At 42.6% G+C, this 243,793-nt stretch overlaps 3 protein-coding genes and 1 long non-coding RNA gene across 13 annotated transcripts; 1 reads left to right on the top strand and 3 right to left on the bottom strand.

The window, feature by feature from the left end:
• Positions 1 to 1,153: 1,153 nt before the first annotated feature.
• On the bottom strand, positions 1,154 to 5,530 carry MLNR (motilin receptor). The gene is given in 5 exon segments (XM_049815683.1): positions 1,154 to 1,473; positions 3,295 to 3,458; positions 3,460 to 3,521; positions 3,523 to 3,791; positions 5,485 to 5,530. Coding segments are annotated over 5 exon segments (861 nt in total).
• FNDC3A (fibronectin type III domain containing 3A) lies at positions 3,901 to 127,340 on the bottom strand. Of its 9 annotated transcripts, XM_049815940.1 has the most exons (27): positions 118,508 to 122,741; positions 117,398 to 117,600; positions 109,165 to 109,293; positions 85,480 to 85,555; positions 59,273 to 59,349; positions 54,214 to 54,451; positions 51,395 to 51,667; positions 49,244 to 49,302; positions 39,853 to 40,010; positions 38,593 to 38,652; positions 35,485 to 35,623; positions 34,818 to 34,871; positions 34,066 to 34,190; positions 29,705 to 29,879; positions 28,978 to 29,064; positions 23,751 to 23,889; positions 21,999 to 22,067; positions 20,561 to 20,679; positions 18,467 to 18,572; positions 18,200 to 18,375; positions 16,993 to 17,106; positions 14,066 to 14,215; positions 13,698 to 13,981; positions 11,510 to 11,719; positions 9,933 to 10,099; positions 9,215 to 9,342; positions 3,901 to 6,385 (listed from the first exon to the last, which is right to left on the bottom strand). In XM_049815940.1, exons 3-27 carry the CDS (start codon positions 109,264 to 109,266, stop codon positions 6,071 to 6,073), a joined length of 3,600 nt encoding a protein of 1,199 aa, XP_049671897.1. In that variant the 5' UTR covers positions 109,267 to 109,293; positions 117,398 to 117,600; positions 118,508 to 122,741; the 3' UTR covers positions 3,901 to 6,070. The 9 variants fall into 9 exon arrangements, with proteins under 9 accessions (XP_049671897.1, XP_049671895.1, XP_049671899.1 ...); XM_049815938.1 differs by lacking the exons at positions 117,398 to 117,600; positions 118,508 to 122,741 and adding an exon at positions 127,204 to 127,340; XM_049815942.1 differs by lacking the exons at positions 109,165 to 109,293; positions 117,398 to 117,600; positions 118,508 to 122,741 and adding exons at positions 65,234 to 65,279; positions 127,204 to 127,340.
• A 200-nt stretch (positions 127,341 to 127,540) lies between these two features.
• LOC126045198 (uncharacterized) lies at positions 127,541 to 173,572 on the top strand. 2 transcript variants are annotated; one of them, XR_007507956.1, is made up of 5 exons: positions 127,541 to 128,235; positions 129,228 to 129,444; positions 133,988 to 134,061; positions 134,596 to 134,753; positions 173,489 to 173,572. It is a non-coding gene; the product is annotated as an uncharacterized LOC126045198 (long non-coding RNA). The 2 variants fall into 2 exon arrangements; XR_007507955.1 differs by lacking the exon at positions 173,489 to 173,572 and adding an exon at positions 152,164 to 153,594.
• A 43,230-nt stretch (positions 173,573 to 216,802) lies between these two features.
• On the bottom strand, positions 216,803 to 226,040 carry CYSLTR2 (cysteinyl leukotriene receptor 2). The gene is made up of 2 exons (XM_049815959.1): positions 225,916 to 226,040; positions 216,803 to 217,975 (listed from the first exon to the last, which is right to left on the bottom strand). Exon 2 carries the CDS (start codon positions 217,947 to 217,949, stop codon positions 217,017 to 217,019), a length of 933 nt encoding a protein of 310 aa, XP_049671916.1. The 5' UTR covers positions 217,950 to 217,975; positions 225,916 to 226,040; the 3' UTR covers positions 216,803 to 217,016.
• Positions 226,041 to 243,793: the final 17,753 nt, after the last annotated feature.

Below are 243,793 nucleotides of genomic sequence, written 5' to 3'. Positions count from 1 at the left end.
TAGTTGAGACAACTTTCCCTGTGAGGCCAGACAGACCCTCTCTGAGGCAGTGAGGGAAGCCATGAGCCCCTCGCCTGCCACTGGGGCTGGTGAGCTCTGCTGTGCCGGCTGGGAAGGAGAGCAAGGGCCTCTGAGTGAGCCTTGGGCACCTTGGGAGGCTCCAGCTGGTCCATCACAGCATGAGAGCACGAGGCGAGACCTCCCCACGTAGCAGCCGGCGGCTGGGATGCAAAGATGCAGCCTGTGCTGAACACGGACCGTGTGTGTATGTCCCTGGGTGCACCTGGGGGACGTGCTAGGGCTCAAGGGTGGCTGTGGGGTGGGATGAGGAGACCCGCTGCTGGTTGTCCACTGGGGAGCTCCTAGAGTGATAGCTGTTTATTTACTGTCATCTCTTCAGAAAGAAAAATGGGTCCAGTGAGTCAAAATGTGTGACACTGAGAATTAAACCCAACAGGCTAGATGGAGGGAGGCAAAGCTGCTCCCAGCAGGAGTCCTGAGTCATTCTATGCCCTTTAGTGCTCTGTGCTGAGACCTTCTGGTGGCAGTAGAAGTGGAAACCCTGGTCTGAGACCAAGTGAGTAGAAGAGACTTAGCATGCTGGCTCAGAGTTTGCCTTGGAGTGTCATGGGAAAAGGGAAGACACTGAATTTAATCTCCTGACCCATCTTTTTGCCTGAGCTGTGCTCTGATCTGTGGGCTGTGGGACAACGCCCAGGAGGGGCTGTGGGGAAGGATGGGACCTGTGCTAGTGCAACGGCTGCTCTTCCAGGGTGTGTTTTGCCACCTTTACTGCTAATCCAGACTGAACTGAGATTTATTGCAGCTGCTGGGAGTTTGAGGTTAGGTTTAGTGCCCCAAACCTGAAGGCACGTAAAGCAAGGGCTTCCTCCCCCTATATCTTGGGGGGAAAAAAATAATCGAGCCAGCTCACATGGGGTTTACGTTTTCCTGTTGAGTTATCTTTCACGAGCTGCACATCGTTCTCACTACTTTATGGTTGCTGCTTGCTCTGTTAACAAAAATACAAGTATTTCAAAATACAAACAGTTACAAAATACCACACGCTCTGACAAATGTCCACCTTTTTGCAACTCTCCTGTGACAAGGAAGTTTCCCTTCTTTGCAGACAATGCCTGGAGAAGCGCGGGGCTCAGTCTCGGAAGCTGGTGGCAAACTCGTTTCTTGTGCTAGCACTGGTCTCCCTGTAGCCACCAGCATCTCTTGTTACGGTGAAAGCCCTTTCTGCAGCTCGGTGTGGCAACAGCAGCTTGTAGCCTGCTGCCCTGTACTTCTTTGAAATGAGGTTGTAGAGGATAGGGTTGATGGATGCACTTAGGTAGAAAAGCTGCAGAGTGAATATATTAAACTACTGGGAGAACAGCATGATCCTGGTGTTCTGGGTGTTTGTAAATACGATCCTGCCAGTGGGGAAAACCAATGAGCAAATTACAAAGGCCAGAACCACCACAGCTGTAAGACAAAATAACATGTGATTGATAGTTAAAAAGCAAGTTAACTTTTCAAGCATCAATTAAACTAAATTTTATATGGCTGATTTTGCAAGTTCTTCTAACCGATACAAATGATATATAGAAATAATGGCACTAAATTGTTGAAAAACCAGGAAAACAGGAATAGCATCAAGTCTGAGTTTTAGCCTTGGATTAAAAGGTAACCAGTAAAATCTTCAGCTAAACCATGAGATGAGTTTGCTGAGAAAAATGTAGCAACTAACAGTGGTGTAACATCCATATAATGACATCAGGCACAACAACGATTCCCCTTGGCAATGTTTGTAATGTCATGTATGTGATATGAAATCAAAAGTCAGAACAAGGTGGTTTTTGTGGAAACACACAGCAGCTCCCTGTGGTACAGAGCTGTTCTTTAACATGCCTATGTTACTAAAAAAGACCCTAGTGTAAGGGCTGCACCTCGGTCACCCAGGCTCCCACTGAATTTGCACTGTTGTAACAGGATGGTTGCCAACTTAAAGACTTCCAGTGTAGTTGGTCTTAGATTCAGTGGACTTTTTTTCCACTGAGGCTCTTACACATATCCCCAGACAATTACTGCTGGAGGCAGATATTTGACTAGATGGATCTCTAGCCTGAGTCACTCCAGCTGTTCTTGTGGTTTTGTGTTGTGTTTTAGCACAATACAGATGCTCTTATAATGGCAACATAGCAGGAGCAGATGAGGAACAATTAAATAAGCATATTACTGTATCCATATTTTTAATTATTTTTGTTTATAAATGCACCTGAGTGAAACAAGTAATCATTTATAGAACATCCTTTGTGTTTCTCAGAACTTAAAAAAAAAAAAGGGGGATATAGCCAAAGCAAGTTCATGCCTGCAATACATCACGTGTAGTGCTGCTGGCTCTTTGAGGTAAGGGGGAATTGGTCTGGTTCAGTGGGTCCCAAGGAGATTGTTCTGTTGCAAAACCTTGTGCCTACTCAGGTAAGTTAGCAAGATGTACTCTCAGGCTTATTAGTTTCTTTTCTTTGTGCTATGCTGCTTCCATCCAGCTGATTACATCCTTGGTAAAAGAAGTCTCCCATGTAGCATGTAAAACCTTCATTAAAGGTAGGAAAAAAAAAAATAACCAGGACATTTTGTTTTATGCTCATTAATCAATAGTTGGATTTCTTTTTTTCTTTCCTTTTTTTTTTTTTTTTTTTCCCTTCAGATCAGTTACTATTTACAAACTTTAAAGCCCCAGGTGAGACCGCGATCTCTAACTTTTCAGAGCCTGATGTTGGGGTAATGAATGTGTAACTAAGAAAATGAACTAAAAATTAACAGCATCCTACATCAGCAGGAAGCACGTTGGTATTTATACAATTTGTCTGCAAATGGCTCATAAGGGTTAAGTTGCTGTTTTTCAGCCTGCTTGGGCAATCAGTGAATTTACTCCTAGGAGAGCTACAAAAGACTGCTAAGAAAAATCAAACTTATTTTTCAGAAGCAGAAATTTACTACCCAGAGGTGTTGCTGCCCACTGGGAGAGACGACTGATGTTACCACAGTTTTTCTGAAGTTGCAGACTCCCTTGTACTTGGTTATGCCTGGTAAGATTCAGAAAAAGGTAATTTCTACAGAAGGCAGTCACGCTGCTGGATGTGCAGTGCTACACCAGGTGCAACCTCAGCCCTGCCGTGGCAGTCTCCGAGAGCACCGGAGGGTTCGCCAGCATGGCTGGGATGTTCCCTCTGCGCTATCGCTACCCTGCGTGGGAGCTTCAGCCCCAGTCCTAGCCCAAGTGGGGATGGAGGAGGGACTCACCCAAGATCTTGAAGGTCCGGCAGTGCCCCTTCTCCTGGAGGACTGCTTTGGGGCCCCGCAGGCAGGCGTTGCTCCGCCACAGCTCCTCTCTGCCGAAGCCATAGAGGATGTTGAGGCAGATGATGAGCAGGATGAAGTAGGCGGTGGTGACCCAGAACATCGTGGCCGGAGTCCAGGGTGAGGGTGGTGCAATAGGTGCAGCCCTCACTGAGGTAGCATGGGGGGAAGAAGGCAGCACAGCAGCTGCCCAAAAATCCAGGGCTGGGAGCACCAGAGGTCGAAGGGCAGCCCCAGGAGGATGAGCAGGTCGGAGACGGTGGCCGTCTTCATGTCACCAGGGATGACCAGCACCATCAGGATGCTGCCCACCACGCTGACCATGCAGAGCCCCAGGCAGACGGCCTTGACAGGGATGAACGCCTGCACCGGCAGCGCTGAGCACCGCTGCTCATCGTGGGACGTCCACGGCCACAGCTCGCCCTTGCTGCTGTTCCTGCCTCAGCCCTGCCATTCCCCACCCGCCTGACAGCAAGAGGGAAAAATTGGGAAAGGAAAAAGCACTTCAGCAGCGGCCTTACGTGCAAACAGGAGTGACCGACAACAACAAAAAAGAATGATACTTTTATTTTCCACAGATTTTGAAAGATACTTTGCTACATAGTTTATGTATTTTCTATCAGACTATACAGGTTCATCTTCATGGAGTCCAACGTTGTACAATTGTAAAGTGATATGTTTGGTAGTGTATCTATAACGTTTTAAAAAGTTTAGAGTTTTTCTTATTTATTTTTGGAATGTACAGTATATGAGGTAAAATTAAGATTACATTAAAAACTGTCTTCAATGCAGTAATACGCACTGAGGCTCAAATGGCAAATACACTATTAAATGACTATCAAAAATAGGAGCTCATTTGAATTTTACTATGAAAAACATTAAGTCACTGCAGATTAACTGTAGTAACAAATCTTACCGTTTTAGACATTCAACCGTAAGAAATCTCTGGGCTGTTACACGCAACCTCATTTGCACTGCCAAACATGGCACTTTTAAGAAGGTTCTAGAAAACATCAGTTATCACAATATCCTGCGGGAAGGTATCAGCCTATACGTACAAACGACAAATTTGAAATAAAATGTAAACATACAGTACATTTTAAAGACAGATCGTTCTCGCCACATGGAGGCCAAGTTCTTCACCATTTCTTTTTTTTTTTTTTAAATGAAATTCAGCAACATTATTCTACAGCACAGATCATTGGACGTATAAACAATTACAATACATGCCCGTTCTAATATAAGAGAAATTCTTCAGAGATCTTCAAAGCACAAGACAGAGGTTCCTTTTTTTTTTATTATTATTAAGACTGACAGAAGTGTTTAATACCATTAAAAATGCTAAACTGAACACAACTAGAAGTCATTAATGATCCACTATCTTGTAACTCAAATAAATTAAAAATAGCTAATTACAAAGTGTATAACAAATAAGATAAGTGTGATGAGACAAGGATTATTTTTTTGTTTTGTTTTTTAAAAATAGTTTCACTACAAGCTTTGTGTCACTGGCAATCATTGACATCTAGCAAGATGTTCAATGGGATACTCGATAAAATTCAGTCTGGTCATCCAAGAACTCACAAATGCAAGCTCACAAAACATTGATGAGTTATGCAATTGCAAAGTGCTCTAATGCAACATTAACTACATGCAATCAACAATTTGGTACAGTATCCAAAGAGACATTACATTAAACATTAGGATCTCAAGAAAAAAGCAGCTTTAAGTTTTCTGGTGCAAATTACTACACTTCGTCTTCTGATTTGGTGCCCCAAAGGAAGAAAGAAAGACAGAAAGAAAATGAAAAAAAAGGCAGTGCTTGATGCTGGTGGATATGGCAAGTGAATGTTGGGGAAACAGCAAAAATTCAATACTGAATTTTATCTCAAAAATCTATTAACTAGCCAAGATCAGAGGGCACAGACATCTGTATAAACTGCATCCAATCAAAGGTCAACTTCAGAAATGTGTATTTCAATTTAAACAATAAGTAAGTCTAAGAAGTTCTCTCACGCTCTCCCTTCTCTATTCCTAAGAAGTAAAAGAGGCATTTTTGTAAGTAAACATCAAATCCTGGGGGTAAGATAAACCACTTGTGCCATCCCCTTGTAGTCTTTCAAAAACATCTACTTGCAGTGAAGAACTCCACATTTATCAGGTAAGAAGCTTCCTTCATGCATACTCTTCCGTCCAGTTTATTATTTGCTGCCTGAGAAAAGCCCCATCTGTTTTTCAGCATAAATCCTGCTTCCCAAATAATTAAGACAAATGAGGAGGTAGAAATACAGCGCTAAATTGCTTTCACAGCATCAGATTAATATTGTATACAGCACAAGTTTGTTAGTGTTTTAAATGCAATCTACACATTCTTCCCGGTTACGGTAGCAACCCTTACAAGTGTGGGCCAGGAAACCATTTTTACGGTCGTGTTTACTGGTCAAACCCTTTCCATTACACTCCGCTTGCCTGCCCCATATAGAGTTTGTACTGCAAGAAGGCATATTAAAGAAAAGATTGTATTTCTGTGGCTTGCGTTCTAATAACATGTGTCAGCCTATACCTACCAGTAAGCATTTTGAAGTGGCTGAAAAGGTTTGCATCAGTCCCAATGCCGGTGCTAAATGCCTGTTTTTGTAAAAGCAAGAGGATAGAATTACTTTTAGATTATGAGAAAGTAAAATGTAATGGGCAGCATTCTAAAATAAATCTCTTTTCTTCACTTTATTACAAAGTACTGAATGATAACAGCAATCAGAATGGAAAAGATAGCAAAAAGTGCGAGGATGACAGCAGCACACACTTGGTCGCTCTGTGACCATTGTGTCCTTGTGGTTTGCACAGTGTCCTTGTTGGTGCTCGCCGGTGGTTCAGTCCGCTGGGAGACGAATAGCACCGGTGCGCTGTAGGGGCCTATCAGGTCCTGATGACCCGCCGATTCTTGGCACTGTCGGATGGCACACGCGCGGAAACGGTATTCACAGTTCAGCTGCAGGCCCGTGTATCGGAATGACCAGTCTGGACCCTTATAAATCTGGCGAGGGAGAAAAAAAACACCCGGTACGTCAAGTGAAAACGTCCTGCGTACACATATACCTCTCGGTGTGGTTTGGTTTGTGGTGAAGGTAACTGTGAAAAGGATGCGACTCCTTATCAGTGTTTTCACCCACCCAAAGAAAAACGGACAAAAAGCTCACAAACGCCATTTAAATGCCAGATAAAGGACCGGAGACTTTTGGTGAAACACAGGAAGAGAACCACACGTGCTTTTATGGCATGATGAGCACACGCCAATTAAACTCCATCAGAAGCCCCAGTGTTAAAGCGTTTTACTGACCACTGACCATGTAAGTACTACACCATGGGATGCAATACACAATATCGTAGCACAGGATTTTAGGTAATTAACTCTGTAGCAAGCTACTTCATTAAGTCTAATCCAATCCAACATCCTTTGTTGTAGCTAAGATACCGTGTGTTTAAAATATTATAATTTATCCCACTAAACACTGTATCAGGGAGGCCGTGAGGCGTACTCTTGGGGTTCTTAATCTCGTCAGATCCCAAAACACAGGTCACTTATCAGGGTGTTCTCCAAGAGTCTCTCAGTTGGCTGATTATCGTGAGTTCACAACTCTTCAGCACAGAGTGCTCAATTCAGTGAAATCTAAATGCTGGTTTCCCAAATTGATTAATTTGTAGCTACGTAAAGGTCCTGTAACAGCCAGTGAAGTCCCATGTGGGTGCAATTTTCTGTTTATAGGTATATCAATAGGTACTGAGCTATTAGGTGGGTAGCACAGTACAATTCGACTTCTCTCTTTAAACCCCTTCACCTCCCCCATTATCTGGATTTGTTTCATTTAATGGGTAGCAGGACACAGAAACATCACATCATGCAGAGGTTTTCCCTACAGTTATCATACTGGTAGACAGTATTTCACAAATGCAAACTACCAAGCATTCAATGAACGAAGCAGGAAATCTCCAATTTTGTCATCTGAAGAGCTCTTGGTGTGCCAGTGGCTACTCACAGACTTAGAAAGTCCTCTGACAGCCAGGCAGCTGAGCTTTACTACAATCTACAACCTGCAGACTTTTCTTTCTCTCAAGAAATTGCTCCCACACGGAGAGAAGGCAGGTCATCGGACGTGCAGCGTCCTCCAAATTTTGCGACTTTGTACCAATGCGTTTGGTAGGGAGCAGAGAGGCCACAGACACACATCCTACTCCAGCCACAGCTACGCCAGCTGGCATGGCTTACTGTCCTCAGCTGCTTGTCCCCTGTCCCTTGCCAGAAGTTGCCTTCCCCTCAAATACGTTCGCCGGGGTGTTTATGTGGTTGCTTCCTAACCCCTTTAAAGAGCCTGACTGACGTATATAGCTCAAACGGCAGATTACTAACTTATTTTGTCTGAAGAATGTAGGGAACAACAATGTGAGCAACTTGGCTGACGGATCAGGGAGGAGGAGGACAGGAGAGTGAAGTTTTGGCAGGGAAATGGTAGTAAACAGCTTGGAGTGGACTTCCAGGCGGTTTATTTTTTGTCCGCGTCAAAGGAAACTGTCACCATCATGTCCAAGTATCTTAAAGGCTGTCTAGACGGTGCTTACTTCTTGACTGTTCCAATTTTCCTTTTTGCAAACTAGTCTTCTCATTTTATTTTTATTTATTGTGCTAAACTGTTCTGGAGAGGCAAAAGGAATCATACACCTCAGTCTACTTTGTTATTTCCAGGCTTAAAGCATAACCTTTATTTTCCTGTCCAGCTCATTTGTAAAAGCACATTGCTCATCAAAGTGTGATTTGACTCTGTGTCTAGAAGCAACACTGACCACACCTTACTTACATACTTAATGTTGCATTTGCAATTTAGAAGTTACAATAAAGAATATTCACATGGCAAGATAACAAGCTCCTTGGGTTATGGTTCACCTTTTACTGAAAAATTTAACAAATGGACACAACAAACATAGCACTACACTAAAAGTTGTAAATTATGAAAATATGAAGGCCTAAAATCTAGCAAAGCACAGGCAAAACTTATTTAATATTGACTTATAATAAAATTATAATATACCAGAATTAATCGTTTCCTTTCTGGAAGGAAACCCACTTGCTTAATAGTGTGAAACAGAATTTCCAAGCCTAATTTCATGTCAATTATCAGGCAGTTTATAAGGAAGCAAAATTAGCACTGCACATCCTCTTTTAAATGCAGACTAATTTGTAGCTTGGCATTTCAAACTGCATCTTTGGATAATCAAACCTGAAATTAACATACACTCTCACCTGCTCGATCCTTGTACTTACAGCACACCCTACTACTGAAATGGTCCTATAGTAAAAAACTAATCACTGACTGACGTTAAAAAAGTTTCCCTACACCTGAATGCCTACCCTGCGTAAGGGGGTCTCTCCTGTCTGTGGGTCTCTGTACAGAAGTACGACTTTGACAACATCAGCTTTTATAATACTGTTCACTGCCTTCAAACAGCTCTTAGTGCAAAGAGAACCCTTTGTTCTTTTTCTCGTAAGCCTCAATTCTGTACCAGGGGGTGGTGGTTTTCTTTTTGTCAGTTCTTCCCATTAGTGGACAATCTCCTCACCAGTTGAGGTGTCAAGTTGTATTTAGTAAACATCAGTGTAACCCAGAGAGGCTGCGACTTACTGCAGTATTTGTATTACTGAAATCTCTTCTCTCGGTGGCAATGGTTTTAGGAGATACTACCTTATATTATTTACTAACAAAATGTTAGCATGGTGACTAAAACCATACTGGAACACAAGAATCTTTAATCTAAACTAGTTACCACAAATACTAATTGAAGAAAAAATACAATAGCTTAAACCACATCATACCTGTTTGAATTCCGAGTCTTTTCCCACCATGACCTGAAGACAGTAGATAACTGGATCACCCTTCATAGGCTGCAGAACCTCCCAAGTGATTTCACAAGTGTGATCGTTTATTCTCTCTATCCTTGGTGCTGGCAGGAAGAAAACACAAGTGTGACAGCGATCTCTGCTTTCCCCATCACTTAATGTTATATTCTAATGACTTGTAAAACACTGTATTCTTTCTGCTGTTTTGTCTCAGAGAAACAAGAGATTCAGATTCAAATGTATTCTTCCTACAATGTTTTCTGGAACAACAACTAATGATTCACATACGTTTCCATTGCTAGTTTAGGTATCATCCAAGAGAAAGCAAATAAAATTTGGTGACTGCAAGTGTGTATCATATGCAAAAAAAAAGAAAAAAAAAGCTGCTATTCTTAAAATTATTCTGACCATACTAGGAAGAATTCTCACCTCAAACTACTGTAACAGCCTGGTCACTCTCTCCTGGTAAGTATGGATTCCAAGTACAAACGTTCTTATGTCGAAGAACGCATAAACTCCAAGTGTCTCATTTTTGGAGCGAATATTTTAGGCAATTACATGAAAAGAGCATTCCCTTACTATGCCTACCTGCACTTGGAAAAGGGCTTAGCATTTTAAATACCCCAAATACAACACAATACCAAAGCCAACTTGCTATCCCCCCACCCCCCAAATGAAAAAAGAACACCTTTACCTTTCAAGGCAGCTGGAACAGATTTGGGAGTAGTGAAAACGTATTCTTGAGAAAGGGGACCTTCACCAGCTTCATTACATGCCTGGATACAAAACTTGTATGATGTTGACTCACTGAGTCTTTGTACTTTGTATGTATGACACGGTCCCCTGTATAAGGATACAAACCTGAAAATCGAAAGAGCAGCTTATTTTAAACACAGAAGAAGATCTGTGAAGTAGCTACAGTATTGTCTTGAAATCTATTCCCTTAATTTCCCAGAATCTAATGAGAAGCCCGGAAGTATTTATTTCAGAGTTAAACAGTGTTCTGGCATTACTGTAAAACAATAAGCTCTTTTTTTCAGGGCCAAGTTTTTATTTCTCATGTCTTTGAAATAAAAGTCTCCTTTAAACAAAGAGTACTACAGATTGTCTCTTGGCAAAAATGACCCTAAGCATTTTCAGAAACCCTTCTGTGCTTGAAACAATGGGAAAGGATAACAGTCCTCTCTCCCAATGAGATGCATACACTGCTTTTTTTTTGGCCATCTACCCTCCCAGCAACTTCAGCTTTTCAAAATTAGGTAACTAGACTTTAGCTTTTTGCTCCTTAGCAACTCTCCCTCACTACACCTAAGAAAGGGTCATGGATCCAGCTGCTCTTGTCCATCGTTGTCAGAGACGGGCGACTGATAAAACTCGCTCAGATCCGCACGGGAGGCCAGAGTCACACTTGTAGTGCGCACCAAGTCCCATTCTGAGAGCTTTGTAGACTGGCCGCTCTCCTTGATGTCGTAATTCTCACATAGACTGATCCTGGCAGTCCTCATTTGATTTTCAATTTTGGTATCCCCAGGACACAGCACTAGCTTCTCTCTTTCTGCAGGGGTTATCGTCTATTTTGACTTTTTCTTTTCTTTTAAATTTAAAACAGATGGCACCTGCACATGACCTAGTCTTTGGTAATGGCAATGAATTTCTTTCAAGTTAAGAGCCTTAATTTCTTTTCCTCTTACAGCAGAGCAATTTCACCTAGCAGATCTATTTTGTCTCACTGTCAAGCTAAAGCTACTCAAGAGATTCAGACACAGTACACAGCGCAGCAGTACTGTTCATTTTACCATTTAGGCAAGGCTACTTGCTGTACCATCTCAGCTTACATTCCAATTTAACGTGAGAGAAGGGATCCCTTAAAATAATCATTTGTACTATATGAGTTTATTTGCCACTAAAAGTAATTGCATATGAAGACAACAGAGAGTAAAGAATTCACCCCTTCCAATATATAAAATCCACAAGACTCATTACACTTGATACTTTGACAAAGTATTTAACCAAACATGAGAGAGAAAAGTGTGCTGGTACAAAACATTTCATTAAACTCTTCATATTGAACTGTAAATCAAAAATTATGAAGTTTTTCATCTTGTACTTTCCAGCACAGAACACTAGAGCCCTTCTTGCCTTGCCAGACGAGACGACCTCCTACGTCTGTTGTAAATTCAGCAAAGCATACGGAATTTTGCCCTTTGCTGCCATCTCCCAAGCATCGGACAACAGAGATACAGGGCAAATTAAAGCGATGCCAAAACCAACCTTCCGTTCTTATCTTCCATTTGAAGGTGGTACTGAATGGAGTCAGTTAATGCTTTTGCAGTGCCCTCTCCCCACTTCAGCTTGAGGGTCTGAGAACTGTATGCAGCACATTCCAGGCGAGGTGGGTCCGGGGGGAGAGGCTTTGTTTTCAGTTTTATGGTGTGGCTGAAAGGACCTGCTCCGAGACTGTTTAGGGCTTGAATTCGTACTCTAGTATTTGAAAAAAGAGAGAACAAATTAACTTGGAATTAGATTCTAAAAAATAACTGGTCATTTCCACCATTCACATTCAAGAGACAATAACGGGACCAAATAGATGGTATTTTCTACAGTGAAGACTTGTATCAATATTATGCTTTGATAGACTGTCATGAATATTTAACATGCAGGAGTGTCATTTTCCTTGCCACATTTTAAGGAGCTGGACTGATTAAAAATAAAAATATGTTAGCATATTTGCATCATTCACTTTAGTGACAAGATGCAAAAGCTCTATCAGCTACTTCAAGAGTGGTCCATCTTCCTGAACCACAGGCCTTGTACCAAAATTTCTGATAACCACACTGGAGACATGAGAAAAGGTAAAACCACCCTAACCCCAAAAGAGGTAAATCCGTATCTTTGCCTATTATATCAGGAAAAGTTTTACAGCCTTTTTGGAACTGATCTGATTCATGTGAAAATAAAGTGATGGTGCCCAGCCACCTCTCTTGCTGTTTTCACTGGTAACACATCTCTGCGTGCCTGGAAACAAAAGCCATCCCGGGTCTGCTTGGAAGGGAGAGGGGGAAACCAGAAGAAGTCAAAGGACACATGGCTGAGGGGTTTGTAGAACTCGAAATTCACGGATATTTTTTTTTTATGGATACTCCATGAAAAACAATGCTGGCATTAATTTTACAAGTAAGAATTAAAATAAGTAGCCAAGAAATTTATTTCTAAACAGGAAAAAGCAGAGAACAGGAGAAATCTGAGGCTCTTTGCATATCTCACAGGTAGCCATAGACAGCAAAGTGTGTCTAATCTCATTTTGCAGACCAACATTTGCTTGTCTAAAATAGTGTCTAGGTAACGGGAAAAAAGTAATCACAATAATTCAATTCTGAAACAATCAACCACACAATTTCAAAATATCGAAGCACAAATGTGTGTGCAGGCTTATAAATAAATATTTCTCCTTCACTGTAGTAGTATTTAACATTATGCTAATTTATTACAGCACAGCACTAAGGTTAATATATGCCATTTTTTATTTGCACAAAGAATTGACAGTGCATTCTATAAAAGCACTTTTGCTGGTAGAAGTACAGAAGTATCTCTGCAATAGAAGCTTCTCTTCTTCAGTCTGTTGACACAGAGAGCAATGGCTCTTCAAACTGCCAGCATTATTGTTAAATACTGATAAGGCACACAGAAACACAGTAGTCTCACATAGAGCATTAAAAAAGTAAAACCAAATCTAGATGATATCCTAACTATACTGAAACCAGTGTGGGTTTAAATTCTGACTTCAGTGGGACTGACATTCTCCTTTAACACTGAGGACATGTTTTTGTAACGGGAATGCAGAGTGCCTTCAGGCAGAATCATTGATTATTACATTTATATTCTTCAGTAACTCTTAGGCAAAACATAAGGGATGATTTTAGCAACTAAAATTCTTCAAAAGAGGTTTAAAATTGATTGATAGATTTTCAAACTGATATTCTTCATGTTGCCACCCAAATACTTGCTGTTTCTGCAGAAAAGGCATTGCAAGTTGTGATGAGCTGTCATTAGATCAGACAGTCCAGTCAATAAAGACTGGACGTGGTCCTTCCTTGGATGGATTTTATATTGTCAAACAGATTAGAGGCCATCTATCTATGAAGCAACCAGTCCAAAAACCAGTTATGAATCTGAATCTGTAATCTGAATTCGGTTAAACTGACACATTAACCAGACAGATACAACAATACCACAATAAACAAACTAAGATAAATTGTTCTTGAAAGAAAATATGAACAGCACAGCTCATCTATTTGTGATGATCATCACTACAAAGCTTCCTTTTGCTCCATGGCTATGTACTAATGCTTCTCTGAAAGTAATGCAGAGAATAAAAAACATACAAGGAAACAAACAAATAAAAAATCTGCTCTTGTGGAAGAAACAGTAGGCTGTAGTCAAATAGCTGTGCACGGCATACCTGTAGGTAGTATCTGGCTGTAAGCCATCTATAAAATAGGTCAGAACCTTCCCAACAGTTATTGGTTGCTTTTCTCCAAAGTCTATGCTGTAGCCAAGGATTTCAGATCCATGGTCACAAGGCTTTTCCCAGCTTATAGCAAGGCATGTGGAAGGAGAATAGTGTGGACTTTCGACTTCATCTTCACTTAGTCCCCGAAGACAAGTCACGACTGCAGGTACAGAGGCTGGAGTCATACATGCCACTACGTCACTGAAAGGGCCCGCGCCTGCGACATTCACTGCCTGCAAATGCAAAGCAGACCACGTTTTTATGGCAGGGTCAATTCCCGTTTGCAGATTTCCCTAACGAGAGTTTTACGTCTTTACCTGAACCCTGCAGTAGTATATAGTGGCAGGCAAAAGCCCTTTCATTTCACAGTTGAGCCCAGGCCCGCAATAGGAGATCTGCATGCATCCTTCCACACCGCCCCACTCCAGTCGATACTCCGTGACATCAGCTCCGTTACTCACTGGAACCTTTAAAATGGATATAGATAGAAGTTAAACCAAGCAAACTCATCACATCTATACTGGGTTTTTTTTCACAGGAATGCTACCCTCCCATTTCTTTGCTGATTTTTAATTTAGCACAACATAAAAATCAGAATGCATTACTGGCCTTGAGTCACCTATACTTTAAAACCAGTATTTACTCTTGCAGAGACTACTCTATACAAAGGAATTGTGATTTCAGTTGCTTAAATACAGAGACCATTCAGCATACGGCATTTGGCTTAGGAGTCTGAACAGTCAATGGCAAGAGATGGTCTTCCCGAGAGGGGGATTTAGGGTACCAGAGTTTTCCCTGGCTGGGTCTATAGTGCAGGGATGACATTATGCAAAAGCACACTGGTGCCTAGTGTCTTAATCTTACAGATTAAAGGACTCCTCCTTTGGAGCACATCGTGGCTCTTGTGCGTGGAAACTAGGCTGCAAGCATAGTGGGAAGCAGAAAATTGTGCGCTCTGCCTTTTCCCAAAGTAAGAGCTGTGAAGCAACTGGGAGAGACAGCTAAGCAACACCACAGACCTGGACTGAAATGCCTGCCCGAGTAGCCTGTTTTTCTTCACTACCTGCTCTAGGAATCCAAACTTAGCCTCCCAGTTTTGGGAGTCGAATGGTTTAATACTCCTTAGAAATAATAATTTGAAGTACAGTTAAAATCGTATGTACCAGTGCCAGACTAAAATACGAGACCATGGAAAGATATCAGAAATGAAGTAATAAAAGAAAAAAACAACCAAAAAGCCACCCCTCTTCCTCCCCCCCATCAAAAAATTTCTTAGATCATGAAGAAAACAGAAGAAAAATGCTGCTGCTCTTTTGAATTAAATCTTCCAAGACAGCAATCACACCAAGGTGCAGACAATAATTGCTCCAAAGCATGTTTTTTTCTTTACCCTTCTCTTGAGAGAAAAGTATTTGCTACTTTCAGCATTAGGCTATGTGAAGACAAACGACTGAATACAAAGAGCATTTCAAAGGATAACATTTGATGCTCCTGAGCTGTGACTGACAAGGACTCCCCTTCCCTTCTCTCATTTACAATGAGATGTGTTTGGGGAGAGAACTAACGCAGCTGTGGATGCCTGTGCAACTGTCAGCGAAGACAGAGTCATTTCTCAATGTTACCGCTGTTGCTGCTGTAGATCTAATGCAGTTCACCTTAACAGAAGTAGGGGAGTCCAAGCCAAGGATGACAACAGGGATGACAACAAACTGGGGGGAAGCATCTGATATGCTGAAGGGTATGGCTACCAGAGGAATTTCAACAAGCAGGATCTGATACAAACTTCAAGACGTTCAACTGAGACAAAGGCAAAACCACAAAGTCCTGGACCTGGGATAGAAGAGTACAGGCTGAGGAGCAACTTTATCAAAAAAGAACCTGTGTGTCCTGGTGAGAAAGTTGAACGTGAGTCAGCAATGCGTGTCTGATGAAGGCGAACTACAGATGGGCTGTACTAGCAAAAGAGCAGCAAGAAGGCTAAAAGGAGTAATAATTCCCCCCTACTCAGCACTTGTGAGGTGTCATCTTCAGTACCATGTCCTGTCTCGGGCTCCCCGATTCAAGATAGACATTGACATAATGGAGTAAGCCCAGGGAAGGGCTGTGAAGCGGGAGTGCAACACACAATAAAAAGGTAAGGCTTATTTGATATTAAGATGATAAGGTGCAGGGGAGATCTTACAGCTGCCTTAAATTACTTACTGGGAGGATACAAAGAAGATGATGTAAAATTCTTCTTGGAGGTGGCACAGTGGCAAGACAAGAGAAAATAGTCACGACTTGGACTAAAGGTTGTTTTGACTAGACATAAAGGAAAAAAAATTCTACAGTGTGAGAGAGTTTGCTCAGAGACAGCTTTACCAGGCTGCAGAATCTTCATGCTTGGAGAGAAGTAAAATTTGACTGGACAAGGCTCTGAGAAACCTGACCTAAAGTTGAACTTAGCTCTGCTTTGAACGGAAGGCTGACCTAAATGACATTTAGAGGTCCACTTGTACCTTAATTACTCTGCGATTCTATAAAGCGGACATATAACATTAGTCAAATTAATCCTACCTGAACACTGTAAGAGATCTCTTCAAAAAGCCTTGCCTTGTAGACATTTAAAGAGAGCTCCTCTGACATACCCAGTAGGAAGCATGAACTCTACCTTCCAGTAAATAAACAGTTTAATCTTGTTTTCTGTACAGTTCTGTAGCTCAGATACTTCACTCCATCTCAAGTCACTGAAAAGCTGTGTTTATACAGTATTCCCAGATAGAATCTTCCTTTTTACAAGCTTAATTTTTACCTATTGCATTTTTTTTTAATCGGATATCTAAACACTACATGTTTATAGGAAGTCTGTGAGGCTTTTGCTACATTATTACTGATCCAATTATATAAATTAAATCAGCTTGTAAAACCAGCAAATGCACACTAATCTATTGCGTTATGTGAATATAATCGCTCTGAGGAAAGATAAGTACATTAAAGAAGAATTTTAAGAAGAGCCTGCATCACTCAGAAATGCAGGGCAGCAGTTGTGGCAAAACTCTTAACAGAGCAAAGTAAGATCTCAAGTACCTGCAGGCTGCCAACTTACAGCTGTGACGTGATGTTATGATGAATGACTTGAAGATTTTACCTACCAAGTATTGGAAGTTTAAAAACGTGATTAAAATAGAGTCTTAAGCTTTTAAAGTTTAACTTAAAAATGTAGAGGAAAATCCATGTTAAGACAGGCGTAACATGGCGTTCTTACCTCCCATGACACCTGAGCACACGCAGCAGATCTGCATGTCACTTGAGGGGGCCTGCACTGATCTGGTGGTCCAGGTGCTGTAGTTATTTCACATTTTTCCGAGTAAGGTCCAAACTATTAAAAAGGGAGTTGATACAACTGAATTGTAGAAATAAAATGACTACTTTTTAAATAACAGTTTACCATATTAGGGACACATAATAGGAGCCTGAAACTTTGTATTACTTGCTTATAAAATAAAACCTTGTGGACTGTGGATTCAGGGTTTAGTTCAGTAACTAACTGTTCTCCAGAACAGCTGCAAGACTACTCTACAGCAAATGCAATCAGAATAAATTTGACACTTCAAACTCTCAGGCAAAACATGCGAGTGCTATCCAAATCCTTATTTTGAAGTTACGTGATGGCCGCACTGTAACATAACACAATTTGTAACTGCCTATTTACACCTATCCAAAAGAAATAAAGGATTCAAAAAATGCTTGAGTTATAAACACCTCTTTGTGGGTGGGGTGGGATAAAAAGTTAGGTCAGTGCTTTAAAGCCTTAAGCTGCAGACCTCTCCACAAAGAGTGTCAACTGATCCTGATAGTTTTTATGAAGAGAACGTTATTGAACAAATGCAAGCAGCCCTGACTCTCTGTCTTTAAATCAGGACTTTGAATACATAATTAAATAAAGCTTGTTCTACAGCAACAATTGATTTAAACACATTTAATATCCAAATAGAGAAAAACATTCTTGTATCTGATAGAACATGTACTCAGAAGTTAAACTAAACATATTAAAAAAAGAGAGTCAGGAAATTGTTATGTTCTAAAACACCAACAGCTGTAAAAATAAAGGTTAATCAATTTACAAAGCTGTATATAGAAAATAATTTACTAGCTTACTTCACATGAGAATATTAAAGTTGCAACAATGCTTAGACAAGGTACTTAGCATTTCCTAACCCTTTCCCAATACTATTATTCAGATATATAAGACATAATTAGCTATTTTCTCCTCCCTTCATCTAAAATCCCCTTTATTACAAACTGATGCTTAACTGTCTGTTCCCACACAACAATAAGCTATGTGAATCAAGTGACCCTAAATTAGGAAATACTAATTTTAAAATTACTGTGAAAAGCTTCTTTTAAAAGAGAAGATTCTTAATAGTGATTGCAGTCTCTGGAACTAATTTCATTTCAGACCGGCTCCTTACCCCAGCCTTGTTAGCTGCTCGCAGTCTGAAGTTGTACATCCTCCCTGGAAGAAGGCTGCCTACTGTGCATTCAACGTCAGAGCCTTGGTAAACATCTCTGTGTTCATCGGTCTCTGTCTGAAACATTTCCAGACCGTAACAGGTAATGGGTGAACCACCATCTACCTGAGGTGGCCCTAAAAATAAGAAAGAAAGAAAAGCTTATTTAATTTTAACGCATAAGACATTTGGATCTCTTATGCTTACTAATAGCTGTAATTGAATTACCCCAGCGCAGCTGAATTTCTCTTGCTCTTGGTCTACCCTGTAGCCTGGGAGGCTGGCACGGACCAGGAACCACTGCCGGAGTCTGCACCAGTAAAGAGTCCGATGCCTACAAAGGAAAGATAGATTAATGAAGTCGTCTAGGCCAACACAAGCACTATCAATTATGCTGCAAGTAAAGGCAAATACTTGAGTCAGAAACAGGATCTTCCATTTTTTGAACTACATCTTCAAATATATGAAAACACTTAAGTGATCTGGTACGCATTTCTCATAGTACCTACATAAAACGTGCTACAGCAATCACGCAATATGCAAAATTAACTTTTGCGTTTTGATACACATGCAAGGGGTAGAATTAAAAACAGTGGTTAATTATCGGTACAAACCTAGTATAGATGCTTGAAATACAACCTGTTCAATGTAAATTCATTGTCTTTTCCATCAAACTGCAATTTAATGATTTCTAAAACCTTACTCTAAGGGTTGTATACTTTCTGTGCAAGAACCTTTGAGAAAGCAAAAGTGGGCAGAAATGTCAATCAGAAGAGATTTTTAAAAAGTTGAGATTTCAACTTTTTCATTGCTTAGTAACATTTAATGTGCAACAAACTTCCACCTCTGATTTGAAGTGCGTGCAAAAATGCATAGCCTAACACGCAGCAGATGGCATTCTGGATGCAGACAGAAATGAGTCAGAGACAACGCGGGGTTATTAGCTTCAGTGTGACACAGAACAAATGCAAAGTTGGTAAGCTTTTTAGTTTACAAAAGAGATGCATCTTAGACTCTCATTTCACAACTGCTTTCTACATATATTCCAGAAAGAGTGCATTGGAAGCTCTGCTGCTTTTCAGTTCCTTTGAAATGTACGTTGTGCTGAACAACTGATGCTACTTAAAAAGCAGCATGTTTCTCAGGAGGCATATGTCCATGACAAGCCACAGAAAAGTTTAATTACGTCTCTCTTTACTATTCTTCTGTTGATTTCTGACACCTTCAGAAAGTATCAGAACTTTCTGAAAGTTATTTTCTCTTTGGTACTCAAATGACGTTTCTCCTGAACTAATGGGGTTGGGCTGTGGGGAAGGAGGTTGGCAGAGCGAAAGAATTCAGACATGGATGCACTCGTGGTTAGGTGACTGGGAAGGATACTGCCTTCCCCCTTCCCCGGTACAGCAGCAAGCTGAGCTGTGGCGAGAGGGAAAGCACGGTGGCTGAGCCAGCGCTGCAGGAGACCAGGTTTATTCTGGTGAGAAGGTGGCTGTGGGCAAGGCTGTCATTGCAGGAGGCTTCTACGTGGAGGAAGAACACGTGCATTTCATGTAGTAAAGGGAGGCTGGGGAAGAAACGGCTAACACCGGGAATGCAAGGCTTTAAGATTTTTCAGGAGATCAGCTTGCCACTGAAGCCCTGCTGGAAGTCTGTAGAGAGCCAGGGCTGGCTTTGATGGACTCGCTGCTAGGAAGAAGGGAGAAGAATACAGCATGATGTTTTGGCACTGGAGGCTGAACTACACCACAGGTGGGACAGCACAAGCGTGTGCGTATGTAACGTGTATAGATGAGGGAGCATAGTATGGCACACCAAATTGTGTGGGAATACTGAAAAACAGGGCAATGTAAACATTTTGATTGTGGCTGAGGCAGCATAGGACGATACCAGGGAGCACAACCCTGTAAAGCCCGAGGAAATCCTCTGTCCTCCCCTGCCTACTGGGCTGACTTGGCTGCTCACAGACAGGGTACTCCACTGACCACGCGGAAAACATTAAATTTACACTGCTGTCTTGGGTTAGGCCTTAAGAAATGAGATTATAGCAACGTTTCACACAGGAAAAGACATAGTATCTGTTTCTGTAAATAAGAAAAATCCCTTTAAACAAAATATAGTATCAGAAAAGAATATTCACATTTTTTTCTTTAAGAAACGGGCAGAGACTTGAAACACTGTGCATCAATACTGGAACCTTTTTGAGGTACTAATTGTGGGTATTTTGTGAGGCACTTCTGTACAGTATTTACTTATTAACTACTAGACCAGATTTTTCTTAAAGACAGAGAAATTTTGTTTAATAAAAATATTAGCTCATATTACCATGCTTTGTCCTCCTTCCCCAACGCAATATACACGTAAGCGATAGGAACAGCCAGGATTTAGTCGGTCACACACATGTTCCCTAGCAGCTCCGCTGTATATTGTGTCCCATTTGTTTCCTGAAAGGTTAGGAATAAGTGTGCAATGAACCAAGGTGTAATTTGCCACACTTCAGTACCAGTCACAGCAGGTATCCTAGCTTCACTAAGTGTGTGCCTGATGTTTATCAAAAAAATTTAAGGCTTGCTTTGAGTTTCCTGGACAAAGATCCAGTCATTTCATAAAGATAGTTTCCTAGGTACATTTGTGTACATCTGCTGAAGTGAAATATTTTCCTTATTTGGTATTCACGTTAACTAGGAGAGAATCTACTTTTAATGAAGTAGTTACTACTGGGCCAGCAAGTACATTCAAACATCATAACCAAATAAATAGAAAGATATTCAAAAGCAAAATTTTCCATGGAAAAGAAACTTTTAATTACCACATTCATTTTGCAGACTGTAACTACAGTTTACAATTGATAAAGCTTGTTCCTGTATTCCTGAATGGCCCAGCACCATCTGAAATACTGATTTCATTCTTCGCTATTCAGCCAGATTCTTATGTCAGAAACGCTTTAGCATTCTCTCTCTCTTTTTAAGAGATTAAGCAGGAAACCTGGGGACTTTTAATTAAATCTCCAACAACTCAATACATCACAGAATTTAGAGGACTGGGAAATGTAATGCACAGCTCACTAAATCTGCATGAAAGGTTCAGGTAAATCATTCCAAAAGCGACTTCATGTGGACACGTGATGCAGTAAGGAAAGCGAGAGACGAAGTGTCAAAAGAACCACAGCTGAGACCCCTGACAGTGCGTGCTCTTAATCTGACACAGCACTGGGGAAGTATCAACCTTCACTCTCAATGTGACTGTGTTTCTCAATTTAATAAAGTTATTTAAGAGGTCTAGATTTGTAAGTAATTTAGCTGGATAGCTTTATGAGCAGTTTAGAAATATTGTTAATTTCCCTTCTGTATGAAATGACAGAAAAGCAAATAGCAGGAACAGCTATCCCAACGGCACCACTGTTCTCCTTTAGTAGTAATAAATGGGGCGCTAGTTTTTCCTTCATTTGTCAGACACCCAGCAAAGCTACATGACCCTGTCTTCTTGCCCTAAAATATATGCAACGTGTCGTTTCATTTCCAAAACAGAGTACACCTAATTAGTAAGTTAAACATGGAGCATCTCTTCCAACAGTTTTGCAGTATCTTCCTTCCAAGCCAGAGAAAAAGAACCTCTTGTATACAAGCATCAATATTCCTATTTTTTAAATGGCAGTCCCTTGCAATAACTTTCCCTATCATAATACACATTTTACTCTTCCCACAGGTGCACACGAGCAGAAAAAGAACACAGCTGAATGCCAACATACGCTCCCGATACTTACCATTTACGCCTTCAGACATTTCCACAACATATGTATTTATTGCTGCTCCTCCATTGTCTTTTGGCAGATCTATAAAAAACAGCAATATTCCAACTAAGTGAGGTAAATTAAATGGTTTTGTAGCATTTGAGGAGAATTTACAAAAGGTGAAATCAACAGCCGACTGGAGATGGGTGCTTATTTAGACCAATAGCATCCTAGCTAGCCTAAGCATCCTAGTTCAGGACAGCCGCAAATCACTCAAATTCTCTACTACGTGAAGCTGCCAGCTCACAACCCTACTGTACAGTCTGCCGAAGAAGAGTGACAAGTGAATCAGGTGCCTGGGAGCTGCCACAGCAAATGTATCAGTCTGAAGTGCCACGGAAGGCTGCCTGATTACAGTTTCAGGGACATAGAGCCTAATGGTCCTGTAATATGGACTGCAGACAGGAAAAGATTATCATACTGATTTGCAAATAAGAATATTTCAAAATTATTTAAGGACAGCATTTCAAAAGCCTAAATATTTTGGGAGAGAATAGAAGTCTGGAGTTCTGTGCTGAAAACTTGATCTTTTACATTTTTAATACATCACTAGAAATTGAGTCCTCCCTGGTACAACACTCAGGTAAAAGGTAGGAACCTACAGACCTATCTTTGACATACAATCCTACTACTCTCTCAGAACTGACAGAGAACGGCACAATTAAAATAATGTGGAAACCCAACATTTTGGAGAAATATAAAGACAGCATGATATTTCAATACAGAAAGGTACTGCTGCCATAACATTACATTATGTATGCGCTGGATGAAATGGTGTTGGCTCTTAGACAAGGGTTACATATCGTGTCACACCTGCTAAGTAAACTAAAACTTCTTACATGGCACATGGCACTTTTTTGGTTGGAAGGTAACAAATTACTCCAAATGAAAAATAAAATTATCACATTAGTTATCACTCTTTTTTTTTTTTTTTTTCAAAAAGAGCATTATTGTTCAAAATAATGACTATTAAAAGTTTTATATATAAATATTTTAGATAGGTTTTGATTTACAAAATAGGTATTTCTAATAACTTCATACATTAGAAATCATCCATACAAGATCAAGCATCAGGCCCAGATATAGCAAAGCACTGTGGAGAGATGCAAGACTGGACTTGCTGAGTACTACTTATACCCTACAAGTAGTTTTCTTATTATTAATGCAGAAGAATTAAACACACTATTAAACAGAAATCAGTAAGAAGTTTAGTTATCTGTGACAATAAATTAAACCTTTAACTGTTTTGTCTTCTGCTAAAGTACTGCATCACACAGTACTGTTGCACCTTCTATTTCACAGCATAAGGGTAAAAAACATCTAAGCCTAAGGAAAAGTTTCTCAAGATCCTTAGCAAATAAAAACATTTATCTATCAAAACCAAACACTTCGAAGAGATAAGTTGTTCTTCTCTTTTGATAAAAAAACCCCAGAATTTTACTACTTTTTGTGCCAGAGAAACAGAACTTTTAGTACACAAATTAACACTACTGTTTTTTAAATTATTCTTCCCACATAATTACACTATTATACTGCCATCCGAAATATCTTGAATCAGTATTTTTCTCTGAGTTCCATGAAAATGGATCACAATGGCTCAGTTGACTGAAGTGTTACTGAAGTAAAAACTGGTCTTCCATATGAAAAAATTTATATATAAAATACATTTATATATATGTAAAATACTGAGGACATACTCTAAACAGAGCTGGGCAACAATCTTACCCCAGGTTATTTTAAAACTCTGTGCATGAATTTTTCCTTTCACTGTGGGTTTTGAAGGTGCTCCAGGCTTGTCTGGACAAGTAATGTATTCTACTGTCTCACTTGGACTGCTTTTCCCTTCTGAGTTATAGGCAATGACCTGTAAATATATATAAAAAAAATTATAAACAGAACAAATGCACTGGCTAGTGGTATGCTATACACTGTTAATAGTAATGTCAAATTAATTAATATGTATGCTTAGATACATAATAAATTATCACAAGAACTAAACTTTTATATACTTTCATTTTACATTTTCATTAGCCCCATAGCTAGACAATCACCATACTGAAATTAAAAATCCCTGCAAATTGCCAGGAAAAAAAAACCCTGCTAAAAAACCCTGAATAACTGGGATTAAGTAGCTCTCTCGTGTTACTACAGTACCTTCTTTTAGGGAAATACATTCAGAGATAAAAAAAGTATTAACAACAGTAAAGGTCATATAAACTCTTCAGTCCCAAGGGAAATTACGGCAAAGGTTGTCATGAAGTTATTTACAGGCATGTGAAGGACAAGAAGGTGATTAGATTTATCAAGAGTAAATTGTGTTTGACCAACCTGAGTTCCTTCTATGATGAAACAACTTGCTCAATAGATGAGGGGAGAGCCGTGGACATCATCTACCCTGATTTTACTTTGACATGGTCTCCCACAACATCCATGTGGACAAGCTGGTAAGATACAGACAGAACAGATGGACCACAAGATGGGTATGGAAAACCTGAGAGAATGCCAGGCTCAAAGGGTGGTGCTTAATGGTTCAAAGGAAAATTAGCAGCTGCTCATGAGTGGATTTCCTCAGCAGTCAACACAATGTCAGAGACTATTCAATATCTTTTGAAGTGATCTCGATGACAGGAGTGAATGCATTCTCCCTAGGTTTGCATATGACACCAAACTAGGAGCAGGGAGAGATATGCTAGAAGGAAGAACCGCCATACAGACTGACAGGCTGGAAGATGGCATCAACGAGAACTGTACGAGCTTTGACAAAGACAAAGTCTTGCACCTGGGACGGAATAATCCCAGCAGTTGTACAGTCTAGGGTCTGACTGACTAGTCAGCTTTTCTTTTTTCAGCTCCTTGGGATTCTGGTGGAGAGTGAGCCAAACGAATCAGCAAAGCATCCTGGCAATAGCAAAGGCAAATCATTTCATGGGCTGCATCAGCAATTTAGCCAGCAGAACAAGGGATGTGATTACGCCACTTCACTCAGCACTTTTTAAGCCACGCCTGGAATACTGTGTCCAGTTTTGGCCCTCCCAGTTCAAGAGAGACACTGGGAAACTGAGAGAGTCCAGAAGAGGGCCAGCACGATGATTAGAGGGTTGGAGAACCTGACACAGGAAGAAAGGCTGAGGAACTTGGGTTTATTCTGCTTAAGAAAAGTAAGTTTCACTGGAGGGGGGGGATCTAATCACAGCCTTACAACACCGAAAAGGTAGTTACAGAAGCGATGAAGATACTGTCTTCACAAGGATCTGTGATGACAGGACAAGAAAGGGTAGGCACAAAGTCTGTTAGGGAAAATTCTAGCTTAAGAACAAGCTGCCCAGAGAAGTGGTCAAATGTGCCTTGCTGGAAATACCAAAGTGTCAGCTCAACAGGGCTAGGACAGGGTTGAATTGCCTAACCTAATGCCCTGCTTTCTACACAAGTTTGACCCAGATGATCCCCAAAAGTCCCTTCCAACCTAGACTTTCTTGTGATTCCAGGAAAAGAACTTGCTGCTGTTCTTTACTTTCTAGTTGTGCCAGCAGTTAGTTCACTACGTATTCCCATCTGCTCCTAGCAAAAAGCTAAACAATCTAACAAAAAGGCGTTTTGGCTTTTATATTTCTTTTAAAAATAAGCAGAATCGAAATGACAGCAGTAATGTTAGTACTGATTGAGAAAAGGAAATGTGAGCTAACGTCTCTCAGACTTTAAGTCTCCCAATACAGTTTACAAGATTAACAATCATCTGGTTGCCTTTGTGCCCTTACAAATGAAGTTAAACAGGCACACTTAGCATTCACGTATTATAATAACGTTTCCAATGGTTATAAAGCTTCTTTCAAAAGCTTTAAGGAATATTACTACTAATTAAGTCTTTCTCCTGTATAATAAAAATTAAAGACCTGATTAACACAACATTTGTTTCTCCTTTATGCCCTGTGAATGAGTGAACAGCGACTCCTGTTTACTGTTTTGTTAAGAAAAATAGTGTATAAACATTGATTTATTTTAATGAGAAACTTAGGATGTTTAAGTTAACTATATATTCACTAGTAATGTGTATGATTAACATGCAGGATTACTTTCAAAGGAAGACAATGATCAAGTCCTGCAAAAGCTAGTTTCAAGGTAATTAGCTGTTCTTTAGTTTAAGTTCATGTGTGGCCATAACAGTCCCAGCTTGGTACAGTTCTTGGAATACAGTGTGTATTTTGAATTATTTTAATATTTAAGTAATGTAAAAAACCCCAAGTACCGTAAGATTAATCCCCATCATAACCTTTTCTGCTTAAGAAAGTATCTGCTATCGTTGGAAAAGGAGTACTTATATGTTTTAGTGTTAACTCAAAACAAACCAACCAACCCTTAAACTGCTACCTTTCGTATGGCAAAGAGATGCTGTTCTTCAGCAGCTCCCAATTCTTCCTTATGAATTAGTATTTTAGGTGTATGCAAGACAACAGCTATCGACGTTTTTTCTCTTGTAGACAGAGATGAGATTATTCTGACTCTGCTTCATACTGCGGGGCACGCCTTTAGCTTTGCTCCAAAAACCAAGCAACTGTTCAAGAGTGACTTGGAACACAGAACAGCCTAGGTTGGAAGGGACCTGAAAGACCACCTGGTCCAACCTTTCAGGGAAAAGTGAGCCCAGATGAGATTATCTAGCACCCTGTCCAGTCGTGTCTTGAAAGCATGCAATGATGGGGACTCCACCACGTCCCTGGGGAGGTTGTCCCAGTGATTGAGTTCTCGGTGTGAAAAATTTCTTTCTTACACCAAGATGAAACCTCTCCCAGTACAACTTGCACCTATTGCCCCTTGTCCTCTCCATGCAGCTCCTGTGAAGAGAGCCTCTCTCCTGTTTGTAGCTGTCCTTTAAGTACTAGAAAACTGTGGTGAGGTCCCCTGAGCCTTCTCTTCTCCAGGGAGAAAAGTCCTACTTCCTTTAGTCTTTCCTACAGGACATGTGCTCCAGCCATTTGATCCTCTTCACGGCCCTCCTTTGGACCCTCTGCAGTCTGTCTGTCTTTCTTTGAATTGTGGGGATCAGAACTGGACATAGTACTCCAGGTGCGGCCTGGCAAGAGCTGAATGCAGTGGGATGATCGCATCTCTTATCTCTGCTAGCAATGCCCCTGTGGATGCAGCCCAGCATGCAGTTCGCCTTTGCTGCTGCAGTGTTGCACTGCTCACAGTCAGTTTGTCCACCAGGACCCCCAGGTCCCTTTCAGGAAGGCTGTTCCTAGCCTATACTGGGCTCCTTGGTCATCCTGACCCAGAGGCAGGACTTTGCACTTGTCTTCGTTAAACTTGACTGTTCTTGCTAGCTCATTCTTCTAGCCTGTCCAGGTCTCTCTGTAAGATGGCTCTCCCTTCCTGATGCATTCATCTCACCACTCAGTTTGGTAACACCAGCAAACTTGGTGAGGGTGCTTTCAATCCCATCATCCGGATCATTTGTGAAGATAAACAGTGTGGGGCCCCGTATCGATCCCTAGAGGATCCTACTATCCGACAGGCTGCCGCCTGAGTAAAAACCATTGATCACCACCCTCTGAGTGTGGCCTGTTGGCCAGTTTTCTACTCATCTTGCAGACCACCCGTCCAGTCTGTATCTTGCCAGTTTGTTCAGGAGAAGGCTGTGGGAAACAGTGCTGAATGCTTTGCTGAAGTCCAGGTAAATAACATCCACTGCTCTCCCCGGGCCAACTGAAAGTGTTACTTTGATATACAAGGTGATCAGGCTAGTCAGGCACGATCTGCCTTTGGTGTAGGCTTTTCCCAACCATCTGCTTCATTTGGCTTATAATAGTTTCAGTGAGGACTCTTCCATTACTTTCCCAGGGACTGAAGTAAAACTAATAGGCCTGGAGTTCCCTGGGTCCTCTTTTGGGCCCTTCTTGTAGACAGGTATGACATTTGCCCTCTTCCAGTTGTCAGAGATATCCCCTGATCTCCATTACTTTTCAAGTATTACAGATAGCAGCCTTGCAACAACATCAGCCACTTCTCTTAACATCATGGAGTGGATTTTGTCCTGGCCCACAGACTGAGCTGGGTTGAGCCCTTGCAAGAGGCCACAGCCCAGCCCTTCCTCCACCACTGGTGGGTCAACATGTGCCTTGCCATAGCTACTTGATCCTGTGATCTGGGGTCCAGCTGTGCCAGCAGACAGAGGCAAAGAAGGTACCGAGAATCTCTGCCTTATTGGCATTATTAGTAACTTGCTTCTCTGCCTTGTTTGGCAACTGGCTTATGTACGTCTTCCCTGTGCTTCTGCTTACTGCTCACGTATCTGAGGAACCCTTTCTTGTTGTTCTTGACATCTTTGGCCAATTTCAGTTCTAGCTGATCCTCAGCCTTCCTCACTGCATCTCTGCATGTCCCACCAAGGTTCCTGTAGTCCTCGATGGCTATTTGGCTGCCCTTCTACAGCTGGTATGCTTCTTTTTGCTTTTAACCATGCCCAAAAGCTCATTGTTAAGCCAGACTTCATCCTGAGCTAACAAGTTCAGCCCTCAGGACTTATTAGAATGGGCTCAGCACCATGGTAATATTTGGGCTCAGTCCTATGCTAGCACTGAGAAATGTTTTTGATCACAGTTGCTCCTTACCCCAACACTTTCAGATGTGTTTAGAGTCTATCACAGAACCCCATAGCTACACTGAGTAATATTACCCGTGTATATGCAACACAGAATAAAAGAACCCAACTGTTAAGAACATTGACTCATGAAATGGAATTTCAAGATACCTGCAACTGTGTTATGCCCTTGCAGAGGTTCTTATTCCTTCTGCAGAGACTATTAATGAAGGAGGTGTTCAGCTGATAGTTTTAAGGAAATTTTAAGAAACTGGCATCAAATTTGGTTTTCCTTAAAAAAGGCCCTCTCCACTTCTGAGTCAATCTCAAGCTACTCTGGTGCAAAAATAACCCCAAATACATGAAAAAAAATCTTACCCTAAATTTATATTTTGTACTACGCCTCAAATTCTTCACTGTGTAGGTAAGATCGTCACCATCATATTTTGGCTTGAAACCATATCCCTGCAGAATTAAACAGGATTACTTGAAACATTGTATTTGCAGACCAGACCATGTAGCATACTTCATACAAATAAATCACTTTTTCAGACTGTAATTATTATGCTCCTCTGACAAAGTAGTAAGTGCACCTTCATTGTGTAAACACAAGAGGGTTTTTTGGAGAGGAGGGAAATTAATTTACCATTCTCCAATCAGAAGAGAAAAGAAAAGTAAAGAAAAACATATACAGCGTCAACAGAAACTATAGTTAACAAACTCAAAGGGTAGAACAGGACTCATTTTAAAACAAAGGTGGTGCGGCTGAAATGACATCTAGAGGGACCACACTTCATGATGCAATTACTTTGATCCAGCTCTTATAAGACTTAACTTTCACACACAAATTCACAAAGTTAAAAGTAATTTAAAAGTCTCTGCAGGATTGGGGCTTAATAACATTAATAACAATTACTGTCACAATGAAAAGGAGAAAGCTATGTGGCTTAGTCACAGCAATGACAAGACATTAGCTTCATTTCAGAAAATAGAGTTCCTTGTAGAATATTCTAGCAAAAGTAATCGTTGTTACACTTAATACAATAATGTATCAAACACATATTACAGTCTCTTTTCTTATTGAGAATAAGTATTCTAAACTTACTGAGTTCTCATCCTCCATCTCTAATATATACGAGATTCCTTCATCTGATGGTGTTCCTGAGGGTTTTGTCCACTGTAGGGATAACCAAGTAACTCCAGCATTAATCAGCAAAGGACTTGCTGGTGTGGTTGGGGCAGTGCCTGAGGTATGATACAGGACTTCTTCACTAAAACCACTGTTTAAAACAGACAGTATGTAAACTAACTAGACACAATAATTAATATCTCGTAAAACATAATTCTTACTAAACACAGCTATGACAGTTTCTTGGACACGTGCACAGCTGGAAATTGCAAGCTGGTACATGCAAACAACTTAACTTGCCCATAAGTCTGTCAGTAACAAAACATCTGAACAACGTTAACATGTTCATAATTGAAAGAATTCTTTGTATGCTGTAATTAGAATGTTTTGCTAACCAAAATATTTTGCTTTTTCATATTAAGTCATTATTCTAAAACAGTAGAGCTCTATATGCAATAATGTACTAATACCACAGCGTCCTTCCTATTCTAAGTGAAAACATGAAGACATAAAATTATATATGGGAAGACTTCAAAAAAACTTTTGCTTCCCAGGCAGCAATTACTTGCTTCAGGTATACTGTGAAGTACTAGTTTCTCTAGTGATTCAGAAAGTAACAGAGTAATAGCCTCATTCAATGCTAAGTTACTTTAAGAGCTGACAATATGAAAGTCTTATTGCGGAACAAATGAAGTAGAGTTTGCACCTCTGAATCTCCTAACACAACTGTTAACCTTATCTGATAACGTTTAGATATGCCTTGAAGTGAAAATACAAATAAGTTACATAAAAAAGACCTACTGTGAAACAGAGGGATGCAAAAGTCAGTAACTATGCTTGCACAGATGGTCTGACATGTATCCAGCTAGACTCTAAAAAACACCCACCTGTTCTCAGCTGGCATTTATTTAGAGATTTGCTGCTTCTACATCAGATCTGAAGAAACACTTACAGGACTTACAGGTTTAAGAGCTTAGTCTAGTTTTTTTAACTGTATGAAACTAACATCAAAGATGTAATTTTAAACTAAAAGCTAGGCATTTCCTAAACAAGCATCAGGAAGCCCTGAAAACAAAATTCTCTGTATGGCTTAAACAACAATACCAGTTAAATATCTCCTGTGTCGGGACTTGACTTTCCTGAAAAATCTCAATATAAAGATACCTCAAACTTCACTTTCTCTCTTACCCAACTTATATTATAACAACACACATGTTGTAAATTTTGGTCTGCTCTAAAGTCTTTTTGGCCTTAAAAAAAAAAAAAAAAAAGAATTGAAAGAATCTTACAGACCACACCTTATCAACTATGTCAATAACACCCAACACAGACACACAGACTGTGTGGACATGCAGCCTGTGAAAAAGATTGTGAAGCAGGAAGTGAAAAAGTGCAACACAAGAGAAAACTTCTTCAATTTGAGGGGAATAGTAATTTTTGTCTTGTAAAAAGTCACAAGCAAGAAAATCTCTGAAATGAAGATGATGTGATACCTACAATATATCTACTAAAAAAATATTTCAGTATTATTTAAGTAGGCTAGAGAAAGCATGAAGAGAGGCTAGACAAAAACTAAGCCTATCTCTATTCACAGCAAAATATTGAAGGAGTCACCTCACAAGCAAATACAAGGTAAAAAAAACCTCGGCCCTTAAAAAGATTCAATCTCTTTACTTGATTGAACCACTCCAAAACACACCGAAACCAACTAAAAGAGTTCCAGTGATACCCACATTTGAAAGACTCTTAAACAATTCACTTAGGAGTACAATAATGATGTATATTTTTTCAACAGATTTTATTTTTCCGGTTTCCTTTAGCCACTCTTACATGTGTGGTTTGAATTAAATTTAAAAATGAGTAACTCACAGATAAAATACCTGTAAAATCATTTAGACAAAATTCTGTCTCCAGATGCCCAAGGTTCTCAACATTCTTCATAAGGAGTAATTAGGCTCTCTACCCTAATAAATATTATTTCAAGAGACTTCTTAATTAAATAATACCATAAAGACAATAAAGTACATCTTTACAAGGCTATGAAATATTGATTTAAAAAAATCTATTCAGCGTGATTAGTTTAAGAAGGGTACTTAACTGATCAGTGTCTTCTACCAGCTTGCACTGCAGGAATCTGTAATATCTGCAGGTATTCCTAGAGGGTGCATTTACACTCATAAAAGGGGAACGGGAAGGGAGCCCAGGCACTGAACTCTGCTTAACTTCCAGCTCACTCCCCGCCTTTAGTTTTTTCAACAGTTCCAACTAAGTCTCATCAAGACAAAGTCCAGGAGCAACTCAGAGAATAATTCATTCCAGAAACATCATCCAGAAGGCAGTAACATAATAAAGACTGTGTCGGAGCACACCAAAAGTCGTTCTAGCCCACTATAGTGTCCTCCGACAGTGGCCCAAAGCAGGTGCCTAAGGAAAGACACAGAAACAGGCACTACACGCAACGCGCTCCCTGAGTACTCTCCAAAGCCTCCCAACACACGCCTCATCTCCTGAGCCAGCTGTAGTTTTCGCATACTTAATAGTCTGCAGAAGATTTTTTCTGCCCAGTATGAACTACAAGCCCAGGTCTAGCTCCCTATTCTTTACGCCATCCTTCAACACCGTCCAAGCAGGCGCTGTTCTCTCAAGCAACTCCTTGTGCCAGCTGAAGGACACACAACACATATCCTCTATTTTATGCTATAAAAACACCGCTCTGGTGACCTGCAGCAAAATGCTCATCATAGTTCAAACACTGAATGAAAAGAACAAATGCAAAACAGCAATTTTAGGTTTGCGGCTAGAGAAGCTTGTTTTTATGCCACATAGGACCTCAAGGTCCAAGTGCTACTAGGTAGTGTGGACACTGGCAGTCTGCTCTAGAGATGATGAGCCTTGGTAGTCTCACTATTAGCCAGGTTTATCACTTTGCCTGAATGAAGACCAAGAAGCATTCCCAAGAACTAACGCACCCAGTAGTGCGAGCATAACTTGAGAAACCATTAATTTGTTCCCCCCACCCACCCCCACGTTGTCACTTATATCCTCTACTGAAGTCAGATGTCTTTAATTCAAAAATTCAAAACAAAGTCTGGTGCTCTAACTTCGGAAAAGTAGCAATTAAAAGTAAGAGCCACATATCCTAAGGATTCATAATAAGCTCTAGAACTTCCAACGAATTCAGTGATATGGTCATGTCATATTCTGTCCATTTCCCAGGGTAACAGGAGACTAAGAGACACCCTAGATAAAAGGACATATCCAAATAATGGGACATGGCAAAGAGCACAATGCAGATACACCTACAGGTGGCAGTGGGGTTCTGCCAGACTTAACTTCCTGCTCCAGCAGTTACTGATACCTCTTTACACTGTCATCATTACAACTCTAAATTTAAGAAGGGCTGATAAGCCCTGGAAAACTGCTACACCAGCTTCGGAAACTAACCTTAGGTCTAGCACCCTGTCAAACCTCCCTGGAACCAAGAGCAGCAGAGAGCATGGTACGAGGTACCCTCTGGTCAGCACTGTAGCATTTAAACTATTCAATTCTGGCCCTTTGGCCAAGTTGCTTGTCTTTTAGCATGATACCCAGAATTTTAGAAGTGCTTATTACATCAGACACAAAAGCCACAATTGCACTGAATGTGTGAGTCTCTACAGCGTAGTGCTTAGCCAAAAATTCTATCACAAGTACAAGCGGTAGGAAAGACGTCCAAGGTAGCAACTTCAGCGGTCAACGTAAGTCTACAAAGGCTGAAGCTAAAAACCAGCACAGCCTGAGCTGATTTCACGTGAGAGCAGCCGGGTGGTCTGTGCCGCGCTTGTGCTCCCTGTTCGAGGGGCATCGTGTACACATGTCTGAGCAAGCTGTGCAGGAAATGAGGCTAAGTCTGGCAGAAGTAGCTGTATTATCTGCTTCTAAGAGGGGCTGAGATTTGTAGCATTTATATGGTTAAGTATGCACATACGTAGCGCTTGCAGTACGTAGCCATAGCATGCCTGGACAAAACACGTTATGCTGGGAATCGCGGAATAGCTGAGGTTGGAAGGGATCTCTGGAGGTCATCTTGTCCAACCTCCCCTGCTCAAGCAGGGTCAAGTGATTCATAGTACACGGGTAATCTGCAAATCGAATAATCCAATCACATACTGTGAAATAACTGTGCAGTTGGACTAGATGATCATTGTAGGTCTCTTCCAGCTGAATTATTCTATATTTCATTTTATTCCAGTTGGATAAAAGACTTTATTCTTTAAATGCCATTATGTTTTTCTTAAATAAGCACAGACATACATGCATATGCATTCCGTATTTATGTATATAATAGCAGTATTTACCTCATTCCCATGTCATTTTTGGCTGCTAGCCTAAAGGTGTATCCCATTGCTGGTGATAGTTTAGTAATCCTGTACTGCTTCTGTTGGCCATAATAACACTGGCAAAACTCTCCATTTCCTTTTCCCTAAAAAGGAATAAGTTAATCACATTATTCACCCTATTATATATGCATCCACCAATTAAAGTAACACACAAACATGAAGTAAACTCATTTTTTGAAATGAAACCTAACTCAAGAATCTTCCATGCAGTGAGGAAGTAGAATATGGAACTTATATTGTACATATATTGAATTAGAGGCTTTTTTCCTTCCTTTCCATTTCCCAGTTCTACAGGGTTGGAATAAAAAAGCCATGAAGCTTCTGCAGCTCTACCATCTCAGGATAGCTGTCCAGGTAGGGACTGGAAAATGCTTGTGGGGGTACTGTAGATCCACCCCCTTTGTACAAAAGAAAGGCTGTTACAGGAAAATGATCCTTCAGTGTCAGCTCTTGAAAGAAGTATTGGACTACAAGTGAAAAAGCCACTATTAAGAGTGGCAGAATCATGTAATTAAGAACCTATTATTTTATATTCCCCAAGAAAAAAATTGGGCAATAATCGTATTTTCGTAATTGCTTCAGAATTATGTACTTGTCACATGCCTTTAGACAGAAGTCATAATATTCACACAACTTGATGTGCAGAGTCACATATAACTGCTTTTTTTAAACCCGACAAAATTAAAAATAAAATAGAATAACTTGCTTACTTCATCCCATTCTAAAAGGTAACTGTGGATTTTAGAACCATTATCGCAAGATGCCTGCAACAGGAAAAGAAGAAAATTAGAGCTCTAACTGGATACAAGACCACTTAAGGAAAAAATGCATGTATGGGTCAAATCCCGACAAGATCAGTGGAGGGCAAATGATGCTCCCCTTATATGATCATTTCACCTGCCAAGACAGTCCTAGTTCAGTCTGCATCCAATGAATGCTTGTATCATACTTATGGTTTTGGTTTTTAATTTAAACCTTGAAAAAGTATTCTGGCAGCAGTATAAAATGCTACAGTATTTTTCTGAGCAGCTAGATTGCAGTTCTGTCAAATCTCAGTCTTTCCAGACCACTTCATTTGCTTTGCACAAACAAGCCTATGTTCAATGACAGAGAAGGGAATCGGTTCCACAGTACGGTAGGGGACTGGAACTCAGTAACTTTATCTACAAAGGCTCCTTCCTTTTCTGAGAATCCTTCTCTTTTTACTGAAGTCCACATTTAACCCAGTATATCTATTTCCAGTCATGGAACTGCGACTGAAATTAGTATGTTTGACAAAAATTTTCCATTTTAATGAAGTGGCATTTTATTGTTAAATCCAAAACAATTCTGAAGAGTTTAAAATATTTATCTTCATGGCTGTTAAGCAATTCTTACCTTCCACTGCAGAGTAAGAGAATTTTTGGTCCGATTAGTTATCCTGGGCAGATTTGGAGTATCAGGTTCACAACTTGTTGTGGTAAAACTCTCTGCTTCTGAAGGGCTCCCCTTTACACAGTTGCATTCTACTTGGACTCTGAAGTGGAAAAGGGCCAATAACATTTTGCTTCAAATTCTGTATGTACAGTTTCCAAAGAAAACTAAGTATTCAGAATTAAGTTACTGCCTTGCTACCTCATTATTAAAATATCACTGTTATAAGTAAATAACTGCTGGAAGCATCTTGGTCAACAGAAGTAATGCGAAAGAAAAGAGTCCTTTACTTTGGATGTACATCATTACCATCAGTCAGCTTTAGTCTCACAATTACATTTGAAATATGTCTGTTACTTGCTGTGCTTTGGTTGGGGAATAATGGTAACATCTTGCAGGCTCATTATCTGTTGCAGACCTAATTGATATTATGAATAACTCTTCTCCTGCAAGAGCTGTCGTCAGATAAGCACAATGAAGCTGTTGATGTATTTTCAGAGTATCCTCTGCACTCCTTCAAGGCCTTGCTGAGTCTGGTCACCCTGTCCTTTCCTTTAGGAAGGCTATGAATTAACCCCCCATGTACTTCAGAAGAGTCAATTCTTGCTTCTGTCTCACAGAAAAATGGTTTGTTTTTCTAACAGCTTGTCTCCAAAAGGAAATACAGGATTATCTTCTGGCCTCCCCCTGCCCCCCAAGCTGCGTAACTATGCCTTGTCTCTTCCTTGGGTGAACAGGCACATTACTTTCTTCTGATTCATCTGTTCCTTTGAAGGAAAAAAACCAAAAACCAAACCCACCTTTCCTCTTATCACTGGTGTAAGACCTGGGTTGCCTGCTTATGAAGATGCAAAAGTCTTTATATGCTCCTGTTGCACGAACAGCGATTAACAGGAAATTTGGCTTTGTAGATTTTGTGAACAGGGAGAGGGAGACATTTGAACAGCGACTGATATTGCACACAAAGTTGTCTGTACTTGCATACAGCTACAAATATGTAATTTGTCAGTTACCTTCACAGTTTAGTATTTCTGGTCTTCACTGATTTTGGGCAGTGTTTGCACTGGCAGAATTCTGTTTAGGAAGAGCTTAGATGGCTAAGCCACCTATTCCCAGGTATTGTCTACAATGACCAGAATTAAGCAAGAAAGAATCTGGATGCAGCCTGATAAAAAAGGACTTACATAGGGAAAAAACCAGTCCTAGGCTCTGACCCTTATGCTTCATGCGTTTTCAACCTAAACATCGTTGGGTAAAGTGCATAAACACTACTAAAAATAGGAACAAAATCACAGAGGAACACCCGCATATGTAAGAGCTTTGAGTGAATTTACCATTCATCCTTCTGAACCTGTGCTGCAGGCCATGTGGGGGCCCAAATTAAATGAGGGCTGTGATAAGAACAGACACTTTAAAGGAAGGGAGTGGAAGGGACCTTTAAAGGTCATCTAGTGCAACCCCCCCCTGCAGTGAGCAGGGACATCTTCCACTGGATCAGCTTGCTCAAACCTGGCCCTGAACACTGCCAGGGATGGGGCATCCGCGGCTTCCCTGGGCAACCTGTTCCAGTGCCTCAGCACCCTCACAGTGAAGAACTTCTTCCTTACATCTAATCTAAACCTACCCTCTTTCAGTTTAAAGCCATTACCCCATGTCCTATCACTACATGCCCTTGTAAAAAGTCCCTCTCTGGCTTTCCTGTAGTCCCCCTTTAGGTACTGGGGGGCTGCTGTAAGGTCTCCCTGGAGCCTTCTCTTCTCCAGGCTGGACAACCCCAACTCTCTCAGCCTTTCTCCACAGCAGAGTTGCTCCAGCCCTCTGATGGTTTTTGTGTCCCCCTCCGGACCCGCTCCAACAGGTCCACGTCTGTCCCGTGCTGAGGACCCCAGAGCTGGACGCAGGACCGCAGGTGGGCTCTCAGCCGATGGGAGCAGAGGGGCAGAATCCCCTCCCTCGACCTGCTGCCCACACCGCTTGGGATGCAGCCCAGGACATGGTCAGCTAACTGTCTTCCTAGTAGCTGGTACAGTGCTATGTTTTGAGTTCAGCATGCGAAGAATGTTGATAACACTGATGTTTTCAGTTGTTGCTCAGTATTGTTGCTTCACCTGACTGCCATGACTTTTCAAATATCATGGAGAGTGGCTTGGCAGCTACATCAGCCAATTCCCGCAGGACTCTGGGATGGATCTCGTCAGGTCCCACAGACTTATATATGTTCAGGTTCCTCAGGTGGTCACAAACCTGGTCTTGTCTTACAGTGGGAGGGACTTTGCTCTCCCAGTCCCCATCTTGAGGTCCATCCACTTGAGAGGTGTGGGAAGAGAAGTTACCAGTGAAGACTGAGGCAAAAAAGTTGTTGAGTACCTCAGCCTTCCCCTCATCCAGTTTGCCAGTCTTGCTCATCAGGGGCAGTACGCTTTCTTTGACCTTCCCTTTCTGGCTGACATACCCATGGAAGCCCTTCTCATTATTCTTTGTATCCCTTGCCAAGTTCAGCTCCAGATGACTCTCTAGTATTTAAAAAAGGAGGCAAGAACGCCAACTACCTACATCTTTCCAATCCTATGCTGTTTCTTCAATATGACATAGCAAAGCAGCAGATTCTGCTGGAAGGGTAGAATTACATTGAGCTACAAGCATATTTAGTAACGCTTATAGGGTCAGATTCACTGATCTGCTGGAGCATAAGTCACCTTATGCAAAAGCAGCATAAGGTGACTTTCAGGTGGCCAGCAGCAAGCACCTTCCTGTGTAAGGTACCTTCCTCTGCTGCTTGTGGAAAATTTGAGAGAAAGCAAGCAGCGCCTGAACCTGGCTAAAAGGACAGAAATAGGTCACCGTGCTGGTATGAATGAAAGAGCATGGATGTTGGATGGGGGCACGGCAATCTTCCCTTATGTTTTCCAAAATGGACTGAGTGGTCAGCTAAGCCAAAAATGTTGATTTGTGACTCAAAGGAGGGTGAGAAGTGGTAGAGACAATCTCTGAAGACTTATGCAAATACACAGATACAATGTAACTTTTAAAACATTTCCACTGAATTTAACAATTATAAAAGGAGATACTCACTTTGCATGGTAATCAGTTGCTGGCCTGAGATCATTTACAGTAACTTTATTTTCTTCTCCACTGGAAAGAGACACGATTTGGTTTAAGAGACTGTTTCAGAATCCCATACATTTATAAAAAGACACATATCACCTAACCCTTTCATCTAACGCTCATTCTAAGAAATGTATACGCTAACAGTTTGTCTCTGTTGCTAAATACAGTAAAATGTAAATGCATTTATCTTCGAATTTTAGGGGCTTCTTGTGTTTGATTCCTGTTCTTTTGCCTGGTTGTTTTGGTTTTTTTTGTTGTTGTTGTTCTGTTTATTTGTTTCTTAAAGAATAATTATTTTCCTCTTAGTAAGACCAGCTGCACGTGTACACATATATGTTATTACACAAAAAACATCAAAGTACTGGGGCCTACAGAAGCTCAGTTCAGCCTTGGCCTTGCAAAAACAATTATCTAAAACTGTACATGACTGCATATACCTACTTGTTAGAGCCTAGTAAACAGAAAAGACACCTAAGTAACATCTATTAGTCTTCTTTTGCTGACATCAGTTTATGTTAGCAAAGCTCCTTTCTTTTCCTCTAGTTTCTAGGACAGGGAGATCCAACTCATGATTCATGTACTGCTCCTAAGAAATCAATGGAAGATGACTAAGATAAAATAGCTAGATACAAAGATTTATAATTATTAGAGAGCTCTACACCCTTAATGGCAAATTTTACTGTTCTATTTCTCCAAGTTGCAAAAAACTGCTTGGAAACTGTTGTTAGGAATGAAATGATTGAAGAGTTTTGTTCGTTTTGCTGCTGTTAGAGTTCTGTTCTGTGTGAATCTACTTACTTTTTTTCATATCCTAAGACTGTCTCTTACCAAGAGCACTTTCAGGGAAGGGAGGGATAACTTTACTGGGAGCAGAAGCATGAGCTGAAATAAATAACTACAAATACAATTTGTATTTCTTGCTACTTGTGTATATATCACTACTTGAGAACCTATAGTTTCTAGTGCAGCTGGTTGAAATACAGCTAAGCGATATTAAAACATGCCTCCAACATCTAAGAACAAGGTCTTTACATTCTAATTGATGGCAGAGACTTCAGTAATAAAACAGAACCAATTCTACTGAAAAAAGTAGTTCAATGTAAATTAGAAGTTGCAAAAACCTGCTAATTATTTAACTCTCCGGACAACAGGCAGATTTTTAATGAGGTTTTAAGCCACAAAATTCAATGCAACATCAATTAAATAAAAATAATGAACACCTACACGTATACAGTTTTGTACTTTCCATCTTTTCCGGTACTTGAAATCATCACTTCATAAGTATAAACCTCTGGTACATCATTCTTGTCAGTGTCTTCTCTGGTATCACTTGATGGAGGGGACCACATAAGCAGGGCTGTTCTTGCCTGAATGTCCGATACCTGTAGAAATACAAGTTTTGAGACCTCTGCCATTTAAACACTATCGTATATAAACACTGCTTTGCCACAAAGGACCAAATAAGAGAGAAGAAAATCGTATACCGTTAGCATATCAGAGTATTTATACCGATATAATAGCTACTTGCTAGTTTTTACAGATGAAATCAAGCTAAAAATACAAGAAATGTCATGAGAAAACTGCAATCCTAGGGCACAGGGCTGAGACCAAAGAAACTTGTAACTAACGAATGCCACCTAGTGGGCTACCTAAAAATGAACCGTATCTGTTGCGAAGCAGACGAGATGGCAAGCATATATATTGTGAAATCAATCATTTCATTAAATGACAACGTTTCAGGCATTTTTTCTTTGCTGTCACTGGCACTATGATTTATTTTTTTTTTTAATACCATCCTGTCGACTCGGTTTTCTTATGAAATGTATAGAAGCTCAGGAATTTCTCCAGAATGGCTGGCATTACTGTAACAGGTACATAAATTTTGCTTTGGGCATTTAATTATGATTGCAACAAGTAGACTCTCCCATTAGATTAGAACCTATTTGGTTAACCACCCCAGCATGTTTTGCTTTTTTATCAGAATATTAATAGGAATACAACTACCTGAGGCTCTAATCTAGTACTCTTAGGGAACAGACTATTAGAACATATAACATACTTTGAGCCCAGGCACTTGCGATGAAGGCATGCTCACAAGGTCCGTGTACATATACATACATACATATGGGCAACATCCTAAAGAATTCCTGGGGTGGTGCTTGCCTGGACAACCCACCCTTTGCAGAAAGGCCTGGATAACAGCAGTTGGTATGAGAGAAATACGAGAATGAACAGTGTGTGTGAACGCAACGCCTCCAGCTGTCTGAGAAGCGTTTGCCCCAGCAGATTCCTCGTGCTAGCGGCAGCAACCCTCAGGTGGTTAAGTGGTAACCGGGAGACCACAAAGAGACTTCTGAAAGGAAGAAGTGATCAGCTTCAGAAGCATAAAAGCAGCATGAAAATTCGTAACAGGGATAGAAGATGCTGGAGTGCAACACGGCAATGATCAAAACCCGGCCTGACTGCAAGAAATGGCCCTGCCACCACTGCCGCCTCCATCCAGGCTGGATGGATGCCCTGAGCAGGCGCAGCCCAGCTGGTATGACAGCAATTCGGGGTGCAGCAGGGATCCACAGCGCGGGTGGGTGCATGGGACCTGGCGGAGAGCTTTCTCGATGGCCTGTGGATTAGCAGACTAGGGAACAGTAGATTTTAGGGAATAACAGTTACATGCAAAGCTAAAGCACCCACATCTCTGAAAGGAGACATGCAGTTAGGGGCACCCACGCTCCCAGAAGAGTGGGTGCTGCTTGAAACCCGCAGGTGCTGCAAGGGGCTGGGGATGCTCATATTTCTGCAGTTGAGTCCACAGGTGCGTGCATGCGATTACAAATTTTTAGGATCCATTATAGAAGGAAGTCTAGAAATTTGTGGGTGTTTATTAATATTGCACGCCTGCTATTCTGATTTGTATGTTGCACCTGCCTACTATTTCCAATTGTTTCATAAGAGAACTGAAAACACATTTCATTATACAAAATGACTAGTTTTACAATATGACTGTAATGTATATCTATTTTGGGAACAATTGCCTTTGAAAATCTATTACCAGAGTATCAGAACCAAAATGCCATCTTCACAATTGGTGCTCTTAAATTGCTATAATCTACTGAACTAAAAACCTGAATGGGTCAACTTCAAGAATAAAGCAGAGGAGGTGACTTACTGATAACAGACAAACAGAAAGGAGGAAAAAGTCAAACAAGATGAGACTCAATGTCTTAGAAATAATGTTACTAAGCCCTTATATGCTAACAAGACTCTGTATCACATCCTGAAAGGGATCAAACGCTACTAAGATTACCCACTGAAGTTCTCGGAAACACAATTCAAAGTTCGGTAAGAGAAATTCCACTGTAAACTTGATGCGGTCACAAACTACACTAACACTAACTACAATCACCTCAAGGACAATTCTAGCATTTCTGGAAGTCTTTGGAGTTGTGGGAAGCATCTGGGGTGGTAGAAGCTCCCTCTCGGACAACCTTTATCCCTCCCTCCTGGGTTGCAGAAGGCAGCAGGGGATACTGAAAGAAAGAAGAGTAGGTTCCTGGAGGACCTACTATGTTCCAGGACTAGTAGGTCCACTGTAAAATGATCTATTCCTATGTTTAGCTACCTGAACAGTTGAAATTTTTTTCCTAATATCCAGGCAGGATCTCTCTTACTACCAGCTAATTCTCCTAGTCCTAGTCACCACGGAGTTGAACATGAGATCCTCCCTTCCTTTCTACAGTTGTTTCTGATGTACTTAAAGACTGTTAAGCATTTGTGTCTCCCCTCTCTTATCTAAATCCCTGATTGTTCTCACTGTTCTCTTTATCTCCTACTGCTTCATTATCTTTAGCGCTCTGCCCAGAACAGTGCGTAACACCCTATCTAACCCTCGGCTAATGCCAAACTGCCTTATACCCTTGACAGATTACATTTCTCCTCATACATTTTTAGTCTTTCTATCTTCTTTTACACCAGAGAAGTAATGCAGTTGGTACGAGTGAAAGGTGGCATTACATCTTCCATTGGGTCTGTGTGGCAAGGTTTTGGTAGCAGGGGAGCTACAGGGGCGGCTTCTGTGAGAAGCTGCTGGAAGCTTCCCCCAAGTCCAACAGAGCCAATGCCAGCTGGCTCCGAGACAGACCCACTGCTGGCCAAGGCTGAGCCCGTCAGCAATAGTGGTAGTGCCTCTGGGATAAGGTATTTAAGAAGGAAAAAAAAGTTGCAGGGCACAGAACCTGCAGCTAGAGGGAGGGGTGAGAACATGTAAGAGAAACAACCCCACAGACCCCCAGGTTGGTGAAGAAGGAGGGGAGGAGATGCTCCAGGCGCTGGAGCAGAGATTCCCCTGCAGCCCGTGGGGAAGACCCTGGTGAGGCAGGCTGTCCCCCTGCAGCCCAGGGAGGTCCACAGCGGAGCACATCTCCACCTGCAGCCCGCGGAGAACCCCATGCCAGAGCAGGGGGACGCCCGAAGGAGGCTGTGACCCCGTGGGAAGCCTGGGCTGGAGCAGGCTCCTGGCAGGATCTGTGGATCCATGGAGAGAGGGGCCCACGCTGGAGCAGGTTTTCTGGCAGGACTTGTGACCCCGTGGGGGTCCCACGCTGGAGCAGCATGCTTCTGAAGGACTGCAGCCTGTGGGAGGGACCCACGCTGGAGCAGTTCATGAAGAACTGTAGCCTGTGGGGAGGACTCACATTGGAGAGGTTTGTGGAGGACTGTCTCCAGTGGGAGGGACCCCACAGTGGAGCAGGGGACGAGTGAGGAGTTCTCCCCCTGAGGAGGAAGGAGCGGCAGAGACGTGTGATGAACTGACCCCAACCCCCATTCCCCGTCCCCCTGTGCCACTGGGGGGGAAGGAGGTGGAGAATTTGGGAGTGGAGTTGAGCCCAGGAAGAAGGGAGGGTTGGGGGGAAGGTGTTTTAAGACTTGGTTTTATTTCTCATTATCCTACTCTGATTTGATTAGTAATAAAATAAACTAATCTCCCCAAGTCAAGTCTGTTTTGCCCGTGACAGTAATTGCCGAGTGATCTCTCCCTGTCCTTACCTCGACCCACGAGCCTTTCGTCCTATTTTCTCTCCCCTGTCCAGCTGAGGAGGGGAGGGACAGAGCGGCTTTAGTGGGCACCTGGCATCCAGCCAGGGTCAGCCCACCACAGATCTTACTGGAACATTAAAAGATTAGAGGTTTCACCTGTTCCGTACAGACAGAGCAGGAAGAGTGGGAGGGAGATCAAAGACAACATTACAGACTACAGAGTAACAGACAACTCACGGGACTTTGACTACTAACATTGAACCCAGAGTATTAGTGGAAATCATTATGTATCAACAAGCGTCAACAGAGAACAGGGCAAAATGTTCTTTAAATCTCTGACTGGAATAAAAATTGTCATCCCGAGTTACTCCCTCAGGGCAACGTTTGTTGGTCAACTCACATAAACCTTCCATAAGACTTCTAAAATAATAGATGACAACTGTTAACACAGTAACTATAACACAATGAAGCAGTATTATGTACCAAGCTAAAAATCAGTGACTATGTAGGTTGTTCCGGTTGTTTTACTTTGTGTAAACAGAGTATGTGACTAAAGAATATTATGAAAAGCTGAAGCTTTGCTGTGGCCAATTTGCCAAAACTTAAAAGCAACAGTTAGTGGAATTGAACATGATCAGAAATGCAAAGTGAAAAGTATTCACAGAAGCTGGGAATTAAGGACATCCTAATGGCGCATAAAAAGCTGCAATGTATAAAAACTATATAAATTCTCTACACATCCACATGCACACATATGGGGAAAAGGGAGAAATACGTAGCCAATAAGCTACGAGTTAGCAGAACTTACAAGAGAATTTAAAAGATTCAATGAAACAAAAACAGCTAACAGAATTAAAGACAAAAAATTAAAAAAAATAATAATAGAAAACCTATCAGGAAAGCTCCAAGTCAGGCACTGCTCTGTTACTGGTGGATGTCAAGTTAAAACTGTAAAATGTCATTTTCATCCTGCACTTGCAATGAGACAGAAATCCATATCCATCTTGTGTAAGCCTGTTGCTGGGCTAGAAAATTTACAACCCACACCAAAGTCACTGGGCCCAGTAGATGGTGCCCAGATGAAACTGAGAGCTCTGCAATAAACCAGGTAGTCAGGTTAAACCGCTGGTTCCCTGTCAGTGATGTACACTCACATTAAACCAAGGAGTTGCAGTAAGCTAAGCCGAAACTAATAAGCCCTGCTGAGGAGCACTGGGGAGCGAACTATTTATGGAAGGAGTGTAAGAGGCAGATACCTGAGGGCCTAGGAGAACGGGCTCAGGGGCAGAAGAACAGAACAAGAGGTACAACACTTAACTCTTTGGCAGTGTTAAATATTGGAAATAATTTCCAACCCTGTACCTCATACACCTGAAACCCACTGAAGTTGGTACCACCTTCTTTTCCGCAACCCGAGAATGGCAGTGGGGGAGTGTGGGGTCCCCAGAAATACAGCTCATTCGTGAGGGGTCAGTAATCAGACAAAAAGAAGAGAGGCAGTAAGAGTGGGACTGAATAACATCAAGGTTTTTCTTCTTCTGGACCCACACTCTCTATGATGTCACATATTTCATAAGTTCTGGAGCTTTCCAGTAAATTCACATACAGGTGTATGAGTATTTTCAACCACTCAGTTGCTAAAAGAAAGAAAAAGATCACAGCTGCAAGCACTGACAATAGAGAATCAGAGAACGTAATTTAAGTCCTTTTGAACTCGTTTATAAAACATTTTGTACTGCTTTTCAGATTCAACTTCCAGTTAAGAGAATGATTCTTAAACACAAGTCTAGGTGCAGCTCTATTCTTCCTCACAAGACTATTAATAAGGGACAAACCCGAAGTATTAAAAGATCAAGAATTGCTAAAATGAAGATTTCCAGTAAAAAACTTTTCTCTATTGTGTATATACACTATGGCAGTCTTAGATTACATCAGCATATACTATTTTAACACAAAACTCCAGCTTCACACGATGCAAGCATATGACAGTAATTACTGATTTCTTCACTAAGAAGCAATTAATCAATATTGTCCTCAAATTCAGAGTTCCTATTGCCTCTCCTTATTAAATACTCAGCCCTCTGCTCCATTCTTCATTTTGCTTTTGCCTTTTCAGGTCCCCTTGTCTTCTCTCCTGCTTGCTTTGTTGTTTGGTTAATGGACACGACAGCTGTTGAAGACTCTGCTCAAACACTGAGGGCTCAGCCTGGTGCAATCTGCAAAACCACTCCAACTTACATCTCGGTATAAAAAGTTCAAGACCTCCCTAATTAGAAAGGTTACGTGGTGCCAGGACCACTTTACCAACTTGACTTAATACTGTCACGTATAAAAGGATGGGGAATCCATACAGGGAAAAGTTCAAGAAAATGAGAACGTGTTCATAAAAACACCTAATGGGAATTTGGAGGCAGCAAAGCTGATGTGCCCGTACGCCATACTGCACAGACCCGACAGAGATGTGTGAAAGCACGCCACAGAGCCCACCGCCTGATGTAAATGTGCATGCCCTGGACCTGGGCAGTAAGACATGGGACAGCCCAGGAGAGGTCACAGCCTTCGGCACTACTCTGGGCTTTCTGGAGCAGGATATGGTGCCATGGACACTGTACTGGAGAGCCCTTGTATGATCATCTGGTGACCACCACCACAGCCAGTATCCGGTATTGCCTGTGCCAGCACTGAAGTTCAACCACAGAACAGGGTGTTGATAATCCATCAAGAAGAGCATCATGGCACAATCCCCACAGTGCTTCAAGCAAAACATTAATCAAAAACTTACAGGAATATTTCTGATGAGAGCTACAAATGGAAGGTGTGAAAAACCACAATCTTCTGGTTCACTGGTGGGAGGGTGAGAAAAATGTTTCCTTGGAGAAACTGTGGGAGTGTTGCTTCTGATTGTGCAAGGCCTAAGTAGGTAACACAGACTCCCTTTCTCTTACCACGTCACGCCTCCCCAAGCTGCAAAATCAGCTAGTCTTCCACCCACCCACAGCCCTGACAGTCCCTTGCCTTCGCAAAGCATAAGCCTCTTCAAGTACTGAGATTTTGGCTTTTTGCCTTGTGTACACTGTCTAGTCTGTAGCAGACTACTAATGCCTAAGCCTGTGATGTCTTCTGAGGTCTGCGAAGAGATCGCTTGTAGGCACACAGCTACATGCAATGATGCTCAAGTAAGGACATGGTAGGGAAGGGAAATAGCATGCTTGCCTAAAGGGCATGGACGATTGAGCGTTGAGTGTGGAAGGAAGTGAAAGAAAAGACAGTACTGGCACTCCATTGCTTTTTCATATGTCATTAGCAACACAGCAGAAGACACCTCCTCTTGATCCTACTTCTCACAGTTTCGCTCTAACCACCCCAGAAAGCTCAGAGTTGTCATGCCCCTTGGCAATGCAGCCACCGATGGCACCCCGACTCGGATGGCATCCTGTATGCCCTGACCACTGGCAAAGGACTGTGCGTACTTCTTCTGAAGAGCTGGTCCCCGTACTGTTAGTCAGGATAGAAAGGATCATTCACATTCTTGTCAGAGCTGTCTCTTCTCCACTCCCCTTCTCCCCCACACCTTTATCTTCCTAAGTTTTCTTTTCAGTCCCAGTTTCTTCTCCAAAAATTCTTTTTTACTGCCCCTCCACTAGCTCCAATCATCAAGGTCATCCTGTTAAGTGCTCCTGAACCTGACTGTCCCAGCTACTACCTACACCACAGCGACAGCTAGGAGCAACTAACTCCTCTCCATCTCCTCATCTCAGCTCTCTCAACCCCTTCTTAATAGCAGTTGAGTGAGACAGCTTCCAGCGAAGACACAGGGGCACTGTAGACATGTTAACCCATTCTGACGCTTGGACAGAGCAGGATATCAAGCATTCGGGACTTCCTCTCTAATTACAATCCCTGCTCAGCCCTTGCAGCACCGCAGAATCACAGAATGGTTGAGGCTGGAAGGGAATGCTGGAGGTCAACCGGTCCAGCCCCCTTGCTCAAGCAGGGTCACCTAAAGCCAGCTGCCCAGACCCACGTCCAGACAGATTTTCAGTATCTCCGAAGAGGGAGTCTCCACAAACTCTTTGAGCAACCAGTGCCAGTGCTCAGTCATCCTCATGGTAAAAAAACAGTGTTTCCTGATGTTCAGAGGGGACCTCCCGTGTTTCAGTTTGTGCCCATTGCCTCTGGGGCTGACGCTGAGCCCACTGAAAAGAGCCTGGCTCCATCCTCTTTGCACTCACCCTGCAGATACCGATATACTTTACTAAGATCCCCCCTGAGCCTTCTCTTCTCCAGGCTAAATTGCTCCAGCTCTCTCAGCCTCTCGTCACCAGGCTGTATGTAAAGCAACAACATACGAAAGAAGAATCAAGACTGGGGCACTAAAACCAGGGCCAGGTTGTCCGGGAGGTGAAGGAGAGAAGGTACGTAGCTGAAGGAATAGCTGTCTTGGAAGTCCAAGGATCATTCCATCTGACCCTTTCTCCTTCTTCACCTTCTCTTCTCTGTATGTCCCTCCTTCCATAAAAGTTTTCTCTTCTTTATTAGTTATGTGAAGTGTGTGTGTGTGAGTGTGTGCACTTGTGTGGTGTGGTAAGCTAAGGACTGACAAAGGATGAAAAGCAAGGTGCGTGATTATGGAGGTAGTAGCTGGCTGACTGGACAAACCCATGGCAAGCTCCTCCTGGAGTTTCAGTTACATGGACTTTTTGTAGTTTACAATAGGTAACACAAATTGTTTTTACTCAGGCAAGCTGGTGGACTGAGGATTGAGGTGCAGATTTTTGGAAAAGCTGTGTATATCCTCACAGAAAGATTAGGACCAGGGAAGGTCCAGATGATGAAAGAAAAGAACACAGGTCTGCTCTACAATGCAAGAAACTACTGAATTGGGCAACAGTCCTTTAAAAAGTATCTATGCAGAATTATGAATTACAGTTTTAAAAACTGAAAAGAAATTGGTAGATTCTCAAGCAGGTAAGCCAGAAGCCCACTGCTGACAGTCACCTTCCTTGGCAAATTTTATGTCTCTTCCCTGGAGGTGCCAGAGACTCTTAAAGAGAAATCTGTCATCATTTTTCTTTACTTTTCAAATAAGGTTTTCCAAACCCTCATTTTTGGTGAGGTTTCCAAAACCTCGCCAGATATCTCTCATGCCTAGAGATATCTGGTGTGTAAAACTGTTTCCTGAACAGTTGTAACTAAACAATGTTACAGGAATTTGAAAACAGATTTTTACATTAAGAGAAGATTTTAAGCATCATCTTATGTTAAACATCATCATTATGTTACTGACAACGTTACAAGCTCTTTCTATATATATTTTTTGTAATTCTGTTAATACTGAGATTTCACAGAGTTGCCAAGAAGAATTCCATATAGTAAGTATCAAGACAGTTTTAGCTTCATAAATGTTAATATACTAAAAATTACTTTGGTCATTTACATTTCAGTGGCTGGAAGTTAAGTGAGTTATCTTTAGTGCAGGAAGTTAAAGATCCTTTAAAGTTGGGAGAGAGAAAAGGAGGTGTATCTGTGTAAAAATAGCAACAGATACATTCTGATTTTATGGAAAGGTTTATTTACTTACCACTGGCTTGGCTATATTAGAAAGAAGTGCTTCAAGTGCTTTTGTTTCTTCATCCTTTTCTTAAAAAACAAAATCAAAGCAAACAAAAAGTACCCATGAGTATTGTTCAGTGACTTTACAGTGAAATAGCTCTTCAAATTCAACAACTGCACATAGACTAAGGTATTTATAAAATAGAACACCTCGCCAACTTGCATTCATCTAGGGCAACATAAAACCAAAAAAGCTCACTAAAAAGTTGTTAATACAAAACTATTTCTAAATCTGTTCTATGATTTATGGAACACAGAAAGCCTGGTTATCTTTTATTAATGTATAACTTTAAACAAACTACTGCTCTGGAGAACTTAGGCTCTTGGCTGAGATATTTCCTACAGATTTCTCTTTGGATGTAGACACAGTCAAGTTACAGTGGTTTAAATATGTTACTGCACAACAGCTGTAAGACTACTGGTAACGCTGTTGGCCTCCCTCAATTGCAAGGGTAAACCTTAGCTTAGCCTTCAGTTACATTCCGGGGAAAGAATCCAAGGTGTTTTGTTTCAGCTGAAGGTATAGCTGGGCTTTATAAGGGACTCAAAGTTTACAGAAAGTGTTTTATGTGCTTTCTCCCAGACAATACTAAAATTTTATTATCTCAATAGTGTAAGTGAACAGGCTACTTGGTTTTGAAGGTGTGGCCAGGCATTTTTTGTTCACTTAACCTGCCTTAAACTAAAAAGAAAAATAAAAGAAAAACAAAGCCTGATGAAATTCTTTAAAAACACAGGTCAAATCTACTTACAACTTTCTATTTCTAAAGTGGTTTATGCTATTGAAACTAATTAAATGCATTTCTGACTTCTGTTTGTTATTACAAGTCTAAGTCACAGTACATAATTTTCCCAAATGTCTCCTGAATTAAGTAATTCTGAAAAGCGTACTTTTCCATTTATTATATAAAATACTTCTAAGGAACTGTTAATGTAATTTTCATTACGTATGTAAGCAACAGTACATTTTATCACCTGTACCTTGGTGAAGTTAGCTTACAGATAAATACCAACTAACAGAAAATAAACTAAACAGAAAGCCAAGTCAAATGCCACCATGGAACCACAGTGACAAGTATTCATTCAGGTTTGGAGCAACAGTTCCCAACAGCTGAATTCAGGTTGTATCTCAAAGGTGTCCCTTGGTACTAAGCTTTCACAGGCTATCATCTACACATGTTTTTAAACAGCTCTTGTAGGCTGAGATTTCCTGGTCTTGGTTAGACATACTTTCTTCACGTTCCTTGTGGTTTACAGCAATCTAATATACATTAGCACAAAATCACCGTCTCAAAGCAAACTTCCGTGAGTTGAGAAAACCACGGTTTGTTTCCCTCAGCATCACTAGTTACAGCTCCCTGTTCTGAGGAAATTGTACTTGGCTGATGACAAGTCTTTAACGTTGTGTTCTGAATCTGAAGTGCTATGCCAGTGACCTGAAAGTTGCATAGTGACACATCATCAGATATGGACTGTATAACCAAGACTGAGCGAATTCAGTCCATTTATGAGATCACAAACTTTCAAGTGAAATGAAGGTATTAATAATAAACACACTCCCCATGGTAGTGTCGCAGAAAACATGAACTCACACAGACTAGTGTGAGGACCAGTCTTTTTCTACAAAGGCCTTTCAGTAATAAGTTGGTGGGGACAGACATTATGTGAATTTTATATAACAACATTATCTCTTTTACGAAGTACTCCTCTTTAACAAGTTGAATGCAGGTTTCCTGTATCAGACATCTCGTTCTTTCCATGTTTTCTGCAATATCAAGTGGGCCACCAATATTCAGTGATTCCTTAAAATGTAAGCACCAATGACCCTGGACAAAACACAGATTTTTCTTTAAACCGTATTATGAAGTATGACTAATAAGATTTGCTCAAATCTACATGGAGACTTGCATGTCAGCAGTTTTGTTCTCTTAGGCCCATCATTCCAATGCGACAAGCAGGCTGATTGCACTTAAGCCCATTCTGTGTAAGTCAGGGCAGTTGCGGGCTACCACTCAACTTCGAGATTGTCAAAGTGGTGTTCTATCTAAAAATGCTATATTCAGACAGACACTGGACTTGAATTATATTTAAATATATATATATTTTTTTTAACACTTACCTTCTACTTCTGTGTCTGTCTGAGAATTGCTTTTTCCTTTGCCCAAAGACTTGCTTTTGGTAGAACCTGTGCTTATACCAGCTGCATCCTGTCCTTTTGTAAGTCCATTATGTTCACTTGTAGGAGAAGGACATTTCTGAGGAGATGACGGAGGACTGTTTAACTTATCCTTCTGAGTTCCATGTCGATCTTTTAATTTTTTTTGTAACCTTTCATATGTTTTACTAGACCTTTCGTCCCTAAAGTTGGATCTTCCATGACCAGGCAGAGTATCTAAATTGAAGTAAAGAAGAAAAAAATTAAAAATAATCAACTAAGAATGGAATGTAATTAAAAATCTATTTAAAAATGCTATGTGCATTAAGTGTGCACTTGTGTATAAAATTACTTCTCTATTCCTGTTGGAAAACTGAAGCGTCCAGCAGGTAAACTGATACACGCTAATTGGACATTAACAACATGTTAGAGGAGAAAGTGTAATCTTTCCTTCCCACATCTTTTCTCTACTTAAAAATTATTCTTAAAACATTTCTATAATCTTCCTTGAGCTGTAAGGTACAGGCTGAAGTCAACAGAGAAAAAACACGCGACTTTATTACATGGGAGGACATTTGCTCTAATGCGAAGTTTTAAGTTTCAGAATGCAACTAGAGCTCTGTTACTTTAATGGTGCTTCAGCAGAAAACACAGAAAAACCCCACAAAAGCACAGGGTAACTGAAAGACACTAAAAGACTGAAGACGGTATGGCTAGGTCTTGTAACTACGCTACACCTGTACACAGCAACCCGAGGCATTGCTGCAGTATTAGCGAAGTCCCTAAGTCAGAAAGTGGCTTTGGAAAAGAGTCAGCAGCAGACTAATGAAAAAAATTAAACTGTAGGTTGGTGAACTTTTCTGTTCAATTCTAACATTTTTATCCATTTCACCTTTTTGCTTAGAAACAGCTTATTGACTCAAGACTTTAAAACAGCGTACCACATGGCACCAACTCCTTCTTCAGTGTAACCCTATCTATAACAAATAATGAAAGCTTTCAGAAAAATCCGTCCTTCAAAACCAGCATAGAATTTGTCCATTTTCAGGTAAGCTGGATCACTCAGTCTGAAGAATGAAGTTCATTATCTGTTATTCCCCGAGTGCTAGGAAGTATAGAAAACAGGAGCAAATAAAAACTTCCTTGCAAGAAGGATAAAAATCACAAAGCTAGAGAACTTTTCAGTTTCTGGGTTTTTTTAGGTGAGCTTAATTCCCAGAAAATTTGACAGAGGACTACTAGATAAGCTGTGACTACTTAGAAATTTATTTTTCACTCCCATTAGAGATTTAGGTGCTCTTGTTAGAGAACTACCATGGTCTAAGCACTTCCAGGTTTTTTTCCCCACCTTAAATTCAGATTCCTCATATAGAAGCCTAACTGTGGGCTTTGACTTCCGAAAGCCAGAGCCAAAGACAGTGGTCCAGCATTAAATATGAAATTTGTAGTAAATATGTAGCAAATTAAAGCATCCCCAGTCCTCTAATTCCCCAAATCCAAGGGCATACTACATATATATTTAAAACAAAGCAAAGAATCCCACTTTATCAATTTTTTTTTACATTAGCAGTTTAGCAAATTATCACTGAATTCATTTAAAGGGATGTAACCTACAGCATAAATCTAAAAAACATTATTCCATTAACAAGTATCCTTTATCTTTTGTGCATTTAATTATCACACTCCAATCTCTTAATTTAGCAAACTAAAAGCAAATAACTGCTATCTACAGGAAACCAAGAAATTAATAAAGCTATAAATAAGCACCCAAAGAGCATCTAAGAATGTACTGTTACCAAAGTAGTGCAAGGAAGAAATAAAGTACAACTTAAGAATACAGAAACACTAAGAATTCCAGGAAGATCAAGGCATCGGTGTATTCTCATCTGATGGCTTTGTACATCATGACTATTTAAGCACAGTGACTATATGGAGGACATTTTTAAATGAGTTTAGTAGTATCGCAGAACACTGAGAATCTATGCATCTACAGCAACATGACAAAGTTGTGTTTGGTCTCCTCCTCCATAGCTTCTACCTTCTTTCTCTAAAAACAGTAACCCGGCATCGCTCTCTGAAACTCTCTCAAGGTCAGCACCTGCCTTATAGCAGAAGTTTATCTAAAGAAAAGCAAGTCTACCAGAAATGTAAATATTAATCTAACAACCCAACCCCTGAGTTAGTACACACATACACTTTGCCACCAAACCATATTAAAGGCAGATGTCAATAGAACTACCAAAGACAGCTTCAACTACAGTATTAAGTTTAGGCTGGTGTCACCTGATTATTCAAGTTGGACTTCAATATGGACACTGGACTAAATGCATACATTTTTTTATGGAAAAATAGCAAGCTTTTTTCAAAATCAATACTAAGGACTCCTGTTTCATGCATCAAACAGGATACTTGCAAGACATAAGATCTCAGAACAGTGCTCAGGTATGGATTTAAATGCTGAATCTCGGAAGAAGGCATCACCCGAATCACTACAAACACTTCCTGCATTGCTTTGGTGGGCAAATCTATAACTGATACACATAAGAAATAATCTGTATGTTTAAGGGATCACTGAATAGACAAGTCTAATTAAAAGAAATTCTTCTGGAATAGTAAGCTTCAGTAAAAAACAAGACTGGTATCCTCATAAAAAACTTGTGCGTATAGCTCCCATTTAAGCTCTAAGTCTTGCCGACAAAGCCCGTACATCAGTGTAACATGCTGGAAACGAGTACAGCGTTATTTGCTTTGATAGAACTTGCAATATTTGATAAGCTACTTACCCAGATCTCCATATACTTGCGAGGTGTGATACTGTGGAATGTACTGCGTTGCCATGTCACCGGCTCCGGTCACGGGTGAGTATATATGACGTGGTGGAGGGGGTATCATGGCTGGGAGAGGCAGGAAGCCAGGCAGCGGGGGATGCGGAGGCCTGTGTATCACTGCGTGACCACCAGGATGAAATTCCGGAGGCTGGGGAACCACCACAACCCTTCGAACACCGTTATCCTCAATAACCTGTACAGCGAGAGACACCACGCACCAAAAGAGAAATGACTGTCTGAAAGGTATGTTTCTATAGATACTTAAACATAACTAGGAATAGTAAAACCCTTAATTCGAGAAAAGGAACACAGGAGAGCATAAGAAAAAAAAAGATAGGGCACTTAAAGGACTATCTACATTAAGTATATTAACTGCAAAAATGCCATTAATTTCTCAATGTGATGGGGAAAAATACTGTTAAAAAAAAATCTGACCATAACAGCATCTTATAAACAACCAGATTTATTTATGGCATGAGCCTAGCTTTTCCCCACGGACCTGTTTCCACCCTCATTCACATCGCTTGTATGCTACACTGCTCCTAGGATTTGTTCTACAGTATAACAACTAGATTGCTCCCTAGAAGTGATCTGGTGGGCGGACAGACCTCACTCCGCATAAACGGTGAGGGAAAAGGCACAACAGTGTCTGGTCTTTGCTTTGTGCCCAACTCGGTCCACCAACGCTAACCCAGGAGGCGTTTGCCATACAGCACCCGTTAGCGGGCAGCAGCCTTCATCTGCATCAAGCTGTTAGAGAAAAAAACCCTAGCAGGATGGTAGTCAGCCCTCTCAAGACTCCTCCGCAACTCGAGGTAGTTTTGAAAAAAGAGAAGGTGTTTTTCTTTTCTCCCTGCCCCACCTGTTAAAATGTCTCACACCCTGAAGGAAACCACATACTACTCAGGAACAGGGGCCGTTGTGGCAGCGGCTGCCAGACTCTGGTGCGCAAAGACTCGTTGCGCAAAAACGGCAAATGGAAGATGTGACACGACAGCCTTCGGCCGAGGGACCTACGCGCAGCCCTTAGCAACGTTGCTGGAAGTTCGAAGAAGCAAAAGCAGCATACGCGATCCCATGATGAGAGTAAGTGTGGTCATGCGAGATGCACGGAGCTGAGGTGTGCTGGGTACACAGTACATGCAGCGCGCAGGGGTCTGGCGGAGAGCAGGGCACAAAGGCACATCCTCTATAAAGTACTGAAGCAGAAAATGCTTCTCGCTAAACGAGGGTCGGTCATCAGCCGGACCAGAAACAGGGGTCCGGTCCTGTAGCACATCGCAGACAGGGAAGAACACCATCATTATCCTCTCTAGATGTCCGTGTCGCTACTGGTAAATTCACAAAAGTACATGACTGTTGGCAATATCTAGAGATTATCTTGGCATAATTTGACTTGTGTGTATTGCGGTGTCAATAACTTTAGTGTCTGGGATGCCACTGAATAAATTGTTCTCCAGCTCCTAGTAAAATGCTTGTAAAATAATGCCACAGCAGGGACTGCAATGTAAGTTTTTGGATTAAACTTTTATCCAGAAAAGGGGGAGAAGAACAGAAGAACAGAATCTGGAATATCATGACTACATTCAAAAGCAGGGGACAAGGCAACCCTATGATGCAAGTGTACACTGACATTTGAAATGAGGTGGGGACGTGTATGTGTACACCAATGTACACCTGGTGCAACAGAAGCAAATCAACAGATCAAAGCACTTAGTGCTAAGCTGCTTTCAACTCCACTGTTTAAGCTTAAGGGTATTATGCTTGGCTAGATTTAGTCCCATGCCCTGGTGTGAACACCTCCGCCAAGCCCATGACAGCAAGCGGCTTGGAGGATCAATCATTGGTTTCACCATGTCTCCATAAGGGGTTGGTGTGCATCTGGTACATCTGGAACGGAGCTTCTGCTTTTGTTTTCTCTGACAGAAATCTAATCTGTGCACCCTAAAATTATCCTGGTAGCTGAACCAACGCAAGGTAAGTGAGGTTGGTGTAGGAAATTGTTTCAAAACTTCACTACTGTACTACGAAAGACAGTTACGTAGACACAGCTGTATGCTTCTGGTGTAATGGCAGAATGAAGATCTCTGTGCATGTGCAATAACATTCAAAAGACATAAAAGTATGTACACAACGGAGCTGATCCCACCTTACTTACATAAACAGAGTGCTGGAAATTAATATAAATGAACGAAGTGAACACAGCTTTAAAATATATACATTCCACGTGACTTTAAAAGATGGGCTGACTATTTTGAGTATACAGAAATTGTCCCTTATTGGGAAAGAGTAATTTCACTAAAGACAACACTCTTCTTATCGGTGCAACCGTAGCTATGTGGTATCCTAAAGGCAGGATGTATTAATAGCAGTAAATACAACTAGGACTTCTGCTGTCCAATGAAATTCTCTAAACACTGCAATGTAGTTTTAATTATTTAAGTCCTTTTTGCTTACCAAAAAAAATTACGCAATTTATCATTATTTTATGAGGAGATTCAGATTATATAGGAAGCAGATTCCATTAAAAACCAGGTTACTTAGTTTATAATTTATTTGTTTTCTTGGGTCTGCTAATAGCCTAAGTAACTCAGAAATAGATACCAAATTCATAGCAGCAGAGACCTTAAGTTTGACAGTTTAAAATGAAGAGTCTGACAAGTCTCTAACTGTACCTCTAAATCAAACATCAACTCAATGGTAGGCCTCTACCAGGCAACTACACAGATAAAAACCCTCCAAAAAGCAATAAGGGCATCATGTCAAGTATGTAATTTTAAGTTAAAAAAACCCAAAACAAACCAGCCACAAGCTATCTATTATCCTAATTGTGCTAGCAAAACATGTAGGTCTGGCATAGGCCTGTTTGGTTGAGTGAGCCAACCAAACTTCACTGGAAAACTCACTACAGACGGTGAATATAGACGTCTTAGAGAGGATGAATAAAGATGTGCTTTCTTGCAGAGTTTTAAAACTACAGTTCCAAACCAAGAGGAAGGCAAAAAGTAAATCAACTTATGAATTGCTTTTTATTTATGTGATATAAGAAAAATAAATATCCTTTATTCTGTAGTCATCCCCAACTTCTAACAGAGGACAGTGCGCTGTATCACTGCCAAACAGGAACTGAAGCAAGCGGAGGCACAGTACAACTAAATGAAAATGGATAGACAAAAGATGGTTGCGCTAAGTTGTTCTTCCAGCCTGATGGCTTTAGACATTTAGCTGGTTTCCAATTTCTCTCAAAATATATCTCCAGTTGCTGACATTTAAAAATATACTATGCCTGAAGAAGCCATGTAAGTTACTTTGCTGAGACTGCATTAAGCCTGGGATAACTCTTCGCTCAATAGTGTCAGACCTTCCTGTTTGCAAGACTCCTCTATCAAATCTTCTGGCTTCTAACAGGAACTTCCAACATAAACCACAACAGCTGGTATGTTTTGCCAGCAGTAAATACTTCAGAAGCCTTATAAACTACAGGTTTTCCTGGACTATGATACTTCTACTCAGACGAAAACAGCAGATGTGAGCTCGTTCCACCTGTACCGTCAGCTGCATAGATGTGAGGCACCTTCCGTTCAAAAGTCAGAGCTCTGTGTTAGCACAACACCTGCTCGCACTAACAAGCTCCAACAAAAGGCTAACGAGCATGCCTCAGCAAGGCCCAGTCCTTCAGCCTGTCTGCTGCAAGCTGTCCTCAAAGGAAGGATAAATTCATTTTATAAATATTATTCAGATTGGCACAGGTTACACAACTTTTTAAGCATTAAGTACTTCATCAACTGAAATTAAGTACTCAAGAAATATGGTGGAATTCAGAATTTCACTTATCTCAAAAATTCTTCCAGTTCTTTAAAAATGAATTCTAATAGGAATCAAGACTTTTTACTACGCTCTTAAGATAAATGAACTTTCATGATTATTTTCAATTCATTTTTCTTCTGCCTGTTTGGGAATTCAACTCCTAACTATTCAAGGATACATGAATCAACTTATCAGCCAGCTTTCACCAGATGAAAGGTAAAGCCACAGAATATTAGTCTGCCTAACCTAACAGCCTTTTCTTTTGCTAGAGGACAATTTTTTATGCCATTCAGTTAATTAGTCCAACGTCTGCTAGACGCTGTGGGTTTTTTGGTTGCATTTTACATGTTGCAGTCTCTTCTCAGTGTACACCGTGGGATGCACGTCAGAGGTAGACTGTTCAAACAACAGAACATCGTGAGAAAGGCTGACATTATGGAGAGTGGTATTCATCTGCTCTAACTTCAGGTCTGACCTACTAACCCCTAGACTTGTTCTATAGTTGAGGTGAGAAAGAGACACCATCTAGAAGGCCACCCAACTCATTATTATCCAGGTGTCACAAATTGCCAAGAGGAATCATCCCTTTAATCTACTTTAAAGGATGTCCAGGTTATCTAGCTCTCATTTAATTTTCAGGCATCTAAATTAGGAATCACACCACAGTGAGAAAATGAGAGCCCCAGTTTAAGACAAGCTGTGGAAACACGTATTGTATGATAATTTATCTCCAATGGACAGCTGACATTTTTTCAGTGTTGTTTGCTACTTTTTCTAACTGATCTGTTTTACTCCTTACCTGCAGGAAACCTCCCAGACATGAACTATGTACGCACATAAAATTATAATGGTGCCAAGAGACAACATCCACTAACACAGAAATCAGTACAGGTCCTGCACAATGAGCTATTTGGGTCATGATTGCATTTTATATTCAGAGGGCATCTAGTACATTAGGATCCCAAACCCAACAAGGACCTGTGCTTATTATTGTCATGTAAGAAGTTAATATATCACTAAACAGGTACACATACAGTGTGATAAGTCTCCCATCACAGAGATGCTATGTAACATCTCCCCTTACTTACTTGCTTGACCACAGTGACTCTGAAACTTGACACATTGATTCACTGAATTAGCTATTATGGTTCTACCCTCCTAGTTTGCATTAAAGGAAATAAAATAAGAATCAAATGAAGAGACATACCTGTGGAGCATATCCAGGAGGCACATAAATAGTAGGCACTGAACCATTTGGGGACATCATTGGAACCTGAGCAGGACCTAAATGGGTTACAGAAACATTCAGTACAGCACCATTTAATAATTCGAGAAAGTTTAAAGAACATACTGAACTGCAAAGTCTTTGTGAAAACTATACAAGATAACATGGATAAACAAAGGCAATGAACTGTACAGATAAAATTATAGCAAAGGGCACTCTTAGAAACCTCAGAGACCGTTAGGAACACCTGCCCCGCCCCTGAAACAAACCTAAAAAAATTCACCAGCACATATTTCTCCCTTCTCTGTCAGTAAGCTCACAGAAGACCTTATGTCAAAACTTCTTAACAGGTGACAAGTCAAAGAAGTGTCCCACGATGAAAAGACAATAGAAGAGACTTTAAAGCAGAAACAAAACAAAACAAACCATTTGAAACAAACTGCTGAAACCAGACAGTATTCAGTTAAGAGTTGTCAAGAAAATTACTTACAAAATTGCTGCTCTGTTACTATGGTCTTATCACCTAAAGTGGGCTCAGTACCACAGGAGTGGGAGGCGGCAAATAGGACACTAACTTAAGGTCCCAAGCGAAAGCCAGTGTATTACAAACCGGTAAGTCTACTGCTACTAACGGGATAGTTGTGATACCACGATGATCCTTGTACCATGCAAAACAGAAAGAACAGAGTTCACAGACACTTAGATAAATATGACAATGGGAATGTGTTAAGGTGGCATTTGTAGATGAAAGTACTGCCTGGAAAATCTGATACCTTCAAAGAGCACAGGGACACTGTCACAAACTTGAATTTTCAAAAAGCTTTTGGCAACCTCTCTCAAAAACTCTTGAAGTAGTAATGCTGCCTTTGATTAAAAATGGAAAAAGTCTTTTCATGAATAACTAACTGTCTTGAACACAGGAAACAACAAGAAGTAAATGATCAGCTTTCGAAGTGCCTAGAGTGACCAGAGGACTCCCAAAGGCATGCAAAGAAGAATCTGTTCAACGTATTAACAAAACTTCTGGAAAAGGACATGAACAGCGAGGTGACAAATTTTTGGTATGCTCTCAGAGAGCTGCAAAGGGTCTCACAGTACTCAGTGACGGGATGATAAAAAAGCAGAAGAAATAGTGTTGGTAAGTGCAAATTAGCACACCTGGACAAAACCAGAAGTATTTATTTACAGTGATGAGCCATAAATTAGCTGTAAATAAACAGACTATGGAGTTACTACATATATTTCTAAGGAAATACCAGCCGAGCATTGTTCAGTGGCATTTGCAGGAAGAAAGAGAACATTAAAAATCATTACTAACAGAACAGAGAACAAGCAGAAAACATTATTACACTGTGGTATAAATCCACGCTGTACCTCAATACTTTGAGCACTGTTTGTCTCCACCTTTCAAAAAGAACACACAGAACAAGAAAAGGACAAAAAAAAAAAGTTTACAGTGGCTTTCCACCTGTTTATCAGGACAGATTAAAGAGACCAGGATTCTTCCACCTGAAGATGGTTAAAAAGTAAAAGTACTGGCAGCAGAGGAATACTAAGAGACCTATACCCCCCCCCCCTGCACCCAAACTGCCTAAAAAAAGGGGAAGATAGATAATTTACAGTTTCTCACGTGCAAGAAGCAGAGATATTAAATTAAAACACCAGGTAAAAGGTTTAAAGCAGACAAAGAAATTTCTCATGAAATGCACAGCTAGATTGTCTAACTCCTTGCTGTAATAACATTATGGAAACTAAAGGTTAGGTTCAGGAGAAATTAAATGAATTGAGAGGGGTAATCCATTAAGAGCTGTAAAATATACAAGTATAACTTTTGGTTCAGGAGGCCAGAAACAAGAAAGTTATTTTTGTGTGCCTGCCCCATCCTTATGCTCTCCCCTTTAGTATTTGATACTGGCCTCTGTCAGAGCAAGCACACTGACACAGACTTCAAGAGGGACTGCCTGCAGATGTCTTTACATTCTTGTCTTTAAAATACACAAGGCAACAATCGCTGAAGTTTAATTATTAAAGAAAAACTGAAACGCAATACAATCTGATCAGGTTTTGTGGCAAGCACATAAGGTTGGGATTCAGACACTCCAGGCTGCATTCTCCAAATGTCCAATTCGGTGTAGTGAAGCTACCCAAAGCACCAAATCCAAGTCTTAGTGAAGTTCACTAATACTTCTGAAATGGCATTCAGAGTTCCACATTAATGTTTTATAAACTCAGTTAAGATCTGCAAATGGAAAGTACTAAGTAAATGCAAAGTACGGTATATAAGATTAGCGTACCTCATTCTGATAAGTATGAGCTTGGCAGAAAAATAAAGATAACTGTGCCAGAATGCCAAGAGCGGGGGAAAAGGAACAAAAAGCATTCTTGAAAAAAGTAGCATGTAATCCAACTTGATTACACATACTATAGGGACTTCTTTAGAATGAGATATAGAAGTTTTGAAATGTATTGCCTAAAAAGAATCACAGCTTTATTATCGACAAAGTGTTAACCCACAACTGGGGGGAAGGGGTGAAAAGATTTTTTAAGAATAAGGTCTTAATTGAAAGATTAACTGAACCGTTTAACAGCGAAGAATATAGGAACTACAGTAAGCTACAAATTGAGAACTGAACCGTCTTTGGGTCTTCTTGCCCAGGTGAACCCCAAAAATGTTTCAGTGAAAGTCTCTCTGGAGTACCAAGTGCTAAAAAGAAACGAAAGTGAAGTGCAAAGCAGTGAAAGAGAAGCTGAAAAAAGTGCTTTAGAGCATCAGCTTACAATAAATTCAAAATGGTCAACAGTAATGGAAGCATACTTATTGTAAGTTGCCATTCAACTAAATAATGGTTTAAATTCTTACATAAGTAAGTGGATTTTACACAGCTTGTATCTTGCATTGCTTATTTGTAGTTTTTCCGTAATGAATACAAAACACTGACACTTTTATTAGACTCACAATTTTAAACTATGTAAGTTTCAGGTAAATTGAGATTTAAGACCACAGTTACTTGAACTTCCCACAGCAAACTCAACGTCCTTGAAGAAACTAACATGAACAGACTGTTTCTTTGTGAACTGCTGGGTATCTCTGTGTTTGGGGCTTTTGTTTTGTTTTGCTTTAAACGTCTGAAGAGTTTTGTTTAACAATCTTTTCAAAGCTTACTTTAACCTCTCTAACAAACAAAAAGCTGTTATCTCCAATCCAGTACAAAGGTTGATCCACAAAGCCATTTTCAGTATACCTACAATCTAGCAGTAACGAAAATAAAGACATAAAGGCAATGTATGAACCTCAAAAATTATTCAGTGTTAGAATAGAGTCAAACTAGTAGTTTGAAAACCTGCATCCCATCTTTAGCACTTTAAAGTTCCAGAATTAATGAAAATGTATTTTTAATGTTCAAGAGGTAAGGGTGAACTCTAATTTACTTCTGGTTAGATTTCTAAGCAGCTGTGGAATGAAGTTAGACTGCAGAGGAACATTCAAGAATATGGAAAGCATGGAAAAAAAGTTGGCAGACTTTATATATTTTAATGAGCACATGGTCTTTACACTGAGATTGCTGATTTCTTGACAGAAAGCATATTACTACCTGCAAAATAAGCTTTCCTGTATCTAAAGATAAAATCCTAATACACTCTAAAAACAGGTATTTTTTTTCTTCCTTTTAACAACTAATGTGAAGATCTTGGCTCTCCTCAGTAGAATCCACTGCAAGAAGAATCGTCATGCTTTGGCTAGAGTGGTGCGTGACAAAGCCAGCGTGTTTTACCGTGAGACCGATTATAAAGTACCAGCAAACAAGAGCATCATGAATTTGTATTAAGCAAACATCTGATTTTCTATATTGCCCATAAATGGAACTGGCTTCATCCAAATCACTGTATTATGAATGTTGGTAAATTAACTGTTTCAAGAGGACGTCTCGAATCTTCTCTATACTTTCAAGTATTTGAGTTCTCTTATATAAGGAGCGGAGAAGAAGCGTTGTGGGAGAGAAAACAAACACAAAGCTGTGTTCTGTACTTCATTCTTGAAAAATGACTCATCAAACACAGCAAAGGTTTATTTAACTCGACTGGACCGAAGAAACAGCTGCTCCGCCACACTTCGTTATTGTCCTGAGATTTGCTATTTCGCTACTATGAAAGGGAAAACTTGTAAAGTCTCTGTGTAAGCGTTCTGTCCCAAGTTTAAAAACCCCAACCAAACAAAAAACGCAACAAAAGCCCCACGGTGCTTATCAAAGATCACCTAAATCGTGGCATACGCGTCCCGAAAACGGACACGCATAAGAAGAACGGCAACAAGGGGCGGAACCCTCCCCCCCCCCCCCCAGCAGCAGGTGAAGCTCCCCAGCAGCTCCGAACCTCGTTAGGGCCACCACGACCGACCAGCGCTGCGTAAGGGCGAGGACGGCGACAAACCCACCGACCGCCCCGACACCGGAGGACGCCGCCTGCCCAACCTCTACGCGACGCCTTTTCTTTTCTTTGAAAGCGGAGCGATGCCGGGCTGGCCGCCCCCCCCCCCCCCACCGCCACGGCAGTACCGGCGGAGCGCCGCCGGGGGAGCGGAGCCTCTTCCGGGGCACCGGCCGCCCAGCGCCCCGCTCTTACACAACCCGGCCTCGGCCGCCCGCCGGCTCCCTTCCCGGCCGTCCCGGAGCCCCCCGCAGCGCCGAGCAGCGCTCCGTGCCCCCCCGTTTCTTCTTTAGTCGCCCGCCCCACCGCCACCACAGCCTCCCCCCCCCCCCCCGCTCCCCCTCCCCGCTCCGGCCGCCGCTGCCTGCTTTTGGGTTTCAACCGCGGCGGCCCAGCCGGGAGAGACCTTACCGCTCATTTCGGGTTAGGCGGCGGGGCCGGGCCCGGAGCCGGGCCACCAGGGCTCGGCTCTCGGCTCGCTCAGGTGCTGCGGCTGCCCGGCTGGGCTCGGCTCCGCTCCGCCCCGCGGCCCGCTCCGCGCCGCGCCGCTCCGCCCTGCACCGGCGGCCGGGGCCGGGAGCCGGGGACGGCATCGTCCCCGTCCGTCCCCCCTGGCCTTCCCCCGAGGAAGGCTTCCCTAACTCGGCGTCCCGCAGGACTCCTGCCTCTGGTGTGTACTGGAGTCTCCCGGCCGTCATCGGCTGGTGCCCTCCGAGCCCTCTGGCTGAAAGCTCGTGCTAACGTTAATTAGCATCCTTAAGTTACGAAGGATTACTCCAGCCCCGTCCTTCCACGGGGTTTACCTTCGGCTGAACCGCTAATCGGTTTACACCCCAAGAAAGGAGGCGCGCAAACAGAGCTGGTTGCAAACCAACACTTTCTGGCCTCGCGTTTGGAAAGCCGCGGTGACCGTGATGCTCATCTGGGTGGATGCTGCGGCTCAGGAACGCCGCTATACTTAGCGTTAGTCTCATGTGAACGGCGGTGAATCACTGCCGTCCCCAGGAGAAAACAGCGTTCAGGATTTACTGCAGCACATTAGGTTAACTATGGCTCTATAGCCGAACACCCACACTTTGACATCACGCGGGCGATGATATGCATCACTGACGCAAGCGGTGGCAGGATCAAACACAAAGGCCACGGCAGTCGAAACAATAGAGCGCGCAGCTGACGTAGCAGCACACCCCTCCAACGCTGACGGGCTGCAGTAAATCAATAGTCCCAGAAGCCGCGAATAGTTGCACCGCTCTGTCTTTTACATGATGGCTAAGACTTCAAAGTTTTATTTTGGGCTCCCAGCAGCTACAATTAATTACAAAACCCAGTAACAACAACCACCACCCATTGGCCTGCGTTTGTCTTCTAAGCTGTGCCGGGAAAATACTTCCAGATTAGTACCTTAGGTTTAACAGGCACTAAAAAACTGTCTCAAAGCATCAGCAGCTTTACATTTACTAGGGTGCAACGTAACCAAAGCGAGCAATAACAAAAAAGAAAAGCAAACACAGAACTTACTGTTAGGCCTGAGCCGGGGAAGAGGCGCAAGAAGGAACTGTGAACGCTGCAAGGACACAGGCGATCAGAAGACTTCAGTTTGCAATGCTGTCAGTTTAACGTGTTCCTTATGCTCTAAATTCATCCTGACAAAACAATCCCTTCCCCCGTCCATCTGTCTGCTTTTGCCATCAAGGCTGGGGAACGACAGCTGACAAAGCAGCCACATCAATTTAAATGTATTAATTGGCTACAAAAAAAAAAATAAAATCTATCGGTAGACTGCAGGCCAGCAAGTGCGAGGAAAAACTGAAGGTAAAACGTTCACATAGTTCCTTTCAAGAGCAGGGGAAAAAAGCATCAGTTTCATCCACAGAGACTTTGGAATAATCGATAAAAGATCAGAAAGCTATGAAGCCTAACCGCAGTATTTCTAAAGATTACATCCTAATGAGATCCTGATCTTTCCCATGAAACCATACATACATATTCAGGAAAAAAAAAAAAGAAAAAAAAAAGACATGAAATCCCTTTTCATAGGCAAAGTGCAGAGATGACAGGTTCCTATAGCACTTTATCATAAATACAGCTATCAATTTTCTTTTATAATGGCCTCACGTACTTTCAAAGGAATCAGGTGACAATGGTTTCTGTGTTCAAATGTTAAACGTACTTTCATTTCACCTGTTTCTAAACAATGGCCATGGTGCAATTTTGTGATTAAAAAAGGCTGTGAGCCCATGCCTTTGAACCGTGCAAACTTCACAACACGAAGTTACACTTCAGAGCTTGCAGAAGGATGATTTTAGTCTTTTCAGATACTCCAACAATAAAACTTTTTTATATGTTCTTTCTGGAGCAATTGTGTGGCACAGCGATCAACTCTATCCTACTTCGTTAAAAAAAAGTACCAAGGAATCAAAGATGTGAATGTGGAAATACAACACAGACTCTGTACTGTGAAGCCTGGATTGTTAAATTGCTCCGTTTCGTTTGCTGTTTTAGGTTTAGACTTAGGGTAAATATTTAGTAACTATGTGGAAGAGTTAGGTCAAAAAATTGTTCTCTCTCCCGTGTAGTCTTCCCATTTAAATATCAAGTGAACCATAAATCATTGTATTTCAAAGGGAGTCAAATGTGACACACCATTCTTAACACAGAGAAGCTCAGATGAAAATGTTTTTATTCTCAGCAGGAAAAAATAACCTGCACTCATTCCAATCTAACCGCATTGCATATTTGCTTAGCTTTTTCCTCAAGGAGAGCCTAATTTCCTAGCACTTATGCTAAGCAGAACTGATGCCCAACTTTTTCAGACTAATATTTAATATTTGTGCATACCGCTTAATCATGTTGCATTTGATTCATAACATTCAGGACAAACTACAACTTAATCATCTAACAGTTTTTACCACTAGAATTTGTGTTTTTCTAATCAAAATTTTTTTGGGGGGCCATATAGCACTGCAGACCAGAAAGTTAAAAAGTTAAGCGCTACTACTAATAGCTACTTGTGGTTAAGAGGTGAACAGCACAAGTGGATCTCAACAGGTGGCAGTTCTTGGCATGTAGACAGCGGCTTCTACAAAAGAGCATTTTCATTCAGAGAAAAGAGATCTTGGAAGGAACAAGCATTAACTTCAACTCCACACCGCCTGCCCCCCCCCGCCTGGTTGTGCTAAAAATGAAGTTATGTAGTATAATTACTTGTAAAGGCCTTTCTGGCATCATTATATTCAACTTCTTACACTAATGAGTTATTTTTTCTGTGCATACTTACCTGGCTACATTGACTTGAAACCAGAGCGCAAAATTATCTGGCATGTTCTGCTGTCTCAGAGTTGGAATTCAGAGAAGCCCACCCTCCTTTGTGCAAATTTCTTAATATTCCCCCCCAAATTATTTAACACACGTGTGTGTATATGTATCTACATACAGATTAATGTCTTTAGTATGACTTATTTAATATTAATTATACAAATACAATGTATTGATTAAGAAAATCAATAGCATACACATAAATGCTGAAACAATTTTACCAAATTCTAGGGCAAGGTATTTTAAAACTACGGATGAAAATACACAGAAGACTCTGTGGGTATAATAAAATTCTGTTTGTGCAAACTGTGACTGAGTATTATAACACATACAGTGTCAGAAACTCAAGCAAGAAATTAATGCCAGAAAAGGCCGCCAAGAAAAAATTCAGTGCCCAACTCAAATTTTTATTTGTATCCAAGGCAGACACCTCTAAAGATATACTACTTTGAGTCCCTGCAATCTACTAATAAGTACTTTCATTTGAAAACCTCTGAGTTCTTTAGGCTTCAAGCTAATTATATAAACGAATATGATGCAGATTCAGACAGTCCATTTAAAATAAAAACAAAGCAGAACAAAGATTATTGTAAGCAGCTGAAGTCCTTCTAATCTCTAAAATAAATACCACGTGCATCTTTCTTTACAGGGACCGATTTGGGAGTGGTCATTCCAAACTGGAAGATATAAAACTAAGTTAGCAGCATGTGAGGTGTCTCAGCTTTCCGGGAATCCCACAATCCAAGGTTCTATATGATTTAGCAGAAAGAGACAAAACTAGGTAAATCTAGAATGGCATTGGCTCCACAACTAGGGTGCAAAACCAGGCCTAAATCTTGTTCTTAGTAAAGGTAAAAAGTTATCATTAACTGCCAATTTAACACCCCACCCCCCCCAACCCCCCCACCCCCCCAGACCCAACACTGAAATTTTACTCTCTTAGATTTAATCTTGCATTAGGTAACTGAGTTTGCTGTTCTGGTCAGATGAAAAGGTCTTCTGTAACCATAAAAAGAAATGGAAAGAGAGAGGAGGTCCTGTAGGACTGAACTCTTCACACTCACTGCATACAATTATTTTTACACCTACATTAGAGGCATTCACTTGAGTCCAAGATTCTACCAACACTGCAGTTTCACAAACAGATGTTCACACGTAGGTTTCTAAACTATGAAATACATTTTCAAGTAACACTTTATGACACAGTTTTGTTTCAAATCATGAGTGATGAAAACAGTGCCTGAAGCTGCCTATTCAAAAGGTGACATTTGGCAATGCAAAATCCTTCTGCCGTGACACAAACTGCAGGGAACAAGTCCCAGGCAAATTACACAATCATCACACAACAAAAATGAGACATAAGACCAAACTGAAAACATCTGATGTTACACACCTTACACTTTGCAGCATCTAAAGCAAACTTCAGCAGTGATTCACTGGCTGCCTCCAGAGGACAACTCTGTGCTTCTGCATATTGATCAGGGAGCCACCTCATACCAAATGACACCAATCATTAAGCACAGTGTGTCCTCGAGTAGATATCTGGTTCAGGTCTGCTCTACTCGCTCTTCTGTCCAATTTCAGTAGAGTATATCAAGTTTTCTGAGAGTAGGTTCCTACTGTCAGGAAAAGAAGGTCTTCCTGTTCAGTTAGGAGGTAGGCTGAATTCTGTGCTATGCTCAAGCGGATTAACCCCACAGCTTGCTCCTGTCCAGGAGAATGCTATCAACACCAGACTATGGAATTAACCTGTGTCACCTCTGCCAAAGATGGGCCACTAGAAACCGGAATGCAACACAGGAAGCTCCTGTCCGTGCTAGAGATGCTTAACTCCTTTAATCCAAGAGCTTCTAAATGGAAAGTACAGAGCCAGCCTTTAAAATGGGAACCAGAACCTAGCACTTCACCTAAATCTTAGAGGAATCCCCATTACATCAATACAAAAAGGCAGATTGCCTTCCTGTGTAGTTTCCCTCTAGAATCTTATCTTTTTTTGAGGTGAAGGTGCCCATCTCCAAAAGATGACATGGAGAAAAGCCTTAACTCAGAATACCCTGGAGCCTCTCGGCTAGGGGACTCTGCCGGCATCAGCGAGCTACAGGTTCAGATCCTGTGGTACTTTGTAGAGCTAAAAACCTCGGATCTGATCTCCTCAATTCAGGGCAAGTGCTTTAACCAATTCCCTGCTGCTGATACTGTTTGCATTTGGGAAAAACTTAATATAGTTCAAGTAAACAAATAGCCTTTCTTTTTGGAGAGAGAGAGAAAGGCAACATTTATGTACTGTCTCGATATTGTCTCTGCTCTGGCATGTCTTTGATGTCTATCCCCCTGCAGCCTCTTTTGTTCAATTACAGGCACGTAGGGAATTCCATGGTCAAAACAGGAGAAGCAATGGATTCAATGTGCTTGCTAGGATTAGGTCATGATTCAGTGGGTGACCTGGTCTGCGTCTGAGACTTTTGCAGCTAAAAGCTTCTTAAGTTAGAACGAAGGTGGAATCCAAACACCCTGAACATGACCCCTTGCGATTAGTTCATTGCACACACATACTTCTCTGTGCCTTTTCAGCAATAACAAGACAAGCCTATAAATGCAGCTACATTGGGGATACTCTGAAGACAGTGGAAATAAAAGTTTGACTGAAAAACTACTGATCTTGAAAATTCTTAATAGCATTGCAGCTGACATGATAAATACTTAAACATTTAGATTAAGACTTCCGATTCTGCTAATGACTTAAGGTCAACACAGAAGAATTTTCATGTTCAAAAAGCTTTGCAGAAATTTGGTCCCAAATTAATTAACCTGAAATCAGGGTACACATAAAAAACCTGATCATCTCAGTCAGACTTCACAACGCAGAAAGGCACCATGCTTACTACCAATACACGCAGCCTCTTCTGTAGTGAAATGTTTCTACTATTATACAGATCACTAAACACCTTCAACCAGCTCCCACTGCAAAACTCACATTTTACTGTTGAAAGTGATTTGAAAGTCTTTTTCAGGCTCTGCATTAGCTAAATAAACCAAAAATATCATCACAGGCTAACTAATAAAAGCTTTTAAAAAATTTATTTACATCTTTTAAACTTGTATTAACATTTGAAATTTAAAATTTGGTCTTTCTGGTGTTTTATGTGACAAAGGCTCCTTGATTCTCCGCAATGAACTCTTTACAAATCCTTTCAACAAGGAATTATTTTCTCCAAATCACAAGCAAGTTACCACACAGGTAAAGTACGTAAGCTCAAACATTAAGAGCATCTATGACAAAGGTTATTGTTGATAAAAAGCTTTCAACAATGTTAATAAATATGTATTATCAGAAAGAAGATATCTGGTAAAGCAGTAAGCAGGGACCAGACACAAAGATAAGCCTATGCTGTAGCAGTGTTCTCTTTAAATTCAATTTGCTCTGTAACCAAATATGTTTTAGAAAGTAACATACCCACTGCTTTAGCAGCCAAAATGAACTCGGAGCCAGAAAGAACTGTGTAAGGAATCTACCTACCTGTGCCAAACAAGAGGCCAGGGATGAAACAACTAACTTGGCTCAGACATATAAAGTTGTCCTTCCAAGCCAGAAGAAATCCAAGCCAGAAGAAAGGGAAAAAGACACATGCATATGGTGAGCTCCTTACCATACATTATGTATGGATCAATATAACCCTCTACTAAGGAGCTGAGACAAGAAAATTGCTTAATAGCTGGAAAGTAAATGTGTCCTTTGTGCAGAAACTTTTTTACTGCTTCGCTACTATCTGGATACAAGAGACCTAAATTTTCTGTTGCTGGACTGTCAGGCCTTAAGGACTGGAAAAGACCTCATGAATCAAGTCAATTCACCTGCAATTGCAGCTTCATTCCTCTCCACCATTATCATACATTAAGATCCATCATAAATGGATTCTATGTAAAAGCATCAAGACCAATCTTAAAACAGTCAGTTCTTTTACCCATACATCTCCCACTGGAGTGCTGTTCTAGAGCGTTAGTCTCCTATGCAGCCAGGAGGTTTCTTCTAATTACATTAAAGTTATTCATAGCCCTCTGACATCCAGCTGGGCTCTAAACCAGCTCTGGCATTAACTATTTTATTTTATTTTTTTTTTTAAATGCCTGGTGTTTACTTACCTATTCCTAACAAAACTCATTTTTAGCCAAACCAACCAAGTTCTCCTACTCTCCTTTTATAAAAGGCTCCTTATTCTCCTGAATAACCCAGTGCCTCTTTTCTACAACATCTGGAATCAGCTTCATTTCATCTTTTGTAAACATGAATCATCAAATTACAGCTGAAGTTTCAGCAGAATCCTGTAAAATGCTACTAAACATCCCAAGCTGTACTAGCAGCAACCACCCTGATGCATTTTACGATCACAGTAACCTTTACAGATACATTATACTGGAGATAAGTACTATCTTGTGAGTCAAATAGCTTGCCTGCTTCCTCCTCCTCCTCCCTATCAAGTTTCAAGTGAGGAGATCCCCATTTATAATTTATTGATCTCATGCATGACCTTCCATTGCATGTAACTGCATTTCACCCAGTTCAGGGGTACCACGCAAACAACATTCCTTCAGACAGTTAATGCATGTTGTTGTTGAGCTTCTACCACTTCTGGAATACAGATTTCCTACACCATTGGAGCTGTTTGGATGATCAGATTCACTGAAATGCCAAGTATTTCTAGAATACCTTGGTAGCTGAAAGATACTAAGTTACTAAGTGATTAAGAAGGGATATATTTACATTCTAGGCTAGTTGTGCATCATGCTTTAGCATTCAATCCTTTCCTATTTCATCCACGATTTAGAACCTTAAAATAAATAATTAGTAAGGTTATATTGACTCTGCTGAAGCTCTTTAGAGATAGAGATCAAAAAACATTCTGTACTATGCTTTGAATTTTGCAGCATGGAGACAGGCAACATGCAGGTATCTGGCCTCAAGACACCACTGCATACCTGCGATTCTTTACACCTGCATTCTCTAGTCCTATTTACACCTCACTGGCCTTTACAACCCCAAAGCTATATGCTACATAGACATAACCTTACCTGACATTCAGCCTCTTTTTCTATGTAGCATGTTCCCAGGCACTTCAGACCTCCTGTCCAGCTCTCTGAAGCTGCACAGAAATGTTTACGTGCCAATGTACTACTTGTCCAGACACAGCAGCACAACACCACCATACAACAAGATGATCCAGCAACACGTATTTACATGCTTCTGAAAAGAACCCCAAAGCCAACACCTTTCTATTTAGCTACTGTCACCAAGATGAGATGAGATTTTTCCCATCAAAAATAATGGATCTGTTTTTCAGATGAGAGGATGAGGGTGAATAACTGAAAAAAAAAATAATGACAACACACTGAAATTCTATGAACGTAATGGACAGTTGGAAAGCTATTATGAGCAAATCAGTGCTCTGGATGGTATTTTAAAGACCTGTCAGAGGATGAACTTGGGAAACAACCTACAGATAAAGCTGTGTGGGCATATGAATAAGATTCCTAGTCTAGTATGTGTCATATCTTTGCTGGAAAGGAAACTCCGGAGTGTATATAGCTGCAATTAAGAGAAAAGATAGGGTATTTCTAAGGTACACGTTCCTCCTTTTTATGCAATCTTTCTTCGTGTAAGAATTAGAAGGGAGTAAAAACACACCTTTTACAAATATTTTATTGAAAAGGCTACATACACATCATGTCAGATTTACAACCTGTGTAGAAAAGCAGTGTTCTAACACACATGGGCCAGAAGTCCACAGTAAAAAGTCATGAAACCGTCAACAATCAATCTCAAAACCTCATGCTTGCCAGTCCTCTTGTACCCGTTTGCAGGACAAGTCAGGGAAATGAGTGGAAGTTAGGCTCACGCTAGCCACTCCTCTGCATATCTGCTCAGCTTTTGTTGATATTCACTTTTATTTTTCAGATCTCTTAGCAGGTGATTTTTAAAACTCATTCATGCTGGAAGAACTTGAACTGGTTCAAAGTTGCTCAAGCTGCCCTTGTAACTTACTAAATATTTTCACTCCCTGATGCATTGCTTAAGTCACCAGCTGCTCCCCAAAATTGCGCTGACAGTAGTGTCACACTAAATCAGAGGTAGTCACTCTGCTTTTGACCCCTTACTATCCAATTCAGAAAAAAAATTCTCTTTAAGAAAAAAAATATAGTTTAACTTCTCAAATTCCCAAACTCTTCTTGGACTTTAGGCACTCCAAGGATCTGCCTGCAAGACAGCTTTATTTGTACGTACTAGCTTTTGAAAAATAAGAGTAAAAAGTCAGATTTCAGATTTAACTGAATTTAAAAGCTAGGTAAGATTAAACTTACTTTTTTTAAAAAATTGAACAAAACAACCCTGTGCCTGATCCCAAAACAAGAAACAAAATACATGGAAAGCATAACAAAAAGAAAGAACAAATGCAAATTTAAGTATGTTTCATATAATTTTCTAAATCTACCTGCTACTTAAGAGTTTTACTGCCTAAACCATAAGAGCTAACCCTGTCAATAGAGTGGTGCCTTTCAGAGCACAATCTCTTCAGGGCTAAAGCAGCTGAGGATTATAACAGTAGCACTTCACTTAAATGCTAAATTTCAAGAGGCTATCTTAAACACAACTTGTAGGAAAAACAGCCAAAAAGAGAAAGGCTGAGAACTCTCTGTGGACGCATCTTTCCCCTTCCCTCTGTAGTCTTCACCTTCCATTTTTATTCTTAGAAGAAAAGGCTACGGTATCAATAAGTCACAGCTCCTCGACCCTGCCGTCTTCCTGGGAATTTGATTGTTTTCATCTGCTTTAGTAGTTTGGTTTGGTTTTTTGGTTAGTTTTTGGAACTGGCTTGCTAAAGCTGTGTTTTACAAGTAGGGCTTTCCCTACTTTGGACTTTGCCCAGCCCACAGTCCTGTTGTGGTCTTTGTTCAGCGCAGCCCTTCTACTTTAAATGACATATCCGTATTTCATAAGATTTTTCTACGGCTGTTGCAATACTTCATTAGAAAGAGGTTATGCTGAGGAACACTCACTATCCTACTCAGAGTAACTTATTCACATCTTATTGAAACTACAATTCCATATTAATACCTTTTAAGAATTACTAATGAAGCAATTCACAGACTATCAGTTTGGCATTCATCGTTCTTATTGCAGCTCTTTCTTTGGTTGCCTTGGAAGACACATCCATTCTACCTCTGAACACAACTATCAAGATGATCCAAGGGAAACACAATATACACAGTATTTATGAAGATGGTCCATATATAGAGCACCAAAGGGACAGGATAAGTGAAAGTGCTGGAGAACAGGCTACTGGAAAAACAAACTGAGAACAGGCACAGGACATAAACCATATGCTAACAGAATAGCTGATTCATCAAAAGGGAAGGAAGGTATAGTCAGCTGCTCTAGCAGCTCTAATACCATTAACTTGAGACCCATCTATAAGTTATTGGGTGCTGTACAGTCGCTTGAAAAAATCTGAGGCTCTTTGGATGGTGTCCTATGGCACCTGCTCCAGACAGCTGCATTTTCTGGAAGGCTCTTTGCAGTGTGAGAAAGAGCTTCTCTTTGGCAAAAAGAAAACAAGAACAGCACTGTGGATAGCTGTATTTACTACTAGTGAATCTGGCCCTTCCAACTTTGTTTGAAACCCATGTAATTACACTGTTTCTTAATGGCTTTAAGTGGCTGAACTTACATGCTTGTAATTGGTCGTTAAGTCACATTACACAGTAGCTGTTTATATTTGTGCACAGCTAGGCTATATATTTGTAATGACCTTGTTATCTTTCTCCTCTTCTTCCTTTCCCTCATTTAGATAATAAACTGCTTTAGATGTAAAACAGATTGTGGCATGTCTGCAAAAGGAAGAAGGGGAAGGGAAGTTGTATTACCATGATTTTAATGAAGCTGAAGAGTGTCATGATCATGTAAGTCACGGAAGCTGACAAAACCTCGGTCATTTAACAGACAGTCAAAAAAAAGACATCTATAATCATTTACTATTAATAACACATGCACAGCCATATCTATCAAGCCATGTGATGCTGATTCATCCATTAGGAAAAAAGCAATCCTAAGAACAGGATAAAAAAATCCCTGGAATCAGGTATTACATTCTGGCAAGAAAAGTGTACCTGGACCCACGCAGACAACACGGTAGCCTCGCACAGGTGAAAATGAAGGGAGACTAGTCCCCTGGTCCCTTTCTTTTGCTATCTTGGCCCTCTGTCTACACAACTTTTACCATTGACGGAGAAAGCACGGAGGCAGAACAATGTCAGGCCCCGGAAGGTGCTGGCATGGCTGTGGCAGCCTGGGCATGTGTGTGGAGCTTGCTCTGCCTCAAAAACTCCGGAAAAATAATGGCCGGGAGAGCTGCTCCACTCCCACGAAGACCGTGGTTTCCTTCCCAGTCTGTCTGCCACCCTTCACAACTACCATGTACCTGAGAGCGGTCCACAAGATAAGGCAGCCACGACTACTTTTTAGAGTACAAATAGAACAAGAGTAAATCAAAATTGATTAAAAGCCGTTTCTTTGTTAACAGTAATTCTTTGATAGACGTCTGAATACTTCCACAGCTACAGCTATCAATCAAGGATGTAGCAATACAACTTGAATCTCGCAGCGTAGAACTATGAAGAAATTTCCTGGGGTCTCATCTGACAATCTGTAGCATTTTCCAACAGATGACACATTAGCCTGTATTCATACTGCACACGTGGTGAAAGAGGATTTAACAAAAGTCCCTGATGTGCAAAGTTCTAGCGTTTCCATTTTCATGAAACCCAGTGCAAAGTCAACTTAAAAACATTGAGTTTCTATAAAAGCACTATTTGTTTTTAAAGAATTAATCAGATAATAAAATTGAGAAACTTCTTTCTCTGTTTAATATAATAGCAATCTTCATGAAACTTTAGTATTTCAATCAACCAGATTGCATCCAATTAAGATACAGAAAATGCTATCAGCCTAAGTTATTCTAAATGTTAGGATATTAAGTGAAAATATTAGGTAAAATCTTTTTTCAGACTCCTCTGCCTGCATCTCTGATCTTTGATTTAGCTCAAACTGCTAACTACTTACATTAGACAAACTACCTGCCTACATTAGAAACCGAGAAGATAACCTACATAAATTTTTGCCTCTTTTTTCCCCCCATAAAGCAAGTAGTACAGGTCTATTTCTTTCCCATCAACAGCATAGTCGGGGAAGAAAAACAGATGAACTGACTGCAATGCCAGGGGACTATTATAACAGTGCCAGACGCAGACCTGCCAAGCTTGAAATACCTCATACAAGTCTCATCCAACTGATTCCAGACTCAGACCCCAGTAGCACCTGAATCTTGGCAGTCTGAGTTAATACTTCACAGCCTTGTGGGCTAGACATGACTGACTAGTCATGGAAAGCAATTTTTAGGGGCATTCTCTAGCTGCAACTTAGGGCTGTAACACCATTCCCAACATGCACCTCCAAGTGCTGGTACCTTCCTTGTAAAACATGAGATGTGAGGTGCTTCTGGAAATGGATGAGTTCAAAGAGTTCGAATGCTTGAGGACAAAGACGTTCGCTGTGGTTACAACTGTGAAACAACGCACTCAAATGAGATGTTTTCAGGATGTAGTCTTACTTACTTGAGCTTATAATAGCCAGGCTTTAGCTCCATTATGGAGACGTCTCATTTAGGTGTCCAAAATTATGTGTCTGCATGCAAGTTGAGACTTTAAACTCCCATTATAGCAAGTGGAGATCTAGTCAGTACAGACTGTGCCTGGAAAGCTATTCAGTGCAAACTGATGTCAGCTGAAATGCACTGACTGTACTACAGTTAGTGACTAAATCTTTACTAGTTATAATGGGAGCTTAGATCCAAGGCCACATATAGAAACACACATTTAGACACCTAAATTTAGATGTCTTCAGTATGCAGCTGAAGCACTGATATTTCAAACAAATGTCTCCAGAACCTTCCTACAGTCAGGCTGGGTTTGCAGTGTGGAGCTTGCAGTGTAGTGAAAAGAAGGAATAAAGGAAGAAATTAGAGAAGATACAAGGGAAGATTAACGGATCAGAATATACAGGAAAAGGAGAACCTGACTGAACCTTTATAATGAATATAGTAAGTTATGAACTCATTCACATCTCAAAATGTGTGAAATAAGTCAAGACAGAATAAAAGTTAGAAAAATATCTAATAGAAGAATGAGAAAATAACCAAGGCAAAAGTGTTAGTCATTTTGTCCATATAAAGATATTAGATCTATTTAACACATTTTTAACAGAAATCAATGACAGAAAAATTATTCTCCGTAAAACACGCTACAGCCAACATTGTGAAAGAGAGCTGAATTAATGCGTTTCCCTTTTAAACTGTTTGTTGGTTTTGTTGGGTTTTTTTGTTGTTTTTTTTTTTAATTTGTTGCTGCAGAAGGTGATAAAACAGGTCTAGTTTGCTTTTTTTATAAAACTTTTGCCAAGTTTAGTTTATTCTGGGAATAGCATGTTTTAGAAATCTAGTATTTATAATCCTAACAAAGTGCACACAACAGTAATGTGAGCCGCTCTGGCAGAAAAGCAGCAGGATAAAGTAAGCTTTTCCAGCAACAACTTCTTGTATCATCCCTGACTACATCTTTAAGGGCCAGAGGAGACTGGGACCACCAAGACCTGGCCAGTTATCAGACTTCGCAGAGCAGGTCAGGCAGCTCCCAGAGAAGGCTGAGGGAGCCCGTTATGAGGCTAACTCTCATGGCCACTCTCAGAGCAGAAAGAGCCAGATCTAAACAACAGACTTCTGGATTGCTGCGGTTAATTCTGGTCAGGTGAATGACCTTGTTTTGCACTACTTTTCAAGTTTTGCTGAGTTAGTAAAACAAGTTTGAGAAATGGTCCTGAAAAGAGCGAAGACTGCCTCTGCCCTATTGCAAAAAGGACTACAGAATCAAGTAGATGTACCGCAGCTAGCTTTAACTCAGCACAATACTAGCAGCAGTACTAGAAAAGCTGCAGCAACAGGGCTTACAGGCAAGTTTTACCTGCCAATAGTACCTGAATTACGGACCAGATTTCTCCCATGTGTCAAAGCCAATACATGAGCATTCTACACACGCTACAGTGAGGGCTTAAATACATCATTATTTCTTTACTGTATCAGAAGGCTATTTGCTGTATCTCCATCCAACTACTCCTGCATAGCTGATCAATACCAATGTTCTTATTATTTTTAGTTTGACTGTAGGTACTTAGAAATACAAACATCTATAAAACTATTTTAAAATGTATTTATTGAAAGTCATTTCCAAACAGAGGTGCCTTAAAGTTAAGCTACTCCTAGACTCAGCTCTGAAACTCTACATGGACATCCTCAACCAAGAGTTAAGTGGCTTCAAGTGACTGTAGCTTGCTGTGACCTCATACTTTCAGTTGACTTGTCTTAGCTTTCCTCAATGTCTTTTACAAAGGCCCTCTAAATACTTCTGACAGAGATCCTAAAATTCCTGTGTAGGTGATGTTAATCTAAGTATCCACATCCAGTTTCAGCCTTACATATCATGTTTAGTCCTCTACAGCACTCACACAGAAGGAAGGGATAAGACAACTGAAATGATTTACCATTTAGGGTGGGGTTTCAGTGGTGGTTTTTTGGTTTTTTTGTGGGTTTTTTTGTTTGTTTGTTTTTTAAATAAATTGATGTATAAAACCTTACATGTGTGCCTTCAGAAGGCTACAGTGGAGAAAAACTGTAGAGCACCTCTGAAGACAAAAAGGAAAGCAAATAAACTTACGCATGTCATCGTGTAACATTTCAGTATTTAGAAATGAGAAACAGGTAAATGGAAACAAGGATGAAGAATTATTTTCTTCTTGGGCTACAGAAAGAAACGATAACCCAGAGCAGCTTCTCTGGGTGGCTCCAGTAAGCTGTTCTTAATGGGAGCAGGAAAACTACAGCACTAAAAACTTTGTATGCACATCTGGGTTTGCTTGTAAGGGTTCATTATCCAGACTCTCAAGCTACCTAGAAAACTAGAGATGGTCAAGAAGAGAATTCTTGTTAACAGTGTTTTATTGGTTTTGCTAGTTTGTTCCATTACTATGGATCTATGTACTTAAATAATTATTCTTTCAGTCCTAAACTTTGCCCAGTGCTCCAAGATGGATACGAAGTAATTTAACAAACAAGATACGGTATTTCTAGAGGTGATGTCACCCTTAAAGCCAACATATGGGTTCACTGCTGCAGTGCCAGGTACCCTAGTACGTTCTAAAATTACCACAGAACGACAGTGCACACGTCCTCCACTTAAAACAGTGGGTTTAGGATTTGATAATAAACTGTGGTCTTCTTGAGAAAGAATCGTCTTCCAATGACCATTAAAAACTAGCCAAGTCCCTTCTGAGAGGTTTGCGGCAACTCATACAGCATTTATGACTGGTCTTTAACCACCTCCAGTATTAATAAATGAGTCTGAAATAAAACTCAACACCAAAGGACCAGATGTTACTGAGAACAAAATATATCTAGGGTTCTTTTTGGTTTAAAATGTACTTAAACAGCAGTTGCATTTGGATTTTAAAACATTCAGCTTGGTTGCTCTAACACTACCTGAAAACAACCAAACCTGCATGACAGCTGGCAGCAGATAACAGCAAGTAATAGATTGAAAGCAGTCCTGCAGAGGAGGACTTGTGGGTACTGGCGGATGAAAAACTAGACATGAGGCAGCAACGTGTGCTCGCAGCCCCGAAAGCTGACCGTGTCCTGGGCTCATCCCAAGCAGCGTGGGCAGCAGGTCAAGGGAGGGGATTCTGCCCCTCTGCTCCCATCGGGTGAGAGCCCACCTGCGGTCCTGCGTCCAGCTCTGGGGTCCTCAGCACAGGACAGACGTGGACCTGTTGGAGCGGGTCCGGAGGGGGGACACGAAAACCATCAGAGGGCTGGAGCACCTCTGCTGTGGAGAAAGGCTGAGATAGTTGGGGTTGTTCAACTTGGAAAAGAAAAGCTCCAGGGAGACCTTACAGCAGCCCCCCAGTACCTAAAGGGGGCTTATAAGAAAGACTGAGAGTTTTTACCAGGACCTGTTGTGACAGGACAAGGGGCAACAGTTTTAAGCTGAAAAAGGGTAGGTTCAGATCGGACGTAAGAAAGAAATTTGTTATGATGAGGGCGGTGAGGCACTGGCACCGGTTGCCCAGAGAAGTTGTGGATGCCCCATCCCTGGAAGTGTTCAAGGCCAGGTTGGATGGGGCAACCGGATCTAGTGAAAGATGGCCCTTGTCCATGGCAGGGGGTTGGACTAGATGGTCTTTGAAGGTCCCTTCCAACCCAAACCATGCTATGATTCCGTAACAGTTTTATTCACACAATATCCTGGGTAACGGGCAGGTTTGCTGTTGCAAAGCTGAAGTTAATCTTAGAATGAACTAAAGTTTGTGTTTCACTGCTGTAGTCTCAGAATTGATGTGATGATCTTTTCTTCCGAAAAGTGTTTTCAAGGAAGTCAAGAAGTATTTTATTCCTTATTTTAAAGAGAAAAAAACCCCAAGGTTAAGATTGCTAAACTTTTATCCCAGAGACTAACCTTAATACTGATACTTCATTTCATTTCAAAGCATGAAGTATTTATGACTCATTCTAATTTACATAGATTTTCTTGATTTATTATAAAAATGGCAATTTTCCTTTGCAGAGACATATAGAACATGGTCTCTCTTATTATGTGAAGTAACATTTAATAGCCCTTAGCTGTAACTTGGGACTGTTACAAAATGTGCTCAAGATGAGTCATCTTCATTCATTTATTCTGCAATACGAAGGATTCATGAATGAGTGATCTGCAGTAATTCACTTCTACAAAGAGAGCCCATTCATACATTTCAAACCTGGTTTTCTGAATCACTGTAATGCAGCTGATTATTTCACTAACAGAAGAAAATTTTGGCTTAAGGAAAGTTTCCACAGAAGTCTGAGTATATGTGAGAACAGTTTCATAGATTTAAAAGAGGTCTTCTGAAAATAAACATTTTGGTCTAACACATGGATACCCAGACAGATATCTTCCTATCTATCCAGCAAGAAAAACACAGTGTCTTTGGAAAGTAAGGAGACTGACAAATGGTTTAAATTGAAGTTGCTTCAAGAAGGGGCAGAAGTCATCACTATCAGACAAACCAGTAGGCAGCCAAAAAAAAAGTTTTATAAAATCAGAAAAATGGCCACTAGCACACAGAAGTACTCATTTGAAGCTGTATTTAAGTCAAAATACACATAACAGAAAAGCAACTAAGATCCAAGATTGATAAATACAGAAATATAAAGCAACCATGCTTCTTATTTTACAGAAATATAAATGTAAGACACGAAGAATAAAATACACAAATGATTTTAAGTCATCAAAACTCTGCCAAAATGAAGGAATGGGATTCACCAAGGAGGAAAGGTCCCCTAACCATCACTGCTCTTTTGCCACCCTTAAGAGGTTTCAAACCAGCAAATAATCTTAAGAGCCTTTTCACCCAATCTTAACTGCCATAGAAGCAGCCCATGTTAAGAAGCCACTTCTCACTTACCATACTTCCAAAACAGTCAGAGTTATACCAGCAAACATATGGGAAGTCGGTACAGAGACCTGGGTAAAAATGCAACATTTTCTTCAGAAGCTTAGCTCACAGAAAAAGCACAGTGTGCTTCTCCATTAATTGGTGCTTTAAATTTTCATTGCTTCATTGATTCAAGGACAGCTCTAAAATAGTCACTTCACTCACACCTCTCATTTCTCCTGTAGAGACACTGTCTCTCCTTGTTTTCAGGTTGAGAAGTTTTACCCTAGAGTAATAGAGTATCCAAAGTAAGGATAGTTCTCTTTACAAATAAAATAACTATGACAAGAGCAGTACAAAGATTGATGGAGCATCTCAATGTTTCCAACAGACAGGGATATGATGCAAGAAAATACAATTAACATTATGGTCAGATTTATAAACAATCCACATTGACTTCAGCAGACAGAGCAATCTCAAGGTGCACTGACCAGCAATAAAGCACAAGAGGCATCTAGAATTATCCAAGGAAAAGTGACTTACCAAATCACCCAACCTACTGTATCTGCACTTGTACTGGGGGTCCATCCAGAAGCAGCTCGCTACTTATCAACTTCCATTCTTTCATTTTAGTATTATACGTACGTAATTTCAACTTAAACATATGCCCGTACAAATTGCCTTGCAAGAACCTGAATTTACATTTTATCATTTTCATCTTTGGTCAATATGTAACATTCCAAATTCTTAACTTTCCTTTGTAATCCCAAATTATTTCTCTTTCTCCTTGGATAGCTTTTGGTAAGACTTTACTCCAAAGAGACAACATATTTGCTAATCACCATTTTGCTAAATATAAATTAGAATACAGGCTTAGAAAGATAGTACTTGAAAATTTTCTGTTACTTAAAAAAAAATTATACTATGGTCAACATTGAACTGAAGTCCTTGTTATTTGTAGAATATTGAACATCCCACAAAATATGAAGTAAATTAAGTTCTCAGAACCAGTTCATTTTAGAAAGCAAACATCAGAAAGGAAGAGAGATTTGTTTGGTGGTCACTTACCATTCTATCACAAATAAGTAAGTCTTGTGAATTATGCATGTAAGCTTTACAAGGCTCATTTTGAAAGGGATAAGGGAATGCCTGTAATAAAGTATTAAGTCCATTTCATGAAAAATCTTTGCTTATACTAATGCTTTGCCTCCGGGTGGATTCCAAGTGTTACATAAGACAAAAACATATTAATTGCAATATGCAATATATTTGTTTTATATAATTACAATTTTTCTGTGGGCAATACGTGCTGTGGTTTTGCAAAGTAGTATACAGATACACATTTTTAACGTATGTAATAGTACCTCTTTTTACATAGTACATCACAGAAAAAGCTGCGTATGCATTCTTTGCAGAGGCTTTTAAGTCAATACAGTCAGAAAAGAATATAAACACGGGTAAATATTTAAAGGAAAAACTGAGATTGGAAAAAAGTATTACGAAAAATTATAATGACTAAAGTAACTTCCCACTGATAGCATCTCCACTGAATTTCAGCCATCTTTGCTTTCTTCGTGCCTTTTTTTAAAATAAGCATCTCTGCACGTTTATAAGGTTTCCTTCAAACTATACTCGTTATGTATTTCCACATCTTTAACTGATTTGACCTAATAGCTGAGTGCATGCACTGAAGAATATAACAGGGAACTGATGCAAGCTTGCTTTCTTTAGAGTTAACGCAGTAGTCTCCTGTGGCTATAACCTGTTTTGCAGACTGGCCATCCATTTTGTAGCCAAGTCAAGGGCAAACTATGTTTTGAGAAGTTGTGGCAGAGCAAAAAGGACCACCAATACCAAATTACTTTCCGCAGTGTGCATCATCTGAAATGGTTCACTTCATGCAAATGTATACACAGAAAACAGGAAAGTAGACATTGCTCATTAGTTGCGATACATACAACGAAAAAGGTACAGCATCAATTACTAAGGGAATTTCTTCTTTAAGCCAGACAGACCCAACAAGCCAAAAGGCAGAAAGATCTGTTGGCATAGCTTTCATGAAACACAGAAATGTCTCAGGAGTGGCAAGAATAGATCAAAAAAGCAACATACATAAGATCATGTGCAACTCAGCTTCTGTTCTAAGATTAGTGAATGTACAGATATGAAAAACTTCTGTGCCCTCTGTTTTACTACCAACTGTAAGCCATACTTTCACGTCCTGGAAGGGGGAAGGACAAGGAGAATGTCTATATGACAGCAGGTTTGCAAAAGCTCTGGAACTGATTTGGGATGCATGTTCTGAGATGGCCAGTGCCACTTTTTAGGAAAGTTGTAAAGACCGTACCTGAGCTTAGACTTAGTGAGACCCAGCAACAATTGTCTAATAACTGCTCATGCTCACTTTCATATTTAAAGCATGAAGAAATCAGCAGCTGAATCAAATCACAATATTGAGCAGCCTACTCGGAAAGCAAGACGGACCAGGCAAGGGTAAAAGCTGTACCATGAAAGGGTAGAACCGTATCTATAAAGATATGATCTCAATATTTTTGCAGTTCATCACACGCTTCCTGCTTTCAAGATGATCATGCAAGGAAAGCGTCAATTCATTCCCCCCCTCCACTAAGCCCATCTGATAAGTCAAAATTAAAACCAAAAATGCAATGCATGCCACTCTCTTCAGTATTTTGTGCAAGAGAAGTAAAATACATTTTATCTGTTCTTTAACTTAAATTGCAAGACAAAAAAAAAAAATCACTATGTTGCCCTCAAATATTGCCAAGTAGCTATTACACAGCTGTGTTTCCAATAAGCCCTATAGAACTGTGAGCTGCAACACTGATTCATTTGTGGCTCAAAGGCAGCAACAATACTACGCAACCAGCACAAGTTTTGAAAAATGGTGCTAATGGACATGTAAACTTTAAGAATTGTCACTATAAACTTAATTACAATCCAAAGTCTCTCTTTAATCAGTTATTTTGTAGCCAAAGGATCTGCCTATGATACTGGAAACCAGACCTTTCATCTCTTCTTAGACTGGAGAAAGTGAGGAAAAGAGCTGGAAAATACTTGCTTCAACTTCCCAGAACAGTATCTGTTGAAGCTGGGCCAACATCCAAGGAAAAAAAAAAAAAAAAAAAAAAAAAAAAGTAGGATTCATCGGCCCAGAAGATAACCAGCAAAAAAGTGACCTGATAGCTGAATCTGTAGATACTCTCTTATAACACAGTAAAGTGGTATTCTAAATAGCAACAACATCTGATTGCTTGTTTCTTGCAGCTGTAGATAGGCTTAAGTGGTGGCTATTTTCATTCAGAATATAAAACAACATCCAAACTGACCACTGCATACGGGGATGCTACACTTAGACAAAGCATTTGTGTTTTGAAGCTGCACTTGCTACAACTCAGAAAGGACACAATTAGGCCCCTAGAGATAATGAAAAACTATTAGTGGGATAACAGACAGCTACTGTGGGGACAGGCAAACAATGTCCACATGACAGCAAAGAATAAAAAAATAAACTCAAACCAAATTAGCAATTGTAGCTTTTAATCTGAGGTCTATGTAATAAATGAGGTTAGTCAAAAGTTGCTACCACAGCACTTCCCTGTTTGCTTTGCAAACTGAAAATGTCCCGTCCCCCCCGTGCCCCCCCCAAGAAATTTAATTTCATCTAATATAAGAAAAAGTACTTTGTTTATGTTAGAGAAATCTAAATCAAACGATCCTTAGAACCTAATCTTTTGGGTCTTTAAATGGCTCTTGTATTTAAAATAATTTCTGTCAGTCTTTTACTTTTAACACCACAAAGTGCCTTTTATTTATCCTCATGCAGACTCAGGAAATATTAAAATGAATTTATTAGCTTTACCTGTAATGCACTGAAACTGTCCATCTTCTCTTCTTATTGTAAATGCTTCCCCTGGATTAACTTGCACAAGAATAACCTTAAAAATAAAAGAGTGTTTACAACCATTACACAGGAATATGATACAGAAGTCTGATACTTGCAAAATAAAAAAGAAAGTTTTACTGGGAAAAAACAAATTTTTTTTCTGGTTAGTAAATACATTATTTTTCACTTCACACTGCTTGCTGCCTTCATCCCACAGAGAAAGAGAGATAAAAGCAAGAACAAGTACAGATATTTTTAAACAAACATTTTTCAGAGAACCAAGGAGAGAATAACAACTGAGTAAAACAGTACCTGTACAAATTTTATTTTCTCGATGGCTTAGTATAATTAATTAAAAAGCTCTTTGTACAGCTTAAATTATTTCAACAAATTACATTAATTTCAACATTAATCAAACCATTACATAAAGTTTCAGAAGGAAGCCTAGGATTCCTAGTGTTTGAATTTTCATCATAACCACTTGGCAAACAGTTTTCAACATTAGGGAAATATTGTGTCATTTCCTTCTTTACATGATCCGAGCATGTTTGCACGTTCATTGATGATAAAACAGTATTAGAAGTCACGACAAAGTAAGTACCCCAGATACACAGCATGAAGCAGTATGCATAGTTTTATTTCTGGAAAGCTGTTTATCCTAATTTTGTAAACCCATGCAATGCAGAATTGATAGCAAAGCACATTTATCAGCCAAAATAAACAGAGGAAGCCTGACATGTACCAAAGCAGAAGCCCGTTACCATTTTAGACCTCTGTATTCTCATTTGAAACCTGCCTTTCTGTGAGCAAAAAAAAGCTTGTAACCATGAAGAACCTAGCTAAAAATTATGAACAAAGAAAAAAAAAAAAAAACAGAAGAGGAGGTGCATTTCATAATTTCCTTTCTGGACACATCTTTCTTCAGTCTCGCTTGCACGTGTCTAAATAACAGTGTATGTCCTCCTCCTGGCATGAACTGGAGAGACACAAATCTTTATATACACAACTCTTCAGTATTATGGCCAAAAGTTTACTCTGTTAAATTGCTAAAAGAAAGTAAAATTGGTCTTGTTTACAAAAAAAGGAAAACAGGAAACTTGAGTGTTACTCATTTTAGGAATGCCAGAGAGAAAGGAAAGGGTGAGGAAAAGGCAGAAATCATACAAATTCCTCCCCCGCTGGTAGAGCAACTTTACAAATTAATGAAAAGATGGCAAATTCTACCCTAACATACCTGCAACTTTGATGAGATATGACGGATACTCACATTTTCAAACTTAGGCCATGTGATTCAATACCGATTTAGCTAAGTTTTGAGCTTAAAAATACTACTTGAAGTTGTTTCACGTGGTACAGCGTTGTTACTGGAGAAAGATGTGTCCAGAAGCTTTAGGCTCTTTGACAAAAACCAATGAACTATATCACTATTTATGTTTTATCATGCTAATAAATTTTCCAGATCTTCTAAAGCGTGTCTGAATATAAAATTCAGGAAGAGTTAGCATTCATAATATAACCTAAACTTAGAAACAAGAGGATTTTAGACATGAAGTTCAAATAAGACTTACAGGTCTTCAGAAAATATCGTATTGCCAGAATTTATTGTAAAGTGTATGAAGGTAGCATTTTAACAACTGGCTATCACCTTCAGGAATGTGACAAAGGAGAGAAATATGAGTGGATGAGTTCTTAAAATTTCTTTTTCAGACTTCCCAAGCAAGCATAACTTTTTGAAGACATATTTCGTTAATTTACTTTCCCCTCCCTGCTACAATTGAAAGTTTTAGCTTGAAATTTAGACTGGAATAAAAGTACCTAAAAGCTTCGCAGGAGTACATGAGAATATCTTTCCATCTCTTATGTGTAGGTTGGATAACCACATTTGCCTAAGTCTTCTGGCTGACTTAGTACGTCCAAACTCCTGGTAGGAGCCATTCTGACTGCAGCTGACATGTCAATCTGCAATTTTCAGCTCAATATTCCTCTATGTATGAGCTACGAGAAGCAGAAAATCTGCAAAGCCCGCAAGTTTTAGGGCAACGGCTAGTATAAATCCCTTGATTCCTGTTTTTAAAGTAACAGGGAATGGGAGATGACTGGTATTCCTGCATTGTTCCCCTTTTTTGTGTGTGAGTGCCTGAGGTTGGTAACCTGGGTAATAATGTTGCCTTGGGACCCTGCTGGTTTTCTTCCTCCAGACCTCTGCTGCGGGACATCCGAACCGGAGGTTCCAGCTGGCACAGTGGATGTGAGCATGGGAATACACGTACTGGCCCAACTGCAGCAAGCGGGCCTATGCCTCCTGATCTTCTTTTATGGCGGTTTCTCCTGTGTGAGAATCTTTGTTGTTCACTTCACAACTAGCCTGAGAAGGTAAAGGCTCAAGACACCAGCCATGGCGTAACACAGTGAGAGGGGGGGACTGTTCAGCAGCGGCTGTGCCACGAGGCAACAGGTCTCCTGATGGGGTCCAGCACCACTCTGACACTTAGGATGTCATCACATTTCCACACCTCTGACTTCCACTCAAAAGGGTGGGGAGACCCGCCAACTTAACACAGCTTAATTAGGTACTCAGTTCCCAGGAGAAGGAAATAGAGCCTTTTTGTCAATGGACTGTTACTCAACTTGATGTCTCACTGTGTTACTTATGTCACTGGCTCCCACTTTCAGCCTTGCTTTTACGTTGTGCATTTGCATTTGTATTTTACGACTGTTCCAAGATAGGCTGTATTTGTTGCCAAGTGTGCCAAAACAGAGCCTGAATCGGGGCTGAAGTAATCTCACAAGTTTCAAGAACTCCTGGCTTCAAAAGTCTTTGTGTTGGGGTAACGTGTGTCAACATGACCAGCACTGGTTGCTGGACCAGCCTTATCCCTGCTGAACCCCATGGAGTAATCGCTGCTGTGAGAAGGACATTTTTGACACTTACCACCTCAGTAGATGCAATCTGAAATAAGAAAAATTAAAGCTATGCACAGAGAAAGAGAGACTGATACTTTTCTGGTCAGAAAAGATATTACCAAAGACAATCACTTACAGGGATTCCCTCTTATCTAATAAGACTCTGCGGCACATAATTAAATATGCAAGAAACCTTTTCCTTTAGAGAAATTAACACAGATCTTTCCCAGCATCATGTGTTAGGCAAACAAAATCCACAGGTTGCTTAGTATTTATAGCTCTTTCATCCCATTCTAGGTGGCTTTGTGCAGATTTGCACATCTCATTGTCCAATGTGCTGCTTCACGAACCCTAATATCAGGCCCTTGTCTTTCACACTGAATATTCTAGACCTTGATCTCCTTCCTCTTCTGGGCAAAACATTCATGTTAGCTTGAAATAAGTGAAAAGCTTTGGAAAAATCTGATGGTTTGGCATCTCTTCCCATGCCTCAATCTTTTTGTAACAAATCCTGTTGCTTTACTCAGAGCATCTAAAGCTCTGCTATCCAAAGGCTAACGTGCATTATTCTATCCAGATTTCCACTGCCTGCTCCTCTAAGGTAACTATGATAATCTGAAAAAACTCATTTGTGATGTGCCAGTCTCAGTGGGAGGCACCTTTAACACAGCCACTTTTCAAATGCCATTTCTCTTTCTAAATCATCTAAATCAACAAAACACTAATTAATGACTTCACAAGCTTAATAAAATAATGCGAACTTAAAGACACTGAGGCCTTGATACAGGCTCTAGAAGCCTATGAGCACTTCTAAAGCATAACCAACTATAAAAGAACCTAATAAAATTTAAAAGTGTAATTTCTCAATGCTAACACAACTTTGACTCAACATATTTCTGTCTCAAGTTCAAAACATGCCAAGGCATTGCTATTAAGAAATGAGAGTATTAGATCAACAACTAGTTTTGTGTCATTTCCACTGGGACTATAAATTGTTTCTTTTAAACAGTTATTTAATGATGATCCACATGACCTCAGCACAGTTCCTGATGAAAAACTGTGCAGAATATCTTTCTAGAGATTAGCATACAAGTTGACAATACAAGAGTGCAGCTACACACTTATGCTAAAAACAGTTCTTACATAAATAAAACAAAATGAACAGCCCAATGGCTAAAGTTTTAAATACCTGAAGCATCAGTTACCAAAGACTGTCAGAATTTTAACAGTTAAATTTCATACTTTTCAATGGTACTTAATTTATTCAACAAAGGAGATTTTACAAGATAAATTCAGATCAAATGAACAACATACTAAGCTTTGTAGTAGTTTAATTAAATAAATATGGGTTATAGAGGTTTCTTCTTAGGGCAATATTGAAAGCAAAATCCATCTCAAAAACATACAAAGGCTTTGCAAAAAGGAATAGTATTCATTAAACCCCCTTCTTCGCATGGAATTCTTGGCTTTTTTCCTGATGTCAAAACATTTACTTTGCTGCCCATCCACTGTCAGTTCAAGATACATAGCCCGGATTGGCAAAGACCAGCATCCTAACAAAGCTGAATCATGTCTTGTATTACAAAGCTCAATGTTTTTTCCTAAAATTGCCATTTAAACTCAGGCAGCTGCTCAAGCCACATAAGAACATAAGAAATGTCCTCATCGTCTGGGTCAGCAGTCCATCTAGCCCAGTGCTTTGTCTCCAATATATCAATTGAGATGCTGTTTAAGGAGAGCAAGTGAGCCAGGCCACCTTCTGCAGTCCATCTCTGTTATTGTCTATGAGTTTGCCTGAACTCTTCAAGTTCGCTTACACTTTGAATCACCTCCACAACCTTCTATGGCAGCAAGTTCCTGAAGTTCACTTTCTAGACATTTTAAAACCATCTCCTACTAGTTAAATGCTCCCTAGTTTCTGTGCTATAGGATTTCCTGAACAACAGTTCTGAGTAAATTTCATCCACCTCCTTCAATATTTTTTAAGCATTGGCAATTTCCCCCACCTTGTCCCCAGCCTCTGCAAACTGAGGGTTTCTAATCCCTCCTAGGAGAACTGCTTCATCCCCTTGACGATGTCAGTGGTGCCTAAACCCACACTTCTATTAGCAAGTTATCAGTGCTTCAGAACACTCCCAGCTGCCCAAACAGTCACCTGCGATGATGAACAATGTTATAGTAGTCTTGAGCACAACACGGGACGATGCCAACCAACAATCTTCTCCCACACAATACTGGAAACTATTCCTGAGACCACTCTTACCAGACAGTTTGCACACGGACACTCTTTCTGGAAGAAAAGATGGTTTACTAGAACTGACTTGTTCCATGACACTTAGCCTCAGCCTCTGGGAGCATTCTTGAGCACACTGAAATTACTAATATATAAACAATTCCTGACAGTAGCCTGAAGAAGCGTTACAACATTTTGCCTTTTTGAAGGACTAGTTAAGGGACAGCCTCTTAATTAGCTTTGAAAATCTATTCTTTACCTTAAATCACAATTTGAGCTGGTCTTACATGATAAAGACACTCTTAGAATACAATAGTTCTATATAAACTGTTTCATAGTATTTTTCTCCCCAAAGAATTCCAAATTAAAATATAATTTTATTGTAGCTCACGTAGTATGAACACATCCTACAGAGACATGCAACACTGACTTGGACATACTACTATCAACAGATATAATGATAATTTAACAATAATTTCAGCTGAAGATCTCGTATATGATTTAGCTTTACTATATCAGCATGAGTAGGATGAGAAAGTATTCTGATTTTGCATCTAAAGAATCAAAGGCAGTATGAACATTCAAAGAGGAGAATGCTCAATGTTTCTTATTTTTATTCAGTAAACTCTTCACTATCTGCAAGAGAAACTACAGGATGTTTCTCTAGACTGAACCAGGAAAAAGAGTTGAATGTTTTTTCAAGTCTTTAGCTCATTTCTAACACTGAAGAAATATATTTGATAAAAATGGCTGGAGTCAGAAAAAAAATTCTAAGATTAAGAACACAAACAACAAAAGGTGGAAAGGAAATCTGTGCAAGGCACAGCCGCAGCCACCTTGACTCAGAGGGCTCCTCCAAAAAAAAGGGAAAACTTAAGGCCAAATGTTAAGACTTATCTCCAGAAAGGTCTAGAAGTAGCTTTTATCAGCAAGAAGCAGAGGCTGCAGAAGCCAAAATAAGATTCTTAGAGGTATTTCACTCCACCAATATGGTCACAGCAATGTCTTTTAAAAGCAGAATGGCAATGATACAAAATGTAGCTGATTTATATCTTATTAATCCTTGTCTTTATGGATATAGAATACTTTCATAAGCAGCCTAACATTTTGCTTGTGCCAGACAAATATGAAGGTTAAGGTATTTCTTCACTGGATCATAGTGAGGGACAGAATGGAATTTAAAATACAGAGCTAGCTAATCTTGCTTTGAATATGTATGTTTGCACACTAATTAAGGCCAAAAAGCCCATTAACTCCACTGAAATAACAATTAAAAACGACCCTTCATTCTGTCAGCAAGCGTCTCTACTTGCACTTCCATCCTACTAACAGAAGTAGTGATGTATTAGCAGATTGTCAGGTTTCAAAACAATTTCAGCTAGCTGACAGGAAAGAAAGGCAGCATCAGACTTGGGGCATCATCACAAATAAGTATTTACATTACAACAAGCAAGGAGAAGTTTTCCCAGTGCTCTGTCACAAAAAAGTGACAAAATATAAATAGACTTGCACAATTAATTACCGTCCTCTATCAGGTGGTTAGTAAGCAAGACCAAAATAAAACCTATGGACATTATTGTGAAGCACCAATACCAAAATTGGATTTATCCTGATAAGGGCCCTAGATGAGGTGAAATACTTGCAGAGCAGGAAAACAAAAGAGCTTAGGACTAATCCTCAAGCATGCTACTTCACTATTTTAAGGCAACATCTTTCCATAGCAGAAATTGTAAATACAATTAGGAGTCCAAACTATTTCTGTCCCTACGGAGGAAAAAAAAGCCAGTAAGTAAAACCTGAAATAAGCCAATGAGCTCTAAAAACTAACTTAATACAAGATGTCTCATAGCAAGTTTGACAGATTTTTCTTCTTTTGCTCACCATTATACATGTGCAAAAGCAGCTCTCTGAATAAAACTTAAAGGCTAAAGAACAAGGCTCCCTCCCCAAATACACACACAGCCAGTCAAAAAATAGTGCGTCGAAAATATTTTGTCACTCCTACCAAATACATATATGCAGTGGATCTGTAAGGCAAAAGATATTTTATTTGAAAAAACCCTATATGCCAAATATGATTGCCAATATATTATATATGCAGAGATAATATTTTTTATTTATTGTTTAGGTTCTAGAAGTTTAAATTTAGTCTGAAGTTAAAAAAAAAAAAAACAAACCACCACCCAAACAACAAATGATTGTGTCTATAAGTATACTAGATGATCTTTCACACAGGCACAAAACAAAACAAATCCAGAATTAAGACAGCTGGTAACCTTCTCCTCCATAAAGTTATGAAGAACTACCTAATTGGGGGAAATTTTTGCAGATCAGATTTGAATAAGGTTTATGGAAGTGAGTCTAGCTTATCCTTACCACATAAGGATGACCCTAAATATTATATATCTTACAGCCACAGTTCAAATAATACCTGTATTTCTAAAAGGACACGACTGACTGAAATACAGTTTCTACCTCTTCTAAGCCAGCACAAACATTGAGAGATTCAATTCACAGACAGTAAAATTTTGTTTACAAGCTTGGTATTCACAGCCACATTTTAAAATCTTTTGTAGCAAATAAATTGCTTGCCCAAATAAATGCTTTTATACCTAAAAGCTTCTCTATCTGTAGAAGTTATTAGCTACTAAATATATGACATCATTTAAAATATTTAGTTTTCCTAATACCTATGGGTTTATTTCTAACCAGCAAAGTCTTATCTGAAAGATTGAAACTACCATTTTAGAGTTACTGGGATACAAGAGAAAGAAGAGAAATATTTTTTTATTTGCATTAAAGAAAAGTCTATAGACATCAAGCTCTCTCGGTCTCTCAAAAATATCTTAGCTCTCAAACACATCCTTCAGTATCAAGACTATCAGCCTTCTGAAGGGGAAAAGAAAAAGGTTAAGTTTTTTAATCCTGACTGAGGCTAAAGAGACCAAAATACATTAAATACATTGTGTCATGTGTGAAGTTGTGGGATAAGCCCACATGAGAACTGCCACTCTGTTTTCTCCACAGGATAGCACTGTCTACTGCCACAAAGGCAAGAAAACCAAAGTAACCTGATTGAATGTCAGTGTAAAGGGATATTTGGAATCCTTCCCTCTCCCCAGCCACCCCCAACCTCCCACTGAAGGGGAGAGGAACTGAATGGGTTACTTGATATCTTCCTCTAAAAGAAGTTAGTTACATTTTGTGAAATTAGATGTTTTTCCAGAGTGAAATCTGGGACAAATTTTCCAACCAAATTAAAATCCTCTGAATATATGTAACAAGATTGCCAATAGATCTACCACGAAATATATCATAACAACAAACAAAATTGCAATCCTTTAGCAACAAAGCCAACTCATAGTCTGGCATACATATTAAAAAACTGAAAAATGTGGGGAAGTAAGACAGCAAGGAGAAAGTGGGGGGGGATGGGACACAAAAGCTAGGATACGTTACATTAATTTTATCCATTGCTAAAATCATATATAATATGAAGAAGTAAGAGTTTGTTATATTACAGCTGTCGTTAAAGCATACTTAAATGGAATAATGCAGTAAGAGACTGTTCCTGTGCAACAAGAAAGATTACAAATTGGAGCAAAACAGTACTGAAAAACAGAGTTCTGTTTTTCTCTCATTCTGGAGTGGTTTTGGGGGGTTGTGTGTGGTTTTGGGGGTTGTAGGGTGTTTTGTTTTTTTCCTCCAGTTAAACTTCCTAGAAACCAAGAGGATAAAGTGTTCCAAAACATTTCCCTGGACCTCTGAAACCATAATTTAAAGAGAATCAAATCACAATCCATTTCTACAATAGCTGAAACAATGTTCTTTTCTGAGATGTTTTACTAGGAAAGAGACAAAAGCTTCAGGCTTGGGGTTGGTTTTTTTTTGTTTTGTTTCTTATTAATCTGAAAGCATCTATATTTAGCATTACATGGTTATAGGTGCTGAGTCAGTAGCAAATGATTGTCAGCAAAAATCACAAATAATGGAAAGACTTTACCAAAATCATATTTCTAAATGTACTAGTAATATACATCAACATAAAAAAAAAAAGACAACAGTAGTTTGTCTAAAAATACTGCAAATGAAATTAGCTCAGCAGTACTGATGAGAAGTATTTTTACCCAGAAAAGACAAAGGTAAATTCATTTTTGAACATTTTACAAATTTAGGAAAACACTGTAGCTAATGCTTTTGGTCATTCTGACTTCAAAAAATTTTAAAACACTCAACTAAACCTGTTAAGAGGGTGGTACAGCCAAGCCCTTTGTAAGATGTACACTGTATCTTTAACAGTCTGTCTGCAACAAGACTAAAAAAGGGTGTATTTCTGGAAAAGGGTGAATATAATACAACACAACTTCCAGGCAGAGCCACATTTATGCGCTGTCGTTAGGGCAGTATTCAGAACAATTACATTTTTCTCCACTAATAGCTCCAATCAAGATGCTAATTAGTGACATGCTTTATCTCATAACCCATTTCAAAAGCCTTAGCACTTTGACTTACTGTTGCTCGCATCCTTTTATTTCTCTCATTCAACTGGTGCTACCACAGTGACAAAGGATGAAGGCAGATTCAACAGCCACCACTCCGCTGCTCCAATCTATTCCATTCACTTAATACTGAGGTAATCTTCGGTGATGTGTTGAGCACTGGCCCCCCCTTCTTTTAAACAGGGCACCTTAACCTAAACACCACGCCGGGGTATCTCCCTTTACCTTCCTCTATAGCTGTGCGTCCACAAAGCATGTGGAGGGAGGATGCGAAAGGTAGGATCAATTAACAATATAGTCAGCAATACCTACCTCAAGCCTTCCTTCCTATCAAATTAGCCAACGTACAGTGAGCTTCCTGCTGTACACGAATGTATCATGTCACCATAGCAACTAAATCAACAAATAGCTGCTGCAGCATCTGCTTCTGGATCATCTAACGTCAGTCAACAGAAGGTTTGGGTTTAAGAGAACAAAGCTTCCAAATATATGCCATTTTATAACTGCATTTTTAATTTAGCCTCCTGATTCCCAGATAGGATATACTAGCTTGGAATGAACCAACTTCTGACTTTATAGTTGAATCTGTGATGCAGCTCATGACTTCAGTTTGCAAATACGCCAGAAAGGGGGGGGGGGGGAACGGACCACTTTATAAGATAATAAAAAGGCACACCAAAGAAATAATCAGCTGGATTCTATTGCACTCTTTCTTAAATACTGCGTTACTCTATGCTGTGCATTTATTAAGAGGCATGAAAAGAAAGAAGTGTATTTCCCAATTTTGTTTTACGATTTACATACGTCTGCCCTAAATAATACCATAACCAGAAATACCTTTATTAGATATTAAATATTTAAGACATTTCAGATGGCTGACAAAGATGGTTTCCCCTCTACTAGTCTCCACTTAAGAGCTGAACTGAAAACATCCAATATTAGTTTCTGGCAATCTTATATCCCAACAATAGCAGGGGCCCACTGGCACACCCTCATCTGCAGAGAGACAGCTATGTAGGGCAAAACACGCATCCCTCCCTTCTTGTGAGAAATTACTTCAAATACCATATATGCATCACTCCGGTTTAAATCCTAACCCATAGGCAGACAACATACATGAAACTGCTTAGTAACAATTGGTATCTGGAATGTGACAACATGAGATTACTCATTAAATGTTGCCTGAGGTATATAAAAATTAAAAAAATTACTCGGGCAGTAGCATCTTCAAAGGTAATAAGCAAATGTACATATACACACACACTTATGTAAAAGGACTCAAACCTACAGCCTACTTATAACAGAAAAAGTAACTTTCCACTATTTTAATTTCAAATCATGTTCCTAACATTTGATCAGCATGAAATTTTTTATCAAGTAAAAGCTTTCTAGGCTCAAGGTATCAGTTATATCCAGTATCATTTTATTATTGAAAACACTTTTAGTTTTCAAAGCATCTGTTATTCCATCTATGCAGAGTCTTTTGTTACAAGGAAAATCATTACATCTAGCTTGGCTCCACAGAGCATGGGTCGGTGAACAGGGAAAACGATACAGACTCAAGATGCCCACCCGGTGGTGGCTCCAATGTGCACTTGCTGTGATTTGTGGGTTTGCCACCTCACCCACGCCAGAGTTTCCCTGTTTGTAGGACTAGTACAACAGTATTTGCATGTCCCTGAAAGCTACTGATCAAAGAACACTGCAAGACTTGAGTGTTGTTATCATTAGCAGCACAGGAATTGCCAGATGGAATCACATCTGTGGTCCAGCTAAGGTGATGTCAGTTACAAATGCAGCACAAGTCATTTTTTCCATTGATCATGTGTTCATATTCTGCTGTTCATATCATAACAATGCTAATGAGGCTATGAACTACTCTTTTCCACAATCAAGCCCACTAACACTTAGAAAACAGCTTAAATGGAAAACTGCAAATGTAACAGGTATTACAGACACCATACGATTAGTAAATAGCAACAGCTGATATATCAGTAACAACAGCTAAACTAAAATAGTGTCTTAAGCCTTTGGCAATTTAAGACAATTTAAGAATTTCATGGTTGTGAAGAGTGTTACTTCTTAAAGCAATCTTTCATAAGATTCTTCTACCTCCGTCTTCTTTTAGACTTCCTAAAGACTTCCTCCCTCCCCATTTATGTTGGCTAGTAACCAATAAAGAGTTCTGAAAACCTTAGGTTGAGCTCTGTACTATACCATACCAATTCATAGCTGACTAAGCACACATTTCTGTAGTACCTATAAGGAAAAGTAACATTAGAATTTTTTTTTGCCTTAAATTATCTTCTGGTTTTAGTATGAATGACAGCAGATAACAGGCTTCTCATCATTATTTATAAGTGTCTTACAGACATTGATCTTTGTCCAAGTAACACGATGCAACGCTCTTAACACTGAAGTTCTAAAATCTTCTATTTCCCACCAAATTTATTTGAGCAAATTCCCATTTACAGGTTTCCCACAACTACACAATTCTCTCTCCTAGCATCTGCTAACGCTAACTGATAATCTAGAGGGATACAAGTGCTCCATATACGGAGATTAACACTTTCCTAATGAAGAACAGAAAAGATCTGGGTAAGTGAAGGCCATCAACAAATCTTGCTTTTTAGGAGTAAGGAGGAAAGCCACAGAGAATTAAGTAAATGTTACATAGCATGTTGCCGTAACAATTTACATGTTTGGGATTTTGAAAACACAAACACAATCCAAACTACTTCAGCTTACAGAGGTAGTAGCAGCATGTCCTGAAGAAAGCAAGAGAAAGAAGCGCCACCCTTTCAGTGACATGCTCCTAAGGCCTATGTATATTTTCAGAGGAGAGAGAAGCAACTCTGTGTCATTTTTCTAAAAGGCAGCTGACAGATAATAGAAATCAGCAAACATTTCATCTATAATCACCACTACAAGATACTCTCAGCACCACTGAAAGCACTAAGACAACAGAATATACCTAGAAGCAACTGGAAACAAGGAGGTTGGAAAGATGACTAGACTGTTCAGTGGCTCTGACATTCAAAACCTATAGATTTCAATAAGCTGTCACTGCTTTTTGTAGAAAGGCAGGTTGGAAAAATCTGAGAATTGGTGATTTTTTTTTTTATTCTAGCAAATGAATTGATTTTATTTATGAAAAGATTTTTTAAATTCTTACTGTACTTCCCCCCCACCCCACTCTCTTCATGTGAAAGATGATTAGCAGAAAGCTGATCACTGGAGGGGGGCAGGGTAGGAAGATTGTTTGAAGCCTTGTTTTGTAAAAATACCAAATTTTCTGACAAGAACCAGTAAAAGATAAGTGTTAAAATCTGCATCTAATGTCACTGATAAATGTTCAAGACTTGTTAGTGTCCACATATAACAGTATCAGTCAGTGTATGTTCCATAAGTGTGTCTGATTCATTCTTTATTATTGAGAAATACTTAAAATTTTCATCTACTTGTTTCTGCTTTGCCTCTTCTCTTTTGCATTCTCAGTTCTCACAGCTTGGCTAAGCAAAGTTTTATTTGTCTCATTTACAGCAAACCCAATATGTTTCACTAGCATTGACACTGTCTGTGGTTAGTAGATAGTACACATAAAATTTGCTACTTAAAATAATCCCACTATTATATCTTTAAATCAGTAAAAACATAAGGGTCACAGAAGTGTTTCAAAGAATCTGGATAATGCAGCAGACAAACATTTGTGCTTCAAAGTTTTAAGCTAATCCTTGTTTACAGGGAAATAGAAGGAAGCAGTGTTGGGGCAGTCACTGAACTCTGGAACTTTCTGAGGCATCTGGTCCTGGTCAGTGGTTAGACACATCAATCTCTATAAATAAAAGTTGGAAGACTTCAATCAGATTATTCTCATTTCATCATGATGTTGTTTGAAGCACACAGGACTTCAGCTTTACAACACTAAGCAAAACTGGATAAGGGACAGAGCTCATACTGCACAGCAAAGCCGTAGCCGGGGCTAAGCTTTCAGCTAATACTTTGCAGGGTTAGTCCCCTCAGTAGGCACTTTCCCCGATCAATCTGCATATTTGCAACAGTCCAAAACAGAATCAGGGAATAAACTTTCATTTAAGCTGTGTCTAGATGCACTGAAAGTTAGAAGACTGCCAATTTAATTTTGGAAAACTAAGTAATTTAACAAAGATTGTCTGAAATGAACATTGCGATTAAAAAAAGCCCAGAGCCCCAGTTGCTTAAGATGCTACTAAATGTTCAGAGAATCAAAAACCTCATTTCTGACACCCCCCCAAAACCCCAAACCTGAAAGTGCTGTGCTAAATTGGGCATTGTTCAAAGAAAGCCAGACACTTCAAAGATTTATTGATCTGATTCACAACAGGTTTTTAGATATTGTATTTAAAATTTTTTTTAAAAAATCTTCTATTCCTCTAATAACCTTGTCTTCCTCACAACACTTGTGGAATCAGAACACCCTTGTAATTATTTCAACTGAGCATCAAAACTGAAGACACTTTTCAGCTGTACTTCAACTGTATGCACTTTGCAGTTCCCACACTTTGACTGCAGGCTGCACCAGCAGTTGCTACAAAGTACCCTATGTCGAACAGGTATCATTTAGTGTTTCCCTATGAAAAAAAATAATACTTAAGACTGCCTACTTCCAGGCTCTGAATCTGTTGTTGAAGATCTTAATGCTGAGAAGAGGGGAAGAATTAGTTTGCTGCTTAGCTCACATTTGAAACAAGCTGAACAGTTGTGCCACTGTTAGAGAGCTTTGCTAGTATTTTCCTTCCATATAATGCCTAGAGATAAATACAAAAAAAGAATCTTACAAACATTATGAAAGCTAGCCAAGATGAACAAAGTGAGGTGGACAGTTAACAGATTTGCTAACGATGACACAAGTCAATGACACTTCACTTCAAAGGACTTTGTCAGTAATATCTGGACATGTCTGAAAGTGTGTGCAACCAGTCAGGCATTCACCGAGCAACAATTGCAAACATTATAAAGTGGTCATGATCAACCTTTGGCCTAACAGCTGAATACATTATTTCAGAAAGGTTATAAAGCTACAGTTGATTCCCCCTCTGCAGACTGAGGCAGAGCCCTTTCAGACCCTGTCCTGACCTCCTTCACCTTTCTGAAGTACAAAAAGAGGACCCAGCAAGCAGGACAGACACTCTATTTCTCTCCCCTACAACCAGCAAGTGCCATGAACAGCAGGTTACTGGTGGAGATCTTCACCAAGCATGCAGCAGCTGAACTCACTCTGGCTGCGCAGTATTCTGTAATTTGTACAGTTGTTTCAAGGGCTGAAGTGACAGATGGGAGCCGCCTTCCTTTTTTGAAGAACTCTGCTGAACAACAACTCAAATCAAAATTTGTAATAACTATCCTTTAAAAACAATACCCTTCTTGCAATGCAATTGTAACAATGAAGAGAAAAATATAAATAAGCAAGCTGAAACTGAATTTGGACATTCAGTTTCTCAAGACTTTAGAAGATTTAAGAAAAATATAAGCTGTTTGTTTAGAAAGTATATGGACTAGAAGAATTCCCAACATTGCTTCTGACAGCTCAGGTTCCTGTTTGGTGATAGAGCAAGTTAAAAGCCCATAATATTTAAGACTGATGGATGTGTCTGTAACATTTCTACCTTAAATAGAGCACAAAAGTAAGTGCCAAAGGAAGAACTGTATTCTGTACTTATTCAAAATAGCATTTCATTTAAAAAAAAAAATTACAATGCTAGGAGTTTCAATAGCACTTCTGAAGTAGCCTGTTTTCCCCTGATAAAGCACCCTATACACCCAGCTTTGTGCAAATCTGGGTATCACTGTGTACCAAAACACCGTGTGACAACATGAACCTGAACTGGAAGAGAAATTAAAGGCTACATCCTTAGCTTGATCAGGTTGGAGAGGCTCAGTCAGTACTGGACCAAGGGCTTGGTGGGAAATGTCTCTACAACCCTAATCCCTTCCCATGTATTTTCTCCTCTACTTCAAAAAGAAAGAGAAAAATCAGAGCCAAGGGCCATTTTTACTATGGTGTGTAAACCTGGGTCTATCTCTTCTTGGAGAATGTAATTCTGGCTGCCCTATAAAGTGTATAATTCTGTAACACACAGAGGGTTAGGTGGACTTTGCCCAGTTAATAAATAGAGAAACCTATCACCAGGGAATAGAACAGACTATTTCAGTTGGAAGGGACCTAATGATGATCTAGTCCAACTGCCTGAGCAATTGAGGGCTGACCAAAACTTAAAGCATGTCGTTAAGGGCATTGTCCAAATGTCTGTTAAACACCGACAGGCTTAGGGCATCAACCACCTCTCCAGTAAGCCTGTTCCAGTGTTTGGCCACCCTCTTGGTAAAGAAATGCTTCCCAGAGAAAAAAAACAAACAGGCTTCAACTAGCAGGGGATGCATTTCAGATTACTTGTTCACAAAGTGTGTAATTCTCACATATTTTAAGAGTGGAGTTTCTGTAGTTAAAAATATGACTTTGCAAAGCAGTTATGGTTTTGTCACAACTTACAGAGAGATTACAAAGGCTGCCTTCTGAGGAAACGTATGTAAGCAATAAGGGTGACTTCGTAGGTCTTGGACTCCGGCATTCAGGTCCTGGCTTACTAGGCATTAAGTGTCCCATGGCACAGAGAAGGGGAGATAAGGGGACCAAGGAACATGCCTGAGTCCAGGACACTGCTTGGACATAACTGTACCCTTCCAAACCCTACTGATAGAGAAGCACGCAGATAGAGGAACTGGGCCCCCACTTGCAACAGACTGCAGAGAAGAACCACCTCGATGCTTATAGCTCCAGGCAACTTGCACCTTCTTACCTCATTGGAAAAGAGGGAAAAAACCCAACCAAGTACAGATCCTTAGTCACCTTCCTAAAACATGAGAGATCATCTTCTGGATGTGCTTATTTCTCCCCGTTGACTATATTAGCAACCTACAGTGACTAACTGACTTTAAGTCTGATTTTCACATGTCATCCAATTCTCCCAAACATCAGTTTCTGAAGAGGTTCATTCAACAGGGGAAATCTTGCCTCAAGTATCTTGGGAGGAATCTACTGTATCAGAGACCAAAATTAATCTAGGATTCATATCATGTAAATGAAAACAGACATTTTAGAGAGAAAGAAGGATTACTCAGAGAAGTTTTATGAGGGTACTTCATTCCATGAATTTTCATACTGGGTACAAGTAGGAAAGGCTATGAACTAGACAGCCTTCACTCTTGTTTCTACATTTATTATCAGACAGCAAATATTCAAATAAATAGCTGAATGTTAATATAAATTATGCAACAAATCTGATGTTGCTTTCTGCTAACCAAAAGCAGTATAGTATTCATATTTAACTATACACCAAAGAATTCTGAATCCTCACTTTCTGCTGAGGACGATGGCTTCTTCTAGGAAATTTAAGGCAAGTTTACAATACATCTGCAATCAAAGATACAGTTTAACTACATAAGAGAAAATTCTTCTTTCTAAGGCCCCCCCAAAAAAATCTACCCTTAACTAAGACAAAACCTCACTCTTGCTGAACAAAAAACATGGTTAACTCAGATACAGAAAGGATCCAATAACCTTGAGGCATCAAAACTCAAATCCTTGTATTTTTTTTTGTGGTGGTGTTTTTTAAAAATTATAGCCATCAACCAGTTAAAAACTTTTACGGATAAGATTTTTTTGTATATGGAATTTCCCCTATAAGCTTAATTATATGTAGCAACCATCACTGGAAAATACAAAGTACTAATCAATCCTGGAAAAAATACATCTTGATAATCAGCTTCTGTAAGCTGGCGCTGTAGCATTACATACAGAAGAGTTCCAATGGTTCCAGTGAACACAGTTCTGGTGCGCTTCAATGCTATGGAGTCACTGAAGGATAGAATAATAATTGTCAACTAAAACTTTAATGAATCTCCAACAGGAAAAATTAGATGTATCTGCTAATTCAATAGAGCCAAAAGGGAAGTACAAAAAAATAAACCAAACAAAACCAAAAAAACCAACCCAACCAAAAAGAAGATGGAAGCAGCCACGCATGTACTCTGTACTCTATGAAATCAAAACACATAAAAGAAAGGAAAACAGCACAGTATGGAAAGCAGTGAGAACAGTTATAACAATGTATGCTGTCGAACAACTTTTAACACGGGTATTATTTTTCTTGTAGAGGCAAAGACCATGAAACATATGCAGTTCTAGGCTTGATTTTCAGCAGCAAGGCAAAAACAAAGCAAGCTGGAACTTGATAATGTACCATATGCTCTTCAGAAACAGAAGCATCAGAACTAAAACTGGGGAAAAGCATTTAGTAATTTAGTTTACATTTTCACCATTATATTTCTGCTGCAACTTCACATATGTAAACAACCTGAAGGCCAAAAAAGGGGATTCTCGGAATTATTTTATTTGTTTTTATAGCCATCTATTACTCTGCTGACTGAAGACTTCCTCCTATGATAACAGTTTAATAATAACAACTTTAAGATCAGAGGTTTAAATATTTAAGGAAGAAATTGGTTTTGGAAATACTAACTTGTAGATTTGATGCCAAACATCTATTTCAGTTCAGAGAATTTGCACTTAAACTCACACACTGTGTATATATATATATATATACACACACACAGAGTGGGATTCTCTGAAAACTCACTAAGCATCTAAATTTCCGAATAAAGTTTGGAGGATAAGCAACCAGCTTCCCAAGCTAGTAGTACTTTATCATTCTAAGTTGCTGAGAAATAAAGCTGACTTGAAGGTCAAACACTATGTGTCCCATTCCCCAAAGAAAAGGAAACCGTTAATAGGTATCGACTGGGCTACTTTGCAGGGACTATCTACCTTTTTGGTAATAAATTACACCAAGGTTATATAGGGATGTCTCAGTTTTCAACTGTTAGCTTTAGTGGGAAGGCGTGGAGAGGGTCCAGAACTCCAGGGCTGCTGCAAATTTGTGTCAGCAATTTACTGATTTGTCTTGAAGTAGCACTGGGTGCTGTAGAAAGTTTCCAAAACAATTTAACATCAGTTTAATATCAGGAAAACAAAGTCTGTTAAAGAAAGTAGTTTGAACTCTTGCCTCCTCATTTTCCTCTCAATCATGAAATTTACCTCCTCCCACCAAATTGGGACTCACGTAATCAAGCACATCCTTCCTGTACAGCCTCAGCAATAATCAGTAAAGCCCTACCTCAGTAGTTACCCTTACATGAAAAACCCTCAAGCGCTTCTGTCCTCATACCGTTTTTTCTCAGTGTCACTTGGTTTCTGTCAACTCCCATGGGTCTTCTCCATACTTCATCCACAGCCTTACTCACCACCAAGATGCAAGTAGTACATTACCTGCTCACGTTGAATATGGTGATGAGACGATGCAAAAGCAGTACTTCTGCGCTCAATACAGAGGGAAGAGCTAACAGGCTTGCCCTTTGCTTTTCCTTTGCACCAGTTTTGTCCTATGAAACTAAGAGCAGTCCCTTGTTCTGTGGGAATGAGGCAGTCTCCCACAGCAGCACTGAGTAGCAACATCCACACAGTTTAAGCTCCCCATGTTTTCTGCCTGAACACGCACATTCCTCTAACTTTGTGGATTGTTTTGTTTTAAAACATGGTGGAAAGCTACAGCTTTAACCTGACCAGGCACTTCCACTATTTGAAGCATATGACCTTTCATCTTAACATGTTCAAATATTTGCACTGCTATTTCACATTTAAACTGCTAGCAGAACTTCAAGTATTTGAAATAGATTATCTTGGAAGATAGGAACTGTTCCAGGAAAGTACCAATTGGTCTATATTCATTTGGTAACTCAGTTATGCAGTATATACAACATAAGTCACAGTAATTACAATAGTTAATCCTGGTAAGAAGCAAGGAGGGAGGAACTGATTTAAAAAAATCCTCACGTTTTACGGCTGAACAACAACGTGCAAGTTTAGGATACAGTTAACTAGTCTAACATAGGAAATACTGACATATAAACAAAATATTTAAATAAAGAATTTTCTACTAGGTTTTCAATAGCTTTTCAGTCAGGACTGACTAAAACTAATTAGGACAGCTACAGTCCAGCCTACACTAAGCAAACAGAAGAACATATACATTTATTTACACAGACAGAACAGCTCTGAGTTTTGATTGTGGGAACACAAGTTCTGTAAACACTACAGATTATGTTATAGATAATGCAATCCAACATCACAACACTATTATGAAAGAAACTGAAGAAGTAGTTTTCATATTTTAAGGAAGTAAACCCTACAGAATGTGTGTACTGTAGCTAAGCAAATAGGAGACTTTCAGAAAAATGAGCAGAAAAATCAAGGCAAAAGTCTCCACACTTCTTGTAGCTTCAAAGGTACAAGAAAAAAAAAGGAATACAATGAACTACTGTTCAGGTTAAAATATTTTTCAAAAAAATAAGAAAAAAAGGCTCCGAATTACAATGTTTTGTACTTGAATATATCACACTTCACTTGAAGTGTGCAATAAGTGTACCATATAAAACAAACATAACAATTTTAAGACCCTTATAAATAAATAATAGCCTGCCTGACCCTTCTGTGGCCTAAGTCTTAATTGGGCAACCTAGACAGAGTAAGCAGTACCTGCAATTCTGCATTTTCCATATTTCAGATATACAAAGTATTTTCTATTTAGCGGTGGCTTTTAAATGACCAGATGCAAAAAGGGTTTCCAGTAAAGTTTCCTGCCACTGAACAAATGCATTTGCAGATTCTTCATGAGTCATGTATCACATGCAAAGGACAGAAAAACGAAAGTCACAACTTTCACTAGACATTGTGGAACACAGAACACTAGACAACATTGTGGTGTAAGTGCTAGCTATGAAGAAATTAACAAAGAAACTGACTTTATTGATGACTGAGAATCTGCCCAATGCTTTCTGAGTATTCACTTTTTTCCTTTTTTAAAAATAAACACTACCACTACCAGTTCCACTTTAGACAGTATTCTTAATGAGCTGGGGTTTTTTTTTTGTTTGTTTTTTGTGTTGTTGTTTTTTTTAAATAAAAAAAGGACACCAACAGCATGTATGAAGCTTTTTCCTTAAGATTAAATAAGCCCCCCCTCCCCCCCAATTCATTTCTTTGAAGAAATTCTTTACTTGTTTTCCAGTTTTAATCTTGCTTGGCATAAGGAAAAGGGACAACATTTTAATGAAAGAGTATCCCCAAAAGAACAATTAAGATCATATCTGGCTCAAAATTTTGCACCATTACAGAGTAAGCTTGACAGCACAGGTTGATAGTCTTGTTTTTGGGGAAGGCAAAACAAGTAACTCAGGCTCAACTATCTTTGAAAGGTCATAGTGATTAGGGGAGGTTCCCAAGGACTGGAAGAAAGCAAATGTCACTGCAATCTTCAAAAAAGGGCAAGGAAGAAGATCCAGGGAACTACACGTCAGTCAACATCACCTTCAGCTCTGGGAAGATGAGCTGGCAAATCTTTCTAGAAGCCACTTCCAAACACACTTAAGATAAAAAGGTGATTGGGAGTAGTCAGTACAGATTCACAAAGGGAATAGTCACACCTGACAAACCTGGACAGCCTTCTACAATGGAATTACTAGCTTGGTGAATGAGGGGATAGCAGTAGATACTGTTTATCATGACTTTACCAAGGCTTTTGACACTGTCTTGCATAACGTCCTCACACAGAAAACGATGAAGTACAGACTGGATATAGGCACTGAGGTGGACTGAAAACTGGCTGAACTGCCAGTCTCAAAGGGTTGTGATCAGCAGTGTAAAGTCCAGCAGGAGGCCATTCATCAGTTGTCTACCTCAGTGGTTGATACTGGGACAGATAATGGTTACTATCTTCTTTAAAGACCTGATGGGACAGAGTGCACCATCAACAAGTTTGCAAGTGATACAAAGCTGGGAAGTGTGGTTGATGCACTAGATGGCTGCACTTCCATCCAGAGGGACTCTGACAAACAGAAGACATGGGCCAGCAGGAACCGCATGAAGTTCAACACAGGGAAATGTGAAGTCCTGTACCTGAAGAACAATAATCCCATGCACCAGTACACATTGGGGGCTGACTGGCTGGGAAGTAGCTTTTCAGAAAATGAATGGTGGACAAGCTGAATGCGAGTCAGCAAGGCACCCTCAAATCAAAAAAGGCCAACAGCACCCTGGGTTGCATTAGGAAGAGCATTGCCAGCAGGTCAAGGGAGGCGATCCTTCCACCTACTCAGCATTGGTGAGACATCTGGAGTTCAGGGTCCAGTCCTGGGCTCCCCAGTACAAGAACATGGACATACTGGAGAGTCCAGCAAAGGGCCACAAAGATTAGGAAGGGACTGGAGCATCTGACTTGTGAGAGAAGGCTGAGAGCTGGGACTGTTCAGCCTGGAGAACAGATGTACCAGGGGAGATCTTTTTACCAGTGTGCCTAAATACCTGAAGGTGGGGGGGAATAAACAAAACTGAGCCAGACTCTTCTCAGCAGTACCCAGTGAAAGGACAAAAGGCCATGGGCACAAACTGAAATACAGGAGTCCTGCTAAAATGTAGGACTGTGAGGGCGTGTTGAATACTGGGGAACAGACTGCCAAAGAGGCTGTGGAGTCCCTTATCCTGGGAGATACACAAAAGCCAACAGGACATGGTCCTGGGTGACTTGCTCTAGTTGGCCTTGCTTTGATTGGGGGAAAGGTCGACTGCATTATCTCCAGAGGTCCCTTCCAATCTCAAGGGTTCTGTGATACACCTATAAGAATTTTTACACAACAGTAGTAAAAAGAAAGGATATTCATAATTAGGTAAAGAAAAGAAATGCTGGTGGTACGTTTAACTTTGCATAGGCATGCTTTATTCTTTGTTGTTTGTAAGACTTTAGAATTTCAAGGCAGAACAGGTAAGGACACAGTAACAGTTCTCCTCTTGCATGTTACAGATTGATTACTACTTCTAAACACCAGTGTTTGAAAGAAGAATGTGAAGAGAAAGCATGTTTGGATAGTGTTTCTTCCTTTTTTCCAGAATGTTTTGTCCACATATTTATTAAAAAAGATTTATCAGCTTTCTTTATTTAAGCTTCCCCTATACTGTGAACATCTCGCTGCAGCCCAAACCTTATCACATGAACTGTTGCAATCCATTCTCCAGTCTCATATTGGAGCTCTTGTCTGTGTTTTTACCCTACAAATTAATTTCTCTTTATGATAAATAATTATTTTCTTCTGCATAAAGTTCAAACATGGGAACAGCAGACTGTAAGGGACTTCCCTAGACCATCAAGTTCAGTCTCTTGCTATCACAGGCAGTGATCTCTCAATGTATTCAGATACTTCAAAGCACTTCATTTTTCACACCTTTTCTCCCATTGGAAGCTGGTCCAGAACTCTGCTTATCTGGGTGTTAAAATATTCATCCTAGGTTAAAGATATGGAGTATGTATGTTTTTGCCAACACTTTTTTCTCACTGCAGCTGACCTTTCTCAAGTGTTCTGAAGCCACGATCATAAGTTTTTCTATCACCTTGGCTGGTTTAAAAAAAAGAAAATTGAAGAAGTGTCCAGGCAGACGCTAACATACAAAAGCAAATCTCACCATTCGAGATACCCAAATGAAAGCAAGTGTCAGTCTAGAAGCCACAGAGTTGTTAGCACATGTGCTTGAGCCAGTAAGCTCTACCACAGGGGAAGGTTTATTAACCTTAACAAGGTCATGTGGTAATGTAAATATATAGCTTCCAAATTAAGACTCAAGCATGGCTAGACAATTTGGCAGCTGTTTGGTCCCATCCTTCTATGAAGATGTTCTTTCACAAGACAGGTTTTCTGCTTCATACTTCTTACAAATCTTTTCTCTGCACCAGTTAGTTCTACCTTCGCCTCAATCTCCAAAACATATGCATGACCAAAGCTGCACAAAAATATTCCAAATGAAGGATTACTATCTTTTACAGCGTCAATATGTCAATGATGCTGTTGGAAGAAAAAAAAAAAAAGATACTGAAGTTTCCTTACCTGTTGTGCTCCATCCCCACTAACAATAGGGGAAGTTAGAAGAGGGATTTCACTACTTATAATCGAAGTGGTATCCAGTAACGGTGGATGTTCTGCCATCATTGATGGTACACTAATTCACAAGATCACCTGCAAAGAAAAGTTACTCAAATGGTTAAACTATATAAATATTTCTAAATAATTGCCCTTAAAAAACAGCCTCACTTAAAAAAAGTTATTAGACACCTCTGGAAAGTATGTTTCCACAACATTCCAGCAGTCATGTAAACTTGAAGATGCATTTTGCCAGCTAGTATAAGCCTTATTTATACAGAGGGTGGTTTAGACCCCCTCTAGCGGCTGAACCTTAGGAGAAGATACATCACAGCCTTGGAGCTAACAAACCTGAATCTTTTAACTTCGATTACAAACCAAGATTTTGCCTAAGTTCGACTGGCACTGCTGACAAAAATGCCTACGGGGGGGGAAGCAGTTGCCTTAGAACTTACATATATAGTGTTCTTGTTTTTATGAAAACCGGTAAAAAACTGAGATCTACAAACAGGGACACTGTTTCTTTTGTTCTTTTTTTAATCACCAACCCACTTTTTTCTACTATTATAGTGAAAAAGACACTTATTTTAGGAACAACTAGTTACTAGAGAAATGATTAAGTGAGACACAAATGAATAAAAAAAAAAGTATCTTCTGCACAACCTGACTTTTTTTTTACTTTTAAATGTATTGCATCCAGAAGTAAAGCTGTGTCATTTTGATAACCAGTGGCTCTTTAATGGCTTTACCAGCAGCTAAAACTCGGGGGCGTGGGGGGAAGAAGAGGTAATGCCTGCACACAAAATTATAAACCTCATAACCATGCTACAAAAAAGCCCTCGCTAGCACACACTGTAAAGTTACATGAAATCTGATGACAAGAAAAAAGCCACACAGGCAAGAGTCCCATGAAAGCAATGATCCACTTCAACCCTGATGAGTGTCAAGTAACAGCATAACAGAAAGCAGGATTCAGCTGAGCGTTCCTTTCAATTACACTAACAAGTCATAAGTAATGTGTTTTATGGTGTTTTGCATGTAAGTGCTATACAAAGACTGGATGGAAGAATTAAGAGCAGAAAAGCTGAAGATTACCATTTTTCCATGCTAGAAATATGTATTGCAAGTCTAACAAGCTGCTTTTGAAATTATTTTGTATTTCATTTTGTTAAAAAAAAAAAACCAAAAACCAAACCATTAAGTTATACTGGTTTAGTGTCTTGGTCTTAAGTCTATCCCAGCTAAACTCAGTATACTTAGCTTTTGAAATAAAAAAAGAATTAGATCAATGAAAATTGAGAAATTGATATTTCTTAACAAAACAGAAAGACAGATGGAGAGAATTCACTAGAGGCGAGTGGTACATTCACAGTTCCCACAAGTTAATCACATTTTGTATCTGAAAACAGTGCTTAACATCAAACAGACAAAGATTAAGCTGAGAATAAGCTTGTATAGTATTTCTGAAGCAGAACTGCTTCTCTTAGCCAGTACTTACAGTAGCCTGGTGAAAGTAAGTAGGTACAATTTTAAAGTTACACAGCCCAACAGTCAGTAACATTACAGGTTTTTAAAGTTTTGCCTTGTTATCATCTGGCTAATGAAACTCTCTATAAACACTACTAAACTTCTAACACAGATATACTATCTGCTCATAAACAGAGATGCCTACTAGTTATAGCATGTAACTTACTTTTAATGAAGAGATACCAAATAAAATTCAAGGAGTGATAAAGTCAGTTTAATGACACTGACTTTGGTACCAAATTCTGGAGATGGTATTTGGTTAACTTAAGGAGCTATGTTTTCTACAACAATCTCCATCCCACCCAGTTGACTGCTTTTACTTGTTTGCCCCTCTAAGGCAGATGTTGTACATCTGCTGTGGGTTGAAATCTGTAGTACAGCACTGTCAGTACCAGAAGACTCATGCAGAACAAAGACTCCACATTTTCTAGAGAATGCATTAACAAAGCACTATAAGCCTCTCATACAGCTATACATATACAGTATGATTTAGCTACTCCCATACTGAAGGTTGTCCTACTATAAAACTATGAACTTGGGAAAAAAAAGCATTCTAAAATTAGTTTAGAGGTTTCATTTACTTTCCAGGTATACTCTGCAAAATTAAAGTTGGGGGAAAAAAAATCCCTCTAGGTTAAAAGACTTTGAAACCTAACTGTGATTACTTAAGAATTCATTACCACTTATGCCATCATTTATACCTGCTCAGCCAGACTAATTAGTCTCTCAAGCAATGAGGACAGACTTTTATATTCCTACCTTACTTTAAAAGCTTTCCCACTCATCAAAAAATCCTCCAGGCTACAATCAGTCCCCACCACTTCTGCAGGTGGCAGAGGGCTGATGAAAGTTACTTGGATCATCTTTCAAGCTAGCAAGTTTGATGGTAAGCTTCCCAAGTATTATCCAATGACTGTTTAATGTAAAATGAATGCACAGCCTGGAAGCAGAGGTTAGAATCAAGGCATCCCTCCTCCCTCAGTAGCTACAACCAGGCTTGTTCTTGTGACATCTCTTGATCTTACAGGTCCAAACATCTTCTAGTCCTATCTAAAGGGTCACAGACAGAAAGGTAATTCCAATACTTCAACCTATAACAAAACAGACTCCCCCGAGTAAGCTAGCTTGAATTTCCTGAGGTTTAAGTTGACTCCAGCTTGTTATTCCATGCTAACGGAAGCCACCATGCTTATGACTAGTTTCTTATATAAAAAAAAGCACTAATCTCCTTTATCACACACAATGACTTTTGACTGAATTCATAAGTTATGATGCACTCAGTGCTATCACCATTTATTAGGCATAAATCAAAACATGTCTATCAAAGTGGACACCAGTGAGAATTAAGCGTAACCCAAACTGTCATGACAACGTGTTCAGCCCTTCCAAGACATGAGCAGCTCTGGACATACATAACATTAGTCTCAGGTTCATTCTTTAATGATTTGATTTGTACAAAAGTTAGGTTCCCACAGGCACCTGAGTGCTTTGGTGGGTAGTCCACCTTTTGCACTCAGCCTTCAGTGCCTTAAATGGGACACAACTAAATTCCACGTCTGGATCCAACTGTTTGATTTATTCTGGGGCCAAAGCACATTGCTCATCAATAAACCCTGACAGGAGGTACTAGGTATAGTGTTATTCCTGACACTCTCTACAACAATAATAAAAGTGCTACCTGTCAGACTGTGTAATCAATCTAGGGAAAAAAATAAATCAATGCTTTCTGGACAATACAATATTAGATTCCTCTCCAATGCCACTGAACTAGTCTTGAAGTCTAAAGGTTTAAACTTCACTCCATTGTGGGTCTATGCTACACGTATCCTCAAAAGCCTTTTACCTATCAGCAGTCAAAAGGCAGCAATCTGGACAAGTCAGTGCATGTAACCTGGTCAGACATAAGATGTGGGATGTCCACCAGTTGCAGTTGCCTTTTCTTTTTAGCTATGAGGACAAATAAAGACAGATTGGAATTTGAAAAGGGAGAAGTACTGTGTGGCAGAAGAAGTCAGATAAAATGGAGAAAAGGTTGGCATCAAAATAAGCAGAAATGCTCAATAAGCATCTTGGAAATAAATGCCATTATATCACATTTGATACAAGGATATCAAATGGGCACAGACAGAGCTTTTACATCAGCAGACCCAGATAGCTTGCATTCAAGACTTCTGGAAGAAGATATCTACCTAGATCTTCGAAAAAGACTTGCAAATAACTTGAGTCATGGGAAAGTCTCAGAGGTCTGGAAGAAGACTAGAAGTCTTGCACTAAACACTCAATTGTAAAAGGGCAAATGGGACAAACTAGGCCTATTAGCAAGCAGCGATCTAAAACCAAATAAAAGTGAATAGTCAACACTGGATGTTATTTGTAAAGAATTAAAAGACAAGTATGATCGATGGAAAAAAGCTTATCCAATTAACTTGATGAGAATCTTCTGGTGATGGCTATTGCTGATAAAGGTACCAATAAGAGAAGTGGAAAAACAATCTTAAACCTTATTTGGCATTACACAACATCTCTCTTCAACAAAAACACAGAACAGATATTACATGGATTACAACCAGACAGACAGTCCTTGAATATTAACAGTGAATACGGAGTTGTTGAGCATGTGAGTTTCCAATAGGAAGGGAAGGTATTAGTTCTTGGCTTCTCATTACAGAACATGTTTTTAACTCAGCTCTCAGGAGAGGAAAAAAAAAAGAAAGGAAGTCAGAAGGAAGTCTGGAAATAACAAACCATGACAGTGATAAGAGATCGAGTCATTTTACTCCACTAAAATGGCATGAATAGCTTAAAAAGCTAGGCATAACAAAAGGTTTTAATACATAAAGGTAAAGTTATTCTTTCTAAATCAAAAAAGAATGAACTCAATCCTGTGAAGGGTTGATTCTGAAAAGGATAGAATAATAAAAGTGGACAGCCAAACACAAGCTCCCCAAAAGGCTGTATCAGTTATATCAATAGGTGTACTTCACTTAGCAACAAGGAGGATATTTTCCCTGCCTCTGGCTGCAGATAACCAAAATCTCTACTAGAATAACATAACAAGCTTTGTCTCCAATTTGTGGGCTTAAAATTTTTGATACCTGTTCAAAAGAGTAGTACAAGTGACTACAATTTCTTGAAAATATTGTTCCATATGGGAAATACTGAAAGCAAAGCATGTGCGTTCATCATTTCAGCCTCACTCCTCATACACCTGCTCTGGATGATGTAACCAACTTCCAACTCCATCTAGTTTCCCAATATACTCAGAATTTGTGACGTCTTGAAAAAGACACAAGAAAAGCAGCTTGCATTTGGACAACAGGTAAGGCTCAGCCTGTGGAGCCACTACAAACAATTCACTAGCCTATTATCAGATTTCCTGCATCACTGAAAATGAATGGGTGCATGCAGCAGCCTTCAGAACGGGTAAAGTAACACGTGGGATAAATCTAAAGATTTAAGGCCAACTCACTGCACCATTCTTGTGGACACATTAAAAGGGACCGGACAAGGAAGATAACACACTAGATGGATAGGTAATACAGTGTTGCTAAGCACAGAAGCAGCTGAGAAGTAATTTTCTACTGGTGGCACATTAAAGGCATGGTTATTTAGAAATCTGTACTGACTCATGCAGAGCAACAACTGCTGCATGAACAGCCATCTCATTTTTTGTCTTGCTACTGAATATACTGAACTAGTAGTAGACTTTCAAAGTGTAATTCAAGATTGCTAACTCAGCTGACACTGTTCTTTCAGAATCTGCACTGAGTCTGTCCTAGGATGCAAGGGAAGTACAAGGTCTCCCAAGACTTCAACCACGTTGGGTAGGTTAATGCTTTGTACAAGACTTAGGTAGCAAGCTACCTATTCCCCATTACCCCTAACTGAACTGCTATTCATTTTCCTTATCATATGAATTTGAAAAGACTTTGAAAGATTTTTCTGAAGGCTATCAAAGCTGAAGCGAAGTGAAGGCATCTAAATTTACTGGACAAGATTCGTTTAGAGACTCCAGGGCTTATGCCTGAGGAACCGTTAACGAATGGATTACACTAACAAGGCAAAAGGCTAAATGACATTAAGGCTCAAAGACTGAGTTCCACTCAATAGTTCAGTAAGCAAGTTTGCCACTCTGAACTGTAATGACAATTTAACTCAATCCTTAAATGCTTCAGATTTGGTCCTTTTAATGTTTCTGTGGCATTACTCATGTTCTAAAGACATATACAACTCTGCTTTTTTACTCAGTCACTTGTTCATTAAGGGTTAAGGAATGTTATAAGGCTGAGATCATTAGGTAGTGCATTTCCTCTGCACATGCAAAGGATCAGCTTTTCTGTCTCCAAGAGACTAGCAGCTGATCTTAACGATAGTCTCTGAAAACACATCAGCATTAAATCAGCTGCATCACCAAGGTAAAACAACATGAGTCAGCAGCACACATCCTCATAGCAAGGAAGGCTAACAGCATACTGGGCTGTATTAGCAGAGAAGCACAGCTGATGGGCTGAGGGAGGTCATTATTCTCCACTACTCAGCATTTATAAGGTGACATCTCAAATACCACATCCAGTTTTGCTCTTCCCAGCCACCTCCTCCTCCCCAGTATAAGGGAGATGCCACAAAGGATGTTACTGGGCTTAAGCCCATGAAAGACAAGGAGAAGCTAAGAGCACTAAAGTAGCCAGGGGGTCACCTACTGGCTGGATCCCACTACCTGAAGGATGCTTATCAAGAGCCTTAAATCAAACTCTTCTTGGAGGCACAGGAGAAAAGACATTGCACCAAAAAGACATCTTCACAATGAGAGTGGTGCAGCACTGGCATCGATTGCCCGAGGCTGCAAAATCTCAACCTTGTAGATCAATGGTCTCCAGGGTGGGGTGTGCACACCCCAGGGGATGCACAAGACAATCCCCTTGGAGCGTGTGAAGAACGTATTTTTAAAATATAAAAATATTTTTAAATAGTGTTTTTCATCTTTATCTCATCCTTTCCAGGTGGTTTTTTTGGTATGCTTTATAGTGCGTGCGTAACATATATCAATACCTTAGTACATGCACAGACTTTAAAAATAAAAATAAGTAAATTGGAGGTGCACGCTCAAAAAACTTTTACTGATGGGGCACATGATCAAAAAAATTCGCAGACCACTGTCAAAACCTGACCATGCAAGGTCCTGACAAGGGGCTGAAGAGGGCAATCTCCAAAGGCCCCTTCTGAGCTGAATTCTTCTATGAATTCCAGAGTAATAGTCAATCAAAATATGACATGTAATGCCAAAGTTAAATGGTTTTCAGTAGATCAGAACCTAGGAGAGGTGACTGTACTTTGTCTCCCGAGCTCTTAAAAGCTGTCATTAATTTTCAGAATCTCAGTCCAGAATTTCAAAGTAACAGTGACAGTGCTAATCAAAACTCAAATTTGCAGACTTAAGGTTCAAACTTTGGAAGACATAGCTGTAGCACTCTCTGTAACAGAATTACTTTATACTCTGGCCTTTCTCCTAAGAAAAGGAGGTAAGCTCCATTAGAAGATAATTAAAAATTAAAAAGTTATACTTTTATATTAAGCACACAGCACAAACATGTTTTCCATTTTGGATGGGTTGTAGGCACTACTATGATAAACTTAATCACAGCCAGTAACATTGCTGTGTACAAAAAAACCCCCACAACTAAGGACAACTCCTTTCCTACAGATTCACTACTTCTGGTTATTGAGTTTGATACAAAGTACAATTAATTGTTTTTTCTACAACTGGAGCACTTACAAGGCCACTCTCCACAGTGGTTTCTCTGGTGCTTACTGATAGAGAAATTTGCATCACTGCTTTTTCCTCAGTTTTTGTGATTTACAGAGTGCTGCTTCTCTACCTACCCACTTATTATAACAATACTTGCAGTAACGTAACACTCTTTGACATCCTAATTCAGTCAAATCTGGTGACCAACAGATACATTCATTATTACAGAGGACTGCACACAAGGGCCTTGATTCTATACAACACGAGGACAGAAGTTTAAGCGGGGACAAGGCAAAAGTGCCTAACACAGAAAGGTACAGCGTAACGAACAGGCTCAGTGAAACCAGTACTAAATGTTTCCAAATCACACATTGCTATTAAATGAGAAGTGACAAAAACAGGGCCACTCCACAATTTCTTTCTCAGTAGTGCAGTTTGATACATGCTTCAGCCTGTATAACATTACAGCTGCCAATTTGAGGTTGCCATAAGGTGTGTTTTCCCAGTGGGCTCGGTACAGCAGAGCAGGTGTGCATTCCTCCTTCACCCGGGTCCTCCTGCAGCTACACTCCCCCAGAAACCACAGGCAAGGCTCACTCTCAGGTCCAGACAACTTCCATTAAGAAGTTAAAGCTTCTCTGAACAGGATACAACACTTTCTAGGTTTTGCCAAAGACCAAGGAATGAACTTACAGAACCAGAAAGACCATAAAAACCATCGTCCAAGCCTAATGCATGAAATTATTTGATTTTGCCTTCTCCAACAGGAAGGCAGCAGGAGCACTTTAAAAATAAGCATCTTTCAAACAGCTGAAGTAATAAAGTCCTATTTTATTTAATTAGAGCCTCACATCTGAGTGACTCTTCAAGAAGATACAAGCTACTATTTAAACTTTCCCTGTGATTGAGGCATTTATAAGTACTCACCATGTCCATTCTTCAGTGCCTACTGTGAGAGAAGTTTATTCTTTATTATTTCCTACAGTCCTCAAAAGGTATCTCCTGCCTGCCAATTTGAGACTTGTAAAAATTACTATCGTGATTCCTTCCACTGTGTCAAATCAGCCATCCAGTTCAGAAGTCATCAGATAAGTGTGGACAAATACAGGTGCCCAAGACGTACAAATACGCTAAAATAAGGAAAATTTTAAAAACAAAATACATCAATGCATCCCTAGGGTGAAGAGGAAATAATAAAGCATATGCAATAGATGTTAGTCATGTCACTTAATGCACTACTGGAAAAAGCTCAGATACAGTGATGCAGTTGGTGTAGAAATGCATTAGAATATAATTACTCAGATATCCATAAGGTTGTAGCTGAGCTATTAAAATTAGGAAGCATACTGAAGAGTTTTGTGTTTGTTTTTAAGAATCAGAACTGAGTAGAATTATTTTAATTTTTTTCTCTATATATTTACCATATTTTCTAGTCAATCTCCTTTTAAGTAAAGTGAAACCAAAATGGCTATTCCCTTCAGTCCTGTTCATAATACTGAAGTTGCAGATAGGCAATACAGGAAAATTACAAAAAATGTCTAGTTTCGCAAAGTAAATCAACAAAGTCAAAGTCTGACTTTCACTAGAAACTGTAAATCAAAATAGTTAAAAATGAAGATATGCAAAACGTTTTAATCAGCACTGGAACTCCCTCTAGGAAAAAAGAATCTACAACCTCCACCATATACAGGAGAATACTTCAACTGTAGCTCTCAAGTGTTGTCACAGACAGTCACTACACACAATTCTCAGAGAAGTCTGAGAAATGCAATATACCTCTCTGTTCATACTACGTCACCACTGGAAGGCGAACACTGTAAATTGTAAAATGAATGCAAGACTTTTATGAAGAAAATAATGATTGATGAGCAAATGCAAGTGGCACTCGAACAGCCAAAATGGTTACTGGATCTAACCCACTCCCAATAGTTACTATGTGCTCTTCTCAAAGCAAGAATGGCCCAGCCACACAATGGCAAACCTTAGCATTGGTGGAGTTAAGCGTATTACAGTAAATAAATACTTTCTTTGGGTTACCTTCATACTCCAGGCCGTGAACAGCAATGATTTAGGAGCAGTTTCAAATGCAGTTCATGCATTCATGTCATAGGTACTAGAACCTATACGAGAATGAGTAGTAGATAATTGGAAACACTCCAGCTGTTCAAGTTTAATGCATTTGTATTAATAAGCCCGTGGGTTTTGAGGCTAAGCTCTTACTGGCAGCCGATGTAGAAAACCAAGCTTTTGAAGGTGAAGACTACGTAGAGAAGAACTAGACGCTGATAAACTAGTCATCCAGAAGGGCACAATATGTTCATGGACACTTACCACCTCATCTTGTCCAGCACGACTGTTAAACGCTTGACGGTATATAACAAGACCAGTGCAATGGAGAACACATTCTGGTTTTAAATGTTGTTATTATTACTAGATTATTAAAAAAATATCCGCAGTCTTTATCTGGATGAAGTACATATAACTTGAAGTTGTTGCTCAAGAATAATTCAGTACTGTCCAACTATTTGCCCCTCCCTCTTACACCTTCAAAGAAAAGGAGCCTAAACTGGTTCTGTAACTTTTAGGAAGCAGTTAAGTGCAACCATATCACACATCAGGATTAATCTGTAAATTTTACTCAGAACTAATTTGATAGTGTGCATTTTAAAATCAATGAGTAAACTGTCAGCACCTGGCTGTAAACTTATTGCACCTGTCTTTAGCAGGTACACCAATCTCATTTACTGCCACACACTGTTTGGGAGCTATACCATGGCTGCCTGCGTCTCACAGGAACAACTTCCTTTTAGGTACTCTTGGGAAGCATCCTCGAAATGAGGAGTGAACTGCATAGTGTGTTTTTTGCACCACTTAGAGATCTCCAATGCTATTCTACTTTGTTCATGCTATGTTGCTCTAAACTATGGGGCTGTTCTGTTTCACATTCTCGTTACTCTCAAGAACTTCCTTAAAACCTCTGCGTTTTACTTTTATACCAGCTAAATTAGGTTCTTCTAAGCTTCTGCCAGGACTGGATTTCCTTCAGTTTATTTTCTGAAAATCACATGGGTTGAAAAACAACTTGGCCTCTCCCAGTTAACCATTACTCTTGCCTGCATTTCTCTTTAAGAACATGCTTATTTTTTGAGAAAACAAGCAAATTCAATGCCAAGAATCAAGCTACTTCCTCATTTGTTATTGATGCCCCCTTTTCGGTATCTACGAGTAGCAAGGACAAATTTTCAAAATAATTTTTCATGATTCCTTTAAGGCAACCTAAAAACATGGATATATTTTTAATAATGTGATGCAACTGGTCAGTGAGGTAAATTTATTGCAGAGACAGCTGCCAGTGTTGGAGCTACAAAGAGTGCATGATTCAAGCAGAAGGAGCAGCTTTTAAAGAACTCTTATGAAACCGCTTTTTACTGCTCATTCTGAAAAATGAAAACTATGCTATCCAAATGCAAGATAACATAGGATTGATGAGGCTATAAGTTTAACAGATTTTAAAATTTCTCATCACTGATCCTTTCTGGAAAACCTGTAGGTCTCTGCTTCCATCAGAAACAGTATAATAGCACAGAACATGACAAGTCAAGACAGACATATGGGAGCGACTTCCCAAAAGTAAAAATCCACCAAAAAAGAAGGTGTTTTGAGGCCTAACAAGCACATTCGAAAGATGTTCGTGTATCAAGACTTTAAACTGCTATAAGTCAGTTCTGCTAAATCATACTAGCAGTTCCCGCTTGCACAACTGCAACTGGTCCATAACACAGCAAATTAAACCATAGGACAGATGTAGTTTAACATTAATCTTACAAAAATTGGTTAGTTTTAACATAAAACAGTTGCCTGATCCATTTCACTTATGCAATTCTAAAATGAATGCCAAGCATAGGAATAAGCAGAGGGGAACTGCTTCTTCCAGCGTCAATGCATAGCATTCATGAAGCTACAGACCACAAGAGGTAGTCACCCTGGCAGGTGCTTCACTTCCCTAATATTAAACTTAGTCACAATGGTACTGAAGCAGTTACTTGCATGCCATATTAAAAAAAATTAAAGCAGGGCAGTCAAACAGCATATCAAGCTGAATGCAACTCTTGAAAACTGAATATGCTACTCATGCAAGATTTCTCCAATGGAGGAGTCTCTGCAACTACTGAAGGGGAAGACCAGCAAAATGAGAGCAGGTTTCTCGGATTATACCAGCACTCCCTTCTCCCAAGTTCCACCCTATCCTCCAAGAAAAATTTAAGTCAGTCAAAACACCATGGGACCAACTAGTTTGATTGCCCAATCAAGTCAAGAGAACAAAAGTGCTCTCAGCTTCCTATTTTATACATGAATTTGCAACACTGAATAGTTGTCAGTTTGTTAAAAATAAAGCCACAAAATCAGAAATTAATCTGCTTGGAGCTGTATTGCCATGATGTACATAATTAAAAGTACTGGAGTACTTTTAAGATACATTACTTGAATTACGGTAATTTATCCTCACCATTGAAATGCCATCGAGTAGAATGTGCATACATACTAATATCGTTATATGTGGGCAGTCAAGTTATTAGCAAGCCTGAAGAAATTAAAACAAATTACATTTCAGCTGCATCTAAGACTGATTATTGTCAACAGTCACTACTTGCTTCCGTGGCTTCTTTTAGTCCTAATTTCTTAGTACCTTGTTTCAACATCTTCAACCTACCTTCTCACTAGGCTAAATGGGTAAAGTAGTTTTCTTAAAGTATGGTCTTCCCCATTTACATTTTTAATAGATTCTATAGGATTTGCAGAGGCATGGCAACTCTTGTGACTTATGATATTTACTCTTACTGTAGAAAGTCCCCTAACAGCCTATCAACAGATAATTTGAAATAGTGAATAGTTACAGTCATGGTTCTCTCTCATTGCCAAGACATTGCAAGCCACCAAAGTTTTTGTGTTGGACCTTCTCATCCATTCAGTTTTTGCTTACAGATTAGTTTTGAGCTACATGCACACTTTTTGCAGACTATTACTACTTGATTTGCTACCACCATCTAAAATGTGTTCCTCTGCCCCAAAGTAAAACTAATCCACTTGATATTTTGTCACTCATGTCTCAGTTTCCTTCTGTCAAGTCATCTAGCAGATACGGTTCTTCCAGTTAAAAGAACAAACTCTGAACAACAAAACCCTGCAGCTTGAAAACTGAAGTTAGAGAAGGATTTCTTTTGTAATCAAAGGAGTAAGATACAGTATTGAGTATACTACGTTAGCGAGGGGAAATGAGACAGCAGCTTGGCAGTAGCCCATGCTTGTAGGATCTTGTGCAAGCAGAACTTGTTTACCACAGATATTGGATTTGTACATTGGGGAAACTCAATAGCATTTACAAGGAAGTATTTACACTTGTGAATGCAGAGGTTTTTTACTTTATACTGCAGGTAACAGTAAAGTTCTAGGTTTAAGTTCATTCTCACCTGAAGTTATTCAAGATCAAAAGACATGAGGAACTGAGCTTCACAGATTTAAATGCAACCGATTCAAAAAGAATTGTCACACAGAAGGTAATGTTAACATTTGTGCGCCACATATTCCTTTTCACTCCCAGTTACTGAATCAACTTACTATCTATCCACACCTGTCACAGTATAAATACTTTTGGACCTTGTCACTTTCCCTGCAGACAATTTCCCAGACTTTGAGAAGTAGTTTTTTCAAATTATGGAGTGCATTGGTTCAATTTTGTAAATCTTCATAGTTGTGAAACAGTTTTTTTTTGACACTGTATTATAGAAGCCTGTATATTGCCAGGAAGCAGACGGACTTGTTTTAGTGCTTCTGGAAAGCAGAAGACATTTATCACATCTTAGAAAGCACTGTACTTCTCTCTTACTAATGGATCATAAAAACAAGGTCTACTAGTTAAACTGGGATTGAAAACTTGTAGATTTTTGACAACTATTTATGCCCAAAGTAATTATATATGTAATAAGGTACAACATTTTCCATTGCCTATAAATGAAGAGGTTGTGCAGCCTATCTTTTAATCTGTCGTAAATGTTTTGAACAATTCTGGAAGGGAAGCTGGGGAGGGTATGTACACTATAGGCACATTCAGCACTCCTATTTAACTTCTGCAAACTGCTGTCGGAATGGTAATTGGCACCCAAGATACTTAACTGAACGAAAGTGTACTAATGTTAACCTAGGTGATGTTTTGATTGCGGAACCGTATGACCAGAAGAGGGTCCATGCATCCTGAAAAAGCAAAAACCTACAGGGAGACAAAAATATAAATTCAATTAAGGAAACTGGTAGATACAGAGGTAGGTCTGGTGAGACCAAGACCAACAAATGTGCTTGCCTAGATATAAATGGTGAAAGTTTATTTGGAGCCATGAACGTAAAGAGGGCAAAGTACGTCCAGTCTAACTCAGTTTGAGAGGTGCTGCAAAGACACTGCCAATGAACGTGGTATTAAAGCTTTAATAAAGGGTTTGGAAAATGCAAGAATATTCCATTCCTTAGGTGCTACAACTGTAAACAGAAAAGCATTCTGAACCAGTACATCCAAGAAGAGTAGTAACAGTCCTCTACACAGCTGTGCCATCAAAATGAAGACCAACAGTTTCCACAGCACGTATTCTAACCAAAACAGATTATTAATACAACCAAGAAAGGGTGCATGACCTAGCAGGTGAGTATAAAAAGACTTCTCATTATACAGGGGAGTCCAGCATGAAAACAGCAGCTAAAAATTCTATTTAATTATTGACAAAAGGTCATAGCAAATTCCATTTCCATTTTGTTACAGTCATCTATGACAGCTTAGCAAAAAAGTCTGAAGATTTTCACTGGTTACAGGCTCAAGAGCATGTGAGCAGCTGGAACAGGACCAGATCTCTGGGTGGTGGATGGAACAACAACTTCAAAAATATTTGTTCCATCTGAAACCAAATGTAAATTAATTGGAACAATTAAAGATGACAACCTATAAGAAACATGTGATAGTATTAAGTGTTACAGACACTTTCTAAACATCCTTCTACCCAATCAGCCCTATAAAATACAGACCCTGGGACGACAATTCAAAATATTAGCGGACATAAACAAAACCTCTAAACTTTACGGGTAGACAAGTTTAAGAAAAAGGCTAATGGTGTTTTTCTACTGGCATCAAGTGAACATCAGCATTAAGGAAGCTCAAAGTTTACTGTATATGGCAAAGAACAAGCGAAAATATGGTCATTTCTGTAGCTCAGGAAACATTGGCCCCACGAGCAAAATAAACATTGTTTGTGTTTGCTGAACAGAAAAAGCAGCAATGTACTCATTCCGAACTATTATCGCCTTCCTGAGATACAGTCAGTATCTTTTAGTTAAGCTAAAGAGTTGACAGTCCAAGTCAAATCTATTTTTACTAGATCTGGTCCTACAGGAAAAGCAATGGCTCACAATTCAACTTGTGCACTATAAACTGCAGCCAAGTTGAATTTTGCTACAAATTGCTTGGGAATTTCCCCAAGCCAACAGTCTTAAAGAAATGGATGATAAAATACAGAAACGTTATTGACAGATACAATGGAGAGAATCCAACTCATATTTTATATCACAGAAACACACCAATGAAACGCAACATGTTACCTGTAGAAATTTTAGCACATTGAACGAGAAATCCCATAACAATTAGAAGCTGGAGGTCAAAAAAAGGTACAGAGCTGCTGGATGTTGGAGGAAGATAAGAATTCCTCCGGTTCCAGGAGGCACCCACAACGAACATCAACGGCTGCAGACAACAACGCTGCCTGGGAAGTGGGCCTGCAGCCTCACAAAACCTGTCTTCTCTAGTATCTGTCTGTCTGGGAATGAACAAGACCTTATCTTTGCCAGTTCCCCCATCCACCCAAAAAGGAGGACTGGACTGGGTTACAGGATTTGCCACTTTGACAGAGGTATCAATGGACAATCAGAACACCAGCACTTAACACCTTCCAAGCATTCAGTATTTCTGGCGACCAACGCATTTACAATAGCATCCACTATTTCAGAAGTGACCTGCCAGCAAGGTAAACTAGTGTGTTGCCTAAAAGCATTTAGAAGTTAAAACCATTTAAGAGAAAGTCTTGGCAAAGATGAAAAATTGTACCTCTCCTGAAGTCAGGCTTTAATGGTTTTGCTTCCCAGTATGCCCTAAGACAGAACACTGCAGAAGCACGTTCAGTTAAGTAGTTAAAGTTGCAATAACAATTACAAAGGATCTCTTTGAGATATCCTGAGCCAAAGTGATCATCAGCATAACACCGAGTTAGCTGACGTAGGTCCAAATTCAAGTAAAATTAAATGGCCGCAAGGCAAAGAATAACAAAAGCATCCTAAGATCCACAGGACTCACAGCCCAAAGCAAATGAGTTATTAGTCTGAATCATAATTCAAGTTTCTGCAATTGCATTACATTATTGCCTATAAAAATCAAAAGCTTTTGAGTTTTAAGTTCACAAACTAGTAGAAACTCCAACTTCAAAAAGGTAGAAATGCCACTAATGGATTGAAATCGGATAACTTGTGTTGTGTGTAACGACCTCAGCCTCACATAACTCATACACCTAGAGCTTGTCATACAGCAAAAAGCCTCAGAAGATCTCCATCTGCTCTGAAAAAAACTAAGACACTCATCTAATTCTGTTTTAATATTATCATCTACAGTAGTCAGCCTGTGACTCTGCTCAAAGCAGATTGCTCTAATCCTGACCAAGTGACCTAAGCAACTGATCACCGAGTCCCGGGCTTTCTGAGCACAAGGATCTGCATCTCTCATAACTAAGGTTTCATCTGCCAAACATCAGTGCCTGATGCCCTGATGTAACTGATTCAGCATATCAGTTGTTCCCCCCACCCCCAAAGTCACCAGAAAAACCATTCTGGTATAGTTTGCCAGAACAAGTCCCAGATTCAATCCATATGCATCAAAATGACTTGCATACACTCTGTATACACAGTGAATCTGGAACTAGATGCAGTGTTTCCAAACTTGATCAGCACCCTTCCTGCTCCCCCATACTTAGTAGGAACACCAGCTATTAAGAACTCTACCCAATTTGCCACATTGTATACTACAGACACTCAGCTATTTCCAACTTTCACATATGTGCACAGCCTTCTCCCTACCTGAAAGCTCGCTAATTCTCCATTCATCATGTGATTAAGTTTCATAACTATTTGAGACCATTTCCTTAAAAAAAAAAAAAGTGGGAGAAAAAAATTAACTGATTGTACTTTCTGAATTTTAAGGACTGCTGAGTTGCTGCGATTCATGCTATTTCACAAGACAGAACATAAACACATCTATGGATGCAGATTCACATCACGGCTACAGTTAAATTTCTATGCTGCCTAAAGCAGAAAGTTACCCACTGCGATAACAACAAAATAGCTTCGTTTAAGCTCAAAGCTTAGCAGGACTGGGACCTAGAGCTTCTATGACAGAAGGTACCAAGTAGTCAGCAGCAAAAAATAAAGATATTTTAAGTCTTCATAATAATTCAAGACATTTATAACCAGATATGTATCGGATCAAATGCAGACTTAAATACTAAAAACAGAGAACATTTCACAGAAATTACTTCATGACGTGAGGTGTTCTGGAATAACACTTGACATCCAAGGTAGCTAATAAATTGCCTTTGACAAGGTTAAACAAATTACTAACACATCTCGGGATGCCACTCGTAAAGCCCGATCTGCTCGCACCCAACACGTTTTCCCTTGCCGCTACCGCTTATTTTCTTTCCTCCGCACAATAAAAATCAGCTGAAAACTTTCATTTTTGCTTTCAGTTGGTTTCACTTTCTAGTCGCCTGGAAGCAACAAAAAGTTTCTGTTTAGGTTAAAACCAGCCTCGGGTAATACCCAGGAAAGGAGGACTCGGGCATGAATCTAGCTGAAAGAACACCTCTGCTAGCGCTCGGCGAATATCACGGTGTTTTCGGGAGGGTGTTTTTTTTTTTTTACCGACATACAGGCACACACGCTCGCTGCCTTTAGCCGGGAAGTCCGAGGGAACCTTTCACGGCTTAGCAGGAGAACAACAACAAGAAGAAGAAAGAGGTGTCGAAAACCACCACTTCCTTCTCCTTCCTCCCCGCCTGTCACAGCCGCCTCAGCTGTTTCTGGTCGCGCCTCGCATCTGCTTCTCCTCCCCAACAACCGCCCTCCTTCCGCGGCAGCCGCCCTGCCCTCCCCGGGGGGGAGCCCCCCGCTGCCCGGCGCTGACAGGGGAGAGGCATCTCCCAGCGGCGGAGAAGCCCGGGAAGGAAGACAGAAAGTTTCTTCCACCTCGGGCAGGCAGCAGCCGTCTACCTCAGGGGCTGGGCTTGCCCTCCGCCGCACCCGGCACCGGGGGGGGGGGGCAGGTAGAGGCGCTGCCCCCGTCCCCTCACGCCCCTCTTCCCGCCCCGCCTGAGGGGAAGGGGCCGGTTTTTCCCCCCCCAACCCCGTCGCCTCAGGGCGGCGAGCGCGCCTACTCACCGCCATGGCCCCGCCGGCTTCTCCCGGCTAACGGTTCGGTCTCCGACACCGGCGGGCAGCGGCACCGGGGCGGGGAGCGGAGGGGAGTTCCCCGATGGCGCAGCTCGGGCAGGGGCGGCGCCGCGCCGGCCGCTTCCCCCCACCCCCTTACCCGCCCACTCGCCGTTACCTGCGCTTCGGCCGCCGCTCCGCCGCCTTTTACCCTCCCCTCCCCGCACCTGTCACTGTCTCCCGCCGCCGCCGCTACCGCTGCCGCCACCTTCGCCTCGCCGCCTCAGCGCTCCCCTCCGCCTCACCCGCCGCCGCCCGGCCGCCATCTTTGTGGAGGGCAGGGAGGGGCCGCCAGGGGGGCAGTTGGCTCCGGCGCGCGGTGCGCCTGCGCGGACACCTCCCGACCGGGGAGGGGGGGGGGAGTCAGTCGGCGGGAGGGGCGGGGTCAGCTCTATGGGCGGGGCTGAGAGAGAGCGGAGGGGCGGGGTCTGCGGGGAGGGGCGGGGCGGGAGCAGCAGGTGGGCGGAGCCTGCGGGGAGGGCGGGGCGGGGGCGGTGGGGCTGAGGCCTGGGGCCTGCGGCCTGGCCTAGGCCTTGGGCCTGGGGTCCGGTCTGGGCAATGGGGCCTGGTCCAGGTTGGGCGGAGTGAAGGGTAGGAAGGGCTGCCCCTTCCCTAATCGCTGAGGCAGCCGTTGACGCGGGAAAAGTCAAAGGAGTTTCAGCCCACCTGCCCGGAGGCCCAGCAGAGCCCCGGGAGCAATGCGCACGTGAGGGTGAGCGCCTGAGGCGTCCCACGTAGTGTCCGATGTCTGAGGGGAAAGGGGAAAAAAGGTGCTTTTCCAGGCCTTTTGCAGGGAGGAGCTATCTTCCCTCAACACCTGCAACGTTCAGCTGATGTCCTGAATGCTAATTTGTGATTATCCTTTGCTTAATGTTTGTCCTTTCGACCGTTATGGATCAAAATGATTTTATTACAGTGTTTGGCTTAACGACCTGCTGCAGCAGCGGACTGAACAGAATGAGATGGTTTATAAAGTGGTTTTGTTAATTTGCCTTAAAGTTCTCTGTTACTAAGTTATTAAGTTGCTATTTCTCTTGCATTTCAGCGGCGTTCGGATCATTTTTATAGCTTACCAGCAGGCAGAAAATAGCTCCTATCGACAGGATGCACCAACCGTTGTTTTGCCATCCTGGTTGCTCACTATAGGCCCCCTTTCCAAAACTCATAATTTCACTGGTGAATAGCATCCGAAGCTTACGGTATGTCAGATCTCAAAAACTAGAGAGACTTGGGCCTGATCAATATTTGGATGAGCTACCTCGTTAAGCACTGCAGAAAGCGCTGCTGGTGATTCATTCAGTAGCATTCGTCTGTCTATGAGTCAGGGCTGAACAAATGCCACTGCACAGCACTTATGGGTTGTACCATCCAGGGGCATAAAACTGGAGATCTTTGCCAACTGCAGCTGTGAGGAGATCACCGATTTTCCTACCTTACTCCAGTTTCAATACGGGTTTCCAGAATTAGCCAGCAGTTTTGGTGGAATCTAGCAAAGGGTTTCCGCAGTTGCTTTTGTCAGGCACCACTCACTGGTGGTGGTGGTGGGGCCAGGAACAGTAGTGGCAATGGGCATCACTGTAGGCAGCCACAGATCCTAGCTTTGTGTCAGACCATGCGGTTTTGAATTGGTGTGTGCAGCACCAATTGTATGTGCCCCACTGCCTGAGAGCCCTGGGAGAGACCCTCCTTCAAGCCTTCTTCTGGCTTCCCAGGGGTGCTGCTCCCTCACATCCCTTGCAGGTGAAATTAAGAAATCTGTGCAATGTTTTGGGTGTGTGGGTGCAGACACACAGCTGGGACAGGGAAAAGATGAGAGTGTTTAGGGCTCTTCTCCCCATCCAAACGCTGGTCCTGGTGGTGTATAAGTTTGCATTGCATGACACAGTCCTTCATCTGCTTCCTTCCTTTTTATGCCATAGATAAATTAAGTGTATATAAAATTCCATTTTCTGCTGGAAAACCAATTAGAGTCACCTGGAAGTCATTCTGAATAATATTAAAAGCAGGTGGAAGGTGTGGGGGAACCAATACATTGACCGCTTTATCTCTTTTTTAGGGGCTCATGTGAATAAATGGATTTCTCTAAACAAAACTAAACTAGATTGGAATTATTTACCAGTCTAAATTGCCTATACACATCTCAGCTACTTCTAGATGACTGACCAAATGCTCTTGCTTTCATACATTGCAGAACTTCCCAGAAGGACCCATGGAGACAGAATTTCTTTACAGTGTCATACCAGATGTACATCGAAGTGCTAATGGTGAACATTTATGAAATTGATATTGCAGCTAAACCCAGCAGAGGAGAGGTGAAGAGAGAATGTTTTGCAGAGTACCCTCTTAAGACACAGTCTTGACTGTATAGTAATGCCCCCCTTCTGTGGCTTTCATTTCTTCAAACAAAGGTACAGTCTCCAGAGAACTGTGAAGAATTGATGTTATAACAGTCATTATTTCATGTTTGCATTATGTTATACTTACTCAGCAAAATATATAGCAATGACTACATGGCACTAGCCTGGAATCAGAACTGGGCAACTCACGCTAATTTTAAAATCTATGTCATTTGATCCAAGTCTCCAATTCTCTCTATCCTTGCAAGATGCCCCATCCCTGGAAACATTCAAGGCCAGGTTGTATGGTGCTCTGAGCAACCTGATCTAGCTCCAGATGTCCCTGCTCATTGCAGGAGGGTTGGACTAGATGACCTTTAAAGGCCTTTTGCAACCCAAACCATTCTGTGATGAAAAGAGGACAACCTCCAGTTGTAAAGTTAAAATAAATGGCTTAAGTTGGAGAGTTCAGCATGTCTCCTACAAGCAGCACCCCCCTCCATAGTGAGTGACCTGTTTTTACACCTCAGCTGAATTTGTAGGTCACTTGTAATACCTGTGCCAGAAGGGAGAACAGTGACCGCTCTTGGTAGTGGCAGCTCTGCTGTTGTTACATGGAGCTTCCCAAGCCTGCAAGGGCAGTGGTTGCCAAATGCAGATCAGCAGACCTGCAGTCAAACTTTATGGCGTCTTGTGTACCACCAACGAATGGGTTTATCATCCAAACTTCATTTGAAAACACTACTGGGCACATTTACCGTGGTCTCACAGACCTCAAGGACAGCAGTTTGGACTACAGACTGTGAAAGCTTTGAGGTCGGTAGCACTGGTGTCTTCTACCAGACAAGTAGCATCTGTGTAATAGAAAACAATTAAAGAAATACAGCCGGTATTAATTTTCTAAAACAGGTAACTGATGCATGAATATACCTCCGCTAAAATAAATAAGCTATAAGATGATAGCAGCTTTATAAGGTGAGCAAGGTTTAATTTTGATGTATTGATAAAAGACTGCAGAAAGCTTCATTATCACAAAATTGAGTTACTGATTCCTGTATGCCGTCTCAGGTATACTGTGTCTTCACCTGAGCTGCTTAACACTCATTGTATTTGCCCAGATCGCTTTCAAAGAGGCTGCCAATCAGCATAAATTATTTGCTGGTTTCTGATTTGTATGAAAGGATTTGAACTGTAAAAGTCCCACTTTAATATCAGAATGATGTATCAAAATCAAAGTTTGGTGAGAACTGTTTAATGCTAGGCATGATTCATTTCAATGGTAAAATACGTGTTTGTGGGGAAAAAGGAGTCTGAGATTTAACTGATATGATCAGCTGTGTTTTTACATAATTTTGCAAACTAGCAGACCTCAAAACACATTGAGCAATGGCATATGATAAAATGTTTATTGTGTCTATAACTGCTTTTGACACTTGTTAAAGAATAAATATTGTATGATATATTTTACCATACTTTTCTCAAAATGCTGATGGACACCTTAAAAAGACACAAATCCACAACTCTTTGGCTTCTTTACATGCTTTTCTGGACATGGATGATGAAGTAAATCATTCTCTGAACGGATTAAACCAGCTGAAATTTTAGAATGATGGTACCAAAATGAATAGGAGGATTAAATGGATAAAAATGCTAATCCCGTCAGAGACAACAAAATTCAACCTGCATTACAGAAGTAACTCTAACACAGTATCAGGAATTTGAGGGAAACTGCAGTTTGTTAAATTGAGAGGACAGTTGGAATCTGCCTTTTCCCGCTTACTGGTTTGTCTCATTTTCTGGAAGAAATTCCACCGATTTCAATGGGATTACTTACAGAACTGGGTGTTGCTTAATAAAAACAGGCAGGGCAGATTGTTCACTTAAGATGTTCAGGTGCTAAACCAAACCAAACTCTATGAAAAATACTAATTAGTCAAAAAATTTCAAACTTGGTGCCAAGATTCAGACTTCAAAAACATTAGCTGGAGCCCCGCTGACAGAACAGTCTAATTGTGTGGCATTTAATTTCCAATATGTTTATTTGCCAACTGGAAAAGCAAAATAGTCAGGGATTACATGCACAGGAAGAGGAACTACATTGTTTAGACCCCAAGTTCATTTATCTTACTTTATTAAAATGAAAAAAAAAAAAAAAAGCACAAACCTACTTGTTATAATATTACTTGTCAAACTCAAGTCAAAAAAACCAAAATACAAACGGTGAAAAATGCCCAACAATGATGTTCACCTTGGCATTCTTGCAACTGATCATTTTGTACCTTGCAAATTTTTGTTTGTTGAAATGAGCCACTAGTTGAACTGTGATTTTCCCATCATGAATTAAAGCTATGATTTCATATTATCTACTGCCTTGAAATGATACTTAAAGCAGTGGTTGTAGACACCAACAAAGCAATATTTATTGTCCTCATCACTTTTAAAAAACACGGATGTTTGTTTTGGCTTTGTGAGCTGAGATATTTCTGAACTGTCGTTAGTGATCTGCTAGTTAACAGTTGGCTAGCGATAGATAAAGCTGAATAATCAGTCAGCCCTGGTTGTAATCAAAATGTTTACCAGAAGCATACTTTGAATTTGTGCTTCTGCTTCGAGTTGGTTTGAAATAATTTTGTAGCCTTCCTTTTCAAACCATGGTGAAAAGTTAGACGTTAAAAGATCAATTGTATGGAAACAGAAAGACTTAGAAAATTCATGTGCAGAATTAAAGTGGCTAGGTTACTGGTCCACATTTAATTAGGAGCTTTTTCTTTCTTGAATATTCAGGAATTTCATACACAGGCTTAGATTTTTCCAGATTTGCTCTCAGGATAAATGGTAGCTTTCATGTGATGGACCACCGAGATTCAAGTGTGAATTTTCTGGAAGATTGGCTTTCTTTTGGTGAAGGAGCTGTACCTGGCAGAGTTTAGGATGGACTGACTGTGCTTAGGACATTTTGACCTAGTTGAGTAGCAAGGAAGTTACCTGTCCCATTTGAGCATCTCTGCCTCTAACTTGAGGAGTTTTGAGACACACAAGACTTCCATTATCTCATCCTGAAGTGCTGGGTTTGGGGTTTCTGCTGTGACTCTTTTTTTCCAGCCCTTTGAAATGCCAGGCTCATGTTGTGCTTGCAAACAAAGATGTTGAAGAAAGTTTTCGTCAACCTCTTCACATAAGGGTGTGTTTCAAGCTTGTTCAGTAAAAAGGCCTCGCAGTGCAAGTCCTTGTCTGGCAAGATAACAGCCTGAGTTCAGTGTGCTCATGGAATACTAATTAGTCTTTTCATTTCATTCAGATTTTCCTGTTTTCTTCTTCTTCTTTTTTTTTTTTTTTTTTTTCTTTTTTCCCCAAGAAGACTGAATATTTAGCATGTCGCCAACATTCTCTGTGGTTTTCTGGAAGAATTTAACTGCTTCATGGTGGCTTGGAGAAAGCTGGTTCCTTTCATATTTATTTCAAGTCTTTTTCTTCCAAATGAAGTATCCAGACGATGTGAAAGCATCATCTGTGTGTTTAGACAAATACTGTTCGCACCTAAAAACTCCACGACAGTGGAAATCAAGTATACTTCACTAGCTTCAGAATAATGGAGCCATTGAAAAATCTTCAAACCAGGATGAGCACAAAGAACAGTCTTGTTTTCTGAAGTTCTGTGCAGGAAAAAGCTCAAGTCATGGTTGATGAGGTGTCTCAGAAATGTTAACAGTGTCAAGCAACTGGCAATTGGTTCCTGTGGCAGGAAATAGCAAAGGCAGCTCAGCGCTACAAGCAGTAGAAGCTGTCCTTATTGTCGTTGGAATTGTAGTTTCCTCCTTTTTAATCATCATGTGTTGTAAGTGAATTTGTTTTAGCCTCTGGAGAATGCATATTTTGCTTTTGTGTGGCCTCTGCTCGTTTGGTAAGAATGGTAGTGGCTAATGTACACACAACTCTTGGGCAAACTGAAATATTCAGCTGGTCACTTGGTTTATGCAATTGCATTCTGCAGTTGTTGCAGAAAAGTTTGGAACATGGCAGGATGAAGAAGAGGAATAGCCTGTGCAATGAAGGGCTGTTAAAAACAAAGACACCTCCTCTGGCTTAGGAGTCTCTGAGCCACAGATTGCTAAGGGCTGCAAAAATATTGGGGGGAAGTATTACTGTGCAGTTGCCCATTGCATTGCTGTTGGCCATTGCTGGAGACGGGATGCCGGGCTTTAACAAAGAACTGCTCTTTGGTCTGACCCACTATGCCTGTTTTCATCTACATCTGCTTTTACATTTTGTCTGTGCAAAAAAACTGTAACAAAGAATAGGCTGTCAAGAAATTAAATTATGTTGTGTTAGTCTGTAAGGAAAAACTACCCCTTTGGAATCAAAGGCCCAGCCAAAGTTTTGTCCAGTTCTGTATGTTGATATAGTTGGTGATGAACATTAATATATGTGAGGCATGAGCAGAAAACATAAGTACCTGCTATGGTCTTAGATTCTTGCCAGGAAAAATTGCTCAAAATTGTTTTACTTTGAAGCATCTCTTTGGTTCTAACTGATACTGTTTTAACACTGAAAACTATTTAATTCTGCTTTAATTTTCTCCCATGTAACCTGTAATCTTTCTATGCACTTCACGCAGAGATGTGTGTGGCTGATTCTGAATACTACTGCAGATACTGCTGTGCAACCTGGAAGACTCCACTGACAGTAAAAGTGAGCAGCTTCTTTTTATTTTTGCACGTTCCTACAAATACACAACTGACAGGTGCTCCCTAATAAGGTGTTAAAAATAAGAAACAAAAAGGAATAAAAATAAATAGCCTGATTTGATGTTTTTTAATGCGAGGGTTCTTTGAATTCAAGTGATGGGCATGTTCAGGGATCGTAACTCAAGCAGATTTCTTGTATGCTGACCTTCCCAATGATAGCAGCCTTGCATTTCTTGGAAGGACCTATCTTTGGAAATGAGGGTCACGCAGCTTGAAATGTTGCTGATGGTGTAAAAAGAGAAAATGATATGTTTTCTGCATAGTCTTTGGTCTTCTAGGAATCACTCCCCGTTTGTTCCAGGGTAGATGAGTACCACTCCAAAGGCCCCAGCAAGTAAGAAAAGTCCAGGGACACAATCTGCATAGTCAGCATATCCCTCTTGCCTCAGTAGACAGCCCTTAAGCTCTGTGTCACGGTGGGAAGTTCCACCACTGTCTCACCCTGGATTGTGCAAGAAATACCTGTCTGTGTTTGCAGATCAGATTCTCTTTTGGAAAGATGAAACCCAGGATGTAGCGGAGCTCCCTGTGGGCAAAGCTGTGATTTGAAACTTTTGCCTGAGAAACAGGCATCAAACCCACAAGAAACAGCAATTATCTTTTACACATTTTCTTCAGGAGTGTTTTCTCTCTATGGTAAGTACTTCAATCTTCTGAGCATTTATTAAAATACGGATATAGGAACTTCAAAAATATAGGAACTTCATCATTATTATAATGCCTCTTAATTAATTCTCTCCCCCTCCCTCTGGTTTTCATCATCTTTTGAGTTTAAGGTTTAAGATTTAAGTGTAAGCCTGTGTTCTTCATACCAGTAACTGATGTGGATCATCAGTGCCACACTTGAAAAAAAGAGAGTTTGCCTCAAACCTCTTTTCATGTAGTGTTTGGGGTTTTCATCTTGTTGAGGGTATTAAAGTATGGTCCTTACTACAGAAATATTATCCTGGAGTGAGCAATTTGTTTCATGCAAAATCTGAGATGTCTGGGGAAATGTTAATTTTAGGTTTCCTGGTAGAAGGCATGAGATTTATGTGTTTTTTCCCCATTTCAGACTCCAGTCACAGTGTGGGCTGTCATCGAAGACTTGGTTAACTCTCCTCTTTTCCTCCAGGATATTATGTCTTCAGTCTTAGATCAGTCACACAGATCCTTCCATTTTGGTATAATTTATTGTACCTTTGGTTTAGACACTATTCTTATGTTTTATTTTCAGTGTGGTGCAGCCCACCATTTTTTATTTTTTTTTTTCCTATTCCATGTTTTTTCTTTCCCTCTGACTTTAAATGAAAATGGGTAGAGACCAAGTCCACCCAAGTGGGCTAGCATCAGACATAGAAGTCTCTTACAATCTTTCTTTCCGCTGGCACTGACTGAAGATATAGAATGATGCAATGTATAAATCTTTTGTTGTTGTTGTTGCCTTCTGTATATCTGTAGGGATTCAGCTTCTCTGGCACTTTCACTTGTTCTACTTTTCAACTTAAGATTATTTTCTTTAATTTCTTTCTGCTGCTGGCACAATGACATGTTCATTAACCACTCCAACCCAAGGTGCTGGAAAGAAATTGTCTCTATCTGGTGACACAGTTCCAACAGCTTTTGCCTAGCAGAACATGGGCTTTTACAGAACTCCTCCCCTGGATATTTTTGTGTGTCTGGACGGAGCCCACTGAAAGGTATAACTGACTGCTACAGGGAGAACAGTTTGGCTGCAAGATAAGGAAAGCAGTCTAGACAGATCTGTCTCAGCACACAGGATAAAGTTATTTTGCCTTTCTAAAGTTCTGTCCCAGTCGTTTAGTGCATGTTTGTATTTTGAGTGATGACATCCTATTTCTTCAAGGATTTTTATGAGAAGCAATCAGACTCCTCTAGCCCCTACAACCTCCTACAAATCCTAGTTCATCTGGGATTTTAGGTCCTGTGCTCAGGGCTGCTAGCCTCACTAAAGACATTTTTTTTTGGTGGAGGAAGAATTTCCATATTCCTGCTAAAGAATTTTAATGTGCAATAGCTGAAGAAGTTATGTTTATTCTAGTATCAGGTGTTTTGACATTTCAGGCTGCAGGGGCATTTGATGCAAGGCGTGTGTCAAAAAGATGTGGGGCTATGTCAGGAATGCTAAAGGCTAATGTGGACCATGTTATGATACTACGTTGTTGCAGAATCAATCAGTGCCTTTCCTGGGATAGATTTGCGCATACCACGAGAGTAACCCCCAAATATCCGCAAGCCTAGACTTGTGGGCTGCTAGACAGAGAACCTGTAATATGGTCTTGCACACGCCTCTTAGACCACTTCTTCACTTTTCCAGGCACATTTTTGTTGCTTGCAGTCAGCCAAGGAGTCTTATGTTAGTGGAAGGGGAGACTATGTCCAGCAGCACTTTAGAAAACCTTGTTGGAAAGTGATATAGCTGGAGTTACCACGTTGAATTCTGATCCTCTCTGAAATAAGAATACAGCAGAAAAAGGTTTAGAGGAAGCAACAAAAATAGGCTGCTGTGTGAGGCAGAGACAGAAATGTCAAGCTATTAGATGCTGTGAAGAAACAAACAAGGGATGATACAATAGGTATATGCAAAATTTTCCTTAGGTTCTGCAAAAGCATAAGCTCAGGGGAGTTCCCAGTGAGGTTAAAATGGCAATACACCTCAAGCTGATTAAATGTGTCTCTCCAAAAAGCACACAGACTCTCAGAACTCATTACTCAAGCAAAAGTTTTAGGAGGAGTCGAATAAGAATTTCTGCTGTTACCTTAAATAGAAAATAACACACAAGAGGTTATAAAACTTCATGTTCCAGGATGAAAGTCAGCCACTTCCTATTTAGGGTCAGGAAGACACTTCCCCTGGAGGTACACTATTAAGGATTGTCCATTACAGGATTTTTTTAGCTTTATATCTCTGTTCAAATACTGTCAGCAACAGTGTTTCGCCAGATGAAATACTGTTTGGTAACTGCTGGTCTACTCTCTTCTAAATTGAAACCCCCTTTTCAAATGTCTCAGACCATGCTGCTCTAAAACTATTGGTTTTTTCTTTGTCATACATGACAAAAGAAATAAGAGGAAATAATTTCCTTGGTTATTCAAATACATATTTACTGACTTGTTTAATTAGCTGTGTGTGTAGAGGAGGCAGTTTGCTGGTAGTTTCTTTTCCCTAGAATATTGTAGGCTGAATTCTCTCCACCCTGGGTAACAAAAGCGAAATTGAAGCACTGATCCCTAATTTAGTACCAGTGTATTTGGACAACATTTGAGAGCAATAAAACACTCCTACGTTTTTGCTATGGTACTTATCGTGAGTGAGCAAGCTGCCAGTTAATGGCGTTACTGACTCACCTTCCTGTCTGCCCTGACTTGGGCAGATAGAAAGTGGATGGGACGTTGTCAGAATGGACAACAGCGAGTGAATGCCTCCTGATAACCCACTAACGGGGCATTGAGCAGTCATCAGTGCAGAAAGCGGAAAAATGCAATTAATCCTCTAAGTATGAGAAAATCTGCTGTCATTTTCCACAAAATAACCTCAGTCGACTGAAAATGGCTTCAGCCAGTTTTTTAAGTGGTAAAATATTAAGTAAGTGCAGCCCTTCAGAGATGCTCCTTTCTGATCTGCTTTAAAGGGTGAATGTGAAAGCGATGTTGTGCACCCTCCCTGAAATATTTGGCAGGAAGAGTCTTGTTCACAAGGAAAGCATCCTCTTTTCCTTGATCTTCTGCACCAGATGATCTCTCTTTGCCATCACTGAGTTAGCGAAGGGGCTGTACACGTTTTGGGCTGTACAGTAAAGCTCGAGTCGTGAAAGTTGAGGTATGCGGTATAGGAAAAGACTTTGGTACACCAATAAAGCTGTATCTCTGGGTGGTAAAAGTATATGGGATTTTATCTCTTATTTTATTAGGTAGATTAATTACAGGGTTGTAGCTATCACCCCACAGTTAAATCACAGGAGTCTTGCTTATTTTTCACTCTCTTGCTCAGTCCTCTCCATACTTAAATCTCTCTCTCAGAGTGAATTTATTTTCCGTGTGGAACATTAAAATGAACTCCCCTGAACCATTATGCTACTCAGAGAAGTAGCATCTATTTAAAAATATAGATATATTCCTAGGGTTTATGCAGCCAGTAACTCAAAATAGCTTGCGTATACCGCAGCACAGCTATCGTGGATTTAGTCATTCCCACAGAGGGTCTTTGTTACGTTTGAAAAATACTGATTTTGAAATCAAAGGATCTGGTTCTCATTTACATGACTGTGCCAAGAGGCCTTGTAGCGGTTGCAGATGACATTACACAGACCTCTTGGTCTCCAGCGCTGAGGCGTGAGACGTTCACAGCATCACCCTGCTCTGACTTCCCACTGTGTATGACCCTTCTTCTGGCCTGGGCACAGCAGAGCCCTGTGGTCCGTTCCCTGGGGTGCAGGATGGAGCCCACCCATGGTCTGTGGGGCCTTTCATGAAATATTTCTGCTAGTTTCATCTGAGAGTACCACATGAATTTCTTTACATTCTTAATATTATCTCACCTCCCTTTTACTACCCGATTGACTTTTTTTTGCCATGTCTGGCTATGCCATGATTTCATATGTCTACCTGCGTTTGTATTACTTCATCACTCGAAATGCTGAATAAAATGGCCTTTTTTCACACTCAGAGAAGAAGTTGCTTACCTGGTATGTATGCATTGGGTTCCCACTCATTTCCAACCAATGTCTCTTCAGTGTGGAGTAGCTCTTGTCCAAAGAGCGTTGAGCCTGGTCGTTAGCTGTAACAGCAATTTTCATTTCTCAATGGGGGTGTTTGCTGCTCCAGCCATAACTTATGAGTAGAGATGCCTCTAATCTGCAGGGCCCTGGAGCAGGAGTTTTCATCCTTTACCCCTGATACCTACTTAGGACTACTTGAGGTCAGTAAGTTCTGCAAAGAGCATCGATATCAGTAATAAACATTTTTAGGTCATTTGCCCACATGTTAATGTGACATTTGTCATGGAGTGCTGCCTGTTTGTATGCCAGCATTTGCGCCCTGACTGTGGTATATCGAGATACACCCAAAACCTGCCTGTTTTCTCACTGACTTTAAAGGGGAATTAAAATGACTGGCTGATTTGTAGAACAGCACTCAGATGAATTACAATTGAAATGGCGACAGGTACAGAACTGGACCTGCTGAAGGACAAGGCCTGCCTGTACTTGGTGGTCTTCGTTTTCTTCGGAGGATGTAAGCATGCACAAATATTGCTGGAGCCCAAGAGAAAACTTTTGGTTTCATGTATTAGGTATTCCATGGTATAAAAAAAATAAATAAATTTCATAGGATAAATGATTTAATCTGGCTTTCAGCTTAGTATCTGTTTATATGGTGACACTTTCCATCTCCACTATATTGTCTTTCAGCTGTAATATTTTCTTCACTTTGCAGCCAACTTATTGAAGTCATTTGCCACAGAAGGTTTTGAAACGTATTATTTATGGCTCCAGTCTGTCACCCTCAGACAATATTCTGAGATGATGTAATACAGCTGTACATAGCATTTCTCTATTTTTCTATGCTTTGTCAGTTTTTTCTATACTTTACCCTTTAAAAGATATAAAAGATAATATTTATTTTATCTCGTGCTAGAATTCTGTAAGAAGATATGTAAAAGCTATTAGAAATTATCTTCTCTGTTCCATTTTTGAACTCCTGTAGTGTGAAAGGTCTAAATAAGTTCTGATCAATTTGGTTGAGTGTATAAGCAAACTCCATACTTTTTTGTCTTTGTTATATCTGAATTTGGGATTTCAAAGTGCTTTTGAGACTATTTTCATTGTTAGGAAGGGAAGTGACTTTTTTTTAGAGTTCTTCAATGAATGAGTTCACAGTTAGCATGACATATGAGACTCATTTCCTCATTTGTTACTATTTTAAACGTATACTTATCCTCCCACTGTTCCTGAAAAAGTTCTGTTTCTTGTAGATTCTCCGCCCCAAAAAACCTATAAAAACTAACATAGCTCCTTACCCTGGCAGACACTGGGCAGTCCCTTTGAATAATGAATAGGAAGGTTGATGCCCGTGAAGGTCATGTCTCTGTGGACATTTCGGTGGGGTCCCTTTGGCAACGCTGCGCAGGTTCTACGCACCAGCCGGGCACGCTAGGTTTCCTTGTAGGCGATGGAGAGGAATGGGCACTTCTCGGGTGCATTTCGTCCACATTGAAGACAGAAAGGTGTAAAAGATGTGGATGGGTTGCATTCTAACTGTAAGAGGAAAGCCAAGAGTCCTCCGCCTGGGAGTTTCTCTCATTCCCTGGTCCTGAAGTCAATCCCTGCCCGGTTCCTGGCATAGCTCAAAACTTCTCGGAGCTGCGGTACCTACCTACAGCTTTGGTACGGCAGCCAGAAGTGACTGGGGTGCAATGCCCAGACGTCCTACTGGGTGGGAATAGGTGTTGTTCACTTTGCAGGGAATCGTTACAGGGCGGCATTCGCTGGGTTCATGGCTTCTCCTTCACCCCAGGCGTTGCACCATGGGTACGCTCAAATGTAGGGATGCTCTTGCGCTTAGACGAAATGTAAACGCTTGCATGCGTTACACTGGTTGGAAGTACAGTGTTTTTCATCCCACCTGCCTCTGCTTTTTCATGTCAGCGCTATTGTGCGATCTCCCAGACTTTGGAGATTTGCATATGTAAAAACTCTGGCTTTAGTCATTCTCATAAAACTATGTGCAGGCACAGTATATGAAGAATAAGAAGTAATGAGGAATAAGAATACTGATTTGCAGAGTGCTATTTAACGCAAACTTGCCAAGTGTATCTTCTTCCAGAGATTTAATGAAGACCAAAGTTGTTTGTGATGACCATATAATTAGAAGAAAAATGTTCTCTCCTAGCGTGGTCACTGATGTATTGATATGGTCATTTGTGGCAAATTAAGTTGCATCTGAAATTTTGTTTCATAAATCATGCTTGCTGTGAGACCAGCACAGAGCATTTAAAATGTGTTTCTTCATTTTAAGTTTAACAAAGTTCCTTTGATTTCTGTTGCTTCTGGTTTGTAAAATCATTCTTGGTTAGGTTTCTTTATTTGCTTTGAATCTCTGATATATTCCCAATCTGATTTAAATCCACAATATTTTATTCATCTTACTTCTTGTGTAAATCATTGTTTTCTCCAGTTGTCCTTTTAGGAAAGTATGAGGAAAATAATGCTTAACCTCTGTAGAAAACTGTCTCCTAAACAGACAACTATCTTCTGTCTTGCAGACAAAATAGCTACTCCCCAGTTGCTTTAGTGCAAATGTAGTTATACAGTCCTTCTAGCAATTTTTTGCTGACAGAATCATAGGTAAAATAGTGGGTTTGGCTCCCAGGAATTTCTAAAATGGGACAGTGGTATTTTTCTTTCTCCTTCATAGCTTTTATGGAGGAAAATTTCTCCCAGCAGGAAAAAAAAAAAACAAAATTTTGATGGCCCTTCTATACTTTTTCAAGCAATGCTTCTGCTCATAGTCTCCCATATTGATTTTACAGTCCAGACTCTCTCAGTGAAAACTATACCCGATAGAGTTATTTGGCTAAAATATAGCAATTAACAGGCAAGATGGTGTTCTTAAGATTTAGTAACTGGTTAATTAAATACATTTGTCCACTAGCTAAGTCATACGTGATTTTACGATAAACTCTGTTTCTTCTAATTTGTCTTTTCCTTGTTCTATCTGAATGTTTAATTAAAGCAGTCCATTTGGGGTATAAATGGCAGATACGAGTTATGAGGAATGCATGAGTCCAAGCTAAGCTCAGCTGCACCCTGTTGATTGCATAGAGCGTGGTCAAGGCTTCCAGGCGATTCTCCTATCCTACCGCAGAGAGAAAGGTTTGGGGATTTTTCAGACCTTGTGCTTTGCCGCTGTGCAGGAACGCTGCTAAAGATGTGAATGGGAGCATCAAGACTGACAACAGTTGTGGCTTTAACCGTAAAATAGTCTTGCCTCTTTCAAATAGTTTTTCAGCGCCGGTGGTTTATAGCAGTCAGGTTGTCAGGTTGTTGGTGTTGCAGAGACTTCTTCTCTAGATAAGGAATTAGAAGGAGAGGGAAGAGAGGTACAGAACCTGAGAGTGGACATCTGAACAAGAGCTTCATCTTCCTATACAATTAATGGAGGAGAGCATTAATTCCTTCCTTTGAGTTGTGCCTGGGAGTGACTTTCCCCAAGGGAGCTGGGGAGGCTGGTTTTCTAGTTTAGGCTCTTAAGTCAGGTACCAAAAAATGGTAGGACAGGAATGGTGACACAGGAATGGGTTTGTTCTTGTGAATTTGTCTGTGAGATGTGCTGGCCAGTAAATACTTACTGGCAGTGGTGTTGATGAGGAATCGTCAAGCTTCGAGCAGGAAATCGGAGCGGACATCTCGGTGCCACCGAACTCTTAGATACTGAATTCACTGGAGCTGGTATTTCACCCCTGTGGGCAAAATGCAGCAAGATATACACCCGTCCTGTCCTAGCTTTCCTGATCGGGTGCTCTTGGGCCGTGTGGGGAAAAGGTGCTCCGGTCCACAATTTCAAGTTACCCAACTCGCGCAGAAGGAATTAGATTATCTCTGTTACTGCGGGGAAACACAGAGATGGATGGAAGATGTCACTAAGAAATGAACATGGAAAGCAATTTGTCGTTTTCATGTCCAAATCTGTATGACAGTGATATTCTCTTAATTGAAAGCTGTGTTTTCCTGCAAAAGAAAAAGAAAGTCTGTCTTGTCTACCCTGCAAAGTTCATTGTGGTTGTGAGAGAAAAGAGTCTTTGAAGAGACTTTAATAAATATTAAAATCTGCTTTTACTGAGAGTTCCCCCTGAATCTCTCACAGTATAATTAAATGGTGGTCTGTGTAAGTGATCACAATTAGCTATTACTGGACCTGATATTTTCCTTAAGATCAGAGGTCACACACATGGATTTACCAGAATTTTCAACTCAGAGGAAGAGAGCTTGCCAAGGGGGTTGGATTCATCTGAGGGCATGTCTGGGCTGTGCATGGTGTTAAAAATCCACGCCTTAGATCTGTGTAGCTGGATACGTGCATGGGGACCAGCGTGTTGCCAAGGGGAGACAGTCGCTTGAGTCGCAGGAGCAGAACGCCTGCAGTGCTACCTCAAAGGTGTCTTGCCCATCTTTTGGAAGCAAGGTTGCAGGTGCAGCTACCTCGTTCCTGGCTCCAGATCTGGTGTTTTCAGGGTTGGTTTGGCAATCCCAGCACCAGAATCCTCTGTGCATGCACCCCCGTCGTGCAGAAGTATTATCCCCAGGTTTTTAATATAAAACCGTCGGGTAGGAGCTAACAGAAAGTGGCTTATCAGGTTCAAAGTGATGCCTTGTTCCTTAAGAGGTGGAAACAAATTTTAATGGGAGTTATCCAGCCACTTAAATATTCGCACTTGGCGTAAGGAAACTTGCTCACAGATCTTGCCAGAGTGGGTAAAGAAAGCCTAAGACAGCTGGTACAAAAAGGTACACAGCAGATGGTCTAGAGACCCCTGAACCTTTAGTCTTAAGTCACCCTCTCATCGTACTGCAGCCACTGAACCCTGACTGCCATGTTAAAGCAAACACCCCTGAGGAAGAGGGATCAGCTACTGAGCGAGTCTGTCTTTCCCTAATTCTGCATTTGCACCTGCCAGTGCTATTTTGGCTCTCCTAGCAAGGTGAGATCAAAGAAGCACCTTCCCTATAGCCAGAGGAGATTAGTTGCTGGGGGGGGATGTGTTTTTTTAAAGTAATTTTTTCCCTGAAGTTGACTAGTATGAGTCAGCCAGACCCAGAAAAGGGAGAGTGCGTGGGTGTGAGAGGTTTGCACAAGATTATTACACTCTCTCAATATTCTGTGTTTCTTGTCATCCATCTGTAGTTTCAGAGAATCCAAAAATTAACCTTGGACGGGAAGCAAAGCACAGCTCTTAAATGCTTATTTTTCTGGTGTCTTTTCTTTCATGTTCTGAGGTGCTTTTCTGGAAATATACTTAAGTGACTGGCTACAGAAAACATTTGAGATGTGATTTATATGGAGAGGACGGCTTGAGCCCCTCCTTCAGACCACCGTGCGCTGAAGTGCTGTGTTTGGCTTGTCCCGTAGGGAAACAGACGGGTGTTTTCATCTTCTGTCACGGGAAAACCCACTTCAAGATGTTGTTACCATATTTTAGGGAGGGGGGACTGGGTGGTTTGCTCAGGAGTCTTTGGGAAGGCTTTAAATAATGTTAATTATTATTTGAAAGTGGCCACTGGGAACATGGTGAGCAACAGCTTCTAAAAGGAGACGACAGTTGGAAATACCGTTAGGTTATCTGACAAGACCAGTGTAGGTAGAAAGGGAGAAATAAAATTGGAGTGGAGACACAGTGGAGTTCCCTGAAGGGGAAAAACCTCTGGGATGTCTTAGCAACTTCACTCACAATTTAGAAGTATTTTAGTGGCAAAAGTATAACGTCACAAGGCCAATACCAACAGGTGGGACAAAGGATAGGTTTTTCTCTGCACCCTTTTCCATGGAGGAGGAAAGAGGAAAAAGCTTCAAACTCTTGGCCAGTTATTTAGGACATGGTGAATGCCAGGGAAAATGAACTGGGAAGCAATAGTGGAGAAACAGCCTGGAGTATGGAGTGACGGGAAAGCCATGTGAAAGAAAAAAAAGGTTTAGAGCACGGAAGGCGACAGAAGACACAGTTGAGAAAATATGAGAGGATGGGGAAGGTAGGAAAAAGGGACTTAAGAGATGGTTATTTATTTTCAAAGAGGGAGAAGGAAGAATAAGAGCGGAAATGGTAGCAGTGAAGAAAGAGGCTAAAATCAGAAACAGAGTTAGAAGAAAACAGATTTTGTATGAAAAGTAAATTTAGTAAAGTATTAAAAAGAAAAATGGGAGAGTGAAAAAGGAAGTTCCAGAAGGAAGAATTAATAAGTAAAGGAGAGTAAACGAGAAAAGGAGAACAAAGTCAAAGGAGAGAAATTTTATGCTCTACAAAGCTTGATTCAGACATATTTTGATATAAAATTTCTTTAATATATATTGGACAGGCAGTACCAGGGCAACTTTGGGGGAACTGGGGAAACCAATCTGCCTGTCCTTAGAAGACAGTGGTGCTGGCTGAAGCTCTGCAATGGGAAGGGGAGATCGTGGCTCTGAATTGGCAGCCCCCGCAAATTAGTCTCACAGACCTTTGCAAACTTCTGTAGGGCCTTTTAGCAGGCCCTCTCTGCAAACACAGGGGCCAGCTTTCAGTTTTTAAGGTACAAAACCACTGTCTGAAACCACACCTAGAATCCTGGTAAAGTCAAATCACTGCCTGGGCTGTGCATCCTTGTTTACCAGAGTGGGATGAAGTCAATATGCTTACCAGGGTGGTAGGTACTGGCCACAGTGAAGGAAAAAGAAGGGGAAAAGGACAGACTAATAAAATAATTTAAATGGAAAGGGGCCTCTGCACACCTCCAAAACACAACTGGTGCTCCAACCCCAGGCACCCTGGTGGTGCTCTGCAGGACTTGCTCCAGTATATCAGTATCTGTCTTGTACTGGGAAGCCTGAAATCACACAGAGTACTCCACGTGAGGTTTTGCAGCAGATGCACAGGCTTTGGAGTTTATGTGTGTAAGACCAAAAAAAAAAACACCGCTGAAGGTTACAAAGAAAGTGCAAGTGTTCAAAAATCTCTGTAGCTACCCTGTTATTAAACTTTCAAAATCTAGGCATTTCCATTTTAGCATAACTGCGTTCAGTGTTGTAACTCCGGTCCAAGAAAAACACTCTTCTAATAGTCTAAAAGCATGCAGTTTAAAAATTATGCCCACTTAAGAAGTAATTTCTCTCATTTGATATTTAACTGCTTCCTTTTTCTCAGATTCCAGAGGGCTGTTCAGAGGGAAAGGAAGTTTTGCCCTATCACATGGTTGATGCTGTGGAGACTGAAAATAGCGAAGTACACCAGCCAAATTTAGCATTACCTTGCACTCAAATATGCTGCTGCTTATCTACTCTTTTACTATGAAATAATACAGTTTAGTGTTATACATTTATGGTTCACCCACTTTTGATCAAACGAAACCCTCTTACTCGAGGCAAGGGAAAGGTCTATTAAACAGAGACACAGACACCAGATGACTCAAGATATTTGTCTTTTTCGAGGATAATGTTAGAGCGTGGAGCCAAAACTTGGTTCAGAGGCTGCCCTGAGGCCCCTTGGGGTTACATTTTTTTAAAAAGCAGCCAATAACCCTCGCTTCCAGAACGACAAAACTCATTTCACTGACTCATCTTTCCAATAACAGTCCCATCATCATTTTGAAAACAAGTAAACCCAAAGACCAAATCCAAACAATTTCCTTGAATGGAGTGGCCACAAGAGGCTGAGCTTTTATTTCACCTGCTGGCTCTATATTGACGGTCAGATGTGCCTGGGGGAGCACCTCAGGAGGCAGAGGAATGCACGTGAAATAAAATTGTGGTAGGTGCTACCTTACAGAATGAATATCCCTGTACCCTTAAGCAAGCCCTGCTGTTATCACAGGGAACTTTTGCACTGCATTACCCAATGCATACCATTTGCATTCCAAATACCCATTACATAAATATTTGTCATCCTCCCTTGTTTTGCTACGAGCTGTGTAAGCTCTTTAGGGCTGTGCCTCGTGATCCGGACGCCGGGTTCATTTAGTCATGTTCGGTTCCACTTCCCTATGACTTCTCCCGTGACTTTTGACCGTTACCAAAGTTTCTCTGCACTTCAGTGCGCAACTCATAACACAGGAGCCAGAGCTCTTGCTGGCCAAAGAAGAAGCCGTTAAACCTTATGAGGATCTTGCAAAGCCAGGTAATGAAGCTGTATCCAGAGGATTTAGGAGGACCATTAGATTAAAGAGCTGATATATTGTGTGAGGCCAGACACAGCCCTGTCTGACCGGGGATGTCGCTTTCACCAGGCACACACATACCCACCAAGCAATGAGAAAAGGGGTCTTCGGTTTCTCCCTGTGAAAATACTTGCATACATTTAGCAGGCTCTCAAAAAGTTACAGAAATAGCCACCTTCTCTGTCTCCTGTGGTCCAGTTAATACATTTCTGAACACTATAAAATGCTCACAATAGAGATATTGGAAGGTAGATATAGGGGGAGATAGTTATGAGATTGCGTGCAACATTTTGCATAGTCCAGTGTACTAAAAGATCATCTTTAACCAAAGAAAAAGATCAGATTTCCTACAGGCCGATCAGTAGATGTGCCGCTGGCGTGTACACCTAAGGATGAGCCGCTACATCACAGGAAAGATTTAAGACTCTTTGTAATCTGGTCATGTTAGTATGATTTGCTCTTGGCCTTGTAGGAACTGAATAATAACCTGTCTTACAGAGAGAATGCTGGGAAGATATGCTGTTTTTTAACCACCTTCACTAATGCATATAGAAGATAAGATATCTCACACCAGAAATCAGTGAGCTTACATTTCTTCACTATGGTAGCTGCTAGCACAAAAACACGGGACATAATTGTTACCTTCTTCTGAGTTGACATCAGTGTGCCCATTTTCGCAGGGATGTTCCTTGAGGAGCAGAGAGATGAGTCTCCGGGTATTGAGGTCTTTGTCATAATTTTTCTTTTCTTAGATTTTTCTTTGAATTTGGAGTTCACAAAGTGAGGGACAAGAAGCACCACCGACACATGGAGAGAGCAAAGGCATTACTTTTTCAGTCTCAGGGTCTTTCTCAAGATATTTTAAGATAAAGATATTTTCAGTACATGACAAGATAATTGGAGGTGACGTTTTTCCTTTTTAGAAATTTTCAATGGACCTGGCTATTTCCATAGCACTTACATTAGAACAGAAGGAAATTTAAAAGAAAAGTTTGTCTCTTTTCTCAGTGCCTATTCTTTTCTAGGCTTCATGGGGTGTTGCTTGGAACATAATGATTTTGCAGACAGCTGGAGTATTATGTCAGTGTTGGCAAAAAGATATGATATCATTATTCCTTGGAAGGTGGTTTTTTTAGGCTGTTTGTGTTCCCTTGCGGTGCACCTTCAGTCCCCACCCACACCTGCTGCTGTGTCTGCTCTGAGGGATGGAAAGATTGATTTTGTCTAATTTTACCACCCACTCTGAAGTAGTTGGTTCATAACCTCTGCTGGGGCTCTTCACTTCGTGCCAGATTTTGTGAATGGCAAAGCTGCCTAAAAGCCAGCTTCTTAAATGTTGAGCCCCTTCTTTATAGAAAATTCCTTACAGAAAAGTAAACGGATCACCCTCTGAACTCACTATACGTATGGTGGTGGCCTCCATGGTTTACTTCATTTTCCTCTCTTTCTCTATCCCTGCACACACATTTGCACGCACATGCACACGCACACACACGCGCGCGCTCACATTTTGAGGACTAGCAGAGCAATTCAATGTTATACTTCTTATCCCTTCTCTGAGCTGTGAAATTGTTAACAACACTGACAATGAAATCAATATCACAGGTGTCTGACTGGGAACCCACTGAAACTAAAACTCAAAGACCGTAGTTCCAGGTGCTTTGCAAACTCCAGCTATTTCTGCATGAGGCATCCACATTTCATATTTCGAGGTCGTTCCAAAGCCACCACAAAGAGAGACTTTGGTTTTTAGAAAAGAAAATAATGCAAGAGGTTTTTTTAAGGAATATTACGTTTATTTGCTAATGAAATAAGAAGTCAGAGCCTGGAGAATATCTATAGGATTTGCCTGCATCCAAGCCCTGTTCTGTATCCCTCCTGTTGTATTTCCCTAAAGGCATGCTCCACACTGAGCAAAATAATATTTCAGCTTGGTAGGAGCTGCCTATGTGTGTCTGTGGAGCCTAGAGAGGTTCACAAGTCCAGCAGCCCTGCGCCCTGTGCCTTGGCTTGTAGGACCCCAGGGCACTCTGCCTCTGGCTCCCTGCTGCTCTCTGCAGGAATCCCCCCTCCATCAGTTTTTGGGAGCTGCCACACCTAAAGAACCCTAGAATCGGACGAGAAGGGAACCGAAGAAGTACTCAAGAGCTTTATGATGTGAGGGCTATTCAGGCTTGCCTTTCCCAAACTGGATTTGGTCAGTACCAGACAACTTTGTTAGAAGTGTTACAGGAGGTTTAAAGGGCAAGCATTAGTCACGCTGGTGTGTTGAGACTAATATGAGGCTTGATTCATAACCTGGATCAACAGAAGATGCTCGTCAATGAGAAGGTAAAAGGGGCAGCTCTAACATGAAGGAGTAGGCAACATTTAGCAACTGTTCCTCTCCTGCAAAGAAATCTACTTGTGGTATATGAAGCTGAATTAAGATGACAGTGCCCATCGTCATGTGAAATAACATGTGACTCGGTGTTGGCAGTTATCTCCATCATGGACAGAGTCTTCAAACAGATGTTTTCTGCTTTATGGAAATCTTAAAGCATGTGAAGTTGGGAAAGATGAACAAAAGGCTCTACACTCAATTTGCTTCGCGGAGGAAGACTTCATGCTAAAACTGCTGGCCTGAACGAGAGATGAAAAATAAAAATGGCTTGTTTCAAAGCTCTAGTGTGAAAAACGCAGCAGCTTTGCCCTGTGCTTTGACCAGTTCTACAATGAATGGTGACATTTGACTGGCTTCTCACTGTGAAGGGAAATTTAACACAACTGTGCTGGCGTCTTAAAGGTCAACTGTCCCTCTCTGACATTCCCTTCTTTAGTAAGAGAGCTGGCATCACTGCATGTGGGAGCAGTCAGGGTCTTCTCAGGGTCTGCCCCTAAATAGCCCTCAGTATTGTGCACAGCTGCACGAGTCCATTAATACGTCCCTCTCAAATGTCCATCATTTTGATGTAAAGATCATTTAAAGGTCAAGTATACTTTCATCCCATGCAAATCTGCATGCCCTCTCATTTTTAGTATGGAAAATTCTTTGCATCCGAAATACACTGAGGTTGCAGGAAGAGCTCATAGGATCATAGAAATGTTGGTTGCAAAGGGCTCCAGTCTGACCTCTGACTCGAAGTGGGAATATCATCAATGCTGGCTCACATCAGACGTAGCTTTGTACAGCCAAGTCTTGAAAACCTTCAAGGCCGGAGATGCCACCGTGTCTCTGGGTCCTTGCTCCAGTGCCACGCTACCCTCCCAAGGAAGAAGCCCTTTATGCCAGAGGCGAGAAATCCCATAGCAATAGAAGTTTCCTGTGTTAATGGGATTTTTTCTTTGTCGCATGCAAGGAGGCTGCCATTTGGGACACACTCAGCTGACTGGTATGACTTGGTGCTGCCTTTCAACAGTGTAAATTACAAACCTGGTATGAACTTAGACGGCAAATTTAAAGCCTGCAAGGATTTTTAGCTAACAAATTAGCTGTGTGGTGACATCATTAAATGATAGTGAGAACTTCTGTTTGCTTTTCATTGCATAAATAGGTGGGAGTCCTAGAAAAGGAGCACCAAATGACTCATGAAGTCCCTTTGTGCAGTGTGGAAAGCTTAGGGCTGTTCCAGTTTCTGTCGCGGGCGAGAGAGGCATCTAACTCCCTGCCTCTTCCTCAGACCTTTCACTGGGCCGGTGTTTCCCTACAGAGCAGAAAGGCAGCTCTTCAAACATATCTTACCGCGTATCAGTGATCTGACATCATCTATGTGCATGACCTTGTCATCTTCAGCCGTGAGGTGATGTGACCTAGTTGTAGGTCATGCTGGGTGGCATTACTTGCCATGGAGGTGGGCTGGGAGCACGCTGCGGTCTCGCAGCTCTCCGGCTGTGCAGTGGTGTGGGGACATGCTGGTAGCTCTACTGGAGATGTTGGTAGCTCTACTGGAGATGTTGGTAGCTCTACTGGAGATGTGGGTAGCTCTACTGGAGATGTTGGTAGCTCTACTGGGGATGTGGGTAGCTCTACTGGAGATGTTGGTAGCTCTACTGGAGATGTGGGTAGCTCTACTGGAGATGTTGGTAGCTCTACTGGAGGTGTTGGTAGCTCTACCTGAAATGCTGGTAGCTCTACTGGCAGATTTACAGAAGTGCGTTTCATTTCTTGTCCGAGGTCATGGTGAAACGTTCCTTGCACTCTTAAGCAGCTGAAATGCAAGAGGGCTGCGTTTCAGCGGTACGTGAAAGGATCTCTTTGTGCAGCTAATCTTGCAAAGCGCTGTGGAGTTTGTCACAGTGCATGACCGCTACCCAATGCAGACCAGTCACTCGGCACAGTCCATGGATGTTTAAATTCAAAAGTTCCATAAATGCATCACCTGGTCTCGGGGAAAAAAAACAAAAGAAAGTGCATAAAGCAATCTGCTGTCACTACATGAAATATAAATCCTCCCGGTCTGAGGTGCAAAATCTCAGCAAGCTTTATTTATTGCTTGCTTGCATCTCCATGGTTGCTTCTGTTTCTCCATTAGCGGAGGAACTGCCAAACTGCTTCCTCCGCCTGGGACTGCCTGTGGGGTGTCTGCTGCACCTCTCCATGCAGGAAAAGGTGCAGAATTCCTCTGCGTCTGAGATCTCAGGCTTGGGTTTTTGCACACATAAGACCTGCAAGTCTTACTGTTTGTAAAAAGCAGCGAGGCCTGTGATTATTTAGTCATCGTAGAGTTCAAACCTTTTAATTTTCCCCATAGCTTGTGCTTTAATGCTCTGTTGATGGGCTGTGCCTGCTCCTGGAGCTGTGTGTGCAATTCCTGTTGACTTTAATAAAAACTGTACGGGGTATCTGAGACAGAAGTAATTTCATAATATTGTTTTCCTTTCTGCCCCATATTGCTCTATTCTGTAGCATCTGTTTAATAAGCTTCTTTTTCCCACTGGAGATTCTCCTCAACCCACAGTGGACTGATGACTGCAAGCCAACTAACTTTTTTCATTTGAAATATTTTAGCTGAATATTTGGGTCACAAAGAGTGAGATCCCAGCCATGACTTGCTTTATAGATGTCCACCTGCCTCCGGTGAATTCTTCACAGGACCCAGCTTGCAGTGATGAACCTGGAAAATTCACGCGGTCCTTTTTCTTTTTGTTTTTTTTTTTTTTAATGGCAGGAGACACACTTAAATCCACTTAAAGCTGAGCCTTGGACACCTCTGGAGCAAAAGCTGCTGATCAGATGAAATTTCTCCATGGTCCACACCATGATTGTCAGTGTGGGCTCTGTGGAAACCATCGATTTCCTTCCCCCGGGGCATGAGTTGGGGTCACACCGCTGCGGGAGCTGCTGTGACGGAGAGATGCTCGGAGATAGAAATGACAGCCCCTGTGCCGTGACCTCTGTGTTAAGCAGGGAGCAACGGGGGTGTTGAAAAAGCAGGAGGTCCACGGTCGGGTGGACACGCGTGGGGAAGGTTAGTGCCTCGTCGCACTGCGCGGCCCCGGCTTTGCGGTTCCCTTTGGATGGGGTTTGTGCCTGAGGCATGCCAGGAGGAATTATTCCAGTATTGAGTGGACAGCTGGCAACTACTTCGGTCAAGACTTCATGTGGAACTTCTTGGTTGTGTTTTTTTTATTATTATTATTTCCTCTGTTTTTTGAGTACAATGCTGCAGATGTCCATCTTCAGTCATGCATCAACCTGGGCATCAAGGTTTAAGGGGGTTTGTTTGCGTGTTCAGGCTTGTTTCTGTTTCCCTTCAGTCCCCCCATTCCTCCAAAAAGCCTGGTGTCCTTGGGAACCCCGGTGGGTTTTGCTGGGCTTCCTCTAGAGGATAAATCATGGGGATATAACCATTCCTTGGGATCGACCACCTCCAGCTCAGCTGTCGTTTCCCTGAGATGGCAGCTCTTTCTGGGTTACTGTCAGGGAACCAAGCAGTTCCTTCCCTTTTGCCTCGCCTGGATAGACCCACTGGAAGCAGAAGATGACCACAGGGAATCAGAAACCTTCTCCAAGACAGGTGCTTGCTGCCCTGGGCATGAAGCAGGCTGTTTTTCAGTGAAGGCTTCGCTGATGCTCACAATGAACAAAGTTCAGTTAGAAGGAGGCTTTCCTCCAAATAGAAGTGTCCTGGTTTCAGCTGGGATAGAGCTAACTGTCTTCCTAGTAGCTGGTACGGTGCTATGTTTTGAGTTCAGCATGCGAAGAATGTTGATAACACTGATGTTTGCAGTTGTTGCCCAGTAGGGTTTAGACTATAGTCAAGGATTTTTCAGCTTCTCATGGCCAGCCAGGGCACAAGAAGTTGGCACAGGACACAACCAGGGCACCTGACCCAAACTGGCCAACGGTATATTCCAGACCATGTGACGTCCCATCTAGTTTAGGAACGGGGAAGTGGGGGGGGGCAGGGAATCGCCGCTCGGGGACTGGCGGGGTGTCGGTCGGCGGGTGGTGAGCTATTGCCCTGCGCATCATTTGTACATTCCAATCCTTTTATTACTACTGTTGTCATTTTATTAGTGTTATCATTATCATTATTAGTTTCTTCTTTTCTGTTCTATTAAACCGTTCTTATCTCAACCCAGGAGTTTTACCTTTTTTTTCCCCGATTTCCTCCCCCATCCCACTGGATGGGGGGGAGTGAGTGAGCGGCTGCGTGGTGCTTAGTTGCTGGCTGGGGTTAAACCACGACAAGAAGAAATCAACTGCTTTTAAAATTGCATTTATTTTGTATGGAAATGTCATTTCTAAGGGTGAGTGGCTGACGAAGCCTTATCATCCTATGTGACTAATCCAAACTCTGCCCACATCTGTTGTGACTGAACATTTTACCAAGGAACAGTTGTTCAGTGACTTATGTTAAAAGAGCGTAGGTGATTCAGTTGACCTCCAGTCAAGGGCTGCAGGTAGCCTGTCACGTTGTAGAGCCGTGGGAAACACAGACCTTTCTCAGCTTCTGTACCAACTGCGTGCTAGATTACTCAGAATACAGAAGGATTTATTTTGCTGTATAAGTTTGGAGTTTATCTTTGCTTAAAAAAATAATCAACTTAAAAATGACAGATTTTGCTTTAACCTATGGGACAGCTGAGATCTTTATTGAATGCTCCATGATTTGCTCTGCTTTGTCATGGATACTCCTTCAGGTGCTTCACAGAGGCTCTGTCTGCACCAAGTAGTTTCCAGAACTTCATCTAGGCTTAACTCATCGCCTTCACTCTCACAATGCTTTGATGCTGAGAAGTATTACTCAGTAGTTCTCCTGGACCTCTTTCTTAAAGGTGTTTAAGCCCTAGGGTAGGTTACCCTGGACCGTTAATCTACTTTTATTTTGTATGCATAGCAAAGGTGTGACCATGCAGCTGAGCATGTGTGACTCTGTATGTGGGTAAGGAGAGAAGGGAATTAGGGTGTCCTTTGTCGTACGCCAGCTCCTAATGATTTCGGGCCCATCTACTTGGCAAGGAAAGGCAATCCCATGCATCAGGAGTGTCTGGAGTTGCTGGGCTTGCACGTGGAGTCTCTTCTCCTCCGTTGCACCAGTTTTGTGCTGGTTTAAGTGCTCTCACACGTACACTTGTGCAGACCCGTCCCAGGAAGAGTCAGAGGCGGCAGTGGCTCCTGTTCTAAGCTCTGTGACCTTCACTCTGTGCCCAGTATTTTCCTCCAGGTTGCATACAGTACGAGGTGATTTTGACTCACAGTTTAAACTCAGAGAGAATGGAGAAAACCTCTTGTGAACAATATATGTAATCAATATGTACTGAGGAAGTAGGACAACTTCCTAGCACCATTTAATCCCAAAGAGAGGGCAGGAGGCAGAGACAACCCACCAGGCTTTGCTGTTGCTAGCAGTGTGACAAAACCAAACGCTAGCAGGGTCCTACTACAGAGGGGAGAAGGGAAAAGTGTGTTGCAGATATGTTCTTGCGGTACATTGGCAGTTGAAATCAAACAAAGTGAGGAGGAGGAGGAGGAGGACAGGGAGTACTGCTGCATTGCCACCACCGTGCTGTGACACCCCAAAAAACAAAGCATGGGAGTCCCTGACCTGGGAGACCCAGAATTACTGGATGTGCTGCTCAAGGTCAATGTCTATGGGCAGGACTGAACTGTGCTTCAGCCTAAAAAATTAACAACACCCACATTCAACTCTGTAGATGACTGCAAGCATTTTGGAAGTTAATGGCATCATTCTATCAAGATCATCTGGCCTTAAGATCTAGGCCAGTCCTAGCTACAGCCCTGTATTAGGGTGCTTATGGCAAGGGTGCATGGGGCTCTCTTATTGACCCAAGGGAAGTCCCTGATGTGTTTGGTCGTAATATTTTAGTGACGAAGTAAAAACTATAGGACTTTGCCTAAGATGTGCTGTTGCTGAGAAACATATTTATCTAATTGCTGTCAGGTGAAGTCTTGGTATGAAACGGCAGTGGACTGAAACATCCCTCTGCTGGCATTCTAACTGTTTCACTCTTACCCTGTTATTTTTAAAATTTATTTTGTAAGCAAAGCAAAGCCATTGATTTTCTTAAATCATTTTCCTGACTAAGCAAGGGGCTCTGCTATCTCTGAGCCAGGGAAGCATTCAGTCGGTATTCATTCTGGACAGTGCAATGATTCATAGATGCTACAGAAAAGAAAAAAAGCTCAAAGTGAGCAAATTAAGTTAAATTCACAAGAATCAGGCTGAGCTAGCTGCCTCAGATCACTAAGATGTTGATGTGTTGCTCTGTGTTACTGAATTGATGGATCCCAGCTTTAAACTTTCCACACACTCCTAATTTTGTTGTTCCTCCAAACCAGAACCACAGGTGCCTTCTTCATAATGGTTTCTGGTAGAGTTGCTGGGGAGGAGATGGTCAAAGTGCAGAACTGACTGTATGCTTCAATTCTGTGTTGAACAGAAAATGGAGTCTATTTATGTACAGACCCTAAAGGCTTGGAATCCACCTTAAAACAAATACCTCAGTTTTGTGGTTCAGGCTACTTCCTGACATGGAGATCTCAAGAATCGCTATTTGGTAATTATATCGCATGAGTAACATAATGGGGTTTCTTTATTATCATGAACATCTAGGACCAGATGTGTTCCTTGCATTACTTGATTTTAATTGACTTCACATTAGGAACAGGGCTCATGTGAATTTGCCCCAGGCGCTCCTAATCTAACTTGGATGTCACCGCTGTGACACTTAAAGGATGTGGCAGGAGCATAACACTGATTTACGCGAGACACTCCAGGGGAAAGAATTGGAGGCGGTGAAGGGAGACCTTCATGATGTCCGGCGGGGAAAGGCAGCATCTTCACGTTATCTCGTGCTCCATGGGCAGCACAGAGTCCTCTCCTCAAGTCATCCCTGACCGGGTGCTGGCAGGACATGCTCTCCGGCTTTTGCGGCAGAAATTAATTCCCACGTTGCTTCAGCTGAGCCAGCCACAACTCCCCTCTCTGTCTTAAAGGTCACCAGGAAGCTGAAAGCCGGCTGTAATTCTCAGAGAAGTGCGTGGTAGCCTCACGTCTTTGAATGCCCACTTGTTTCCTGCATATCCCTCGGCAGAGGCCATATCCTGGGATCTGTATCCACTTAGGACGCCCACAGGCTAGGTGTCAAACCCCTGCCTGCTTCTGCTCCCCCTCTACAGCTGAATCATTACAGGGCATGTAAACGGAGGTTTGTAATAGGTCACAGCAGTAACCAGAGATTTCTTCCACTTCTAACACACTTGCTGTTTTCATTTGAGGATGGGTAAAACAGGGATTTCGGCTTCCAGGGGAGCAGAAATACAGTGATACCCAGATTTTCCTCCTGTTTTCCAGGAGCAGCTTCAGCCGCAGGTAGTTCTCAGGGCTGTTCTCAGGAGCCCACCTAGAGTGAGGAGCCAGCCGGACCAGTAAAACAGAAAATCTTTGATCCGGCTGACCTGTTGTCCCCTTTCTTGTGATCACGGGTCAAATATGTCTCCGCTCGCCAGACAGAGCCTTGTATTCCTGTGCCCTGTGCCCTGCCTAGTAATGGCAGAGAGGAGCATCTTTGAGTCTCCCTGACCTCCGCATGCAGCTCATCATGACATGCCTTGCTTTGTGTACAGTTCAGTGAATATTGCGGTTTATCTAGAGAGCTGAGCAGAGGCAGCGCTTTTCAAGGTTAGTAGGCTTACAGTGTTCAGCATTGCTGAGAAGGTTGTTTAATGCAGATTTGGAAGAACTAACTTTAAATCTGGAATGTATTTTCTCACTGCCTCTATACATTGTTATTGTACTGTTGGACGATAATAATTTGATTCGCTATAGTTTGCTGAATAGATTTTTACACAGGAAGAATCTCAGTAATGTAGCTGAAAAACATGGACAGAACTTGCCCAGGTTTGTGTAAACCCGGGGAGAATGAGTTCCCTCTTAGTCTTCCCTCTTAGGGAAGAGCCGAGCTGGGATGGAGTCCCAGCTGCAGAGCCCTGGGGAGTTGGACTTGTTCCTCCTGCTGCCACCAGGCGTATGGGAGACGAGGTAACAGGGATAGCTTTATAGGAGTCCCATCTTGCCTAGCAATAGCCATACATCCACACAGACGTATATGTCTCAAACTTCAGCAGCAGTGAGCCTGGGCTTCCAAAGCTTTTCTGGTACAAGCAAAATGGGCAGCAGGATCGTGGCCATTTGCTACTCCCTGCAGCCTGCAGTCCTGGACAACTGCTTGTCTTGACTGCCAAAAGCTTGCTCTGACTGTGGACAGCCTCTGACCAGTGCAATAGGTATATTGATTAGCATGGATTTATCCCTGATGGTTTTGCACCCGGGAGAGAAAAACCCATATCACTGTTCAAGCTGAGGGCTGACTGGCTAGAGAGCAGCTCTTCAGAAGAGGAGCTGGGGTACTAGGGGACCCCAAGTTGAGTATGTCCACAGCATGCCCTTGCAGGGATGGATGCATACTGGACTACATAGCAAGAGAAGAGCATAGCCAACAGACCGAGGGAAGAGACTAGTCCCCTCTGCTTGGCGGGGTAAGATTGCATATCCATTACTGTGTCCAGTTTAGGGACCCCAGGGCAAGAAAGATACTGAAAAGCTGGAGCAATTCCAGCTGACGGCCCCTAAAACAGCCAGGAGGCTGGGATTAGACTGGAGAAGACAAAGCTAAGGGCTGTTTTCGTAACCTAAAAGAGAATTACGCAGAACATGGAGCCAGACAATTCTCTGGGTACACAGAGAAAGATGAGAACTGCGTTGCAGCAAAGGAAATTCTAATTAGACATAAGGAAAAAAATTTCAGTAAGGGTAGTCAAACGCTAAAGCAGGTTGCTCAAAAAGCCCACAAAATCTTTGTCTTTGGAGATATTCAAACCTTGACTAGATGAGGCCCTGAGCCAGCTGACTGAACTTTGAAGATAGCCCTGGGGGGTGAGGAGAGAAGAGTTCAGCCTGGGTGACTTCCAGAGGCGACTTCAGCCTCCGTTCTTGCATGATTCTATGGGTTTCTCTGTTTCCGATATCCCGGACACACTCGCGTGCTCTGTGTTATGGACCAGTGTATATTTAGGCAAGCTGAGTGCAAGCCCCTTGGAAAGCAGCATTCCCACAGCGGGAGAGAGAAAAGGCCCCATTCATTTCTGCAAGAAGCTCCCCAGTGTGCTGAGGAAGGGGCAGCTTATGTCATCCTCTCCCCCATCCTCTTCACTGTAGCTCTCTAGCACAGTCTAACACTTGCATGCTGAGTTTAAAGGCAAACTTGTACTTATTTATTCTAGAAAGGTCACTTCAGACGTATCGGGATTCTGGGAGGTCCAGCCATGACTCAATCTTCCAGCTTAGCTGACTGAGGTAGCAAGAAGCCAACTGCATTGCTCATGTTCACACATCCAGCGTGAGTCAGTAGCTTGGCTTAAAGTTCTATCTGCAAACCCCTGGCTGCCAGAGCTTTAGTCCGTCACCTGATGCCTCCTTTTTGGTTTGACCTGACCCCAGTCCTAACTCGGTGCTTTCAGAAACCAGCCGTAGCGGTGTGACCTCAAATACCTTAAACCTGCACGATCCCAGCACCTGAAGAACCTGCCGATCTGCCGCAGAATTCCCGGGCGCAGGGGTTTGACGTGGTGAGGGTGTCCGTCCAGCATGCACCGAAAGCCCGTTCTCCATCGTGCCCTTCCATCTGGGAGTGGGTGCAGGCAGGTCTGGCAAGCTCAGTCCCAACGGCTGGAAGAGAGCAGTCACATCCCAGATGTGACTCCGCTGAAATTTCCAGATAAAGAGTTTATTTGTTTGTCGTGCACAGTCTTTTGAGTGTGCTTCGTAACAGACCACGTACGCCCTGAGCACAGCCCTTCAAGTCATGCTGCTTGCTTGCACAGCCCTGCAGAATGACTTGGGCATGTTGCTTTGGGCCATTATCCGAGGGCATTTCATTTGTCTAGTCAGGAACAGTTTCAGGATGAATTAATGTTTTTATCTCTGAAACACAACCTGAAACCTTATGTTTTCATCAAGGCAATCTGCCCTTCTCCTAAAGTAGAAGATCGTTGTGATTTCATCTGTCCAACCTTGGAGCTTTTGAAATCAGATTTTATATATTTAACATTTGTTAAAACGAACGTTGTGTGGCCAAACTTTCCTATGTCCCTTTCTGTTTCTGTTCGAGCGCTCGGGAAGGAGGGATTGCCCTGCAGTGCTAACGAGAGATAAGTTCAGGGTTGTGTTTCTGGGGAAGCTGCCTGGGGAAGCGTAGTTGCTGCAGACCCACACTGGCGTGGATGAGGTTGAGAAGTCATTTGACTGAATCATCCCCGTGTTTAGCCACTGGTATTGCTCCAGGCACAATGGGCAAGTAAGACAATATGTGGTTAGGAAAGCCTTGCTCTGAGTTTTGTTTTACAATCCAAACCCACAGCAATGGTCACATGCAGTTTCTGTTTCTTCTAGATTAGCAAAGTTTTGGAAAATAAAAAGTTTGCAGGTTGGCACGATGAACATGAAACCAGCAGCTGTATCCTTCCTTTACAGTTTTTTTTTTAAAACAGACTGATGGAAGAGATAACCTTCCACCACAGCTTTCAAATCTTCTGTTTACTAAGTTTATTTGACTTTTAACCAGATCACATTCTGCAATCCTCCCTTAAATCATCCTCTTTCTGCACAGGCTGCTGTGTCCTTCTCTTATGAATGGCTGGTCCCCTGAATGATTAAAAAACAAATATAATTATCTCATAGACTGTGTAATTGTTGTGCAGCAATGGAAAGAATAGAATAAAATGGAGCCATGACTCAGTGCTTGGCAGGCTGTGGAGAAGAGGGGTATACGAGAAGTGATGAATATGTTGGGGATTTCTGCGCAGAAATTCAGTTTCTAAATACACACTTAGCTGATACAATTAATTAAAAGATAAAGTGCTTAAGTACTTGACTAATCTAACTGGGACAAGGGAATAAAGCAGTTTATATTTCTCTAACAGTTTGCAAGTCAAAATAGCAGTATCTACCACTATAGATAAATGCCTTGGCAGAATTCCTGTGATTACCCTGATTCCTAAGGCTTTCTAAGTCAGCTCTTTTCCTTTCCGTAGCACATAGTCAGCTGATCCCTCTGATATTTTTAATCCGAAATCCATTTTTAATTCATTCCTCTCTCATTTCTAAGAACTACCAGTCACATTTTTTCCTCAGGTATATATGCATAGTTCCCACTGATTTTAATGGCAGCTGGCAATTATGGAACTGAGAACAATTTGGTCCTTTTTATTTAAAAAAAACAAAAACAAACAACAATGAAGCTTTACTCTGAGAAGACTGTGTGTAGATGAGGCTTCCAAAAAAGTGCTTTGTTCATGGAATTTCATTGTCAAAGTTAAAATCCTTCTTTTCTGAAATAAGGAGACAGCTACTGGCAGAAGCACTTAACTTACTGCTGACTTTATTACTAAAGAAATGAGTGCTTGTCTCAGAAAATTTTCCGCAGCCTGCATAAAACAAAAATGCCTCCGAGGAAGCAGCTGTCGGTCATTTTCCTTTCCATAGAGCCATGTAGAGTTGGTGCCTTTGTAGCATCAGATGAGAGCTAAGCCAGTGATGGAGTCCCAGGGCAACAATAACTGAGAAGATGAGAATGATGGGTTCAAACCAAGAAAAAACACGCCACTGACAAACTCAGAATGAATCAAGTTAAAGCAGAGATGCTGTGTGAGTCTGTGAGGAGGCATATTAAATATCATTAAAGATTGACCTAGAAAAAAACTAGAATGGTAGACTTCGTTTGTTGTCTGAAAGTCATCCACCCATGAAAAACTACTTGCTGTTTGTGTAGCTGGAGCTCTGGGAGATCTCCTCCTCCTCCGTCATTCCCTGGGACGCTGTGAGCTTGAGCTTGGAATCTGCTGGGAGTGTCTTCTTGGCTCATCCAAATGCCTTACATGCGCCCATAGGCAAGTCCTTGTGTATGAAGCCGATGGTCTGCAGTGTGGAGATGAGCACATCGCCCTTCTGGCTTCTCTGGGAATCCCAGGCTAAGCTTTGTGCAGCCGCGGAAGAGGAAGAAGATTATCAGTGAAGGGAATGGAGGAGAGATTTTTTCAAACGGCAGCTCTTCTGGGATGAAGGACTTGTCTCTCCTGGTGACCTTGTGTGTTGGGTCTGCGCCTTCACCCCGGGGGCAGGTGGGTGCACTGGGTCACTACTCTGGTGGTGACCGCAGTCATATTAAATGACATAATCTGTACGCGCTGCTCCTGAAGTCCCCATACACTCAATGTACTGCTCTCATATCTCTTCTATTATATCACTTTCAGATAGTATAATGACTTTTGTGGGGACCCAATGCCCTGAATTACCCTTGGAGCCTGTGGTCCCCCCAGGCAGTTTGAGTAACATCTGCAACTTGTATTTTCTGTGAGACTAAGAATGAAAGGGAGGCTCCCGTGCCAAGCGGCTCCTGTCCTTCCACTGCTACGGAGCTGGAGTTAGGATGGGAAGCACAATAAGTGAAATGTAAATTGTCGGGAATGTAAGTAGAGTCTTTGCCTGACCCATATCCCTCAGGACTGCGAACTCCACCAGTGCATGATCACTGCAGCCCAGTCTGCCTCCAGTCTTGATGTCACCCATTACCTCGCTTGCAATGGTGACCAACAGGTCCGCTATTGCATCCCCTCTGCTAGGGCTGCCTATTACGTGGCTTAAAAAGTGATCATCAATGCATTCCAGGAGTCTTCTGGATTGCCTGCAGCTCACCGTGCCACTTCTCCAGCAGATGTTGGGGTGGTTGAAGTCCCCCAGCAGGATGAGAGCCCGCGAGCATGGTGTGTCCTGTAGCTGGAGTAAGAAGGGCTTCGTCAGTGGGCTCCCCTTGGTCGGGCAGCCTGTAGTAGACACCAACCACAAGGTTCCCTTTGTTGCTTTGGTCTCTATTTCTTACCCATAAGCTTTCAACCTGCTCGTGGCTATTCTTCAGAGACAGCTCTTCACACCTTCCTCACCTGTCCCTTCTGAACAGCCGTTAGCCATCAATAGCCACACTGCAGTCATCGGATTTGTTCCACCGAGTTTCAGTAATGGCAACTAGGTCGTAGCTTTCTAGTGGCATGGTGGCTTCCAACTCCTCCTGTTTGTTGCCCACGCTGTGTGCATTGGTGTAGAGGCACTTCAGCTGGGCTGTTGGCCATGTCACCTTCTTAGAGGAACACCTCCTTTGGGGTATTTCACTGGTGTTTCCCTCTTGGCTCCTATTACCTCAGGAGCCCCTGGCTCATCTTTGTAAGACTTCAGGTGCGCTCTAGTGTAGACAGCACATCTCAGAGCTAAGGGCCCTCCCTAGCACCCTGTCCCTCTAACCTTGGTGTGTTGTCCCACAGCTTGCCACGGGCAAGCCTGATATTGTCCCCCACCCCCTTCAAGTCTAGTTTAAAGCTCTGTCAATAAGCCCCGCTAGCTCATGAGCAAAGACCCGCTTTCCCCCTTTGAGAAAGGTGAATCCCACCTGACGCCTGCAGGCCTGGTGCCATGTAAGCCATCCCACTACCAAAAAAAACCAAATTGTAGTGGTGACACCAGCCACGGAGCCCAGTATTAATAGACTGGGTCCGTCTGTTACTTCCAGTGTCACTGCCTGCAACTGGAAGGGTAGAGGAAAAAATAACCTGTGCTACAGATTCCCTTAATAACCGTCCTAAGGCCCTGACGTCTCTTTTGATCGCCCTTGGACTACGTGCTGCAGCTTCATCGCCACCCACGTGAAAGAGAAGTAATGGGTAATAGTCCAAGGTCCGTACGAGGCTAGGAAGTTTCTTAGTGATGTCCTTAACCGGGGCCCCAGGGAGGCAGCAGATAAACGTATTTAGATCTTTTTGCTGGGATGGGATATCTGCTTCAAACCCACTTATGTAGTAGAAGATAGTGTGAAAATGTATTTTTCATTGTTTATACTGAGGTTTAGTGCTTGCAAAAGGGTTGGTAGTGCGTTTGCCAACCACTGAATCTATTTGAAGGAGGCAGCCTTTATTAATCTTCCAGCTATGAGAACACTTCTGTAATCTTTTGGCACTGGGTTGGCATTGCTGTTGCTGTAGTATTTGCAAGCACTCTGAATAATATTGAAACACTGGTGGGGCATATGAACTCCTTATAGTGACTTCAGTGAGACATTCCGCATGCTGTAGTTGTATTTGTTGTGCATCTCTCTCATATTGAGAACTGGGAGTGTGGCATGACGGAGGAAGGCATTTAACTCTCTGATATTGAGAACAGCCTGCTACATACCTTTGTCCTAGGAAACCAGTTAGAAGAAAAGAGTTCTGGTTTAGGGGAATTGTCTGACTTACAGTCATAGCTGTTTACTTTTTCTTTGCACAAGCCCCTGTGAGGTGCACTATAATAAGCACAGGGAAAGTAAATTTTTACTGGAGAGTGCTTGGAACAGGACCGCATGTATGGAAGGAGCAGTTACTAACATCTGTATGGGCATTGCCAAAGTTTTCTAGGATGTTATGAATTGCCAGTCGTTTCCATCTGGGATAAAGGAATAGGAAGGGTGGGTGAGACTGAAATAGAATTGCTGCTCTTGACTACAAAGTCCCACCAAAACACATGCTTAAGGAAGTGGCCAAGGCTGCACAGACATCAAAGGGGCAGGAGTCTTTCCTTCTCTGTAGTTTTCAACGTTTCCACACCGGCTCATATAAATGTTGGCACGACTGCAGTCTTTGACAGTGCTACAAGTGGCATCTTTTATTTTTTCATTACAAGCATGAACGTTACCAGTAAGTGTATAGTGACTGGAGAACTTCTCAATATAGAAAGAGGTTTATCTGTCGTCTTACTGAATAACGCAGATTTAGCTTTTACTTTTGCTATAGTGTATTACAAACTATGTTTTAATGGTACTGATGTGCTGATCAATCCAGATTGGTCTCTTATGGCAGGCTTTGTCTTCCTCATTACTCACTTGTTTTCCTCATTTTTTACGTTTTAGTCAGTGCTTAGTTTAGTCACAATTTTTGCCAACAGTGACTTTAGATACCTCCAAATCACTGATAAAGATTCTGCACACCCCATCCCCCTCCTTTGCACTGAAATGTGTATCTGTGCTCGCTCTCTAGGACTGTTTCTTTTCCATCTTTCTGGAGGAAGATCCTAAGAAGCTTTAAAATGGGATAAAAACATACTTATTAATCCTGGCCCTAAATTAATTTTCCAGGATCTGATTCTGAAAACATCAAAAGGAAATAGAGAAGCTTCATGACGTAGCCTAGAATTTTGCTTTAGGGACCTAGACAAATTAGTATGGACATCTTTAAGTTTGTATGTTAGGAAAAAGGGAAAAGCCAAAAGCACTGTTTTTCTTCCCCATGAAAGAGTTTGATCTCTGAGCTAATGTACAACCAGTCCAGTCCTCAGGAGGCTCTCACAGAACATTTTTCAAACCTCTGTGAGACAAAAAAAAAAAAAAAAAAAAGTGAAAAACATAGATAGTAAAAATGCAAAGAAAATTATTTCCTAGGCTGATATCTTCTGAGATAATACAGGGAATGATACTAATATTAACACCTACAATTTGGTAATTTCATTTGTTAATCTTGTTAACATGCTATTTTCCCTCTATTTCAGTTAATTAAAAAAGACAGATCTGACCTGACAATGGTCTCCATGGTGGCTGTAATCACACTTTCCTAAACCCTGACACACTGCTGTTTGTTATCACATTTTCTTGGGTTTCCTGTTGTTTTTCAAGCCATTTTTCACAATTGAGTAAGAGCTGATAGGAGATAACATGCCAAACAAGGTTGTGTGAGTTTTTGCTTTAAAAGCAACAGTAGTGAGAAAGCCATCATTTGGTAAGATTGCTGGGCAAGGGTTTCAGATAAACATTTAACTGACAAAATACAGGCTAATGGAGAGCTAAGCTGCCTGCAAATGTATAGAGCAAGCCAGAGCTGTCATATCTTTCAAAATGGAAGCAAAATCCTTCAATTGATCTTCTATTCCTTTAATCCAACATAGTAAGAAGTCATTTTCCAATTTGCGTCCTGATGTATTTGCTTGCGTCACTGTTTATAAAACAAATCAAGCAAAAAGTAAGGGAAAAGACCTCTCTGTTAACCCTCACAGCCTTGCAGTTTTTCCTTGACTGATTACAAAGTTCTTTCCAAACGTAATTAATCACGTTAAAAGGCCACATGTACTGATATTCTTCCAATTTTCAATGCCGAATATCTTTGCTGCCAACAGGCAAGAAGAAGTTAATGAATGGAAGACATTATATACAGAAATAATTCAGCTGGTAAAATGATGAGCAAGGAAAAAAATGAGACCCACTAAGTGGAGCTAAGAAGAAAGAAAGAACTGAGTATTTTTAGACAATGTCCAAAAGATTTCAGGTAGCATTATGGCTAAAGTACTTTTATTATACAATAAATAGGTCTCTACCTGAAACAAAATTAAAGTTCAATGAACTAGTCAGAGTAGAGAAGAACTCATTACTAGTGCTGTGGAAATTACCAGTGTAAAATTTTGTAAACTACATGGTAGAAGGCGACTTAGTAGGGTGGCTTTGACTCAGATCAATATCTGAGATGTCCTGCACACCCACAGAACTATTAAGCCATAGGAAAATTTGGGTTGGAAAGGGCCTCTGGAGGTCCTTTTGTCCAATCCCCCACTCAGAGTACATCCAGTTACAGCATGTTGTTGAGGACCTTCTCTGGCTGAGTTTTGAATACCTCCAAAAATGGAGATGCTGCTACCTCTCCCATACCTGCTCCAATATTTTACCATTCTCATGGTGAAAAAACGTTTCCTAAAATCCGATTGGAATTCTGTTTTGCAGTTTGTGTCTCTTGCCTCTTGTCCAATTGCTGTACATCTCCGAGAAGAGTTTGTCTCTGTCTGCTCTGCATCATACCATTATGTAGCTGGGGTCAGCAGTGAGATCCTCCAACCTTTCTCTTCTTCAGGTTGAACAAGTCCAACTCCCTCTCCTGCTCCTCATATATCCACATCCTTCTTCTGGATATCTGCTTTCTCAGTTGGCTAGAGCAGAACTTGGATTCCTGAATTAGGTGTCTAAACACCAATGGAATGAATCTGGGTCAGCCAAGAGAGAGGAAAAAGTCGACCGTCTTTGACCATAATTTGAGACTTGTGATCAAAAACTGTTTCAGAAGCCCCAGGGTAAAAGAAAGAATGACTGACCCAGAAGGATGCTGTGTTTCATGGTGGCAGCAGAAGAGGCTTTAGACAAGCTGAAAGGACTCAGTTTTTCTGGTAGTGAAGGCTTCTGCCTAATTAGCAGAGTTCCTCACTCTTGGATCATTTTGTTGGCTCCGGGTGGTTACGGTGGCCAGCGGTAAAATGGTTAACTCTGAAAGAGAAATTCTAGCAAACAGACTTTGTGTTAACAGCATTAAGAGTTCATGACTCTTGGACAGCTGTTACTTCTGTCTGTAGGAAGGTGTTGTGTCCAGAAGGCTGCACCTACAGCCCTGAGGACTGGAACCTTTCTTTTTCAATGACAGCACAAGCTCCTCAGACACCGGTGAAGCACAAAGCAGCTTTGGGTGGGAGGGACCACTAGGTATCTGCTCTATTGAAGATTAGCAGAGTCAAAGAGAATTAACCTCAAATAACTTCTGAAAAAGCTGAATTAAAAATGTGTAATGGGAAGAATGGCTTAGGGAAAGAAATCACAGTAATTCCTTCTGAACTTAGTAACTTTCTCATAAATAGGAAAAAACCTGCAGAACTGAAACCAGTGGCTCACCTGACTGAGACCTGCTCTAACAAATGACCTCGTACACTTCTTTTCATTATGTGACCAGAGGGTCAGACTGGTCTTATGGCGGAAGGGTTTTGAGAAGAGGGAATGATCACTGTCCAAAAACCCCCATGGTCATTGCAACAGAGCTGGGATCCAGAGAACAAGCCGCTGGTGATGAGCCTAGGGGTGAGGTAATGGGGTTAGGCAATAGCCAGATTATGCAGCATATTTTTTTCAAGTGACAACTAATATACAGACCAGCACGATTTCTCCCTCTCCATCTTTCAGTCCCTGGAAAATGACTCGTGATGCATGAAGTGATGAGACGGTGGGAACATGACACCAAAGACAGATTTGCCTGTGACTCCGAAGAGCTGCTCAGAGCTCTGCAGAGGGACCCTGGGTTCAGGCATGAGGCCAGCAATCACTACAGATGGGGATGTCTGTGTTGTTCTGATGGAAATACCTAGTACAAATTAAAATGGACCCTCTCAGCAGCAATTTATCCCATTTAAACTAAGCAGGGACTACTAAATTGTAAAACCATACAGGTCTCCAGGGACTGAGGTGTTTCAAGGAGCACAACTAACTGAATTCAAAACTTGCACCCAAATAAATGATTGGCTAAAATTTCCAAGACCCCAGACTCTGAGCTTTGCTGCACAGGAAAATTCCATAGAGGACATTTGGGTCCAACATGTTTAAAAGTGCAGTGTCCTTGCTCTTCCAAGAGCTTCAGAGGAGCTCGGCAAAGCGACTAGTTTATGTACATTTTCGCTTCTTAAAAATGGTTAACTGAGTTCACTTTAATGCATCATATCCTGTGCTTTTTTCAGTCACAGTGAGCACTGACCATCCTTGTGCACGATGTTTTATCTGGGCTTGCATGGGGACGGCGGAAGGAAGTAATAGGGAAAGAGATTCTCCTTTTTTTGAAGTGGGTGAGATACAGCAAGGATGATTTAAAAGGAGAAAATCTGGCACAAAGAGAGAACTGCTTGTGCCTCCGTTCTCGGTGGAGTTTTGAGTCATTCATGCAGTGCAGTAGCTAGGGAGCCTGAGTGACTCATACATTGCTAACTATGGAGAAAAAATATATTTTCTGAAACATTCAAGCATTACTCACATTTTCACTTAGTATCAGCTGATTCTAGTAGCCTTATTCCACCTTTCGGGATTTAGTACAATGGGTTATATAAAAGACAGATTGGGCTCAAGCTCCCTTTAAAGTGATGTGCTAAATATGGCATCAGGGCACCTTGCCTAGATTATGAAGTATTTTGAGTGCCCCTCAGTTCAGCACGGAAGTTATTATCTTTAACGGGGAGGAGCTGGGAAAATCACAAAACTCACATTACAGCTGACTTCAGAAGCTCTTGATAACTGTCTTAACTTCTGTGTTGTGACTTTCATCCCAAAGGCTTCTCGGATGTTTGACCAACTGGTAAACAGAGCATTTCCAGGGATTTATTACCCACTGCAGAACTGGTACAATTTCTAGGGTCTTCAGTACTCAAAATTATGGAACCATAGGAAAAAAATGAGTCTTTTCCAGGCTGAACAAGCCCAGCTCTCTCAGCCTCCCCTCATACACCATGCGGTCTGGCCACCTGGCCAGTTTGGTGGCCCTGCACTGGGATTGCTCCGCTATGCCCATGCCTTTCAGTATGGGAGAGCCCAAAATCAGACATAGAGTGTGGTCCAGATGTGGTCCCACAAGTGCTGAGTGAAGGGCAATGATCTCTTCCCTTGACCTCGACGGGCTACGGTCTTGGTCACTTGGTCTTTGCTACAAGGGCCCATGCTGCGTAAGAGTACTCAGCAGTGACACGGCGGGGATCAGTGCAGATGCATCGTACGTATGGTAGGAGATCTACATATGGTCACATTGTCCATAATTTCATCCCCTTTGTGGAAGACTGCATAGACTACTTGGTGGATCCCTGGAGTAAGACCAGAAGTCTGACATCATTAAGTTCCTGATTTACTAGATAAAAATTAGCCATTTCAGTTTTAAAGTGAAATGATGTAGACCCTTTTTTTGCGAATAGTTTTGAGGTCTATGGAAAAGTGCTGTGTAAGAGCTAGACGTCATTTTGCATAGGCTTTTTGTAAATGCTTGTGTGAGGTAAGTCCCTGCTACAAAATTCTACCCCAAAGCTAATTTCAACATTTGTGCTACGTTTTTCTAGGAACTTTAATATATCACCGTGGCCAGGAGTTTAGAAGGAATCAAAAGAAAACTGAATATTTTTCTGGATAATGGGAATACCCAGTTTTATTAGCAAAGATTGCAAAATAAAGAAAACCTCTGTGAGTCCTGGAAAGGTTGAGGATCCTCAGTACAAGGCGTGTTCATGCTCCAAAAAAATAGGAGCAAAGCAGACGTTTCTGTTAGAGAGATTATTTCCTTAATGGTCTGATATGATTTCATGCTTCTTCCTCTGAAGTCCCTGACAGCTCTTCTCAGAGACAGGACATTGACTTCAGACTGGGAAGGTCCAAGGTTTCCAGTGCTGAGAGACTGAAATATTTCACCAGAGACCACTGAGAGCCTTCCAGTGCCTCCCCATGACTCCCTCCTCTACCCAGGAAGGCAAAAGCATTTTCCTGCAGTTGGATGGGGAAGAACCAGAGGTGCTCAGCTGCTGAAGCCCAGAAAAACATGGATTTGTCTCTTTTGATGGCCTAGCAGAGCACACAAGGAAACACAGGCATGGATGTGGACACAGCAAGCTCGATCTGGCTCTCCCATGTGCTAGGATAAGTCAGATGTCAATCACCAAGGCTAACACTACAATTAAGCTTAATTCCAACGCGCGATGCATTTTCTTACATGTCATTCCCTTTCCTAATGAATGAATAAATACATTTATTGAATTTAACTAATAATTTCTAATATATTGGACTCCTTTTAAAGTCTGGCTAACATTTTTTGAAGCCAACAGGTATCTGTGGGGTAAAATAGTGCTCTGTCCTCAGTGCGGCAATATCCAGTGCTCAGGACCATCACAGGGGAGATGTGGGCAACCCTGGGGCTTAGTCAGGCGTGTTCTGGAGTGTACCTATCTCAGATGGAGACAGATGGTTGTTTGCTCACTAGAAATATGTAGGTTAATTCCCCAGAGGAATGTACGTATCTTTATCTGATTGCACTTCAGGGGAAATTTGGGTAGAACAACTTCAATGGGAATTGTGGGAAGCACTGAAAAGTCAGGGCACAGTTTCCTGTGGACTGAGATGTTTAATGTTAGGCAACACGGTTTGAAACTGTTAGCCAAGAGGTAAGGCAGTGCTATTGCAAAAGGGCTTGAAGATTTTGTAAGGTAATTGTTAGGAAATGAATCAAGAATAGAGCAGAAAATGTCATCATGTCACTAAGTAATGAGTAGTGTGTCTGAATGCAGGGTGCAGTTCTGTTCCCCCCATCTCAGAGCTAGAAAATGTTCAGAGAAGGACAATCATGAGTTTAAAATGGTTTCCTGACTAAAAGAAGCGAAGTGGACCGGGAGTCTCTACCTTGAGATACAGGCATCTGAGGGTCTATAGAGACCTACATATCCCATCGGGGTCCATTGAATTTGGAATGCCACAGAGGATGTGAAAGAAGTAGACGTTCTTCAGTATTTCTCACACTGTAAGAACTAGAGGGACTCCAGCCATGAGCAGGTTTGGCACAAACAGAAGAAAGTACATTTTCACGGAGTACCTATAAAATGATGGAACTGATTGCTGCGGTAATTGTGAAGGTGGAAACCATACAGATATTCAAGACAGACTGAACAAATTACCTCCGACTGTGGTTCTTAAGCATGCTATTGCAGATACAACCTCCCGCTCAGGACTCCCAACCCCTCCTTTGGCAGAAGTCACCGAGAAGACAGGTCGCTTGTACGTGGTCCCATTTCTGCTGTTCTTCCCCTATTTTCCCCACTTCCCACCATCATTTATGGGGGAGCTGCCTTTGAGGAAGGCGGTTATGCATTTTTTATAGACATCCTTGTGTTTCTCCTCATTCTGATCCCTTTGTTGCAGATTTCTGTGCTCACAGGACAGCTGTAGAGAGCTCCTACTTCTGGCTGCACGAGTCTGCCTTTGTGCACGGGGCAAGGAACGGTGTCTTTCGTAGGAAATGAAAGAAATGAGCGGTACAATGTTATTCAGGTAGCTCGGACCAGGTGGTCACATGGAAACTTGATTTTGGCTAGTGAAAAGGGAAATGCTGTCTGGGCAATCTCACCAGGATTATTTTTTTAGTGAACCACATCCTTTTCTTCAGGAAAAACTACGCCAGCGTTGGTGTAGTCTGCGGTGTCTCACCATGCAGGTCTCCATCAGAGGAGACCAGTAGTGCCAGCACCCACGCTGTCCTCCCATTCCCACGTCTTCTGGAAAACCCACTCGATGGCAAAGGCGCAAGGTGTTGTGCTGTGCCGGTGATGAGACCCTTCCCAGGCTCTCACAGCTGCAGCCGGCAGAGCTACCACCTTCAAAACGCCACGTCTGAGCTCTTTATCCATCTCCTCCACCTTCCTCCTGCCTCTGCCCTGCCTCGTCCCGCTGCTAAGCAGGGGCGACGGGAGAAGGAGGGCATCCCCTCGTCGCTCCCAGCCTCTCCACCACATTAAGGCTCTGCTTTAGAGTGGAAACTCTGGAGCACACGCTGCCATTCCCTATTACTCCGTGCATGACTTGGCACAATAGGGCCCTCCGTGGCAGTTCTCCAGGAGCTACTGTAACTCTCTGTATGCACCCTATACGTTCAGGAGGAATCACTGGGGAATTAACACTGCTGGTTTCAGCCTGCCGCTGCGCTGCGTGAATAATCGCGGAAAAAATTCGCATTCATTCAACAGTGTGTGGGAATGTTTAAATTATAAAACCCACTTTCATTTAATTAAGGGGGAAAAAAACAACAAAAAAAATCATCATTCATGTTAGATAGTCTGAGATCCTTAATTTGCTTTAAATGAAAAGGTTGCTGTCAGTTTAGATTCAGTCTAGAAAGATGAATAATTTGTTTGATCACTTGAGAAACAGGAGATCATGTTGCCCAGTAGTTTGTTATTATATTTCAGCAATCGCGCCCTTCTCATCCGAGGTTAACTAGAGTTACAGAACTGACAAAGCACTGTGCTGCTGTATCTCTGGCTTTATGTCCTTTGATAGCTACTGCTGAAGCAGAAGACATCCTCACAATGAGATATAAAAATATGCAGGAACCATTAAGAAAAAACTTTCTCTTGCACGTCTGTAAATCCAAAATTACATCTAAGTGAATCAGCTGTATTTCTTATTAAAAAAAAAAAAAAAAAAAAAAAAAAAAGAGAAACTTAGGAACTCACAGTGGCTAATTATTTTTTGGTATCACAGCATTTTGACCAAAGAAAAGCCTTCTGGGGTATTCTCGTTTTTCTGTTCGCAGAAGAACAGAATCTGGCTAATATGGAGACTGTTTCTTCCCCTTGCCTTACTAAACTGTACAGCGTAGGGCAGTCACATTCCCATCCCTCAGGTGGACACTGCTGTCATTAGAAGAAGATCCCAGGTGAAGGGTTTCGGGGTTCCTCAGCTGTAAGGGTCTGCGGTGAAGCAGTGGACGTGCTGGTGGAGGAAGAAGTGTCGGAGCTGTGGGATGTCGGTGGGGATTACGCTGCAGGGGTGGATGGCCTTGGGGGTCACCGGTGAGACCCACATCTGAGCATCTGAGACCCACCTCTCCTTGTACCTGCCCCGAGCAGGGTTTGCCCCTCATCTCCCTTCACATTAGGCATAAATGCAATATTAGGCTGCAGGTCCTCTCCTCCTAAGGTAACCTTCTAAATGCATTTGTGTCTGTTCTGCCCCAAAAGCACTCTCTGACTCCCAAAAGAGGTGGGGGTAACCACCCCATGCCCTGTCTGCAAGCAAGGAGTCTAGTACCCCGTCCTCCTTGGCAGGTTGTGTGCCAGAGGCAGATGCCCTAACATGCCCTGATTTGGGGTGAAATGGCCTTTTTGCTGCATATTGCCTGGCCAGCTTGGCACTAACAGCTGGGGAGGGGCAACGATGCCAATGGGTTACAAAACGAGGGCAAACACAGACATTGACCTAGCTTTGCTGGCAAAGCACCTCGTTGGCCTCCCCAATGGCCCTTCACACCCAGGTGACAATAAACCGACACGTCACTGCAGCCTCTCCCCGTCTCCTCCGTCCCATCACACAAAAAAAAAGTCAGACTGGGAAAGGTCACGGCTTTCTCGTGTTTCTCCCCAGGATCCGTGCCTGGCTGCTCCCTCCAGCCCACCTCCTGCTGCCGGCGCTGCTGCTGCTCCCCATCCACATCCATGAAAAAAGCGGGTCTTTTGTTTCCGACGGGAACCGCCGGTTTCTCGGAAGCACGTGTGATGCCCTTCCTGATCACAAGCAGTCATCGTGGCTTGGGGAGGGACTGCTGCTTCAGTCCTGGGCACTTTATGAACTAGAAGAGAATTGCTAGGAAAACCTCAGGCTCTGGGCAAATCTGGGTTTGTATCCACTGTCAGATATATCCGCTGTGCCCACTGTAGACCGGTGTTGCTGACATGGACATGGGCTCAAGAGGACCCTTCAGGGCTTCCCCCACCATGTTCTCCTTCACGGCATGTCCTCTTCAGTCTCCTCTGGTGGCTCTGCTCCACCTGGGAAAGTCTTTGACTAACACAGCGCCTGCTTGTCATACCTAAACACTGGACCAGGAATTTGTCATGGGACCATGAAATCCTTTGTTTAGACTTTTTTTTTTTTTTTTTTAAAAATAATCCACCCCAAATCCCACAAGACTGAAACCACCACACCATGCCCTCAACTAAAACATTTGATTTCTCAGGTGTAATTCGTCACACTTAATTCAGGCAGATATCTGGCATCCTGACCTCCTTTTAGAGGTGGCTGGTATCAACAGGGCTGCCCAGAGAGTGTTTCATGTGACATGTTGTATGTTGTACCTTAGGACATGAGGACTACTCTGGACATATCTGTTTCTCCTCATCCAAATGCTTTAATTAGAGTAAATTAATCCCTCTGCTCCTGCTTCTATACTGTCCCTTCAGCATTTTCTTTTCCTTTTAATTGTATTTCATCCATCTGTAGTTGGATCCATCACGTGTTAACTGGTGAGCTTTTCGCAGCACAGACTTTATTTGGGTTTTTACAGCACCCGATAGACAAGGGTCCTTCAACCTGACCCTTTCCTCTGAAGGCTGCTACAAAACAAACTGCTGCGGAGTCTAAGGGAGAAAGCACGGTCCAGCTGTTGCTGTACGTGGCCCAAAGGTGCCTCACTTGATGCACACCAAAATACAGGCTGCTGCAACTTCTGCGTTCACTACACTTTCATTTAAGCCATCTTGCAACAGCCAAGGATTTTTGACCAGGGAAGTGTTTTTTCTCTTTTCCTAACCCCAGCACCATGCAGAACAGGCGCTCGCTGCGGAGCAAGGGGTTTGTGAACTGTTACACTAGAAATAGCATCGGTACCAGGGATAATGAAACCCCAGAACCGATGTTCATGAGACTGGGCTTCAGAAACAGGGGCGGTAGTCCAGCCTTGGCTTCCTGAGTGCATTGTCTGAGAGGCATTACACAAGCACAAAGCAGCATCATTCACACACGTTCAGGCCCACAGGCCTTTTGCAGTCTTGTGTTTCCCAAACATTAGTCTTGGTTCTTCTATATCTGGCATCATTTTCCCTGACTTCATGCTTTTCCTTTTAACTTAAAATTCATTGGGCACAGCCTAAGTTCTTGTTTCAATGAAATTGTCCAAGGATGTAACACAGATTCAGGCTGGAAGTTAGGAGGATGTGTTCAGTGACCAGATGAATAAAGGGTAACTCAAGCTTTCCATTGAGTAGGTGGAGTGAAAGAGCAAACCATCCTTGAGGACGGTGTGTGAAAGGAATAACACAATGCAGTTGCCTGAGATAGCCCAGGCATCCTTTTAGGCCCTATGATTCACATGACATTTGTGCCTTATTCTCAGCTTCTCAAACGTCTGTCTCCTACTGTTATTATTTTTAGCTTGGTTTGTTAAAGAATCAAGGCTGATGTGATGAGGCTGCCCATCTGCCTGGCTGTCTACTGATCCCATCTGTCTCTTCTCCCCAAACCCCTGGGAACCTGCTGGCCTGTTTCAGTCCAGTCTGATGGTGGGATGGAGGTCTCGGCGTGAATTATCCTACATGTGCCATGAAAACTGGCTGCTCCCCAGGGAAGGACCAACACAGCTCTTGGTGGAGGGAAAGGCAGGGTGAATCCAGATGTCGGTACCCCGTCCGTGGCAGCAGCCGGGCGGGTGGTGGACATCCACTTACTCATCAGTCAATCGGGACACAGGACACCTGAAACCTGAAATAACGCGTGCTGTCTCTGTCCTAAAGGACGGAGGGCAGCTGGTCTATTGCCATGCAAAGGCAAGGGGATGAAGGACACATTTCTCTGGATAAACCTGCCTTTCCCATGTCTGCAGTTCACCGAGCAACACCTGCATCTGTAATGCTGGGTAATTCTCCAGGTAAAGGATTCAGCTCTCGCTATGTGGCTGATTTTGCATGTTAGCTACCTCCTGATGTGAGTTACTTCAGACACGGATTTGATGTGACTCCTGAAGCTGTGCGTGCCTCTGTTTATACCGCGCACCTACCCGAGTGTGAGAGGAGAGCAAGAACTCTTCGGGGAGCTTTGCCGTCCATGCAGGAGTACAGAGTTATCAGTCCCAGCCCCAGATTTCCAGAGATGCTGACTCGATCCGTTGTCCATCTTCCCACACTGCCGAGGCAGCATTTAAGCATGCAAACAGATGCTGTAGTCTGGCAGGGAATATAAATGCATGCTTAGGTGTGTCTGCTGGGGCTGCTCAACCTCTAACGTTAACTGCGTGTCTTTGCAGGAATGAGACTGCTCTGTGCAACAGTCTGATAGCTCTGAAAGCTTTCAAGACTGTTTGTGTGTTCTCCCTCTAGCAGGCTCTCTTACTCTTCATTTTTTATAAGCTGAATAATCAGGACAAAGCTACGTTTCCTTTCCTGCAGGGCATTTTCCTTCCTTCTCAGGTCTTTCTGTAGTGCATCACGCATGCCTTGCCTTTTCGCAGGTGTGAAGGACGTAATCCTGCTCAGGTGCTCCCAGGATCCCTGTGTGACTGGCAGCCGATGAAAGATCCTGTCTTTTCATTTTCATGCTTCCTTTCTTCAAACAAAGTGACTCAACAGCCTCCGCAGATCCTCAGCTTCCCTCCCAAATGGAGTGTGTCTCATTTCCATGCCTTTTTAAACTTACCAAAATAAAGTCCACATGTTTAATACGGAAAACAGTGCAGGGTTACGTCCTGGCAAGGACACTAATGGCAAAGGCAGGGCCTGAGCAGGGAGCTGCCAGAGGGGGACAGCTCGTGCCCCGCTCCTTTTTCGCCACTTCTATTAGGATCCCGCTCTGCAAATGTCACGCTTAGTGTTTTGATGCCTAAATTTCAATTGCAACCACATGATCTGCTTGTCTAGAAGCAAAAGACTTGCCCTGTTTCAGAATAGGGATTACAGTCATGAATTCACCCTTGGCTAAATTGCATGTTTATTCCTAGTATGAAGCTGTGAACTCTGCTCCTGCAGAGAGGAAATCATTACCCACGTCAATGCCCTGAAAGGGGAGGGCCTGAGGAGGGAGAAGCACAAACATCACAGAAAAAGCCTAACGTGCTTGTTATGAATAAAATATCCAGCCCAGCTTTTATCATGGTGCAGAATGGCTCCAAACAACACTGGAGGCCTGGTTTATGAGGCGTAGGACTGATAACGTCCCCCCCTGCCACGAGAGTTTTATTTTAGGTGATAAAAACGAGCAGAAAGCACTGAAAAGTCAGGGGAAAGTGGAAGGATCCTTCGCAGCGCAAGTGTCAGTTTGCATCTCTGCGGTGTGGAGCAGAAAAGCAGTCTCGCCGCGTCCTGACCTCGTTAAAGCTTCGCTTCCATTCCCAAACGCGGGCTTTGCCGGTTGTCAGAAATGAGCTGCTCGGAGGGGCCCAGAGAGCCTGCTGCGCCGAGGCAAGGGCTGCTCCCCCCCCTTGGATGCTCCCTTGCAAGAAAGGGGGGGCAGGCATCCGAAGGCGCCTGCCTGCCGCGCTGCTGAGGTTTCCCCTCCGCTGGGGAAACCTTCAGCAGTTTTTCTTCCCAGCGCTGCTAGAGGACACGTAGCTACCGCGTGCGACATCCAACGGGGACGCTGAAATCCCCTCCTTTACGTGGAAGGCTGAAGGGGAACGCATAAGCTGTTGGGGAGAAGCCCTGTAGAGGTGAGGCTGCCGCAGCTCCAAGCCCCCCAGGTCCACCCAGTAACGAGGTTGAGTGCGTATTCCCCATAGGCGCGCACACAAGCGCACATATACAACGCACACGTGTACAACACACACGTATGCAACACACACGTACACACGGCCAGACGCACCGATCTATGCAGACCGATGTGGCCGGCACTCACGTAAACACCAACGGCACTGGTGGCCTCATCCTGTTCCCCTCTCCGGCTGAGCAGGATGACGGTCCATCGGCGGAAATTATACATATACATATGTACGGTGTGCATCCCTGCAGCAGCCGGGCTCAGACGCTCAGTTAGCCCAGTGGCCACCCCTGGATCCCAGTCTGCCCAGTGGCCAGCGTGAGTCCCCAAGGCTTCATCTCCAGTCTCTCCCATGGTGGCACCTCAGGGACGCGTCCCTCTGACCCTGCTCCCGCTCCAGCTGTTGCGTTCCGACCCCACGGACCCCGAATGTCTCCGTGAACGTCTCTGAGCTCTGTCCCAGCAGCGTTCGTGCTCTGCCTCGGAGCTGTGCTGTTTGTGGTGTCTTTTCCCAAAAGCAACCACCTCTGGGTGATGGTGAAGGCTTGGGGCACCTCTAGATAGCCAATTCAACCCAGCCATTCCTCAAAGGACGACCAAGAGGCAGCCATCCCTTCCTGGTTTTTCTTCCAAATTGGCATTTGTTTTACGGTAATCTCCTTTACTGTATATGAAACAATAACGGGCTTTGGTAAATTACTTTAGTAATGAAGCTCTTGTTTTATTTTATGGTTTAATGTAGCAACTATTAATTCCCTTGTGCACAAAATGAGTTTTTTTCCCCCTAATTATTTAATAGCATGAAGGACGAACACTTTTACGTTTCCCGTGCATGATTCGGTAGGTCTCTGGTGAGCAGGATTTTCCTCAGAGTCACCACTGGGTTGTGGTGAGATAATAGAGAGCTGGAGCAGGGCCTTGGGTCAGCAGCGGTCAAATAGCAATGTCCTTCAGTGGTCACTTGGCAGCGCTGGCTGGCCCCGAGTCCTTTCTTATCAACAGAGCGAGCTGCAGCAACACATTGAGAAGTGCCCGAAATAAAAAGCTGGAGGTTAATTGAATAAATAATTAAGTAAAAGCCAGCCCTACTGGCCTTTCTGTAGCACCGTTAACTTGGCTGGTTTCTGTCAGTAAAGCACGGTGAGAGCTTTCACCCAAACCCCAGGAAATCTATTGCTGTTTTGTTCTTTGTGCTGTCCTCGGGTCAAGACTAGTCCAACAGCTTTTGGATGGACTTGAAAGCCCATAAGGGCTTTTGCACCTGGGACACCTGTGCCTTGGCTATCCGATCCCGGTGCTGCCCTTGGGCAGACAGCTCTGTCTTTCTCCTGGACGATCTCTGGGGGCTCTTGCCCAGCTCAGATTTCTGATACCTGCATGATCTCACAGGTGGGTTATTTTGGGAGCGAGGGGAAAGGCAGGAAGGCTTTCCTTGGACCGTACCACACAGCTCGCTGCTGGAGCAGCGTCCCCAGTCCCCATTAGTTCATGAAGCCAGCGGCAGTGGCACGCTTCTCCCTGAAGATCTAGGAGGAAAAAAAGAACTTTTGCTCCCTCCATGCCTGCCTGGCCCCAGACCTCGCACCCAGCTGCTGGCTGGAAGGACACCGTCTCAGCTGTTAGTTCAAACGTGCGCGGTTACGCTAGCATCTTTCCTCATGGATTTAGCGCGTCCACAAATCCTGTGGCCCGTTTGGATGAACACATCACCCATGGCTGTAAGCAGGCTAGAAGTGTGTCAACTCACTGGTTTAATATCCGTCACTCGTGTTGGCAGTAGCAATGGTGGCACCTGGTCAAAACCCCACTGAATTTCTCAGTCGTCAGCTCTGGTAGACCTCTGGTAGATCAAGGGGGCAGGGACCCAGTGATCCACAGCCAGCTTTGCCACTAAGGGAAACCATTTTGCTGGCCCAGTGGTGCCACGAAGCACCCTGAATCTGTACAAAGGCTCAGATTTATTAAAGGTACTTAATACAGAGAGGCGCGACGGGGATTAGCGAGTAGTGAGCACCTCTGGCAGTAAGAAAACTCTTAATCAGATGACTAAATCTGAATGTCGGCAACTGTAGAGACAGGGTCCTCTTTCGTTGTGCCTCCCCTACCAGGTGGGAAGGTCAAGTACCAGCAGGGCTCTCTGCCACCGTGCAGTGGCCACAGGGATGATGCTACAGGGCGGGCAGGGAGCTCTGGCTCTCCCATAGGAATTGCTATAAAGGGCTTGTGGGTCCTCGCCTCGCTGCCGGTATGGCTCTTCATCAGAATTCTTGCAGGTGCTCCCACCTGCGTGCCACCTCCCTGCCTCCCCTTCTCAGTGTCGTGCCTTGCCGTCACGGAGGAAAGCAGAGAGCTGGGGGGTTTTGCCTCTCAAATTAGCTGTGAAAATTCATATGAATATTAAGGTCTTTAAACATCCAGCACTAATATTCCCTTTGTTTACACTCGAATCCGTTTCTGGCCTTATTTCAGAAATTAATTGTTGCATGTATAGCATCCTCCTTCAGCTTAATATGCAGGGAAATGCTGACCCGTACCATCAAGGTTTCCTGCATTTGCACTTTGTCTTTTTTATTTGGCACGTTTGTGCCTGGATTACTGAAATGATTTCTTAGAATCTCCAATGCTGGGAGATGATGAAATAGGTGAGTAGGTTCAGGTCTCTGCTTCCCACCTTCTGCCCTTGTGTAAGGCGATTTCCCCGCCTACATGCCCGAGTTACCAAAGCAACTCCCAAGGATGACGATTCCTGCCACTTCCCACTGAGTATTTGTTGAAGCCGTTCTTAAAAACACGTAAAGAAAACTCACTCCTGTCTGGCATAGTGTGAAAAGAAAAGTGCTGCTGTGAGAGGGGGCTGCATGTTCGAGCGGAGGGTACCGGTGCCCACCAAAGGCAGCGTGCTCTGCCAGAGCGAGCAAGGGGCAGGGATATGCCCTTGGCTCCCACGGCTGTGCCCAAAAGACCCAGTAACGTTTTCCCCAGTATTTTCATTCTCTGGAAGTCCCTGAGGATAGCCCAGGACCTTGCTCGTGATCTCAGCACCCAGCTCTCCCAGCAAGACCTTCATCTCTGACTTGGTGTGACCGTCTGTGACTCAGCTCTGAAATACAGTGTTTTTCCACTGAAGCTCTGAAATACAGTGTTTTTCCACTGATAATTTTGATAAGTACAACCTTAAGCTGGGCTACATCACAGATGAGAACCCAAGTACATTTTTAATCTCCTGTTATTTACTTGTAACATCATGAATCACAGCGTCGCACAGTGTACATGATATCCCCAATGATATAATTGCAGTGCTCTCTGTATACTGTGCTTTCTTAATTCATGGTATTCAACATTCACCTTTTAGCAAGGCACGCTTTAATTCTCATGTGCACGTTACTCCGTTCGAGACTAAACATGGGAATGGAAAACAAGACTCCTGATATAACAGCCATATCGCACCGAGTATCTGCTGTGTTTGCCGACCTCCCGCTGTCGCCTTTGCTCCCACCCCATACGTGAGCAGCACTGGGTGGCTATGGGATGGCTGCAGCGAGATGGCTTCTTCGAGCTGGACTTTATAATGTGCGACGGGGGCTCGTTCTCAGCCTCATCGACCGGGGAGCGTTCACACAACGAGAAACACCTCTGTGGTTGTTGCGAGTTGCTCGTTCTCGATGGGGGAGATCTCTAAGTGCTGGCAGCGCTGGGAGAGGTGGGGAGTCTGGCCAGTTCAGCCCCCTCACTGGTGCTCTTACCGCCTTCCTCAAAGGCAGATGAGGCCAAAAATTGTGAAGAGTACTTAAAAAAAAAAAAAAAATTTCCCCATCCTGTGCCTCCACCCAGTGTGTCCCCTAAGGCCGAGCAGGAGAGGGGAGTGCAGGGGCTCTGCAGACCCAAGGGGCTGGAGCTGTGGGTGTCCAGGGCAGGGAGAAGCCTGGCATCCCATCTCCAGGAATGGCACGGGCTCCAGCAGGATCAGCAGGGCTCATGCCCACGGGAACGAGCTCCCATCCTTCCCCAAGGATGGCTGCTCTCAGGCCATTACAACCGGCCCCGACGCCGGTACTGTGCGCAGCCAGTGCTGACCCCGGGCACCTTCACCCTCTCCCCCACCGTTATCTCCAGGTCAGCCCCAATTTCTACTCTGAATTTTGCCAGGAAGGAGAAGGAAAGCAGCCTTTCCAGGTCTGGGACGGTCCCTCATCTGCTGCTACTTCAAGAAAGGCTGAAGCTGCTTGTTGAGGCTCAGTGTTAGATTCGAGAGGCTGCTGGTTACTGGGCTGCAGTGGGTCTGCCTGGAGAAAAGCCCTCGAAATGGCAAGCAGCGTCACCTCCAGAGCCTCCTCGGAGCGTGCAAGCAGGGCTACCTGAGTCTGGGCTGAGCAGGGAGCTGATCTGGAAAGCTTGCTGCAAATTCCAGGGAAACGACCTCTGCTGAGGCAACCTTTGCTGAATCGAGCATCACTGAATAAAGCAGCACTCCAACACCCAAGCTGTTTACCTCAAGCTCTCCTAAAATTGTAATTTCACCATCTCCTGGGTTCCCAGCCCTGCCTTAGCTCTCCCTTGATAGTTACCAATACAAAGATTTGTTCATAATCTACTTCTCTCTGTGCCACCAAACCTTGCAGGGAGGGTGCCGGTAATTTTCCAGGCTTGCCCGCTCTGTTCAGCTGACACCAGCTGCTGCTGCGTCACTTTTGGGGGGGGCACAGACATGACAAAGGTGAGTAAACAAAGCGCAGGCCGATCAGCAAGCAGCCTTACAGGTGCCTTCCCGTCACGGAGCACATCCTACAAAGCCCTGGATTTTCTTCTGTTTCCTTTCCTTCTCCCACGTCTGATTTTCATACTTATGAACATGCAAATGCAACAGGGGAATTTAGGAAATCTGTTACTAAGGCAACTGATTAGGTGATGATGCAATTACCTTATTATTTGAAAGTCAGGGTGCCCTGTGTTGCAGTAAGTTCCTACCAAAGGGGAGAATGAAAGTTTTCGTAATTCTTACCCACTCAAAGGCAACACAGTCCTAAAAATGACTTGCCTTGAGAAGCCAACAAAATCCAGCTGCCTTAGCTGTCATGTGAGCAGAGGCAAAATCTCCTCCTCGCTCCCATGCCAGCAGGATCGGGGAGGGGGCAACTCACTGCCGGCAGTAGATGCCATGCAGTCCCTGGGAAAAAGCACTCGTGTAACATGAGTAACTAACCAGACATCCACCTATATTTACATTTAATTATAAAGAAGAGAAATCAGAGCAGGAAAGATGCAGGTCCTTGGACCCAAGTGTTGCCCCTAAATGCAGTGATACAGATGACACTGGACCGAGGACTGTGGTTCCCCAAAGCAGATAACTTTGGTTTTGGGAGATCATTTTTCTGCAGTTGAGCCTGGGCCAGTTCTGCTGTTACAGACCTTGTCTTTCCCCAGTTTGACCCCCCACAGCTCTACCGCAGGCTTTTCTCCTGCATTTTCCTTCCCTCTTCATGGTGTATCTTCACACATGTTGCCCCCCACCCTTCTATACAAGCCGGGGCCCATGCAGCACTTCTGTCACTTGAACGGTGCCCAAAGACTGGGTCTCTGCATCAGACCTTTGCCTTTGACCTCAGCACCCATGAACTGGGGAAGGATGGGGCAGGAGCCAGCGCAGATGATGGGGACCCGGTCCGCCTCGTCCTCCCTGCCCATCCTCAGCACATTCAGGTTCTTCACAGCCTGCAGTCCCAGTCTTTGCAGCCCCGGGCTTTTTTTTTTTTTTTCCTGACCTCTTTTTTCAATGTTTTTCTTCGTAAGTCCTCGCACCGCTCCTTTACTCACAGTCAAGTCACAATTATTATTTCTGGGGCTCCAGAAATGGTGCTGGAAGAATCAATAGAAGTCGGCAGATATGGATCTGGAGCGTTAGGTGTTGTCAGGAGATGCCAGCTTTGGCTGGTGGGGATTCCTGGGTATCCAGAGGCAGGGAGCCCACGCCATTGGAGAGTGCACGCTAAAGGAAAAAGAGACGGGGGAGAAAGCACTAGCCTGCTGCTTTTGGTCCAAGATAGCAGGAGCCTTGTGAGGGAGCAGGACCTGCTGTCCGGGACTTCACATTGCCTCTTTGGTCCCGTGTTATTTCCCTTCTGCAGCTGCACAGGTGGCATTTGAAGCGATCATTTTTAACAGCTTCAAAAGCAAAAACGCACCCGAGTCAGGGCTTGGGCAGCGAGTCTGGTTTTGCGCAGCACCACGTAGGTCCTGAGCTGCGTGCACGGCGTAAGTTAGGCTGGGCAACACGGGCCTGGCGTGCCTTGCCAGAAAAGTAGGAGGTGGTGGTGTCCAAAAACACCATGGAGAAATAGCTTCGGAGGGAGGAGGCTGGAAGAAGACTGCGTGCCATTGGTCCCCACAGACGTCACCTTCACCATTCTGTGGACCTCCGTCTCTTCTCGCTCCTCGCCCACGTAGTCTTGGTCACCTCCTGTCTTCGAGGTCTGGTGCTGAGAGGGTGCCAGAGCTGCCCAGCAAAACTGGCACATCCTTCTGCGGGATGGTTAACCTTGCAAGTGGTGCCACGGTCCAGGACAAGCTGCTTTTCCTAGGGACAGCGGCCGACCTGAGAAGCCAAAAGACACCGCTCCTCCTTGTCCGTTGGGAAGATGCTCCGCAAAACTCCCCCAAAAGAAACCTGCTGCACAATCTTCTTGCGGCCATTTGAAATGGGGCCGGTATTTGGCTAAATCTGCCATCTCCGGAATTTAATTTGCCGCTGAACCTTCTCCTTAGCGGTGAAGCCTCTGGTGTGAATGCCCCTGCACGCAGACTCCTTGCGGGATGCGGCGGGTGCCTGGTTCAGGGATGTCCCCGCTGCCCGTCCCTGGAGCAGGGCTGGCATCGGCCGCCTGCCACGCACGGCGTGCAGCTGCGTGCCTGCTGCAGTGATTTCCCAGCGGACCGGGGAGGAAAAATGAAAAGTCAAACGAAATTGCAAAACCGTGACTGCTCTGTGGGAAATGCTCGGGTAATATGAATAGCAACGTGGACGAGGCAACCCCCTACCACTTTCTAAATAGAGCCAGCAAGCATATGCAACACTAGTAAAGCTGAAATGATCATCACCTTCCTCTTGAGGAATTCATACGCTTCTGAATTTATTTTCCTGATTGTGATATTCTCTGCTCCTTTTTCCTTTTCTTTTCTTTTTTTTTTTTTTTTTTAATAAATACAGTATCTTGTAACACCGTTTTACAGCAGGGCTTAGGGACCACAGTTTTACAAGAGATGGCAGCTTGACACAGCCAGTCAGTGCCTAGATGGTGAAATCCAGTATAGCGAGCAGGGCCACGGGAAGGTCCCGTGGTGAGAAGCAGAAGTGAAAAAGTCAGTGAAAAGGCGGTGAAAAAGTGGCTCGGAAAGGGACGAGAGGGGCAAGTGGTCTGAATGTGGGCAGCATCCTTTATGGTTGTTTTCGCCCAGGCAGCCCCTGGGCTCATGTAGGAGGCATTCGGACATGATCCCCTCAAAGCCTCTGCTTCTCCAAGCCCCTGCACTTCTAACCCCCTGCCCAGGGTTTACTTGGGCTGTGTTTCTGTTTTCTTTCCTCTGGTGACATCCTTGTTGAATAGTACGGACTTTGCAGTTCATAAGATGAGAGCGGCCGAGTCACGTCTTTCCTCCGCTCTCCTCGAAATGGGAAGCAGCCCAGGCCTAGAGGCAAAAGCAAGGTTTGCTTTTAGCTACCTGAAATAAGTCTCTTGACTTCGTGCATTGCCCATGGTGTTTTACCGAACGCTTCATGCCCTCACATAACCCTCCTTAGCAAGTTGTTCCCTTTAGCTTTAGCTTCAGTGAAAAGTTCACTCCTAAAGCCACTGTTTTTTTCTTCCTGGAGGCAAACGTGACTGGACTTTTTTTGCTTGCTTTCTGGGAAACATTGGCTTCAATTCAGCTCAGAAGGGCTCTGCGGGGCCTCAGCAGAGCATCCCAAGGAGATGGAGCTCCCCGTAAGGTCCAATTAGGTTTTCTGCCTTTACGTATTTATTGTCCTGATTGTAATATACTTTTATGGCCAAAAGGAATTGGAGGATGCTTTTAGATAGAAATCACTCTTTATTTTTATTGTAATATTTAGTTATTCATGGCAATAATTAGGGGCTAATTACAATGGTCTGCCTGGTTCCAACTTTTCGTGCTCCTGTAACAACTTCCTTATACAGATGGAGCTGTGTTAAAGCTCACTCTGAAGGGTACTGCAAAACTGTACAGTTAAAGGATTTTTGATGTGCGTTTTTATATTGCTAGGGTGTCAGACCTGAACCGAGAACGAGCAATAGAAATTCACTGTCATTGAAACGTCTGCCAGTGCTGAGCTCTTTACAAACCGTCTTGCCCACCTCTTTCTCTTCTATTGTTTCATTTGTTCCTCTGGTTTTTAATCCAGGAGTTGGTATTTGTACTGGGCTTTTGTAGCAGAGTATTGTACAATATCATGAGTGCTTTCTAGGAGAAGGTGCTAAATAAATACAGTTGGGGAATCACAGAATGGTTGAGGGTGGAAGAGACCTCTGGAAGTCATCTGGTCCTGATGTGGTCCATGAAGCCTGGCTGATAGACCAAAAAGTGTGATCCTGTTCTTGCTCATGGCAATGTAAATCAGGAGTTAACATCTCATGTCAACTTTAGGACGCAGACCTGTGGTTAAGTCTGAGTTGATTTGTTTTGGCGGTGCGCTTGGAATGGGAGGCAAACCTCAGAATTTCCCAGAGGATCTCAGAAGTAAAGCTTCACCTATTCCCTGGTGATCTGGATTTCCAATTAGGATAGGACTGATTTGCCTTGCAAAATATAAGCTCTCATTTTGCACAGCAAGTGTGGTATTACTGACTCACAGAGCCAGAGAAGCGCTCAGGCTGGGAGGGACCTCCAAAGCACATCCCTCCACCAAGTTCCTCGCCATCTGCAAACCTGATGTGGGTGCAGTCCATCCCCTTCTCCAGGCTACTGAGAGGTATCCAACAAGATGCTTACAGAAAGTGGGAAAACACCCGAGCATGGACAGGAGGTCAGTCTGAAATCAGGAGGTACATCAGCGTAGGGAAGGAGCAAACCCAAGCCAGGACCTGAGGTAGACACAGCCTGGCCGAGAGACCCCCATCACCTGCACACAGCGGCGGCACGCTCGTCAGTTGCCGGCAGCGGTGCCAAATCCTATTTTCCAGGTCATCAATCTTACCAGCCACTGTAAAACATTATATAACTCAGCTCTACTTGATATTCAGCCGGCATCACATCTCTGCAAGGCTTAAGCCAAAGATCTGGGCAGATTTTGCAAAATCGGATCCAGCCTGTTAACGGCTGCCTCATGGTTCTGTTATCGGGGCTTGGCGTGTGCGGGTCCCCAGCCCCTCGTTCACATGTGCTGTGCGAGGACCACCGGGCATCGCCCCCGAATCCTACTAAAGCGTGCTACCAAGCTTAATGTCACGGGCTATCCTGTTGCACGTCTGAAAGAAGGACATCTATCCAGGTGAAGGAATGAGTTAGCTTTGCTGGAGTAGCTTTCTATAGCACTGAGCCTGTAGCAGGACCTGCACTCGCCTGCGGTACCCCAGCCCTCGCCTCCATCCTCTGCTGACAGGAGGAATACCCAGACCAGGGTGAAGGATAAACAGGGAGGATATGCTCGAAGGAGGAGCTTTTCACTTTGAAACCCACATATTAGGCGGTGTGCCGTGACAGTGCATTTCCCAGCGCATCCCTCAGGGCTGCCGCGCAGCCCGTGAGGTGGCTTTTTTGCTTTCTGCGCCAGCTTTGCCCAAAATATCAACTCACATCCATCCCTGGTCCTTCCTGAGACCCACAGTCCTCAGCCCAATGTCACCCAGCCACGCAGAGCTCTACAGTTTCCCTGTATCCCTTCTCCATGTTTTCCTATTTGGAAATTTTGTAAGAGGCAGAGGACAGTTTTAAGATGGGACAGTTCAAGAGGTAAGAAAATGAGGACAGCCTTACTGGGCCGGGCCAAAGGTCCATCTAAGCAGGAATTCTGATGGTCTCTGGAGGGATGAGGAAGTCAACACATAGGAAAAAGCACAAAAATGGGGTGGGAGGACGGCGCGCTGGCCCCTTGTGCCCCTTCCCAAAGGCAGGTTTGCCCTGCTGCAGACCATAGTGAGCCTACTGCAGCTAATAACCATCTAAGACCATAAAAGTAGGAATAATCACAAATTATTCGTCCCCCTGCATGCAGACTGCATTGCTGCCTTTTTTTCCAACATGCCATCTCGGGTGTAACACCTAAAACCCACAAAAATGCTGGAAGTAAACCCTCCCCCAAAATCACCGTGGGGCCGCTAATGCGATTTTCTCCGCGGGACCAGCTGGGTGAGGGACCAGCCACACCTGACAGATGCGAGTCGCTTTGCCAAGGCACCGATAGACGGCACTCAGATCTGGCGGAGATGAGGGTCACGGCCAGCCCTGCCTGGAATTTAGATGTGGCTCCTGTTCGCAAAATCTTCCCTGCCTGCTCTCTGCTAACATATAGTATCCGCGCAGTTCATGTTCACAAACGCTCTAAAGCCCTAGCCAGTCACCACAGGGTAACTCTGCCTTTAAATATTTGGGGAGAACAAATATCACATTATGTGTTTGGGATAAGAAAAATCGCTCTTTGCCTTGAGTTGGTTAGACGGATGACTGGCCGGCATGAATCACAAATGTTACAGTCCAATACATAATTCCAGATTGCGCACGGTGTTACGGCACATGGTTATATCCCCTGATTTGATGGCTTATTTAACTAATCAGCACAGCAGGAGCAGTTCATTTCAACTACTCCGATAAATGAGAGCTCTGTAATTTGCACATGCAGCTGTAATAGTTGTAATGCTTCATTCCTGCTGCGCTGCTTAGTTACATAAACCATCTAGTCAGAATCAATACTTATTTACTGTACCTAATCAACACAGTTTGAATTACAAACATGCAGAATTTGCATATAAGCTGAGCCACTGCGTTTTCCCTCAGGTACCGGTATCGGAAGGTTTCTTAATCCGTTCAAAAGGGCAGGAGAAAAGGATGTAAAAAGCAGCGGAATAACAAACAGCCCGTGTGAAGGCTTTGTTAGCTCTTTTCATGGGAAATGCAGGGATTTGACATTCATAACAAGAGGCTGCTGGAAACCACGGAGGAAATCCACAGGAGCAGCCTCTCCTCCGCTGCAGAAACTTTGACTAGTAATTTCCAGGCAGCTTTCAATTACCGGCAGATAGGCTGATGGGCTGGAGGCAGAAGGAGAAGACGAAGGTCCGCATCTCATCGCAAAGCCCGGTGGCATTCACTAGCCCCCCGGAGCAAACTGGTGACAACTTCTGTGCCACATCAGGGCTCGTATATCGCAGCCGGTGAGCAGCGCTCCCGGAGGATGCCTGATTTAGAAACGATCGATCGTGTTCATTTCCTACCTGATATCTAATATACAGCAGCGATACAGCATCCCTACCTAAGGCACACGGGGCTCGCCGTGTGTGACACTGCTCCTCTTCATATACCCTCAAGGCTGAGCTCTCGCCGATACTGGTATCATCAGCGAAAGACAGCTTAGGGGATGGTCGACCACCCACTCCGTAACCTCTTCTGGCATCCTCCCGAAAACGCTGGCCACGGCAGGGAGGTCTCTGCTCTCGTGGGGAGAGGGGCTGCTGGCTCAGTTGGGAGCCGGGGCTCTGCTGGACCAGCCAAGGCAGTAGCCAGCATCTGCCTGCCTTCCCCTCACCATGGACACCTTGAAAGATTAAAATAGGACCGTGCTCTGTGTCCATTTGAAAAAGAACCGGACAATTTTGATTCCCAAGAGAATTTCCCCCGTGTATAGAAAGGAGCAGAGGGGGCGAAGTTGGAAAGGAAAAGGACTTCGTCCTCAAAAAGACATGGTTTTGGACTCCCAGTTCTCAAACACGTTTGCCTAGTCGTTTGGGGTTTTATTTCAATTCAAGAGTTTTTTTTAAAAAAATATTTTCCTGGAGGAATGCACAGCCAGTTTGCCACAAACATGTTTAATCAGAGCAGATGGAAGGCTAAAGCTGGTGGTTGCTGTGAGCTCCTGTGCCTTTGCATGGTACAGCTGGGGCTGCCTTCCAAAGCTGGCTCCAGGCTTCGCAGGGGTCTACACAAAACTGAATTTTGGTGCCCAAAGGAGGCGGATGAAATGAGCTTGCCTGGGTAGGCAGGTTTGCTGCCCTGGGTTGGCAGAAGAGGTTGTCTCTACTGGGGACTGCCTGCTGTCCCAGCACAGCCCCTGCCCCTTTGGGAACAGCGGGGTGGGCAGTTCTGCTTCTCGGGGTGCCCCATGCTTCTTAGGGGGCTCTCGAGCTGAATACCCCGCTTAGCCCACCTGCACTAAACACAGGCACCCGGTCCGGTTTTCCGTGCCCCAACGTGTCTGAGATCTCTGCCTGGGGTGGCAGCAGCATCACAGGTCACGGGGCAGGTCTGGTTCATTGGGGCATCTCAAATGCTGACCTATTGAGCCCCAGCTTTTAAAACAGGGGTAAAAATTTCCTGGCAGGGAAATTGCTGGGTGTTCTTGTCCTGTATTTGGAAAGCACGAAGTTATAAGGAAGGAGAACCTGGACTCAAAATATTGTATAAAACGTATTAGCTGTCTTACTCTCCCTGAAGCAGAGTGCCTGCTCCTTGCTCTTGCTGCATCATAGAGCGAAATGCCCACGTACCGCAGCACCAAAATACTTTGCAAACCACAGCCCTTTGGGCATCAGCTTGCTTTATGAATCTCCCTCTTTACTTCTTTTAGCAGCACTAAAGGAAATTATGACAAATGTGCCAGCCTGCTCCTCTAGGCTTAGCCCTAGGGAGGGTAAAATGTCAGAGGCTCAAAAACAGATTTACGCAGCAGGTCCCTGTTAGGCACAAGGGCTTTAAATGGGGGCTATCCCGGCAGACAAAGGGCAATGCCCCTGATATCAGGGTGGGTTTTGTCCCCACGCTACTGAAAAGACTTGAGAAGGCAAAGGCATGGCCTCTGCTCCGTGTGCTTTCCGCAGTAAACCATGCCAAGACCTTTTTCCTAGCACAAAGTGAAGTGTGTGAGCCTGTGAGCTCAGAAATCTGCACTTGTAAGGCAAATGCAAGACCCCAGTGAGCAAACGTGAGTGTCTTCTAGGAACAACTTTAAGATCAGCATGTGGCATACTATGTCCCAGTGTTAATTTTTGCTATTATTGGATTTTTTTTTTAATAAAAGGTGTCCTGTGAGGTACCGGGAATGAGTCTCGCAGCCCCCCCTGCCTGTGACTGCAGAGCTTGCGTAGTGTTGGACATCTGCTCCAAAATCCAACAGAAACCTTTTGAAAGCCTGTGCCTGCAGTCTTTGTAATAATTGCAGTGTGGCATTTGGTTGCAGCATGTTTTTCACAGCATCCCATAACCTGAACACGTCTGCTAGCTGGGCTTCATGGGTTGCTGGACAAAAAAGAATAATTCGAACACTTCTCAGACCTTGGCTTGCTCTAGTACCCACAGTGCTTAAACCCTGCGATCAAAAGAAAGATTTAACATGAGCCTGGACAGATATTACACCAGCAACTGCTTTTTTAGCTTTCCAGGATCTTCCTAGATGGCCTCTGCCTGAGTTTGAGGAAAAACTCTTGGCAGGTTAAGAAAATTGAACCTCACTCTCACTTTTGGCCTCAAAGGATCCCTTCCCTTAAGGATACAGGTGAACTGGTACAATCCGAGGGCATGCAGGCCATTATTCTGGTGTAAACTGTTCCCCAGCATAAGTACATCCCTACAAATACATGTTTTCTCAGTACACGAGCATGGAAGAGACCTGCCCAGAGCTGCCCGGCTGCGCGGGTGCAAAGCCTTGAACGCAGACCAGGAGGTTCATCCCTTCATTCCTCCCCATTTTCCATTTTTGCGGACGATCTTCTTCGCTTGCCAGTTTTGCAAAGTCACAGAGCCCCGCAGGTCGGTACAACTTGCTTAAAACACATTGTGGCTGCTGTTGCGTTTGCATTTTGCGTTTGGGCCGGTGCACTCGTGTTTTGGCTTTGCTTCTTTGGTTGGGGGGGGGGTCTGTTCATGAAATCCATGCGTTGGGGAGCTCGTCACCCTGTTCGGCTTGTGTGTGGAAGCTGGCAGAATAATGCAGGCGTTTACCTCGTCATTTTTCTTGTTTCACTCAAAATGTGTTTCCAGTCCTTATCTATTCTGTGTTCACGAGCATTTCAGGTGACTGAGTGGAAGTGGATGCGCTGGTATTAGCTCTGGCGTTGTTAATTGTCTTGGATTTTGCTGGGTACAGCCAAGACAGGGCTCTCAGAACAATTCTGCCAAGCTGTGATAGAAAAATATAAAATAATAATATAAAATAAATATAATTATAATATCAATAACTTAAATATTATAAATAATATCAACAGTATAAAGGAATACTATAGCTATACATATAAATAGTGTAAGTAAATAACAAAAAAATAATACAATATAAATAATAACAAGATCTGACCATTTCTCCGCTGCATCTGATACATGTCTGCACACAAGGATTTACCATATGGGAACAGGGCTGGATGAAGTTGCAGCTTAAACTGAGGCCCATTCAATTAAGTCTTCATTTTCTAAATCTCCCTGACCTTCTTGTTCTGTTTCCTCCTGACGGGACAATCATCCCCGTCCCTCTGTGAAGCCTCAAGCCGTTTTCCTGATTCCAACAAGGAATGGGAACACCACCCTTGACCAAACTCGCCGGCACAGCCCAGATTCCCCGTAGGGCATCAAGTGCTCGCCGGGAGCAGTTGGCTCCATCCTTTGAGGAGCCACCCTGGGCAGATTAAGCAAATGTGAACCATGAATAAATTAAAAAAAAAAAAAAAAAAAAGATATCCTTTGGAATAAATAAGAAAATACAGAAAAATAAATGAATAAATTAATAAAATGCAGAGGGCGTTATTCTCCACAGAGCTCCTGGTGGCCGCCCATCGCCGACCTGCCCAGGTTGGCAGCAGACCGAGGCAGAGGGCTGGGAGCAGAGGGTCCTTTGTGGGTCCGTGGGTGTTCATCGGCGTGAACCCCCCCGATGGGGCCAGCGCTAACCAGCAGAGGGCAATGCCAATATGTATTTTACACATGCTTAAAAGTATGGAGGATTTCTTGCTCCTAAGCGCAGCGGGTGGATGGTGAAGACAGGACAGCTGCTGGGGCATGACCTGACCATGGCAAAGCAATCTTCTCAACCCAGGTCCTGGTTTCGCCGCTCCCCGTGGCTGCAACCGTAGAGCGAAGCCCAGCTCTCAGCAAAGGCAGCTGCCCCCCGTCCCCTGCCCCGCTCACCCCGGCACGGCGCATTTATCGAAGTGTACGTATGGCGGCTTCTTTGTGCAGCTGCCCGTCCTGCCCGCTAGCTGGTTTGTCATGATCCCCCTAAGAAAAGCACTCGCGCTCTGCAAAGCATCGCTTAAAATGTCATTTATTAGGCCTAATAGTATAAAGAAGGAGAGAATAGTATAGATAACCTAACATCCCTTAGATGCTGGGAGCCCCAAATTGTGCAGCATCAAACTGGCCTCCCATCGGGGCAGAGCACGGCGCGCACACCCCGTCTGTAGAAAGGGTTACCCCACTTTGGTCTTTCAAGCTGTTCTAGGATTTTCTTCCAAGAAAAATCTCTGCTCATCATTTCTCCTGTCCAGACAGGCCGTTCACATGAGGACTTGTTGGATAAAGGCAAGGCCACGCATAATCGTGTGGGTGGATCACTGACTCTTCCCGTCGGGATCACTGCGGACACTGTCTCCCCTCTCCGTGGTCCCCGAAGGACTAGTAATCATGTTGGTGCTTGGCTTTACCCTGCAGCTTTAGACAGAGACAGCTGAAAAATAAGCCTAGGAAAAATCAAAGCATTTAACAATGTTTTCATCTTTTTTGGTTTTTTTTTTTTTCCTGACAAAGGGCATCATGTTTCCCTGGTACGCTGGTCCCAGTTTTTAAATAGCTGTTTTCCCTCCTGACAAAGCAGAAATGCTGTCAATCTGAAAGATACTTCCTTCATTTTCATCTCACATTTCTGCCAATAATCATATATATAGCTACATTTATTTTTATGTCCTTATCCATGACAGGAGAGAAAGAAATTCTGGCGTGAATATACTTGTTCACATGCCGAATCCCCCTTTATCTGAATAAAATTCCCTGTCCAGACATCTGTCTACCCATCCATCCAACTACCCATCCATCCACACAAGCAGAAAACCTCCATAAAAATATTTGCAGAAAAACAACCCAAAAGGGGTACAGTTGCAACTGTATTAAACTGTAGGTAATAGAGAGCCCTATTTTAAGGGTTTTTTTGACAACCCATCCCTCTCTGATTTATGCTGTATTGCCAGTATATTTATGATGGGAAAACTATATGAAGAAAACACAGAGTTGCTGGCTGAGTAGTTTTAAAAAACTGGTTTAGTGCTGCTGTTTACCTTCTGAAATATTGGGAAATGGTCAGAAAAGATAACTTGGAGAGAAATTCTACTGAAATCTTTCATCTGGTGTGTTTTTTTCAAGTAGGTGTATTAAATAACAGGAAGAGAATTCTGCTTTCTAACAGAAGTCATGTGGGTGAGAAACCTAGATGAAGTTTTGATCACGGATAAAAGAGTAATCTTTTCACTTGCTCTTCCAGCTCGGTGACTATAACGGAAAGCAGCCGAACTTTCCCCAGTACACTGCTGGACCACCTTGGAGAGCCCAGGGTTTGGAAGGGAGATGTCCCTGTCCATCAATCTTCCATCACTGCTGAAATTTGTTGAGTTTTCAAACACCGTTATTGAATTTTTATCCTAGCCCAAGCTTGTACCAATGAAGAAGATGAAACTGTGGGCCAAGTGGGAGAAAAGAGCATCTTGATGACATGATACATCGCTCAGAGTTCCTCGGGATATGTGTCATTAGGATTAAGATGGCGCTAGCAACTGTTGGAGGGAAGAGCTCTGCAGTAACGCTCAGGTGGATTATCCGGTTCAATCTTCCAGCTTCAACTTCTGCGATCCTTCAGTAGTCAGAAATAGATGCAGGAGAGATTACACAAAATTAAGTCTGAGTCTGGTAAATTAGTATATCTGAGGAGAAGCATTTAAATAAGTCTCTGCCCGTTTACTCCTTCATGTGGTTTTGGCACCACCGGCCAGTAGATCTTAGTGTGAAGATATTAAAGATATGTCTCTCCATTCCACTTGACCCACATTTCCTTTCGCCTGACTGGTTGCAAGTTTGTGATAAAATATGGGATACCCCAACAATGTCAAAAAAATGTTGTTGTTATAAAATTGTCCATTTTTTTGCAGCATCCTTCACCTTCTCCCTTGCCTCCCCGCATGCCTCATCATTCCTTAGCCTCTCCTCCCCCAAAAGGATGACCAAAAAATAATGGCATTGCACACCCTGCCCCTCACCAGCCCTTTGCCCCTTCGCTCGACGGGTTTTGCCCAGCCACCTCCCTGCTCTTCCAGCAGCTCTCCAGCTCCTTCACGCAGCGCTGAAAGCTTCTTTCCCTTTGGGTGGTCTCTGCTTCTCCCTGGGGTCCAGCAGGACTGGGAGGAACGATGTGACAAACAGCAAGCGAGGGAGGTTGCTGGGGGGAATTTCCTCCTCCGAAGCCTCTTCTGGGACAGGTTGTGGCTGGACCAAGCACAGAAGTGTTTGATGGCAGATCTGTAGAAGGGATCTTCCACCTCGTTTAGGTGGAAGGTGGAAGAATCTCACAGGGACCGTCCCTACCAAAACCAGCACGGTCCACGCCACAACACAATCCTGAGCTTGGGCTGCTCCCTTATCCTAACAGTGACCCAGGAGATTTCCCATTATTTATTCCTGGGAAACCACAGCCATTGAGTTATTGATATCTCTATTATAAGGAAGTGTTTGGATTCCCTCATGGCTCCGATATCATCATTAATTTAGAGGTCGCTTAATGTGCTTTGTGGCAGCTGCGGGCATCGCTTCTGCCGGTCCCCAAGGGTTGTGCCCTGCCCTGGGCTGCTCTGCCTTGGGTCTTCGCATTCCTTGAGGGAGGACGGCTCACCTGTTGAAGCTCTGGCACAAATATACGTAAGAAGGAAAGCAGAAAAACCTGGGTGTGATGAGGCTTCAGCGCCTTTAGTGTTAACATTAGGACTGGAGCACATTCACTACATGTACCTTATGTTGCTGCTAGAAAGATGTGTTAAAGACTGTGGATGAAATAATTTTGCAGGGGACTGGAACTTATTCTCTTAATTAGAGAAACGGGGTAGTCAGGATACAAAAATGGAACATGGTGAGCTCACACGAGGAAAGTCAATTCCCTGGCAGTTCCCAATATTTCCAGGGCAATTTAGGGTATGCACATGGCAGAACATGGCAGTGGGGAGAAAACAGACGTCTTACATTTCGTTCCGTGCCTTTCAGCTTCCAATAGTGATGATGAGCTCTGGCCAAAGCAGTTGTTTGGGAATTTACGATCAATAGAGGTTATTGGGCCTTGCCCTTAGGTCAGCAGGTCTCTAGGGGGTCGTTAATCTCTATGAAACGCTCTGCATCTCTTTTATTGCTGTTTAACTGATGAGTAACCGTGAATTACAGGACTGTCATTGTCATATATCAAGTGGTTCAGGGTTGGTAAATCTGAGATAAATTAACAGAAGCAAACTGAGCTCTAATTAGAAGTTTGCTCCCATTCACCTGTATCTTGTTGTTTCTGTTGTAGAGCTTGTGGCTGGGCTGAACTGAAAGCTAATGTGAAATAAAGCTTGCAAGTGCTTTTCAGAAAGAAGAAAAAATACTCTGGAAAATGCAATACACAATTATCTTCTGCAGTGGAGTTTGTTAAACAAGGTCTCTAGCCTCTTATATCTGAGATAGATACACTTTATATTGGCAGCATGAGTCTTGGAGGAGAGGTGAAGAATAAAGGTAGGGAAAAAACAATGAAAGAGGGAGTGTATTTTACATAGTTCTCATCTTCAGCAAAAGAGAAAAGAAAACATGAAATGAAACAGTTTTTTAATAGATTATGCACTCTCAGCAGCAAATAAAACTGTTCTGAGAATTCTTAACTTTATTAAATTGGCTGCAATCGCCCAAATGGTATTTACAGCATGATTTAAAGGGGAAAAAAGAACCAATGAGAAAGGGAAGCTGCTGTGAGCCACAAGTGTTATTTACTAAAATGAGAAGTCCAATACACCTCTCAGGAAAAAGCTAAGGCAGTATTGTATATGCAAAGCGCTTATGGCCCTAAACTAAGATATGAAATTTCCCAACATGGGGTATAAAAATTTGCCTGAGCCCCTCCTCTGCAGCGTGCCTTCTCCCCACGCAGGGACGTGTGTGCACGCTGGACTGGACGCATGGAGAAATTTTGGCAACTAAGATACCACTGACCTCTGCTGGGAGCAGTCAGAGACGTTCAGCTTCTGTCACGGGCCATGTGCTGCTCAGATGTGGTGGAGATTCCTCTGGCAGGGACAGACACGAGTGTATATATGTACACACATATATATATATAAAATATATATATATGCGCACACCTAAGTGCAGCAGCGTGCACCTTCCATCCTTGCTGTTACTGCAGTTTCCCAGGAGGCCAAGCTGTGCAAAAGAGTAAAATCCATCCTGGTACTAACAAAAAGAAATTTTCTTTGCAGCAAGGAAGACTTAGACCTCCTAAAGACAAGCATCTCTACCCGTTTCCTGTAAGGTATAGCATCATACACATGTAAACGTACAAGATTCAAGGATCTTTGGGTTTCTAAGAGTTGAAGGGTGGGGATGGGGTCCTAAAGACCTGGCTTGTAACCCATGTGACTGAAAAGCAAAGGTGTTTGTGGTATCTGGCACATCTTCCAGGTGGCTCCTAATGAACACATTGCAAATGCACTGAGCATCAGCAATAGAGCTTCAGATAAGTCAGGGTTTAAACTAGCAATGCACAAAATATGTGAGGAAGAGAGACAGACTGTGCAAATACAAGAGCTCAAATAAAGAAGTAGTGTAGAGGAATCATCATCTTTCCCACTCGAGTAGGGCTAGCACTGAATCATTTTGCAAGGGAAGAAAAAAAGACCTTTCTCTTCGTGCCATCCACTGTAGGCATGTCCTGTCGGTGGCTCAGAGGAGAACACAAGCTGGAAACAGTCCACTGGAGAAAATATTTAGACAGGAAAAGTCAGAGCTTACAAGCTGAATTCATTTGTTCACTTAAAACGAGTGGCATGAAATAATTACCGTAGAGCAGAAGACAGATCAGATGACCCTGCAATGCAGTAGCAATGGAAATTCGAGATACTGTACGAGATTTTGTTTGATAATAGCTCAGGTTGAAAGTGGTACTGGCCATACAGTTAGCCGCACACAGAACAAGACTACATCTGATGTCTGCTTTGTCCATGAAGTAAAGTCAGTTTATGATGGAGCAACAAATCACTCAGATTGAACAAAAAATGTAGACGAGCAGAATTTATTACCTTACTGAAATATTCTAGCAGCATTCCAGCTATCTATCTGTTACAGGAATTTATTGTCACAAGGACAGAAGATGAAGCAGGTGTTAAGACTGGAGATAGCAATGAAAAGACTGATCTTGATTATATTAAAAAGACAAGATTTAATGAGACAAGATTTAGTGTGGTTGAAGGAGAGAAAAGAGTCCAGATGACAAGATAGAAGAAAATGGAGTTGTCCACAGTGATAGACAATGCAGAAAAGGCCAAAGGGAAAAGATCGGGGTTTCATCTTAAAGAACTTGCATTGGGATGGTGGATAGACATGCAAAAGCAAATGTTAAAGGAATTAAATGCAAAGCTGAAAAGGAGAAGTCAAGCTGGGTGTGAGGCAGTATCTGAAACTCTGGGAGAAAGTACAGTTCCCACTAGAGACTATACAAGAGGAGAAAATAAAGAAATGAGAAGACAAATCGGGAGGGAGGAAAAATTTGTAAATATGTGGGGAGAAGGGAAAATGGAGCCATTAAAGGAGGAGAGGAAGAAGCCCTGTGGTTTCTTCTGCTCTAGCCATTCAGATGGTCTGGCAATGTCTTCACCTAAGATGTTTCTTAAATACGGAGGGAAGCCGTTAGAAAGAGAGAGCACCAGGAAGAAAGGGCCAGACTAAAAAAAAAAAAGCTGGTTGGACTGTACCTCAAAGTGCAGCAGGATTTAGTCCCATTTTTAGACAGCAAATAATGAAGGCACCAGCTGGGAAACATTACTAATCAGCCGTGGAGATACATCCTGCGCTAACTGAAATTTCCATGTGACTTCAGCCGCACGCTCGCACAAGGCTCTTTGGCATCCTCCAACTGGGAGGCGGCAGAAAAGACAACTGTGGCAAGTCCCACACGAAAAGGGAAAAACACATCCTTCGTGCTGTACCATGAGCAAAGGCAGTGGGCTATTTCTGCTTTCTTCAGGCTGTATGGGTTTTTTTAAAGCAGCTCGGCATTTGACAACCAAGAGCCAACTGTAGGCTGTCATCTTGGCCATCCCAACCGCGATGGCCATCCAGCCCACTTCCACCTCGTGGTGGTAACGCGGGTCTACGCTCAGGCGGCAGGATAGGGTCTTTCTCCCAATTGTCTCATCTAAACCCAAACTGTGCTTCAACATCTTTATATGTTTTTAGATACTTTTTTCCTTATCCGAGGGAAAAGACTCTCACTTTAATCCTCCCACTGCTTCAAATTCCTACATAAATACTTTGGCCCATCCTTTCTGACTCTGAAGGACTTTTAGGCATGGTCACAGGGGCAGTTAAATGCAAGTCTGTCTGTCCTTATGCAGGCCAGACTGCGGTACTTTTTCCCCATGTACATTTTTGTCATACCCCATATTAAAGACAGCCTTAAAGAGCTTTGCACGGCCACTGTGGCCGGTCCCAGTGCATGCTCCTGGGGGCTTACTGAGCACCCCAAATGAGACAGGAATGGATTTGCTATGTGAGCTTCTCAGAGTCATAACTCAGCCATACAGAAAGTCACTGGAGGACAGATATTTCGCCAAAAACAGATGCACATAAAGATTTCCCACTGGATTTGGACTGTGCTGAAATTCTGAAGTAATCCCCGCTGTTGGGCAGTAGTTGTGGAGCAAGGTAACTAGCACAAACTACCAGGACCAAAATTTCAGCACGAAGCCTAAGGCTCATAAAAGCAAAAAACCTGATATTACTGCACAGCCAATATATGCTTATTAGTAACAGATACTGCAGAGTTAGCAGGGGAGGAAGACAGGACTAGAGTGGCAAAAGTTATTTTAGATTTGTTTATTTGATTACCTGGAATAAAGTACGGGTAAAAGCAGTAGGAGTTTGTACAGGCAGAGCAGAGTAGGTTGTACTCATCAATATTAAAGCAATTACCTATACAGATGTAGCATCAGTGATTTGTTATAGTGACTGAAATATAAAGTGTGCCTATATTGCTATTACAAGTCATCTCGTCAAATGACTAGGGAAGGATCCTGAATGGTCAAATGCCCAAACTCTCTGTTCAGTCTTTGTCCTAGGAAGCAATAGCTCAATTTACCAGTCTGATTTGGTGGATTTCAATTTGGGAAGGGGGTAAATAAAAAGTACTTGACTGAGTGTCTTCTGGGTTGATTTGAGGTCCTGCTCATATCGATTAAACTGTACTGAAAATGCAGAGGCAGAAGTTGCAAACTTCTTTGTGATTTAAATATTTGGGGGGGGGGGGGGGGGGGAGGGGGGGAATCCAGGTCCATCTTAGATTCCTGTGCCTAGGTGTCGGTGGTACCAGCTCCAGCCATGTGCAGGAGTCACCCGGAGCCATCTGAGATGCCCTGTGGTGCCACGACACCTCCCTGGAGATGGCAGCTATAACACAGTCATTACAGCAGACCCATGCCCTGGTAAGCCAGGCAGGATAGCCTGCACCGGGTTGACACCACAAATGACTCCGTAGGGATGTTTGGACAGCTGAACACCAGTTCCATGTCAGTACAGCCAGAGGAGCTCAAGGAGTCCCTGAACTGACGGGTTGTGAGAGGGGAGTCTCTGTTTGCATCCATCCTGCCGTTTGGGATGCCCTGGCGTATCCCCAGACTCATCGTCAAGACTATTAGCCCCATGATGATATTGAAAGACCTCTAAGTGGCACTAGAGCCCTACGTGCGACTGACTAAATTGAGCCTTGAATCACCGCTGTTGGAAACGTAGACCTCTCGCGGACACGGAGACACCCTCGCCTGGTCGTGTTAATGATCTGCATCCTACCCAAGGTGCGTGTGCGAGTAGGTGTGTGGACCTGTTGAGAAAGGGGTTTCCCTGCGCCCTGAAATCTGGCAACTCCGCACGACAGCAGATGAGCACCATCAGGCTCGTTTGGGAATGGGTTCATGCCTCGGAGACTTTTTTTCCTGCCCCTGAAAACTCTCTGGCAGACCAGGTTTGTCCCATGCCTGTCCTAGAGCTGGTAGTTCGGACATGGCTGTGCAATACGAAGTGAAATAAATGCTTGTGAGGAAACTTTTGCCCGACAGCTTTTTCCTAGGCTTGTCAGGCTTCTCTTCGCTCGCTCCGTGTGGGTGGTAGGTACCCAGGGAAATACCTGGCTGCAGCTGGAGTGCTTGACCGTGCCGGTGGCATGGCTTGCTGTGCTGTGCTCTTTCCATCCGTTGTGACTGGCGATGCACTGTCCTGGTGCGAGGCGGTAGCATGCACTCATGTATGGACATTTATATGAGTTCACCCAGCACCTAGAAAATCCCAATATATAAGCAAGGTTTGCAGCAGCTTTTCAACTCAGGTGTCACTTCATCTGTCAGGTGTGGTATGATCTGGAGCTTCCATTTCCTTAGCATATAGCAATTTTTCAAGCTAATGATCAAGTAAATTATCAAATACCCTGTTCATAATAGGTGGAGAACTTAGCTGGGTATAAGTAGCTATAGCAAAAGCTTTTCTGAGCTCATTTGGACATTTTGGTTTTGCTGATGCCTGGTTTGCTTGTTTTATACAAACAAGATGTTTCCTTGGGAGGTTAGTGCTTCTTAATCCTGCTTTATAAATTGAATTTGCCAGTCTCCGTTGCAGATACTTCCAGGGTACTTATATGTGTGTACACAGGTGTGGCAAAAGAAAACGAGCTGTGAGGCTTATACACAAACATTTCTAAGAATCAGGGCATTCTCCTTTTGAGAAGATCTTATTGATGCATTCCTTTGTTTAGAGCACAGACAAATTATTCTCTTGAATTTTTGAATTTTGGTCCTTGGTATGTGGGCAGGTCTCTGTAAACTGGAACACGCAGAGACATGCTGGATGGGTGAGGCGTATGGAGATGTGTCCAACTCCAACCAGACACCACAAATGAAAAAAGTATTTTGAACTGGCACTCGCGAGTCCGTAGTTCTGTGTGTGTGTGTGTGTGTGTGTGTGTACGCTGGGGAGGATTTGAGACCTTACCACACCACCTCTATAGAGAAACCCTTCCAGGCTTCCTCCACCTAGCAAATCCAGTGGCATCCCCAAATAAGCAGGAACACATCCTGACTTTCCACTCATTCGTTCTTCACCAGGAAATCACTTTTCCTTGTACTGTGGGAAAACAAGGGTTTTTTATAATAGGAAGAAACACTGAATCTCTGTTTTTCCCATGGCACCTACAGATTCCTGTACCCCGCTCCTGTTCCCAGTGCCAAAATCCCACAGTCTTCTGTGTCCCTTACTATACCAGCATGTTGATGGTCTAGCTGGCAGGACAAGCAACTGCTCAGCCTCTGCTGCAGCCTTTTGCGCTCTGGGGCATTGAACCTGGGAGCCTCTTATTTCCCCAACACTGTTATAAAACATACATGCCTTTATTATAAAGACCTATTTCTTAAAACCTTCATCCCCCATTGTCAAAGGTGGTGAACACTGGCTTGCAGGTCCAGAAGTTAGTGCAGGGAAATGACAGGCTGATGATGTGGTCTCTGGTCTCACAGCCTTCAGGGAGTTTATCTTTTTGGAAATGCAAGCAGGCGACAGGGAAACCCGGGCTCTTCAGGATCCCTGCAGCACCCTCACCCAGATATTTTGGGTCCAAACCCCATGGCACCTGGCAGCCGTGGATTAGACCACCAGGGTTGGCTCTGAATGTTTTTGCTGGATAATATCACACCATCTCGCCTTCCTGCTGCTGCGCAGGACCGTTTGTACAGGGTATGCCTGGACAGGGTCCCTGTTCCCTGAGAACTTAACTGGGATAATTTTCTGAAAGAGGGCACTTATAAATCCAAGCCGACACATGCTGATGCTCTGTCCCAGGACACCACAATACTCATCCTCGATAGTCATCCTGAAAGACCTATCTTCTCGAAACGTGGTGCGAGTTTTGAGTCCTTTCTGTGAATTTCAGTTCTTTTTATCTTTCTGGGTGCATTGACATTTCCAAGCCTTGCCCTGTGCAAGGACTCTGATTGATGGCAACCACCTCTCTTCTTGTCCTTTCCCTGGGGTGCTGGGGACTGGAAATGTAAGAGCTCAGACCTCCACTCTCATGTGTCACTGTGCATCAGCATCATCCCACCACCATGGAATTGCTCTAACGTGGTGGGAGCCACAAGAGCCCAGCAGAACCCCTTGACAGGACTGGCAGATATTTTTGATTGTTTAAGAACATCACTTTAACAGCCTTAAATCAGTCGGTGCTGGCACAGGACCATATTTGTTCTCAAATCCCAGAGGGCTCTCTCTGTATTTTAATGTGTAGTTTGAGTGTATGTGATTTGCCGGTACAGTGTATTTTTAGCAAGAAGATAGGCTTCTTTTGTATTGGCTCAGAAAGGTGAAAGTTTATCATTTAAAGAGCTTGGTGATATCATCTGTACCTAGGGCTTTACTTGTATGAGCTCACTCCGCCTGCTGCTGTGTGATGGCTGCATTCTAAAAACTTGCATTGCTTTATTGAAAAATCATATTTAGAAACACCAAACTGCATGCAGTGGTTATTAGTATGAAGTCTATCTAAATGTCGAAGTGATGGAATAGGATTTGCTTCATTTTTATGCACAATTCTGCAAGGCTGCTCACATTTTGTATTCAGTTCCACCTGTAGAAATCTGGAGCAGTCATTGACCTCTGTGGAGCTACACTGAGTTTATACATTGGTGCGACAAGGCAAAATTACTCGTACTTTCAGGGCCCTACTTCCACCTGAAATCCTCCAAACACCGACAAAATCCTGCTCACTGCACTTGCAGATCAAGAATGAGGATTTTACTGTTACACCTGCTGTTTTAAGTGATGCAGTTGTTCATAGTACGAGTTGCATTTTATTTGTGGGGAAGTTGAAACGCTACAAGTTTAAGTGAGTGGCTCAAGATCACACAACGGAGAGGTGGCAGAGTTTGCTCGGTGCAGAATAGCAATGGAGATAGTCCAAAGTAGGCTGCCAGGGCAGCAGGGCAGCTTCATCTCTCCTTCGTTTAGACATCTCCATTGTAATCAGTACCTCAACCCAAAGCTTCCCCAGATGTCACCAGCTATACATCTGTACCAGTAAAGAGAACAGTCCAGGGTCTCTTAGTTCACGCGGAGACCCAGTGGTGCAACGTGGCTTGTGTCCACATGCTTAAATTCTCTTCCTCTTTGCTCCTATTTGAGCAAACCCTTTTAGACTAGTGTCTCAGACTCTCCTGCCCTCTCTACCACACAACCCTTTCCCGTCATGCAAATGCTGAGTTGTACTGGGTTTATGTAGCCGTTACAGTGAGACTGACGTATGTTAAGCTTTTCTATACAGCTTCTCTAACTGCAACATGCGTCTTCTTCTCTGTCGCTGAATGGCTTTCCTTCCTGGACTTCAGCGAAAAGATTTTCTTTCTCTCTCCCTTTCCCTCTCTCTTCTGCCCCTTTTCTTTTCTTTTGCTCATACTTTCTGTATCACCCACTCTTTCTGCTTTTTTTCTTAGTTCTCATTTCCATGCCCATGTATGCTTTCCTTGCCTTTGCTCCCCTCTTCCTTTCCTTGGGTCTGTGCCCCCACTCCAATTTTCTGTGGCTGGAGAAGCGACAGGTTTAAGTGATGCCAGAAGTTAAGACCAAAACAGAATTATAACCATACCCCTTGAACCGTGGGGCACCTTTCAGCATCCATTCCGGTACAAAGAACTTACCAAGGTAATAATTTTATCAATATCACCTCTCCCTGATCCTCCTCATCGAGGCCAGGTCCTGACCCTTGGATGTCCCGTGCTCCCAGCAGCAGCAGTGAGGAACCTGGGTCTGCCTGGCCAACTCCTCGCACTTCTTCTCCTGGGACAGGCCATTCGCTCGGCCTCTGACACCCATGTCTCATCTGGCAGAAATGTGAAAAGCCAAAAAGAGAGCTGTCCCACGGGAAGTCCAGGCTTGGCATCACAAGCTGGCTCATGCTGTGATAAGTTATGCCTCTACAAATTTCGGTTTCTGTTTTCTTTCCTAGTTCCCCTTCTCCACACCACTGTTTTTTCCTGCTTTGCCTGTTCTTTCTCTTTTCTTCTGCTGTCCACTGCTTCTCTCTCTTCGCGTTGTTTCATTTGTGTGCATGCTGGTACAGCAGATGGGAGACTCCCCCCCTCAACCAGGTTCGTCACGCTGGTCTTCCCAGAAAGCTGCTCCCTGCCAACTAATTTCTACATCTAGCCCTGCTTGAACCCATTTCAGGCTCCTTCGGTTGGTGTGACATCCACAACCTCTAATGTCACGTGCAAGAAAAAAGTTTCAGCATCTCTCTCAAGCTGGGGAGCACCTACTGACCAGCTCTTGGTCAGTACTGCTACTCAAGAAGGAGAAAAAGAGATGCAGGTATACGGGGCCAATAAAAAACTAACAGTCATTTATCCTTCTCTAAAGAAAGGTCACAGCAAGTAGTGCTGGAGGAAAGAGCTGGAAGCTGGAGGGAGCTTTGTACTGTGGGTCTTCCAGAATCACAGCTGAAACTCACCCCCCTTTACCTTGTTATTGACAATCCTATTACCAAAAGTGGGCACATGATAGAGAATTTGAAGCAAAGAACTCCTGCATCACGTTGAAAAGCCTGTGGGAAATGGAAATAAGGAGTAACTTCAGTAGTGCAAAACATGAGACCACATACTCTTCGAGTATCTCCACATTGCTGGATAAAAGAGAGCCGAGCCAAGCCCCGGAGCTGATTATCTGCTTCTCTGCAATCCGGTTCCTTCACTCCCAGCTCCATTTTGGAGGGCTCCAGCCGGTCCTCTCCAGTGCACTTCTACACACCAGCATGGGTGTGAGCTGGTCCAGGCTGCTTGGCCTCACCTTTGCCCAGCAGCGTAGGCATTGCCATAAAGACTCGTGACAAAGAGCAGACGGTGACCCTCCTCTGGTGGAAAAAACAACAGAGGAGGTGGATAGAAGTATACGAGCTAGCCACAGGGCAAATATGAGCCCCTGGAGCACTATGTAACCATGAAAAAATCCAGTGTTGTTTGAGATATATCAGTCCAGTAATTTATCCTTCATCCCGGTAAAGGCAGGAAAACATGCCATTGTTAATTTTTATTTCCCTTGAGCTGAAACGGCATGTACAGTCCTGAACATGTGTGTCCAGCAAGATGCACTCAGCCTCAAACAGGTACAGAGAAGAATGACCAGGACGATCAGGCGACTGGAGACACTGTGCCAGGAGTACGTGACATGTTTAACCTAGCAAAAACTAAAGCAAAAATGTTTCCCCTCGAGAATATAGCTGGCAGATAACCTCCAGATGGAGAAAAACAACTATGCAAAACACAGGAGAGTGTCAATGCACGAACAAAGCATCCATGACTGCATGTAGAGGGGAAACTGGAAAATTGTTCCTTGCCATCAAAGCACCATCACCTGGAAAAGGATTATCAAAGAAAAGTTTTTCTATAGCAGTCTAACCGCTTTTTGGGTGTCTCTGATCAGTTTGTGTACACGGACATATGGTGATGTTGCTAGCAACAAAACAGCACCATTTCCCAGAAGATCTCCTCCAGTGCTGTGTCCCTGCAGAATTCACGAGCAAGAACTGAGAGATTTAAGGTGGGATTTGTCTTGCCCAAGTGTAGCTAGCTATAAGATAGAAAAAAAGACTGAGCTAATCATCCTGAGCTGCCATTAAAGTCAATGGGGCAACTCACACATCCCCTGCGTCAGGGTGGAACGAGCCAGTGCTGGGAAATGCCCATGTCCTTCTGCTAATTATGTAGGGAATAAAGAGAGTGTCGCGGTTTAACCCCAGCCAGCAAGTAAGCAGCACGCAGCCCCTCACTCACTCCCCCCACCCAGTGGGATAGGGGAGAGAATCAGGAAAAAAGTAGATCTCGTGGGTTGAGATAAAGAGAGTTTAATAGGACAGCAAGGAAGAAAATAATAATGAGGATGATAATAATAATAACAATATGACAAGAATAATAATAATAATAAAATAATTGGAATATACAAAACAAGTGGTGCACAATGCAACTGCTCACTACTCGCCGACTGATGCCCAGTTAGCTCCCAAACAGTGATCCCTCCCAGCCCCACTCCCCCCAGTTTACATACTGGACATGCCATCACACGGTCTGGAATACCCCTCTGGCCAGTTTGGGTCACTGCCCTGGCTGTGTCCCCTCCCGACTCCTTGTGCACCCCCAGCCTCTGCTGGCAGGGCAGTGTGAAAAGCTGAAAAGTCCTTGACTTAGTATAAACACTGCTTAGCAACAACTAAACCATCCGTGTTGTGTTATCAACATTCTTCGCATACTGAACCCAAAACATAACACTCTACCAGCTACTAGGAAGACAATTAACTCTCTCCCAGCTTGGGACGTGCGTCGCCAGCCAAGGTTTCCCGAGGTGAATCTGCTGCGCTGGCGTTTTATACCTGACCGTAGACAGGTGTACTTGGGATGCTCTAAATGCACATCCTCACTATGTGGCCTCTTTATATTTCTCTGAACCTTGCACTGTTATGATTTCTGTCCTGCTGTGGTTTGTGAGATGGAAAACCCTGTTCTTTAAGGTAGTGTCTTGCTGATTGCCACACAGTCCTGGTTCAAACTTCGGACTTTGTCTCCACACCCCTCCCATGCAGGTGTATTGTACACCACAATACAGTACAGAAATATTGAGCTCTAAATAATCTGACTAATTTTAATTAATCTTGCTTGGGCCAGGAAAGCATCCGGCCACACCAAGCTGCAGCTCCGTTCCAAAACAGGAATTTGACCTTCCTATAGTTATGGTCTTCATGCTCACTTCTGCCCCTGCTCAGACTTACTTTTTTGCCTGCATCCTCCTGCAGAAATTAAGATAATTATTAACATCATTTACTGTGTTGCTTGTTTCGGGGCACTTACTAAATACCCTGCTTGGATTTTGAAAATAGAGCATCAGTGCAGTTTGCATCTTATTTTCTTTTGTCCCACATGCTCGAGGCAGCTGGGCAATCCCACAGTGTATGAGCAAAAGTCCCCAGAGCAGCAGAACAATCTGACTGCTTTCTGTTACCACCTCCGCTTATGGCACATCTTTTCTGAAACAATAAAACTTGATTGCTTCTTATACATTTGTGTATGGGAAGAAGATATAATACTGTCTTCTACTGGAGGAAGATTATATTGGCCTTCAAATCAATTTCAATTTCTCATGAGTGTTCAATATAATTTTATTTCATCTTTATTTTGGGGTATTACATTTTCATTGCTTCACTCTACTTTAAAAATTGGAATTCTCCTGACGCCTTCCACAATGATAAATTAGTTGTAATTGGGAACATTGCTCTTGATGGAAGAGAGTGGGTTTTAGGTTAAAAGTCCTAAATGTTTTAATAGAATCCCTTTACTTTCTTCAGCGTGGTGTTGAAGGGTTCGAATTTTTGCTAGATCTCTTTCTTTTCCTCAAGTAAATGGCAGTTCTCAGGAACCCAGCCAGTGTGCAGCATGCTCCAATGGAGCTTGTGCAGAATTTCTCAAAATCTGATGTTCAGCCTTGCTGCTTTTACACTCTTGTTTATGCATACTGGTAGCGCACGCACGGAACACAGACATTTGCATTTTGGGAAACAACTTGTCCACATTTGGGAATGATGCTTCGTGACAGCTTTCTGCTTTCCTCTGGAGGTGTGAACCCTCCAATAGCACATTTAATCTGATTGACAGCAGATTTGATGGTTTTTCTTACATACTGTAGTCTCTTAGAAGGGTCTATGGACCCCAATGGTCTGCACACCACAGGGCAAGAAACATTGCTTTACGATGCCAGCATCAGGCCAAAAATCTGTTCTTAATTTCACAGCTGTTAGTAGAGATTTTTAAAATCTTTTCCACATGGTTTTCACGTGTGTGAAAAGTAGACAGCTTGTCAACTTCTTAAAAAAGACAGCGTGTCAAAGGTTTTACTTATCACCTCAGGCCAAAGCGGGAGTCCCAATGAAACTGGAAGTAGAAATTCTCTCCTAATAAGGATGTTAAGCAAAATTTAGCAAGATGTAGGACAAGAGTGCTTGGGGTTCATTTTTGTATTTTCCCTCACGTGAGGAATGGGTTTCACCAGAGCAGGTATGAATTTTGATACAACACTTAGGGACCGAAGTTTCGCTGTCTTATACTTCAGATCTACATTGCAGTTTCATGGCGGAGTAGAGATGGTGAGCTAGTCCTGAATGTGTTCTTTTTTAAAATCCATTACTAAGATATTAATGGAATAGGGTTATACAAGACATTAGTTTTGAGAAGTTTGGCACTGATTACCAAATATGTATTCACTGACTTTGCAAATTAAGATCTATGGTCATGTCTATAAATATATAAACATATAAAAATAAATGAATAAATAAATGTGAGAGTGTGTATGGGCCTGCATATGTGTGTATATATATAAATAGATATAGATATATACACATGCTTTTTCTTGATGGACTACAAGAGTGAAAATACTTAACCCTCTTACTTGTTATTTTAATTTTCTGCTGCTGCCTTTAATTACTGGATGCTAAATATAAAATCCAAGACTAATAAGTGTGTACTAAGGAATTAGGAATCAGGATGGGGACTCCAAAGGCAAGTATATTATAGCAAGTATATTATGTGATGGTGCTGATAATGGCCATTAAAAGCCAGAAATTAAACAACTTGAAAAGGACCAGCTATGAAACAGGAAGAAAGTTCTTGACTATGAGGCACGGTCCAAGCAACCGGGGCATACTTCCCTGTGGTTTCTGAGACGCCTTCCTGGTATACTAGTTCAAACTAGATGAATTTCTGAAATGGAGATGTTGCCATGGCTATGTGTTCCTAGCAGTGGTTTCATAAGTTCTTTGCTTTTTGCTGTTTTCTGAGAAAGTCTCTGGCACTATTCCCCTCGCTGTTGGTTTCTCTTTGCCCCGTGACCCTGGTTCCCCATGAAACACGCAGCTGGGTGTGCCAGTGTTAGTCACGCTTAGCTTAAATTTTTCCCTCTAGTTCCCCACCCATTGGGCTGATGAGGTAAGAAAGTTGACCCGTGCCTGTTTGGGTGCGGAGGGGTCAGAGAAGATGGGCAGACGTCAGGGTATCCTTGGCCCCCCAGGCTGCCCAGGGGGTGCAGGAATGACTGCCGTCCTTCCCTCTCTCTTCTGGCCAGGTACAGAGCCTCTGCCAGCACGCCTTGGACTGCCTCCAACGCCACGTCTTCCCATGGGCCCTGTCCTTAGATGCGGTATAAACTGCAGGGGTGGAAACAGCAAGGTGTGCTGGCCCAAGAGAGGACATAGGAGAAGGGGTATTTTGGTTTGGGAGCTCCCTTTTATAGGTGGGTGTTGTGGTTTAACCCCAGCCAGCAACTAAGCACCACGCAGCCGCTCGCTCGCTCCTCCCCCAGTGGGATGGGGGAGAGAATCAGGGGGGGAAAAAAGTAAAACTCGTAGGTTGGGATAAGAACAGTTTAATAGAACAGAAGGGAAGAAACTAATAATGATAATAGCAACAATATGACAATAAATAAAATGACATAAAATGACAATAATAATAATAATAACGAAAGGGTTGGAATATACAAGTGATGCACAATGGAATTGCTCACCACCCGCCAACTGATGCCCAGTTAGTTCCCAAGCAGCCATCCCTCCCAGCCCCACTCCCCCCCCAGTTTATATACTGGACATGACATCACATGGTATGGAATGTCCCTTTGGCCAGTTTGGGTCACTGCCCTGGCTGTGTCCCCTCCCAACTTTTTGGGTCCCTCCAGCCTTCTTGCTGGCTGGGCATGAGAAGCTGATAAATCCTTGACTTTAGACTAAACACTACAGAGCAACAACTGAAAACGTCAGTGTTATCAACACTCTTCTCATACTGAACCCAAAACACAGCACTGTACCCGCTACTAAGACGACAATTAACTCTATCCCAGCTGAAACCAGGACAGTGGGTTTCTCTGCATTGATCTTAACTGGTTTGGTTGAATGAGTAGCTGTGTGTGCAGTCTTGCTTTAGAAGATGACTTAAGAGATCCTGTGGTTTTTAAAGGCACTTACTGCTGGCTTATTCATGGGAAAAGGTCTTAAGTGGGGAGTGGCAAGTGGAAAGGCTTGTTCAGATGCTGCCTAACTTTGCCTCAGCAGGCTGGTGGCCCTGATGTCAGCACAGCTGATGACAGGTTAAGAGTAAAGTCCACCCAGGGGCATTTGCAGTCCCGCCTTGGCTTAAGGCCACGGGAGAGCTCTGTGGGGGGTGGTGGCTTTGAGGGCTTGCATTTTGCTCATGGCTTTGGAGAACCCCAAGGTAAGTTGGGGAGAGACAACAATAACACTTCTTGGCTCTTGCCAGTGTAAAGTCCATCACTGGAATCGGTGTCTGAGGAAAGTCCAGTATTTCCACATTTATCCCCTCCCATAGCGCAACCCAACGAACACGTTCTTCTCCCCACTGCCAGGCTGCCCGTGTCACGTCCTCACGTCCTGCTGAGCTCTGCTGATTTTGAGTTAGGTCTGCAGGATCCCTCCAGAAAGACAGGGCATTGCAAGCTTTTGACCAGATGGTCAGAAAATAGGAAGAGGCAGCCCAGACCATGTCAGTAGGCCTTGAGCTCCTCTTGCTCCTTGCAAGCGTGTAGGTAGATTCTGCCCTAAAAGTAAATGGTAAAATGAGAGACTCTGGAAAAGGGTCTGCAGGTGGACGTCGCCTTCTTTGTCTTTGAGCATTGGCTTGGCCGTCCCGTTCCTCTGAGAATGGGGCAACATGCTCTCCTATGCCATGCCCAACTGGGTCATCTACCCATCCGCTCTTACACGTCCCAGGGCAGCCTTCGCCTACACAGCCCAGCCAGCTCAAACATAAATCACTACCCAAGTGCAATCACAAATTTGAAGAGAAGGAACTGGTAAGAAGCCAATCTTGAATTTTACTTGGTACTAACGACTCCGTGAAGGTGGCATGGTCAAACACACCGGGTAGGTGTGCTCCCTTTGTCATGCAGGTCGGTGGCCTGCTGGAGCGTGTCCTTCCCACCTGGTCTCTGCACCCCGTTTTCCTTTCTGTGGCAACCAGGACACAGCGGTGTGGGAAGGGCTGATGCACGGGTTGGGTTTGTGCTGGCGTGGAGTCAGGTGTAGCTGGAGCGTGCCCAGGGAATAGGAAGGTCCACAAACGTGGATGGCCGGTGTCCGTGCTCCTGCCCAGGTCCACAGCTTTGTAAAGGGAATTCTCCATGCTTCAATGTCTTCCATGGTTAGGTTCAGTGAGAGTCAAAATTATGAAAAGAAAAAAAAGTCAGTCTGAGAGCACTGTTTTTTAGAGCGTACTCACATTCCTGACCTGGGTTTATATTTTCTTTTAGTGGTGAGGGACCACCAGAAGAAACTGCTCCAGCAGCAGTAATAAAGGCCTTCAGAAGACGTACGATGGCTCTCGAGTTGGGTTATTTTTCTCATTCTTTCTGGATCGTTCATCCTTGTAGTCACCAAGAAAAAAAGCTGACTTGCAGCCCGCAAGCAGTATCTCAGCAATGACAAAGCACCCTTAAACATCCTGAAGCTCTGCTGAGAGACTAGATGGAAGGAGAAACCAAGCGCAAGCAGGGTTTTCTCTGCCCTGGAGAGCTTTTTGGGCTGAACCTTACGAGGGGCCTGGAGCTTGCCTGCCAGAGAAGGTCAGAATCCCTGCCTCCAGAATCGAACGCTGGCAATAATCTAAGAAACATCTTCACGGAGCGCAGATCCCTTCTTCAGGGATTTCCTTCCCCCAAATTTTGAGTGTTATGAAACACAGTTCCATTCTGAGTGAATCATCCCCAGTTGCATCTGCTACAGTTGCTCAGAAGAAAAAATAATAGCATCCAACATTCAAGCCCTATGTGAGGTGATATGGGTGGTGGACCAAGGTCCAGAGCTTTATTTCCCAGCTTCAGAAATAAAGGCTCGAATTTTGCTCCTGTGAGCAGGAATGTGACTTGAGCGACCAGTCTTTCACCCCACCCCCCCTCACCGCCCTCCATTAGGCAGCTTTATCCTTTCAGCTGTAAAATCAAAAGGAGGGGAAGTGGTGGTGGAAATCAGGTCAGTTTTTCTGAAAGGCAAAAAGGGAATTTGGGACAAAGGAAGCTATTTAATTTCTTTGGCCTCCTTAAGCTGTTGACTGGTGGACGAACAGATGTAAATACATAACATCAGCTGCATGCAATTAAGTATATTGCTTGTCTTTGCAGATGTCCGGAAAGATTCCTGTATATACACAGCACAACTGTGTAAGAGGTTCAGGACTGCATAGCCGCACAAGGACCATCGTGGAATGTGGCAGGTCACGGTCAGTGCTGGCTGGAAAGCTGAAGCACCTCAAACGATACTGGACTCTCTCAGGGAATCTGCGCTTGCACTTCATTTCTGCTGTCTTTCAAAGAGGCTGTCATTTGAACTGGCCCAGATATGATGCAGGAAATCAAAATATTAATCCAGGGATGGTGTCACTATTGAAACAGCATCTGACTCCTCCTGACCGTGATTACATTTGATTATTTTGGCTGGATCTTATTTCCACTCCTATCAGCTGGAGAGGCAGCAGGTCATTTCTATCTTGCCTGTCCCAAAGGACCAAGAGAAGCACCAACAGCCCTAAAAGAGGGGGAAAAGTCTGATGCCTCTCTGCTGCCAGCACAACATGCTGTTGTAGCATAGAGGAACGTACACTTAAGGAGATGCTGAGTAGCAAAATGTGCACCCCTTTCTCCAGACACTCTCAGGAGCTAAAGCAAAATGTAAGCTGTGGCAACAGGATATATGTTGAGAAAGGCAGGGGATATATCATGGAAATGAATGGGATAATGCATTGCTTAAAATAAATATGTGATGCTTCCCTGCCTGCTGTGACACCACTCCATCAGGCAAACATAGTGACACGTGGGCCGGAACCAGGGCTAAAAAGCAAATGTGAAGAGTGGGATTTCCTTGTGCTGAGGGTCAAGTGGTTCAGGCTGCAGTGAGATTATGTCAGAAAAATCTATGTCTCTGGTGTAGCTTTGGACTAGGAAAATGACCTTTGTCTAGAAATACCAGGGCTTCCCTGAATGACAGGAAAACGTGCATATAAAGCTAGGACATTTGCTGTTGCTTAAGGGTACCAGTCACTTAAAGACTTCATTTCCTGCTCTTATGTCTCTTTCAAGCTCAAAAGTTTACTTTTGCTTTAACTTTCTATGCGCGTAGCTGTTCTTAGATTTGTCTCCTGGAAAATTGAGGGAACATATCAAAATACTTTTTAAGGGGTAGATGGTCCCTTGAGGGACCTAGAGGCATTGCTAGTAATTTAACTGTCAGGAGCTTTATTTTTCAGAATAAATATGGTGTCCTTTTTTTACTACATTTTTTACTATGATACTTCCACAGCGAAGAACCCTGGTCTTCAGCTCTGTGAGTAGAGACATGCAAGGATACCAAATGGAGAAATGGCAGTAAACGGGAATGTGGCATATTATGCAAGTGTTGTTAAAGCTGCATGTGAGGATCCCTAACAAGGATGGTCTTGAATCATTTTGCAAGTAAATCGTAATAAAAAAAAAAATCTATTACTGTATCTGCACCCCAGGTTTTGACTGATGTTCCCCACTATTTTGCTGGTGAAGCGAAGAAGGCAGCAGGATGCTCTCGCACTTCCAAAGACATTTCTCTCTTGTGAAATGATGGCCCACTTACAGAAACTCAATATCTGTTTCTTGGTCTTTCTCCCCCTGCTCTCTGAGGAGATTCCTTGTTAGCTGTGCAATCAATAAAAAACATATCTTCAGCCACTAGTAAATCTAGTTTATTAAAACACAGGTTTGACAGTTAATTCAATTGATAACAAAGTTGTAGCATGGTCAATACAAAAAAAAAAAAGTGACCTCATAACTGAGATACATATATCCTCTGGATGCAAAATTATCTGATAATAGGGTGCATTGGATGGATACAGACAAAAACACTTTAGTGAGATTAGACCGTGGCTAATTTTTTCCATTCCCTTGTAGTATTGAAGGCGTACATTATCTCACCAGAGGCTCCGAGATTGTCACTTGTCCCTGCTCAGGTCTACTCCTGACAGGAAAAAGCCACGGAAAGCCCCTTCCTTCCAACGATTTGTCCATTCTCTGCAAAGGCTCCCATCTCGATCCCATTCCCAATGCAAACCAGTGGCATATCCCCTTTTCTTTCAATAGCATGGGACCAAGCACGGCAGAGGTTCACATGGCATCGTTGGGTCAGCTCTCAGGTATGCCACTGAGTTACTGAAATAAGGATTTGGAGCGTGAACTTTAGTGAAGACTTATGATAAAACTCCGTGCTTATACCAAAGGCAGCATAAAGTGACCCAAATAGATTGACACTGCAATTGAACATAACCCTTAGATAGCCAAGAAAAATGTGACTTTCCCAGTGATTTGCCAAGTACTTTTCCACCTGACCAGCAGTGATTTATATTCTGCATATTTCAGACAGAGCTGAAAATAGCTCGCTGCAGTTATTTTTGTTTGGGAGCAATAACATTCAGTTTATAGAGTGGTTTCTCCAAGAAAGTTCTGAGCATTGAGAAAGTATCTTCACTGACAGAAACCTTCCTTTGCGTGGATTTCACAGGGAGTGAAGGCTTTCAGCATTTTTGTTAGTGTTCATATGGGACAGGCTGCTTTCCTGGAAAATATAACAAATTTTTCTTTTGTCCCCCCTTTTTTTTTTTAATTAAAAAATTGAAGTAATTAAAAAGAATCTAAAACTGTGGTCAAACTGAGTTTGGAGCCTGTTTTTGCCTACTTTCGAGAGGTCTGATTTTTAGGAAATATATTTCAGAAAATATTCAGAGACTTAAAAATGCAGGCAGCCATTTGGTGAGATTTTTCCAAAGCACACGTAAGTGTAGCTCCCCACTGCTTTCTAAAACAGCCGCCCTCCTCCTCCTCCTCCTCCTCCTCTGCCACCTGTCTTCCCTCCTGCTCCTGGCTTAGTGCTTCCCTGTTGCATTGGTGCGTGTTTGATGTCAGGGAGTTCAAAGCAACTAGAAATTAATCCTGTGAAAAGAGGGACCGGTCTCCTCCTCAGCAGGCAGGAGGTGAAGGATTAGGGATGCCTTTGGTAGCAGTTTGCCGTCAGACTGGTTTACCTGTGCGGAGGAAACCACTCCCTAGCTACCTGTTTGGACCAAAATAATTTAAAAAGTTTGTCTTTGGATCCCTGCATGGTAAGATCAGCATCTTACTCATAGTCCTCCACGCCGATGCTGTTTGCTTGAAATCATTATCTCCCTTGACAATCAGTGAAATGTTAAGCAAAATACCTCGGTGGCCTCCTCAGAGGGGAAAATTTAGAAATGTTAATGCCTTCTGCACAGCCTGAGCCAGCGCCGGCTCCTGTTTGGCTCTCTGCCCGCTTTGTAAGTCAGCCTCAGCAGAAAGTACCAGCGATGCTTTACGTTTCTGTTACGTGCGGACCTTCGGCCGGTGTTTGCGAAAGGAACTGACGGCGCACCATGAGTCTGCTGGGTGTCTGAACGTCTGAACCGCGCACCTCCGCACACGCGGGGAGACGGAGCACGGAGAGGTTCGGACACACACGCGGAGGTGGTTGGGTGAGCGGTTTCCCTTCGAGCCACTGGGAAATGAAATAAATGGACTCTCGTAGCAAGGTAAATCCCTTTCAGTCTCTCGCCCTGGGGAGGGTGAACACCAGAGGTATATCTCTGGATATACCAGACTATAGTATGGACTCCGGACTCCTAAATAGAAGAGGACGAGGGATCACACCCAGGCTCCTGACCTCTGATCGTCCTGCCTCGGTTTTGGCCATCCCCAACGAGTCTCTCCGAGACACTTTTGCTCCAGAGACGCCTGGCACTGAGCAGCGTGGCTGCAGGCTGGCTAGCACCACGCAGCCTCTGCCGTTGAATAGGATGGACCCTGTCCAGATGTCCCATCGGGACCGTAGATATAACGTTTTGCAATTCTGCACCAGCTACCTGCGGTACAAACTCCTGATTCTCGCTTTGAAATTTTCGGCGGCGAAGTAATAGAGGATGGGATCGAGGCAGCTGTTCATGGCAGCGAGGCAGAGCGTGACCACCAGCGCTTTGTGCACGGGCAGGTTGGCCGGGCTGCAGCCGCCGCGCATCAGGTGGACCGTTCGCAGTACGTGATACGGCAGGAAACAGAGGAGGAAGAGGATGAGAGTGATGATGATGGTTGACAGAGCCTTCTTGTGACAGACCGCCTTCTTGCGCTGTGGAGTCTTGGACTTGAGCAGCGCTTTGATTGCAAAGACGTAGCAGACGATAATTGTGCAGAACGGCAGAATGAAGCCCACGACGAGGACAAAGCTGTTCATCATGAGGAGCCTGTGCGTGCTGGAGGGGTGGAGGTCCAAGCACTTGGTTGGGTTGCTGTACCCGGCGATCCCCTTGCTTAACAGAGGGCTGGAGGCTGCCAGCACAAAGACCCATATGGCTGCGCACGTTATCCTGGCATACTTCATGTTGGTTACTTTCCAGTGCTTGAACGGGTAGACGATGGCTATGAAACGAACCACGCTGAGCACGGTGAGAAAATAAATGCTGCAGTACATGTTCACGTACAAGGTGTAAGTCATGATCCTGCAGACGATATCACCGAATATCCAACGTGATCCCAACAGAAAATATGTGGCCCGAAAGGGCAAAGTGCTCACAAACATGAGGTCCGAAACAGCCAGGTTCTGCATGTAAATGTTGACCGAGGTTTTCCTCTGCGAAGGCTGGAAGAAAACATAAATGGAGAGGCTATTTCCAACAGCACCCAGGAAGAAGATAAAGAGGTACATGGTGGGATAAATGACTTGCTTGAAGCTGTCAATGGTACAGTTGAAGGAGCTGTTCGTGAAGTTGTTGTCTAGTGCCATCTCAGAAATATTCATGGTCTAGAGCCAGGCTCTCTGTCTTTCTGCCAAAGTAAAAAAGAAGTGGTGTGAGTGCTGGGTTACAGGCTGGGCAGGGACTTCAGCTATTTGCGGCTATTTCGATGGGGGCAGAAATTGCAAGATGCAGAGGGCAATGGAAAATAAAGGTTCATTAATGAGTAATTACTTGTGGTGTCCCAGTAAGTACACACCTCAAGGCGTAAAGCCCCAAGCCGTCTCTAAACAGGTTCAGTATTACAGCACCTGGTCGTTGTCTCACCCTATGGAAGTGCTGCCTTTTAAAGGTGAGGGCTATGTGTGCGTTTTAATGGCAATTCTCTCATCTTCTCCGTGCAAAAGAAGCCAACTTGCTGTCAGCCATTTTGTAGCAGGGAGGTTCTGAGTCCCCAGGTACCTACCATGGAAACTTCAAAACCTGATCAGAGAAGAAATCACAGTCCACTGCTAAGTCTGCGTTTCAAATTAGGATGAAAAGCCAAAAGAACTGAATTTGCCTTTTGGAACTAGTGAAATGTTTCTGGTATGCTGTTGGCAGCATGTCACTGAACTTTCCCAAGCAATACCAGAAGCATATTGGTATACAGCAGAATGTATAAATTAAGGACATTTTGACCTTAGACACTGTGTAAATACTGTGCTAGTTACATAGTTCCTTTTTTAACTCCCTCCTCCTTACGCTGCATTTCTTCTTTCTTGTAAGTTGTTGATGGCTTTCTGTGTCTCTTTTTTGCGGGGCATTTGCTTCATTTACCTCTTTCTCAACCTCTTTTGTGCTCAACTGCTCTGCACCAGACAGTCATCTACAGACGCTGCAGCTCCAGGGCAGCCCACGTTCGCAGCCCTAATGAAAATGGCCTGTGAGGAAATGGGCTGTGTTCACAAAGTGGCATTTTTCCTCCTGTGAGGCTCTAATTCAAGCAAATCAAAACCACGTATCACTAAAACACTCTAAATAATAATTTTTTTTCTCATTAGAGTCTCTTTCCTTGCTGAACTCTGGGTTTCTTCTCTCAGCTGAACTGCAGCTTTGTAGTATTTTGAAAGGAAGTTTTCGGTATTGTTGCTTGTTTAATAGTGGGAACAATTCCCTCTCTGCATCTGCCAACGTACTCTAGAGATGGAACATGGAAAATTTTAGCCTAAAGCCCCAAACTACATGGCATTTCTAGATGCATGAAAAAAGAAGCTTTTAATTTGCCCCAGTGAGAGTGATAATGGGTGGATAGTAGACAACTCCATTGTATCTCTTATTGTGGACCTCACTGGCTTCACAATTTGAAATTAATTTATTTGCAGAGGTGGAGCCTCCCTAGGGAAAAGCGGGCTCTAGATTTGGGTGCTCTGGACTCCCAGTTTCCCAGTGCAGTATTCCCAGTGTGCTGTAAACAGGAGCTAATTTGCAAACTCAAGTCCTGGTGTGGGAGCCTGAGCTGTGTTCAGAGCAGCGTCTCAGAGTCCATCTGGATCCCTTAATATAGCAACCAGATGTGCCCCAGCAGTCACGTTTTATCCGCCCCCGCTGCGACAAGGAGCGTGGGAAGTGCCACCCTGGGGCTGGGCTCCAAGGAGCAGGATTTACCCCCTGTCACAAGACGGGAGCGTGGCGGCTTGGGGAAAGGGGACATGCGCTCACACCAACCTCATACAGGTTCCTGCGGTGCCTGAAATTATCCCTCCCCCAAATAAAGATGATAGTACCTATTGAGCTGAGGAGCGCTGAAGACTGGAAGTGGGCAAACTGGATGTTGGGAAATGCAAAGCCCCAGACTCGGTAAACACGTGCTCCTGAAGGAAATCTCCTCCTCATTTGAGATCCTCTTTCCTCATGGAGGGGAGAGACAAGGTACGCTTCCTAGGAACAAACCTTTTGCAGTCAGAGGAGTTTTGAATGGTTTTGGGTTTCTGTACAAAGTGATTATCTGACGTACGTGTTTTCTGTGTGGGATCAAGGACCAGCTTTTCTCCTGATTGAATCTTATCTCCCCATTTTGCAGGGAAACGTCGCAGCCCGAGGTACCGCAAAGGGAAGAGCTCTTTTGACTGTTTTTTCCTATGGTCCAAGCACCCTTGCCTTTAGAAACCCCAAAACACAAGTATCAGTTAAGAGATCTGTCACCTGTTGAAGCATTCCTGTTGTGTGCGAAACCTACGAGTTAGCTGAGTCAAATGAGGACGAAGAACTTGGAGCGTGGAAAAATTCAAAGCCCTGCTGAGCACAACGAGTGATGGCTTGTGGCCAGACACTGCTGAGGGATGGGATTAGGGCAATAAAAATTCAGTTGATGAAAAGCCCTTGGGTCCCTGCACCCTAGGGAGAGCACGACAAGCACAGAGGCTGAGGCACTTTGCTCAGGCTCTTCATACGAGGTTATCTAGCTAACAACTGCCATTAAAGCTGTTTCGTGCTCCTCATTTGTCTTTCCAGCTAAAGACCTTTAGGAAACTAGATGTGCATATGCAATTGAGAAAAGTCAGCATCCTTGGACCTGGCAAGAAAGCCAGTACTCAGACTCCTCTCCAAATGATCTAAACAAAACTTTCAAGCTGTTATGGGATGTCTGAGAGAAAGAGGCTGGAGCCCAGTCAGCTGAAAGCTGTTAACCACCACGGTGAGGACCAGGAACGACCCGTGCAACTATGATATGTAGATGCTCCTATTAGTTGTGTTTTAACACACAGATCAATGTAGAAAGGAAGGTGCAGTGAAAGATATATTTCACACAGGACTACCTCAAGCAACCACAGAGGAGAAGGGGAGAATTTTACCCCTCCCTGAAGGCAAGAGCTGTTTACTAGCCAGCTTAAGCCTAGGAGGTGGCTCCTAGATAAACAGAAAGAATGACATATCTAAGGACAGGCAATAAACTTTGTTTTCAGCAAGAGTGTCCAGACGGTCTCCTGGGTCAGGTTTGGGTTTTGGGTGAGAGACTGGACCTATAGGGTCCCCCAAAAGCAGGGAGATTGGTGGTAAGATCTAACAGCCCTCTGAAAAAAGGAGAGGGAGAGAAAGGGACAATCTGGAATGGGAATCTCTCTTAAGTGGTACTGCAAGGCTTCTCTGATGGAAACCCTCTATCAGGAGATTTTTTTTCTATATATGAGTTTCCCTGATAGAAGCTATCAAGTGGAAGAAGCTGACACATGTCCCAAGGCTCTGACAGTCACCCTGGCAGGAGAGAGAGAGCACGTCAGCTGAGGAAGAAAAAGGAAGGCTTTTCTGAAATAACTGCTGTGTAAGTAGATTAGATGTAGAGTTTGGGTGGGGTTTTTTCTTTTCTTCACGTCTGTGAAGTCTTATTTACAGCTTGATTAGTATGGATTTTATGAAGAAATATTTGCCTTTCATTATAATTTACATATATATTATAAATTATATATATTCATTATGAAGAAATATTATACCTTCTATCCTAGCCTGGCTTGAGTGTGATTTAAGGTAAGGGGATAACAGAAACACATTCCTTGTCTAAGGTGAAGCTAACACCCTTAACACACAGACGGGTGTGCAAGCCAGGTGGGGAACCGATACAGCAAAAGTAAGAGGAGACTAGTTTAACTGGAGGAGATACTAAACTAATAAAAGTGCCCCCAAACCATCATATTTTAAGCTCAGGATGCAGTCCAGCAGCAGAGTAGGGGCTACCCTGTAAAGTGCTGTCCTGGTTTCAGCTGGGATAGAGTTAATTGTCGTCTTAGTAGCGGGTACAGTGCTGTGTTTTGGGTTCAGTATGAGAAGAGTGTTGATAACACTGATGTTTTCAGTTGTTGCTAAGTAGTGTTTGGTCTGAAGTCAAGGATTTTTCAGCTTCTCATGCCCAGCCAGCGAGAAGGCTGGAGGGGCACAAGGAGTTGGGAGGGGACAGTGACCCAAACTGGCCAAAGGGGTATTCCAGACCATGGGATGTCATGTCCAGTATAGAAACTGGGGCGGGGGGTGGGGACCAGAGATGAAGGTGGGATCTTCAGGGCTCAGCTAGGAGGTAAGAGAGAAGCTCAGGTCAGACCCAGTGTTTCATTGCATGGATGAGGCAGCAGGGAGGAGAAATTTAGGTATGTAAGGAACAGAGGGATCTTCTGGGATAAAGGCAAGCAAGGCAGGAATGAGAGACTGCACCGTACCCAGAGTGGATCCATGCTGCTGGCCCCGCAGACTGAAAGGTTTGCAGAGGAGTGTTTAATTAGGAGCAACAGGGGAGCTGCATGGGAGAGCAAGTGGGCTGGGGTGATGAGACCTGGGAGGGCAGTGAACACACATCCAGCACACCTCTGACAAGGACACGAGGGAAATAAAGCCCAACTGCAATAACGAGGGAAGGCAAATCCAACCGCCCACAAATCCAGTTGGCCGTCACGTGCTATCTTGAGTGACTGATCAAAAGCAAACCTCACGTGTAATTCTGCACCAATGCTCAAAGCCAAAAATGAGACAGAGGAGCTGGCAGGCTTGGCATGAGGCAGCAACCCTGGTGCAAGGGGAGGCTCGGAGACCTGCAGGACTTGCCTGTGTTGCCATGCTACCAGCTTTATGGTCATGGTAGCGTAGGATGCACAGGTGGAGGAGTGGCACTGTACATGAAGGACTATATAACTTGCAATAGCATGAAAATATTATGGCTGTGGAGAAACACTACAGAGTTCTTGCAGGCAGACATCCCATTCTCTAATAATAAAAATATAGTACTAGGAATGCACTACCAAACTCCTCATCGTGATAATGACAGTCATCAGAAAATGCTAAGTGAGAGTAGGAAGCTGAAAGCAGGTAGCAATAGCAGGAGATTTTGGGTGCCTTTATAAAGATGCAATGATGCAGCAGAACGAGATATAGTGTCCATATGCAACAAATGCCTGATTCCTAGAATAATTAGTCCTGCAAACAAATCCACAACACAAGATGCTATTCTACATTTGGTCTTTAGCACTGCACAGGTCCTAGTTCAAGCAGGTTTTGGTGGAGGGAGCCCTGCAGTGGCAATCACAGTAGAGCTAGGTTGGGCAGTGTTGTGGGACAGAGAAGCAGTCCCAGAAGGAAGAAGCCTACATAATTTTGGGGGCTGTTTAGAAAAACAAACAGAAAATTCAACAAAACCTGTGTTAGAAGCCTACATTCCAAAAGAAATAGACATTTTAATAAATACTGAGCCTGATGTCTATGAGTAGAATAGTTAGCAAGACTATTATAGGAAAAAGATCACCATTTAGAAAGCAAAAGGCTTGTCTGAATGGGGAGAACGGGAAAGCCTGTATCATGGCAGATCAAATATGGAGAGGAAAATAACAGCATTTAAAGAAAAAGTGAAGAGCACCTGGTAAAGGATGCTCAGGCTGACAGTAGGCCTTATAAACCCACTGAAAGATGAAAGACTGCTAGGGAACTGTCAGGATTGCTTGGTGGCAAAAGATCTCCTAGGGACAGCAAGATCACAGCAGAGAAACTCAGTGAATTCACTCTTCTCCACCAAAGATGTTGGGGTATTTTCACGCCTGATGCAGCAAACAGGTCAGAGGAGCCAGCTCCGCTCAACAACGTGCGCAGGAAATATTAAACCGGCCAGGTAAGTGAGAGGCTAATAAGTAATGAGGACCAGATGGCACTCCTACGGGTATCCCAAAGGAGCTCAACGGTGAGACTGCCGGCCAAGGCACGTAACCCACCATTACAATCAGGCGCCGTGCCAGGGGACCGGTGTGCCACCAGTGCAGCTCTCCTCTACAAGAAGGGCTTGAGAGGGCAGCTCAAGGGCCACAAATTTGTCGTCTCAGTGCTGGGAGTTGCCCACCGCTGAGACCGATTTCCACCTCTGGTACATCTTGGGGGGGTGGGTTGTAATGAAGAACGAAGGCACTGAGGTCATTGAAACGCCAGTCTGTCGAGAAAGAGTCAGCACGTCTTCTGAAAAGGGAGATCCTGCCCCGCTCACCCGCCGAAGGGCTGTGAGGATGATGGATGAAGGGGCTCCGTGGTCATTTTATATGCATATATGGACATGTAAGTATTTATACAGTTGCATTTGTTAAAGCCTTTGGCAAAGCTCTGCTCCAAGGGTTTCTTAAGGAACTAAGTTGCTAGAGAGCTGGAAGGCATGTCCTTTTGTGGGCTGAACGCTGGCTGAAGGGTAAGAAGCAAAGTGTGGGGCTTAATGAATCAGCAATGGGGTCCTCTAGGGTTTGGTACTCGGACCAGATTTATTCAATATCTTTACCAATAACCTAGAGAAGACAGTTATCTGGGTTGGCAGATGCCATGCCAAAAGGGTGGCAGATAAGCTTCAGTGTATTTTAATGTAAGGTGTTGCATTCGGGGAAAAATAATCTAAGCCACGCCTGCACGATGTGATCTTGAAACTGGCTGTTACATTCAGGAAAGGACATTTCGCTTTGGCATCTTTGGCCATTTACTGAAGTCATTTCTGCACTGGCTGCAGCAGCAGAAGCAACCAAAAATGTCAGCAAAATGAGGGGCAAGAAGGCTATGGAGAACAAAGTAGGGTATCACCTTGTATAAAATCTCCACGCATCCCCATAGTACTGGGACTTGGGGTGCTCAGCAGCGGACTGCCCAGAGCCCACGGGGAGCAGTCAGGAAGCTGGGGAAATGCAAGGGGAAAGCACTCTGGAAGGTGATCGGGCTCTCACGTTGTCTCTAACGAGCCTCTCCTGTTGCCACCATGAGAGACTGAACACTGGGCTAGATGGACGTCGGTCCGAGCTGCCAGCACATCTCTTCCAGTCACAATTTGCTCCCAGTTCCCGACAGTGTGACAACCACGGTTGACTTCACCGTGTTACCCCTAATTCCTGCTGGTGAAGTGAGACCAATGCCTGTAGTGATACTAATACAGAGATTCCACCCTGGATGTCAAAAAGCTATTACTGGGAAAAAGTGGCAGGAGTCAGCAGCCCCGGGCTACCCCCAGTTCTAGTGGAGGGCAGTCAATCAAGTCATCCAGCATCTCAGCAAAGGGGATCGATTTCTACGCCATGCCTGGATGGAAGGACGCTCCTTCTGAAGAGGTGTGGTGGAGGGACGCTGCTGCTGAAGGTGTAAATATGAAACCTCCACTGTCTCCAAAGGTGGAAACACAAAAGACTCTGTTTCCAAACTGCTGATCTCAGATCTCCTGCTCTGAAACACTGCGTTCGCTATAACGTGGGGAACTACCAAAGAACCTGTTTTTAATAAGGTGTTCTGCATATGCAAAGTTAAATAGGGAAATCAGGCTGTTCATTCAAAATGTAATTCTTTGCCATGTTAAGTGATAAATACGTAGATCCTCTTGTATGCCAGGAAAAAGAGATACTCTCTGCATCTGTCACAATAACCCTCTGTCTGAAGAGGACCCCAGACACCACAGTCTCAGGTTCATTACCCAAATAGGAAGGCAGTTGTGATATCACTGCTATATAGGAGATCACTTGTGTTTGCCACCGCACTTCTGAGAAAAACAGAAGTTCTCATGGTTTTTTAAAGTTCCCATTGGCTTTCTTTCTAGCCTTCACTTTGTGTTTCAGGAGCAGCATTACCAAGAGTAAATGCAACAGAATGTGATATTTAGAATTAACACTAAATTCATCAAAACATGGCATTTTATTAACCTTTCTACATGCACAATAATGAAAAAAAAATATCGAGAGTCTGACATTTAACAACTTTTATTTTAAAACTTTGCCATAAACCAAATATATATTTTTCATCTAGTTAAAAAACGAGACTCACTTAATCAGATCCACAACTTGATTGTTATATTCCATCTGGCAAACGTTCCTAGTTACATAAATCGAGACTTTTTTCTGCCAAAAAAATTTCTCAAGACCAGCTTTGTCATAGAGAAGTTTAGTCAACGATCACAGCTTCTGGCAAATAAAAATCTTACTGGGAGTAATAAGAACTATAAGTGGTTGTATTTTAATCCTTGCAACCATGTTTATCTACTTCAGAAAAAGCAGACAAATCTTGTCTTACCTCAGCTCGTGTGCCTTCTGGTGTGTTCAGTATTTCCTTCTTCTGCTTGCTGCTGCTCACAACTTTCAGCTTTGTTAGTGGACAGGAAAAACACCAAAACTTGATGCAAAACCCAAGTGCTATTTATGCAGAAGCCACGGAAAAGCAATGAGCAGCAGGAAAGGGAAGTAAATCCTGATTAAGAGATCTTACATCTTCTTAAAAGAGAAATGTTCTCAGCTCAAGGAGTGGTGCTAGCAATCACATGGCAATCTTTCATAATTTTCACCCAATGAAAGAGGCTCTGCAGCTACATGACATGTTGGGAAGCTTTCTGGATTTCTGTACTTGAGCCACACTTCTATATATACGCTTTCAATAATCAGGGTTGCTCAGAATATTAGAGGAGATCCCTGTATAAACTTCACATGGATCATTAGAGATGTAGTTCTTGGAATTATGGAGGGGACTGGGCTGGGCTTATTTCCTAGGCTCTTCATGCAGAAATCACAGGGTGAACAAAATTGTAAGCAGCCTGCTATGAGTTGGTGCGTAATCTCATTCAGTTCATAGTTCGAGACTGAGTTGACAGAGCTGACGGACTAATTTTCCTTGAATTTTGATGGGAACAGAATACATAGCTCTGTTAGGCCATCAGCAAGTGGCTGCAGGGAATGCCTTACTCCCCCTTAACGCTTTACCGCTTCTCGGTGGAGTTGACTGCACAGATGGGTGCTCCGAGCCCACTGCAGTTGTGAAATAGGTATCTATACATACTATAGGTATAACAACTTGGTAATTCCTCTTCCGTGCTGTTAGCGTATGCGGGTGAACCAGACGCATTGAAGTGCTTTCTGGCTGCTGTGTTGTATTTCATATCGGCAGCAGGTTAGGAGACCACACACGACTGTTTCCCACAGCTCAGCAGATGCGGACTCTCCCAAAAAACTTTCTCACCACCCACATTTACAGTCATCTACGCCCCAAAGTGCTTCGGATTGTAATCTCTCCTCCATTGGCCATTCATGCCTGATTCTCGTTTATCGCTCTTAACTCTGGTTGCACAAGTGGCTTGAGAACAAGCAAAATAGTCCTCTGGGCGTGCTCCCCACGGGGGGTCATAACTCCCCGTGCCCACGGAGGAGATACGTACCGCTTACAAGCAGCTCTGTGGGTGGTTTTTTTAGCACACAGCTAAAAAAGGACATAGAAAACCAGCTTAGCTAGGAACTAGTCTAACACCTTTGGTCTCCAGGGTGGGCACAAGATCCATAAGCGGTGTTTTCGAACATCTGGCTACTTTTGCATTGACAGAGCAAAGCAAGCTTAAGAAGCTCCCTGAAAGAGATCCCCGTCAAGTGAATTTTCAAGGTGCAGCGTGACGGCGAATTAGGACCCTCCTGAGAGCGCTGGTGCCTAACTTAGATTTTGCCAACTCTCGTGGCACCTAAGCCCGTGGAGAGGTGTCCTCTTCCAGCTGTGGTTGCAGCTGGACACTTTGGTTACTGTCCCAGCTGTTTAACAGCCTATTTGCCAAGGTCTGCCTTGGAGCGGAGCGGCTCCGGTGAGCTCCCTAAGCCCCTTCGGTCATGGAAGCAGGTACCGTAGACCCCTGAAACGGGAGGTCTCTGCTCACCCAGCCCATATGGACCGAAGGAGGGTGGAAGTGACCCCCACGAGCAGCTTGGTGGGCAGATTTCGGGGGCAGAGCCCTTTGGGAGGGAGCCGTGACATGCCGCGGGGAGCAGCGAGGGGTGCGAACCGCTTCAGCCAGCGAGGTCACGGCCAGAGGACAGCTACGGCCTTGGCGTTCGCTTGGGAGATGACCCGGTCACTCGGACCGCATCTTATCTGCAACCGGCAGAGACTAATTTAGGCATTGCAGTAGCAGTCCGATGACATCTCCATCACATGGCACGCAGAGATAATCACTCTGGGACTGATAGGCAGGCTGTTCTCAGATACACGAGATCAGAGACTGAAGCAGGCGGAAAAGTTAGACACTGATCGCTTTTTATTTTCCTGAATGTGTTTTGAGACCATCTCTTTCACCAAATGATACGGTTATCTTTGTTGCCTGGGTAATTTCCCACATTCACCTTCTTAAACACCCTGCTTTCGTTTCCTCCCTTTTATAAAGTAATGCTGTATTTTGCGTTTACCCTGGCTGTGAACAAACGGGTTGGCTGCCAACTCACCCTGCACCTGATGAGCTAGATCCGGAGTGACTGCCTGGGATTTTTTAGAAACAGTCACTGGATGACTCAGCTTCCGAGGGCAGTTTATTGCATCCCTTACTATTAAAAACTTCAGTAATTCTGGAGAAGACGTCCCAGAATATCATGAAGAATCAGACTTTCATCACAAGATGATGCATGTATATGGCATACTCAACAGTTAAGAGCCTAGATTATTTCTGAAGTTTGAGTCCCATAAAATGTGTAGGTGACGGAGGACGCAGCGGAGTGCAAACCACCCCTCTGGGCTGCAGCTACTCTCCGTCCTGCCTCCGTTTCTGTTCCCTTTTGCCTGTCTGGCTCCATGACAGCCCAGTTTCAAGACAGAAAAGTTTCCTTCCCCTTCCTCGCAAACTCAGGTCCCCTCCAGCCCCACGCAGGGGCACTGCCCACGAAGGAGGACTCCAGCCCATGGCGGCGAGCAAAGCCACCGCCGCAGCCTCCAAATTTGTGATGAAGCCAAACTTTAGACCTGGTAGGCCAGGTAGAAGCAAGAATTTAGACTCTCCTTCCCCTGTTCAGCATTTCCTATGGGCTACTTCAAGCATCCTCATGGGCTGAGCGCTACCTGGTGGGAATGCCAGCCAAGGAGCCTGTGTCCCATACTCCCTGTATAGGGTGCCTTGGACATCCCAAATACACGTCATGCTGTTACGTGCTCCAGGGACTGCAGTACTGTGTCACCCTAAAGGCAAGTGGGCTCCTGTTTGGGGACGGTCCGTTGCCTGGTGCATCCCCCCGTCATTGCAGTCTCGCCGGGCAGGTTGTCCGCTTCACGCCTCAGCAGATTTGGGCCGAGGGCTGCCTGAAACCCACCTGGGTCTTGATGCATGTGCACAGCCCAATGGACTCGTGCAAGCCCACCAGCTCACGGGGGATGGATGCATTTGCACACCAGCTCGGCAGACCACGGCGCCGGGGACTGTGGATGGGAGACACGGAATCCCCAGACTTGATGAGACATCAAGTGTCCCAGGCAAGCCAGAGGAAGAAGTCTGCGTATTTTTCCCATTGCTCAGTCAATGTTTTGCTGTCTGCAGGCACAAACTTCCAGTGGCAGAGTTTCACTTTTTTCACGCCAAGAGATTTTTGGTAAAAATGGATCTGTCAAACAAACAGAAGGGATTACCTCCATTGAAGATTTTAGCGCTGCATGTCTTCAACACGACAGCTTAGCCTACTAACACATATCTATTTCCAGAGACTAAAATTACAAAGCCTACATTCATTTTCTGTGCAATGCAGAAAAAAACCAGCATCCAATGTTAGTAGCTCATCTGCTGTCAGCCATAAGGCTGGATAGATGGGAAGATGAAAGTGACTGCTGCAGTGTTTTGGGGTTGTGTGGCAGGGTTTCGGTAGCAGGGGAGGGGTTGCAGAGCTGGCTCCTGGGAGAAGCTGCTAGAAGCTTCCCTGGCTCAGACCAGCCTCTGGCCCAGGCTGAGCCCATCAGTGCAAGTGGTAACACCTGTGGGAGAACAGATTTAAGAGGGGAAACCTGCAGGGAGTAGGAGGATTGGAATGTAAGGGGAATCTCTCTGCAGATCCTGAAGTCATTGAAGGAGGAGGAGGAGGAGGAGGAGGAGGAGGAGGAGGAGGAGGAGGGGGGGATGATGCCGCCCCCAAGACAGCCGGGACTCTGTGGGAAAGCCCACGCTGGAGCGGTCTGTTCCTCGAGGACTGCAGCCCATGGAAGGGACCCACAGTGGAGCAGGGGAAGAGTGCGGAGTCCTCCTCCTGAGGAGGAAGGAGTGGCAGAGACAAGGTTTGATGGACTGACCCCAACCCCCATTCCCTGTCCTCCTGTGCTGCTGGGGGGAGGAGGTGGAGAATTTGGGAGTGGAGTTGAGCCCGGGAAGAAAGGAGGGGCTGGGGGAAGGTGGTTTAAGATTTGCTTTTGCTTCCCATTACTCTGATTTGATTGGCAATAAATTAATCTCCCCAAGTTGAGCCTGTTTTGCCTGTGAAGGTAATTGGTGAGTGATCTCTCCCTGCCCTTATCTCGACCCACGAGCCTTTCATTTTATTTTCTCCTCCCCATCCCACGGGTGAGGAGCAGCGAGCGAGCTGCTGCCTGGTCCTTTGTTGTCAGCTGGGCTTAAACCGGGACATGTGTGAAGGAGGGGGAAGACATAGGGGCAGTTTTAACAGGCTTTATTCAGAAAGGAAAAGCACAGAAGGTTTTCAAGCTGTTTCTTTTGCAACATTAGTAATGACAACTTTTTTAATTGCCTGTGGTGCTTTCTTAATTGTTTGCCGTTCCTTGTTAATATACTGATGAGGGCAGAGGAATGTTAGCATATAGCTGGAGTTGAAAAAGACCTCTAATGTTGTCTTTGTGTAAAATAAACTGTTCCTTTTTAAGTGTGAAGCACTAAAACTGGAAATGTTTTTTGCCAGCCCCTCCAAAGGTGGCTGTGGGCCTTGGGAAGAATTGATTGTCTCCAAAAGTGATGGAGCTGATAGCGGCTGGGAGCATTAATGCTCCTCCTGGAGAATAATCGATCCAATCCCTGACTCTGAAAAGACTGAACCAGAGCAGGACAAAACACCAAACACTTTTTAAGGCCTTCATCTAAAGCCCATTGAAGTAATTGGAAAGAATAGTGCCTTTTTGGATTAAAACCTAAATAAAACAGCCTCAGAAACAGTGACTGGGAAAAAACCCCTCTCTTTTTTTCTCTTCGACTAGCTAAAAGTAATTCAGTTCTAACATGGGCAAGGTTGTCAGCATGCCAGGTATATTCTGTCTTCTCTGCTGCATAGCATACCTTTCAAAATCTCTCTCTACTTCTGCAGCCATTTCTCTACCTAGCACTAACCACCATGATGCTGAAGTGACTTTCTGCTCGCATTATGCGTTTTGAATAATTGCACAGTCTGCAACTGCAACCTCTTTTATTTCTGGTTTGTGTGTTAGACATTACAGCATTGCAAGTTGATGGGTTTATGAAAATGTAGAGTCTGAAGGATTTGGCAATGAATCTAATTATCTCTATCTTAAGATTTGGTCTCCTAAAGACTTGTCATTTGTATCTGTTGGCACATCTATGTAATTCTACAGTTCCCTATGCAAACAGCGCTGTGTTTTGGTCTGTGTTTACCCCATAATAACTGTCCTGTGAATCCCATGTTATTCTGTTGAACTCTGCCTTCATACAAATATAGAAACTGGAAGCAAAACAAGCTTCCTTTCTTATTTTTTTGCTGACTCTTTCACAATGTCCCTGACCCAACAGCTAGATAAAAACCAACAACGATGCTCCAAAATTAGAATGGTGAGGTTTAGGTGCCTTACATCTTATATTCAATGGCTAAACACTACTGCAAGATACAACCTGCAAGTCCTTTCACGTAAATTCCAACAACCACCAAATCCACTTTCATGTCAATGTAATCATCGTTAATACTTAGCAAAAACATCATCACAGACACCATGCCTTGCTGCAGCTCCATTTCCCAACCCCAGCATCTTCATGCAATTATCTTTTTCTTTCTTTCTTTTTTTTTTAACTATAGTCCCTTTGCTTTCTTATCCAATGTATTGCCAGTGCTATTTCATGGTCTCTCGGTACGTGTGTGGGGTGTGTGTATGTCCGTATACAACAGGTATAAGCGCAGCTACACGTATGCACTGGTATGCATGCACTCACAGAGAACCCATTTGTGTGCATGTGTATTTGTAATACAAATGCATACGTACATAAACATGCTCGATATAAAGGTTGAACTCGGGTGTCGAGGCTAAACTGCGTTGGCCAGAATTTAGGGAGCCATGGGAAGAAGTGTGGGACACAAGTCCCTGCTCTTTTCATCCGAGGCTGATGGCTTTCCTCTGCCGGAGGTCCCTTTTCCCAGAGCATGCGGGAGATTCTTCCTCCAGGCACTGGCCACAGCGGACCCAGTAAGTTTAAATTTTTGTCCTCGGTCTGGATTTTAATGATGGTTCTTCAGGTAAAACTCAGGTGGGGTTATAGCTCAGTGGCCACATTTTCTATTCTACTGGCTTTGGGAAATGGTTCAGGGTATTGTCTGCTGTTTGATAGTTTTTAAACTGTATTTGAAAATACCATATAAAGATGGTCTAGTTATGTGATTTTGAAGAAAATAACATGGCCTTTTGTCCCAGTTTTTTTACTCAGAATTTTAGGAAAATATCTAAGCGTCTATGATGGGTCACAAATACCTTGTGAAAAATGTCTATTTATAAATGAAATTTCCAGCCTCGAAAATTGCTTGGATTACATATTTCATTTGCAATTAGTTTGCAACCAGTGTCCCCCCAGATAAAAATGAGAATTAGTTTAAGCTCGTCTTTGTCACAGACTACGTGCTTTTGTGACATGACTTGGCAAAATCCTCTTTACCGGCATATACCGAAAACAAGACGGTTTGAGGAGGGCTGGACGCGGTGGTGGGAGAGGGAGGGGGAAGTTCTGCAGCAGCGGGTTCCTCCGCCGTTACGGGATGGGGATCGTTCGGTGATAAGGGAGCCCCTCACCCACACATCCCACCCCGCCGCGCGCTGGGAAGCCGCTGTGCTGAGCTGTTTGATGCAACCTTTGCCCTCTACCTTAGGCGTTTAAGTACAAACTGGATTTCTTTGCAGAAGACAAGGGAAGACCGGGGTGTGCAGTCACCCCCACGTGCCTGAGAACCAAGTCCAGGGGCACCTCAGCACCCATCCTGGTGGTTGATGGTCACCAGATGACCTCGTTCACCAGCACAAGTAGTGCTTGGGGCCAGTCTGGAAAGGTCTGAGCGGCCAGACGTGGGCTGGCTACACAACCGGGTGACTGTCAGCCAAGCTTGTGCAGGGTTTTACAGCAAAACCAGGAGATAACTCGCTCCATCTTGATTAAACTGCCTCCTGTTTTGCTTTCAGAGTCCTCAGTGCAATGAGGACAAGCTGGGCAGAGGCTAACAGGTCTTTTGTTGCAGGAAGAAAATAAAGGGAAATAACACGATTTAATTCAGTTTTGTTTGGCAGAGATGTTTCTTCCACTTTGTTGTTGTTGCTACAAGACCAAAGCTGTAATTCTCCTGAAATCTGGCGTGTGCCACCAGAGGAAAATTAGCACAATGGTTTTAGTTTTATGTAACATTCCCGATACCCAGCAACTGAGTGCTTTAGAAGAGAATAAACAAAATGAAGTAAGCTGTTTGTTCAGCATGTTCCAACACCCGTCCATCTGCCTCCCTTTGTACTCACAGTCCCTCAGCCACAACTTTTCTTATCTCTTACTGTCAAAAATATGACTCATTTTTTCACATAATAGACCGGGGGGAAAGTAGAGAAGTTTTTTTTATATATAATGAAGATTTCTCTTGCCCAGGATCTCCTGCATCAGCTCTTGTTTCACTTCTCATTAAAAAGAATGGCACAAGGAAAATGTCCTTTTTTCTAGCCCTAGTTAGCTGCGGCAGGACTCGCTGTCTATACCACAATTAGCTCTGCCTGACTTTTCACGGAACCAGGCAAATGAAGCTTTGGAATAGCTGGTTTTAAGATAAGGAACTTGTCAAATTCCCAGGCCAGGAGGGCACTAAGTGTTATACAGTTAGTGAATTTGGTGAATGGAAGGAATCCTCCTCCCCTCTGCCCAGGCATCCTACAAGCTCAGCTAACACGCTTTCATGCCTCCAAAGCAGAAGCCGCTCCGAAGTGGGGACACCGGCCAAAACGCCTGCCTGCGTGGCTCCGTCAGGTTTTGAATCTGTGTTGTGTCACCATAAAAAAAAATGTGTCCCCAAGCAGATGAAGTGGTTCCCGTGGGAAGGGTCTGCGTGCTCTGCCCAACTGGTGGCATCTTCAGCAACCATCCCCTTTCCACGGTGTCGTGCCATACCCTGCTAGCAAGAAGGCTGATGCTTTCTCGATTCCTAGGTTAAGGCTGTGTTTGCCTAGCGCGTTTCTCCCCGCTCTTGCTTTCCACATGCTCGACTGGTTTCAACAACGCCTCGCCTGGCTGATAGACAAGAGGCAAAACACACAGCAGGCTGACAGCGCGTTTCCAATTCCGATGAAATCTCTCAGCTTTTTTCACACAAATCTCGCGCTTTCCCACAATGAGACCCTTATATGCATCAGACTAGAGTTGCTGCCGCAGGAATCTCTCGTGTTAGACCCATTTCCCTACGATGAGAACATCGCTTGCCGAGCAGATGGGGAGGGAGTTCCAGCAAATCCAGAGGTTCCCTCCCAAATCTGCTGGGACCCCTGACCCGCGTGTGGGGTGTGTGGCACCGTGCTGGGGTGAGGAAGGTTCTTACGAGCGTAAATTATGTCTCTGACCAGCAAACTGATCTTTTGCACTTCTCACTGCTGAGAAATGTAATTTTTCTTAGTTGCTACAATCACTCGTGCCCATGCACAGGACAGGAGTGGGACTGAGGCCCGCTGCGTCTGTTTGAGATGCTCAAACTTTGCCAGGTTATTTTGTGATGCTAAAGTTATTACAGAAAGTCACAGGCTTATGTAAAGAGGAAACAAGATAAAGTTAACGTGCTTTAAAATCAAGGCACTATCTACCTTTTGGATCTTAACATGACTTGATAGAACTGTGTGACACAGTCTCTAAAAAACGTCACTCCGAGGAGAGCTCCAAAGAACAACACCTTTAATATGTCTTTTGCACTTCGTTTGCTCTCTTGTACACTTTAATTTCCTAGGCATCTCTTAAGTGCATTCAGTAGGATAGTAAGTATAATTCCTATGAGCTGGCTAAATTACTTCTAGCAAATTTGTATCAGCACTTATATTGTAATAGCATCATTACATTATAATTTAAACCTTTCATTTCACCACTAATCAAAGGCAATTCTAGCAAATAACCCAAATGTTCTAATTTAACAATTGTATCATGTCTTTCTTTCTTTTTTTAATCATCAAGCGTGGTCACTATAACCTCTGTAGGTAATAGAGTAGTTTCTACATACCAGTATAGCAGCGCCATTCCCTTTTGTCCGGCAAACTTCCCAGGCCTAAGTACCCTCTGCTTGCACCTCTGCAAAGCTTAAGTACTTCAGTAGGGTCAGCAGCATTACGTACAATACCCTCCAGATACATCCCTAGAAAATTCCGCTTCCCTTTGAGAGGCAATCCTGAAAACATCTGCCAGTGTAAGCAAATTGGCAGTGGGAACTGCGTGCCCCCACTTTAGGGGTGTTTTCTGGTTTTCATTTTTCATCTCTCTAGTGCTCGGATCCATCCCTTGTACTGCTGAAACGTATTAGAACTGGCATTGCGAGACTAAAGGGCTAAAATTAGCTACAAGCTGAAAGCACGATTTTACTAGGTCAAGAGTTTGCAAACGGGCAGTAGGGGCTTTTCTGTTCGATGTGGCAAATTGTAGTAAAGCTAACACAGTATTTTAAAATGAAAGCTTCCTTTGCTTCAGCAGAAGAAATCGTAGCCACAGCTAGGATCCACATCTATAAAGGTACCATCCAAACTATGTTTGACTGTTTCTTGAGATACAAGACACAATATTTGCAGGCCATAGCCATAGAAACATAAATATTTTACTTCCCTTTATGTAACTATTGAATGGAAGAAAAAAACCATTGAACTGGTGATGAAGAGCTGGCCAATATGTATCAACACACTGTTGGGTGACTGCCAGGCCATGCTTGTGCTCACCAGCAACATGAGAGACCATAGCTAGAAAGCGGTGACCTCCTTGGTAGTGCAGAACGGTAGCCTTATTTAAATTATGCAGCATAATAAGCTATACAATAAGAATTAGACTTGCATCTCAGTCACTTGTGTTTGCCTGGGAAAAAGCTCTTTCTGGTGCCAGACATAAAAATATAAGAGCTCATGTATCCAATATACCACTGTCAGTTGGCTGTTTAAAAAAAAAAAAAAAAAAAAAAATCCTTATCCTGAAGGCTGGGTTTTGGAAGATCAAACTTACAGCTGTACACGCACGTTCTTCACATCACTGCAAGAGAAAATCAGATGCCAAGAAAGGCCACACAAAATCAGTCAAAATGCTCACTTTGCCTGGCACCCTGCCTATGACAGGGACCAATGAAGGACACCTGTGGAGCAGTTCAATAAAAAGTCAAGGATGTAGTGATGCTTCCCCAAAATAGTCTTTCAGCTGTCAACAATTCTCACTTAAGGATTTGCTGCAGGAGAGCTGCCTGGAGATTTAATAACCCTTGATGGGTTTTCCTTCAATGAATTCGCCCGTGTCAACCTTTGGCAACCACGACATCTTGCACAGAAAAGTTCCTTTGCAGAAGTACATACCATGGAAAATATTTGCTGCACATTTAGATCGTGTACATTAGACACATGTACATATGTACATTAGAACTACCTGCATGAAAATCACAGCCTTTCACCTTTTTTGAACCTGCTGCCTGCTAGGTTTCTGTGGTACTCCTTACTCGTTGTATTGAAAAAGAGCAGGAAAACATTGTTTCTCCCTACAAATGAAGAGAAGGTTGACTGATTCAGAAGGAGGATCTACCCAGGCCAGCATCCAGTCTCCGACGGGGGCTGACGGAGAAGTGTCGGAACAAGGCAAACTTACACGGTACTTCCCCTTAGTATTCTCCCACTCCCACCTTGCAACTGGCTTTAGCAGAGAGAATTTCTTTTGTTTATTCTGAATCTGGCTCCCACTGACTTCGTTTGATGGCCCCTCGATCCTGTACAGAAAAAAGCGATGCGTTTGGACAACAACATACAGCTTTCTGGCATTACCATAGGTGAAAGGTTTCCTTTTATTTCCACACTCAATGTGAGTACGGTCGATGTGTATTTAGCCTTTCCGTGCCACATTCCTGTGTCTTCTCTCCGCCAGGCTGAAGAGTCCCAGCCTACGCGCTCATTCCATGCATGGAAGCTGGGTTGCACCCCTTGGTCATTTTGAACCCTAAGCCGACGTAATATCCACTGAGCAGGGGAGCTCGATGCTGCACAGAATGTTAAAAACACTGATGTGTTATAGATTTACACAGTGGTATAGGAACACGGGTGTTTTGCCTGCTCCTGAACACTAAGCTGAAGTCTTCATACAATGAGCTTTTATTTTTGAGAGCTAGCAGTTAGCTCAGAGGCCCCCCCATCTTATTTATAAAAGAAAAAGTGCTGGACAAGGAGGCTTCTGATGTGCATCATTTTGCATCTGTCTCTACTAAATTCCATGTGTCATTTAATTGCTCTGTTATTCATACTCACATGGTGCTTTTGCAGTTCTTGAAAGTCAGCCCTCGTCTTTTCTATTCTGCAGAATAGCAAAGTATTCTGCATATCGCCTTCGAATGTTATCTCCTCACTTTCTACCTTCTTTTCTAGAGTATTTAATTATGTGGAACAATAAAGTCCCAGCAAAGACCTCTGAAACACACCGGTAGCAACCTCCTTTTGTTCTAAAAATTGATCATTTGCTTCTACCCTCTCTCTCCCGATTATTCACACAAGGATCTTCCCTTCTATCCAATAGCTGCTCAATTGCTTTAAAGGTCCCTTTAGATTTAGATTCTTTAATGTCTTTTGAACATCGCCAGATATGCTGAATCCAGATTCCCTTTATTCACATGATTTCTCTTTCAGAGGACTCCAATATATGTGTGACACAATTTCCCATTGTAAAAGTTCTTCCTCGCTGTAGAAAAGTTCTTCCTCGCTGTAAAAAAGTTCTTCCTCACTATATCTAGTCTATGTATCTATCCACTAATTCTCAATGGTTCGTTAATAGCATTACCAGTAATTTAGCTATCTTTCAGACTTTAATCATTGAGTTACCCTAACTATCCCCTGGCAGGCTTCCTGCTCCTGATGTGGTTTTAGGATTTACTAATAGTTTGTAGTTAATAATTTCCTGGATTATTTGGATTTGGGGAGGGAGGGTAGGAGTGGGGTTTTTTGGCCTGCCTTGCTACATTTTTGCACTTAATTACAGCTTACAGATCTTTCCATTCACCCTATTTGGGCATGACTTCAGCTGTTCAAAGAAAGCTGCCTTGGTTTTAATAGCGTTCCTTTCAATTATGTTTATCCACGCTGTCTTCCTTCTGTGCTTTCTCAAATCTTTTTCGATTAGCCAAAAGCATTTGCTTTGTTCCTCCACTATGGTACCCTTAACTGGTCCCGAAGTTGTGTGCAGAGATTCAATGCCCCTGTAAACACCTTCTTAATAAACATCCTCAACTTCATATAGTTCCCCTTCGTAAAATTGAATAGCCGTAAGGGGCTTTTACTTGTTTCTTTGGGCTTTCTTGCTTCTTTTGATCCTGAAAGTGTTGTAAATCCAAGTACATCATGGTCACAACTACAAAATGGCTCTTGAGGGTAACAGTCACTCAATGCTAATATTGTTGCCCTGGGCAATCTGCTCCAGCTGACCCTGCCTTGAGCAGGGGGACCGGACTAGACAGTACCCAGAGGTGCCTGCCAGCCACAACTGTTCCGTGATTTTGTCATGTAGTACTATGTAATAACAACAGTATACTAGAAAATAATGTGAGTATAATCACACTCATAATACGATCATATAATATTATATGCTAATACTATACTTCTCCTTCATAAACCCGGGTTTCAATCCACCAAGATACCATGTTCCTTTGTGAACACTTAGTTAACATGATTAAAGTTTTCTGTAACACAGAGCAGACCTCCTCCATCAGCGCAGGTTTCCTCATCTTTCAAGAATACTTTGCGTCCCATATCATCATGAGTCCCATCAGGTTTCTAACGTACCTGTTGTACTGATATCCTCATTGAAGATTTCCACTCTAATCCTTCTGTCCCATTTTCCAGACTTCAGCTGTTCTTCCACGTTTCCTATTTAAATACTGCAATATTCTGCCCTGCCCTTTACTCAGTAATACAGACTTTTCTTCTACTGGATGTTACATCTCAAACCACGTGCATTTCTACTTAAATACTGATTTGTGACCTTCTTAACTTAAGTGCCAACAGCACGATTACCTTATGGTTCAAATGAAGTTCATCCATCTGGTATGTGCTCCCTCTACTTTAGAAGTATCCTCTGTTCCCAAGGAATTTTTATGCCTCCCCTTTATAACATTTTCTCAGGCAATTATTGGAAAGCACCTACTTCCTTCTGATTAGGAAGGGAAATACAACATCATCAGGGCACCCCTGGAAAAAGATTCAACTTCTTGTGGTTTCCACCTTAAGGTAGAAATATTTCAGTACTAAGTTACTCCCAAAGGATTTATTTAAGGATTTAATAAAGGACTTAATTCCTTAACTTAAAGACCAGGGGATGAATTTTAACCTGAAAGATGTATGGCTGACGCAGGAGAATCTGTTTTTATAGAAGCACTAGTAGGCCACACCTGGTCCGTGCTGGAAATGAAATGCCTTCCTAAGTGAGGTTAAAACTCCATGGAAATAAAAGAAGATGGCCACGGGGAAATTTTAAGAAAGATTTCTGAAAGGGTGCAAGGGGTGTCCCTGAAGCGCAAGAAGAGGCAAAAAGAATCAAGGCAAAGGGAATCAAGGGGAAAGGGTGCTTTTTCTTTTTTTTCTTTCTTTTTTTTTTTTTTTTTTTTTTTACATAGCACAAGATGATTAATTCAGACATTTAGTGCTTGTCAGACTGTAACTGGAAGGGCTCAGAAGGTAGGCAGAGATCTCTTCCAGTGGCATCACTAATCAATAGATAAAGACAGGCTGAACAGCAAAGCACACAGATCAACACTAAGACCTGAACTGACAGAGATGAGGGATTCTTTTGTAGGAATTATGTTTTATTCACAGCAGTGATACCCACTTATGTTTGGAAAAGTATTAATAAAATGTGGACGGCAATAGAAAGAGGTGGACTGCTGCTAACACAGCTATGAAAGAATATAGAGTTTTCGAATGCTTCTTTCTTTTCCAGGGCCTGGGCTGGTAAAGCTGGGCTTCCAAAACCTTGGACACTATCATTCATTATAGTCCTGGGGAGAATTTTGGTGCCCAAATTAATTCATAAGGAGGAAGAGTCAGGTCCTTTGAAGGTTGTCTTGGGTTTGAGCATCCAATTGCTGCATGGGTAAAACTCAGCCCCCAGGAGGACAAGCCCTAAGGCATGTAAATTCTTGTTGGTGTCCTGTTAAATCAAGAAACAAAGGAAAGAATGGTTTTGTTAACAGATTTCATCCAGTTGTGGGAAGGGTATGAAAGAAAGTCTGCAACAGATAGACAGAAGCGAGAAAACAGCAGCTAGGCAGAGACTAGCAGGGAAGGATAGCTGCCGTGCAGCTGGAGAAAGGAGACAAGAAATATCCTCGGCTACTGAGACAGGGGAAGACTGGCAACAGGGTCATCAGCGTACTGTGCCCCCTGAAAGCCATCCCTGGGTTCTCAAATACAGGGACGAGGCAGTTCTGACAGCAATTCCAAATGGCTCTGTGTATTTAAGATTCGAGATGAGCGGTAAACACCAGCAGTATTTACAGTAGAAAAAAAAAATTTAAACCTTTGATGTTATTTACTGGAGAAATCCCCATTGGGAAATCTGACAAATAGAGATCCCTGGCAAGAGCAAGAGTCTATGAAACAGCTATTTTAAGAAATACAGGCTACAATTTTAAGAGTGAAATAATACATGCGCAGAGATGTTCTCATACACCAGAAATGTTCCCAGATGGTCTACAGTGTTAAATGGTTAAAACAATCTGGTACTGGGAGCGCCAATCTGTGCTCTCCCGATTTCCACGCATGATTTGGAAGTTACCAGGGTTATTGCAGTAGGTTGTTTGGAAAAGACAGAGGGTCAGAAAGTTTGAAGGGCTCAAAGTTTTACAATATGGACCGAGCCATTCGGTTCAATGTGAGAGAATGCTTCGGCACCCTTATTACTAGTATAGCTGTAGCCATGGGAATTGCAATAGAGCCAGGAAATGAGCTGAAGAATAGGAATGACTAAAACCTATTATAGCACACTCATCTTCTCTGGTAATTCAGAGATTCAGGACAAGAGTTGAAGCACAATCTCATCGCTAAACCGCAGATTTCTGAGTGAATAAAAAATGAGTTTATGGGAAAACAGACAGCTATGGGAAAGGCTCCTGAGTCACAAAAACGACTGAGGATGGCTCCTGAAGCAAGGAAAGGATATTGAATAACATGCTAACAATTGCCTACCAAGCAAAGGCATTAATGCTAACTGTAAGGAACCAAGAATTCCTACTTTTAGTATAAATATCTTGCCCAAGGAGTAGATTACAAAGAGATTTTACAAAACCACTGCCACTATGGCAGGGCATGCATACTGATTCAGCAGTAACGGGGGTTGAAATATTTCCCATTAAAAGCAAAAGAGAGAAAAATCATGTGGAGATGTCCAGGAGAAGAGAGGCTCTGCCAGAGGAGTTGCTTTTTTGGGAGACATAACTAAATTGTACCTCAAATCAGTGGTGATGAGTGAATTAGCCAGTGAGTTCCTCTTCCCTTTTACCCCGAGCACAACGAACGTGCAGAGAACACCATCGGGGCTACGACCTTGTTTGATTCCACCGCAGCAGAGAAAACAACATCAGAATACTGATAGAGAATATTCCAGTTAATATAAAGGGTGCCTGTTTACACGTCGTTTCTGGGGATGCACAAACGCTTGTCTGTTGGCATAGGGCACTGCTTGGAGTCTAGTTAAAGAATAAGTTGCCTGAGCCAAGGTAACCTATGGAGCTGGGGTGAGTAAGGTGTCCCAGAAGTACTAGCAAAAAGTGCACAAAGGAAAGTGATGGCTAGTCTTACAACCCACCCGTCTTTGGCTCTCCAGCCTGAAAGACCAGGTATTTTATTTGTGTAACCTTCATTCTGACCCCAGAGCAAGGCTTGAACTGACATTTCTGTGTTTTGTCTTTGTGACTGCACCTCTGTCAGGTGATGGAGCGATATTTCACTAATCAGGATATGTGCACAAACCCAAGCGTACAAAGTGCAAATGGCTCTCTTACATAAATTATAGTAAAACTCCCAAAAGAAGCTGAAGGACCAGCCTGAGTTATTTTAGAGGGCATCTCACTGTGAGGAGCTGAGCTACCTGTGCTAAACCAAATCTTTACTGAAATCCACCTGGATGTTTTTTGTTTGAAGGCTGGTTGTCCTTAGCAACTTATTAGCAAAAGCAATAAAAAGCCTTTGGGAAACAGCTTAGTGATTTTGATCTAAGCAATCAGAAAGCTAAAACTCTACGGATGTCCAGTGTATGCACGGCTGAATAGGAAAGGTTCTCTTTTTAAGGCAAAATGACTTACCTATGCAGTAACAGAGGTTCTTTGAAGTGAATCAGTGTGTATTCATTTCTGGTACACATGAGCATCATGGCCTCACCAGTGAGAAAATCATGAAAGTGAATAAAAGCTAAGGTTATTAATTTTGAAATAAGTTTGGGCTGTTGTCTCATTATGGTCGTATGTCAGAAGCAAGTAATGTTTGAGGCACTTCATTGAGCTTGTCTTTCCAGTCCACCAGTGGAAGGAACTTCTGGTAAGTGGTCATCCTCATAAAGGTATAGAAAACATGTCTGGAAAATATCAAGAAAAAGCTAAAATATATCTATTTAGGGAAGTACCTAGAAGAGTGTTCACATAGAGTGCTTCCTTCCCACACTCTGGTGTATTGGTAATAGCACTGCCTACTTGAAGCGTCCAGGGAGATGAAGATTGCAAAATACAGAAGTGTTACTTGAGGCAAATGGACACTGATTCTCAGATGCAGTATTTTCTTTTTAAATGTATGTGTTTCTGGTTATTAACTATGGGTAAATTATATGGCACCTTAAATAGTCCCTCCAGTACCATTCTATTGCAAGTTATTGTTACACTGCGTCCAGCACGTCGGCTCCCAAGCCATCGCAGCGAGGCTTGAGGACAACGTCGCAAAGGTTCAGCACGTGTTTGGTGTCTCTCCTTGCCAGGTGCTAATGAAAAGTGGTGGGCTTTGCTGGTTTTATTGTGGGGGAGAGATCATATCTCAAGGATTATCGGAGAGGTGGCAAGTCCCTGACCGTCAGAAGGGACAGGCTCTTCAAGCCACTACTTTCTCGTGGCATCAGAAAGGAGCCCAGCAGGGCTGCAGCCCCCTGAACTGACCAGCCCAGCAGAGCTGGAGTGCTCCAGAGAAAGTAGACCACGGCAGTTCAATTTTAAAAGGACAAAGATGTGGATGGCAGACTTCTTAATACAGTGCTCCTTGCATTTCGGGTCTCCGGTTCAATAATATCTCCTTGTAGACAGAGGAAAAAAAATCTGAAAACCAAGTCTCCATGCTGATTTGAGCAAAGAACTGGAAGCAAGGTTATGCTTTCAGGAGATGCATTTTAGTGTATCTGCAGTGTCACGAAGCAGCAAAATAAACATATGCAGAGACTGCATTAAGAAGTACTGCAACACCCCCTACAGGAACCAGAAATTAAAAAGAAAATAAATTATACCTGCAGTTAATTCTGATGAATTGAACAGACAGACTAAAACGGTTTTGCATTACTCAGAACTCTCATTTTCCTGACCTGATCAATAAGTGCATTATAACCTAGCAGCTATTACATGTTTTGGTTTTGTCTCAGAAAAGATGTTGACTTGAAGAATACAAACCTTCCTCACCTTTCCACTTGTCATTGTATATTTCTTCTTTCTCGGGTTTAAGAGTGGATTGTTACCGTCATGCAGTTTCTGAAGAACTT

The sequence above is a fragment of the Accipiter gentilis genome, chromosome 13 (genome assembly GCF_929443795.1).
Source record: "Accipiter gentilis chromosome 13, bAccGen1.1, whole genome shotgun sequence".
Lineage (NCBI taxonomy): Eukaryota > Metazoa > Chordata > Aves > Accipitriformes > Accipitridae > Astur > Astur gentilis.
The sequence above is the reverse complement of the archived record's forward strand: the minus strand, read 5'-3'. Positions and strand labels throughout refer to the sequence as shown.

Bases quoted from the DNA above. Each gene is read 5' to 3' on its own strand.
- FNDC3A (XM_049815938.1), bottom strand. From the start codon at position 109,266: ATGATGGCAGAACATCCACCGTTACTGGATACCACTTCGATTATAAGT. The intron at 38,653-39,852 runs GTAGGTGTTCAT...GTCTCTTTCCAG, and splicing joins AAGTACAAAACTGTATACGT to TGGAGAAGAAAATAAAGTTA. The intron at 13,982-14,065 runs GTAAAGACGTAA...TTGCATTTGCAG, and splicing joins TATACTACTGCAGGGTTCAG to GCAGTGAATGTCGCAGGCGC.
- CYSLTR2 (XM_049815959.1), bottom strand. From the start codon at position 217,949: ATGAATATTTCTGAGATGGCACTAGACAACAACTTCACGAACAGCTCC.